Source organism: Homo sapiens, chromosome 21 (assembly GCF_000001405.40).
Source record: "Homo sapiens chromosome 21, GRCh38.p14 Primary Assembly".
NCBI classification, from domain to species: Eukaryota; Metazoa; Chordata; class Mammalia; order Primates; family Hominidae; genus Homo; species Homo sapiens.
The window spans coordinates 42,187,004-42,402,239 of record NC_000021.9 but is presented as its reverse complement, the minus strand read 5'-3'; the positions used below and the strand labels follow the sequence as shown (position 1 = coordinate 42,402,239).

At 50.0% G+C, this 215,236-nt stretch overlaps 5 protein-coding genes, 2 long non-coding RNA genes and 1 pseudogene across 24 annotated transcripts, besides 35 other annotated features; 5 read left to right on the top strand and 3 right to left on the bottom strand.

Moving 5' to 3' along the window:
- TMPRSS3 (transmembrane serine protease 3) lies at window positions 6,188-30,350 on the top strand. Of its 4 annotated transcripts, none has more exons than NM_001256317.3 (13): window positions 6,188-6,298; window positions 6,772-6,916; window positions 12,203-12,313; window positions 13,195-13,311; window positions 13,714-13,837; window positions 16,706-16,831; window positions 18,227-18,270; window positions 19,042-19,207; window positions 20,006-20,175; window positions 22,028-22,123; window positions 25,557-25,699; window positions 26,372-26,524; window positions 29,461-30,350. In NM_001256317.3, the coding sequence occupies exons 2-13, from the start codon at window positions 6,823-6,825 to the stop codon at window positions 29,476-29,478; spliced, it is 1,362 nt and encodes a 453-aa protein (NP_001243246.1). In that variant the 5' UTR covers window positions 6,188-6,298; window positions 6,772-6,822; the 3' UTR covers window positions 29,479-30,350. The 4 variants fall into 4 exon arrangements, with proteins under 4 accessions (NP_001243246.1, NP_076927.1, NP_115781.1 ...); NM_024022.4 differs by having other exon boundaries at window positions 25,554-25,699; NM_032404.3 differs by lacking the exons at window positions 6,188-6,298; window positions 6,772-6,916; window positions 12,203-12,313 and having other exon boundaries at window positions 13,091-13,311; window positions 25,554-25,699.
- Window positions 6,896-8,095: an enhancer, noted in NCBI's record as "BRD4-independent group 4 enhancer chr21:43814254-43815453 (GRCh37/hg19 assembly coordinates)". NCBI's record gives its function as "activates an origin of replication core promoter dependent on BRD2, P300/CBP, MED14 and CDK7 cofactors, and independent of BRD4, by STARR-seq in HCT116 cells {active_cell/tissue: HCT116}" and the evidence as "EXISTENCE:reporter gene assay evidence [ECO:0000049][PMID:35650434]".
- Window positions 8,886-9,125: an enhancer, noted in NCBI's record as "active region_18513". NCBI's record gives its function as "activates an Ori minimal core promoter by ATAC-STARR-seq in GM12878 lymphoblastoid cells {active_cell/tissue: GM12878}" and the evidence as "EXISTENCE:reporter gene assay evidence [ECO:0000049][PMID:35858748]".
- Window positions 12,667-13,552: an enhancer, noted in NCBI's record as "H3K27ac-H3K4me1 hESC enhancer chr21:43808797-43809682 (GRCh37/hg19 assembly coordinates)". NCBI's record gives its function as "activates a minimal SCP1, AML or CMV promoter by ChIP-STARR-seq in primed H9 embryonic stem cells {active_cell/tissue: H9 hESC(primed)}" and the evidence as "EXISTENCE:reporter gene assay evidence [ECO:0000049][PMID:30033119]".
- Window positions 24,980-25,550: an enhancer, noted in NCBI's record as "H3K4me1 hESC enhancer chr21:43796799-43797369 (GRCh37/hg19 assembly coordinates)". NCBI's record gives its function as "activates a minimal SCP1, AML or CMV promoter by ChIP-STARR-seq in primed H9 embryonic stem cells {active_cell/tissue: H9 hESC(primed)}" and the evidence as "EXISTENCE:reporter gene assay evidence [ECO:0000049][PMID:30033119]".
- Window positions 28,609-29,557: an enhancer, noted in NCBI's record as "H3K4me1 hESC enhancer chr21:43792792-43793740 (GRCh37/hg19 assembly coordinates)". NCBI's record gives its function as "activates a minimal SCP1, AML or CMV promoter by ChIP-STARR-seq in naive H9 embryonic stem cells {active_cell/tissue: H9 hESC(naive)}" and the evidence as "EXISTENCE:reporter gene assay evidence [ECO:0000049][PMID:30033119]".
- Window positions 31,762-32,752: an enhancer, noted in NCBI's record as "H3K27ac-H3K4me1 hESC enhancer chr21:43789597-43790587 (GRCh37/hg19 assembly coordinates)". NCBI's record gives its function as "activates a minimal SCP1, AML or CMV promoter by ChIP-STARR-seq in naive H9 embryonic stem cells {active_cell/tissue: H9 hESC(naive)}" and the evidence as "EXISTENCE:reporter gene assay evidence [ECO:0000049][PMID:30033119]".
- Window positions 33,458-34,657: an enhancer, noted in NCBI's record as "MED14-independent group 3 enhancer chr21:43787692-43788891 (GRCh37/hg19 assembly coordinates)". NCBI's record gives its function as "activates an origin of replication core promoter dependent on BRD2, BRD4, P300/CBP and CDK7 cofactors, and independent of MED14, by STARR-seq in HCT116 cells {active_cell/tissue: HCT116}" and the evidence as "EXISTENCE:reporter gene assay evidence [ECO:0000049][PMID:35650434]".
- Window positions 35,284-35,383: a silencer, noted in NCBI's record as "silent region_13342". NCBI's record gives its function as "represses an Ori minimal core promoter by ATAC-STARR-seq in GM12878 lymphoblastoid cells {active_cell/tissue: GM12878}" and the evidence as "EXISTENCE:reporter gene assay evidence [ECO:0000049][PMID:35858748]".
- On the top strand, window positions 35,705-39,958 carry TFF1 (trefoil factor 1). Its single transcript, NM_003225.3, has 3 exons — window positions 35,705-35,829; window positions 38,833-38,985; window positions 39,745-39,958. Exons 1-3 carry the CDS (start codon window positions 35,745-35,747, stop codon window positions 39,759-39,761), a joined length of 255 nt encoding a protein of 84 aa, NP_003216.1. The 5' UTR covers window positions 35,705-35,744; the 3' UTR covers window positions 39,762-39,958.
- Window positions 37,128-49,947, bottom strand: LOC105372815 (uncharacterized). Of its 4 annotated transcripts, none has more exons than XR_007067875.1 (4): window positions 48,939-49,947; window positions 43,287-43,466; window positions 37,875-39,010; window positions 37,128-37,470 (listed from the first exon to the last, which is right to left on the bottom strand). It is a non-coding gene; the product is annotated as an uncharacterized LOC105372815 (long non-coding RNA). The 4 variants fall into 4 exon arrangements; XR_007067876.1 differs by having other exon boundaries at window positions 37,128-39,010; window positions 48,939-49,589; window positions 49,732-49,947; XR_007067877.1 differs by having other exon boundaries at window positions 37,128-39,010; window positions 48,939-49,023; window positions 49,732-49,947.
- Window positions 40,261-40,760: an enhancer, noted in NCBI's record as "H3K27ac hESC enhancer chr21:43781589-43782088 (GRCh37/hg19 assembly coordinates)". NCBI's record gives its function as "activates a minimal SCP1, AML or CMV promoter by ChIP-STARR-seq in naive H9 embryonic stem cells {active_cell/tissue: H9 hESC(naive)}" and the evidence as "EXISTENCE:reporter gene assay evidence [ECO:0000049][PMID:30033119]".
- A 1,298-nt stretch (window positions 49,948-51,245) lies between the features above and the next one.
- Window positions 51,246-55,883, top strand: TFF2 (trefoil factor 2). Its single transcript, NM_005423.5, has 4 exons — window positions 51,246-51,361; window positions 52,210-52,359; window positions 54,608-54,754; window positions 55,694-55,883. The coding sequence occupies exons 1-4, from the start codon at window positions 51,283-51,285 to the stop codon at window positions 55,705-55,707; spliced, it is 390 nt and encodes a 129-aa protein (NP_005414.1). The 5' UTR covers window positions 51,246-51,282; the 3' UTR covers window positions 55,708-55,883.
- Window positions 58,299-58,798: an enhancer, noted in NCBI's record as "H3K27ac hESC enhancer chr21:43763551-43764050 (GRCh37/hg19 assembly coordinates)". NCBI's record gives its function as "activates a minimal SCP1, AML or CMV promoter by ChIP-STARR-seq in primed H9 embryonic stem cells {active_cell/tissue: H9 hESC(primed)}" and the evidence as "EXISTENCE:reporter gene assay evidence [ECO:0000049][PMID:30033119]".
- Window positions 61,789-61,858: an enhancer, noted in NCBI's record as "active region_18512". NCBI's record gives its function as "activates an Ori minimal core promoter by ATAC-STARR-seq in GM12878 lymphoblastoid cells {active_cell/tissue: GM12878}" and the evidence as "EXISTENCE:reporter gene assay evidence [ECO:0000049][PMID:35858748]".
- Window positions 63,052-63,181: an enhancer, noted in NCBI's record as "active region_18511". NCBI's record gives its function as "activates an Ori minimal core promoter by ATAC-STARR-seq in GM12878 lymphoblastoid cells {active_cell/tissue: GM12878}" and the evidence as "EXISTENCE:reporter gene assay evidence [ECO:0000049][PMID:35858748]".
- Window positions 63,687-64,382: an enhancer, noted in NCBI's record as "H3K4me1 hESC enhancer chr21:43757967-43758662 (GRCh37/hg19 assembly coordinates)". NCBI's record gives its function as "activates a minimal SCP1, AML or CMV promoter by ChIP-STARR-seq in primed H9 embryonic stem cells {active_cell/tissue: H9 hESC(primed)}" and the evidence as "EXISTENCE:reporter gene assay evidence [ECO:0000049][PMID:30033119]".
- Window positions 65,861-66,362: an enhancer, noted in NCBI's record as "NANOG-H3K27ac hESC enhancer chr21:43755987-43756488 (GRCh37/hg19 assembly coordinates)". NCBI's record gives its function as "activates a minimal SCP1, AML or CMV promoter by ChIP-STARR-seq in naive H9 embryonic stem cells {active_cell/tissue: H9 hESC(naive)}" and the evidence as "EXISTENCE:reporter gene assay evidence [ECO:0000049][PMID:30033119]".
- Window positions 80,682-81,182: an enhancer, noted in NCBI's record as "H3K4me1 hESC enhancer chr21:43741168-43741668 (GRCh37/hg19 assembly coordinates)". NCBI's record gives its function as "activates a minimal SCP1, AML or CMV promoter by ChIP-STARR-seq in primed H9 embryonic stem cells {active_cell/tissue: H9 hESC(primed)}" and the evidence as "EXISTENCE:reporter gene assay evidence [ECO:0000049][PMID:30033119]".
- Window positions 81,584-82,238: an enhancer, noted in NCBI's record as "H3K27ac-H3K4me1 hESC enhancer chr21:43740112-43740766 (GRCh37/hg19 assembly coordinates)". NCBI's record gives its function as "activates a minimal SCP1, AML or CMV promoter by ChIP-STARR-seq in naive H9 embryonic stem cells {active_cell/tissue: H9 hESC(naive)}" and the evidence as "EXISTENCE:reporter gene assay evidence [ECO:0000049][PMID:30033119]".
- Window positions 84,493-85,111: an enhancer, noted in NCBI's record as "H3K4me1 hESC enhancer chr21:43737239-43737857 (GRCh37/hg19 assembly coordinates)". NCBI's record gives its function as "activates a minimal SCP1, AML or CMV promoter by ChIP-STARR-seq in naive and primed H9 embryonic stem cells {active_cell/tissue: H9 hESC(naive and primed)}" and the evidence as "EXISTENCE:reporter gene assay evidence [ECO:0000049][PMID:30033119]".
- Window positions 85,112-85,731: an enhancer, noted in NCBI's record as "H3K4me1 hESC enhancer chr21:43736619-43737238 (GRCh37/hg19 assembly coordinates)". NCBI's record gives its function as "activates a minimal SCP1, AML or CMV promoter by ChIP-STARR-seq in primed H9 embryonic stem cells {active_cell/tissue: H9 hESC(primed)}" and the evidence as "EXISTENCE:reporter gene assay evidence [ECO:0000049][PMID:30033119]".
- On the top strand, window positions 86,831-90,573 carry TFF3 (trefoil factor 3). The gene is made up of 3 exons (NM_003226.4): window positions 86,831-86,947; window positions 88,609-88,755; window positions 89,971-90,573. Exons 1-3 carry the CDS (start codon window positions 86,866-86,868, stop codon window positions 89,982-89,984), a joined length of 243 nt encoding a protein of 80 aa, NP_003217.4. The 5' UTR covers window positions 86,831-86,865; the 3' UTR covers window positions 89,985-90,573.
- Window positions 89,164-90,160: an enhancer, noted in NCBI's record as "H3K27ac-H3K4me1 hESC enhancer chr21:43732190-43733186 (GRCh37/hg19 assembly coordinates)". NCBI's record gives its function as "activates a minimal SCP1, AML or CMV promoter by ChIP-STARR-seq in primed H9 embryonic stem cells {active_cell/tissue: H9 hESC(primed)}" and the evidence as "EXISTENCE:reporter gene assay evidence [ECO:0000049][PMID:30033119]".
- Window positions 95,084-95,583: an enhancer, noted in NCBI's record as "H3K4me1 hESC enhancer chr21:43726767-43727266 (GRCh37/hg19 assembly coordinates)". NCBI's record gives its function as "activates a minimal SCP1, AML or CMV promoter by ChIP-STARR-seq in naive H9 embryonic stem cells {active_cell/tissue: H9 hESC(naive)}" and the evidence as "EXISTENCE:reporter gene assay evidence [ECO:0000049][PMID:30033119]".
- Window positions 104,996-202,551, bottom strand: ABCG1 (ATP binding cassette subfamily G member 1). Of its 12 annotated transcripts, NM_207628.1 has the most exons (17): window positions 202,391-202,428; window positions 200,517-200,663; window positions 195,254-195,294; window positions 176,326-176,569; window positions 131,053-131,170; window positions 128,805-128,937; window positions 125,295-125,345; window positions 119,821-119,966; window positions 117,557-117,680; window positions 116,246-116,360; window positions 114,203-114,351; window positions 113,928-114,029; window positions 112,022-112,190; window positions 111,048-111,148; window positions 110,584-110,742; window positions 107,580-107,698; window positions 104,996-106,076 (listed from the first exon to the last, which is right to left on the bottom strand). In NM_207628.1, the coding sequence occupies exons 4-17, from the start codon at window positions 176,543-176,545 to the stop codon at window positions 105,848-105,850; spliced, it is 1,935 nt and encodes a 644-aa protein (NP_997511.1). In that variant the 5' UTR covers window positions 176,546-176,569; window positions 195,254-195,294; window positions 200,517-200,663; window positions 202,391-202,428; the 3' UTR covers window positions 104,996-105,847. The 12 variants fall into 12 exon arrangements, with proteins under 12 accessions (NP_997511.1, NP_997510.1, XP_024307909.1 ...); NM_207627.2 differs by lacking the exon at window positions 195,254-195,294 and having other exon boundaries at window positions 202,391-202,551; XM_024452141.2 differs by lacking the exons at window positions 176,326-176,569; window positions 195,254-195,294; window positions 200,517-200,663; window positions 202,391-202,428 and adding exons at window positions 142,101-142,251; window positions 142,735-142,925; window positions 145,624-145,906 and having other exon boundaries at window positions 114,167-114,351.
- Window positions 115,571-115,620: a silencer, noted in NCBI's record as "silent region_13341". NCBI's record gives its function as "represses an Ori minimal core promoter by ATAC-STARR-seq in GM12878 lymphoblastoid cells {active_cell/tissue: GM12878}" and the evidence as "EXISTENCE:reporter gene assay evidence [ECO:0000049][PMID:35858748]".
- Window positions 115,951-116,000: an enhancer, noted in NCBI's record as "active region_18510". NCBI's record gives its function as "activates an Ori minimal core promoter by ATAC-STARR-seq in GM12878 lymphoblastoid cells {active_cell/tissue: GM12878}" and the evidence as "EXISTENCE:reporter gene assay evidence [ECO:0000049][PMID:35858748]".
- Window positions 129,714-129,883: an enhancer, noted in NCBI's record as "experimental_62106 CRE fragment used in MPRA reporter constructs". NCBI's record gives its function as "activates a minimal promoter by MPRAs in K562 erythroleukemia cells, with activity observed for both the introgressed and non-introgressed 21:43692552 variant alleles {active_cell/tissue: K562}" and the evidence as "EXISTENCE:reporter gene assay evidence [ECO:0000049][PMID:34662402]".
- Window positions 140,632-141,132: an enhancer, noted in NCBI's record as "H3K4me1 hESC enhancer chr21:43681218-43681718 (GRCh37/hg19 assembly coordinates)". NCBI's record gives its function as "activates a minimal SCP1, AML or CMV promoter by ChIP-STARR-seq in primed H9 embryonic stem cells {active_cell/tissue: H9 hESC(primed)}" and the evidence as "EXISTENCE:reporter gene assay evidence [ECO:0000049][PMID:30033119]".
- Window positions 164,922-164,971: an enhancer, noted in NCBI's record as "active region_18509". NCBI's record gives its function as "activates an Ori minimal core promoter by ATAC-STARR-seq in GM12878 lymphoblastoid cells {active_cell/tissue: GM12878}" and the evidence as "EXISTENCE:reporter gene assay evidence [ECO:0000049][PMID:35858748]".
- Window positions 167,244-167,313: a silencer, noted in NCBI's record as "silent region_13340". NCBI's record gives its function as "represses an Ori minimal core promoter by ATAC-STARR-seq in GM12878 lymphoblastoid cells {active_cell/tissue: GM12878}" and the evidence as "EXISTENCE:reporter gene assay evidence [ECO:0000049][PMID:35858748]".
- Window positions 167,324-167,523: a silencer, noted in NCBI's record as "silent region_13339". NCBI's record gives its function as "represses an Ori minimal core promoter by ATAC-STARR-seq in GM12878 lymphoblastoid cells {active_cell/tissue: GM12878}" and the evidence as "EXISTENCE:reporter gene assay evidence [ECO:0000049][PMID:35858748]".
- Window positions 173,575-173,824: an enhancer, noted in NCBI's record as "active region_18508". NCBI's record gives its function as "activates an Ori minimal core promoter by ATAC-STARR-seq in GM12878 lymphoblastoid cells {active_cell/tissue: GM12878}" and the evidence as "EXISTENCE:reporter gene assay evidence [ECO:0000049][PMID:35858748]".
- Window positions 174,015-174,064: an enhancer, noted in NCBI's record as "active region_18507". NCBI's record gives its function as "activates an Ori minimal core promoter by ATAC-STARR-seq in GM12878 lymphoblastoid cells {active_cell/tissue: GM12878}" and the evidence as "EXISTENCE:reporter gene assay evidence [ECO:0000049][PMID:35858748]".
- On the bottom strand, window positions 180,954-181,067 carry RNA5SP492 (RNA, 5S ribosomal pseudogene 492; annotated as a pseudogene).
- Window positions 181,660-182,191: an enhancer, noted in NCBI's record as "H3K4me1 hESC enhancer chr21:43640159-43640690 (GRCh37/hg19 assembly coordinates)". NCBI's record gives its function as "activates a minimal SCP1, AML or CMV promoter by ChIP-STARR-seq in primed H9 embryonic stem cells {active_cell/tissue: H9 hESC(primed)}" and the evidence as "EXISTENCE:reporter gene assay evidence [ECO:0000049][PMID:30033119]".
- On the top strand, window positions 181,970-192,857 carry LOC105372814 (uncharacterized). Its single transcript, XR_937748.4, has 3 exons — window positions 181,970-182,090; window positions 191,366-191,455; window positions 191,674-192,857. It is a non-coding gene; the product is annotated as an uncharacterized LOC105372814 (long non-coding RNA).
- Window positions 183,122-183,391: a silencer, noted in NCBI's record as "silent region_13338". NCBI's record gives its function as "represses an Ori minimal core promoter by ATAC-STARR-seq in GM12878 lymphoblastoid cells {active_cell/tissue: GM12878}" and the evidence as "EXISTENCE:reporter gene assay evidence [ECO:0000049][PMID:35858748]".
- Window positions 193,090-193,590: an enhancer, noted in NCBI's record as "H3K4me1 hESC enhancer chr21:43628760-43629260 (GRCh37/hg19 assembly coordinates)". NCBI's record gives its function as "activates a minimal SCP1, AML or CMV promoter by ChIP-STARR-seq in primed H9 embryonic stem cells {active_cell/tissue: H9 hESC(primed)}" and the evidence as "EXISTENCE:reporter gene assay evidence [ECO:0000049][PMID:30033119]".
- Window positions 208,738-209,238: an enhancer, noted in NCBI's record as "H3K4me1 hESC enhancer chr21:43613112-43613612 (GRCh37/hg19 assembly coordinates)". NCBI's record gives its function as "activates a minimal SCP1, AML or CMV promoter by ChIP-STARR-seq in naive H9 embryonic stem cells {active_cell/tissue: H9 hESC(naive)}" and the evidence as "EXISTENCE:reporter gene assay evidence [ECO:0000049][PMID:30033119]".
- Window positions 213,604-213,763: an enhancer, noted in NCBI's record as "active region_18506". NCBI's record gives its function as "activates an Ori minimal core promoter by ATAC-STARR-seq in GM12878 lymphoblastoid cells {active_cell/tissue: GM12878}" and the evidence as "EXISTENCE:reporter gene assay evidence [ECO:0000049][PMID:35858748]".
- Window positions 213,904-214,143: an enhancer, noted in NCBI's record as "active region_18505". NCBI's record gives its function as "activates an Ori minimal core promoter by ATAC-STARR-seq in GM12878 lymphoblastoid cells {active_cell/tissue: GM12878}" and the evidence as "EXISTENCE:reporter gene assay evidence [ECO:0000049][PMID:35858748]".

Sequence of the window (215,236 nt, the reverse complement as noted above, 5' to 3'; positions counted from 1 at the left end):
TGTAGTTGTATCTCCCTGTGGTTCCCATTTGTATTTCCCTGAGGGATAATGATATTGGGCACCATTTCACAGGCTTATTGCCCATTTGAATATCCTCTCTGGGGAAGTTCCTGTTCAGATATTCTGCTCTTTTTTTTTTTTCACTAGGGTGTTTGCTTTTCTTATCAATTTGTGGGAACTCTGGTTAGAGTTTTCTGCATCCTGTTCAAGAGATTGTTGTTAATCCAACATCGATGAAGATCATCTATGTTTTGTTCTAGAAGTTTTGCTACTTTTGCTCTTCATATTTAGCTCTATGATCCATTTGAATTCATTCTGTGTATGGTGTGAGGTAGGGGTAAACTTTCATCTACTTCCGCATTGAAAGGGCTATCCTTTGCCCAGTGAATTGCAGTAGGAGGCTTATTGTAAATCAAGTGACTGTATATGGATTAGTTTTTTCTAACTTGTGTGCTCTCTTGTTTGATTTGTCCCTCTTTGTGCCCATTCTACACTGTTTTAATCACTATAGTGCTAAACCCTCTGGTTTTGTCCTTTGCTTTTTCATAAACATTTACAAATCAGGTTGCCATGGTGTGTCATAGTGTGTCATTGGGTAGTGCAAAAAGATTCACACCTACAATCAATTGATTTTCAACAAGGATGCCAATGAAATTCAATGGGGGAAGGATAATGCTTTTGATAAATGGTGCTAGAGGCTCAGCCCATAATCTCAGCAGTTTGGGAGGCCAAAGTGGGAGGATCACTTGGGCCCAGGAGTTTGAGATCAGCCAGGGCAGCAGAGTGAGACTCCGTCTCTTAAAAAAAAAAAAAAAAAAGACATGGTGGCATTAGTTCCAGCTACTCAGGAGGCTGAAGTGGGATGATGGCTTAAGCCCAAGAAATCGAGGCTGCAATGAGCTGTGATTGCATCACTGCATTCCAGCCTGGGTGACAGAATGAGACCCTGTCTGAAAAAAAAAAAAAAAAAAATTAGTGCTAGGAAAACTGCATATTGGTAGGAGGAAAAACGAACCTCAACCCTTACCTCACATTATATACAAAAATTAACTCAAAATGTAAATGCTAAAACTATAAAACTCCTTAAGAAAACCTAGAAAAAAAATGTTTGCTATGTTGGAGTTTGCAAAACTTTCTTAGGACATAAAGCGAATAAACCAACAAAAGAAAAAGTTGATGAACTGTACTTCACCAAAGTTGAAAACTTCTGCTCTTTGAAAGACATCTTAAAGAGTATAATAAGGTGAACCACAGACTGGGAGAAAGTATCACTATACATATAGCTGACAAAGGACTTGTTTCTAGAATATACAGAATATTTTATATATACTTATAACAAATAATAAGAAAACAAGCATCTATTTTAAGAATGGGCAAAGTATCAAAAAAGATACTTTTAAAAAGAAGATATATACATAGACATGAAAAGATGCTCAACATCATTAGTCATCAGGGAAATGCAAATTAAAACCGCAATGTGATTCCACAGCACACCCACCAGAAGAGCTAAAATGGAAAATACCAGGTTTACACAAGGCTGGGGAGTAACAGGAGCTCTCACACTGTGCTGGTGGGAATGCGTAACTGTCCAACCACTTTGGGGAACATTTGGAGGGTTTCTTATAAAGGTAAATATACATGAAAACGTGTGTCCACACAAAGATTGGTCTATGAATGTTCATGGCAGCTCTACGCATAATAGTTCCTTCTATTTTTTTTGCCTTTATTGCACTGACTTGGAACCCAAGTCAAATGTTGAACAGATGTGGTACTAGTGCACCTTCTTGTATAACTCTCCATTTCAGAGGACAAGGTCTCAATATTTCACCATTAAATGTGAGCATATTGTGATATTTATTTGTATAGTTTTATTTTCACTTTTTTGAGGCAGAATCTCACTCCGTCACCCAGGCTGGAGTGCGGTGGCATGATCTAGGCTCACTGCAACCTCTGCCTCCTGGGTTCAAGTGATTCTCCTGCCTCAGCCTCCCGAGTGGCTGGGACTACAGGCGTACACCACCATGCCTGGCTAATTTTTATATATTTAGTAGAGATGGGGTTTCACTATGTTGGCCCGGCTGGAACTCCAGACCTCAGGTGATCCACCTGCCTCAGCTTCCCAAAGTGCTGGGATTACAGGTGTGAGCCACTGTGCCCTGCCTGATTTTTAAATAATATTCTTTTGGGGCCGGGCGCGGTGGCTCATGCCTGTAATCCCAGCAATTTGGGAGGCTGAGGTGGGCGGATCATAAGGTCAGGAGATCGAGACCATCCTGGCTAACACAGTGAAACCCTGTCTCTATTAAAAATACAAAAATATTAGCCGGGCAGGGTGGTAGCCTGTAGTCCCAGCTACTTGGGAGGCTGAGGCAGGAGAATGGCGTGAACCTGGGAGACAGAGCTTGCAGTGAGCTGAGATCACGCCACTGCACTCCAGCCGGGGTGACAGAGTGAGACAGTCTCAAAATAATAATAATAATAATAAATAAATATAATAATAATATTCTTTTTACTGTACGTATTTAAGGTGTACAATGGGATGTTTTGCTATATTCATAATAGTGAAATGAGCGCTGTCATCAAGCAAATTAACATATCTATCATCTTGCATTGTTACTTTTTTTACTTTTTTTTCATGGTAACCGAAACTAAAATCTGCTGTGGGCAAATTTTCAGTATTCAATAAGATATTATACCTCTGGCTGTCAGCTGTATCTTCCGTCTCTGGACTTCTTCATCCTACACATCTGCAGCTTTGCACCCTTTGATCCACACCTCTCCATTTCCTGCCCCTACACCCTCCCCTGAGAACCCCACTTTATTCTCTATGTATTCAACTTTTTTTTTTTTTTTTTTTTTTTTTTTTTTTTTTTTTTTTTTTTTTTAAGATTCCACATATAAGTGCGATCCTGCAGTATTTGTCTTTCTCCGTCTGGCTTATTTCATTTAGCATAATGTCCACACACTTCATTATCCTTTTTCTTTGAGGAATTCAAAAGATGAAATAATTCCACAATCAAATGATTTATCTTGAATTTGAAAGTCTGCAAATAGAGAAAGCTTGTGACCCAGAGGGAAAAAGTAGATTTGGGTATGAAATATAGTCTCTACTCAAGTATATTTTTCTCTTCTAAATAATAAACCCTGTTTTGAGCAATTGTGTTATGTTTATAACATATTAAAATGAAAAATGCTTCTATGCATTTCTCTTAAAAAAATCTTATTTGTGTAGGCCAGAAGATGCCTACATCTAGCTTCATCCTGCCTTCCTAACTTGAAAAGTTATCTTCCAAGCCCATCAGGGAAGAGTCTACCAGTTTCCTCCCTCACTTACTGAAGAGAATGTGCCTGTAACTCAAGCTGTTTGCAAATCGTTACTAAAGCTTCATGGGGCTCCCAGGAGACATCAGGATAGGATAAGGCGCTCATGCCCTGAAACCAAGTCTGCTCATGGCACTGGCTGCGTAACTATCACGCGCTGGGCCCCAGATAAGCTTATTTGTTTGGTTCCTCAAAATTTTAGTTTGAGCTCAGTGGAATTGATTTGTCGGTAAACTTTCTGAGAGGATATTTTACAGCAAGGAAGACCAGCCACCCTTGTAGGGCCTCTCCCTGCTACCCCGTGGGGAGCTGGCTTGACCTTTGACCTACATCTGACACACGTGTTAACATGCCCTCGTAGTTGGTTATTGTATGTCGATTTGGTGTTATTTGTCCCCCCAGGGTTTATGATCAGCTCTTCTATGCAGACAGAGCCCCTGTCACACACACATGGCTGTGCTGGGCACGGCGGGGTCTTAGGAGTGAAAGTGCATTCCAGACTCTGTCCCGCCAGAGCTGTACTCCAGCGGGGAGCATCTCCTATAACACACAGGTAAAAGCAAAGAAAGAATGACATGTTAAATTTCCTGTCATTGCCTTTGAGGGCAAACATTCGTTGAGGGACCAGAAAGAGTAGTCAGGAAATAGGTGAAGGAGAGATGTGTGAGCTTGAAGGAGACCATAGATCACACCCAAAGGCACTGACAGGTGTGTGGGCAGGTACCTACTGGGACGGAGAAAGTAAGACTGTCTTAATCAAGGACTGCCTGGACGCATCTCTCAGGCGTTTGCCGTCAGCACATCCTGCCAATTCTGCCTTCAAAATCAACCTCAGGCAGCCAGTCCTCACCGTCATCACCACTCGTGCCGAGTCATGGCCCTTGTGGCCCATGAGGTGCAGCCTCCTTGTGGCTGTCCTTGTGTCCCCCCATCCTTACCCCACTCTATGCCCTGCCTGTCAACCCAAATTTGCCCCATTGAGATCGCCCAAGGCTTTCCACACATCAAAGGCAAACCAGAGCCCTTCCCATGCCCCTGGGCCTTGGGATCTGCCATCGGCTATTCCCTGTTCCCTGCTTTCTAGGCTCACGGCCCCTCTTGGGGTTCCTCAAACACTCCAGCGTGGCCCCTATTCCAGGCTTTGGAGCTGGTGGTCGCCCTCCTTGGAGGAATTTCACAAGACTCACTTCACTGGTCACCAAGGTCTCTACTAAAACATCATCAAGGTCCCTGCTGAAACAACACTCTCCCTAGAGGCCGTCCTGTACCACTCTGCCCTCATCTCTCTCAGACCCTCCCCGGCCTAATCTCTTCCTAGCGCTTAACATCTGGGGCCCCATGGGAGCACTTTGTTTTTCTTGCTGGCTGCACTGTGTCTAGAGTCTGGCCCATGGCAGATGCTTGCTAAATATTTGCTGAATAAATGCATGGATTTGCGAGTTGCCATCCACAATGGTAAATTCAGCCCTTCAAAGATGCTCAGCGCTCTGGTCCCCACAGCAGCGGTTAAACCCCTTTAAGCAGTGCTGTGTGCAGAAGCCTCTTGGGATGCAGAGGCCTCCGAGGAAGGAAACATGACGTGTCTTTTGTGGAGCGCAGGCTGTGATGAGCATCTTCAGGCTCCCCATCTTTTGTCTGCAGGAGTAGCTGCAGAATTGAACTTGGGGGCTCAGTTACAGGGAGGGACAGAAACCCCCACCAGAGAGTATGTCTGCCCTCTTGACGGTCACATGCTCAGCACTGGGCAGAGCCTACCCCTTCTTTCAAGTAAAAGGAGCGGCTGTGTTCCGATCACTCCCTGATGCAAAGCTTCTGAAAAGGTTTGCTCACCTTACTGACTAATTAAAGGGAAGCCACATTTTTCCCTCCCTGGTCTCTGCAGCCATACCACCAAGGGCTATTTGATAGGCCCACGGCAGCTTGGGTTACACAGATGCCCGCGATAATGCCATTTGCTGCGATGATTGAGTCGACAAGGCTGAGTGACTTGGGGAAAATATTCCCCGATTGGACTAACCTGTTGGCGGCCTGCTTACCATCACACTTGTTTTTATAATGAAAAAGGAAATTATTTCTGCTTTTAATGATGGCAGCTCCAGAAATGGTGAGTAAAATGGGTGTGAGGAGAGAAGATGCTTCTCAACACTTCTCAGTGTTGTACAGCTTGCCAACCACAGCCTGTTTGGGAGGGGATGTTCTCACCCAGGTTCCATCTTTCAGAAGCCATTTGCCCACTTATTCTTTTTATATGGATAAACGATGTAATTTGCTACATGCTGATAATAAACAGAGGTATCAGCAAGAATGAAAGCCAGAAAATGGCCCAACATGAACTTCTTGCTTTTCTAAGTTACTCTTTCAAGCTCTTCTTGCGATAGAAATGAAATGAACATTTTTGGCACAGAACTCTTGTTTAGATTTTACTATGATCTTGGGAAACACGGGTTGCTTCAAATGGCTTACTAGATCCCTTTGGAATTTCAAACGTTACAACAGGTAGTCACAAAGGGAATGAAAGCGGATGATCTGAGTGTCTGTGCTGATGTGCCTGCTGGAGCCCCTGTGGATTTTAGCCCTTGGAGGAAGCAGGTTCCCAGAGCAGCCATGCCTGATATCTGGGAGAGGGAACTAGAATTTAATTGGGAATCTTCTGCTATTTCCCTGCTTCCTCCGCCCTCTCAGAGTTACAGGGAATGACTTAGAAAGGTCTCTGGTCTCCTTGGCATTGTGATAGGTGGAATTCTTTCGTAGGAAACACAGCCCCGGGGTTATTTTGATGCAAGCCGTTGGTCCAAAGCCACTCCCCACTTTGCTATGTGGGGGAAGGACCGGGCACCGGACGGCTCGGGTACTTTCGTTCTTAATTAGGTCATGCCCGTGTGAGCCAGGAAAGGGCTGTGTTTATGGGAAGCCAGTAACACTGTGGCCTACTATCTCTTCCGTGGTGCCATCTACATTTTTGGGACTCGGGAATTATGTGAGTACCGAAACTACTTATGCTTATGGTAGGTGTACCACACGCACAGGGAAAGAATTGCGTTTATGTGGGACAGGTGAAAACAATCGCAAAAAAGCAATGGAAAGGGCTTTGAGAGTAATTTATCTTCTGAACAATAGCAATATGGCAACTTCTAAATGGTGAGAGGGAGTCCCTCTAAAGCAATCGATTTGAAGATTGGTTGGACAAACAATGGGAAAGTCATTGTCTTAGCAGAATTAAGTTCATACTTTTTTTTTTTTTTTTTTTTTGCTAATTCTAGAAGCTTTTCTGTTATCTGCTGTAGCTCAGACGAAAATGCATTCTCACCAGATGACTGTTTTTGGTTAATCGATACTGAATGCGCTTTGTGTGGACTGTCGAATTTCAAAGATTTACCGTATGACCAAGATGCACCTGATGCTACAAGTATAAATAGGGGAACAAATGCTTTCTGTTCTTCCTCGGCTAAGGAGGTAGAGGTGGAGGCGGAGCCGGATGTCAGAGGTCCTGAAATAGTCACCATGGGGGAAAATGATCCGCCTGCTGTTGAAGCCCCCTTCTCATTCCGATCGCTTTTTGGCCTTGATGATTTGAAAATAAGTCCTGTTGCACCAGGTAAGTGGACCCAGGTGAGGACTCTGTGATTTCTGCCCATACCCTCATGTAGGTGACCAATGTGACTGACTGTCCCTGTGGGGGAAATATCTCCCCAGCCATTCTGACACCCACAGGCTGGACACCTGCACTTCCCTAGATCTGCAGAATCTCAGGGAGAAGGGGCATTGGAGAGGGGATCGTTTCGTTAAGCCCTTTGCTCTCTCCCTGGAGACCGGTGTTTTCTTCTCTTGTTGGAGGTTTTCAGAGACTGGGGCTCCACAATTGTCCTGTCAATCCTGAAGGAGGTCAGATCCTGGCCAGGAAATCTCTGAGTCCTCCAGGAAGTCCTGAGAAGCAGTGGCCACCAGTCCCTCCGAAAACTCAGGATAAACTGGATGTCGCCAAAGATATTAGAGGCCTAGATTAAAATCCAGCAGCAGATGACGGAGTGGCTCCTAACAACTGAAGGAAAAAAGTTGGTTTCGTAAATAAGTCACAAATGCCTGATAAAACAGTGGACTCTCTAGCAACCTATACGGCTAGGATCTTTTTGACCAGAGATAGTCAGGACTGGTCAAAGGGAGCTGTGGGGTTGCCGGTTCTGGAAGTCAGGGCTTGGACGCAGGCAGATTCCTGACACATTGGTGCTAGGGAGGAACCACAGGAGCTCTGCCTGAGGTTCCAGAAAGTGGGAGTGGGGGTCACCCTAATGATTTCTTTTAAACCAACTGGAAAATTGGCTTGGAGGAGGTTTGGAAAGGATGGGAGGTGGGAGAAGAGGTTTCAAGTAACTGAAAAGACACACATTTAAAAATATGGCTCAAAATTAGCTAAGTGTCAATGAAAGAAAAAAAAATCTTGCAATCACCTGACTCCCAAAACTTACCTGGTTTTTATGTCTGCAAAGTCTCTTCCTGCTTTTGCCCGTATGTGTGGTTTCATGCACAGTACAGATATAGGCAGGTGGGTTTTTTCCATAAAAGGTTTTTATAAATTTTTTCTTATGGAATCACAGTATTCCATCAAGTAGATATGCAATTTACACAGCCATTTGATCATAGTTTGACCTATAGTTGTTCCTAATATTTTATAATATAAATAATATGAATATTAATAGCACTATAATATTCCTTTCTCTTATTTTTTGATTATTTTGCTATGACTAAGTAGTGGGGAGGAACAAAAACTTTTCCTTGTAAATAGAGTAATGTATTGTTCATTAGAAGAACAATTTAGAAAATACAGTTCATTGAAAAGATTTTTAAAAATTACCCACGACGGCATCATTACTCAGAGATAATCCTATTAGCAATTTATTATTGAATTTCTTGCCTTTTTCTATCTATATATCTATATTTCCTTTGGAAGTAACATGTACTATTTGTATTATTTTGAAGCTTTTAAAAAATTTTAACAATATCACCTTCACCTTTCTATGGCATTAAATAATTAAATATTTTCTAGATGTTGACAAACTATGGCTGATGGGTCAAATCTGGCCCACCCCCTTCTTTTGTAAATAAAGTTTTATTGGAACACAGACATGCTCATTTGTTCACATACTGTCTGTGGCTGCTTTCACGCCATAACAGCAGAGTGGGGTCGTTAGGACAGACCGCATGGCCCATAAAGTTTAAGTGCTGTATTTACTGTCTGGTCCTTTACAGAAAATCTCTCCAACCGTTTTCTATATCATCTTGTCCTCCTATAGGTATTCCATTATATGTGTACCTCATTTGTTATTTCACCCGTTCTTTTTTGTGGGTAATTTGGTCCGTTTCCTGTGCATCAATATTATAAGTGCCATTCTTCTAAGTGTCCTTGGGGGTCGATATTTGCGTATATCTATGGTGACATTTTAGGATAAATTCCTAGAAGTGGAACTGCTAGGTCAAAACTTTCATCTGTTTTTGAGCTTTCCGGTGTCTAAGTTTACACAGCTGGGAAGTTTACACAGTTTCTACCCCTGTGACTGTAGGTGGGGGACCATTTCCTTTCACTTCATGTGAATCATTGTGAAGTTGGCATGTAGTTATGTCTCATTTGCATTGTTTTCATTTCTCAAGAAGTTGAAAGCTTTTTTTTTTTCTTTTTCTTGAGACGAGGTCTCGCTCTGTCGCCCAGGCTGGAGTGCAATGGCGTGATCTCGGCTCACTGCAACCTCCAACCGCCCGGGTTCAAGCGATTCTCTTGCCTCGGCCTCCTGAGTTGCTGGAATTACAGGCACATGCCCCCACACCCAGCTAATTTTTGTATTTTTAGTAGAGGCGGGTTTCACCGTGTTGGGCAGGCTGGTCAAGAAGTTGAAAGCTTTTTCATACTTGTGCGCCATTTGCATTCCTTCTTTGGAGAAATGCTGTACATTTCATTGTTTATTCCAGGCAATGTCCTCAAGGACCAAGCACAGAGGAGGCGTGGGGCCCCTGCAGTGCCCTCAGGGCAGCCTGACAGAGAAGCAGGGCAAACGGGAACTGACACAGCCTTTCGATTAAATGTCAATCTTTGATTTGACAATTTGGGGTCATTTTCTAAATCCAACTTAAATACAGAGCAGCTGGAATGTGAAGATGTCATTCCTGGGGTTCCTGCAGATTTCTAAGTATAAGACGAAGGGTGGGCATCCTTATAGAGGAGAATTGTTAGTGTGCGGGGGATCGAGGTGTGAGGGTGGAGAGAGGATCCTTTCTGCCAGCTCACCACCGCAGATGGGCTGTCCTGGAAGGACTTGGTCTCAGACCCTGAGTTAAAACGGCCTTCATTATCATGATGTCATTCATTCATCTAGCACATTTTTATCAAGGACTACTGTGTGTCCCCTGCTGTTCTAGGTATGGATAATGCAGCTTCAACAAACCACTGAGCTTGTCCAGGCCTAAAACACAGAACTTGCCACGGTCTCTCATCCTCCCTCACTCTGCGTTCCTCACAGCCTCCACATCTGCGAAGTGCAGCTTCTATTTCCCTGCTCTTCCTCCATCTCCTGCTCACCCTCTCCTCTGCACACTCTTTTCTCCTCGCATTCCATGTCTTTTCATCATTTTTGTCTTCAAATTCTCTTCTTTCTTAGGCAGCCTCAACTGATATTGATCATTTCATTATCACACTCCTTATTGCCAGAGGGTAGAAGTTGTGAGTCTCCACGGTCAGGCAGGGAAAGATCTTTTTAGCTCTTCCATGACAGAGCTCTCGGCTCAACATGTCCAAGACTAGGAGAAGAGAGGCAGGTGCCAGTCTCATCCTGGGCAATTGTGTGACCCTGGGCAGGCTTCTCTCCCCTTTCTGGATTCCAATCTTCCTTATTTTTAACAAAGACAACTTGGGCATTCATGTATTTTTAGGATTGATGAGGTAATTTAGGTGAAATGGCCTGCTCTCCCCAGGAGGGAAGAGTGCTAGTGGGAATTCTCCTGCTGCCCAGAGAGGCTTATACTTCTGGCCAGGCATCTGGACACTCCTTACATATTGTTTCCACCAGATTTGCCTGGTTCTAGGGGCAAGAACTGTAAAGGGCCTGAGATGTCACCCTACTTGCAAGCCAAAATTTAGCCTGCCACAGTTTCATGGGTGCTTTGGAAGACACGAGAGTCCTGGGTCAGAGACAAAGGACTCTATTCCTCACAGTGCAGCAAGGGGCACAAATATCCTGTTTGTGCTGGCTGCCTTTGCCTTCTCAGTCCCACAGAGGCATGTGGAGCAGCCTGTGTATGCCGCACGTGCAGGCAGTTTGCATTGCTGCTGCATATCCCAGAGTTAAGGGAACCCTCATCTTTACAGTGGTCTGCAAGCAGACCTGTGCAAACTTTGCTCTGGAGGAAGGCATTATATTTGTTAAACTGGACAGTAAACAAACCTGCCTCTTGCTCTGGAGGGAGACGCTATCTGTATCTTCCAAGGCTGTTTGCTCTACACACATTCTTGAAGAGATGATCTGGAATGAAAGCTGTCAGTGTCTGTGCACAGCAATTGTGGAGAATGGTGTATCAACATCCTGTCCTCGGCTGGACATGGTGGCTCACGCTTGTAATCCCAGTACTTTGGAGAGCCAAGTGGGGAGAATCACTTGAGCCCAGGAGTTTGACATCAGCCTGAGCAACATAGTGAGATCCCCATCTCTATAAGAAAAAATTTAAACAAACAAACAAAAATCAACATCTTGTCCTTGCATCTCCTCTGGGAGATCTCAGCACTACCTCTGCCTGCAAGCCCCCCGTGTGGGTTTCACCCCCTCCTCTGCAGGGAAACAGCCTTGGAAGTTGGGATGCTACTTCCCCTCCATCTTAGTGTCATAGGGCTGCTGAAACAAAGTCCCCAAAACTGGGTGACTTAAAACAACAGGAATTTATTGTCTCAGTTCTGGAGGCCAGAAGTCTGAATTCCAAGGTGTCATCAAGGCCATACTCCCTCTTAAACCCATAGGGCACCGTGCCCTGCCTCTTCCTAGCTCCTGGTGGTTTGCCAATAATCTTTGGCATTTCTTGGTGTGTAGATGCATTGTTCCCATCTCTGCCTTCATCTTCATGAGGCTGGCTTCTGCCTGTGTCTCCTCCCATCCTCTTCCCTTCATGCATGTTTGTCCCTGTGTCCTGATTTCTCCTTTTTGTTTTTGTGTTTTGGAGACGGAGTTTTGCTCTTGTTGCCCAGGCTGGAGTGTAGCAGTGCGATCTCAGCTCACTGCCACCTCTGCCTCCCAGGTTCAAGCGATTCTCATGCCTCAGCCTCCTGAGTAGTTGGGATTACAGGTGCCTGCCATCATGCCCAGCTAATTTTTGTATTTTTAATAGAGATGGGGTTTCACCATGTTGGCCAGGCTTGTCTTGAACTCCTGACTTCAGGTGATCCACCCGCTTTGGCTTCCCAAAATGTTGGGATTACAGGAGTGAGCCACTGCACCCGGCTGTTTTCCCCCTTTTTATAAGGGCAACAGCCACGTTGGATTAGGGCCCACCCTAATGACTCATTTTAACTAGATGACTCTGTAAAGACTCTCCAGGCCATCTCCAAATAAGATGCCATTCTGAGGTACTAAGAGTTAAGACCTCAACGTGTCTTTCTGGGGGATACTATTCAACCCATAGCACATCCCCTCATCCCCCATGGAATAACCGGGTCAGAGGTGGAGCAGGTAGGACTGAACTAGAGAATGTGCCCCTTGGTGGGTGGCCCTTTCCCTAATTAAGGCACCTTTCTTTGGGCTGAGACTTCTCTGCAAAGAGGGGAGGGGGAAAGGATAGTTAAATTTGTAAGTTTCATGGCACTCCAAGTCAGGTTCTGTGGCTTTCTGCTCTTCCTTTTTCTGGTTTTCAGATGCAGATGCTGTTGCTGCACAGATCCTGTCACTGCTGCCATTGAAGTTTTTTCCAATCATCGTCATTGGGATCATTGCATTGATATTAGCACTGGCCATTGGTCTGGGCAGTGAGTACAATTCATTATTTAGTAGGATCTCAAATACCTAGCCAAGTAGTTAAACTTTCATGAGCGCCCCCTCTCATCCCAGCATTTTGCTGCTGCCCAGCCTTAATTACTGGAGGCAAACATCCTTTTGGTTTGCTGACTTGAAGTTTTATTTGCCCACATGAATGTAAAGTCAGTCTGGGGTGCCGCAAGGGCTGCTGGCCATGCTCATGGCTTTGTCACCAAGGAACCTGCCCGGTTAGGAGTGGCCAAAGGCAGCTGATGAAATAGAATCCTGCAGGTGGGAGGGAGGCACTGACCGGGGCAGCGGGGAGAAGACAAAGAGACCTATTCATGCAATGCAGGCGCACCAGCTGTTTTTACAATAAGGTGCATGTGGCTTTTGAGAAAGTGGGTCATTTGGATGGAGGGTCTCTAATAGGGAACAATTTTTCTTTCAAATACCTGAATCACAGGTCAGTTCAATTCGCCACCTGCCCCACTGTGTGGTCCACACTTCGTTCACTTTCTGCCTTCGGTAAGAGAAACCAGGAAGGCCGAGCAGTTCTCAGTCAGGACTCCTTGCTCGGCTGGCTCAGCAGGTCGGCCCCCCGCCATGCAGTTTCTCTCTTGACCTTGAGACCTCCAGAGTCTAAATTCACCTTGCACTGTGGTTCCTGGGCCAGGCCACATAGCGAGATAAAGTGGGGCACAGCAGCCCCACCCCTTGGAATTCAAAACAGAAACTGGGCTGCAGGAAACAGGCTGCTGACAGGGACGCAATTTCAATACAGGTTTCATTATTCACGGGCCAGCTCCGCACTGTGTGGCAGGGGGACAGTTGTTAGTGTTGCACTCTGAAAGAGCTGTTGGTTAATTCCTGCCTTCCTCCCTTTTCCCAGTCCACTTCGACTGCTCAGGGAAGTACAGATGTCGCTCATCCTTTAAGTGTATCGAGCTGATAGCTCGATGTGACGGAGTCTCGGATTGCAAAGACGGGGAGGACGAGTACCGCTGTGGTAAGGTCATGGCTCTTCCCCTGGGGAAACAGAAGGAAGCAGCAGAAGCCAACCCTGACCCTTCCCATCTGTAAAATGGGTCCAAGTCATTGCCATTTTTAGGTCATGTCTTCAGCTGGGATTGAACTGGCGTTTGCCCAAAGACATGTTGGGCTGGGGGGTCAGGGAGGGCCTTCCATGGAGCTCTGGCTCTCTTGGGGAGACCACATAAGCAATAAGATGAGACCAGCGAGAAGTCTCAGGGATCCAGAGTCACTGCTCTGTGATGGGGAGGCTGCCGTGGACAAGAAGTGGGTCAGATTTGGCAGAGGAGGGGTTTGAGCTGGCTGTGGAGAAACCCCTGCCTATGGTCTCAGGGTTCCACTGGCCACTAATAAGCCTTTCTTTCTGCACATCGGCCAGTCCGGGTGGGTGGTCAGAATGCCGTGCTCCAGGTGTTCACAGCTGCTTCGTGGAAGACCATGTGCTCCGATGACTGGAAGGGTCACTACGCAAATGTTGCCTGTGCCCAACTGGGTTTCCCAAGGTAAGTTAAAGAGCATTTCCAACCCATGGGCAAAACACAGAGAGGATAACAATAAAGAAAGACAACTACCATTTAGTTGGGCACTATTGGGTGCTTTAACGCTCTCAGATTACATCCTCACATCCACCTTAGGATGCCCGATATCATCCTCACTTCACAGGCAAGCAAACCAAGGCCAGACAGGCTAAGTGACTTGCTCAAGGCACATGGGAAGTGGCATGTTTGGGGGTTCCCAGGGCCAGGCCAGGATCGGAGATACGAACATGCAATAAAAAGTTTCAAAGTAGAAAACAAAAACAAAACCAAAAAACCCTCCAGCTCCTCAGCTTGCAGCTCCTAGAGTAGCTTCCTGGACACTTTCCTGCTTGGTCCTGGCGGTCACATCAATGTCCATGCACGCTTCCCCAAGAACCCCACAGAACCAATTGTTGAAAGTCAGAAATTTAGTGAAGACACAATCATCCAAAACACTTGTTTAGCAACATGTAGAACAAAGAACTATAACAGTTGACTATTCACTTTTTAGTGTTTGTGTTGCCTACATGATTTTTTGCATTGGAGTGACACAGTTTTGGCCTAGGCATGGGCCTCCTTCTCTCCCCTGGCCCCTTCCTTCTGACTTCCTGCGGCCGCTGTACTTCCACGGGTTCCCCTAGCAGCCTCCTTACTCCCCTTTGCTCTCAAGTCTCAGCACTCAAAGCAGGCAGGCTGCATTCTGCTTTGCACTCAAGTAGATGGGGTCGTTAAAGCCACACTGCCCTGAGTCCTCCACAGAGTCTCAGTTTTCAAATTCCATGAATCATATTCTCGGCTGTCTTTCCCCAAAGCTGGTGGAAGCCAAAATGCCCTCCAGCCTCCAGCCCTGAGGTCTGCCTCCCTCTCCCTCCACACCAACTGAGATTCAGAAATGAGCTGCAATTCAAGTTCAATGAGAAGAGCAAAAATCATCCACACTAACGTCTTCAGGAATGATGTATTACTCCTTAGAGACAAGGAGGAAGAGGTACACACACACACACACACACACACACTGCACACAGCTGAGAGCTTCCCCATTGGGCATTTCTCTTCCCCGCTGAGCCTCTTCCTCTGACTCATTGGGTGGGGGGTGTTGGGGGGCCTCCTTTTCTCTTCTCTCTGCCCTCCTCCTCTGTCCTGGAGGACCACCGCTCTGTCTGAGCAAACCCCAAGGCCTCTCTGCTCTGTTATGCAGAAAAACTCAGCTCAATCCCTCTCCTTCCCCACCCAGCAGACCCAAGTCAGGAGCCCCAGCTGTCCCAGGCATCAGGTAGAGGCCACTCATGGTGGGGGTAGCCTTCCCGTCTCTCTTCCACCCCAGCCCGTTTGGTAAAATATTCCTTCTCATCCTTAATATGCTCCCTCTACAAGGAAATCCAGGGAATGCGATGTCCCCCATCTCTCACCCCAATATTGCCTACTTTCTTCTCTATAGGCTTGTTCTTTTGTTCTCTATCCATTGCTTCAGTTTCTAAGATTTATTTCTGCATTTTGTTCTATTTTCTTAAATTCTCCTTAAAATCCTTCTTTAATCTTCTCTGCTCTACTACATCCTATGTCAGAGATCTGTGATTCAAAAATAAATAAATAAATAAATAAATAAATAACCAAAGGACGGTCAAGCTAGATTGCTTGGGTTCAAATCCCAGTGTAGACTCAGGCAAGTTCCACACACAGTTCATGCCTCAGTTTCCTTTCTTAGAAAAGAGGGATGATAATAGCACGTACTTGGAGGGGAACTGAAGTTCCGCTGACGCTGTGAGTGTGGAAGGGCTTGGTGGGCAAGAGCACACTGGGCGAGTGTGTGGTTGTGGCTGTCATTGTTACCATTTTGAGACTTGGACAGTTCATGGGGCTCCAGTTGCAGCACTGGGGTCCCCTTGCCTGGCACAAGCCCCGCCACCTGCACTGGGGCCAAGCCATCCCAGCAACCATCGGCTCTTTCATGCCAGTGCCAGCGGAATCCGTGCATTGAGCAATCCCTGGAAGGGCTGCGAAGGTCGTGCCCGCCGCCTTGATTACATTTTCCTCAAAACTCAAAGTTGACTGAACTTTGTATTCTACATACACACCCCCATAGCATTTACAGTAAGCTGAAGAAATCCTGTTGATAAGCTGGTGTGTTCACTATGAAAACAAGCCTACTGTACTGTGTTTTGTTCATTTCACAAGGGAAGGAGAACATGGCTGTTTATTCACCATCTTCCATCTTGTGACTCTCCAAACATGTGATTCTTCTTTAAAAAGTTGCATCACTTTCACCACTGTTCTCCAGAAGACCTGTGTCCTGGCACTGTAAAAATGAGCTGGGCTCTGGTGTTCGTGGAATCGCTTTCTTGTTTGTGTTCATCTCTTTCCAGTGGGGCTCTGCGCTGGTCCTGGGCAGGTGAGGGATGTCTCTCCTGTTCCTCCAACTCACTGTTCTTGGAGAACTTGGTGTCCCTGCTTGGGTGCCCCCCGACAATACTGCACCTAGTTTTGTGCTCACCTCCCCTCTGGACTTGCTTCAGGCCAAGCAAAAGGCATTTCACTGGAATGCGCAAAGAGTGACTCAACCAAGGACATAGGAGATGGTCACTCACTGTGTGGCTGCAGCCCAGGGTGGGTGGACGGGGCTGTCAGGTACAGGCCAGAAGCGGGGGTCATCCCAGAACACAGCAGGCCTGGACTGAATGCCTTGCCAGGGTGAGTGAACTTCATTCTCTTGGCAAAGGAAGCCTTTGATGGGTTTGGGGGGACAAAATGACATCCCCCATGTACAATCCCTGTAATATTGTGACTCGCACATCGGTTGAATGCTTCAAAGTGTAAAGTTACCACGTCGGGTCTGTCTTTCCAATGTGCTTGCAGCTATGTGAGTTCAGATAACCTCAGAGTGAGCTCGCTGGAGGGGCAGTTCCGGGAGGAGTTTGTGTCCATCGATCACCTCTTGCCAGATGACAAGGTGACTGCATTACACCACTCAGTATATGTGAGGTAGGTGGTCAGGCGATGCTGTTGTCTGCACAGGTATCGAGTCACCTGCTGGATTTGTGATGCTATGCACAACTCCACAAGGACTTAAGAGGCATGCATGTGTTATCTCAGATGGAAGGTGGGAGTTGGCCACCTTGATGAGACTGGTGGATGCGCCAGGCTGGGGGTGTGAGAACCTGAGGGAGTATGGCCCAATAAAGAAAGGGAAGGAAATAGAGTAGAAGGGTAACAATGCTGTGAGTGTGACCAATGTACTGTCATGTGACAGGCACTCTGGGTGTGTCTGGGGAATGAAAGCAGGCAAGCAAGAAGGGGGGTGGGGAGGAAAAGAGGAAGGGAGGGAGGGAGGGAGGAAGGAAGGGAGGGAGGGAGGAAGAGAGGGAGGGTAAAAGGAAGAAAAACAGAAATTAAGATAGAAATTTATCCTTCTTTGTTTACGAAGTATTTTAGCATTCATTATTTATTTTACATGTTTTCCCCAACAACTCATGGGGAAGGTAAAACCAGGTGTTCTTAAATAACCACCAGGTAACTGAAACTTACAGGGACCACATGCCTTGCCCCAGGTTAGACGGTGTGTAGCAGATACAGCCAAGAGTTCTGAATCCAATTCCATATTCTCTCCCTGACATCTAGGCCCAAACCCTAAGATGTGCATTTTCTGCTCTGGGAACAGTAGGCTTGTTGGTCTGTCCGTCGGGGATGAATAAGCACCCCGGGACCCACCTGCAGTCTGGAGGGACAGCTCATGTGTTGGGTGCTAAATCCACAGTCTGGTGACACTAGCTTTCTCTTGCATGATGAGCTGGGGCTCAAAAGGCAGAAAACATTACAAAGATTTTGGGATCCCTTTCCCTTCACTATGAGAAAAGCACACACCCTGGTCTCCACCTGTGTGTGGGGGTGGGGGTAGGAGTGTCAATTTTGGGGCAATCACACTTTATTGCTCTGGGGAAGGAGTCCTCTGCCAGATGTGTGAACCCAGGCTACAAGGAGTCCTAGAGAGCTTGCCACGCTGTCCCTTGGGCACTCTTGTGTCCCTAGGGGCCAGGAGGTGGAGAACATTGGGCTGAATCGCCATGCAATGACAGCGTGACATGTTGATAGAATATATCTCCTTACACATCCTTTATCACTAGCTATCTAAAGCTTAGAAATACAGAACGGCCTGTTGTGTACACAATACTTCACTGTTAGTTGAGTGTTTTACAATGAATTGTGTGACCTCATCCTCATGGTTTTTTTTTTTTTTGAACATAGACTAAAATTGTAATCTATATTCAAAGAGGGGGAAATAGAATTTATTTTTCTGTTACCCTAAGATTGAGTTTTTAAGAGTGTTCCTTTCACAGATCTGGGGCATTTTTCACAGAGCCTACTTTTTCTCCGCTTTAGGGAGGGATGTGCCTCTGGCCACGTGGTTACCTTGCAGTGCACAGGTAAGAGTTCCAGAAAGGCAGGGGTCCAGGGGGAGCAAGCACATGCTAAGTCCTATCTCCTTGCCCTCAGAGTCCTCTCCCCCCATGGGGCTCTGTATCCCTTCCTCCTGGGTGCCAGGCGGGAACTCTGTGTACCCCTACCTGCTGGAGGAGGGGAGCAGTGTCATCCTCACCTGTCGGCCTCACCTGTCAGGTGGGGGAGACAGCCAGAGCAACTCATTAGCAGCGGACAGGACCAAGGCCCATGATGTCCCATCACTCTGAAGAGCCTTGAGTCCCTGACTCAGTTCCCACTTCCTCCTTACACGTGCACAGTGCCCACTCCAGGCCTCGGGCAGTGCCCCTCGTTCCTGGCAGAGGGGAGTGTTCACACCACAAGGGTGGGGTCTGGAGCAGTCAGGGAGGTGCGTGCACCAGCGGCAGTGAGGAGGGGGCTGCAGAAGGTTCCTGCCTGCTCCTGACATCCCAGGGTGTTGTCATCACTGGGGGAATAGGATGGGGAGTGGTGCTGCCAATGCTGGGCACTGACCAAGCAGGGCAGGTGCTTTTCCCACCGCATCCTCCACAGCACCCACCATCCTCAGGTCTCCCCAAGAGCCTGACCACCTCCCCTGCTGAGCTCCCCCTTGCAGCACTTGTCTTAGAGCTGCTGTGAGCTCTGGGAGCAGGGGCAGTGAGGGTGGGGAGAGAGGAGCAGGTGCATGGTGGTGACACCATGTCCCCCAAAGAAGTCTGCAGGGTGGACCCACAAGCCTTTGTTCCCCTCCATAGCCTGTGGTCATAGAAGGGGCTACAGCTCACGCATCGTGGGTGGAAACATGTCCTTGCTCTCGCAGTGGCCCTGGCAGGCCAGCCTTCAGTTCCAGGGCTACCACCTGTGCGGGGGCTCTGTCATCACGCCCCTGTGGATCATCACTGCTGCACACTGTGTTTATGAGTGAGTGCTGCTGACCATCTTCCCAGACCCCTGTTCACTCCTGGGTCATGTCAGGGTGGGGCTGCTTTGGGTGGTGAGAAGCGGGTCCAGAGGGAAGACAGAGAGACTAACCTCCAAGTAATGTACAGTTGGAGAGGAGTCTCCAGCCTCACTGTGGACCCATCATCATCAGCTGGGGGTAACTTGTGACCCTGAGCTTGTTTTAAGGATTGTAGCTCCTAGAGAAAGGGCAGACAGAAGAGGAAGGAAGCTCCTGTGCTGGAGGAAACCCACAAAAATGAAAGGACCTAGACCTTCCCATAGCTAATTCCAGTGGACCATGTTATGGCAGAGACAGGGTGAGACGGTGGTGCGGGAGGCTAGAGGGAATATGTTGGGGGCCAGGTACTGGGTCTCTTCTTAAAATCTCAGGAGTTTAGAGTGCAAGAAAACTACAGAAAAGACTTCCAAACACAATGGTTCTCCCTGATATTTTTACCCCCTATTTTGTTGCTGTTTGATGAACAGTAGTGCCTGATAGACTCCTTGCAGTGACCAATGTTGAGTTCAGCCCTCAAATGCCAAGACGACCTCAGAGGTGCTGAGAGTGAGGTCTGGGAAACACATGGGGTGTGGGTCTGTGTTTCTGTAGGGCGTGGCAGTGCAGTTGCATATACAGCATAAACAAGCAGGGTGATGGGACCACATCTTGCCTGATAACCTCTCCCACCATCTTCCTAGGTTTTCAGGATACCTGAGGTCAATGAGTTCAGTGGTTGGACTTTTCCTGTGCTTCACCTCTTGCTCTTCTCATTTCAGCTTGTACCTCCCCAAGTCATGGACCATCCAGGTGGGTCTAGTTTCCCTGTTGGACAATCCAGCCCCATCCCACTTGGTGGAGAAGATTGTCTACCACAGCAAGTACAAGCCAAAGAGGCTGGGCAATGACATCGCCCTTATGAAGCTGGCCGGGCCACTCACGTTCAATGGTACATCTGGGTCTCTATGTGGTTCTGCAGCTCTTCCTTTGTTTCAAGAGGATTTGCAATTGCTCATTGAAGCATTCTTATGATGGCTGCTTTATAATCCTTGTCAGATATTAATAATTCCAACTCCTGATTCATGTTGGTGTTGGCATCAGTTGATTATCTTTTCTCATTAAAATTGTGATGCTCCTAGCTCTTGGTATGACAAGTGATTTTCAATTGTATCCTGGACAATGTGGCTCTCATGTTTGCAGACTTGAGTCCTACCTACATTTTCAATGTTACCCTGTTTAAATGTAGTTTGTAGATCCTGGCCTACAGAATGAATGCACTGATGACTCTGCCAGGTAGATTGGTGGGCTGTAGTTCCAACAATAATTTTAGAGCCTTCGTGGGCTGTGTGCTTTGTCTGGTGCCACCTTCTCCCTGTTGGTGCCACCTTCTCCCTGTTGGTGCCACCTGGAGGCAGAAAGAGCTTCTTGAGGCCAGACCAGCTGGGGCCTCTAGGTGGTGGAAGAGAGTCATCCATCTGTAGGGACAAAGAGCACTTTCCTGTCCAGGAGCCTATTGTGGAGGGGTCACTCAGCCAGTGCCTCCCACCTGCCTGGTTTCTCCAGGTAGAGGGGCCATCTTGGTTGAGAAACAGAACCTCCCAGGCTGGCCAGGTGGTGTGGTGGAGTCCTCTCATTTCTTTACAAGCTGAAAGATGCTGGGCACCCTCAGCTCCCTGGAAGTACAGAAAAGTTCTCTCCCAACCAGCAGCTCCTAAAGACCCTGTTTCTTGAAAAAGTCAAGCCCTGCCCTCTGGACATTACGAAAATGCCAGAAGAGCCACACCTGATAAAACTTTCAAACATCTCGTAGATGCAAACAAAGTACTAGGAGACTACTCCCAATTAAATTAAAGCCCTCTTTCCTTCTTAAGAAAGCAGGGAAAGCATAATAAATAGGTTAATTCCCTCTTATTGAAGCAGAATCCTGACCTGAGACCAGCTGCAGGCTCTACCTGGCAGAGTCATTACTGCATCCATCACATGGACACGTAATGCCCAGAAACAAATATTTCCAGAGAAGCAGGAAAATGATTATGGTGGTGCCAGTCTGCCAACTATTATTAATGATATTGGTTATAGGAAATGAGGTGCCAGCACTTGTACTTTGCCAAAGTTTCAAGTGAGTTCTTTTATTCCTTCTCTACCTCTCCATTACTGTTCTGCACAGAAAAGCTCGGGGAACCTCAGGGTGTGTTCACACGAAAGCCCGAGGTATGTGCAGGGCACTCTGGCTTTGGGGGAGGCCCACAGGATCCAGCCCTACACACAGGCAAACTCGTCGCCTCCAGATATCCCAGGAACCATAGCAATATTCATGGAGCCGTGTTCTATAGGCAACACCCACACTGTGATCTAGCCAGGAGTGGGCACGCGTTGGCCTGAGAGCCTGGTCTGCCCCATCGTGTTTTGGTAAATAGACATTTTACTGGACACAGCCACACCTATGTGGGTACCTGTTACCTGGGGCTGTCTTCATGCTCCAATGGCAGCCAGAGACCGCACAGCCCACGAAGCCTACAACATTGACTATTCAGCCCTTTCCACAAAAGGTGTGCTGACCCTGGTCTAGGTTCCCTCACGCTGCGACGGTGGAGGGCTCTTTTACAGTTTTAAGTGCTCTGGGTGTGGTGGATGGGGTAAGGGGCTCCTGCTGTGAGCTGATCGTTTTCAAGTAACCAAGGGCTTGACCTTCCTTCCCTTGGGAGATAGTTTGGGCTCCTCAGAGGCAGAAGCATAGATGAGATTGTTTTCTCGGACTCCTGCTTCAATTGAGTTGTGAACTATTGTTTCCCTTCAAGCAGAAATGATCCAGCCTGTGTGCCTGCCCAACTCTGAAGAGAACTTCCCCGATGGAAAAGTGTGCTGGACGTCAGGATGGGGGGCCACAGAGGATGGAGGTCAGTGGGCTGAAGCCAAGATTCGGAGTCCAGGGGCTCAGAACCCAGAGGGCTGCGGAGGGGGCTCCCCCAATGTCCCATTGTGATGTTCCCATGGGCTGCCCAGATACCCCGGCCAGGGAGTGCATGTCAGCTGCTCGGGACACAGTCAGCCAAGGAACTGTGGGTCAGGAGTCACGGTTCCATTGTTATGGGGACAACATGACCCTGCAGACCTTCTCAGGAGAGAGTTAGACCTTCTCGAACACAGCAGGTGTTTCCCTTTCCCTGCCCGGACCCCCGGCCTTGTTAACTGAGGACATACAGAGCCCACCTAGACAACCCTCCCAGGCTTCATTCAGAACTCAAAGATTCGTATTTGTGAAGACTCTTTGTCTTGTGGGACTTTGGAAGATGTGTTCTTTCATCCTACAAAGAGCAAGTGGAAGCAGCAGCAGATGAGATCGCTGTAATAATAAGGGAAGTAGGAGTGGCAGTAACCATAGTCCATGCAAATGAAGCCCGGGCCACCCTTTCCTTAGTGTGGGTACAGAGCTGGTCATGAGTCTTAGGTTTTTCCATCAATCACTTTCTTTGTTAGTAGGAAGAGGATTCATTTTCCGTGGCTGCCGTGACAAATTATCACAGTCTGCGTGGCTTAAAACGATGGAAATTGGCCAGGTGTGTTCCCTCACACCTGTAGTCCCAGCATTTTGGGAGGCCGAGTCTATGGGATCCCTTGAGGCCATTAGTTTGAGACCAGCCTGGGCAACATAGAGAGACACCGTCTCTACAAAAAATACAAAAATTAGCCAGGCATGGTGGCATGCACCTGTAATCCCAGCACTTTGGGAGGCCAAGGCAGGAGGATTGCTTGAGCCCAGGAGTTTGAGACCAGCCTGGGCAACATGGCAAGACCCTGTCTCTACAAAAAATTAAAAAAATTAGCCTGGGCCGGGTGCAGTGGTTCATGCCTGTAATCCCAGCACTTTGGGAGGCCGAGGCAAGTGGACCATTTGAGGTTCAGGAGTTTGAGACCAGCTTGGCCAATGTGGTGAGACCCTGTCTCTACTAAAAATACAAAAATTAGCCAGGCATGGTGGCGCACACCTGTAATCCCAGCTATTCAGGAGACTGAGGCTGTAGAATCACTTGAACCTAGGAGGCGGAGGTTGCAGTGAGCCGAGATCATGCCACTCCACTCCAGCTTGGGTGACAGAGCAAGGCTCCATCTCAAAACAAACAAACAAACAAACAAACAAACAAAAATTAGCCTGACATGGTGGTCCCAGCTACTCAGGAGGCTGGGGTGGGATTGCTTGAGCCCAGGAATTCTAAGCTGCAGTGAGCCGTGATCATGCCATCATACTCCATCCTGGGTGACAGAGTGAGACTTTGCGTTTAAAAAAACAAAACAAAACAAAAAAAAAGTGGAGATTTATTTCCACACGCAGTTGAGGTGTCTGTAGGGTGGTTTTCCTGGAGGCTCTGACCCCTTTCCTTTGGGTTCTGGTGGCGGCGGCTGCAGCTGCACTGGCATTCCTGGGCTTGTAGCTGGATCTCCAGCCTCAGCCTCCTTCCTCCCGTGGCTTTGCCCCCTGTGTCTCTGTATCTCAAACTTCCCTCTCCTGTGTCTTATAAGGACAGCAAGTCGTTGGATTTAGGGTCCACCCTAAACGCTGGGAGATCTTATGTTGAGATTCTTACCTTAATTACATCTGCAAAGACCCTGTTCCAAATAAGGTTGGGCTCCATAGTGGCAGGTAGGCATATTTTGGAGGGGCCCACAGTTCAACCTAACACAGGAATTTCAGTGTTTTCCACTCAACACCAATTACTTGAGCCCACCCCCAGCTGAAGGCACCCAGGAGCTAACCCGGATGCTTCGAGTCTGTGGGCCTACTTACCCCCCACCCACTGGCAGTGCTGCCCACCTGGCCGAGGGCACTCACAGCTCTCTGTAGTTTCCAACCCACCCACATGGCCCAGGCCCAGTTCTGTGCCAGTGTGGCTGGTCCAGGGCCTTTCTAGCTTCATCAGAACCAGCACCCCTGGTGTGTGGTGGGAGCTGGGACACCAATCTACGCTCCCCTTCCTCTCATGGTGGGCTCTCATTCCGGACCAACCAGCCCACCAGAGTCATTCTGATGACACTGGGCTCTGAAGAGGAGGCTGTGCAACAGCTTCATCCTCCCAGGAGATTCTCCATCCCGCTGCCGATTTTCTTCTCGCTGTCAATCTGCTCTGTCCAGTGCAAAAGGTCCGACGAGCCCCTGTCCTGATGTAGCTTCAGCTCCAGCCTGTCCTGGAATCTTCTCCCATAATGCATTGAGCTGTTTCGCCACGTTCCGGGCAGGAAGCTGAGTGTCTTGTGATACCATGTGCTCCTCAGAGCAGCCCCTCAGGGTCCTGTCATTGTGTGATTTTGTTGTCTCCATGGAATCTATGGAGTCTTTAAAACACCAAGATGCCTGGGTCACAAACCAGCTGAGTTGGAGGGGTCCATCCCTCGGTGTCGGGGGCGTGCTTGGCCCACTGCACGTGGATTAAGTCTCCTGTGACTGTTGCAACAAACGACCCCAAATTCGTGGCTTAAAATGACAGAAAGGTATCATCTCATAGTTAGGAAGGTCACAGGTCCAAACTCAGTCTCAGGGCGCTGGCGTCAAGTGTGGGCTGTGCTGGCTCCTCCTGGAGGCCCTTGGGGAATCTGTCTCCTGCCTTTCCCAGCGTCTGCACTCTGCCCACACTGCTTGGCTCGTGCCCCTCCTTGGTCTTCCGGGGCAGCAATGCCGCATCTTCGAATCTCTCTCTGACTCTCTGACTCTGGTCCCTGCTCTGTCGTCACAGCTTCTCCTCCGGCTCCTCCAAAGACCCCTGTGACTTCGTCAGGTCCACCCTCTTACTTGGGATCATCTCCCCACTCAAGGCCTGTCCCTCAATGCACCTGCAATGTCCCATTTGCCCTGTAAGGTGACACAGTCACAGGTTCTGGGGATTGGGGTGAGAATGTCTTTGGGGTCATTTTTCTGCTGACCATCCCAGAGTTCACAAAGACGCTGAGTGAGTGACCCTCCTGAGCCTCAGTTTCCCTCCCATAACCTGGGGTGTTCTGATGGCTGATTGGGCTGGTGCCCTGGGGAGGTGTCTTGGCCACTGTTGCCCCTACTCCTCCTCCTCTTTGGACACCTTAGGGGAGTCGGTGGCCCTGCCTTGAAGCAGACTGGCCCCTTGCGGCCACTCGTAGGAGGGCAAGCTCGGGCTTGAGGTGCTTCGAGACAGTGGGAGTCTGCTCGTCCCACCCGCAGGGCCCTGTCCTTTTCCGCTGTTGCGACACACCAGAGAGCATCCCCCTCGTCCCTCGTTCCCTCACCCCCCTGGTCTCAGCATGCGCCTTCTGTGTTTTGGGCCGGGCTTCCTTCTCACACACATCCCCTCACTCACTTTGAAGCAGGTGACGCCTCCCCTGTCCTGAACCACGCGGCCGTCCCTTTGATTTCCAACAAGATCTGCAACCACAGGGACGTGTACGGTGGCATCATCTCCCCCTCCATGCTCTGCGCGGGCTACCTGACGGGTGGCGTGGACAGCTGCCAGGTACGGGGCCGCAGCGGTGGGCGAGGCCGTGGCAGGGTGACCCAGCCCTTGGGACAGGTCGTTGCCAGCGTTTCCCTGTGACAGGACAAAAAGTAAATTTACAGGGCGTGGAGAAGAAATTTGCTCAAGATATCACTCCTTTTCCTGGCTGCCAGCCCTGTGTTTACCCAGTGATCTGGCTCTGCGTGGGTGCTGGGTGGTGGGAGGGGACTCATGCTGCTCCCCTCCAATTCTGACTTTGTGGGGGACCACAGGGGAGGCAGGTGGTGGGGAGGCAGGTGGCGGGGAACCAGTGAATCTGGCCCTCCGAAAGCTGCAGTGGCTGGGACTCCAGTTCTACTAGGTGGATCACAGGTCACCTGAGGGCCCTGGCCAGGTGGACCCTCCCTCTCACCAGCTGCCCTTGAGCTTCAGAGGGTCAGGGTCTGCATTCTGGAAGGGACACACAGCTGGAGGCAGCACCCCAAAGGGGCCGAGGGACATCCTCCCTTGGGGATGCTGTGTCTGGAAGGGCTGGTGGGTTCCCTTCTGTAACCTGGGTCATCCATTGGGACATCATGAAGGGGGGTCCCAACTCCATAGCAAGCAGCCTCACACGGCAGACTGTCCACAGAAAGCAATCTCGCATGGCGGTGACTGTCCCCCAATCTTTGCTTCTTTCCTGTCACCCAGGGGGACAGCGGGGGGCCCCTGGTGTGTCAAGAGAGGAGGCTGTGGAAGTTAGTGGGAGCGACCAGCTTTGGCATCGGCTGCGCAGAGGTGAACAAGCCTGGGGTGTACACCCGTGTCACCTCCTTCCTGGACTGGATCCACGAGCAGATGGAGGTGGGTGCGGCGCCCTCCCCAGCTCACGTTGTCCCTGGCTTTTGACCCTAAGGTCCCTTAAATGCAACCCTGGTCTTGCTATAAAAACCAGGGCGTGACCCAGTGGTTGTCAATTCAGCAGCAGTGACTTGGTGGCTCCAGGGTGTCAGACGCTTGTGCTGAAAACAGAGATCACAGCTAGTCCTGGGCAGCTCTGGGTGGGTGCAGCCTGGCAGGCAGAGGAGCTGGGGCCCGGGAGGAAGAAGGAGCCTCACGACATGGGAAAGGAGGAGGCAGCGAGGAGGAGCCCCTGCTGGGATGGGGATGGGTCGGGCGTGCCCCGTGTGCCAGGAGCAGGGAGAAAGTGGGAGGGGGCGGGGGGCTGAGACAGTGCGGGAGAGGACCTTGCCTGCCTGCTGAGGGGCTGGAACCTCGCTGGGAGCCAGGGATGAGAGGCAGCAGTCAGGAGAGGCTTGGGGAGCTCTGCATTGGTGGTGTGGGGGGGTGGGGGGTCCCGGAGGGGGAGGCGTGGAAGTGGGAGGGGCCTGCAGGGGGGCACCCAACAGCGAGGCTGGCTTGGCAGGACCCGGGCATGGAGGGGAAACCTGAGACGGTGGAGGAGGAAGAAGGAGGCTTAGGGCTTCGCTGGGACCCTGGCAGCTGCGTGCTGGCAGGTGAACACGGCGCCTTTCTCATGTGGGCGCCGGGGAAACATTTGCTGGCTTGATCTCAGATGAAGTCTCTCCTTGGGATGGTTTCAAACACAGGAGGTCCTCACTTAATACGGTTGATGGGATCTTAGAAACTGCAGCTTTAGGAGAAACAGTGCGCACAGGCCCTCCAGCAACGTCCTTGCTTGCAATGTAATTTTGTTATAAAGTCGATGAGAAAAAAAAAATTGGTTTCATTATATATCATTTTGCTTAAAGTCGTAGTTTCCAAGAACTAACAATGACGTCAAAGTAAGTACGTTTTTTTTCCCTAATTCAAGTGAAATTTATATAACATACAATTCACCATTTTAAAGTGAACAACCCTGTAGCATCAGCACATTCACAGGGCTGTGCAGACACCACCTTTGTCAGTTCCCAGCATTCTCATCTCCCAAAAGACACGCGGCACCCTAGAAGCACGCAGTTACTCCCCACTCCACTTTTCTCCCCAGCCTCTGGCACCCACCAGTCAGCTTTCTGTCTCCAAGGCTCAAAGACCTTTTTAAAAAGCTCATTTAATTTGAAACAATTGGCCAAGAAAGGACATCAAATGCTGAATGTGCCTCAGGCGTTAATTCCCGTTTTGCTCTCACTGATTTTGTGCTTTAAATGAGAAACTAAAGAATGGTGCCCACGGGCACAGGGTGAGGCCTGGGACTGAGACCTGGGCTAGCTTCACCTCCAGCACTGCCGCCCTGCAGCCCTGAGCACCCCCTCGGGGCGTGGTGAGGGCTGTGCTCGGGCTGGGTGGAAAGTGCTTGCTCCTGCTCACCTTGCTGGGAGAGGCAGCCTGGCCCCATACTAGGCACTGAGTGGCCTGCTATGCTCTTCAGTATAAAGCTCAGCCCAGCCCGCCCGCACTGTAGAAAGGACCAGGATGGACAACTGAATGGGAGACCTCCTCACTGTTCAGGGTGCTGTGGGAGCCTGGGGGGCACAGAAGGGTCGCGTGGGCACAGAGGGCAAAGGGCAGGAAAGGAGAAGCCGGTCCTCCACACGGGTCTGCAGTACATGGAGGCCTTCACGGGACACAGATCCCCAGGGGCTGAGCACTGAGCTGGTGATCCTAAAAGTCCCCCTTAAGACACTGAAGGCGCAAGGCAGAGAAGCCCACCGCCGTGTCTTCCAGCTGTCGTGGGTGAGCTGGAGACAAACGTTCAAAATCAGTCTGGGGAGCCCGCTCACAACGGTTCCATGACGGGGCCACCTCAGCCCCTCCCATGTCAGCACCGTCCTGGGCCACAGAGCCTGTGACCCTCCCTGTACTACAGCGGAGACGACCTGCATGAGGCCCCCCCAGCTAACAAGGGCAGAGTGTGCCTCACATCAGATCCCCGACGTGGCCCCAGTGTGACTGCACAGCAGAATCAACAGATCTCAAACTTAGGGGTGCAGAAGCCTCTCTCAGGATGTTTGTTAAATGTGAAGATTGCAGGGCGTTTATCTGGAGTCTGATTGGGAGGTCTGGGGTGAAGACCCTGGTGAATGTGTTGCATGGGGGCTTCAGGGCACACTGAGAAACCCTGGGAGGGTCTTGGAGGCAGTTTCCCCTGTTGTGGTGAAGCTGTGGTGGAGGAGCTCGTCTGTGACGCTGGCTCCGGCGATGCCTGGGGCCCCTGCTCCCTGCACAACGCCTTAGTCATCCGCTGCCTCCAACCCACCAGTGCATGCGAGAGATGCGCAGCCTCAGACACGCCCTTTCCCAAGTCCCTCTTCAGACGTCCTAGGGGAGACCCAGAAGAGACTTCCTTTCCTGGGAGGCTTTCCAGCAGGCCCGCTGTGCGTTTCAGTTGTCCATTGTGAGGAAAGTCAACGTGAGGGCCTTTGGAAGACTCACTGTCTTGCGGGGAAGTGTCCCGTGTGCTAGTTGGTGGCATGCCCATGGCCTCATCTTCATTTTCATCCAGCACTTTTCTCTATCTAGTTGGGGGTTTAAAACAAAATTGTTGTGACTCAAACCAGAACTCAGGAACATAGTGCCGAGACCTGGAAGTTTCCTACGGAAGTGACGGAACTGTCGCAGGGCGGAGATGGGACCTGCGGATGCATTGCTGGTTGGAGCTTTTCATGCCTGCCTGGGATCCACTCAGAGCTGGCAGCCCCAGGGGGAGGCCAACCTTGTCTTCATCGTGGAGAACAGCCCCACAATTCCCACAGGGCAAAATGCAGGTGCCCGCTCCGTCATCATGTTGGACGGATGGCTGGAAGTGCTAAAAACAATAACGCCTTTGTTTTCATTTATAGAGAGACCTAAAAACCTGAAGAGGAAGGGGACAAGTAGCCACCTGAGTTCCTGAGGTGATGAAGACAGCCCGATCCTCCCCTGGACTCCCGTGTAGGAACCTGCACACGAGCAGACACCCTTGGAGCTCTGAGTTCCGGCACCAGTAGCAGGCCCGAAAGAGGCACCCTTCCATCTGATTCCAGCACAACCTTCAAGCTGCTTTTTGTTTTTTGTTTTTTTGAGATGGAGTCTCGCTCTGTTGCCCAGGCTGGAGTGCAGTGGCGAAATCCCTGCTCACTGCAGCCTCCGCTTCCCTGGTTCAAGCGATTCTCTTGCCTCAGCTTCCCCAGTAGCTGGGACCACAGGTGCCCGCCACCACACCCAACTAATTTTTGTATTTTTAGTAGAGACAGGGTTTCACCATGTTGGCCAGGCTGCTCTCAAACCCCTGACCTCAAATGATGTGCCTGCTTCAGCCTCCCACAGTGCTGGGATTACAGGCATGGGCCACCACGCCTAGCCTCACGCTCCTTTCTGATCTTCACTAAGAACAAAAGAAGCAGCAACTTGCAAGGGCGGCCTTTCCCACTGGTCCATCTGGTTTTCTCTCCAGGGGTCTTGCAAAATTCCTGACGAGATAAGCAGTTATGTGACCTCACGTGCAAAGCCACCAACAGCCACTCAGAAAAGACGCACCAGCCCAGAAGTGCAGAACTGCAGTCACTGCACGTTTTCATCTCTAGGGACCAGAACCAAACCCACCCTTTCTACTTCCAAGACTTATTTTCACATGTGGGGAGGTTAATCTAGGAATGACTCGTTTAAGGCCTATTTTCATGATTTCTTTGTAGCATTTGGTGCTTGACGTATTATTGTCCTTTGATTCCAAATAATATGTTTCCTTCCCTCATTGTCTGGCGTGTCTGCGTGGACTGGTGACGTGAATCAAAATCATCCACTGAATTCCAGGGGCTCCATTACTGTCATCTCTCCTGTGTGCGTTGTGGACTTGGCATTCTTCTGTCGGAACAGGTTGCTCAGCAGATCAGCATCAGCTCGTGTCATACACAGAACTCAAAAGTAGAGCAAGGCCAGGCAAAGTAGTGGGTGTGAGCGGTGGCCGGAGGGAGTGAGCAGTGGCCGGAGGGAGTGAGCGGTGGCCGGAGGGAGTGAGTGGTGGCCAGAGGGTGTGAGTGGTGGCCGGAGGGAGTGAGCCCTGTACAGAGGGAGTTAGCAGTGGCCGGAGGGTGTGAGACCTGGATGGAGGGTCTGAGTGGTGGCCACAGTGTGTGAGTGGTGTCCGGAGGAAGTGAGTGGTGGCTGGAGGGTGTGAGACCTGGATGGAGGGTCTCAGTGGTGGCAGTAGTGTGTGAGCAGTGGCCGGAGAGTGTGAGTGGTGGTCAGAGGGAGTGCACGGTGGCCAGAGAGCATAAGTGGTGACTGGATGGTATGAGCGGTGGCTGGACGGTGTGAGCCATGGCCGGAGGTTTTGAGTGGCACCCGAAGGGTGTGGCCGGAGGGAGTGAGCTCTGGCTGGAGGGAGTGGCCAGTGGCAGGAAGGTGTGAGCAATGGCCAGATGGTGTGAGGGGTGGTCAGAGGGAGTAAGCGGTGGCTTGAGGGAGTGAGTGGTGGCCAGAGGGTGTGAGTGGTGGCTGAAGGGTGTGGGCTGTGGCCGGAGGGAGTGAGCAGTGATCAGATATGGGACCTGGACGGAGGGTTTGAGCGGTGGCTGGAGGGTGTGGGCAGTGGCTGGAGGGTGTGGGTGGTGACTGGAGGGAATGAGCAGTGGCCACAGGATGTAAGACCTGAACGGAGGGTTGGAGTGGTGGCTGTAGTGTGTGAGCAGTGGCTGGAGGGTGTGAGTGGTCGTTGGAGGGAGTGATCCCTGACTGGAGGGACTGAGCAGTGACCGGAGGGTGTGATTGGTGGCCAGAAGGAGTTGGCGGTGGCTGGAGGGTGTGAGCGGTGTCCGGAGGGAGTGGATGGTGTCTGGAGGGTGTACCACCAAGGACGCCTTTCTGATCGTCCTGCGTCCATGCTCAGTCCTGGATCTCCTCTTCCCTTTCTGGGTGTGTGTGGCTCTGGAAGAAGCTGGCTAACCTGACGAGGTTACCGCCCTACTGTCACCATGGAAGCATAGCGCCTCAGCCACTCTCCCTGGAGGAGCCTGGCCTCACACTCCAATCATTCCCCTCTCCTTCTGGGTTAATTTGAGGAATGTGGTCCCGCTCCATGCTGTGGGTCTGTGCCTCAAGTTCCCTGGCCAGGAAAGTACCTGCCTCCTCCAATACCTGAGGACCCCAACCCCAGGGCCTCAGCTGGGTGTCCTTGTAAAGGGTCCCTGGGGTGGCAGTTGCTTTTTTGACCAGAGGCCTGGCAGGAAACGGGCTTCACCACAGCGGATCTGGGCAATGCGAGGAGAGTGAAGACTGTAAAAGTCTCCTTGCGGCTGGTAAACCCCCCAGGCTGGGGCAGGGGGGTGAGGGGTCTGCTCTGGGGCCTGGGGAAGATGGTGTGTGGAGAGGACGCCCACCTGGGCTGTGGCTGAGAGGGGGACGTGGCCTGTCCCAGGTGATCCCAGGAGGGATCCTGGAGGAGAGCCCGGATCCACTTCCTCCCAAACTCCTCCCTCCCTCCAGGGCCACCTACAGAACCCCCTCCTGCCAAGGCACAGGTCAGGGGCAGCGGGCAGGTGGGGAGCGTCAGGAGGAGACTGACTCCCCAACTGCGCGTCCCCCTTGTGGGGAATCTGGGCGGCTGCGGGGCCCCCCACTGAAAATGAGGGGCTCTCGCCAGACCGCAGGGAGGTCGGCTGGGCGCAGGAAACAAGCAATGCCTGCACAGCCACAGACGCCCCCACGGCCATAGATGCCTGCCGGAGAGGGTCTGAGGTGCGGAGTCTTCAGATGTCCTGTGGCCCAGCCACTGCGTCTTTCAGATAAGAAAACTAAGACCCAGAGCTGTGAAAATGCTGGCACAGGGTCCCCCACTGATGATGGACTGGCGCTTGCCTCTGCATTCTCTCCCTCGCCACACTGGAATTGTCTTCAACAAGTTTTTATGGATAAGGTTATGTATGGTGTGGTCTTGGGTTCCGCCCACTCTCACAGGGATAAAGCTCTTGTCCCGAGAAACGGAGAGTCCCGGGGGCAGCTCCAGCCGCTCCAACCCTAATGTGGGAGGCCAAACTCCGGCACTTGGTAGTTATCTCACAGCTCTCCCAAGGAGATAGGAGCTGGGCTTTCCAAGAAAGCAATTGCAAACATGTACAGAATGCTAGAACAACATCCGTGAATCTACGCTGCCCCTCATTAATGGATGCTAACCTTTTTACCTTATTTCCCTCAGATTTTCTTCAACAAAAGAAAACATTACGGAGACATCGAAGGCCCCTTTGCGCCCTACCCCGCCACCTTTTCCTGCTTCCTCCTTCCTAGACAGACCCATCATGCTGAAGTCAGTGTCTCGTTCCTGTCTACACTGTCATCATTTTGTTCATCTGGATGCAGTTCCAACAGTATATCACATTGTTTCACATAGTTTGGAAATCTACATTATAAATGATATCCTACTTTACAAACCATTTTAACGGATTTTTTCACTTCGCTTTGTTTTCAATATTTCTCATTATTTATTCATTTTCATCTTCTGAAAGATACTCACATACATACATATATAATATATGTAAAGTATAATACATGTATGCAATTAGTTCTCTATATTCATGGGTTCTACATCCATGGATTCCAGTAATGTCAGATCAAAACTGTTTTAAAATCCAGCTGGGCACAGTGGCTCACACTTGTAATCCCAGCACTTTGGGAGGCTGAGGCGGGTGCATCACCTGAGGTCAGGAGTTCGAGACCAGCCTGGCCAACATGGTGAAGCCCTGTCTCTACTAAAAACACAAAAATTAGCTGGGCGTGGTGGCACATGCCTGTAATCCCAGCTACTCAGGAGGCTGAGGCAGGAGAATCACTTAAACCTGGGAGGTGGAGGTTGCAGTAAGCTGAGATCATGCCACCGCACTCCAGCCTGGGCGACAGAGCAAGACTCTGTCTCAAAAAAAAAAAGTATTTTAAAATCTTATTTACAACATCTTAAAGATCAAAACTTGGGTGTGCCGCAAGTCAAGTACTATGTAGAATCTGCAGAATGAAATGAGGTGTAGGTATTGCATCAGGTATTATAACTAACCTAGAGATGGTTAAAGTGTAGGAGAGGATGCACGTGGTTTCTGCGCACTATGTCATTTTATACCAGGGACTTGAGCATTTGTGGATTTTGGCATCCCTGGGTGGGGGGTCCTGAAACCAGTCCCCCAGGGGTACTAAGGGACGACTGCATTGTATTTTAAGTTCATTTTCCCTTTCCCTGGTTAATGAATATTTATTTTGCTTTTCTTTCCCTCCTTTCCTTCCTTCCTTCTTTCCCTGTTTCCAGCTGTTACAAACAATGCTAAAAAGAATATCTTTGCCTGTGTTTTCTTCTGCCCAAGTATGAACATGTTTCTGGGATTAAGAGACCAGGCCTGGAAACAGAAGAATTTGCTGAGCTGTAAAATCTGTATGGCTTAAACCTCACCGAACACTGCCCACCTTTTCTCCAAATGATTGTGCAATTTACATCCCATTTCCAAGAGCCCCCATTTTGATCCGAGAAATTAGAGCAGCGAAAACCACCGTCACTATGAGCACCACCCTGGGCCTGGTGCCCCCGTCCTGTTTTCAATAAACTTAAGCTGACCACAGAGGACACCAGGCCTCGGCCCCTCCCTGGGTCCTGCGGTCAGGCCCCTCCTGGAGACCCTGGCCCAGGAGTGGAGACCCCGGTGCAGGAGTGGCAGCCCTGGAGGAGGGGCTGGGTCCTGGGATGGAGCGAAGAGGAACATGGCCGCCCCCATTCTGGCCCAGGCTCCCCTCCCAGAGGGGCTGCAGAAATGTACTGACTAGGTCACCCAAGAAAAGATAGTACCTTTGTTAGGCTAGCATGCATTTTCCTCAGGGCCTAATTTCTCACTGAAGAAGAAAAGATTTCTCCTGTTGTCCATTTCTTCATGCAGCTCTTCAACAGCTGTTTCTCGAATGCCAATCAAAGCCACTGTTCTAGGGTCTGGGGCCACCTCAAGGCACTAGGAGATGAGGACTTCTGCTCCCATGCGCCCTCCCGTCTGCTGCAGGGAGGAGTGCAATGAATAAATAACCAACATAATGTGTCAGTCACTTGTTTTATCCACCAGGAGGTAATAAGAGCTATGAAAGAGAAAGCTCCGAGCAGGGGAGGGGAGTGAGGCATGGTACAGGAGAGCAGGAGGCTGTCCTCTAAAATACAGGAGTCCAGGGGACCAACTGGGAAGGTGTGGGAGGGGGAGGGAGGGAGCCCCATAGACACAGGGGAGTGAACCACGTTCACTTTGTCAGTTTTTGATGGCAGCTCGTATATACTATTTTTTTCTCCCTCCTGCCCCCAGCCCCTCCCAGAAGGAGACTTAATCTGTCGCTCAGGCTGGAGTGCAGTAGGGTGATCTCGACTCACTGCAACCTCCGCCTCCCAGGTTCAAGTGATTCTCCTGACTTAACCTCCAGAGTAGCTAGGATTACAGGCACCCGCCACCATGCCTGGCTAATTTTTGTATTTTTTTTTTTTGTAGAGACGGGGTTTCGCCATGTTGGCCAGGCTAGTCTCAAACTCCTGACTTTAAGTGATCCGCCTGCTTTGGCCTCCCAAAGTGTTGGGATTACAGGCGTGAGCCACTGCGCCAGGCCTACAATTTCATTATTAAAACAATTCCACTGTAAAAGAATTAGCTTAGGCCTAGACGGAATGGGCTTCATGAGCTCCTTCCCTTCCCCCTGCAAGGTCACGGTGGCCACCCCGTGAGCCACTGTTGTCACGGCCAAGCCTTTTTCCGGCCATCTCTCACTATGAATCACTTCTGCAGTGAGTACAGTATTTACCCTGGCGGGAGGGCCTCTCAGATATGAGTAGGACCTGGATTAAGGTCAGGTTGGAGGAGACTCCCATGGGAAAGAGGGACTTTCTGAATCTCAGATCCCTCAGCCAAGATGACCTCACCACATGTCGTCTCTGTCTATCAGCAAATCCTTCCATGTAGCTTGACCATGTCTAGGAAACACCTTTGATAAAAATCAGTGGAGATTATTGTCTCAGAGGATCCCCGGGCCTCCTTAGGCAAATGTTATCTAACGCTCTTTAAGCAAACAGAGCCTGCCCTATAAAATCCGGGGCTCGGGCGGCCTCTCATCCCTGACTCGGGGTCGCCTTTGGAGCAGAGAGGAGGCAATGGCCACCATGGAGAACAAGGTGATCTGCGCCCTGGTCCTGGTGTCCATGCTGGCCCTCGGCACCCTGGCCGAGGCCCAGACAGGTAAGGCGTGCTTCTTCCTGCTCTGTGGGGCCACAGCCAGCTCTGGCAGCCTCCGCCAGGAGCCACTGTTTTACATACATATTTTTGAGCACCTGTTTTGTGCCAGGTGCTGTTCTAGGCCCTTAAAAGTATATCCAATTTACAGGATCGGCAAAAGCAGGTGGAGAGTAACTCAGGGTGGCAGGGCCCCCGGAGACCTTCGAGAAGTGCGACGAGGAGGGGGCTGCCTTCAGTCGGGGCTGTTTTCCTGTGTTAGGAAGACTATACAATCCTCCCAAGTGTCATGTTTCAAAGAGGAAGTGTTGGCGTGGGGTCTCAGAATAGTGCTTTTGACTGTTCATGCCAACATCTCCCCCAGGGGCAGACCCTCCCAAGGCCCATCCAGATAGGCCCAAATGCCGGTCCCAGTGATGGCCACCTGGGAGACCCTCTCCCACAGGCCCGAATGCCCGTCCCAGTGGTGGCCAACTGGGAGACCCTCTCCTACAGGTTCCTGGGCTCCCCTGGGATCCATGCTCTGGGAGTCAAAGCCACCTCTCTCATGAGTGCGTGGCTGGCAACCCATATTCCCTGGTGTTGTCAAGTGGATCGGTTGCCCTGGGTCCTTCTAGGGAGTGGAGGAGGAGGCCATTCTTGCTTCCTTGGGAAGTGTTTGCATCTCAACTCCTTTACCTGCAGAATGGATCAACGGTCTGCCCTAGGGCTGTCAGGAAATGCTGTGTGGCAGCATCTGCGACTTGCACTTTGCCAGCTGTGGGGAGCTGAATAACTTATTTGCCGTTATTAGGTACAGTTTCAAGGTGGGGGCAGGAGAAAGGGCTTTCTACGTTTCCAAAGCAAGGGTTTCCAGAGAGGCCTGAAGAGGGAGCGCCCAGTGGTGCTGTCCGTGCCCCCACTGCCCTCCAGCCACCTCTTGATCTCTGCTGTGGGGTACCGGGCCTGAGGGGTGGGCTTGGGCAGCGTAGAAGAGCAGCCAGCATTGGGCTGCAGTGGGAAGACCCCCAAGCCCATGGCAGGGAGCGGGGGAGCTTTGGAACCCGAGAGAGGAAGTGGCCTCGGTGTACAGAACGAACTGGGTGGGTCCCCGTGCTGGCCACCCCCAGGCCCATCTGCCTGCGCCCTTGCCCCCACCCCAGCCCCCAGCTCTGCCCCCTGTGCTGTGGGATCACAGAGGCCGTGGCAAACTCCCCTCCCCACCCCACACACCCTCTGGCTCAAGGCTCAGAGCGTCTTTGCGGGTCACTCAGGTCCATGATCCTGTTACAACTGAAATCTAGAAAATTGTGATTACAGTTTAGTGCATTCGTGTGTGGAAACCATTTCCATTTATTTCCATCATGCGACAAAGACAAAGCGGGTGGGCAAGACAGAGTCTGCCGGAGGCAGAGCACCGGGGCTGGAAATCTTCCTCCCTGAGGAGGAAACCCCCCCGACCCCCAGGATGATGATCCTCCCTCACCACGGGGCCTCTCTTGACCCCCACAGTGTCCCGGGGGTGGGCGATGATCACCTTCACGTCGCGATGGATCCAGACCCCAGGAGGGCAAGGTTCCCATGGAAGCTGCTGGGCAGCGGGAGCTGAACACGGATCCTTCCCAGCAAGCCAGGAACACTTTCTCCAAAGACATCTCGAGGCAGTCCCTGATAGCAAAGCAGACAAGAGAACAGCCCCTCTCGGCCTCCCCTGGGGCGCCCTCACCTGAGCCAGTGTGGCCAGACTGAGTTCCTCCCCTCCTATGCCCCAAGGCAGGGACAGGGACCGGAGGGTGCTCTGGGCTCCTCTTTCACCCCCTGCTGCAGGCTGTCAACCACCAGATCCTAATAGGTTGCTTTCTGAGACCTTTGATTCCGCGGAGCTCAGAGCCTGAAGCTCTGGTGTTAGAACCTCTTGCATAAGATCCTGCGGCAGCCCCCAGCCAGCCCCATCTGTCCACGTGTCTTCCTCCTCTAGATCCCTTTCCTCACTGCCCTGCTTCAAGCTGTTTCACAGCTTGTACCCTCTGTCGGCTCCTCCTAGACCACCCCACCCGGTCCTCTCACCTTACCTGCAATGGGTTTCCACCTCCTGAACACACCTGGGTCTCTGGAATGGCCTTTGCCCATGCGGCTCCATCTTCACCTGGTGAACCTCCTCCTGCAGGGAGCCCCCCTGCTTTGTTCAACCTGCTTGTCATTGGCCTCTCCGGGGAGTGCCCTACCCCCGTGGTTACCCTGGGCACCCTGGGACGATGGCCTTGCGTTGTCTCGCACATGTTCTTGCCTTTCTCCTCCATCAGATCCTTAGACTCTTTTTTTTTTTTTTTTGAGATGGAGTCTTGCTCTGTCACTCAGGCTGGAGTGCAATGGTGCGATCTTGGCTCACTACAACCTCTGCCTCCTGGGTTCAAGTGATTCTCCTGCCTCAGCCTCCCAAGTAGCTGGGATTACAGACGTGTGCCACAATGCCCGCCTAATTTTTTGTATTTTTAGTAGAGATGGGGCTTCACCATTTTGGTCAGGCTGGTCTTGAACTCCTGACCTCAAGTGATTCACCTCCTTCAGCCTCCCAAAGTGCTGGGATTACAGGCATGAGCCTGGGCCCAGATATTTAGACTCTTATTAATGACTTCTCTGGTTTTAATTTCTGGGTCTCTCTCACCTGGCACAGTGCCTGGCTTTTGCCATGCTAGCTCCCACTTCTCATGCACACAAATGGTGCTCAGTAAATATTTATGTATTGAGTAAAATTTAATAATCATTTGTTGAAATTAAAAAGTGAATAAATAAGTTACCTAGAAAGATGCAAAGTCCACAAACCTGGGGCACCTTGCATTTTCCCTGAGCGTAATGTTTGCACATCAGGATGTGAGGACCACGTCTCCCTCTCATGTCCTGAGGGTTTTATATCCGCCTCACTGGACAGTTGCTGATGTCATTGGAGAAGGAAGCTGGATGGGTGTGTGCATGATAACATCAAGGAATTCAGCCCACAACTTACTTTGCTTCTTACCTGTGCACTTTCAGAGACGTGTACAGTGGCCCCCCGTGAAAGACAGAATTGTGGTTTTCCTGGTGTCACGCCCTCCCAGTGTGCAAATAAGGGCTGCTGTTTCGACGACACCGTTCGTGGGGTCCCCTGGTGCTTCTATCCTAATACCATCGACGTCCCTCCAGAAGGTATGGCCTTTTTATACGATGGGTTCTGAAGATTTAGAATTAGTTAGAAAAGTCATTTAAGACTACAGAGGCTCTGATCAGCATCACCAGCTATGCCTTTACACAGAGTCACGGCCGCCAGTGGTGGTGCAATGGGGTAGCCTGAGTCAGGCTGCATTCAGGTCCAGGAATAGAAAGGCAGGGCTAAGGGACTTGGGAAGAAACCTGATTTCCCCCCGGCTTCTCTTCACATCTCTAACCAAAAGCCTGGGAAGAGCCACTGTTGGTAACGCTTTCTAGCTTGCCTAGGATAGAGGGGGAAGGCATGACGAAATCTGAAGACATTTCATGTATTCTTTTTTTTTTTTTTTTTTTGAAATGGAGTCTCGCTCCGTTGCCCCTGAGCTGGAGTGCAATGGTGCGATCTTGGCTCACTGCAATCTCTGCCTCCTGAGTTCAACCTCAGCTTCCTAGTAGCTGAGATTACAGGTGTGTGCCACTACGCCCAGCTAAATTTTTTTTGTATTTTTAGTATAGACGGGGTTTCACCATGTTGGCCAGACCGGTCTTGAACTCTTGACCTCAGGTGATCTGCCCGCCTCAGCCTCCCAGAGAGCTGGGATTACAGGCGTGAGCCACCGTGCCCGGCTGACAGTTCATGTTTTCTAAAGAATGTGCCTATGGATACTTTAAAGTAAAAACTCTGTAATTGTTTAAATGTGAAAGAAAATGTTTATCCTCACTAAAGCATCTCTTTCTCCCTCCCCCTCACCCCTGTAGAGGAGTGTGAATTTTAGACACTTCTGCAGGGATCTGCCTGCATCCTGACGCGGTGCCGTCCCCAGCACGGTGATTAGTCCCAGAGCTCGGCTGCCACCTCCACCGGACACCTCAGACACGCTTCTGCAGCTGTGCCTCGGCTCACAACACAGATTGACTGCTCTGACTTTGACTACTCAAAATTGGCCTAAAAATTAAAAGAGATCGATATTAATCTGTGCTGTTCATTCTTTTAAAGAATATGAATGATTTTCCTTTCTTTGAAAGTGAAGCGCAGCGTTTCACCCTGGGCTCTCGCAGAGGTTCTGCATCTTCTGGGCTTCCTGAGCTGGGATACAAGTGGGCAGCTGAGTGCAGAAAGCAGGGATGGTGGGGTGTACAGTAGGACAGTGGGGTGTGCAGTAGGACAGTGGGGTGTGCAGTAGGACGGTGGGGTGTACAGTAGGACAGTGGGGTGTGCAGTAGGACGGTGGGGTGTGCAGCGGGACGGTGGGGTGTGCAGCAGGACGCAAGTCCAAGACGCACTCTTGTCCAGGCATGAAAATGGACACCGACTCCCCTGGCATTTCTTAACTACTCACTGCGGATGCCCCAGCGACCAAGTGACACAAGTTAGCTTTCCGTTTATTTGCTTTCCCAAATAGAAATTGGCGTAGGAGATGAAACCTGTAGCAGAATGTCTGAAAGCATGTGTAATAAAAATTGCAGAGGGTGGCATGGACTGACCCCTCCAGGAAAACCCCTCCCCAACCTCAGATCTGAACGAACTAGAAAATAGAACAGCAGAGGAGGGATACAGAAGCCAAAATGTCACTTTATTCCCACTGGCCCCTCTGTAGCTTGGCAAGGATTGGGAGAGGGTGTCCCCCCAACCTAGTCGTCCTTGCTCTGGGGACCTCAGCTCAGCAAGCCCCAAGCTAAATGCACCCTGGGTTCCTCCTCCTCCCACCTGTCCCTCCATCTGGTGCTCTTGTGCTGGGCACACGTTGCACAGTTATACTGGAGATGGGATCCCCCGGGAGCTCTGGAAAGCTCCTGCTCTCTGCAGCCAGACGGTTCCAGGGAGGAAGAGGGAGGTGCAGAACTGAGCGGGGCCAGCTCTTTCCACATTAACCAGTCTGGCAAATCATTCCCAAACCCTTGGCTACCACGTTCAGCAGATAAAGAGGCCTGAGAGGCCGGGAGACACCCACCAAGAAGAACCATCAGGAACGGGAAGCCCCCTGCCCCCTGCACACAGCAGCACACACATGAGCCGTAATAATACATATGTCACGTATGTGTCAGGGGGGCCACAGACACCTCCTCTTACCTCTCAGATGTGCAAGGAAGTTTTAGCTTTTCTTTTCCATCTATGGTATGTCTGATCTTACACTCTCTGTCTGCTAATTACAGGTAAAAATGAGCTAACTTTATTTAGTCCAATTCCTCTTAAAATTCAGTTTGTCATAATAATTTGCACAGCTTCTGTCAGTCACAGTCTTTGGGAACGCATTGCTCAGTCTCTTACCTCGCTCTACTCCGTCTTGCCCTCTCTACCCCTGGGTGGGGTGAAGGAGCCCCTGGGGTCTGCCCATGCCCTTTGGATTCCTGCTGGCTCACTGTGGAGCAGAAGCTGGGGGTTCTCAGAGCCCAGCTGGTGTGTGGCCTGTCCGTTCTTCCCACAGTTCTCCAGTGTCAGAAAGGTGGGCTTTCCACACAACATCTCGTAGCTGACTGTTTCCTGGCTGTCCACCATCCGTTCTTTCTTACCTAACTTGCACTCTACGAAGGAAGGGGGAGAAAGAATTCACTTTCCCAGCCCCTCTTTTAGCCAGAAGTGGCCGTGCAATTCTATGTGGCCCATGAGACATAGGGGGCATCTCCTTGAAGGTGGGGCAGGCTTCTCCCTTGATGAATGAAGAGCGCCCTCTGGCTTCCTAGGCCAGCCCTTGCAGCCTGCCTTTGGGTGTTGTGGAAGGTGGGTGTGATGTGGTGTTGCAGGCAGCCATTATGTAATAATGAGGTAAGGCCCAAGACCTAGAGCCTTAATAACCCTGAGCTACTGATTTGAGCCCCCCACCCACCTTGAGACATCATGTTAAATAAACCTAAGTGTGCTTGTGGGTTAAATCACTTCTGGTTTGGTTTCCTGTGGCATTTCAGTATATTACCAAGGCCCATATCTTCCATCTACCACAGAGCAGTGAGCCTATGGCCCAGCCACGATGGCCAGGAACAACCGCTCTCACCAAGGACTGTAGGCAGAGCCAGTTAACAAGGTGGGTCACTGCCTTCCTGTGGTTTCCCTGGGCCTCCACTCAGTGGAGCCTGGGCAACAGGGCAAAACTCTGTTTCTACTAAAAATACAAAAACTCGCTGAGTGTGTGGTACATGCCTGTAGTCCCAGTTACTAGGGAGGCTGAAGTGGAAGGATTTCTTGAGCCCAGGAGGTGGAGGCTGCAGTGAGTCGAGACTGTGCTACTGCACTCCAGCCTGGGCGACAGAGTGAGACACTGTCTTAAAAAAAAAAATAAAAAGCACCCTTCCACTTCAGATCTGCTCAATGGAGTTACATGTCAGTTTACACTTTTCTTGTAAGCTGCTCCTTGGCTTGCAAGCAGCACCCTTGTGCTGCCTCTTCCCATGCTTGTCTGTCTGTGTGTCTGGGGTCTGTGTGTCCAAATGTCCTCTTCTCATAAGGACACCAGTCAGGTCGGATTAGGGCCCACCCTAACAACCCCATTTTAACTTGATAAAAGAAAAACTTGGGCAGACGTGGTGGCTCATGCCTGTAATCCCAGCACTTTGGGAGGCTGAGGCGGGCAGATCACCTGAGGTCAGGAGTTCGAGACCTGCCTGACCAACATGGAGAAACCCCATCTACTAAAAATACAAAATTTCCCGCGTGTGGTGGCACATTCCCATAATCCCAGCTACTCGGAGACTGAGGCAGGAGAATTGCTTGAACCCGGGAAGCGGAGGTTGTCGTGAGCTGAGATTGTGCCACTGCACTCCAGCCTGGGCAACAAGAGTGAAACTCCCTCTCAAAAAAAAAAAGAAAAGAAAAGAAAAGAAAAAAAAAGAAAAGAAAAGAAAAGAAAAGAAAAGAAAAACTTCAGCTGAATTACATTTAAAGAAGTTTAATTGAGCAAAGAACTATTCACGAATCGGGTAGCCTGCTGAGTCAGAGTAGGCTTAGACTCCAGCACAGTCACGGGGTGGAAGCAGATTTATGGACAGAGACAGGAAAGTGAGGCACAGAAAATGGATATGAGGCACAAAAACAGCCCGACTGGTTACAGCTCCGCCTTTGCCTCACTTGAACGCAGTTCGGACTGTTGGCTGCATTTGATTGGTCAGAACTCGGTGACTGGCACCTCAGTTCGGACAGTTGGCTGCATTTGATTGGTCAGAACTCGGTGATTGGCACAAGTGTAGGCTACGGTCGGTTTACGCCTCCACCTGTTACAGTTCACGATGTACAGAGAAACCTTTAGTCCAAATTTAAAATATGTAAGGGGGAAGCTTTAGGCTAAACTTGATTTCACAATTTTAATCACCTCTTTAAAGGCGCCTTCTCCAGATGTGATCCCATTCTGAGGCGCTGGGGGTTCCGGCTTCAACATAGAAGAACAGAGTTGGGCCGTAACAGTGGTATCTGTTACCTGCAACCAAGGAGCCCTGGCCCATGCAGATTATTACAGAGTGCTGTCACCACTGTGTGAGATAAGGCAATTCTGCTGTGGGAGGCAAGAAAACAAAGTGGATTTTGGGAAACTGGAGGTATGTCAGGTGCATATGGGGGCACACATTCATAAGGAGTATTCAAGGTGGACAGTGAAAGAGTGGTCTTCTGTGAGATATGCTGTGTGATGAGAAGGATGGAACCAACAAGAACGTCATTAGGGAGAGAAAAGGATGAGAAGGCCGCATCACAGGGAACCGATGGTGTGCTCTAGGCTGACAACTCCTTCAGCCCTGAACCAGCAGCTCACGGTGACCACCCACCCTGCGCTTGGCCCCGGAAATGCGCAGTAAACATGGGCTGCTCTGTGGATCGTGCGGGGCTGCAGCTGAGCTCACAAGCCCTCCCCCAGAATCTCTTAGACAAAGCAAGAGCATGTGTTAGCCCCAGGCTCCCTCCACCTCCTGGTCCCCAGCTGAGATGTCCATTACTATGACCCTGGTGGAGAAGGTGGAGAGACGGAGAGGATGCGTGAGTTCCTCGTGGCCAGAATTCAGGCATGTGGTCCTTCTACCCTCCCACACCTGTATGAGGTGTTCACCTTCTCTTTCCCTTCATTTTTCACTACGTGCTGTCAATCGATTTAATAAATAGCAGGTTTCACACCTTAATTTGGTCTATGCACACCTCTGTTCTGCCACTGGCTATGTACTCGGAGGCCACAGTTGCTTCTAGATAATTTCCTACACAACAGGGTTCTGTTCAGGGCATTTATTGAACTAAAGGTCAGACCAGGAACTAATTCTCGAAGGCAAGCTGTGGCTTAAGTTCATATTTGTAGGGTCACTGGGAAAGATATCGTTAACTTAAGAAAACTCCCTCACCTTTCTTTGCAAGTAGAGGGAGGGGTGGTTTGTTGCAATATTTAATTTTTATGAGTCTGATAGGAAACATCAGCTCATAAGAAAGAGACACACACCTGGCAAATCCCAGTCCTTGTAACTTACCAGAAGGAAGGGATGGCCATTAGGAAGAAGGGGTTCCCTGACTTAAAGGTCCAAGTAGACAGAAGACACCAGTTGGTAACACAAGAATAAATAGTATTATTTTTAAAGGATTTCTGACTTGTTCTTTTCAGCTCTTAACAGTGCCCTGAGCTGGACATTTTTGAGGTAGCAAACAGACTAAATTAGACCAAACCATACATGCCCACACATGCACGTGCTACAAGGGGACTCAGTGAAGCTAAAGGCAAGTATTGGAAGGATTTTCTACATTTCATCTGATCTAGTCTATCAGTGTCGAGAAGTGGGAAGGGCTGAGCTTATTATATCCTACGTGCAAGCCAGCAGGTGAGTCTGCCAGTTTCCTGTTTGCTAGCAGAAGACAGGAGATTCCTGGTTCAAAGATAAATGACTTTATTACTCATGCTACAGCAAGCAGCATGAAGAAAGGTTACTTGTGTTGGTTCTCTTTGCCTCCAAGACCCCCAAGGGACTGGGACCAGGAATGGGCTCAGATGGGTGCCTGCACACACAGTGGGTTGCCTTATAGGAGAGAAGCCCTGGACTTAGGGATCCAAGTGTTTTATAAGGGACAGTGAGCTTGCCTGCTCTTTGCTTCAGAGGGAGACACTTTATCCACTTTCCAAGATTGTTTGTGACCCAAACATCCTTGGAGAGATAGTCTGGAAGAAAGAACTGTTTTAATTGCCTCCCATGCATTTCGTTAGTGAGGGAGGGATTTCACCCTAGGATGATGGGATGACTGAACACGCCATCCCCAACACAACATAGGTGAGAACAATAGCAGTTTGTGAGTCCCATATCCTTATAGCTCAGGGGCTGAGGACACTGTGCCATGTGGAGCCACACAGAGGTGGCATTCAGGAGCAGAGTGAATAAGCAAAGGCTGCGGAAAGCAGGCTTTGTAGTATCAAGAGGGCGTAGTGGCTAGTGGTTCTCCCAGGAGGATGCAATTGGCTTGTTTAAATAATTCTGTGGGCTGGCAGAAAACTGAAATCTGCTACTCACGGATAAGCAAGCACGGTGCCTGATCCCTTGACAGGGAGGGTTGTTTGGCTAGGGGACCTTATCCACGAGTAGAGATGGGAGGGGAACTTTCGGTGAGGCTGCTTGAGGCCCTCTCTGTTTCACCAGATGTCAAGGCAGTACTTAATATTGTGCCTTAAGTTTAGGTCTTATGCCATAAGGATAGTTAGTTTCTTATTCACAGGATGTGCAGAAATGTGAGAACTTTATGGAGAACTGTCTCCCAACAACCAGTATACTAAATATCTTAATTTCAGGACAAGATTATAGAGGGAGGAAAAAGGATTAAGGCTCACAAGGCTCATTTCTGTAACATTTTCTTAAGAAAAATAGAATACAAATATTTCCCTCCATTGTTATTTTTAAATTTTATTTTTAGACAGCTTAAGGCTACAATATAGGGGTATGTGCAACCTCTCCTGAGTTCAAGTGATTCTTCTGCTTCAGCCTCCTAAGTAGCTGGGATTGCAAGCATGAGCTACCATGCCTGACTAATTATTGTATTTTTAGTAGAGATGGAATTTCACCATGTTGGCCAGGCTGTTCCTGACCTCAGGTGATCTGCCCACCTAGGCCTCCCTAAGTGCTGGGATTGTGGCGTGAGCCACTGCAACCAGCCTGGATTTTTTTAAACGGCTAGATAGTAAATATTGTAGGTTTTGGAGGCCTTACAGTCTTTGTCACAATGAATCAACTCTGCAATTGTTCTGAAAGCATATTTTCAGAGTATAGAACTTTTCCCTAGCACTTACACATGTTATCCCATTGTCTTCTGGTTTGCATTATCAGATAAAAAGAAATACTTGATCAAGAATGAGTGTTGAGTAAATAATACTGTGTTATCAGTCATTATTGTTATTATGTTCTCCTCCATGCTGTATGTCTTTGTCTTAGCCTATTTTCTGTTGCTAAGTTGAAACTGGTCATTTATAAGAAATGAACTTCATCTCTTACAGTTCTGGAGACTGGGATGTCCAAGGTTGAGGGGTTGTATCTCTTGAGCGCCTTCTTGCTGGTGGGGACTCTCAGATGTGTCCCAAGGCAGCCCAGGGTATTCCATGGTGAGGGCGCTGAGTGTGTTCATGTCCTAGCACAGGTCTCTCTTCTTATAAAGCCACCAGGTCCCCTTCCACAATAACCCATGAATCCATCATCCCATGAATCCATTAATTCATGAGTGGATTAATTCATTCATGAGAGCAGAGCTCTCACGATCCAATCACCTGTTAAAGGCCCCACCTCTCAATACGGCCACATTGGGGATTAAGTTTCGACATGAGTTTGGAGGGACATTCAAATTATAGAAGTCTTTTCCTCCAGCTGCTTTAAGAGTTTTTTAAATCACCGGATTTTCAACAGACGAATCATGCTGTGCCTTGATGTGATATTTTTGGTATTTATCTTCCTTGAAGTTCTTTGAGCCTCTAAGATTTGTAGGTTTATACTTTTCACCAACTTCAGAAAAATCTAATGAATATTTACTCAATACTCATTCTTGATCAAGTATTTCTTTAAAAGATTTTTTTCTCTCCTCTCCTACTGGTACATCAATTACATGTATGTTAGATTGCTTGACATTGTCTCACCGGTCATTGGAATCTTGTTTATTTGTTTAGCCCTTTTTCACTTTATGCTCTAGTTCGCATAGTTTATCTTGCACTGGCTTCACTTCAAGTAAACTGACCATTCCTCTGCAGCATCTAATAGTATCTAATCAAAAACCCATACAGTGTATTTTTCATTTCAGATGTTGTATTTTTTATTTCTAAAATTTGTACCTGGTTAATTTTTAGTTTCCATTTATCTACTGAGATTCCTTTTTGTTCCTTTATTATATTATGTTTTTCTTTCAATCTTTGAACATTTTATGCCATGTCTAAGTCTGTTTTTGTTCACTGATTTTTCTAATGATTATGGGCCATATTTCCTAGTTCTCTCCACACATCTAGTAACTTCTGATTTTCTGTTAGACGTTAGGGATGTTATGTTGTGTATTTAGGTTTTGCTGTCTTCATTAGTAAAGTGTTGAATGCTTTGCTCTCTCAGGTAGTGTTATCGGTTGAATTATTTCCCCCAAATTCATATATGAAGCCTTAAATTCCATTACCTAAGAATGTGACTACATTTGGAGACAGTGTCTTAAAAGGGGTAATCAGGTTAAAATGAGGCTCTTAGGGTGGGCCCTGGTTCAATTTGACTGGTGTCCTTATAAGAAAAGAGTCGCCAGAGATGTGCGTGCACAGAGGAAAGACCATGTGAGATATGGGGAAAAAAAGCCATCTGCAAGCAGAAAGAGGCCTCAGTAGAAACCAGATGTGCTGACACCCTATCTTGGACTTCTGGGCACCAGAATTGTGAGAAAGTACACTTCTGTTGGTTAAGCTACACAATGTGTAGTATTTTGTTACAGCAACCTGAGTGAACTAATACAAGCAGTTAATTTACTTGCAGGTTAACTTGATTCCTGCAAGACTTGTTTTAAAGTTTTGTTCGAATGGATTTTGAGTAGCTTTCCTCTAGAAAGATCAGCCTTCTTTTTACGGCATGGCCTTTATTGAATGCTTGAAGTGGTCAACACCTCTGGCTGCTCTGAGCTCAAATGCTTTCCAGCCCCACGAACCCTACACTAGTTGTTCAGTTTAGCCTCCCCAGTGATTGTTCTGTCCCCAGGGGCTACTTAGCCTGGCCTTGTGGGCACGAACAGCATAGTATTTGATGAAAAGCTCAAAGGACACACTTTTATATTTCTGGAGCTTCCTTCTCTTACCTTGATAACCCGCCTGCCTCAGAAGCTTCCAATTCTGACCTCTGTCTCCTCAGCCCGATGGGACTTCAGTGCTATTTGGGTTCCCCTCCCTGTGCTGTAGTCTGGAGAGCGTCTCCAGGAAACCAAGGCAGCCATGGGACTCCCCCTATTGTTTCCCTTCTCTCAGGGATCGCTGTCTGGCACTGCCTGCTGCTCAGCATCTGCAGACTGTTACTTATGTAGTTTTAGAGTTACTCATGGTGGGAGGCTAGCCTGGTACCAGTGACTCCATAGTCAAAAGCGGAAGTCCACATGGGTGATAGCTGAGGTGGTTCCCATTTGTTGACTTTCTATGTGAACTGATGGAAAGTATCATCCCCAAAGTGTGCAAAATGGAAGTGAGCAGGGGTGGAGAAGGATAAACAGAAAGAGGAGGGCGCCAGCCCTGAGTGCCTGGATGGCGCTGAGATCATGCGTTGAGAGTGGCAACAATTCAAGGTAGGTGTCGGCCATGCTAGGCAGATGGCATAGGCACAGAGACAGTGGGAAACAGCAGTGAGGAAGACGGTGGGTGAAGTGAGCACTGTGGAAATCAGGCTGGAGAAGCAGGAAGGAAGGATAGACAGGAGGGGGCTCACAGGGGAATAGGGGATTGGAGGGCTTTAGGATTCAGACAAAGGGAGAATGTTAGGAGCTTAGGACATCCTGGGCAGAAAGGACATTTGCATACCCTCTTTCAGAGGTGGAGCTCAAGTTCTGAGTGTGGTCATGGGAGGGTGGCAGAAGTGGCAGAAGTGGAGTGGAGATGGAAGTTCCTAGAGATGAGGAAAAATAAAATCTGAGCGACTGTGAATTTTGATGAAACATCGACCGCCATGTTGAAGATGGCTGGGATGTGGCCAAGTCTTAGCATGACAAGGAACACAGTGAACTCAGTGCTGAAATTCTTAACGAAAGGGACAGGCTGCACAAAGGTCGGCAGATGACAGCAGGGCAGGGACTCCGGACATGGCGCCCTTCCCAGCCTGCATCTCCAAGGAGGATGGTTTTTGCATGAGGGTGAAGACTTGGGGCTCAAAGTCAATGTCCAGCCCCCAGTCTGAGCCCATGTGATGGGGACGTGGCCACCAAGTACAGTTGTGGAGGTTGTGAACAGCTCCACTTTCAACTAGCGATGCCACTCTATTGCAGACGTCCCATCTCGTGTAATGGTTTCCCAACTCTGTGGGCACTCAGTGTCCCTGCGTGGGGGCCTGAGCAGGATTCCAGGGAAGCATGCCTATGACAACACAGGCTTCCGCCAGGGCCAGGAGAGTGAGAGAGGCTGAGAAGTGGTCTCTTTTGCATGGGTCAGGTGGTCGCAGCAGGAATCCTGAAGGGGCTGCAGTGAGCGGTGGGAAGTCGAGTTGATGGGGAGGAAGCAGAGAGGAGAGGTGGGTGGGAATATGAGAGAAAACAATGACTCAGTCACTTATATCATGATGGTGACTAAAGTGACAGGGATGTAGAACAAGGAAACTGACCTTGCCAGAGTTTTCATGGATCGAGTCCCTGTGGTTGCCCAGTGGTGAACAGTCAGCAGAGAGCCTGGAGGTACTTGACCCGGACCCAGAGGAGCCCTGGAGGATGGAGCCTGGAGGACGGGGGCCTGGAGAATGAGGGTCTGGAGGACGAGGGTCTGGAGGAACAGGGGCCTGGAGGACGAGGGTCTGGAGGAAGAGGGCCTGGAGGACAGGGGCCTGAAAGATGGGGGCCTGGAGGATGAGGGTCTGGAGGATGAGGGTCTGGAGGAGCAGGGGCCTGGAGGATGAGGGCCTGGAGGACAAGAGCCTGGAGGACAGGGGCCTGAAAGATGGGGGCCTGGAGGATGGGGCCTGGAGGATGGGGGCCTGGAGGACGGGGGCCTGGAGGATGATGGCCTGAAGGATGAAACCTGGAGGATGGAGCCTGGAGGATGGAGCCTGGAGGATGAGGGCCTAGAGGATGGGGGCCTGGAGGACAGGGGCCTAGAGGATGGAGCCCTGGAGAATGGGGGCCTGGAGGATGGAGCCTGGGGGACGAGGGCCTGGAGGATGGGGGCCTGGAGTATGGGGCCTGCTCTCCAGACCCTGAGGACAGCCCCGTGGTGGACCAAGGATTTTGGGTTTCCTGCGTCTCTGGGCCCCTGACTGCTCAACCATCAGAAACAGACTGGCAACCCCCTGTCATTTCCCTGGCGTGGGGAACTTCGGGTCCCCTCTGTCCTTCCCACCACACTTTTCCCTCTTTCTTTCCGGGTGTCTACTCTCTGGCTTCTGTCTTCTCTGTCAGGTCCACAGAATCCTTCTCCAGCACATCCTACCCCAGGAAGGCCATGGGCTGGGTCCCAGGTGCCATCTTTCAGAAGATGTAGAGCATTCCCATGGAACAAAAATAACCCATTTCAGGGGTTGGCTGAAAATGAACTTATTAAAACCTGCCTGTCACAGGCTACTCCGCTGACCCTGTCAGCCTCATCTCCATGGAGAGCAGCCCCTCCTGCTGAAGATGGGACAAAGGGCATCGTGCTGCGGTTGGGGAGGCTCTAACCACAGCCCTGGGAGCAGTCTCTTACCTCCTCTGAGATGCTTCCCTTCCTCAGGGAGGGGACTTTTCCATGCTATCTGCTGGCCTGTACATTTTCCCCAGTAAACTTGGCCCTAATATTTTCTAAATTCCTGTGGTCCCTGCCCACTCTATCAATAGAAATGCATAGCTTATCCCTTCCTGGGTGTGACCCTGTGTGTGCCCAGCCCCAGACCTGCACGTGGCCGGTTTTCCACGCTGGCAGCCTGGCATGACCCAACTCTCTGTCCAGGGCAGGAAGAGGTATCACCGAGCAGGGAGAGAGTCACCCTGGCCCGGAAGCCTCGCCTGCACAGGGCACAGCTGCCTCTTGCCTCCTCTTCGCCTCCACGGTGGAAGGGCTGGGGCCACGGGGCAGAGAAGAAAGGTTATCTCTGCTTGTTGGACAAACAGAGGGGAGATTATAAAACATACCCGGCAGTGGACACCATGCATTCTGCAAGCCACCCTGGGGTGCAGCTGAGCTAGACATGGGACGGCGAGACGCCCAGCTCCTGGCAGCGCTCCTCGTCCTGGGGCTATGTGCCCTGGCGGGGAGTGAGAAACCCTGTAAGTGAAGGAGAGGGTCTTTTTATGTGCTTTCTTTATTTCTCTTAAAGAAAAAAAAAAAGCACAACCATAAATTAACTTGAGAGGGGGAATGGCTATAAAGGCATCTGGCAATGTGTGTTGTTCACATGGGATTTGCCACTGCTCAGGAGGGTGGCTCCAAGAAGGGCCTCCCTCCTAGGGAAAGGCTGAGTGACGGCAGGTGTCAGCGGGCCCCGTGTCGGGCCAGGAGGGCATTCCCACCAAGGGTCCTTGGAGTCCCAGAGCACTCACCTCTCGCCTGGATCTTGGCCTTGGGTCCATCTGTTCACCCTCCTCTAGGAGGGTTTTGTTTTTGTTTTTTTCCGAGACAGGATCTGGCTTTGCCGCCCAGGCAGGAGTGCAGTGGTGTGATCTTGGCTCACTGCAACCTCTGCCTCCCAGGCTCAAGTGATCCTCCCACCTCAGCCGCCTGAGTAGCTGAAACCACAGTTGTGGACCATCATGCCCGGCCAATTTTTTTTTTTGTATTGTTTGTAGAGATGGGGTTTCGACATGTTGCCCAGGATGGTCTTGAACTCCTGAGCTCAAGCAATCTGCCCGCCTCGGCTTCCTAAAGTGCTGGGATTATAGGTATGAGCCACCATGCCTGGCTTTTTTTTTTTTTTCCTTTTAAACTAATATAACAATTTCAGCAAAGCCCTATCGGCTTCTCAGGAGGAAACCGCATTGCTTAAATATGGGCAAGATAAGACTTTGTGTTTCTCTATGTGGCAACAAGACAGTAGAGGCATCCCCTAGAACCTCTGAGAGAAGGAGCAGTGTGGTCTGGGGTACCAGGGTGGGGCCGACTGAGGGTCTTTCCACAGCCCCCTGCCAGTGCTCCAGGCTGAGCCCCCATAACAGGACGAACTGCGGCTTCCCTGGAATCACCAGTGACCAGTGTTTTGACAATGGATGCTGTTTCGACTCCAGTGTCACTGGGGTCCCCTGGTGTTTCCACCCCCTCCCAAAGCAAGGTAATCTTCCAGGGAATCTTCCTGGGCCAGCAGCTGGCAACCCAGGACCCAGCTTCACAGGCGGAGCCCAGAGCAGGGGCCGGAGGAGGCCCAGTTGCTAGTCTAGGGTTAGCCTGGGTGGGTTAGTCTCGAGCTAGCCCCGGTTGGTTAGTCTGGGGCTAGCCCAGGTTGGTTAGTCTAGAGCTAGCCCAGGTTGGTTAGTCTGGGGCTAGCCCAGGTTGGTTAGTCTGGGGCTAGCCCAGGTTGGTTAGTCTAGGGCTAGTGTAGGCTAGTTAGTCTAAGGCTAGCCCAGGTTGGTTAGTTTGGAGCTAGCGCAGGTTGGTTAGTCTGGGGCTAGTAGCCCAGGTTGGTTAGCCTGGAGCTAGCCCAGGTTGGTTAGTCTAGGGCTAGCGTAGGCTGGTTAGTCTGGGGCTAGCCCAGGTTGGTTAGTCTGGAGCTAGCCCAGGTTGGTTAGTCTGGGGCTAGTAGCCCAGGTTGGTTAGTCTGGGGCTAGCCCAGGTTGGTTAGTCTAGGGCTAGTGTAGGCTAGTTAGTCTAGGGCTAGCCCAGGTTAGTTAGTTTGGAGCTAGCACAGGTTGATTAGTCTGGGGCTAGTAGCCTAGGTTGGTTAGTCTGGAGCTAGCCCAAGTTGGTTAGTCTAGGGCTAGCATAGGCTGGTTAGTCTGGGGCTAGTAGCCTAGGTTTGTTAGTCTGGAGCTAGCCCAGGTTGGTTAGTCTAGGGCTAGCGTAGGCTGGTTAGTCTAGGGCTAGCCCAGGTTGGTTAATCGGAGCTAGCCCAGGTTGGTTAGTCTGGAGCTAGCCCAGGTTGGTTAGTCTGAGGCTAGTAGCCCAGGTTGGTTAGTCTGGGGCTAGCCCAGGTTTGTTAGTCTGGAGCTAGCCCAGGTTGTTTAGTCTGGAGCTAGCCCAGGTTGGTTAGTCTGGGACTAGCCTGGACTGCTAGTCTAGAGGTAGCCTAGAGGACTGCTAGTCTAGAGGTAGTCTAGGGCTAGCCCAGGTTGGTTAGTCTGGGGCTAGCCCATGTTGGTTAGTCTTAGACTAGCCTGGACTGCTAGTCTAGAGGTAGCCCAGGTTGTTTAGTCTGGTACTAGCCTGGACTGTTAGTCTAGAGGTAGCCCAGGTTGGTTAGGTTGGTTAGTCTGGGACTAGTCTGGACTGTTAGTCTAGAGGTAGCCCAGGTTGGTTAGTCTGGGACTAGCCTGGACTGTTAGTCTAGAGGTAGCCCAGATTGGTTAGTCTGGGACTAGTCTGGACTGCTAGTCTAGAGGTAGCCCAGGTTGGTTAGCCTGGGGCCAGCCTGGACTGTTAGTCTAGAGGTAACCCAGGTCAGCCAACAGTGAGATGAAAATTTCCCACCTACCCTGTTTCTACACTGTTAGTTCTTTCAACAGACATGTGTGTGTGGAGCCATCAGTTTTACTTTAGTTGAGAAAAAAATATATATATATATAGTAGGTCTCCTCTAGTTTTTGAAGTGTGACTTCTGAAGAAGCTTCCATGGGGAAATGAAGGTATTTAATAGGACAGCAGTAACATAAGGGCTGACAGCCCTCAAATGTTAGGGAAGGAAGTGAAGCCTTCTAGGGTTCTTTGGGAGTGAGTTTTATGTTAGTGCACGGGATCAGGACCCAAGTTGTAACGCCGACGAGTGCTCAAAGGAAGGTTGTGTGTGTGTCGTGCACCTGTGTGCGTGGAACCAGGCACGTCCTCTGGAGAAGGAGGATTCATCCCCAAGATTGTTGCTGGGAGGCTTGCTGGGCCCCGCAGGGAAACCAGGCAGATGGTGGATTGTTCACGAGCGCCCACTGAATGGCAGTGTCTTTGGGAATCAATACCATGTCCAAACGCTTTCCATCTTACCAAGGTGCCCACAAACCTTTTCTCATCTTGGCCCGGGGGACCACCCCATTTACTGAGAACACTGAGTCCCGAGAGGCAAAATGATTTCCCCAAGGCGGGGGACTCCAGAGCTTCTGACTGTGACCACCCCACATGGGCCCCACCTTCGCGGAGGACAGGCCAGCCAAGCGTCGCTGGGGCCGACACTTCCACAGTCCCCGGGGGAGGCGGTCCCAGGGGCCGACACTTCCACAGTCCCCGGGGGAGGCCGTCCCGGGGGATGCTGCCCCAGGCAGCACCTCATGATCCACGGAGGCTGCAAATCAGCGCTGCTCTCAGAGGAGGAAGGGGTGGAGCTTTCCAGGGCACAGCAGGCCTGACTGGGTCTCGGTGCTGTGCCTGTCCCATGGCAGAGTCGGATCAGTGCGTCATGGAGGTCTCAGACCGAAGAAACTGTGGCTACCCGGGCATCAGCCCCGAGGAATGCGCCTCTCGGAAGTGCTGCTTCTCCAACTTCATCTTTGAAGTGCCCTGGTGCTTCTTCCCGAAGTCTGTGGAAGGTAACGTCGCTGTGGGACTCTCTGTCTGGTTCCCGGACACCATGATTCCTCCTCCGTCCGTAGAGGTGGGGTGCAGGGAGGGGAGCTGCCTCGCAGCCTCAGTGCCATCGAGGCCAGGGCCCCTGCCTCCTATGGGATTCTGAAGGCAATTCCAGAATGTTCTTGGCAAAGACAGCGTCTTTTCAATAAGTTTATAGCCTCCAGCATTGCCACTGCGTCATCTGTGATGGCTCTAGAAACAGCGGCTCATCCCTGTTGCCTCCCCAGGTGTTGCAACGTTCAGAGGCGTTGCCTGTTTTATTGCAAGCCCATCTGCATTTGGAGGCTACTGAGTGTCTTGCACTGTGCTGGGTACCAGAGAGGGCCCAACTCAAGCAGACCTGGCCCCTTCTCCCGTGGCTTCCCCGTTCTCCCCCACATGACCCCGAATGACAAACCTCATCCACAACGTCCTGCTCCGGGCAGTCCCGGGAGGGTCCCGCCGGCAGAGGTGAACGGGTCCACTTCTCCCACCCGCTTAGTGATAGTGTGTTCCTGACTCGGAGTGTGGCGAGGTAAAAAAAGACCAAGCAGATCCAGGAAAATGGGGAAAGAGCTACTGGCCCTTGAAGGATGCCTTTTCTTTTCCTTTTGTTAGGATATCAAAGCACTCCAAAGAGCGAAATATTTCATGTTCAGGATTTTCCGAGTGATTTTTTTTATGTGACCTAAAGGTCCACCTAGAAAATGTTCACTTGTCTGGGGAGAATGCGCCCCACAGAGGAAACTCTGGCCTGGGGTGGGAAGATTTGGTCCCTTTACACCCCCTCCCCGGGAAAGGAGCTCCTTCTTCAGTAGGAAGCTCCTGGGCAAAGTGATGCACGCCCACCCCAGCTTCGCAGCCTAGGCACTCCCATTTCTGGGGTTCCCTTACCAACCATCTTGCATTTAAACTTCTAGACTGCCATTACTAAGAGAGGCTGGTTCCAGAGGATGCATCTGGCTCACCGGGTGTTCCGAAACCAAAGAAGAAACTTCGCCTTATCAGCTTCATACTTCATGAAATCCTGGGTTTTCTTAACCATCTTTTCCTCATTTTCAATGGTTTAACATATAATTTCTTTAAATAAAACCCTTAAAATCTGCTAAATTTCTTTTTGGTTTCATTAACACAGAGGTGGTAATGGTGGTGTGCGTGTGTACACATGTATGGGTGTGTGTACCCATGTATGGGTGTGTGTACCCATGTATGGGTGTGTGTATATGTGCGAATGTGCATATGTGTGAGTGTATATGCAGGGTTTTTTTGTGTGTGTTTTGAGACAGAGTCTTGCTCTGTCACCCAGGCTAGAGTGCAATGGTGCAATCTTGGCTCACTGCAACCTCCTCCTCCCAGGTTCAAGCTATCCTCCTGCCTCAGCCTCCCGAGTAGCTGGGATTACAGGTGCCCACCATCACACTGGCTAATTTTTGTGTTTTTAGTAGAGATGGGGTTTCACCATGTTGGCCAGGCTGGTCTCGAACTCCTGACATCAAGTGGTCCTCCCAAAGTGGATGACTTTGGCATCCCAAAGTGCTGGGATTACAGGCGTGAGCCACCATGCCTGGCAGTTTTAATGTCCCTTCCATTTTTCTAAGAGAAAAAATTCATCAAATACATTCAGGTTTCTCTAAAAGCAATAAAAAAGTATTGCATGTAAGAACATTTCAGAATTCACAATCACTTTGTAACTCCCATTCTCAGTCCTTTTTATAAAAACTCAAATGACTAGCCCTAAAAACCTCTTGGAGTGATACGTGACTTCAGATTGCAATTGCAAAATCCTTTCTCTTTGACCGAATGCATCGCAGACCCCTCGATTTTGAGACGATTGTGCGGCAGCCGGTCGTCTCCTATTTCTAAGGCAAGCAGGGAGGGGCCTTGACCAGGTAGGCCAAAAATTCTCTCCCAACTCTTTGCTTCTGTGTTTTCTGGCCTCTGCCTGAGGGTAGCTTTGGTAATCTGCTAACAGTTGAGGATATTCAAGGGAGGAAGTTGACAGCATTTCATTAAGGCAATGCCAGCCGTGCGGAGATCACTGTGTGAAATATTCTTATTTATTCATTATTATTATTATTATCGTACCAATTGACAGGGTACGTGTGCAATTTTGTTACATGTGTAGTTTGCATAGTAGTCAAGTCAGAGCTTTTAGGGTGTCCACCACCTGAATCACGTACACTGTACCCATTAACTAACTTCTCATCATCTGCCCCCTACCCCCGTCAGCCATCCACATGTCCATTGCCCACCATTCCTCTCTATGTGCACGTGGACACATTTTTAGCATCCACTTACGAGTGAGAACAGGTGATATTTGACTTTCTGTGTCTAGTTCATTTCACTTAAGATAATGACCTCCAGTTCCATCCATGTTGCTGCAAAAGACATGATTTAATTCTTTTTATGGCTGAATATTATTTCATTGTGTATACATACCACTTTTTAAATCCATTTGCCTGTTGATGGACACTTAGGTTGATTCCATATCTTTGCTATTGTGAATAGTGCTGCGATAAATGTACAAGTACAGGTATCTTTTTGATAGAATGATTTCATTTCCTTTGGATAGATACTCAGTGGGGACTGCTGCATTGAATAGCAGCTCTGTGTTTAGTTGAAAGATTCTTTTGTGTCTCCTTTAAGAGGTCCTGGTGTCATTCAGCTCGGTGGTGGGAGTGCAGAGTGGATGACGCTAGGCCAGTCTTTCTGTTGCTTCCCCCAACATCCCTCTCCTACCCGAAGCCAATTGCCTTAGCAAATGTGTCACCCAATAGCCCACTCCTGTCACCCCAGAAAATCCAAGGCCTCTGCCCTCCAGGGTGGGTTGGGGCCAGTGCCACTAGCTTCCTATTGGAAGATGGGAGTATTAGGAAGTGCTTCTTCAAGGAACGGATGTGGCCTTACATCAACTCTCCGGATGCCTGCTTTGCGAGGAGGCCACATGCTGCCTTGGGTCTCAGCTGTGTCTCAGTCTTACCTACAACATATCATCAGCTCAATGAACAGTGGCCCTTGTTAGCAACACGGGGTCTCAGAAACACTCAAGATAATCAGGTGGCGGAGACGGATGCTCATGTTTGTGAATTTATCCTTCCCAGACTGCCGTGTCCTCTCTCGTTTGTCCCCCCCAGTACACTTAGTTTATGGGTTCCAGGGTCAGCCAGCCCTGGCCACACTGGCGGAAAAGCCAAATCAGGCCAGTGGATTCCTGGAAAGGGTGGTTGGCATGCTCTCCAGGGGCATGTGAATTTTCTGTGCCTCCCGGGTGAAGAGTGTGGAGGTTCTGCTCCCGGAGTTGGCACTGGGGCCTTCTTGGGTGCCGGATGAGGTGAAAGCTTCTGGTTTCATGCCTCTTCGGGCAGTTTCTGGTCTGCAGACTTTTGTTCTCAGGCAGTTGTCTGCAGGCCACTTGGCATGAGGCTCTAGGTGCAGGAACGTCTTTAATATGTGGGCACTTGTGTTTCCCATGGTGTCTTTCTGGGAACTTTCTTCTCATGCTGGTACTCCAATCCCATTTCCTCCTTCAGAAATTCTCTGATCCATGAAGGCCCCAGTTTCTGAACCAGTTCCTACATTGCCCTTCGGATCCTTGAGCAGGCATTCTGAAGCAACTTCCGTTGTGTTTGCCATGGGCCTGGGCTTGGGGGTCCGTGGGCCACTCTGATCTGTTACCGATAGTACAGCTCCTGCTGGCTCCAGCACTATGAGTGAGTTAATTAACCACGTGCCACCACAAGATAGCTCAGAGTGGGCCACCCCCTTCCTCCTCCTTTGGGGGGTCCCCCCAGGGGCCCTGGAGCAACAGCTGGTGACATTTGAACCCACCCCTTGAGTAAAACAAGGCTTCCTTTTCCCTTCGCCCTCTTTTCCATTTTCTCCCCCAATCATTGCCTCCCTGCCCCTTCCTCCTGGGGTCTCCTGCTGCTTCTCGTCTCCTCTGCTTGCCCCTGGTTCCCTTCCCTTCTGTTCCCTTTCCCTGCAGAGGCTCCAATAATCCCTATCCAGTGCAGGCAGGGACCTCATGGATGGCAGAGCCGGTGAGGCTTGGCGGGAGGGCCCAGTGGCCATCGACCTAACCAGGACAGCCGCTGCGGCCCTCAAGTCAACTGCCTGCCCTCCTGGCTCCCTGCGCTCCTCCAGGTCCCTGCCTGGCTGGTCCAGGTAACAGAGATGGCTTGAGAAGCAATTATAGGAGACGGGGTCGGTCAGCTCGCTGGGGGTGGGAACAGCAGGAGCTGTCACCATGTGTGCAGGTTGATGGCCCAGGTGGGTCACCGTGGGGAGGTTTTTAAAAATCTCTCAGATTCTCAGGCTTTCTGTTTGTAAAATATGAGTAATGATTACTTCCCTAGCAGGGTTCTGGCGAAAATTAAAAATAACGTTTGTGGCTGGGCATGGTGGCTCAGTCCTGTAATCCCAGCACTTTGGGAAGCCAAGAGAGGAGGATTGCTTGAGCCCAGGAGTTCAAGACCAGCCTAGGCAACATGCTGAGACCCCATCTCTACAAAAAATACAAAAAGTAGCTGGGCACACCTTTAGTCCCAGCTACTCAGGAGGCTGAGGTGGGAGGATTGCTTGAACCCGGGGAAGTGAAGGCTGCAGTGAGCCGTGATCACACCACTGCACTCCAGCCTGGGTGACAGAGTGAGATCCTGTCTCAAATAATAATAATAATAATAATAATAATAATAATAATAATAATAATAATAATGTTTGTGAGCTGCCTGGTGCACACAGCAGGCCCCCACTACATGGAGCTCCTGCCAGAGGCCGCCGGTGGCCTTGTGGTCTTGTCCTGTGGCCTCCTATAAAAAAGCATCTTCCAAGGAGAATGGCTTGAACCTGGGAGGCGGAGGTTGCAGTGAGCTGAGATCACGCCACTGCGCTCCAGCCTGGTGACAGAGCGAGACTCCGTATCAAAAAAATAAACAAACTTCTTCCAAGTACCATGTAGGACAGCCAGCTCTGCCTCCAGAATGTGGTAATCCTGGATAACACACACTTATTCTTTATATATTCACTATACCTAGCGCTCGCCGCATACACAGTCATGCACCACGCATGACAATGTTTTGGTCAACAGTGGGCCTCGTATATGACTGTGATCCCATAAGGTTACAATGAAGCTGAAAAATTTCCATCACCTGGTGACATCAGGGCCATTGTAACGTCACAGCATGACGCGTTACTAAGCTGTTTGTGGGAAGGCTGGAGTCAACACACCTACTGCACTGCCAGTTGTATGAAAGTACAGCACATAAAATCATGTACACCACCTAATACTGGCTATGATTATAAATGGCAGTGTGACTGGCTTATGTACATACTACACTTTTTATTGTTATTTTAGAGTGTACTCCTTCTACTTATATAAAAACAGTTAACTGTGAACAGCCTCAGGCGGGCCCTTCAGGAGGTTCCAGAGTCAGGTATTGTTATCATAGGAGATGACAGCTTCCTGCGTGTTACTGGCCCTGAAGACCTTCCAGTGGGACGAGATGTGGAGGTGGACGACGGTGGCAGTGAGAATCCTAACCCTGCGAGGGCCTCGGCTAATGTGTGTTTGTTTTAGCTTTTAACAAAAAGTCTAAAAAAGTTAAAAAATATTAAAATTACTAAAAAGTTTATAGAATAAGGATATAAAGAAAGAAAATATTTTTGTACAGTTGCACAATGCATTTGTGTTTTAAGCAAGTATTATTAAAAAGAGTCAGAATTTTGGCCAGGTGTGGTGGCTCACGCCTGTAATCCCAGCACTTTGGGAGGCCGAGGCAGGAGATCATGAGGTCAGGAGTTCAAGACCAGCCTGACCAACATGGTAAAACCCCATCTCTACTAAAAGTACAAAAATTAGCCAGGTGAGTTGGCAGGTGCCTGTAATGCCAGCTATTCAGGAGGCTGAGGCAGGAGAATTACTTGAACCCGGGAGAAAGAGGCTGCAGTGAGCTGAGATCACACCATTGCACTCCAGCCTGGGCCACAGAATGAAACTCCATCTCAAAAAAAAAAAAAAAAGAAAAAGAAAAAAAAGAATTTTTAAAAATTAAAAAAAATATAAAGTAAAAATGTTACAGTAAGTTGAGGTTAATTTTATTATTGAAGAAAGAATAGTATTTTTTATAAATGTCGTGTGTTTATGAAGTCTATGGTAGGACAGTCGTGTCCTGGGCCTTCGAATTCACTCCCCACTCCCTCCCTGTCTTGTCCGGTCCTGCAAGCTCCGTTCATGGTAAGTGCCTACATACCGTCCCATTCTTTATCTTTCACACCATGTTTTGACTGTATCTTTTCTTTTTTCTTTTTTTTTTTGAAAAGGAGTCTCACCCTGTTGCCCAGGCCAGAGTGCAATGGCACCAATCTCGGCTCACTGCAACCTCCGCCTCCTGGGTTCAAGTGATTCTCCTGCCTCAACTTCCCAAGTAGCTGGGATTACAGGCACTCGCCACCACACCCAGCTAATTTTTGTACTTTTAGTTGAGACGGGGTTTCACCGTGTTGGTCAGACTGGTCTCGAACTCCTGACCTCAGGATCTGCCCACCTCGGCCTCCCAAAGTGCTGGGGATACAGGCATAAGTCACCATGCCCGGCCTTGGCTGTACCTTTTCTATGTTTAGATACACAAATGCTTACCACTGCGTTACGGTTGCTTCCAGTGTTCAGTCCAGTCACTCGCTGCACGGGTTTGCAGCCTGGGAGCCAACCGTGCAGCCTGGGTGTGCAGCAGGCGCTGCCCTCTAGCTATGCATTAAGCACATTCTACGGTGTTCACACAACGACAAAACCCCTCATGACGCGTTTCTCACAACATTTCCCTGTCGTTAAGTGCTGCACAGCTGTATGTGCACAGGCACTTTAGTGCTGATTTATAGTGGGTATCTATACAGTACGTTCTGGCATTCATGTAGTTAAGCTCTATGAAGTCGCTGCCAGCCCTGACTTAGTGAATCTGGAACCCTCGCTCCTGGGGAAGTACAGGGTCAGGTTTCTGCAAGCTTCTGGGAGCATTTCATTAACCAGCCATATGTAGCCAGGCTCGAGGGTGTTTCCTGTAGACACCTTGTGGAGTGCACACGGTGGTTACATTAATGCTGAACTCCAGGCCGGCACCCTGTCTCCCAGCCCCAGTGAGGCTGCCCTGCCCCTGGTGTTTTCCCCAGAGGCATATCACCTCACACCCAGGACACCAGACAGCTCCTCACTATGGCACATGGGGGCATCTTAAATGGGAAATCACCAACAACAGGCATAAAAACGTGGCACTACATAGACCAAGAAAAGGACATTAGTTCACAGTATGGGTTGAGGCAAGAAGGCCTTGTGTGGCTGGGCATGGTGGCTCATGCCAGTAATCCCAGCACTTTGGGAGGCTGGGGCGGGCGGATCACAAGGCCAGGAGATCGAGACCATCCTGGCTAACACGATGAAACCCTGTCTTTACTAAAAATACAAAAGTTAGCCAGGTGTGGTGGCAGGCACCTGTAATCCCAGCTACTCTGGAGGCCAAGCCAGGAGAATTGCTTGAACCTGGGTGGTGGAGGTAGAGGTTGTGGTGAGCTGCGAGCGCACATTTGCGCTCCAGCCTGGGCGAAAAGAGCAAGACTCCATCTCAAAAATAAAAAAGGCCTTGTGTGACTTCAGTTGGGAATATGCATGTCTGTGACTCAAATTTGTCACCACTTTGTACGTTTCTGCAAACGACCTTGAAAGCACCCCAAGTATTGATTTAGGGTCACCAATAAATTTTAGTGAGTAGGCGAATTTGCAAATAGAGAATATGTAATGGGAATAGACTGCATATTCATTACATGCATTTTATATTCATTATCTATAGTTTGGAGTTGTGGTACACGCATGAATATCTCTAGCTATTGCTTCAGGGGCCAGCCCCAGTGTGATGTCCCCCTCAACCCACCCTGCCTTAGAAGCCCAATCTGACCCCCACCATGGGATGCTGGGCAGTTAACTGGAGTCAGGGGGCTGCAATGAGGGTGTGTGAATCAGATCTCAAAAATATCTATCGCACTTCGGCTCTACAGCGATTTCTCTCTCAGGGTCACTGTGTGACCTTGGACAAGTTACGTAGACTTTTTGACCCTAGTTTTACTCATATGCTAAGTACAGATATTCATAACATCTTCCCTTCTGGGTTTGTGGTGAGGCTTCATGAGTTGAATTAGGATGTGCTTAGAGCTGTTCTTGCTATGATTGTTCATACATGCACATCCTCATATCCTAGGCCCATTCTTCCGGGAAGACACACGTGGTCCTGGTTGTCTCACAGTGACTGTCCCAGTGGCGGGCACCCGGCCATCAGACCCTCAGCATTCCACCTGCTCACACAGGAGGGCCAATGCCTACCAAGCCCCTCCATAAGCACATCGGGGTTCCTCTCCCAGGGGCTCTTCCATGGTTGCCTACCTCTGCCTCACCTGCCTGTGGCCCTGGCTAATGCTGTGGTCCTGACACATAGCTATCCCCACCCCAAGCTGGAACTCTGCTATTGTACCTCTCCCAGAAACCCCTGGGGGCCTGCCCTTGCCAGTGAAATAGGCAGGCGTGTTGCCTTCCCTCTTGCTGCACTTTGCTGGGTGGGCCACGGCAAGGATGCCTGAGCCTTGGGGCCCCCAGGCGTGGAGCAAGCAGCCGTTTCTTCCTTGTGGAAGCAGCGTGGACACTGCAACCCATGAGGCCACCATTTCAGGGCCATGCATGCAGGAATATATACAGCGTGTGTCTTCTGGGTCTGCAGCCACTCGGCACTGGCTGGGAGGGAGCAGCCCCACCTTCCTCCAGCTAGTGGAGGGACCAGGCCACAGGGAGGTGCAGCCTGGCCACTGCGCCCTCTCAGTAACTAGCAGCAGCCCAGGGGCCTCCAGACAGGCTGGGCAAGGACTGGTTCCCATGTGCAGGACCACAGCTCCCTGACAGCCTCTGTCTCCTCTGACGCCCCATCTGTCCCTCCAGCATCTGTCCCGCCCCACCGGCCTATTCCCCGAGTCAGCCCATCTCTGCAACAGAGCTTCCCCCACCTCAGCCCCCTCTCAGGTCTGTGTAAAGAGTGGTGGGAGGTTTTCAGCACTTTCCTGGGAACTTTCTCAGCTTCCAGGGAAACCAGGGGAGGGAGGAGTAGCCCCACTCCCGCTGAAGGGCTCTGATCTCAGCTCCTGCCAGGCCTCCAGCAGCGCGGACACGGATGAGCTGACACCATCGCAGGACGGCCGCCAGTTTTCCACAGGGCCCAGTGGCTGCAGCCTCTGTGTTTGTTTTCTGTGATCCAAAGACTGCTCAGCACTTAATAATTGTTTGACTTAATGTGGCGCAACCAGAAATGTGGCTTAGAGGAAGGAAGGGCCCTCTATTCAACCTTCCGAGCGCACAGGGCTCATTAAGGTGTTTTCCCCTAAAGAACCCTACAGGCTAATGATGCTCCACAGCGCCCTCTGCTATCCATGCTGGGGACAGACTCTCAGCCTTCCTGCAGCCCAATGGGCAAGTGGGTTCGGCTTCGGCATCTGACAACACGCAGCTTCCTGATGTCCAGAGAGAGATCTCAGTGCCTATCACACGTTGCAAATTGCCCCGTCATTTCATCAGTTCACTGTGTTCACATTAGTAACGCTGATGATGGCAATGCTCATGCCTTGAGATTTTTTTAAAAATTAGTTTCTCGGAGGTATAATTCACATACAATAAAACTCACCCATTTTAAATGAATCAGTTCATTGAGTTTTGACAAATGTATACAACTGTGTAAACACTACCACAATCAAGATGTAGAACATTCATTCCCTCCAAGAAAATCCCGTCGTGCCCTTTGCTGTCAATAGCCTCTCCCTAGCGCCAGAAAACCAAGAATCTGTGTTTTTTTGCTTTAGTTTCATTTCTTCTAGAATTTCAAGTAAGTTTAATCACACAGTGCAGACAGTGCACAGTCTTTGAAGTCTGTTTTCTTTCACACAGCACACAGCTTTCTTTGAGATTCTTCCAGGTTGTTGCACAGAAGGGTGGTTCGTTCCTTTTCATTGCTGAGTAGTATTCCACAGCAGGATACACTGCAATATGCTTACCTATTTACCAGGTGATGACATCTGGATTATTCCCAGCTTTTTACTATTATGGGTAAAGTTACTATGAACAATTATGCACATGTATGTGAAGGGATTTGGGTAAATGCTTGAGGAAATGCCTTTTTTCTTGGAAGTGTAGCTATGAGTGGATTTCTGGATAGTACGGTGTTATGTTTAACTTCATAAGAATCTGAAAAAATTGTTTTCCAAGGATTGAGCCATTTTGTCTCCCCAGCCACAATGGAGGAGATTTGCAAATGCTTACTACATCCTTGGTTTACTAGTCTTTTACATTTTAGCCATTGTGGTGTGTGGAATGTGATATCCTGTTTTCATTTTAATTTACATTTCACTAGTAACTAAGGATGTTGAACATCTTTTCATGAGCTTATTTTTCACACATCTTCTCAGGTAAAGTATCTGTCTAAATCTTCAACACTTTTTAACTCAGGTGTCTTTTTCTTCTTTGTAATGAGTTGTAAAATTCTTTATATATTCTGCATACAAGTCCTTTACTAGATATATTTTGTGCAAATATTTTCTCCTAGTCTGTGACTTACCTTTTCGTTCATTTCCTTAAGAATATTTTTCAAAGAGAAAATATCTTTAATTTTGATGAAATCTAGTTTTTCTCATTTTTCTTTTATGATTCAAACTTTATGTTTCCTACCTAGAAATCTCTGCCTAATTCAAGGCCACGGACGTGTTCTATTATATTCTCTTCTAGGAGTTTTATAACTTTGGTGCTTATACTTTTGTCTATGACACATTTTCAGTTCACATTTTTGTATAAATTTGTGCATTTTCCTTTGTTTTTAAGTGTCTGAAACAATTTTTGCAGCATTGGGACTGTTAGGTACTTGAAGCTTGGCTAGAATTTCCCTGTGAGATTATCTGGACATGGAGATTCTTACGGCTTTTTTTTCTGGGAATCCCGAAAGAACCAGCCCTTCAAGGTGGATCCCGGGGAGCCAACTGGGGCTAAATTCAAAATAGAGCCGTGTGGCCATTTGCTGACTAGACGTCACACACGTACTCTGCATTCCTGGAAACCCACATGTTTGCTTCGTTCTGGGACATTCATAGCTGCTCCTGTTCACTCCTGTATCAACGGCTACTGGAAAGCCTCCCCTCGGCCCCTGGAGCTCACCAGGAGAATGTGGCCCACATCTACCAATCAGAACTAAACAAGCGTCAACTAACCACAGCTAAGCAAGTTTGCATCCCCTATTTGCATAGCAGACGAGAGTGGGAACCCAGAGGGAGCTTTCTCTTTAAAAGACAACCCCTCTCTTTGTTGTCTCAGATTGCACCTTTGTTTTGTACCGAAGGGGGTGTCTCCCTGGTTTGCAAAATGTTTACTGGAATAAAGTCTCTTTCTTTTTTAAAAAAATAAGCAAAATCCTGTTTAATGATTTTGTTGACAGCTCCTTGATAACGTTTTCCATTTCTTCTACGGTTTATTTCAGCCCTATGTCTCTATTGGACCCATTTTGTTAAACTGTTATTTTCCTAGGAACTTACGCGTTTCATCTAGATATTAAAAATTAGTTGCATAAAGTTATTCAGGGTAGCCTCTTACCGTTTTTAAAGACTCTTCTGTTTCAATAGTTGTTTCCTTCATTGTCAATTCTTATTCTGGATATTTGTGGATCCTTTTTTCATTTTTTTTATTGGGTTAGCCAGTGGTTTGCATATTTTGTTTAATTTTTAAAAATAACTGGGATTGAATTTGTGAAAAAGAATTCCACTCTTTTTCTCTTCTGTACTTCATTGATTTCTTTCCCTTTGCTTTCTTTCAGCCTTTTTTCAACAAGCTATTCTTTTCCTAGTTTTCTGGTTTGGGAATTCAATTTATGGATTAATGGCATGTGTTTAAATCTATGCACTTTCCACTAATTACCATTTTAAATATTGCCCATAGATTCAGAAATGTGGTGTTTTTATTATCATAATTTCTAAAATATTCTATAATTTTGGTTAGTAATTTATCTTTTAGCCACAAGTATTTAATAGAAGATATTTCCATTTCCATGTGCAATAATGTTAATATTTTTTGGTTTTGTTGCACTTGATCATAGAGTGATTATAACATTTTTACTTTTCTTTTTTTGAGACAGAGTCTCTCTCTGTTACCCAGGCTGGAGTGCAGTGGCATGATCTTGGCTCACTGCAACCTCTGTCTTCCAGGTTCAAACGATTCTCATGCCTCAGTCTCCCAAGTAGCTGGGATTAAAGGCGTGCACCACCACACCTGGCTAATTTTGTGTGTGTGTATTTTTAGTAGAGACAGGGCTTTGCCATGTTGCCCCAGGCTAGTCTTGAACCCCTGGCCTCAAGTTATCATCCCTCCTTGGCCTCCCAAAGTGCTGAAATTACAGGCCTGAGCCACTGCACCCAGCCAAAACTTTTACTTTATGGAACTTATTGCTTTTTTGTGTGCAAATGTACCATTAAATTTTGTGAATATTTCATGTGTGCTTGAGAAGAAGTTGTATTAATATTGGGAATTAAACTTTGACATATCCATATGTATACATACATACACAGTGTATATGTCTATTCATCAGATCTGCCTTATTAATTATATTCCTTGAGTTCTATTTTTTTACTTACTTTTTTCTTTGTTCACTTGACTTGTCTTATCTTCAGAATGATGTTCTCATGACCAGTTATGGGTTTTGTCTATTTCTGCTTGTATCTCACTGTTTCTGGCTTATAAAATAAATATACTTTTCCTATCCCTTTCTTGGTGCAAAAATATTTATAACTGTTATTGCTCCATTGTGAACTGTGACCTGCCAAGCGTCTGTCTTCATCATGTCTGATGCCTGCTGGCCTGAATTCTATTTTGTCTGATGTTGAGATTGCAGCCCCTGCTCAGCTCAAGGTCCTAGTAGTTACATCAGTTTTGGTCATCAAGTGCTTCAAAGCTCTATGATTTTAGCAATATATTGATTAATTTTTCATCAGAATAGCTGTTGGTTAACAGCAGAAAGGAAAAGAAATACCAGTCAAGAAATGTAGGGGGCCGGGCGAGGTGGCTCACACCTGTAATCCTAGCACTTAGGGAGGCTAAGGTGGATGGATCACTTGAGGTCTGGAGTTTGAGACCAGCCTGGCCAACATGGTGAAGCCCTGTCTCTACTAAAAATACAAAAATTAGCCAGGCATGGTGGTGTGTGCCTGTAATCCCAGCTACTCGGGAGGCTGAGGCAGGAGGATCACTTGACCCTGGGAAGCAGAGGTTGCAGTGAGCTGAGATCGTGCCATTGGACTCCAGCCTAGGGGCAAGAGTGAAACTGTCAAAAAAGGAGAAAGAAAGAAAGAAAGAAAGAAAGAAAGAAAGAAAGAAAGAAAGAAAGAAAGAAAGAAAGAAAGAAAGAAAGAAAGAAAGAAAGAAAGAAAGAAAGAGAGAGAGAGAAAGAGAGAGAGAAAGAAAGAAAGAGAGAGAAAGAAAGAAAGAGAGAGAGGGAGGGAGGAATGAAGGAAGGAAGAGAGAAGAGAAGAAAGGTGCTAATGAGGAAGAGGATAAGACAATAATAATAAAAATGACAATAGTGCCAATTCATCTTATGCTTTTCAATAGGTAAGTTATCTGATGGATTGGCTTAAAAGTCTCATAGAGCACATCAAAATTTCTCTAGAATTAAAAATAAGGTTAAAAAGGAAAACAAATGACCATAATCTGAATTATTGCATTTTTGATGAAACGCTTATCTAAAATAAAATAGTTTTATATCAGTTCATCTTATCTTATGCCAGACAAGGTTACTGCAAATAAGTTTTTGTAAAATTCCAAACAAGATGGGTAAGATGGGTTTCTTTTCCCTGTGAAATGTGTTCACAAGTCAAAAAGGTTTGGGGGCCGGGCGCGGTGGCTCATGCCTGTAATCCCAGCACTTTGGGAGGCTGAGGTGGGCGAATCACTTGAGGTCGCAAGTTCAAGACCAGCCTGGCCAACATGGCAAAACCCCGTCTCTACTAAAGACACAAAAATTAGCTGAGCGTGGTGGTGCACACCTGTATTCCCAGCTACTCAGGAGGCTGAGGCAGGAGAATCACTTGAACCCTGGAGTTGGAGGTTGCAGCGAGCCAAGATCATGCCACTGCACTCCAGTCTGGGTGACAGAGTGAGACTCTGTCTCAGAAAAAAAAGGAGTGGGGTGGGGGTTGGGAAATGCGATCCCAGTGCTTGCTTCTGCATTCCTTGTCACTCACAATAACCCCATGAGCTTTGTATTATCTCTGGATTTCTCTGAACTCACCTGCTTTATGGCTGTGTTCTTTTGCAAACTGTACCTTGGCACATTGAGTGTATTGAATTATGACCAAATAACCCTCATTATGTCAAATAAACAAGCCCAGGGTCCCTGCCTCTCTTCCTGCCTTTGCTTTACCTGGAATCTATAAAAGTCTGATGATCAGCAGGCATTCAGCCTCCTTTGCTGAAGGTTTTTAATCATTCAGCCACCAGAGCCATGCCATTTGCTGGAAAACTGACTTCTGGGCTCAGAGGTCAGCACTGCACTGCAAGGCTCCAAACCTGTGAGCTTCGGGCCAGGTCAAGATGGTTTATTGTCTTCATTTACCCATCCCACTTTCACACACACCCTACTGCAATCAATGACTTCCATCCTCCTGCAGCTGGGGTGGCAGGGAGCTGAGCTGAGAGCCACTCCCACCCAAGCAGAGGAGGCTCAGGAGAAGAGCTAGAAGGGATGGTGAAGGCAAGGATCTGCTCCAGGAGTGAACAGTCACTCTGGGCATGAAACCTCGAGGGGGAGACAGCCCAGGAGGCTGGCCGGTGAGTTAGGTCAAGTCAAACTGAACAGAATCATGAGGGACTGATTGAGTATGTCTACAGAGTTTGCATCTTGAGACAGTCACAACCACTATAGAGTAGTCATTGTGTGTTTACTTCTTATAACAGCAATGACATCTGCTAACAGCAGGTGGACAGTGCTTCACCCTTCAGGTTGCACTGCCTACCATTGCTTGAGCCTCACACCTACCTTGCGAGGGTGGGCAAGGAAGGCATCATTATTATCCAGCAGGAAACTATGGCTGGATGTCCAATGACACCCACAAAACTTGAATTCCACTTTTCTGTCTCTAGACCCTATGGGGCATCACCTGTCAGTCTTCCTGTACCTCAGCAGAGATGAAAGTGAAGGAGATCAGAATTGCTATCCCCGAGATATGCCGCTTTGGAATAGGAATTATTTTGAGATGAAGGCAATGAAGAAGCATCAAATGCAGAAAGAGCACTTTGGCCTCCTTAATCTGCCTCAAAGCAGGACATAAATTTTCCTTTGTGAAGGTATTTCTTCCTCTCTCCCCTACCAGGGGACTGAAAGTTGGCACTGAGATGGGTCTGCACAAATGAACTTTACTAAAATAACCCTCATCTTCCATTAGTTTCCCTCAGATATTTACCTTCCCACAATTTCCCACCTCTAGGACTCCAAATTTCTTTCCCTTCCCCTTATCACTTCTCCATAATTTATTACCTATTGTTAAAGTGGTATATAAGCCCCTAGGTGTAACCACTTCTTGGGATCTTCATTTCTTTTCTATGAAGGTCTCTATGCACTTAAAAATTAAAATATCAACATCAAGTTTGTTTTCTTTTTCTCCTGTTAATCTTCCTTTTTAACAAGTTTAATTTGCAGAGAGCTGAAGAACCTAAGAGGGTAGAGGAGAGTGAAGAGCCCAGGTCATGGCCACTGCACCTTGGGTTCTTGAGCAGCTGCCATCTGGAAGTCAAGTACTCTTCTGCCCAAGGGCTGTCCAGGGCATCATCCACCATTTCTACTCTGAGTCTCAGGACTGTCTGGCCCTGCCCTGCTGCCCTGGAGAAAGGTATTTTCTTGTTGCATCTCCATTTACTATCCTCTTTCTCACCTCTCAAGTAACACATCTCCATTGACTCAGTCAGATCACCTCTGCCTGGCAGAGCCAATTCAGAGTCTTCTTTCCCTTTAAGACTTCCTCTATTAGGAGTGTTGTGCTAACATTGAGGCCTAAAACCACATATTTTTCCTCCCTGTTGACTGTATGTGTATCTGTGAATTGATTTTTTAAATGACCATATTTACCTTCTCAACCCCTCTTAATATGTTGAGCTGCTAGAGGACACGACATATCGATATGAATGCTGCATGGATTTCATAATGCTGGGGGCTGAGTTGGAGTTTATGATGCCTCCATGACTGCAGCTTTCTTATCAACACTGACCATATCATCTTCTTCTTTTGTAACCTCCCACAGCACCTGGACTGAAGGCTGTGCACACAGTGGATGTTAAATAAATATTGACTGATATTCTTTGTTCAATAATACTTCTGTCCATAGGAACTCAACAAATCTTAACTCTTTGGTAAAACTCCTTAAGACATTGAAAAACAAGATATCATATGAGTGCCACGGAAGTATGAATAATGTATTAAGGAGAGTTGGTATTTAGCTTCTTGCCATTTGATATGTAAAACAGGGCTATTATAAGTCTTGAGAACATGGGCTGCCTCTATAATGAAGAGCCACCAGGAGGCATTGGCAATTAAGGTAGGCTCTTGCCTGAAGATGTTGCCATATTTTGTGATCTCACACTTTGCTTTCAGTTCCTGGATGGAGTAAACAGTGAATGAGATGAATACATTACAGCAGGGAAAAAGCATCCTTTGAAACATGGAGCTGATGGTGAGTAGGAAGAGTCAAGTGAGAGGCATGCCTGCCTCAAACCTAAGAAATGTCCACAGGGCACCTTTAGCACAAACCACCCAGAGTCCTGTGGACACCAGCCCTGGAAAGGTAGCCGACTGTAAGGGGCTCCTCCTCCACACAGGGAAATCACCCTTTTCTCTGCACAAACAGGGAAGCCCCAGGGTAAGGCTCCAGAGGTCATGTGTGGTTTCCATCTGGGCCATCTCATACAGTCACTTTGCAGTTCTGATAGTCCCACCATGTTTTTGTTTTGGTAGACAACATATTTCTTAAGGGTGGGCCCTGCTTTCAATTTCTTTTGAATTCCCTAAAAACTACTCTCTAGTCATCTAGGCTAACAATTGCAGAGAATGTGGTGGGATTAGGCACCAGCTATGGTTGCATTTTATGAGATGTAAGGTACTTTCAATTCTGACCATTCTATTTCTAGATTCCCATGAAAAATCAAAGAGACCGTTTCTTCTCCTCTAGTGGTGAGCAGCCACCAATGACCCTTCTTCTCTTTGAACAAAGTAATGGTCATTTTCAAGAAGTCAGAAAAATAATCTTTAGTTTATGTTCTCTGACAGACTTCGAGGGGAGGGATGACCTGGGGCACAGCATGGGTGACACACCCATGGTGCATTTGATCCAGAGATTACTTGTATTAAACATTGACTCTTTCTAGTGCTTCTCCACTGGGATGTTAATTCCCTCTCTAGTTCAAGCTCCTTGCTTGTCCAGGACACAGTCAGGCACTCATCCTCAGGTGGATCTGTCGACTCTGCTAATATAGAGAGAAAGTTGAGATTGCACTGCAGGGGCCCAAAGACCTGGGAATTAAAATTTTAAAATGTGAAAGGACTTAAGACTTTTATTTGCCATCAAGCTGGATGCTTCTGGGATTTAAAAGTGGTTGTAAGAGTTAAAGAAAGAGGAAAGAAATGCAAAAAGTGGCTCAACAGTCAAAGACAGGTTGATTTTGGAGAATAAACCTGAGAGGGGCTTCTGGTCACTTTGGTCAGGAGCACTCTCTCTTACAGACTAAGAGTATTTATTGGTTTTAGGGTGAGAGCTTATCACAAGCTTGGAATGTTTCCGTGTTGGGGAGAACTTTATGGTGGGGTTGGAATGTCTCTGGCTGGAGGGGAGGTTATCTTGGGCCTGGCATGCCTCTGGTCGGGGAGGAGTTTATTTCTTATGGTTGGAAAGTTTCTGGTCAGAGATGTCATTTGTGGTTTATGGTCCTGCTGACCTTAGCCATTAGGCTGATGCCCTTTGGATTTAGGCAGTTTTTGATCAAGGTGAACTTTAAAATGGCGGTGCTTGTCCAAGATGGCAATGCTCCTACTCTGTCAGTGGTCCCTTCCCCATCCCTCACCAGATAAACCCCTGGGGTATTGGCCAGGCAACCGGGATGAAGCATGAGAATGGCCCCCAAACCAGGACCCATGTGCCACTCCCAGCCTCAGGGCTGGCTTCTCCCAGCCTCTCTCACACCCAGCAGCTGGGACTTGCTGCCCACACCACCTGCGTTATTTGGATTTCTTTAAATAAAAATTTTAAATAGCCATATGTCAAATGCCTTTCCTTGAATGGTATCTAATGTAGTGTCATCTATATATGTGCTACCCAGATTCATCAACTTGTCAGTTACTTATGCCTTGATGCCTCTCACTTTAAAAATGCCTCTCATTTTAAAAAGAAATAAAATCATAAAAGTACTCCTTTAATCCATCCTTTTTCCTCCCTCCCCAGAATTAACCACTCTTCCTGAGTCAGTGGGCATTATTCCCATGATACCCATAAACAATACATGGTATTATTTTGTTGTTTTTTAAAATAATCAGAAATGGTATCCTAGTATGCAGCCTTTTCAACTTATATCTTATTTTTAACTTTTGAAATGTATTTGCATTAATAAAAATATATTTGCTTCATTCATTTTAACATGTGTATAATATTCCACAGGATTCAATCCCCAATTGATAGGCAACTAGGTATAATGTTTCCAGTTTCTTTCTATCAGAACAATACGGACTTCTTCAATTTACTGGCTGTTGTCAAAATGCTTGCCAAAGAGGGTGTGTCAATTACCTTTTTGCCAGATTTGCATAAGAGTTTCTATTTCTCCACAACTTGTCGACATTTGGTAATCAGTGCAATCTGATGTTAAGTAAAGTGATATTTTAACATTGGTTTATTTGTAATTCCTTGACTTTTTGTGAGGTTGAGCTTCTTTCCATATCCTTATTGACTACCTAGCTTTTCTTTTCAGTGGCAATCCTATTTGTATATTTAAAAAATCATGTTATTTGTCTTTTTCTCACTGGTTTGAAGGAGTTCTTTACCTATCCTTTATAGCAATCCTTTGTCAGTTACATGGGTTTCAAATATCTTTTCCTAGTTCATGACTAGACTTTTTTTTTTACTCCTCTATCATGTCTTGATGAATAGATATCCTTAATTGTAATTGAGTCAGATTTATCAACTGCACCTTCATGATTTGTGCTATTTTAGAGCATCCTTTAAAAAATCTATTTAAAAAATTCTTTAAAACAAGGTTACAGGAAACAAAGTTAATATACAAAAATCAATGGTGTTCATATATTAGCAACAGGCAATTGAAAATCAAATGATCTTCCTTGAATAAAGACAGTTTTCCTTCTTCCTTTCTGATCTTTATGCCTTTTATTCCTTGCTTTATACCATTGCTAGAAGCACCATTACAATGTTAAATAAAAGTGATGAGAGTGGGAATTCTTGCTTTGGCCTAGATTTTAGGAGGAGAATATTCAATATTTCACCAGTTAGTATAATGTTGTATTTTTTGTAGATTTCCTTTATTAGCTTAAGAATGATCTCTTTATTCCGAGTTTTCTGGGAATTTTTATCATGTATCAGTGTTAATTTTGTTAAACGCTTTTTACACATTCATTGAAATGATTACATGTTTTAAAATTTTTTTCTGTTAAACTGCATTGATTATTTGATGTTAAACTCTACCTTGTTTTTCTTAGAAAAAAAAATCTACATCTTGACATATTGTTTTTATATCTTGCTGGGTTGAATTTGCTAATATTTTTATAAGTATTTTTCAATCTGTGTTGATGTTGCTCTTTCATTATTCATAATATATTTGTCAAGTTTTCATATTAGGCTTATGATGGCCTCATAAAGTGAGTCGGAAAATATGCCCAGCTCATCTTTTTCCTAGGTTTGTATGGATTAAAGGTCTTCATTTGTGTTTGGTAGAATGCAACAGTGAAACCACTCAAGCCTGCGATTTTCTTTGTAGGAAGGTTTTTGATAGCAACTTCAAAATTTTTAATAGACATAAGACTATTTAGGTTTCCTATTTTTTGTCTGTGTCCATTTTGGTAAATTGTGTTTTACAGGGAATTTGTTCATTTCATATTTAAGTTACCAAATTTGTTGGTATTAAGTTACTCTAAATATTATCTAGTTATCCTTTTAATGTCTGTACCATGATAGTAATAGCCTATCTTTCATTCCTGATGTTGGTAGCTTGTGTTTTCTTTATTTTTTCTCCTGACCAGTCTCGTTAGAGGTTTATCTTTTAAAAAGAAATATCTTCTCAAAGATTCAGCATTCTTAATTTTTTCTCTGGCTTTTTTTTTTTTCTTTTTTTTGAAAGAGTTTCACTGTCACCCAGGCTGGAGTGCAGTGGCATAATCTCGGCTCACTGCAGTCTCCGCCTCCCAGGTTCAAGAGATTCTCGTGCCTCAGCCTCTTGACTAGCTGGGATTGTAGGTGTGCATCCCAATGTCCAGCTAATTTTTTTGTATTTTTAGTAGAGACAGGGTTTCGTTTTGTTGGCCAGGCTGGTCTCGAACTCCTGGCCTCAAGTGATCCTCCCACCTCAGCCTCCCAAAGTTCTGGGATTATAGTCATGAGCCACCATGTCTGGCCACTTTTTTTTTTTTTTTTTTCTGATTTCACGCTGTCAGACTTTATGATATTGTCCCACAGGTAGTTGGGGCTTTGTTCATTTCTTCAACCTTTTTTTTCTTTCTATTCTTCAAACTGGATAATTTAAAGTGTGCTATCTTTTACGTTAATTGACTTTCCTCTGTCATCTTCACTTTACTCTAAGACTTCAATACGTTTTACTTTCATGTACATATTTACTATTCTTTCATTTACTTATTTATTTAGTTTATATTCACTGTAGATTTATTATTCACACATATACTTCTCAGTTCTTTTTGTTTTTTTCTTGAGACAGAGTCTTGCTCTGTTGCCCAGGCTGGAGTGCAGTGGTGTGATCTTGGCTTACTGCAACCTCCATCTCCTGGGTTCAAGTGATTCTCCTGCCTGAGCCTTCCAAGTAGCTCAGACTACAGGTGTGCACCACTACACCCAGCTAATTTTTTGTTTTTTGTATTTTTTAGTAGAGACGGGGTTTTGCCATGTTGGCCAGGCTGGTCTTGAAATCCTGACCTCCCGTAATCCACCCGCCTCAGCCTCCCAAAGTGCTGGGATTACAGGCATGAGCCACCACACCTGACTCCCCTCAGTTCTATACTTTCTACTTGGTTATTTTTACACAGTTTTTAAATTTTCTTTTTCTGGGATTTTCTATTTTTACATACATTATAAGCAATATTTCTTTATTTCCTCAAGCATACTTATACTAATTGTTTTAAAATCTTTATCTGGTCATTGCAATGTCTGGGTCATCTCAGGTTGATGGCTTTTTTTCTCTTCAGAACGCATGAGACATTCCTGTTGGTTGTGTGTTTAGTAATTTCCGATTGTGGCCAGGACATTGTGTTGCTACGTTGTGGGGAATGCAGATTCTGTTCTATTCCTCTGAAGATAGTTGTGTTTGCCTGTTTATTTATTTTGTATGTTTGTTTTGACAGGCAATCATCTCCATTGGATTCAAACGTCAAACTCTGCTTCTTGGGTGTCATTCAAACTTCAGTTTCTTCATCTTTAGCCAGAGTCTGTCCTGTATGTGGATGGTCCATGGGTCAGAGAGAGACTTGGGAAGGGTTTTCACACAGAATTTGGAGCTTCTCCTCTCTAGCTCTCTCCTTTCTGGGATTCCTCTTTCGCTTTCCTGCAGCTGGGTTTGCCCTTTTCTCAGTACAGTGATTCTCCAGCCTGAAGGACCACAGGTTTCCACTGGTGTTTTAGCCGCAACTATACAACACCCACTGTGACCTACCCTCAGGCAAAATCCCATACAGAAATAAATTCGCAGCATTCCCTCTCCTTCTTCCAGGGTCAGCTCCCCTCCAGGATCTCAGACAGCTGTGCTTGGTTTGTTTTTCTCACTTTCCAGTGCCATCAGGCCATTGCTTTGTGCTTTTTCCAGAGTTTTCATTGTTATATCAAGAAGGGCAGGGTCTAGTATGAGCTGGTTGACTATCTCTACTTTTAGTGACTTAAAGTTTTACTTTTCACTTTGGGCCTGTAATTCACTTTGAACACTGTGGGACTTGGACAGAGGGAGGAACAGGCACTCCCCCAGTTTTGGGCACGGAGACACAGACAAGCAATCCCAACACAAATGTGGCATATTGTCATGCTCTGACATACATGGTCATGCACAGACGGGGAAGGTACATGGATGCATGTGTGTGCATCTGGCCCTGCAATGGGTCAGGAAGCTGAGGAGCCACACAGCATAAACGGGACGGACCGCAGTACTAAGTGTCCTGGCTCAGGGGCACTGAGCACCCAGGCAGAGCTCGTCCAGCTCCCCAGGAAGCCAGCCAGGGCAGAGAGGAAAACTTGTTAATGGGTTGTTAAATTGTGGTTCTAAATTTACCTTTTTCAATGTAGATAATTAAAAATAGCTTAGCGTCATTAGGTGGGGATCTGAATTTGTCTTTTTAAAATACAGATAACTGATTGTCATGGTACCATTTATTCAATTGTCCTGTTTCCCCATTGATATCAAATATATTATCCACATTTTCTTATGTGTATGGATCTATTTCTGACCTTTCTGTTCTGCTCCAGTTGTCTGATTTTATCCCCGCACCCGTACTTCCCTGCTTTAAACACAGTAGTTTTGTAATCAGTCTTAATGTCTGATAGGATAGATATCTTCTGATTCTTCTTTTCCTCTTCCTGGGAACCGTTCTTTAAACTTTTACTAGGTATTTTTGGTGCTTTATCTTTTCATTTAAATCCTGAAGTCAGTTTGTGACATTTAATTACAATCTTCCTTTGAGACTTTGATAGAAAATAAGTTGAATATATAGTTTATTTTGAGAAAATTACCACCTTTAGAATCCATGGTCTTCTCATCCTTGAATAGGCACGTCTCTGCTTCCTCAATTCTTCTTTCAGGCCCTTCGGTAAAGTCCATAATTTGTCTGCACATCTAGTCTTCCCTTATACTCCAAAGTCTCTCATGGGAAGGAGCTACACATTTTTTGCCTTTGTTCTCTCTCACCAAAGTCTGTCACAGTTATCTGCCCAGTAGGAGCCCTCAAGAAACACATTTAGACCTCTGTCTTTGGGTTTTATATCTAAATACAGAATCCAATTGTCAGAGGCATATGAACCAGAGCAACTCCATCTTAAATAGGAGCTGGGTAAATGAGGCTGAAACCTACAGAGCTGCATTCCCAGACGGTTAAGACATTCTAAGTCACAGGATGAGATAGGCGGTCAGCACAAAATACAGGTCATAAAGACCTTGCTGATAAAACAGGTTGCAGTGAAGGAGCCGGCCAAAACCCACTGAAACCAAAATGGCCACGAGAGTGACCTGTGGTCGTCCTCATTTTTACACTCCCACCCGCGCCATGACAGTTTACAAATGCCATGGCAACGTCAGAAAGTTACCTTAGATGATCTAAAAAGGGGAGGCATGAATAATCCACCCCTTGTTTGCCATATCGTCAAGAATAACCATAAAAATGGGCAACCAGCAGCCCTCAGGGCTGCTCTGTCTATGGAGTAGCCGTTCTTTTATTCCTTTACTTTCTTAATAAACTTGCTTTCTCTTTGCACTGTGAACTCGCCCTGAATTCTTTCTTGCCCAAGATCCAAGAACCCTCTCTTGGGGTTTGGATCAGGACGCCTTTCCCGTAACACAATGAATAAATATAGTTGGAACTCTTGGTGTTGTGGGTGTTGGAGAGGAGATTTAGCTGAGACATCAAGAAACAGTAGATGTCATATTTCAAAGTGAGACAATAGACCATGAAACATCAAAAACAATTTGGCTGAGAATTGTTAGATGATTCTTCAGTATTTTGCCTCTACTGATGCTACAAAAGGTTTAAGGGAAGGGAATTTTGTAGAAAATGCTAAGTGTGAGAATTTTTAAGGAGTTGCTGATATGCTGTGAGTCTCTCTCACTGTCATCTTGCCACAGGGGGTAAGGGTGGGGTGTGCCTGTCTCTAGTCTCAGGTCTTAGGAATGAGGTCTTAGTGGGTCCACCAAGAGAGCGTGGTGCATGTCCTCCATGGTTGGAGGCTACAGGACACCGGTTTCTGACTCTTGGGGACTCTAATATCTAGTGAGGAACAGGACGAACCGTTAGGATCTGCCTGCATCCCAGAGTGTGTTGGGGTGAAGGAGGCACAAATGTGTCCGGTGAACCACAGGTAAGCCATGGAGCTCAAGAGAACTGTGTCCGTCATCCTAGACTTTGTACAAGAGAGACACTTGAGGTGGGAGCAGACATCATCTCAGAGAAACCAAAGACAACACCATGTTCCCGGGGATGGGAGGAGAAATTGATGAGCTAGTGGAAAGTGCATCCCCAGTGTCCAAGGATCTGCAGATGAGGAACCCCTGAAGACCCCCCGGAAGCAGCACATGAGATAAGGCGTTTGTTTCAAGCACCTGATGGGCCCAGAGAATGTGGAGCCAACCTGGGAAACATCAGTCCAGTATAGGAAGAGCTTCCGTTCCCCATTCCCAGTTCCCCTTACTCCCCTCTACCCTGCCCTTGCCCCAACAACTGTTCCTACCCCTGGAGCAGCAGGCCAGGAGAGGGAGAGGGTTCAATTTATTAATTATGGCAAATTGCAAACATATATTAAAGTAGAGATAATAGTATGATGAACCCCCATCAATGAGTTTCAGCAAGTATCAACTTATGGCCAATCTTGTTTTATCTATACTTACTACCTCTAATTATCCTTCCTGAATTATTTTGAAGACAATTCCACAGATTATACATAATATTTCAGTCTATACCTTGAAGAGATACTGATACATGTAAACGTTTACATCCATATGTGTGTCATATACGTAGAGCTACACACTCAAAGATCCACCCCATGCTAAAAATGTCCACTAATTCCTTTATGGCATCAAATGAAAACATCTAATTTTAAGTCAAGTTCAGAATTTTGATTGTCATATGGGACTGGACATGTCAACTCCTAAATGGCAACTATGCCTAAATGGCAACTATGTTTTGTGACTTTAGAAACCATAGGATTAACTGACTTTTCTTTCCAAAAGAGAAGGAACCAATCCCCACAGAATGGGAGACAAAGACAAAGACACCTAGTGCTGTGGTTGGCCCCGTGAGTGCTGTGTGGCTCCTTAGCTCCCCGACCCATTGCAGGGCCAGATGCACACACATGTATCCATGTACCTTCCCCATCTGTGCACGACCACATATGTCAGGGCATGATGCTATGCCACACGTGTGTTGGGATCACCTGACTGTGTCTCCATTTCCAAAGTTGGGGGGGGTGCCTGTTCCTCCCTCTGTCCTAGTTCCACAGTGTTCAAGTCTCTGGAAATGACTGCAGCCCAGTGGGGGGCTTGTGGAATGTCCTCTTGGCAGGGGGTCCTGGTCCCAGTTTGCCAGGCACACTCCCTGGCCACAACTCTTGTCCTGGCATCATTATTCACAGCACCTCCACTCACCTGTCTGAAAAGTGTCCTGGCTTTGACAGCCTCTCACAGGGCTGCCTCTCTGTCCCGCTGTGCCCTGGGCATGAGCTGCCGCGTGCCCTGCCCTCCATCGGGCAGAGCCCAGCCCAAGCCCCACCAGAACGCGAGAGTCCCGGAGCCCTCACCAGCCAGTGTTGTCTTAGCCTCCCCTGAGACAAGGAAATGGGAATGAAAGAGTCCACTGGGGATAATTCTGGTGACAGGGGAGTTTGGGAAGGGATCAAATACATGTCTGGGGATTGATGATAGCCAGGGACTCATGGAGACCAGCAATCGGATGGGTGCCGGGAAGGACAAAGGCCGAGGCCTGGCGATGTGTGGGGTCAAAGGCATCCAGGCGGCCGAGTGGACCCGTGGTCCTGGCTAGGGGGCACTGAGCACCCGGGAAGAGCTCATCCAGGGCCCCAGGGAGCCAGGCCAGGGCAGGAAGGGAGAGGTCACCATGAGACAAGCCACTGGGATCGTTCAATGTGTCCTTCCCTTCCCTCTTCCCTCACACCAGAAAGCACAGGCTGAAAAGACCCTGCTGCCAGGCGCCCCTTGTGTGTGAGGGTCCTGGGCCATCATAACCAGCACCGCAAGCTGGGTGGTTTAAACAACAGATGTTTATTCTTGTTTATTCTCTCTCAGCTCTGGAGGTCAGAAGTCCAAGGTCAAGGTGTCACAGGGCCTCCTCTCTCTGAGGGCTCCAGGGAAGTGTCCTGCCTGCCTCTTCCGGCTCCTGGGGGTGCTGAAGTCCCCGGCCTCCTTGGCTTGCAGGCATATCACTCGGTCTCTGCCCCAGTTGCCATCGCCATGTGGCCTCCCTGCCCCGTCTGTGCTCACATCTGCACCCCTGTGTGTGTCTCAGTGTTTCTTCTCTTCTTATAATGACACTAGTCATATTGGATTTAGGGCCCACCCTACTCCATCTAGACCAGGCCAGATGGCGAGCGGATCCATCTAGACCGAGGGTGTCCAGTCTTCTGGCTTCCCTGGGTCACACCAGAAGAAGAAGAATTGTCTTGGGCCACACGTGAAATACACTAACACTAAAGATAGTTGATGAGCCAAAAAAAAAAATCACAAAAAAAATCTCATAACATTTTAAGAAAGTTTACGGATTTGTGTAGGGCCGTCTTCAAAGCCATCCTGGGTTGCATGTGGCAGACAGACCTCACATTGAACAAGCTTGATCTAGACCTTATCTTAGTTTAATTACAACCGCAAAAACTTTATTTCCAAATAAGGTTACATTCCGAGGTTTCAGGAGGGACGTGAATTTTGGGGAGGACACCCTTCAACTCAATGTACTTGGGAATCACTTGGTGATAAAGGCTTGACTCACAGGTATGAGCCAAGTCCGAAGGCCGAGAGTGGCTGCGGCTTCCCAGTCTGGTGGTGGGAGGACCTGGCTCCCCATGGGGTCCCCTGTGCTGTCTGGGGCTGTTGAACTTGGCTGCCTGCACCAATGCATTCAGGGACTGTCTCTGAGAACTGCATGCCATCAGCCCAGGTCTGGTACAAGAGGGGCTCCCAGCTGTCGGCCCAGGACTGGCTCAGTGCAGGACTGCAGACTGGAGTGCATCACACGGAAGGTGAGGTGACACGGTGCCTCCGGTGCCTGGGTGAGGGCCTTGCACCCTCCTCTCAGGCTCTGCTTCCTGGTAGAGCAGGTCTGGCTGCTGGGGAAGGGCCCATCTGGGCCCAGCAGGTGGGGCTGCGGGTGAGGTGCTCCTGTCCACCGCGGTCAGCTGCATTATTTCTGGCCGTCAGTCCATGCCTTTCTGGGAACCTTTCCTGTCCCTTGCACGTGGGGCTGATGCAACGGTCCCAAACCCACAGACGCTCTGGGTTTAGAGGGCTCTGTGGCTGCTTCTCAAGACGAGTGGCTGAAACAGCACCAAGTGCTCCTTGAGCTGCACAAGGGAACCCTGGAGCCCATGCCCCCTTCCGAGCCCACTGGGCTGCTCTGCGTTCTGACCTTCCTGTTTTACACGTGGTGGTGGCATTTGCTCTGCTCCTGGTCCCCACCCCCATTTGTCCTCAGTGGACTATGTGTCAAGACAGAAGCATCCTTGAATGGGTCACTGCGTTTGCCTCCCCAAAGCACCTACATTCAGGTCGTGATGACTCAGGAAGGGTCTTCGAGCCTCTCTCAGGGAGGCAGGAGGAAGTTCTGTGCAGAGTGAGGGGCGGCACCCATGGCAGCTGCAGACCGAGAGACAGCTGGGCAGCAGGGTGCTCCTGGGAGGTGTGCGGCCCTGGGCCACCCACGGGTGCTGATTAGCACAACTTCCTACTTCCTTCCTCCCTCGGACTGTCTGCTGCTTGAGTAATCGAGTGACAATACCAGAAAACTGAGCGGTGATGCAGACCCTATAACCTGCATGTGCCACATCAACTCTGAGTTTTCTGTGGGGCAGTGAGTTAGTGCAAAGTAGGCAGTGTTATGGCCTTACCTGCCCCTCTGCACTTTGGGAGGCTGAGGCAGGCAAATCACTTGAGGTTAGGAGTTTGAGACCAGCCTGGCCAACATGGTGAAACCTCAGCTCTACTAAAAATACAAAAATTAGCCGGGCATGGTGGCGTGCACCTGTAATCCTAGCACTTTGGGAGGCCAAGAGAGATGGGTTGCCTGAAGTCAGGAGTTCGAGACCAGCTTGGCCAACATGGTGAAACCCTGTCTCTACTAAAAATACAAAAATTAGCCAAGTGTGGTGGCATGCACCTGTAATCCCAGCTACTCGGGAGGCTGAGGGAGGAGGATCGTTTAAGCCTGGGAGGTGTAGGCTGTAGTGAGCTGAGGTTGAACCACTGTACTCCAGCCTGGGTGATGGGAGAGAAACCCTGTCTCAAAATAAAATAAAATAAAATAAAATAACTTAACATAACATAAAATAAAATAAGATAAGATAAAATAAAATGAAATGTGCCCCTCTGACCTTCACCCCTCCCATCTGGTGAACTTGTACTCATCCCTCAAGACCTAGTCAGATTTCACCCCACTCTGCCAGCTCTAATCATACTGCACCACAATTCATGCTTGAAGGCTTGTTCCTCCTCACCAGCCTGTGAGCTCTGAGGGCACGGGCTCTGCCTGATGTTCTGGGGCTCCCACATCTGCAGGCCGAGTGCCTGACCTGGGACCCATGCTCAGCTTGTGCTTGTTATATGCACGTGACAATGACCACGCATCCGGGAGGTGAAAGGTTGCAGCCCCGGCATGGGGGAGCAGACTGTCTTCTTCTTGGATCCATCCAGGAGCCCCTGCACAAGGCCCAGGGTGGGAGGGATTTGCAGGGCTCCTGGGACGGCCCACACCGCCACACCGCACACAGCTGACGAGGCTGCTGCAGGGATGCGGGATGCGGCTCCCAAGGAGGAAAGGGAGAGGCTCCTTTAGAGCCAGTCCTGCTCACCCCCAGGTCTTGGGTTGCCCAGGGGAGCCACCTGTCTGGGTTGGGCCCGATGCCCACTACCGCACGGCCTACAGCTCTGACAACAGCTCTGCTTTTTCTCTGGAACTGGAACTCCCCCAGGGGAATAGGGTGGCTGGGGAAGGCTGTGGGAATGCAGGCTCTGGAAGGCAGGTTGGGCTCTCCCATGCCATCCTCTGTTCCTGTACAGAGCCCAGGGCTCCTGGGGAGGGGGCTCCTAGAACAGAGAGAGGGGACACACACGGGCCTCCCCATTGACCTCTCCAGAGGTGCAGCCCAAATCCCCCTTCTCTGAGAAGCCTGTGCGTCTCCACCTGACAGGACCCAGCTCTGGCCCCCTTGCCACAGCCTTTGCTCCTACCAGAGCCGGGACCAGGAATCCTCTCCTCTGCCATCATGGTTGATCCAGCACACCCGGCAGGTGGTCAGTGTGTGTCCCAGGCACCTGGCTGGGCTGTGCAGCACCACTTCATGCTGTCCTGTGGGGTGAGCACCCTGTGACATGTAGGGAAACTGAGGTACAGATGGGACGTGACTTGCCCAAGGTCAGGCAGCACAGAACCTAGTCTTGGCTTCACCATCTTAACTCTGACATGATCCCGTCTCCCTTTGCGGGGGGACTCTTCAAGGACAAGAATGTGTCACCTTTGTTATTCCTTCCCCAGCCCTAAACCCTGGGTGTAGGCAGTAGGAGCTCAGTCAACATTCACTAGTTAAACGGAAGCAAACCCCAGCAGGGTTCTCGGTGCTGGCCGCAGAGAAGAATCACAGGCGACAGAACCACCTGTCAGGGCGGGGCCCAGGCATTGATATTCTCCCCACTCCAGGCAATTTTGAGTGCAGCAGGTGGAGACCACAGCACCTGCAGAAGCTCCTTGCGGGGGTCCTTCCCCAGCAGGTCATGAGGGCCGGAGGGGCAGCAGTCTGTTCCTGGGGTGTTTGCACCCTCCTGGAACTCAGCCCTGCACCACGACCTGGCCTGGCCTCTGGGTACTAGGAGCAGTGGGAAGGCAGGGAGATCTCACCAGATCCCCCAGGGAGATCTCACCAGATCCCCCAGGGATTTCCCCTACAATGACCTTTTTAATAACATGAAAATCCTGCTGTCCATTGATGAACCTGGGTCCGCTGTCTCCCAGAAAAAGTGAGTGCCCCGAAAACAAGGCAGGCAACGCTCTTTCCTTCTTCCTCCTTCGCTGGCCTCAGCGGGAGTGGCACATCAGAGGCCAGGGGCCCTCAAATCCATCCACAAAGGGCGTGCTGAGCGCAAGGGCGGGGCCTGGGAGTCACAGGGCAGGACACATCCTGGTGCTCAGCACGTACGCCATCGAGCTCCCATGGGTCACTCGGGGAAGGGCAGTTTGTGGATGCACCCTTGGAGGCTCAAGGCCGCCCTGCACACACCACCGGGGACCCCAGCTGCAGGCTAAATCCAAGCAGCCAGGCGCTCCCATTTCTCGGGGTGATAAACCAAGTCCACCCTTCAGACAGAGGCTCCTGGAAGGGCCAGTGGGGGTCATCAAAATGCCTCCCTGGAAAAGAAACACGGAGAACACAAAATCTAGGGGCCCGTTTTCCTGGAATGAGATTAGTCTCTTGCCCACTACCAGCCAGTCCACTGCAGGAGGTTGGGGGGTTGGGGGATGCTGCGGATGCCGAGGGCGGAGGCTTAGGGTCCTGGGAGTGGGTTAAATACCAGCTATACCAGGGACACTGGAGTAACCTCTGATAGGCACCGGAAATGTTGAGTCTTAGTTTCTTCCTCTGGAAAATGGATAGAATCATCGCTGTCTCATCTGATATGTTGTTATAAAACAATTCCTGAGATGTAGTCTTTAGTTTTTAAAAGAGCACGCTGGGCAAAGGTGGAGAGTCAGTTCCTGTTTGTGTTAAAAATGTGGCCGAGTGCAGTGGCTCATGCCTGTAATCCTGACACTTTGGGAGGCCAAGGAAGGCAGATCACTTGAGTCCAGGAGTCTGAGACCAGCCTGGCCAACATGGCGACACCTGGTCTCTAAAAAAATACAAAATATTAGCTGGACACATGCCTGTGGCCCAGCTACTTAGGAGGCTGAGGTGGGAGGATCACTTGAGCCCCGCGAGGGCGGGGGTCTCAGTGAGTTGAGATTGTGCCACTGCACTCCAGCCTGGGTAACAGAGCAAGACCCTGTCTCCAAAAAAAAAAAACAAAAAAAAAACAAAAAAAAAACAAAACAAACAAACAAACAAAAACAAACCAAAAAAACGTGCTTAGATCCAGAGAGAAAAATTCTGAAAGGATACCTAAAAAAGTGTTCACAATAGATCAATAGATGCCTCTGGATAGGAAAGGCTCTTTTGTATTATTTGATTTTAAAAATCAATTATGTGTACCATGTTTTTACTAACATATTTTCAATCAATTCATTTCATCCACTTATTAAAATGTAGTTACTAATTTTTAGGGGAGAAAGCAAAAAGGAAAGACAAGGAATCTCTGTGTTTCAGGAGTTGTGAGAGAGCCGCAGGGTCCTGACTCACTCAGAGCTGCCTGTCTCCGAGGCCGATCTGGGATGAAGCAGCCTGGGGCTCTCTTGTCATGGGACCAGGGGTGTTCTGAGGGCTTCTGGCTGGGAGGCTGAGATGGAACGGACACCACACCCTGGTCCTGCCACCCCACATGGCTCCTGCACACTACACCAGGCCAGGCTAGGAGGGCAATTGACACACATCCGCTCCCCAGTAGAGGACCCGGAACCAGAACTGGAATCCGCCCTTACCGCTTGCTGCCAAAACAGTGGGGGCTGAACTGACCTCTCCCCTTTGGGAGAGAAAAACTGTCTGGGAGCTTGACAAAGGCATGCAGGAGAGAACAGGAGCAGCCACAGCCAGGAGGGAGAGCCTTCCCCAAGCAAACAATCCAGAGCAGCTGTGCAAACAACGGTGCATAAATGAGGCCTCCTGGACCATGAAGCGAGTCCTGAGCTGCGTCCCGGAGCCCACGGTGGTCATGGCTGCCAGAGCGCTCTGCATGCTGGGGCTGGTCCTGGCCTTGCTGTCCTCCAGCTCTGCTGAGGAGTACGTGGGCCTGTGTGAGTACTGCCCTGACTGCCCCGGTGGCAGGGTGGGCGTGAAGGGAAGGGATCCAGGATAAGGGGGGATTCTGCATTCATTTAATAATGGCCACCTGTCACATATACACTTTTTCCTGCGCTAGCCCTTTGAAGTGGGTCTTTATTGTCCCCATTTCACAGACAAGGAAACCGAGGCTCAGAGAAAGTTAACAACTTATCCAAGGCAGCCCTGCCCAGTCTGTGTTGAAATCAGGGTTTGAGCCTGAGCCCATCCCCTATGACCCCATAGCCATCTTTGCTGGAGATTTCTAAATTACAATATAGGTCTTTATGCATTGTTCCACATTTACAAAGAAAAAGGAAAGATGCAGGAGAAAAACCCTGACTTCAGAACACTGTCAATACCGGCAGGCACAAGGTTCATTTAGCCATTGCATAGCAACCCTGCCATGGGGTGTGGCTGCTCCATTAACCCAAGTTTGAAGGAATGAGGGCATGGCTTTTATCTGGGTGTCTTCTGAGCAGGGTCAAAGGCAGTGGTTCCCGAACTTGCAGCCCATTAGAATCACCTGGAGAGCTTTAAAAATCCTAATGCTTGGGGCACACCAGTTACATCAGGGCATCTCCAGGCAAGATCCAGGCCTCAGCTGTTTTGTTTTGAGATAGCCTTGCTTTGTCACTCACTGCTGGAGTGCAGTGGCACAATCTCAGCTCACTGCAACCTCCGCCTCCTGGGTTCAAGCAATTCTTGTGCCTCGGCTTCAAGTAGCTGGGATTACAGGCATGCACCACCATGCCCAGCTAATTTTTTGGATTTTTAGTAGAGATGGAGTTTCGCTATGTTGGCCAAGCTGGTCTCAAACTCCTGGCCTCAAGTGATCCTCCTGCCTTGGCCTCCCAAAGTGCTGGAATTACAGGTGTAAGCCACCATGCCCAGCCAACGTCAGTCATTTTTAAAGCTCTGCAGCTGATTCCAGTGTGAGCGAAGTTTGGATGCCAGGAGGATAAGCAATTACGGACTGGGAGCAAGAGAAGGGAATGTAAGACACTGCACGTGATTGCCATTTTCCTAAGGAAATACTCAGTTCGTTAATGAAACGCAGTGAACTTCTGCTGCACATACAGACATAGAGGCTTGCCTGAAACATGAAAATATTGGGGACTGAAGGATGTCCCGGGAGGGTGGGACATGCTCAACAATTCAGGAAGGGGAGATGCAGAAAAAAGTGAAAAGCAGGCAGCATGCGTTGCAATGATCTCTATGGCGTGTGCCTCTCCTGTCACGGTTTTCATTTAAAACAAAGGGGCAAGGTTTTGTTGGTCAAACAATGAAGGGTAACTTTGTTTCTGGGTTCAAGGGACCCCAGATTCCCCAGGGGTTCCTGCCAGCTGGAAGGTACCCAGGTCCGTATGTGACTTCCCGAGAAGGTGATAAGAGCGTGCCAAGGAGAAAGACACTTAGGCAAATGGCCAGAGTCCCCGAGCTGAGCATTTAACAGACTGCCTCTCTTTAAATATTCACAGGGAAAGTGCATCTTCCTAAGGGCGAGGGTTTCAGCAGTGGTTGAACTCGGCGGGGTGGGGCGGAGCGGGAGGATGCAAACTTGCAAAGTGAAGCAAACACACTCACCGCAGCCCAGCAAGGGCTCTGGCAGCTGACAGGGCTTTGTCTGGGACAGCTGCAAACCAGTGTGCCGTGCCAGCCAAGGACAGGGTGGACTGCGGCTACCCCCATGTCACCCCCAAGGAGTGCAACAACCGGGGCTGCTGCTTTGACTCCAGGATCCCTGGAGTGCCTTGGTGTTTCAAGCCCCTGCAGGAAGCAGGTAAGGCCCCAGTGGCATCGTGGTCTGGGCCCAGCCCCATAAGGCAGGGGGTCTCAGGGCCTCCCTGTCCTTTCTGGGCTGGAGATGGAGGCACAAGGACCCCAGGAAGCCACACACACACACCTGTTCCAAGGCCTCAGAGCAGAGGCTTCACACTTAGGGCAGCCATGGCCAGGGGCTGTCCTCTTCTGTCCCCTTTATGTAAAACATAAAAGCAATTGTTTCAAAAAGGTGTTCAAAATGATGGCATCGCATAGAGGGAACTGATTTAGTAACTATTCTTGAGAGAAGTGGAAACGCATAGGTGTGGAAAGCCGGGCCGACTTTTGGGCTGTTTTTGCAAATCGGCCCCCCAGAGTCTTGTCATTTGTGGCATCCCCTACACAGACGGCAGGCGGTCCCAGCCCTAGACGTCAGGCCTCGGTGCCACACCCCACCTCCCCCACTCTGCCCCCCACAAGGGTCATCTCCTCTCCCTCTCTCTGCCGTGGTGGAGGGCAGGTGCAGGGCAACCACCCTGGGGGTTCCCTCCCCAGGGGCGGAGAGCCTGCGTGCTGTGCGGGTAACAGATGGCCCTGCACACGGGTTTGCCACCCTGGCTCCACCAGGCTTAGCTGCCCCACATCGTGGGTGGGGCGATTGGCTATAAGCCATCTGCCATGTCCAAGTGCCAGCTCAGCCCCCACGAAGGCCGCACCTGCGTGAGGTACCTTCCTGGAACCAGCATCCAGAGGGGCCTCTCTTGCCCTTTGTCCTAGGGTGAAATGCGGGAGGCTGAGTCCTGCTGGCCCCGGCTCCCTGATCAATGATGGGCCCCTGCCCAGGGCCTCCCTTCACCCTCCCCAGCAAGTCCAGGGTAGGGGTGGGGGTGGGGGTCCAGAGAAGGCCAGGAGAGAGAGGGGTCTGGCTACTGTCCACTGCCGGTCCTGTTCCTTCAGCTCCACTGGAACTACACTCTCCTCTGAGTGCCAGCCATGGCCCTGCCAAGGCCCATCTCGCTTGTTATCTGCCTGATCCCTGGGTCCCACTATCTTGCTTAGCAACCCGAGGTGGGAATCTTGGCTATTCCCCCATGTGGTGGGGACTCAACACTCCCCGGTGACTCTGGGGAGGAGGCAGCACTAGGTGCTGGCCTTGGAGCCTGCCCTGACCTTGGGAAGCTGGGCAGCGTGGGTGGAGAGAGACTGCTCACACAAGCCTTTGCTCTGTTTGCAGAATGCACCTTCTGAGGCACCTCCAGCTGCCCCCGGCCGGGGGATGCGAGGCTCGGAGCACCCTTGCCCGGCTGTGATTGCTGCCAGGCACTGTTCATCTCAGCTTTTCTGTCCCTTTGCTCCCGGCAAGCGCTTCTGCTGAAAGTTCATATCTGGAGCCTGATGTCTTAACGAATAAAGGTCCCATGCTCCACCCGAGGACAGTTCTTCGTGCCTGAGACTTTCTGAGGTTGTGCTTTATTTCTGCTGCGTCGTGGGAGAGGGCGGGAGGGTGTCAGGGGAGAGTCTGCCCAGGCCTCAAGGGCAGGAAAAGACTCCCTAAGGAGCTGCAGTGCATGCAAGGATATTTTGAATCCAGACTGGCACCCACGTCACAGGAAAGCCTAGGAACACTGTAAGTGCCGCTTCCTCGGGAAAGCAGAAAAAATACATTTCAGGTAGAAGTTTTCAAAAATCACAAGTCTTTCTTGGTGAAGACAGCAAGCCAATAAAACTGTCTTCCAAAGTGGTCCTTTATTTCACAACCACTCTCGCTACTGTTCAATACTTGTACTATTCCTGGGTTTTGTTTCTTTGTACAGTAAACATTATGAACAAACAGGCACTTTTTTGTATTTGTTTGCTAATTAAGTTTAAACATCTGTGACACATTGGGTGGCCTTCTTTTCTCTTTTTTTAAAAAAATGGATGCAGCTATAGGAAATGAATGAGCTGGTGGCAGTGGGGATTCCATCTCACGTCCTCATGAAGCCTTATCCACTTCTGGACCTGAGTGTGGTTCTCTCCCCATCGCACTGTCTTGGGACACGGCAGCTCTCCGCTCCCACCAAGACGGTTTTAGATGTACGAAGGCCAGTGAGCGCTGCCTGGCTGGGCCTCCTGTGAGCGCTGCCTGCCTGGGCCTCCTGTGAGCGCTGCCTGCTTGGGCCTCCTGTGAGCGCTGCCTGCCTGGGCCTCCTGTGCTGCTCCCACTGCCGGGGCTCTCTTAGGGCCGGATCCACAATTCCACTGCAGTGCGGTCACAGCGGTGGGGTTCTTGCTCTGAGCTATCTGTTCCCTTTTGAAAAGAGACAACTGCTCCTTTAAAATAGCAGCTTTTGTTTTTGAGCTTGCACTCGGGGCCTGGTCCCTAGAGCTCATAACATCCCTAGAAGGGAGGTAGTATTGCCCTTGTCTTACAGATATGGAAAGAGACTTTCTTGAAGTAGCTTGTCCAAAAGCCCCTACTGAGAGGGGACACTGTCAGGATGTCCTGGTCTCTAAATCTCAAGCCCTGGGTGTCCCATCCAATGCCCCGAAGCATCAGCTGCCAGCCCTGGGAGGGAAACTTCCAGGGCTATCCCGGGCCTCAGAGCACACGCCAAGTGTGGCCTCCCTGCTCTGGAGCTCTGCTACTGAGAGCTGCTCTGGCCGGGACATCCTCCGAGGCGGGGCTCTGCATCCCTCTCCCTCACAGACCATGCCCAGCCTTTGAGGGCTGGAGGGATGGAAAGGTTGGCCCCAGGCCCTGGCCTCAGCCTCAGGCCACCCTGCCACCAGCTGGATGACCAGCTCCGTTTTCCTCCTACCCCACCTGGTGCCCTGTACCCCGGGACAGGGCTCTGCTGCCTCCTTGCCTCATTCATGGGCACCGCCCACCTACATTTCCAAAGAATTTCTTGACTTGCCCCACCCCGCCGTTCCTGGCATTGCCTTCTGCAGTCACTGCAGACACCTCCTGCACTGTGGTCCCCCCGGCCCAGACTTCCCACTGTGCCCTGAGAGGGAGGGCTCCCCCAGAACTTGAGCCAGGTGGGACTCCTCCTTCACCCACCACAGAGCTGCTCCCTGTCTCCAGCCTGAGCCTGTGCCTTCCTCAGACAGGACAATGCTTCGTGCACATTCTAGAAGCTTCACCATTGACTCCTGCTGCCCGTGTGGGCTGGATCGAGGTTGCTTCCATCAAATGAAATAGCATCAGATGGAGAGATCTGCTGGCAACAACCGGCAGGACAGAGACTCCCCATAATCCAGCTGTGCAGGGCAGACCCCAGTGAGGAAAGGAAAGGGGCTGAGGAGGGCTGGGGTCCTGGAATGAGCTGGACTGGACCCCCGTCTTTCTCTGTCTCCCGTGTCCTGCCTCCGACCGTCTCTGCCTCTCCCTCGCTTCGACTTCGGTTGCTATGGGGACCTTGGAAGCTCCCTGCCTTCCTCGCGAGCCCCAGGCATGGTCGGGGGGCTCTCAGAACCCCGGGTAGGGTTTATGCTATGAGAAAGAGCGCAACGCCCCTGACAGCACCCACCTGGGGGCTGTGACATTCTCATAAGAGATCACAGACACCAATGGGGGAGCAGGACCCAAAAGCAGCCCACCCACCCCCCAGCCCGACGGCAGAACGGAAACCTGGTCCAAACCACAAAGCGACCGAACAGCGCCCTCTACTGACTGCTGGAGTCACTGCGGCTCGCCACCAATCACAGCTGTGCCCTGCCCCTTCTAGATACAAATTAAGATACGCAGCCCCAGAATGACCCTGGGCTTCCTGTTGGTGAGGAGGATCTGGGACCCAGGACACATGATCTAAGCCGAGGGTTCCCAGTGGAGGCTGCTGCCACGGGGATGTTCGGGAATCTGTGGGCACGTTTATGAATCGTATGAAAGGGGGCATTGAGTGGACACAGGCCAGACATGGCAGGACCCTGTGGTGTCCCCAGGTGTCCTGAACAGACCACTGCCTCCACCCGATAGACGTCCTGGCGTCCTGTTGGACACACATGGTGGCTGCAAACCTATTCACGGCGATCGAAACCCAGAGACTACTTCTGTGTTACATTTTAACACAGTTGTTTTGGTTGTTGTTTGTTGTTTCAAATGGCTTGAACATACCTGAATTCTCCAGGAGGGTATGTCATGTAAATCAAGAAGACACTGCATTTGTTTGGTTTGCAGCGTTAGCTGAGTCGTTCATTTCAAGCATGTCAGTGCCAGGGCTGCCTGTGTTCCTCGGGTGGCCCATCCAGGGGGATTCAAGCCCCGGACTCCTTCATCCCGTCCTCTGGTGTGGACATGGGGAGCATGGTGCACTGAATAGGAATGTACTGAACATTACTCTCCTTTTATTTCTTATATTTTCATAAGGCCTCGTGCATATTTAATTTCCAGCACTGGGCATCAGTTGACAACAGCTGTCCAGAGCCCAGGTGGCCTCAACGCCACCTGCTGGGCCTTCCCACCTCCTGGTCTGGGCACATCTGAAACCGACATCCATCAGCGGCTCACGGCGAATTCAAATAATGAATTGTGACCCATAGGACCCAGGAACCATTTTTATGTCAAATACCTTCATCACTAACTTGGAAATGGTCCGTGTTTCCAGAGCCTTCCAGAATGAACACTTTGATTGCCAGAAGAAGCCAGAACATGGCTGGGCTCCCTCGCTGCTGGCGTGTGCTGCTGTTGGAAAGGGGAGAGAAACGCTAGGCTTCTCCCCACGCTGCAGCCGTTACACCCCATGATGGTTTTCCGTGCCATGCCCATGCCTTCCCCCTCCTCTTGAGTTGGTGGTGAAGGGTGCGGCTGTGGCACTTCTCATTTTCCACAGTTCCTCTGGAGTCTGCTAGAAAGCTCTACATTGTTCCATAATACATTGGATATTCACTTGTATTCATCACTGTATTCCAAGGATTCATAATTTCCAATGGCGAGAATTTTGGCTTCAAGCTGAGACACCCATGTGGGCTTCCATAAGTAGCAGACGTACTGGGGAGTTCTTGCCTCCGAAATGAGTGGGGGAAGGACTGGGGAGGAAGAGCCTCCCGCAGGCTGATGGGGAGTCCCCAAAGCAGAGTGCCCCTCGAGGGACCCTGTGTCTGGTGGGAATGCCCTGGTTGGGAGCAGCCTCAGGGAAGTGGGCCTGGCGTGGATGTCATGCTGGATGCGGGGCTGTCGGTGACCTGGGTCCCTGCAGCAGGTCGTCTCTGAGGGACAGCTGAGTGGTAGGTGCATCTCCAGTGGCCAAGAAGCCTCCCTGCTCACTAGGTTTTTGCTCTGAGGCCCTGCAGGGCCCTGGGCTGTGACACAGCTGTGGAGGCTGGAAATTCTCCCCTCAGTCCTCCTTCTTGGGGGCTCGAGAGGCACTGTCATGTATTGGAAAGAGTTAGAGAGCCCTGGGGCTTCAAAGTTCCTATCAGCAAAATGGGACAATTATAATGGCTGTATCAGAGGGTTGCCGACAGCTGCAGAAGCAAGGTGCAGGCTGAGAAAGCTCATTCCCCTGTGAGGTCAGAGCCGCATCCCCTTGGTCGGCCATAGTTTTCTACTGCATTTAGAGTTCATGCTCCCTTTCTTCCTTAGGTTTTATTTTGTTTTCAAAACTGAAGTGTGTTTTATGCTAAGTGAAAGAAGCCGATCACAAAAAGCCATGTGTTGTGTGATTCCATTTATATGAAATGTGCAGAATAGGGAAACCCACAGAGACAGACAGTGTTTCAGTGGTTGCTGGGTAGGGGGAGGGATGGGGAGTGGCTGTTCATGGGGAAGGGGTTTCCTTTTGGGGTGATGGAAATGTTCTGGAGTGGCATATGATACTGGCTGCACAATTCTGTGCAATATTAGATACTAAAAACCACCAAATCGTACACTTTACTAAAACAATACTAAAACCCCCTGAGACGAACACTTTAAAAAAGTGAATTCTATGGCATGGGAATAATATCTTCATTAAGCACACATCTGTACATGTGCTGATACCTCTGTTGATTTGCCCATTTAGACAAAGCCTTTTTGCCCTGAGAACTGAGAGTTTATTTCCAAGGGCATACCGAGCACCAAGGTGTGGCTGGCACATCTGATCTTCAATGCCATGGGTCCTGCCAGGTGGCTGCCAGACGGCCTTGTTCCCTTCCAGGTGGCTCCCAGGCTCAAGGGTTCTCTCTGCCATTCCAAGACCACACTCAGGCACAGGAATCATTTGCTGCTTCTCGCTGTGCAGCTGTCTTTGTCCCTGTTGGCCTGAACACTGCAGCCTTTCCCTCTTGGGTTTTGTGGGGTGCAACCGACTCCCTCTGCTCCCCCATCCCACTGACCTGTCTCCCTGGCCTCTGTCCTCCACAGGGGCAGGCGGGCAGGCCTCCTGGAGGAAGCATCCAACACCACATCCATTCATTCACTGCTCTGAGCCTCCCATCCTAGGCCCAGCCCTCACCAACCAGAGGAATTGTCTCAGTCCTGCAGTGTGGCGAGATCCCATTTCCCTCTGACACCTGCTCTCAACATGGCAACCTGGCTATTTACAGATGGGGACATTAGGAAAAATGAGGTCCCAGAGCTCCCAGCGTCACAGAGATTATAGGTTGCCCAGCTGTGGTCCCTGCTGTGACCACCCGGCCCCCTGGTTGTGGCTTCGTTAGTATCTGCAGAGCAGAGCAGCAGGAAGCACAGACCAACAGCTGCTTGCACCGGGGAAAGGGCAGAGAAGGGAAATAAAACAGCGGGGCGGGCCTGAGGGGATCTGTTGGTTCTTCAGGAAGAGTGCCCTGCCACAGGTTTACCTGCGTCTGGCTTCACCATCTCTCTGTAGAACGAGGTTGTTAACAAGTGGTACCTACTGCGATGCCAGCCACAGTGGTGGTGTGGGGAAGATCAGCCCCCTCGTGCAGGGGTGCAGCCAATTTGGCTGGCAACAGCACTGTGGACTCCTTGCCCAAGAGGCTGCAGCCTTGGGAGGGTTCATGGCACCCCACGCACCTTACGTCCCCAAGAGTCACCTCTTTTGGGTATAACCTGGAGGCCCCAGGGCTGGAGGCAGAATGTCCGTGCTGAGTGGGACGACCTGGGCACCGTGAGAGTGGGGGGTGCTCCGTGGGATTGCAGGCCCCACCGTTTTTACATTTTGGATATCCTTCTGCTTGGGGTTCCAGAAAGGCTTCTACAGCTTGAATGGTGGGTTGTAAGGATATAAGTAGAAGGATGTTTTCCAAATTTTCAGATTTATGAAGGCATGGCCTTTTGCAGAAACAATCTCAGGGTCCGTTGGAGGACTGTGGCTGCATGGACTCTGGAGCGCTCTGATAAAGATGTGCCAGACGCTGCGTGGATTCTGGAGCGCTCCCGGTGTGGGGTACTGCTCGCTGCATGGATTCTAGAACGCTATGACGAGGAGATGCCACGTGCTGCGTGGATTCTGGAGCACTCCGGGTGTGGGGTGCTGCTGGCTTCATGGATTCTGGAGCGCTCCGGGTGTGGGGTGCTGCTCGCTGCACGGGTTCTAGAGCGCTCCGATTAAGGGGTGCTGCGCACTTCATGGATTCTGGAGCACTCTGACGAGGGGGTGCCGCGTGCTTCATGGATTCTGGAGCGCTCTGGATGTGGGGTGCTGCGCTCTGCATGGATTCTGGAGTGCTCCGAAGACGGGGTGCCGCGCGGCTGCATGGATGCTGGAGTGCTGCGACAAGGGGATGCCGCGCGGCCGATAAGCAGGAGTGGGGAACAGTGCGCGTCTGGTCTGTGGCGCCTGCAGCGATTCCGAGCCAGGGAAAGAGAGCTGCATGGAGTGTGGGCGGTGCCCAGCCTTTTCCCAGCAGTGGAGGGGATGGGTCATCAAATTGCTATTGGGCGCGGTGGCTCACGCCTGTAATCCCTGCACTTTGAGAGGCTGAGGTGGGCGGATCAAGAGGTCAGGAGTTCGAGACCAGCCTGGCCAATATAATGAAACCCTGTCTCTACTAAAAATACAAAAGTTAGCTGAGAATGGTGGCACGCGCCTGTAGTCCCAGCTACTCAGGCAGCTGAGGCAGAAGAATCTCTTGAACCCGGGAGGCGGAGGTTGTGGTGAGCCGAGATAACGTCATTGCACTCCAGCCTGGGCAACAGAGCGAGACCCCGTCTCAAAAACAAACAAAACAAAACAAAACAAAACAAAACAAAAACTGTTATCTGGTTGTCAACTCGAGTGACCTCATGGGGTGGGTGGGGGCGAGGTTATTGTGCTTGGCGGATGGTTTGGGGCATGGGATGGCATCTAGGGATGGAGAAACCAGGGCAGGAAGGAGGGGAGTGTGGGGGAGCGTGAGTACAGAGGCAGCTGTTGTCTTCAGTGGATCACCGTGCAAGTGGGAGGGCCGAGTCTGCATGCCAGGTCACCAGGCAGCGGCTTTTTGCACTGTCTCGTTCCTACCCACACATGCACACCTTCCTCCTCGCCTACAAGTAGGGCCCAGTAGGGCCATGTCCCAGGTGATGATCCCAGATGACATCTGGACCCAGGCCCCAGTGCTGACTCACAAGGGGTCTTGACAGCACAAGGACCTCCAGGCCGATCCCTGGAGATGTTGGCACATCATCTCACCCCTCAGCCAAGTGTCTGGGAGGAGAAGTTTCCACTGGTCATGAGGGTCAGACCTGCCACACCACTTCCTGCACAACGTGGATTCTCCTCCTGTGTGGTCTCAAATCCTAAATGCCTCTCCCGGAGGAAGGGAGAGCCATGGAGTGGCCAGGAGCCCTGCCTGGATGGCCAGGGTCTCACTTCTGCGTGCACCACCGACCAGCTCTGTGGCTTTGGCAAGTTGTGTAATATCCCTGAGCCTCGGTGTTTTTAACCTGAAAAATGGGGCCAGTTGCGGCTCTCCAGCTCTGATGACGACGGTTTGATGAGATTGCGCATGGAAAGGTAGGGTACTGTGCCACCACATGGTGCTCCATGGAGTCTGGAGCTACAGGCTTCCTTACCATCACTCTTATTTGTCTTCCTCACTGGAATCCATCCTGACACTGAAGAGAGAAGTGCTCCATTGAGAGCAAGGGCAGGTAGGGAGAAAATACGAGATGCTCTACCAGACGCGACTCCCCCAGCAGGTCTGAGAGCTGGGGCTGTTGAAAGCAAAAGGAAAGAGAAGCAGAAATCTGAAAATAATGATGCTTTATTTGATTGACATCACATCATCATAAATGGCATCTAATTTCAGAAAACAAAGTTCAAGTCCGCAAAAAATGCATGTACAAATCTAAGGAGATAGGTCTACAGAAATAGACACGTGGCTCTGTGGTCCGTAAGGTGCAGTCAGGAACCTCACATCCTAGGGTCTGTCTGGGTTCAATGTTCCAGTGGCGTGAGACAACCAAGGAAACAGACACCCCAAAGAGCCGATGTTATTTTTGAATATATATATATGTATATACATGTACATATGTAAATATGTTGCCTTCATCTGTAACAGTGCAAACCTCTCACAGCGTGCAAAGCAACAGTGTTTCCTACAGTCAAGTAACTAAATCAGTGAAAAGTTATCCACACAGCATTATAAAAACATTATATAATTACATAGCAGATATATATGCACGCCTTTGCACGCTGATTAGAGTTACTTGCATTGACTTTTGCTTTAGAAGAAATAAAAAAGGAAAATCTTTAAATAGTTCTTCATCAAATAAAAGGTAACAATTTGTAACAGATTCAACTATGAACAGGTATTGCATCAATATGTCTACAATAGAAAAACATAAATATATAAAAACAAAGGCAAAGGGGTCAGCTACACATATTAACTTACCAAACATACATGTTCTATTGAAAAACTGATCCCCATTCACACCCTCCAGGTGGGAGGATAAGACTATAAAAATGGGAAGCCAGCGTGTGGGTGTGGTGTTCTATTTTATTAGCAATTTGGATGATAGGATGTTTTGCTACTGTTTTCAGTTGGCCAATGACATAATAGTGAGATACTGATTATTAAGCTTGGGAAGCTGGTAGGTCATGGAAAAGAGACCCCAAGATGCATAATGACAGACATGTAAAAATGCAAACGTGTAAAAATGAAATCACTGCCGTGGTTACTACTATATTTTCAGACAAACCAAATTGTGGTACCATTCAGATTAGACGGCGTTCAGGGATCTCCAGGAGTCCACGGATATGGGGTTGTCAACCCTAAACCCACGTACTTCATAATTTCCTAACCTTCCCCTTCAAGGCCAGATGCATTTCAACCTGCCAGAAGGGGCACATTAGGGCCCCCTAAGAGGCACGATTGTTTGAGTAACTTCCCCAGAAACGGACATGTCTGCTGCTGCCTCAGCTGCAGCACTCTCATTGGGCAAGCTGTTTTCTAGAGGCTCATAGGCAGGTGCGGTGAGCAGTGAAGAGTCAAATTAATTCTGAGCGCCGGCACTCAGAGCTTCAGAAGCCTCCTTAAAGGGAGATTTGTCTGGGGGACTAGAGGACTGGCCCCCACACAGGTCACCAGGGAGGGTCCTGCCTCACTGCTCGGGGGCTCACCAGCCAGGCCTCAGCATCTCTGCCCCACTCACCGGCCCTCATGGTAATGGACCACATGGGTCAGAGGTGACAGCAGGTGGCTTACACATTTCCAGAGATCTGATCTCGTAACCTCAGGGACCATAAAATAAAAAACATTTCTTACTGTGTGCAGTATCAGGGCCACGTTTAAAGTCATGTGCAAAGTTTAGGCCAAAGGCACTCAAAGTGATCAGCCAGATTCTCTCGTATGTTTGTTCAGTGCAGACACACAGACGATGGTGGCGCGCTATTGAGAGAAAACAGCTGAAAGTAAAGTAATAATTTTGAGTTTTGCTACTTTTTGGTTATGTGGCTTGAGCTCATGCCTTTCCCAAGATCTCGGGGGCTAGAAGACTGTCCCCAGAACCATGAACCCCAGTGAAACAAATACATATATGCCCGTGGCTGTGTCCTCAACCTGGACCTGAAAGGCAAGTGGCCATGGGGGTGGCTTTCTGGAAAAGGGGAGGGGCTTGGGCAAGCTTAGCCCACAGCTGCAGAGAAAACCCTCAGGGCGGGCTCTGCCAGCGGGTCCAGCACGCCCTCAAAATGCAGCGCCCTCGTCCAGCCGGCAGCCCCTGCCTGTGTTTGCGAAGAATCAAGGTGCTTTTGTGCTTCTGTTCCTTTCTCTTCAGCTTTACAACGGCCATTCTACATGGAAAAGCCCCCAAACGGTGCCTCTATAAACAGTAAACCCTTGCCAGGCTGGAATGTGGTAGCCAGTGGCATGGACCGTTTTCTCCTTTTGATGCCAGGAGAGTATTTCTGAGAACAGGGAAGCCTCAGGGTCCTAACCCCAGCCTCTGCTCACATGTGTGTCATTCACATAAACCCCAGGCAAAGCAGGGTTCCTGGGTGGGCCTCAGGCACACTGGGGCAGGCCACACGTGTCTGTGTGAGGGGTGATTCCAGGTTGGCCTGTTCAGAGATAACATAAAAAAACTAGGCTAAGGCTAAACCCTTCTGTTTCCTCAAATATGGAAAAAAGAAACGGGCAGGATGTAGGATAGCTATTAGGAACTTTAGGTCAGCATAGCAGAAGGATGTGCGTGTGTGCCTGTCCCCACATTTCCTTCCTGCCCAGGACACGTGGATTTTAAGGACAGCCTGAATTGAGCTTGTAAGTGAAAATTAGACTGTGCCATGGGGGTGCAGGGTCTCTTATTTCTTCCCTGCTTCTGGTCCCAGGGAGGTTCCCCAAAAAGGTCAGCCCCACAAGTGGACATCAGAAGCCCCTGTCTTTGCAGGGGGCAATTATCTTGGAGGAACCTCCCTGACGGGACAGCCCAAGTACAGTGGCTTGGAAAGGACCGTGACTTTAACATTACTGGGACCCAGGGCGGCCGGGCCGTCCAGAAAGGCTGGGGTTACCGAGGGGGGAAGAAAACTGTGCATCGCGAGCTTGTGTGCACGCCTGGGGCAGCCTTCGATTGTGCCTGCCCGCCATAGGAGGAGTGCAGGGGCCACTGCGGGCCGATTCTGTGACCTCACCCAGCCCGGCTCTCTGCTCTGTGTCCCAGAGGTGGGAGGGAAGCTGGATTTGAAAGCCCAGTTCTAAGCCACTGGTGTCCCGGAAAGTCTTCACTCTGAGGGTCACTGCCTGGCCGGAGCTCGGGGAACCATGGGCTAATGCAGCACATAACACTGAGCAACTGCTAGGCCCTGCTCACCTCAACTTTGGGACCAAAACCTCTAGAGGGGCTGCCTTCCCCACTAGCAGCTGCCTCTACAGAGCTCAGCCTGGGAGATGGGTTTCCAGCAAAGCAGAGTAAGGAAGAAGCGACGTCGCCCTGCCAGAGCTACCGCCCCAGAGCCCCGGTTGAGGGAGCCCCTGCAAGGGTGGAGAGGACCAAAGGGAAGGTGTGGCCCAGTGCCCTCCTGCTAGCCCTGCCTCGAGCCTCCTCCAGGCACATTTCGAGGTCATGGCCAACATCACGAGGCAGGAGGACATGGGTGAGGATTCTGGGAGAACAGAAAACACAAAACTTTAAGACAATTCAACATAATACATGAACATCATCGAGAAAGGGCTCATCTACAGCCACGTCTTGGACCAGAACATGAGCGACAAATCAGTGCTCTTCCCAGAGGGACAACAAACGCATTCTAGACACAGCCTAAGAATCCATCGACTTAGGAGAATGCAAAGCCAATCACTTGAAGCATCTGACGCTGAACACAGGTAAAAAGTTTTATATAAAATATTTTATTAGAGTCTTTATTCTTTATAAGTATCTAACTTTATATTTATACGCTCTGCGCCTCCCCCGCCTGGCCAGTTGGGTTGTTTTGTCTAACGTTCATTGCGTTCTAATTCGGCTGGCATTTGACTAAGGCCTTAATGGGTTTTGACTATACTCTTCCCATCTGCACCACAGACCTGGAATGAGAGAGGTTTTTCTTTTCTTCTTGCAGTAAAGGCTGATTGAGGATTCAGAAGCTGGTATTCTATGGAGATGAGGGAAATATCATAGAATAATACTATCAAACACACGCCTGGAGCCAAGTCTGCACACCTGCATGTATGTGTGTGCATGTATGTGTGTCCATGTGCATGTGTGTGCATGTATGTGTGTGTATGTGTGTGTATGTGTGTGTCCATGTGAGTGTGTGTGCATGTGTGTGTGTGCGTGTGCTTGCATGCATGTGTGTGCATGTGTGCACATGTGCTTGTGTGTAGGTAGACACATATACACCATACACGCACACACACACACCAGCCCCTGTAGAGCCTGAGCTAGTCCACAGGACTGTTGCAATAGGAGGAGCAGGCAAGGGCAGAGGACAGCCCCTCTCCACGGAGAGGTACCTGTCACGAGTACTCTGATGCAAGGCCACTGAAGGGCGTTAGGCTTGGGTTGCCCTCTCATCTCAGCCACCTGTTTGGTAACAGAAGGAATCACTGAACGAACAGCCACTAAGCTAGTATTGCACTTTATGCCTTACAAAGCATCTCAGATACATTCATACGCCATGAACAGGAGGCAGTAAACAAAACAGGGACTTCAGCGTCCAACTGGGCTGGAATCCCAACTCCGCTCCTTCCTCGTTCTGGGGCCCTGGGGACGTCACGGAGCCTCTCCCTGCCTCCGCGTTCCACGTCTGCACCATGAGCACGGCTAAGCCAAGTGGCCACGCGGTTCCCTCCCACCACACTGGAGGGCAAGCCCACGTTGGAGTCCCCTCCCCCTCACCCCCAGGGCCTGGGACAGCACCAGGCGAGAGGGGTGGGTCAGTAAGGGTTTGAGGAGTGGGCAGGGGACAGGGGGTTCTGAGGACATCCAGCCCAGTGCCTGGAAACAGCCACGAGGAAAGGTGCTCGGTGCACCAGAGTCGTGCCTTCTCTTCCCACTGCAACAACCAAGCCCGGTTTCTGCCCCATGGGTGTGGTCTGTCCCTGATGTCAGGCTGGGGGAATGACTTTTTGTGGGTTTCTAAGATGAGTTTTCACCTCAAAGCTCCATGTACCATTTCCTGGTCCTGAAGGCGCCTCCCCCAGGTGATGTAATCCAATTCTGGCACTGACTGCATAAAACTTTGCACAGTTACTCCCCTTCCTGGGCACAGCTTCCCACTTCACCCACACAGGGAGTTTCGGAGAATTCAATCTCCAGTGGATATTCAGCCAGAGGAGAAGAAAGAGAGGCACAAAATGCTTTGGATGAGGACAAAGGCAAAAGGCCCCAGCAGTTTCCCTGAAACCTCCATTTTCACCTCTACTAACCACTGGGGCATCTGCAAATCTTTTATCCAAGGTTTAATCCTTCCTTCTAATGGAAGAAACTCAACCAGAGATGAAAGGAATATCTTGGTCAATGCATTCAGAAATTACTGAAACAAATTAGATTTGGGGAGTTGGTCTGGGTTTAACGTCCAACATGTGAAAGATAGCACATTGCCGTGTGTGTCTTAACCACAGCTGGTTAGAAAAGTAAACCAGTGAGTTGCTTGATATTATCTTAGGCCATTGGAATAAGGCATTTTACCAAACTACCTTAACACAAAAAGCAGTGGGGAAATATCTGGGAATCTAAACAATGGCATTTGAGCCAATGCTGCCAAAGGTTACGAGGAAAATGCCCAGCCAGGGACCCTTGCTGAACCTGGAAGAGGGAGGCCGGCTGCACCTAGGACAGATGCATCCTCTCCTCCCTTGGCGGTAGGCTTTCCTCCAGTCTACGGGGGAGGGCTGAGCAAAGCCATCCTGGGGCGTCAACTGCAGAATCCTCACCTACTCCAGTTCACCCTTCAAAAAATAAACCCACATGGTCTCACATATCCATTCCCTTCTTGCAGCCTAACAGCCCTCATGGTTCCCAAGCTCTTCCCCCTTAGAATTACCCCCATCAAGTTCCTACGAGAGTCATTCCATCAGAGGGCTTAGGTGCTCTCCGAAACCAGATTTAAAATCTAGAGGCATCTCACTGTTTCCTCCTGAAATTGATGAGGCACAGCAAGCGGTCTCAGCAAACGAGACCAAAGCTGCTTCTGAGGCAGGGCTGTGGGCCCCATGCAGTGCAGTTCCTGGCAGACACACCCCTATTAGGGCCATGAAGCCACAACACTAATCCACAATGGGGAAGGCTCACCTGGAGGGAATGGGCGTTTTCAACACTGACCTCACTCGATGTAGTTCTGAGTCATGAGCAAGGACTTTTGCCTTTTTCCAATTCTGCATTTCACCAGGCTATTCCTAGGTAGGTCTTCCCTATGTGCAATGTCTTACAAGAAGATCTATTTTGAAATTAAATGAGGACTTTTTATAAAGGCTAAGTTTGACTCTGGTTAAAAACTTAATCTGGAAGGCAATGCCATATTTGTATAGAACAAGCACACTTAAAATTACACTTTAATATCTATCTCAATTGTGTTTACTAAAAAAGATCTAGCAGTAAAAAAGGAATCTCTAAGAATTAGCAAACTAAATCCATGTGTAAATAAAATTCAGACCCTTTTCGTTCTTTCGAAGTGGGAAATAAGAGCTTCAGGGACATCGCCAAGGAATCCCACCACCTTTGAGCTGGCATGGCCTTGGGCATGATGTACTGTAACTATTTACAGATGAGGAAAAATGTAGCTTAGAAAGGTTCACTGATTTTCCCGCAAAAACACAGCCTTTCCATCGGAAGCCCTGATTCTAGGAGAATGATATTCTAGAGGGAGTAAACAATGGCATTTTCCTAAAGGTGGACTTCTTTGGCCAGAATCACCTTCTCTGCATGTAGTCAAACTGCTTCTGAGAGCTGACAAACTCACAGGCAGCCTTGTTGTGAATTCAAAGACCACTTGACCTCCAGATAGGCACCTGTTTCTGCCCTAGCGGGATTTGACTTATGTGATTCAGTCATAGGAAAGAAGCGGTTTCCAACGTGCAAAGTTTACACAGGCCTAACACTGAGGCGGTGATGCAGCTGTGAGGTCGCAAAACCCAGAGATGAAATCTCCCACCACTCGAAGTGCGTTGTTTGATCAAGTTTCAAATGCCTCCACATGCTGAAGTCTACTGACTTCGTCCTAAGCCCTTGGATTCTGATGCCATCTCGTTGGCCTCCTCCCCTCTTGCACAGTTAGCCCATCTTTCACTGCTGGCCACTCCTGCTGAGCCAACCCTCAAAGGTCGTGCCTGAATTTCCCTAAGCCCCATTCTTCCAGGTTCAGTGGAGGCAGCTGAGGTGATACAGGAGGAAAGGGAAGCTGTTTGTTTGTTTGTTTAAATCAACCTAGGCAAAATTAAAGGTAGTCAGAAAGTTAGGAAGAAACAAACAATATATTTCGCTTAAAATAAGAAGCACGTGGAAAAAGAAAGACTTTGAAAGAGTTGGCCAATGTCTTCTCACAATTTTTTGTATAGCTTTTAAAAATGTCTGCATGGCTCAGTGGAGATGGTGTCCACGTCTTCCCTCCACCTGGAACCTGCATTCAATCCTTCACAAGTGCTGTCTATGTATGAGACCAGCTGGGTGACTCGGTTAAACCCCTCGCCTCTCTAAACAAAGTATGTGATTTACCCTGAATCATTCTTCAGCAAGTACTAAAAAGGTATAATTTCTTAAAATGAATGCGATTGATCGACTTTTGGCTTGCAAAAATGACTTCTCATTGGAAAAGAGACACACCTTAGAAAGATGAAAATGTGAAAAACAACAGTCATAAAATGGAATCGCTCCATGCTCGGACTCTCTGCCACCAGACATCTGACTGTGCAGCCATCAGCTGAGAGGCTGCTTGCAGTTCCCCATCCAGGACCCACGGTGCCTGGTGCTAAGGAGCGACTGGACTGAGGAAGCCTCTCATCACCAGCTGTGTTGCAGCTTTAAATTCTGCCCCAGTTGTGGTATTTAAAATTCTGTATGTTAAAAAAAAAAAAACCACCAATCTGCCTACATCTTCCTAGTTAAAGCTAGAAAGGGGAATGGAGAGAAGATCCAACCCAGCTGGGCAGAGTGGCTGAGCACGAGACACCCACAAACCCAACGCGGTTCTAGGGGTTGGATCAGAAGAGTCTCTGTGTCGTCGGTCGGGCACAGGCTTGCCTCCTCGATTCTAGACGTGCCCTCGGCCACAGTGTCTAATCTTCCTGTTTCCTGGCATTCAGGTGTTTTACCTCTCTGCCCGGATTTTGTACCTGAGGACAAAATAGGCAATGAGGCGGAGGGAGATGAAGAAAATCCCGAGTACGATGAAGTCCAGGTACAGCTTGGCATTTTCCACGTCCAGCTCCCGCAGGATGGCCTCCGACTTCTGGAAGTGGCACGTCTCGTCGATGTCACAGTGCAGATCTTCCCGGTCTAAGCCATAGATGGAGAGGATGACCCCTTCGAACCCATACCTAGGAGGAAAGGCCAGGCATGAGGGAGGACGTTCTCCCAGCCAGCCACGCCGTTGGCTGAAGGTCAATGTCGTTCACCCTCCCTGCGATTCCCAGCTTGGCTATCCTCCCTTCCCAAAGGGCCGCCTTCCCCAGAATACTTCCTCACCGCCCACCACCTTCTTAAGACAAACACGTGCAACAGCTCCACTATGTTTTTCTTCCAATTTTGTTTCCTCCAGGGCCCCCAGCAAAAAAACAAGTTGAATGAGCGGTACATATTCACTGGTGAAATGCACTGAGAAGTCTTGTGTTCACTTCCGAGGTTACATGCTTTCTAACGGTTGGAGGGAATCGTGGGCCAGCCAACTTGCAAGGACTTGAGAGCATTTATATGAAACATTCCTGCCCCCTCTCTCCCTCTGCTCCAGTCCTGCCCTGTCAGAACAAAAGCACTCATTTTGAGAAGAAAGACGTCGGTTTCTGATTTCATAGTGTTGGAGCACACGCAGATTGTCGAAACTCTGTACAAGTGCTTTGTTTTCTTGAACAATATACCTAAGTCTGAACTGACATTCTAGAGAAGAAGAGCTTGTTCCCAACTTTGGATCTTAGTGTCACATGGAACTTCTGCAGCTCGGAAGATGGGCGCTGCCCCTGGTGGGGCCAGCGTGCCAACACCGCACTCCACAGAGGGCACGAAACGTTGTAGCTAAGGACCTGAGGCACTGGGCATTCTTGTTCCAAGATATTAGGATGTTTAAAAAGATGTTTAAAAATGACTTGTTTCCCACCAGATTTCTTTCCTTTTTTTTTTTTTTTTTTTTTTTTTTTTTTTTTTTTTTTTTTTTATTGAGACGGAGTCTCACTCTGTCACCTAGGCTGGAGTGCAGTGGCGCGATCTCAGCTCACTGCAACCTCTGCCTCCCAGGTTCAAGGGATCTTCCCGCCCTCCCGCCTCAGCCTCCGGAGTAGCTAGAATTACAGTCGCGCGCCACCAAGCCCACCTAATTGTTTTGTGTTTTTAGTGGAGACGGGGTTTCGCCATGTTGGCCAGGCTGGTCTCAAACTCCTGACCTCAAGTGATCTGCCTGCCTCAGCCTCCCAAAGTGCTGGGATTACAGACATGAGCCACCACGCCTGACTCCCACCAGATTTCTTATAAAGGTTTTACAATCAGCACTTGTTAGGAGCACTCGGCACTTCGGGGAGGAAGAACGTTCCTAAAAGATGGAAGCGCTTCCACCGAAGGCAGCTCTCGGCAACGTCCAGAACACTTGGTCCTGCCATGGCTCTCCGGGTGTGAAGCGCTGGTTTGTGTGGCCTCCTTGTTTAGTGTGTGTGTGTTGGTGAGGGTAGGAGGAGGTGGAACTAGCAGGAAGATGGAAGGCCTGGATCCTCAGATGTGTAATCTGCTCTTGGCCAGCAGCCCAGAGTGGCTTTTGTGAGCCCCTCACGCTGTTGGAGACGGTTCTTCCCCCGTCACCCTCGGTCCCCACGCCATGCGTGCCCCACGCCCGCTACCTGACATAGGAGATGTAGGACATCCACTGTAGGTACGTGGGGATGGTGTCGAAGCTGACGAAGAACCCCGAGAACAGGAGCACCGGGATGGCTGTCACTGGGCCCACGAAAGTGGCCACCTGGAGTTGGGGGCACACAGGACAGATGTAGCAGAACCTGCAGCCTGGCCTCCTGCAGAGGAGGCTCGCCCACGCCAGCTTCCCCCGGGCAGGGCCAGGGCACCTTCTGGGCAGGGTAATGATGATGCTTAATGTGGCAGAAGGTGCAGCGTTCCCGAGGTGTGGGGTCACCATCTCTGAGGACCCCCCGGCTGCCCTGCTGTGACGTGGCAGCCCCAGAGCCTCCTGCAGCCCAGGATGAGCTGGGACCCAGTGGATGTCCCCAGGCCAGAGAGGTGGGGACACACCCTCCTCAACAGACTGCCGTCTGCTCCTCCACAGCTGTCCCCGGGGGGGCTAAGTGCCTGGCCTGTGGCAGGTGTGTGGCGGGCACCCCTTCGGTCGGGGCACAGTGGAAGGACTGCAGCCTTCACAGGCGGGATGGACGCCTGCCTGTCAGCACCTCCGGGAGGGCAGCCCAGAGACCGAAGCAACCGCCGCGACTCAGGGTTCACAGTGAGCACAGGTCCAACAGGGGCACTGTGAGTGTGTCGGGGGTAGGAGGGTGTGTGGAGTGTGTGTGTGGAGTGTGTGTGTGGAGTGTGTGTGTGGTGTGGGCGGTGTCTGCTGTGTGGTGTGTGTGGTGTCTGCGGTGTGTGGTGTGTGGTGTGGAGTGTGTGGTGTGTGGTGTGGTGTGTAGTGTGTGATGTTTCTAGTGTGTAGTCTGTGTGCGCAGTGAGTGGTGTGTGTGCATAGCATGTAGTGTGTAGTGTGTGTTTGTGTGTAGGGTGTGGTATGTGGTATGTACTGTGTGGTGTGTGTATGTAGTATTTGTGTGTAGTGTGTAGTGTGGTGTATGTGTAGTGTGTGGTGTGTAGTGTGTAGTGTGGTGCGTGTGTAGTGTGTGGTGTGTAGTGTGTGTGGTGTGTGTGTGGTGTGTAGTGTGTAGTGTGGTGTGTACTGTGTAGTGTGGTATGTGTGTAGTGTGTGGTGTGTAGTGTGTAGTGTGGTATGTGTGTAGTGCGTGGTGTGTAGTATGTGTGGTGGGTAGTGTGTAGTGTGATGTGTGTGTAGTGTGTGGTGTGGTGTGTACTGTGTAGTGTGGTGTGTGTGTAGTGTGTGGTGTGTAGTGTGTAGTGTGGTATGTGTGTAGTGCGTGGTGTGTAGTATGTGTGGTGTGTAGTGTGTAGTGTGGTGTGTGTGTAGTGTGTGGTGGGTAGTGTGTAGTGTGGTGTGTAGTGTGTACTGTGTGGTGTGTAGTGTGTGTGGTGTGTACTGTGTAGTGTGGTATGTGTGTAGTGTATGGTGTGTAGTGTGGTGTGTGTGTGGTGTGTAGTGTGTAGTGTGTGTATGCAGTGTGTGGTGTGTAGTGTGTAGTGTGGTGTGTGTGTAGTGTGTGGTGTGTACCGTGTGTGGTGTGTAGTGTGTAGTGTGTGGTGTGTGTAGTGTGTGGTGTGTACCGTGTGTGGTGTGTAGTGTGTGTGGTGTGTGTGTAGTGTGGTATGTGTGTAGTGTGTGTGGTGTGTAGTGTGTAGTGTGGTGTGTGTGTAGTGTGTGGTGTGTACTGTGTAGTGTGGTGTGTGTGTAGTGTGTGGTGTGTAGTGTGTAGTGTCGTATGTGTTTAGTGTGTGGTGTGTAGTATGTGTGGTGTGTAGTGTGTAGTGTGGTGTGTGTGTAGTGTGTGGTGGGTAGTGTGTAGTGTGGTGTGCAGTGTGTACTGTGTGGTGTGTAGTGTGTGTGGTGTGTACTGTGTAGTGTGGTATGTGTATAGTGTATGGTGTGTAGTGTGGTGTGTGTGTGGTGTGTAGTGTGTAGTGTGGTGTGTATGCAGTGTGTGGTGTGTAGTGTGTAGTGTGGTGTGTAGTGTGTGGTGTGCACCGTGTGTGGTGTGTAGTGTGTGTGGTGTGTAGTGTGGTGTGTGTGTAGTGTGGTATGTGTGTAGTGTGTGGTGTGTAGTGTGTAGTGTGGTCTGTGTGTAGTGTGTGTGTGCATGTGTGCCGTGTGCAACCGTGCAGACAGGGGCATCCCAGCCCTGGTCTGATTAGTGACCCCTGCGGAGCCTGAGTGCCCTAGGCAGGGGTCCTGGGGGTGGCTGAGCAGGTGCACTGGGGCTGGCCTTGGGGCACACGGGTTGCAGCACCTGGCATGGGCCTGGCACCTTCCTGCAGTGTCATCTTTGGTCCCATGGCAGCCTTGTGAGATGGGCTCCATGGCAGTCCTCATCTAAGGTGAGGGCACCTGGGCCCTGGAGGCCAGGGAGCTTGCTTATGGTGGACTGGAGGTGACTCAGGAATACACTGCACCCAGCATGGGACCCTGGGGCCCTCGGGTGTTCCCAATCCACCCAGGAACACTGCTTTTGTCCAGAAGGACAGGCTGAGGCCGAGCGTCCTAAAGCCACAGAGGTAGAGAACCTGCAGGTGCATGTGGGCGGCAGGTCGGGGGGCAGGGTGGGCGATGGGAGGAGGAAGGGGCCCATGGAGAGGCCGAGGGAACCCCACAGAGGCAGTGATGCATAGGTGTTGGGAGCTTGGCTCCCGAGTCAGCTGTGTGACCCCCTGACAAATCACTTTGCCTCTCTGGGCCTCAGTGCTCCCCTATGTAAAATGGGGCCAGCACAGCACCTAAGCGTGGCTGTGCTTGGGGCTACAGGAGCTCAGATCTGGGAAGCGCTGGGAAGAGCGCCCAGCACGCAGTCAGCACACGTGAGGCTGCCCGCTGTGCGCACTGTGGAAGCCAGCTGATCCTGACCCTCGACAATGCGGGCCCTTCCCGTGGGAACGACCCCATCTAGGAGGGTCAGGGCAGAAGTAGGGGAAGGGGTGGCAGAGCCCCCTAGCTCAGGCCAAGGTAGCTCAGGGAAGCCCAGCCGTCATGCCCTCACTTAGCGCCTCCTGGGCTGGCACCTGCAGGGACGTGGAGGCGGCTCCGATCAGCAGGCCCAGGGACTGTGCCACCAGGGAGGTCATGGTGCCCAGCGCGGCAAACAGCACAAAGCGCACGGCGTCGGACGGCTGCGACGTCATCCAGTACACGATGCTGCAGTAGGCCACTGGGAACATGATCTGGAAACAAGGACCCGTCAGCCGCGGGCTCAGCCGCTTCCCACCACAGCAGGCCAACAGCAAAGCTCCTGGGCAGCCAGCCCTTCCCCGCAGCTCCCGCCAGAGCTCCCAAAGTCGGGTCCTTCCCCACTCCCCACAGCTCCCGCCACAGCTCCCGAAGTCAGGCCCTTCCCCGCAGCTCCCACCAGAGCTCCCGAAGTCGGGCCATGTCACCCTGCATCCCTGGCAGGTCCTCTTACTCGATATAAAGGGTGTACAGGAGAACTCTTGCCCCCGTTTCAAATTCCAGCCCCTGGCTAACACACCTGAAAGGGCACGTCTGCCATGGTCTTGGCCAGGTAGTAGGCCTTCAGGCTGTACCAGTAGTTCAGGTGTTCCCGAAGAAAGACTCCCATCTCCAGGGGAACTAGGAGATAGAAAAGCAAAAAAGAAGGGTCAGTGACCATGTGCAGCGAGCCCGTTTAACATCCCAACAGGCGATCTTGAGCTGAGCGGCTGGTAACCCAGCTCTGGCCTAGGGCACTGAGAGATTGAACAAACAGAGGATGTGTTTTGCTAGCCTGAAAAACGCCACCCGTTTGCATAACCTGAAGAGTCATTGAGTGGAGAATCAGGATGGGGAGCATGTCTGTGAATACAAAGCATCATCTTAGTGATGAAGGCAAGGATTCATGCCTGGCCTTACTCTTCCTGAGTCTGCCTCTTCTGAAACTCTGCATCAACGTGGTGCCTTCCTGTGAGCAAGGCTGCAAGCTGCTCTTGGAAATCAGGGGAAGCTTGGGGAGGAGGTACCTAGGGAGGAGCTATTTATGCTAAAGTTCTGGAGAAGCAGCCGCTGTGTTCACTGTCAGCCAAAGTGACCAAGGGCAGTCTCCTTGTGAACAAACTGGAATTGTGTGGATATCCATCTAAGAGAGCTTATCTGCTCCCGAAGTGGGCTGTGCAGAGCTATCTTAACAATTGAACTAGGTAATGCTTAAGTAGTAGAGTTGGGGGGCTCCTAATTAGTGAATCTTTGAGAAATCTCCCTCCCATCAGCCTTCCATCATGCTTAAAAGTCTTCCATTTGGGATTCATTCCTTTGGCTTAAGTATTGTATTTTCTTATCTAACAGCAAATACAATACAACTTGCATCTGTCAACAAAGAAGATGATATTTTAAAAAAACAAAAACATTGTGTTTAGAAAACTCATCTGTTGGTCAAGGCGTGACTTCAGGCCCCCATGCTTGGGTAGGAATTGAAAATAAGGAAGAAGGGGTCAGCGGTCTGTCACTCACATGTCAGAACAGTAGGCATGAGGGCCGCGAACATGAGGAACAGCATGGAGAAGAAGAGGAAGCCGGAGTTGCTCAAGACCTTCTTGGCTTCGTTCCCGATCCCCAAGTACAGCAGGCCAATGAGGAGGCCGATCCCAATGTGCGAGGTGATGCGCAGGTGTGTCAGGACCTGGGGACAGACCCGCATCTTACCCAGTGCGTTCGCAAAGCCGTCCTCGGCTCAGAGAACAACCCGGATGCGGCCTTTGGAAGCATGGGACCCTGAACTCTGTGACAGCACGTCTTAGACTTTATCCTGTCTTCTCCTCCAGAGAAACAAGCCAAACCCTAAAGCGACTCACATACACACACACACTCACACACACACATACACGCCTGCTCACACACATATATGCACACATGTCAGGCTTTTGTTGTGTTAAAACCAACATAATTACTATCCTTTGTAAAAGATTTAAAAATGGAGAACAAAGGAAGTCTACCCTCAGAAGAGAGGAAAGGTAAAAACAATGGTGAGGGAAAAGTGGCTATATCAGAGGCTCTAAGAACTCTGCTGTGGACGGCGGTGAGCCCCTCTGTCTTTCAAATTAGGTCCCAGAAGCCATGCCAGGCATTCAGCCGCTCCTAAGTAGGTGGCCAGATTGTCAACTTCTCTGGTAGAATTATGGTTCCCGCGTATTCACCACCTCCTTCCCTATAAGGAATTGTCCAACCCCCCGTCCCAATCCTCATGATTCACAGTGCTTTCCTGAAGGAGAAATGGACTCGCCTACAGCCCTGGTTTCAGGCTCGGCCATGTGACTTGTTTAGGCCAATGGCATGTGAGTGCAAGTGATGATTTGCCACTTCCAACTGGAAGTTTTAAGGGCTGTCATTTGGTTTCTCTCTTGCACTTTTCCTTTGACATGGTGAAGAAAGGCATGTCCAGATAGGAGCTGTCCCGGGATGAGAAGACTTATGGGACAGAGCCATGATACAACCCACCGTTGCCACCCCTAACACAAGCAGGACACAAATATTGATGGAGGGAGACACGTACATTATGGGAGTGTTTGTTACTGCAGCATTACAGTGAACGCTGACTATTGCAAATAGAAGAAAAGTAATTTGAAAGTTTAGTGATATGGTTTGGGTCTGTGTCCCCGCCCAAATCTCATGTCAAATTGTAATCCCCAATGTTGGAGATGGGGCCTGATTGGATCATGGGGGTGGACTTCTCCTTTGGGTCTGTGCTCATGACAATGGGTGAGTTATTGTGAGATCTGAATGTTTAAAAGTGTGTAGCGCTCCATCCCACTTTGCCTTCCACCATGATTGAAAGTTTCCTGAGGGCTCCCCGGCCATGCTTCTTACACAGCCTGCAGAACAATGAGCCAATTAAACCTCTTTTCTTTATAAATTCCCCAGGCTCAGGCATTTCTTTCTTTCTTTCTTTTTTCCTTTCCTTTCCTTCCCTTCCCTTCCTTTCTCCCTTTCCCTTTCCCTTCCTTTCTTTCCTTTCTTTCTTTTTCAGATGGGAGTCTCTCTCTGTCACCCAGGCTGGAGTGCAGTGGTGCAATCTCGGCTCACTGCAATCTCCGCCCCCCTGGGTTCAAGCAGTTCTCCTGCCCCAGCCTCCTGAGTAGCTGGGATTACAGGCATGCACTACCAGGCCTGGCTAATTTTTGTATTTTTAGCAGAGATGGGGTTTCCCCACGTTGGCCAGGCTGGTCTGAACTCCTGGCCTCAAATGATCTGCCTGCCTTGGCCTCCCAAAGTGCTGGGGTTACAGACATGAGTCACCATGCCTGGCCTCATGAATTTCTTTATAGCAATGTGAGAATGAACGAACACATTCCGTCAGGACGAGTCTGAGAAAATGACCCACGGGTTCCCCAGCTACAGGAGAAGATGCGGGCAGCCTTACCGAGTCCCTCATGATGCTGAGGAAGGTCCTCTTGAAGAGGATGCAGAACTGCGTGAGGCAGCTGGCAGAGAAGCTGTGGCAGCCTTCCATGGACGAGGAGTCCTGAGGACACACGCAAGAGGGGAGCGGGTGAAAGCCAGTCCGGAGCCACGGCTCCTTCTTGCTCGGAAAGAGCTCTCATGCAGCAGTGCACGGTGCCACGTGCAGCCTCCCCCAGGGGGCTTCGGGATTTGCATTACCTTTCTCAACCCCTTTAATCGTTTTGTCTGCTTTACCTCTTCAGAGGGCCGGTGCCAAAGAAAAGGGTTCACCTCGGCATCACCCCCGAGGTCTCTCTTGTGGTCTGAGTCACACATGCCCTCCCGAACCGCTCTCACCAGCCGACTGTTCTGATCACCGTACTCGCCGGATGCAACCTCCATGACTGCAGGAGACACAGACGGGGGTCAGCCCGGGCTCCAGGAAGGACACCCCAACCACCCAAATGCGAAAGTCGTTATTCAAGTGGGAATGTTTTAAAGCGATTACATAGATGCTGCGTGGCGGTGCTAATGGCATGACGTCAAAATCATTTATCAACCAGCGTGCGGCTCTCAAACCCCCCAGCAAGGCCCTTTATCATGTCAGGAGACGGGAAACGCAAACACACACTGTGCTGTCAGTGGTCTGAGAAGTAATGAGCTCCTGCATCTACCGACTGCTCATCCAGCCGGTACTTACTGAATGCCTGCTCTGGGCCAGCCTCCAAGGTGGAGCTGGGAAGGGAGCAGAACGAAGGACTCCTCCCTGAGGGACTCCTCCTTGAGGAGCTTGTGGTTTGGCAGGGTGTGACGAGAGCCACGGCAGTTCTACAAGATGGCAGAGAAGGACGTGCCCATCGCCACATGAGTGGCTGGCACCCTGGGGACTTGGAGGTCCTGGGACCCTCAACCTGCACCTCTCAGATCCCAGTGAGCGTCTCCTGCACCGGCCCTGCCCGCTGCTCCTGCCTCTCGCATCCCAATCGTCACCTCCCCACTCCACCTGCAGACTCGCTCCCCTAAGGTCTCCCTCCACCTGGACTTCCTCTGCAGCCTGCAACTCCTTCCACACTCCCGTGGTGACTGGCCTCCTTCCCTCTGCCTACATCTGCTTTCTCCCAACCCCTCTGCCCTCTCCTGCCTCTGTGTCCTCCCTGTGCGATGCCTTGCCTCCCACTCCAGTAACGTTCTTGCTAAGGCCCAAAGCTCCCCAACACCCTTACCTTTTCCGCACTTCCCTCTGGCAGAGCCAGCTACCCGCTTCCTCCCAGCTGGTACGGAGGCCACCACACCTCCTAGATGAAGCCACAAACCAGGACACATTGGCCCCACCGGAAAGTCATCCTCAAGGGCTCCAAACGAGCCTACAGCACTGCCAGGCAATGTTTCCAGGCCCCTCTGGTCACCCACACCCTCAACAGTGGGCCACACTCCCCTCACCTCCCGCTCTCTGGTCAGACGACATTGAGGAAATGAAATCCCCAGAAGGGAATGCCCTCATCTCTCCAGGACCTCTCTGCATCCCCACGCACCGTGTTTCCTCTCCTTCCTGCCCGCCCTTCCCTCCAGGTTCTCACCTCCATGCAGGCTTCAGACCTCACCTCCCCTGCCCCACTCAGCAGCATCCGTTAGTGACCCGTTACTGATCTGTTACTCTTCCTTGTGAGCGAGCACGAAACCAGAACCACAACCCTCCTGGGGCTCCCGTCCCACCTTAAACCACACTCCCTGCAACCCTCGCCCTGTCTCCTCTCCATCACAGCCTACTCCTTGTGAGTGAGAGGCACGTCCGTGAACAATGTCTCATGGAACACAATTTGGGAAATAGTGTGGTAGAAAATACGGAGTCCTGGGAATTGCATGAATCAAATATTTTAAAGAAAAACGACAGATTAAGACTGATGGCTGGAAGGCGAAGGAGGAGGGAAGTCCACCTGGACTGTCACTATGCACCCTTATTTGAAAAAGCATCTTTGCAGAGGTAATTAGGATCTTGAGATGAATCATCCTGGACTTAGGGTGGGCCCTGAATCCAATGACTGCTGTCCTCAGGAGAGGAGGTGATTAGGACATGGAGACAGGAGAGAGGCAGAGACAGGCTGGCCAGATGATTTTACCTAGAGTCTAGAGGAAATGAAACCTAATTTTTTTGTTCTTTAAACGTTTTATAACTGGATGACACTTGAGCTATTTGTGGTAGTCAAGTGGTTTCTGAGTTGGGGGCGTCAGCTAAAAGTGAGACCCACAGAGGAGGAAAATCCCCTTTCTGTCCCCCGAGCTGCTCAGGACTCCGCTTACCAAAATCTGCTGGGTTGTGGTAGGTTGGGCAGTTCAGACCCAAATCCCTCAAATATGGCACAAGATTGCAGACTTTTCCCCGGTACACACATTGTCCTTGACTCAGGACGTAAAGCTGGAAAAAAGGAAGGAGAAAAAGGGATCAAGCCCTGCCTTCCTCGGAAGGCAACCGGAGCCCTCAATCAATCAATCAACCAATCAATCAACCGATCAATCAGTCAGCCCAGCGATCAGCCACTTCCTCTCCTGAGAGCTTTACATCACCCCCAAGGGCCCTATTAACATCTGAAGGGAAAGCCACGATAAGCCAGGGAAGAATATCGCACGGCCAGGATGATTTGACTATATTGCTTGCTGTTTATTTTTCATGCTAACCCCCTGCTCAGAAAAAATTTTGGAGCTATACACATTTTATCCCTTTGTGACTATTTTTGCTTAGACTAATATCAAAACCTAAGTTTTTTTGTTTGTTCATCTTTTTTTTTTTTTGATACAGGGTCTTGCTCTGTTGCCCAGGCTGGAGTGCAGTGGCACGATCTTGGCTCAGTGCAGCCTCCACCTCCTGGGCTCAGGTGATCCTCCCACATCAGCCTCCCCAGTAGCTGGGACTATAGGAGTGTGCCACCACACCGGGATAATTTTTGTATTTTTTTTTCTTTTGTAGAGACAGGGTTTTACCATGTTGCTCAGGTTGTTCTTCAACTCCTGAGCTTAAGTGATCTGCCCACCTCAGCCTCCCAAAGTGCTGGGATTACAGGGGACAGCCACTGTGCCTGGCCAAAACCTAAGATTTATAAACCAAATGATACTGTGCAAATGCTGTAACCTGTTATTAATTCTGGAAAACAAGTGTCCCCCCTCCCCCCATTTTAACAGGGGAGGTGATGAAGTTCTACAATGCTGGTGACACCCAGGATCCCATGACCGACCACCAGGACAGAGAGAGGACTCTGCTCACCAGCTTCCACTCCCCAGCCCCCTTCGCTGCCTGTGGTTCCACAAGTCTCACAAAACCTGGCACTTAAACGCTCTCAAAAATGAAGACACCCCACGAGCTAACAGAAGGCCATGGGTACCCAGGGTTTGATGTCATGAAGACATCCCACGAGGTAACAGAAGGCTGTGGGTACCCAGGGTTTGGTGTCATGAAGATGCCCCATGAGCTAACAGAAGGCTGTGGGTACCCAGGGTTTGGTGTCATGAAGACGCCCCACGAGCTAACAGAAGGCAGTGGGTACCCAGGGTTTGGTGTCATTCAGGCTGACCTGAGTGCAGTGGTAATCTGGCGGGGAGGGCCCGGGGCCCGCGTACCTGGTCGAACAGCTCGAAGAGTTTGGCGCTGGGCTGGTGGATGGTGCAAATGATGGAGCGACCCCCTTGAGCGAGCCCTTTCATCAGCGAGACCACCTGGAAGCAGGAGGCGCTGTCCAGGCCGCTGCAAGTCAAGAGGCACCGTGAGACGCCTGCGGGCGGCAGGAACTAGCCACTGCCCCAGGTTCCGGGGGTCCAGGGAGTTCCTGTCCCAGAGGGCTTGGCATCAGGGGCTGCAGCTGCAGCTGCCCCGTCCCAGGCCGGGCTCTGCTCTTGCTGTTTGTTTTGCTGCTCAGTGGCAGGGCACACAGCAGGGCTTTGCATGTTGCATTTTATTCCTGGTAAGAACGGAGGGACCCCAGCGAGCCTTGCTGCCAGAGTCCAGGACTGGGGGGGGGTCCCCACTCATCTGGGCAGGGAGGGACTTCACAACTATCCAGGCGGGACAGAGGTGGGGGGGTCCCCACTCATCTGGGCGGGGGGACTTTGCAACTGTCCAGGCGGGACAGAGGTGGGGGGGTCCCCACTCATCTGGGCGGGGGGGACTTCGCAACTGTCCAGGCGGGACAGAGGTGGGGGGGTCCCCACTCATCTGGGCGGGGGGACTTTGCAACTGTCCAGGCGGGACAGAGGTGGGGGGGTCCCCACTCATCTGGGCGGGGGGGACTTCGCAACTGTCCAGGCGGGACAGAGGTGGGGGGGTCCCCACTCATCTGGGCGGGGGGGACTTCGCAACTGTCCAGGCGGGACAGAGGTGGGGGGGTCCCCACTCATCTGGGCGGGGGGACTTTGCAACTGTCCAGGCGGGACAGAGGTGGGGGGGTCCCCACTCATCTGGGCGGGGGGACTTTGCAACTGTCCAGGCGGGACAGAGGTGGGGGGGTCCCCACTCATCTGGGTTGGGGGGTACTTCACAACTGTCCAGGCAGGACAGAGGTGGGGGGTCCCCACTCATCTGGGTGGTGGGTGGTACTTCACAACTGTCCAGGTGGGAAAGAGGTGGGGGTTCCCCACTCATTTGGGTGGGGGGGGACTTCACAACTGTCCAGGCAGGCAGCTGTGCCTCAGGTGGTCTAGTGCCCCGCAGTCACCACCCCCACTCCCCACCTCCCATCTATGGGGCTGGCGATGGGGGCATCACCCCATAGAAGGTGGCCTTGCTGCAGCCCAGGTGGGCTTTACTCCAGCAGGTGTTTCACTGTCCAGCAGGGTCCTGGGGGGACCTCTCTTCTCCTTTCCTAGCCCCTCAGATCTACTCCTGCTCTCATCCCCTCAACTCTGAAGTGACAGGCCCGGGGGACAGTGTGTGTTGGGCAGTCCCCCGGAGCCCACCCATCTCAGGGCATTCAGCCTGCAAGATGCTATTCAAGGGTTCATTGTGGTCTCTTTTCCTGAAGTATCTTATAGACACTGTGGGCTGTTACTGTGCAGGCCCAAGAGAAGGAAACAAGTGAGCCCCGCCATCCCCCCCTCAGAAGGCTGCTGTCACACTACTGTCAAATCTCGCTGGACTTTGGAGAGGTGAGTGAGTGGCAGAAATGAGACAACGTAAAGTCTGGCTGAAGTCATTTCAGGAGAAGCCTGGTTCCTGGCCACCCATCCTGCCTGGGACAACTGGACAGGACACATGCAGGAGTCAGGCGAGCTCAACCTGCGGCTGGGGGCACCAGATCCAGGACTCCAGGGTAGTGATTCCGCAGGGAGCCCCAAACATAAAGGGCATCACCCAGGAAAGGGGTCAGAGCGCCCGTGGGTATAGAGAGCTGGTGAGCAACTGAGGCAGGATCCTGTCCTGCAGGCGGGGTCAGAGCGCCCGTGGGTATAGAGAGCTGGTGAGCAACCGAGGCAGGATCCTGTCCTGCAGGCATCTCTGAGCCTCTGCTGTGCTAAACTGCAGGGCGTTTCCAGAACACACCTGAAGACACACCGTTTCCCAGGTCGTCCCATGACCTTGGCCCTCAGAGTGGCTGAGCCACGGGGAACTTGGTGTCATGGAAGAGATATGCATCGTGAAAGGACGTTTCCCCCAAAGCCATACCCCCAGGGTCAACACAAGCCTTGCAGGCCTGAGCACAGAGTGAGTGAGAGAGGGGGCATAAGTCAGCTCTTCTGCCCAGTGGTCCCAGATGGAAGGAGGAACCGCCGGGTGAGCTCAACTCACCCCCTCTGAGGCTACATCAGGATGTCAGGGTCACCTGGAAGAACCGCTGAATACAGGGGGTTCTTCCTGCCCCTGGACACCAGCTCAGATGCTCCTGACTTACCTGGTGGGCTCATCGAAGAACATGACTGGAGGGTTGTTCACCAGCTCCAGCGCGATGGCCAGGCGCTTGCGCTGACCACCTGACAGGCTCCCGGTCCGCGTGTTGGCGCAAGACAGCAAGCCCAGCGCTGTCAGTATCTCCTTGACCTGGGGGCAACAGAACGAGAGACATTGGGAGCTGCCCGCCAAAGCTCACCACCTCCCATGGCCCATGCAGGAAGACCTGCCAGCCGCCCTCAGCCTGCTGGACACACCGTGCCTGGCCCACGTGGAGGCCACGCAAGTCGAACCCACTCCAGGCTGCCCAGTGCCAAGTGGGGCAGGTGCCATTTCCACATCAGCCGTCCTGATGAGGGACAGAGACTGCCCAGAGGCTCTGCACTGCCCAGAGGCTGTGCAACAGTGCTGGGGTCAGATACAAGGGCCTGCATCCTCATCAGTCATATGGCCTCTGGCAGGTGCCCAGGGCACGTTCCTCACTGCTAAGCCTAGCCCAGTGCCCCATACGGAGAAGGTGTCCAGTCAATACTTGATGAATGGACACATGAGAGGATGCACAATTTCTGGTGGTTTCTGCCCAGAACGAAGGGGAGGGTCGCTGTGATGGTTACTTGAAAGAGTGGATGCAGAGTGCACAGAGCAGCATGGAGTCCGTGGGGGCTGTTCCCAGCACTCTTGTCATCGCTGAGGTAGGCATTAAGGGCAGGAACACGGTCACACACACCAGGGCTCTCGGGGAGGGGGACAGAGTCACTTTTGTTCTTGTAAATAGGTTTGACTTGAAAGCAAGGTCTCTGAGGTGCCAGGAAGGCAACGAAACAGATCTGCAGTACCCCTCAAAGCAGTCATGACCCACGGTAGCCACACCACGGCACAGGCTCTGGGAAGCAGGCTGCACGCCAGGAACAAGCAGGGCACTGCGCACGGAGCCCTCCCTGTCTGCTCCGGATTATTGATCCTGTATCGACTCAGGGAACACGAAGGTCAGCAGATTTCTGTGCTGGCTTGGTGCTGCTTTCAGCCCCAGCATCATCTCAGAAGCAGGCCCTGGGTCAGCCACTGCCATCCCTGCCTCCCTACCCTGGGGACAGCCCACCTGGAGCTCCCTCCAGCATTCACCCAGCTATTGTCCCCACCCTGCCAGGGCAGCCCTGTGGTGGCCGGCCCCTGGGAGCCATAGCAAGCGGACCCTACTCCAGCGGCTCCTCTAGGGAGATGAAGTCATCTGAAGGGAGGAAGAACTCACGAGGAAGAAAATTTCCACTCTGAGCTTCTGAATTATTTATGCACAGTCGGTACAAAGTGCAGCTTTGGTGACAGAAAGAACCGGGGCACGGCTGCTGGACAGGCCAGGGCAGGTGGCAGTACAGGGTCAGCCGACCTGGGCTCCAGCCCTGTCCTGAACCTCCTTGCTGATGCCCTCACCCCAGCCCTGGTGCCTCTGCTGGATGCCTGGCTCTGAGGGCCGCCAACCCAGAAACAGCTTCTGGAAGGCTGTCTGGAAAAGGCTGGTGGGTGGGGGGCGTGCAAGGTGGGCAGAGCCCTCTTCCCAGCTGGCATCGACTGCTGGTCTTCCCAGGACGAGGCCTCCAGATCTTCTGGAACCACTGGGCGACGCTCTTGGCCGACTGAGTGGCTCTGGTGCTTCCAGGCTCACTGTGGGGGCCCCACACATGCGGCACATCTTCTTCTCTCCCTCCACCCTCACGGAGGGGATGCTGGAAGCGGAGGCCGCTGTGGGTGCCTTTCCCTCCGCACCCCTGCCCATGAGCTGGGCCCACCCCACTTTCTCCAGTGTCCGCTCAGGAGTGATGCCACCCAGAAGGGTTCTGTTTTAAAGACTAGTCAGAAAGAACAAACAATGATCTCAGTTATTTATACATTTTCCCTAAACAAACAAACAAAAAACCTGCAAGGCCACTTGTAGCTCCAGCCCCCCTGGGGCTTCCCGGCGGGCGCTCCAGGGAGGATCTCGGCAGCCCAGGCTGCCCCTGGAGACCTCACTCCTGAGGAAGTGGCCTTGCTGGAGGGCTCTGGAGGGCTGAGGCTGCTTTGCTGGGAATTAAGGAAGGCCGTGAACAACACAGCAAAAATTCCATGATCTTCTAGAACATTCCATCCCATTGTGTTTCCATGAGACAGAGAGAGAACTTTGACCTAGGTGCACATCGGGGGTTGGAGGGAAGTGAGTGAAGGCACAAAGTTGCTGCCCTGTTCTCCTGAAGCAATCCTGATGGTGGGCCCGATGGCGAGGCATGCACCTGTGCCATGGCTGAGGAACAGCTGGGTCTGCTGGTGAGGAGCATGTGCAGGACGCAGCGTGGCCTCCAGGTCCTGTGGGGAGGGCTCTCTGCATTGTTCAATCCAGCCGAAGAGGAATCTGAGGACGGCGCCAGGGGCTCACCCCTCAGGGATGATTCAGCCACATGAGCTGATATTTTTGCCCTTGTAAACCCAGTTGAAAATAGCTGGAGGCTCTCATCCGGGCCGTGTCTTAGGCAGGGCCCAGGCACCACGAGGACACACACCTATGGGTGCCATCTGCCTTCGGGTCCCGTGTAGCTACTCCTGGGAGGCGCCTCCATTCTCCACCAAGATGCCAGCTTGTTCTGGGTCTTCCAGCTCCGGCAGGCCAAGGGCCTGGCTTGCTGTGACTTCAGCACGGAGCCTGCTGAGCAGCACTCACTGTGCGCCCAGCCCATGGGGAGAGCGACTTTCACCAGCTACCCCGGAAAAGGCTGGTGGCTGTCGCCTTATGCTGCAGGGAAGCAATCCCACAGCCCCTCCCATATGGATCACATGGGCTCCATCGAGCTCAGAGACCTTAAAGAAACCATCCAGTTCAGGTTGCACTGCCCCAAAAGGCAGGTGGGGCCTGGCTTCCTGTCCCCACGTTACAGGTGAAGCTCGGCTCGGGGCACAGCAGGCAGTGGCCCAAGGCCATCCGGTGGGTTCCAGGAGGCCAGGATGGAGGGCTCCCCCGTGTGCTCAGCTCTACTTCACCACAGGGCCTCTCCGTGTTAGCAAGTCTCTCCGCCCTCCGCCTCCTGCGTCTGCTCCCCCGGCCTCCGGTGATCCCCGAGACCCTCTCCACCGTTTGCTCTGTCCTTGGGCCTTATTTTGGGTCAGAGAGACAGAATTCCCTCTCTCCAGCGCCTCCCTCTCCAGAGCTCTTGGCTCCTCCTCCACGCCGAGCATCAGTGACCACTTCCACCGTCTCTCCTTGGAGCCCCCACAGCCGCCCCTCAGCTTGCAGGCCAGCATCTGGAGGGGTCTTTGGGACCTCGATGGAGGGCTATCCGAGACAAAGAGATTGGATTGTGCTTCCGACACCCCATGAAAGCAGGGAGGCCGGGGGATGGGAAGGAGGGCCCTGAAAGGCGGATCCAGGGGCACTGCATCCAGGCTTCGGGAGGAGCAGCTTCTTGAGTCTCCGGGTGGAAAAGCCTCTGCTTCATGGGGGCCCTGCACACTCTTGCCGGCCTCTCCTCTTGTCCTGTAGCTGATGGCAAGGAGGGCCCAGGACTGGGGGGTGGCAAAACTGACCTCAGACAGGGAGAGTGAAGGTCGCCCTGGCTCAATCCCAGGGCCCCGTTCTGTTGATTTGGGTTCATCTCCCATGGGAGACTTCGCCGAGACTCAGCTCTGACACCTGCTTTTCTCCATGTTCTTCTGTGTGCCTGGAACTAAGGCTCTCGTTTGTTACGTTCACTGCTGTAACGAAGTCCCCCACACTGGCTGGTTTCCACAACAGAAACTCCCGCCTCAATTCTGGAGGCCAAAGTCTGAGATCGAGGGCAGCAGGGTTGGTTCCTGAGGCCCCTCTCCTGGGCTGGCAGATGCCGCCTCCTCCCTGTGTCCTCACGGGGCCATCCCTTGGTGTGTCTGGGTCCTCCTCTCCTCTTCTTACAGGGACACAGTTAGACTGGACTGAGGCCCACCCATATGACCCCATTTTAACTTCATTACTTCTGTAAAGACCCGATCTTCAAATACAGCCATTTCTGGGTTTCTGGGGTGTAGGCTTTAACATATCATCTTTTGGGGGGAATTCAGGCCATAACACTCATCTTCCATAACTTGGTATAAGTAACATTCTCGGGCTTGGGAGGTGGTGTGTGTGTTGTGGGGGGGTGTCTACGTTACATTGTTTAGAAAACACTATCCAGAGGGGGCTCTCGCCTTTCAGCCTAGACAATAAACTCACAAGGCTGGGTCTTCTGCCCCCATGAAGGGCCAGGAACACATGTGATTTCCACATTTTCTCTCTTTTGGTTTCCACTCATCCATTTTCTTTTCAATCTCAGAATAAAAGAATTCCACACAGAACATTTTCTGTAGCAACAAAGAGTCATTTTCCTTCTCTCAGACATTAGGCTCTTTCCACCTGCACCGGGCATTTCACCCCCCAGCCCCGGTGACACGGGCTGAATCCTGAGTTTTGAAGGGCACAGTTGATGGGGGAGGAGGAGCATTAAGGTTGTCCAACTCTTTTTTTCCATACCAAAGTGGTTTACATTTACTTAATATTAGCTATTACAGATGACCGGAGAGGGGGAAATGCCGGAAATAGAATTGCTATGACTGTTCCTCAGTATGTTTGACTCTGTCCCATCAATCACTTCATTTTATACCAGAACACAAAGGGCCATGTCGAGCCATTGGCACTAACCCGGCAAACCCCACTCTCAGCTGCTGCCAGACTGTGAGCCTTTAAGGGTGTTAGGAGAGAAAGATAATCTTATAGAAGGGGGGTTTCCCCAAATTCCATCTCACACTGAAAATCCCACCAGCACTAGCTGCAGTGGAGAGGAGGACAGTGGGTTTCCCGTGGAGGGTGTGTGAGTCCAGGCTGGTGGCCTCCTTCCTCTGTGTGGCTTTCTGCTGCTCCCCCTGGCTCTGCCCACCTGCATCTGTCCCTGCTCCCTGGGTTTAGGAAGCCAAAAAAAAAATGGCTAAAGGGATTAGAAAGTCTTCATCATCCTGGAAACGTATTTATTTTCTTTTTTAAGAGGCCGGTTAATAACATGTAAGAACTAAATTTCTTCTTGCAAGTGTAGGTGGATGGAGGGTGGTTATTTTTAAACGAATGACTAACCATCTTCATTGTTATTGTCTTATAAAAAATTTAATATCGATCATATTAAACACTAAAAGGGCAGCACTCTTGGTCTAACCCTGAAGCTGGCATCTTCTGGCCCCATGAGTGCCAAGTCTGTTGTCCCTCACATTACATTCCGACTCCTGAATCTGAGAATCAAAGCCATGAGCGTGTGCACCAGATCTGCCTTTCTTGGCCTCTGGCTGCTGCAGGCCACAGCACTCCCTGAAATGTTGCCTGTCCCACACACGGAAGGCAAGGCAAAAACAAATCAACAAACAAAAGCCAATGCCAAAATGCCCCGGCAGGCACACCTTCCACATGCACGTCATGCACTTTCTGGACCACTTGTGGGCACCAAACAACCCACTTACCATTTCCCTTCTGCCTTCATCCTTCTCCTGAAGCTTCAGATGTGCCGACACCTGCAGGGGACAAGGACAACAGTGTGGAAGCAGAACAGACGGCCACTGGCAGTGTGAGCCTCATGCCCGCACTGCAGGCCACGGTGCAGCTAGCCAAGATGCAGCTAGCCACAGTGCCACTAGCCACGGTGCAGCTACCCACAGTGCAGCTAGCCACAATGCCGCTAGCCACGGTGCAGCTAGCCACGGTGCCACTAGTCACGGTGCAGCTATCCACAGTGCAGCTAGGCATAAGGCCACTAGCCACGGTGCAACTAGCCACCATGCAGCTAGCCACGGTGCCACTAGCCACCGTGCAGCTAGCTGATCATCATGGAAAACCCAAGGAGTTCTTGGCTTCCGATGCCCCTGCTTTAACAATGGTAGGATGGCAGGAGAGCAGTCCATGTGCGATGCTTCCTGCTATCTCAGTTGAATTCTCTGCTGTACCCAGGAGAGAAGTCAGATGTGGGCCATTTAGAGGTAAGAAAGCCCCAGGCATCAGGGGCTTGGCGACCAGCCTGGGCGGAACCAGTGGTGCGAGTTAGGAATTCCACAAACCGCCTGTTAAACTGCTGAGGCTTGAACTTATCCACAGGAGAGTCTTTACAGCACAGGAATTTACGAGGGCGACACGTCAGGATGCCGCGTTTTGTTGTTGTTGTGTTTTTTGAGATCCCGTTTGCTAACACAGCACTGGGCTCCTGGCCCTGCTTGGGAAAACCCAGAGTAGATCACCATGCACAGGACGGGCCTTGCTTCCACCCTCCTGCCTCCCGTGGCCTTGGGCAAACGTGCAACCTCCATTTCCTCACTGGCACAATGGTGAGGTTAAGCTCTGTCCACCTCATTAGCTAGAGAAGTTGCTGTGAGGATCAGAGGAGAGGGTGAGATGCAGGGCGGTGGCGGGGAGGGGGGCGGGGTGTGGGGCAAAGAGGTCTCAGGCCCCAGAGCTGGACAGGGTCAGGCCCACGCTCCTGCCATGTGACACTGCCTGCCATTTCTCAGTCTGCCTGGCTGCAAGGATGAAAAGCATAAACATGCACAACTGTGTCTGATGTGGGATCCGGACTCCGCAACGGGCGGCCAATATCTCCTCCGTGTGAGACAGGACCTTGAGTGGTAACATGTACCATAGCCTCAGAGTATTTCTCCAGGGCCTCATGAAATTCTCAGAATCAAAATCGAACTGAATTTGATTGTGAAAATAGATCATTTCACAGCAGGTTCGGTGGCGAGGTTGGGAGAGGACAGCAGGAGTCCCTAGTCGCATCTGTGGAGAATGCAGCCATTGAGCTGCGGTCCCAGTGAAGGGTCTCGAGCATGTGGCCATGGGGTTCACTCAAGAACTTACTGAGAAGTCAAACTCGGGCTACCCAAGACGCAGGAGCTGTTCAGGAATCAAGAGGGTGTGCATGGAGTTTGCACTTAGGGCATACATGGAACAGTGAACATTAGGGTCAAGAAAAACTTCACGACTGCTTTGCAGCATCTGTTCGCCAACTCCTCAGAGGTCCTCTGCGCCCCATCTGAACATCCATTTGGAGGCCAGATCAGCAGTCAGGGCTCCATGGGGCACACACCGCCCAGGGATGCTGGGCCCAGGGGAATGGCGTCTGCTTACCCACAGAACACGCAGGACCAGGGAACACGAATGGGAACAGCCCCACAGGTTCCTGCTTCTGTTTCCCCACAAAGAAGTTTAGGGAGCAGATCATGTGTCTGCAAACGTAACCTGCTTCTCTTTGCTGAGCTAAGAACCCCTTGGCACTGCCCTTCACGTGCCACTCTCAGACACCATGGGGAAGAAGCTTTGCCCAACCCAAGTCAGGGTCTCTCCAGGTGGAAAACCAAGGCGAACCCCCATCTACTGACCAAAGCACAGAGCAGATCAAGCTGAGGATGCCCCCTAGGGTGCCAGGAGAGACATGAAGCCTGGGGACTCTTCTTTTGCAGCGAACAAGGAGGAAGCAGAAATATAAACAGTCCCCCACATAAAGCCAGCCATGACTGGCAACTGGAGCTGCACACTGATTTTCAATCTCCTCTTAATGGGAGGATTCTGGTGGTTGCCTCTGCTCACAGTTAGGTCTGTGTGGTTTCAGTCGCCATGAGTTGGGCCTTTAAAAAAAAAAATGGCCCCTGCCGGGCACGGTGGCTCACACCTGTAATCCTAGCACTTTGGGAGGCTGAGGTGGGCAGATCACGAGGTCAGGAGTTCAAGACCAGCCTGGCCAACATAGTGAAACCCCATCTCTACCAAAAATACACAAATCAGCCGGGCATGGTGGTGGGCGCCTGTAGTCCCAGCTACTTGGGAGGCTGAGGCAGAAGAATCGCTTGAACCTGGGAGGCGGAGGTTGCAGTGAGCTGAGATCGTGCCACTGCATTCCAGCCTCGGTGACAGAGCGAGACTCTGTCCCCAAAAAAAAAAAAAAAAGGCCCTGGAAACCCAGATGCATGGCACTTGGCTGGGTCGCGGTCTGTCCAAGGAGCACAACCAGCTATTCCAGAAACCCAGGCAGAGGATATCCCCTGGACCCTTCTGTGGCCCCAAGAGGGGAAGATATTTTTAAACTTCCCCAAATACTGGATTTATCCACAGAGGACATAAGTGAAGATACTGTGGGGAGGCTTACTAGGAGTGAAAAGAAACAGTGACCAAGTTGAATTGATTAGGCACCAACTGCATGTCAGAATTCTACCCCACCTTCCCTGTATTTTCCCTTTCAATATTTACACCAACCCCATACGGTCTTGCAGATGAGGACACTGAGGCTGTGAGGATAAAGCAGGTGCACGGCAGGGAAGCTGAGCTGGCAGTTAAAGGTGCGCCTTTGGAGACAGACAGCCCTGGCCACGTGTGGCCATCAGCAGCCGTGTGACCCTGGGCTCCTGGCTTCACTGGGGGAAGCTCCATTTCCCACCCACTTTTTTGGGATGACATATCTGGTGTGTGTAGAGCTATGTGCTCAGGGCCTGGGACCCAGGAGATGCTCGGCCACTGCTGGTTTCATTTTCCCACCTGGGAGGCAGGTGAGTCAGAGGAATAGACCCTTGGTATCCTGACCAAGGCACCAGGCGAGTGGGTGCTTGGGCCAAAGACACGGAAAGACTCAAGGATAGCTGACAGGAAGGAGAATCCCAAGCACTGGCCTGCAGGAGAAATAGTATGGTGGCTGCCCTGGAGAGGATCACCCAAGCCAGCCGGGTTAATAACCTTCTCAGAAACTTGACCCCAACCCTGCCAAACAAGGTCCATTAAACTCACAGTCTTGGGGGGTTTTGGGATGATGCTGCCTGTCCCAACAGCGAGTCTGGTGTTAGAACTCCGCTAGAGGGAGGTTGCTGGCCCTGTGCAGGCCGCGTGGCAGAGCCCTTGGGTCCCTCGCAGCTGGGCACTCGGCCAGTGCTGTGTCTAATGTGGGCGCTGGGGACAGGCGGCAGGGGCGGAGTGGGGCGGGGCAGGGCGGAGCTCACCATCATGGCCTCCTGCACAGTGAGATGCGGCAGCAGCATGTCATCCTGCATGATGTAGCAGGACACCTTCCGGAAGCAGCGCAGGTCCCGGGGCAGGCCGTTGATGAGGACGGCCCCCTTCATGCCCGTCTCCCTGCAGAACCAAGGACAGGAGAAGCCGTCAGCCGGGCTCCTGCTCCTCCTCCACCTCCCGGGGCAGGAGAGGGGAGCCAGAGACGGGGGCTTGCCTCCCAGCATCTTCCCAGCTGAACCACTGGCCACGGGGACCCCGAGGGGCAGAAAGGGACCGGACCTCGCTAGCACTGCAGCGATCGGGAGGAAGACATTCCACAGAGAAAGCTCCTGCTGGGAAGAGGAAGCTGCACACAGGCCTCCGTGGGATGGTGTGTTTATACTAAGGGTAACGGCAGCACTTTCTTGACCTGCCAAACAAAGATTGGCAGGGATGGTCCTATAAGCAGCCGCGAGGTCAGGATGTACAGCCCCTGGATTTGTGGGGGTTTGTAACGTTGGCTTCTGAACAATTCTGTGTGTAGCTCAGGCTACACCCAACTGCCCAAAGGCCGGACCTCTGCAGACTTCAGGCCTGGGAAGGAGCAGAGAGGGGCCTGGGGCCCGGACCAGCTCAGCCGAGTGGATGGCCCTTCTCCACCAGGGAGAATTCTCTCTGCTGAGCAGGCTGAGAGCCTCCCAGGTGCTCATGCAAGGCAGGCACGGCCTCACCAGGCACACTCATTCACTGGCTGGTTCATCGGCTCACTGCAGACCTACTGTGCGCCTCTGCTGCCTGCCGTTCTGGGAGCATCAGTGCAGCCCGGGAGCTGGTGCATGCCACAGGCAGTCTACACACTGTGCTTCTAAGGATCCAGTCTCTCTAGCCCTACCTCCTAGACGTTATGGGGAATAAAACAGAGGCGAATCTACGGAGACTAATGAAAGCATGTCTAGCTTCCAACTTTACTCAGCTTGTTACTATGACTGTGGGCCTGCGGCCGGGTCTCTTCTCTCCTCCAGGCACAGGCTGGGGTCAACTGGCTTCCCCTGGATCCCCAGGTCTGAAGGCCCCATCCTGAGTGGCCTCTGCAGCTCCGAGATGCCAAGCACCCACACAGGCTGCCAGGAGCTGTGGGTGTATTGATGATCTGAGAAACAGCCACCCCTGCAAGAATACTCCACTCCTCTCTGGCCCTGCCTCACTCTGAGGATTCAACTTCAACCTTTAGATGTGACTGTCACAGGCAGGAATTTGCCATAAGTGAGGTTTTTTCAAACCCCAATTTCTGGCATTAAGGTGTAATTCAGAAGCTCTAAGGAAAAGGGTGATATTTGCCATTTTTTCAGTAAATGAAATTATTACTATTATTACTATTTGCCAAAGTTAGTAAATAAAACCAATCAGACATGAAAATAACTGACTTTAACAGAGCATTTTCTAAACACTTCTAAAGATTCTAAGTTTTCTAATCATTCCCAAATGGATGACATTGGACACAATGGTCGCCAAACTTCTTTGTTGTTTTTCTTTGTTGTTGTTGTTGTTTGTGTGTTTTTGAGATGGAGTCTCGCTCTTGTCACCCAGGCTGGAGTGCAGTGGTGTGATCTCAGCTCACTGCAACCTCTGCCTCCTGGGTTCAAATGATTCTCCTGCCTCAGCCTCCTAAGTAGCTGGGATTATAGCACCTGCCACCACGCCCAGCTAATTTTTTCTGTATCTTCAGTAGAGATGGGGTTTCATCATGTTGGCCAGGCTGGTCTAGAACTCCTGACCTCAGGTAATCCGCCCACCTCGGCCTCCCAAAGTGCTGCGATTGCAGGTGCGAGCCACCACACCCGGCTCAAACTTCTAAACAACTAAGACCATCACAAGCCCCAGCCAAACAGTTCTCATTCTCTTCTGAAAATGCCTTGTCTCTCTTCAACTTGCATTCACTCCTGTTCTCTCCAAGTTCTCTGGCCACCCCTCTCCCTGAACTTGACCTTCCTACTTCCTCCTGTCCCTTTAGCCAGGCTGAGCTCATCCAGGGTGCTGCTGTGGCCACTGTCTCCAGGGACCCCTCTCTGAGTGTGGCTCTCCACCCATCATATGGCCCTTGGCAAGTGCAGCCTCTCAATGTCACTCTCTCCCCTGGACTACTGCTGTAGACCACAGCCTGCTCCAGGTGATGGGGCTGATGGAAGGAGCTCCACTGTTCCCACTGCTGGCCTGACACCCGGGAGAGAACTTTGCGCCCTGGGCAGGGCTGCTCACCTGTATCCAGCCAGGATGTTCATCAGCGTGGACTTCCCGGCCCCGGAAGGACCCATAATGGCCACCAACTCACCACTATTGAACTTCCCGGAAATTCCTTTCAGGAGGGTCTTGTATCCTGCAAAAAAGCAGATCATATTCATATTCATTTCATTTTATCTCTAATGCAGTAAATATGCAAATGTTCAAGTACACATGACCAAGGCCAAAGGCAACCTTTGACATGCATCATAGAAAAGGCTGCATTCCAGGGAAGAACATGAACTTCATGTCTTTCGAATTCCCTGGTCTACGTCTTCAATTGCATTTCACAGGTTATAATAATGATAATAATTACCAGCACGTGTGTAATGCTTTAGAGCTCACAAAGCACTTTCCCACTCATTGTCTAGTCTATGGGGAATCCACCATTCCCGTCTCAGAGTGAGGAAGCGATGTCCGGTGGGCCCAGGTGACCTGCCCAAGCCCTCGGCCAGTATGGGCAGAACCCAGCTCTGAGCTGCAGCACTACCAGCTTGCTCCTGCCCCGAGATGCCATGCATGTGTCTGTTTTAATTAATAATTCACTTACTGCATCTACAAATTATTTATTTATGCTTTATATATTTACATAAGTATAAATTATGTATATATGATTTATTTATAAATAATCAACATATGATTAAATAATCAATATATTATTAATCCCTTAATTAATAATTAAGAAAGTTTGTCATTTTGGAGCCACACCAAACTGCTTTGGAATTTCTGCCAAGTCTCCATCTGAGAGCTTTATAAAAGGGGAAAAGCTGCACATCCCAAGCAAAGCCACATTAATTTTTTTTCAAATAGACTGTTTAAAAGTGCTGTAAATAATAAAACAGAAGCAACTGGATGCATAGATAATGTCTCCCAATCCAGGGGCACTTTTTTTTTTTTTTTTTTTTTTGAGACTGAGTCTTGCTCTGTCGCCCATGCTAGAGTGCAGTGGCACAATCTTGGCTCACTGCAAGTTCCGCCTCCCGGGTTCACACCATTCTCCTGCCTCAGCCTCCCGAGTAGCTAGTACTAGAGGCGCCTGCCACCATGCCTGGCTAATTTTTTGTATTTTTAGTAGAGACAGGGTTTCACCGTGTTAGCCAGGATGGTCTCAATCTCCTTGTGATCCGCCCGCCTCGGCCTCCCAAAGTGCTGGGATTACAGGCGTGAGCCACCGCGCCCGGCCCAGGGGCACTTCTCAGTGTAGTATCAGATCAGAATCCACTGTTAAATGATCAAGAATCACGTGAATGCCATTTTAGCTTCCACACGTTTCAGGGGACCTAATGAGACAGGGACCTGTGGGGTCCTTGGCCCAGTCCCGTGTTTTAGACTTTCTCCCGGTCCCCAGCTGGGCACCCAAGCCTTTATGTTTCCAAGAGTCTGGCCCAGGGGAGTTTGCTCCCAGCTGTCTTCCTGTCTTTCATAGATAGGACACCGGAAAATGCCAACCTGCCACCAGGTGCCGCCTTAATTTGGATGTGGAGTCCCTGAGGCCTTGTTTAGGGGAGTCAGAGAGCTGCGGAAGCCAGTCAGGAAGCTTGGGACTGCCACTCATTACAGACAGGGCGGTTGTCGCCCCAGGGAGGGTGAGGAGAGTCATCCCAGCGGGGGTAGGGGCACAGGAAGAAAGGGCTGGGGCTGGAGAGCAGCTCAGAGCTGCGGGTGAACCAGCTCGTACAATAGGACTGTGGATGACAATGCTTACAAACACACAGCACTTGAGGCCTACACAGATTAGCGGGGCTGGAGGAGGACCGGGAACCCCAAGAATAGCCCTTCTGCTGAGCCATGGGTGCCCCTCAGTGGACAGGCAGACAGAGGAGCTGGGGACCACATAGACACTTCCTCCACAGGAGCAAGCTCTCTGCACCATGGAGTACTGCGGCACTTCGGGCACCCAGGCCCCCGGGGACCCACGCGATATCCCCAAGAAAGCACTAAGTGCTGGGTACCTGCTTTACCATCTCTTGTCTATTCAGGGTGGAAGTGGGGCTACTCCCCAGCAAACCTCCCTTAGGCTGTGTCCTCTCAAACTTATGAGCTGCCTGAAGACGCCTGGTCACTGAGCTCACCAGCAGCCATCATCTGACTATGGCCACGACCCACCTGAGGGTTCATGCCTCGGGCTCTGAGAAGCCTCTCTCCCTCCGTCCAGGGCAGGCAGGGCCCACCTCTCTTTCTGGGCACAGCCTCTGAGCTCTCACCTTTGACAGTGCCTGGGGCTGACCCTCAGTGCTGGGGCTCACTGGGGCACCCGATGATCACCCTGGCTGGAGGAAGCACATACAGGCTGCAATGACCCCCAGGACCCCAGGAACAGGACATGGCATGGAGGCTGGGAGCATTCGGCCCTCTCATGGGAAGAGCAGGACAGGTGGTCTCAGGCTGGTCTTGCTATTGAGAACCAGCAAACTGGAATTTGCACCAAACAGAGAGTGCACACAACTGGGGCTGCAGAGGTCCACTCCACCTGGCCCTCATGGGGTCCAGCAGTGGACACAAAACCCAATTCAGGGCTGTACTTCTCTAATATTAGAAACTTATTTTTCTTTCTTTCTTTTTTTTAAAAAAAGACATGCATTTGGAATTGAAGAATCTTAAAAGTGGCTCTGGAAACAAAGTCCAGTAAACATTAGTCTGCCCTGCTGTGGGACAGCCCGGGTACAACAGTGACCTTGTGCACATCTAAAAGTGAGTCCTGGGCTGAGGGGCCCAGGAAACACCAGCCAGAGGCTTCCTGTGGTAGTCGGGTTTCCTGAGTATCCAGCGCGCGCGCGCACACACACACACACACACACACACACCCCTACCTCTATTTATGTAAGGAAATCACCCTCCCCGCAGAGTCCTCCACTTGGTTCCCATTACAGAAATATAAAGCGAAGATGCGACCATCCCACCCCGCCTGCCCTACTTTCCCACCCCTGAGCTCTGCTCAGCCCACTTCTTGGCATAATGGACATGCACCTGCCTCCCTGTCCTTGTGGGCTCTCGTTCACAGGGCACACTGTCTTCCACTGTTTTTCTGGCTGGGATAGTGAGTGCCCAGGATAACAAGTGCAGAGACTGCCAGAGCCAGGCCCAGTGAAGGCCCATCAGCCCCGTGCAGGATGCCCAGGTTCAGTATTTGAAACAGCCAGATGGTAGCCCAGACCAGAGCTTAGACACAACCCAGGCCAGACCAGAGCCGCAGACTAGAACAGCCAGACCAGAACTTAGACAGAACCCAGACCACACCCAGACAGAACCCAGACCACACCCAGACAGAACCCAGACCACACCCAGACAGAACCCAGACCAGACCCAGATCAGACCCAGACAGAACCCAGACCAGACCCAGACAGAACCCAGACCACACCCAGACAGAACCCAGACCAGACCCAGACAGAACCCAGACCACACCCAGGCAGAACCCAGACCACACCGAGACAGAACCCAGACCAGACCCAGATAGAACTCAGACCAGACCCAGACAGAACCCAGACCAGACCCAGACAGAACTCAGACCAGACCCAGACAGAACCCAGACCACACCCAGACAGAACCCAGACCACACCCAGACAGAACCCAGATCAGACCCAGAAAGAACCCAGACCACACCCAGACAGAACCCAGAGCAGACCCAGACAGAACCCAGACCAGACCCAGACAGAACTCAGACCACACCCAGACAGAACCCAGATCAGACCCAGACAGAACCCAGACCAGACCCAGACAGAACTCGGACCACACCCAGACAGAACCCAGATCAGACCCAGAAAGAACCTAGACCAGACCCAGATCAGACCCAGACAGAACCCAAACCAGACCCAGACAGAACCCAGACCACACCCAGACCAGGTCTAGAGAGAACCCAGATTAGACCTAGACAGAACCCAGACAGAACCCAAACCAGACCAGAGCCTCAGACCAGACACTAAACGGAACTCAGATAAAAACTGCAGACCAGAACCCGCGAGAGCGCTAGGCGGGCAGGGCCGGCCTCTGTGAGCCTGGGTGGGAGGAAGGCTCCACTCCCCATTTATCTTTAATCAGTGTCTGTTTCCCCCTTTCCCTGCACCAACCCTAAAGTCTTTATCAATTGCTGGGTTGTCTCTGAGCACTGCATGCTAAGAAGAAATGATGCAACTTAATCCTTTTTTAGGGGACATAAATTCATAGTCAATTAATCAAGGCAAAAAAAGCCATAAGTTCAACCAGACTCCTCTGGGAAATGGAAAGAAATGGGAGGTGAGGGCCATCGAGAACCAGAGGAGAGAATGGGGTCTGAGCAGGGCCCCAGGCACCAGACACCTGCTCAGGAATTAATTCCCTAAGTGACACCAGCAGGCTACGTATCTTCTTGGGGCCCTAATGTCAACATCTGTAAAAGAGAACCGGACAAGATGGTTTCTAGTGTAGTCTTAATTACCCTAGAAAGGAAGCAAATGCTCTATGAGCCTGTGAAAATCCTTGCTCCTTAACACAAAATATGGGAGCTTAGCAAGGGGCACAACTAGCAGTGCCCGGGGCTGTGGTCATCGCCAGAGGACAGAGATGGGAGGAGGATAGAAGAGTGCTCCAGATAGGGTGGTGACGGACTGCCCTTGGAGCCGCAGACCTACATGATCAGAGAGGAGCAAATCCCTTGGGATATTCCAAAGACAACCCACAGAGTCTATCTCTGCCCCTTTTATGGTTTGTTCCCTAAGATGATGCATACTTGGGAGAGACAGGAACAGAGCATGCTGGTCCTTCAGAGCTACTCACTATAAAAGGAGCAGTGGAAGCACCTTGATCCCAAACCCTCCTAATCAGACTCACCTTGGCTGAATTTCATATTGCAATTCTTTTATTTTATTTTATTTTATTTTATTTATTTATTTTGAGACAGAGTCTCGCTCTGTCACCCAGGCTGGAGTGCAGTGGCGCAATCTCGGCTCACTGCAAACTCTGCCTCTTGGGTTCAAGCGATTCTCCTGCCTCAGCCTCCTGAGTAGCTGGGATTACAGGTGCGCACCACCATGCCAGGCTAATTTTTTGTATTTTTAGTAGAGATGTGGTTTCACTGTGTTAGCCAGGATGGTCTCAATCTCCTGACCTCGTGATCCGCCCACGTGGGCCTCCCAAAGTGCTGGGATTACAGATGTGAGCCACCACACCCAGCTTCATATTGCAATTCACAAGTCCACTGTCAAAGCAAAACCAAGAGCAAGCCCACTTATCCAGGCTTAAGAGAGAAGAACCCTGTCCAGGAAGGGGAGGCCTATAGATTAATCCCTCAAGCCACGAGGGGCAAGCTATGGCAGTGCGCGAGGGGGCTGCCTCACTAAGGGGGAGGCCAGGGCCGGCAGGACACCACTGACTGTAGAGGTGGAGAAAAATGTCTCCAGGCCATCCCAGCCTGCGGTCCTGAGCCAGCTCGCAGTCCGGTGTAGTGGACCAGAGGTGCACATCTGGAAAGCCTGAGAAGTCAACAGTGGTCAGGCCGCCCTGTGGTGTGTTAGAGCTGACCCCTTTCCAGGGCTCATCCTCTCACAGCCCCGGAGGCTGGAAGTCCTCACTGGAAGTGCCCTCAGGGCCGTGCTCCCCCTGAACGTGCTAGGGGAGGACCTCCCCTGTCTCTGCCAGCCGCTGGTGCTCCAGGTGTTCCTTGACTCGTGGCTGCCTCCCTTTGATCTCTCCTCTGTCTGCGCATGGGCCTCTCCCCTGTGTATCTGTGACTCTGTGTCCAAATTCCCATCTTCTTATCCAGACAGCTGTCATATGAGATCAGGGGCCCACCCTACTTCAGCATGACCTCATCTTAACTAATGCCATCTGCAGTGACTCTGTTTCAAGTAAGGCCACATTCTTAGGGAGCAGGGGTTAGAACTTCAACATATCTATTTGGGGGATGCAACTCAACCCACAGCAGAGCACAATGCTAGGGAGAAAGCGTCACCCGGGGCTGCTGCACTGGATGCAGCCTCCAGGAGGAAACTGACCTGTGGGTGCAGGAATGAGGGACGTGAGGGCCTGAGCACTCTGGACTCTGTTATCGGGGTGCAGCCCTGCCCGAGCACAGCTGCAGCTCCTATGAACCCCTGTGTGCACTCGGAAAGATGGTGTGAAGCTGTCCTGCATGGGGATGGGGGGCCAGCACAAGCGAGCACCAACAAGCTGGCTCTGATCTCGAGGAGCTCAGCCAAAGGGCCCAAGAGGTGGCACCCTCCCACTCACTGTCTGCCACCACGGGCAGAAACCATGAGAGCTAGTGGCCTCAAGGCCAGAGATGGAGTCCTGGTGTTGTCAAGGCTTCCCAAGACCCAACCCTCCCCATGCACGTGCCCCCAGTCAAGACCCTGGAGAGCTCCCCAGAGCACACCAACCAGCACCCCAAACAGCGCTCCTCTATCTCTTCTCTCCTGGTCCTCCCCCTTTCCCCATGTGGCCATCTCTCCCCCACCTCCTTCCCTCTCTCCTCTGTCTCCCTCTCTCTCCTCTCTGTCTCTCCTCCTCTCTCTCTTTCTCTCCACCTTCTCTCTCTTGCCCTTCACCTTTCCTTTGCCAGCATCCTCTGAGAAGTAGGAACCTCACCTTTCCATCTCTAAACATTCGGCCCTGGCCCAGTGTAGATACTCAAGTGTCGCTGAATGGATGGATGAATGGATGAATGGATGAACAGATGGATGAATGGATGAATGGATGAATGGATGGATGGATGGACAGATGGATGAATAGATGAATGAATGGATGGATAGATTGACGGATGGATGGATGGACAGATGGATGGAAGGATGGATGGATGGATGGACAGAGGGACAGACAGATGGATGGATGAACAGATGTTTAAAAACCACGCAGATGAAGCATTTAGTAATGTTTAAAATTAAGTGAATACTAAAGAGTTTCCTGAGTTATCCCCTCCTTCAGAATGAGCCACTTTTAGAACATTAGAGATTCAGAGACAGCCTGTGCAGACATCCCGAATTCCGGTGATCATGAGTATAAGGAGATAACGCTGGAATGAAGCTGCTCCTCCTAAAGGCCAGCTGGCCAACCCCAAACCAGGCACCCCAGATGAGCAGGGCATCCGACAGCCGCCATGTGACGCACGTCTTCTTCTGCTTCCAGCTCTGTCACTGCCCTGGAGGCCCTGAGAATGTCAGCTCCATGAGGACGTGAGCAAGACCAGCTTCTTGATTATCATGCCCCGCGAACCTGGAATGGAGCCTGCACAATGGTTACTGGAAGGAAATGTTCGTGGCACTCACAAGACAGGAAGGGCTCTTGGCACAAATGAACCTTGAGCAACATCCCGTCTCAGGCAACGCCGTGGCCTTGTCGTCTCTTCCCACACCTCCCTTCTGACAGGACAGACCCCTTTGGGACCAGAGCCATCAGGCAATGCCCAGAGGCCACTGCAGGCCCAGCCGCCTGGCCCCTCCCCACAGTCTAACGGCAGGATCAACCTACTTCAGGCATTTTTACGGGGTTGCTGGCTCCGTCTGTCTTGTGTTACATAAGCACAAACCCCTCCCCAAGTGGGCGAGACAGAAGTCATCAGGAAACCCGTAGACAATGGCCATGGAAATGTGCCTGTTGTGTTCACTTCTGAGTAATTACATTTTGCTGTAAATGTCGCTGAGGTGTAGAAAACACAGAGAAGTGCGCAGACCATAAATACACAGCTTCACATGCTTTTCCAGATCGAACACACCAGGGTCCCAGCCCCCAGATCAGAACTGGGACATGGCCCACTCCTAGGAGCTCCCTCACGTCCCCTTCCTGTCGCTTCAGGGCTAACTACTTTTAAATCTAAAGTAAACCCCCAAAGGTGTTGATTTTTAAACAAAGAAATACAACTTTTCCAAAACAAACAATAAAAAAGACGGTTTCCTCCCTTGGAAATGAAGGCAACATTCCTTTGCCCATGGAAAAGTCAAGGCACCTTTCTGAGATGGAGATTACCCCCCAGTAATCCCATGAGCCCTGTTAGCTGCTGTGGCTGGGCTATACCACTTGCCAGACAGCCCCTGGAACAAGGTGGTTCCGGTCTAGAAGGAATTTCAGGAAGGCACTGAATGTTTACATTTCCTACATTAGCTAACAGTGCTTTGCAAAGAGAACCGAGACCTGTCAACTGTCAACACCTAGGAAGAGTCGGGGGACACGGCAGCATCGCTCGGGGCTAGGAGAGTTTTCCTCACTCTGTAGAAATGTGCCCTTGAAGGAGGCACAGGCAGGGCCAGCCCAGTCCCCTGGCAGAGGCCATGAGTCACAGAACGGGCCTCACCAGGCCAGAGCTCACTGGGGTGGGCACCGCGCCAGCCTTGCTCCTGTCACTCCGCTTAGGCCTCACAGCAAGCGACTACTGTGTTCTTCTCCATCTTTTACAGGTGACATACAAGAGCTTGGAGAGGGTTAATGACCTGCTCAAGGTCACACGGTAGGTCAGCAGAGGATCCAAGATTCCAACCCCTTCTGCCAAACCCGGAGGCGGCTCTTGCACCCGGGGCCAAGAGTGCCTTTGCCAGGCCCCGCAGAGCGGTTCCCAGCCGTTCCCCTCCTCCCTCCCTCCTCCTCCGAGTGGGCATATTCCCATTGAATCAATACAGTCAGCTCAATCCAGAATTGTGCATTTAGTCTGATATCGCATGAAATATTGAACAGAGGATCAGAAGGAATTTCAAGCCTTTCCCCTCATAAAGAAGAAACCCCGTGGGTCACCTAAGGCTAAGAATACCACCCAGGTGTGGGCAGGGTAGCTGGCAGCGCTGATGCAGTGAGATGCTCTGAAATCTACGGCCGTAAGAATTCCTATGCCCATTCAAAGAGATCTTCACTTGTGCAACTGACCTTTACCTTTCAATTTATTTTTCATTCCACAAAACATCCTCAGAAAAAAGAAGAATTCTTGCCAGGATGTGGGAAGGTCTCCTGTCCCTTACGGAGGACTCAAGCCCTGTTTACATGAAGGACTCCTTGCAGCCTCTGCTAGGAAGTATGCTTCCCCAAGCCAAATGCATGCTCCCTAAGGCTTCGTGTGAGAAAAACCTCTCCTACTACCTGCCCAGCAACCAAGGGATCTGAGCCCCTTGGGAACCATTAACCCCCCAGTCCTGGTTACCTGCAGAACATAATAAGCAAGTGACTAGCTCACTCAGGTTTCATTGAACGAGTTGCAGTTTGGAAAGGGGCCGGCTGCTTCTCGAGAGACCCTGGGGAAGATCGGTCATTGGGTTTTGTTTCCCAGCAGCACCAACAAAGGCGTGTTGTCCACCTGCACTGGGCTGGGCTGGGACCAGGTGAAGTGGGCACCCGCAGAGAATCAGGGCCTTGTTTTGTGGTTGTCCAAATGTCAAATGTTACTCTGATAGCTCAGCGTTCTGACCTCTCCGTGAGTTAAGTACGCCATAAACATAAATGTGGATAAACAGCAGGGACAAGAGGCCATCCTGTGTTTATGGAGCTCCGCGGCCGAGGTTGCAGCGTGTTTCACCATCCTTGTCTTGTTCACTCACCCGCCAGCTTCCCGAGGGGGCCGGGCCAGGCAGGACATTCCTCTTCCAAGCCAGAGCGAGGCAATGCGTCTCCTCACAAGCGGGCAGTCCCCGATACACAGAGGGACTCTCGCTCGGGGTTTCAGTGGAGAGAGGGGGTGGGGAGCTGCCCAAGCTTCCCCCAGGCCCCTGTGGATTCTGTGCCCCTTCGACCAGGCCAGGGAGTCTGCGATGGAGTTTGCTATCCTGCTTGTCTGTTTTCTCAGGAGTCATCCTTTCTCATGGGAGAAGATGCCATGCAGACAGTACTGTTCCCACCGGCCGCTCCCGTCACCCCACATCCAGGAGGTCAGCTTTCCAACCGCAAACATCAAAACACTGTCACCCTGGCCTGAGCACAGCAGGGTATCTGAAATCCCCTCACAAATGCCTCCGTTTAGTAAACTTGCAGCCAGCAGGACTCCAGAGCTGCCTGGGTGGGGCGGGAGAGGGGGGGTGGTGGAGAGGGGGAAGGAGGACAAGAGCACCCGCCCCCACCTCACCGTACTAGAAGAAGAAAGAGGGTAGAAAACGGGAGAGAGGGGCCGGGTACGGTGACTCATGCCTGTAATCCCAGCACTTTGGGAGGCCGAGGCGGGTGGATCACAAGGTCAGGAGATCGAGACCATCCTGGCTAACATGGTGAAACCCTGTCTCTACTAAAAATACAAAAAATTAGCCGGGTGTGGTGGCTGGCGCCTGTAGTCCCAGCTACTCAGGAGGCTGAGGCAGGAGAATCGCTTGAACGAGGGAGGCGGAGGAGGTTGCAGTGAGCTGAGATGGTGCCACTGCACTCCAGCCTGGCAGAGCGAGACTCCGTCTCAAAAAAAAAAAGAAAATGGGAGAGAGGGAGGCACACAGCTGTGGGGCTGTGGGGAAAAGTGGGTAGCTCATGGGGGAACAGAGGTGGGGTTTGCTTTCTGGGTCCTTGTTCAGTTTCTGGGATGCCTCTATTTTCCTTCCTTCCTGCTAAGGGATATTTTCCTCTCCTTGGCTCCTTGGCAGGAGCTGCTTGGGGCTGAGTGCAAAGACTGAGAGGGGAAGTAAGAAGTCCATCCTGCTGCACTGTCACCTCTAATGCCACCAGTTGGTGTGCGTTTGGTGGAGGGGGTCACTGGGGAGTTGGGGCCCTTCCATGCGGCTCCTCTCCTCCCTAAATAACATGGTTTTAGATATTCTGGTGAGCTCTTTTGAAAATCTTTTCAACTTCAAAAGAACCCAAACAAAATCCTGCAGAGGGAACCCTGGGGAGGGAGACTCTGCCACACTCAGGCTCCCCGGCTTGTGTTTCACAGGTGATGAGCCCCTGGCAGGAGCAGCAGCGTCATGGGTCTCAGCATCTCAGGCCCCCTCGAGAGGAGCCCTGGCCCCAGCCGGGCCACCATTCGGCTCCGTGGTGGAAGCTGGGTCCTAGAAATGCTTGCCGCCCAATGCCACCTGCAGGGTTGAAGTGAGCATCTACTCTGAATGCCTTTAGGGCCACGTGACCAGCTTCACCCGAGAAGCAACACAACTCATCCTCACCTTCCTCCATGGGATCGCCAGGAAACCCCCAACCATAGGCCCTTCCTGCCCCATGAGCTGCTGACAAGACTTTGCCACTGATAGCGACCACCCCCAGGTGATGGGGCCCTCCCTGGACTTGGACTGACCACGTGCAGGATGCCGCACTGGCCTGAAGAAACCAGGAGGGAAGGGGAAGAGCAAGCCAACACCACCGTCCAACCCACAGCTGCTGAGCTTCAGGGCCGCTCAAGCCTGGGGGCCTTCTTTCTCCCGCTGTGCTCCTTTGCCATTGGCCTCTCTCTCCCCTGCTCTTTTCCTTTCTTCCATCCAAAGGGAGGAGGGAATGGGCTAATGAGAAAACACCCCACCTCTGCCTCTTCCTAAACCATGACCTGTGGCAAGTGGCAAATCTGTGAGCTGCTTTCCCTCAAGTATACTCCCATCACCGAGTAACTGTGTGGATTACATGCACGTGCGAATGCCCACTGGTTTGCAAACACGTGGCTCTAGCAACCTTGTCAGTTTTTATCAAATGAGTGACAGTTAGGAAACAAGGTAATGGCCAGCTCCGCAGAGGCAATGCCACTCGATTTGCCTCCATAGCCTGAGGGCCCACATGATGACTCCAGCCAGCCAGCCTCAGTCAATGCACCTTGAGTGGACGGTTGGATGGGGGCATGATGACAATGCTTGAGCCCTGTAGGCCAGACATCGGCACCCTTTTTCCCTGAAGAGCTGAATCACAGACATTTTCGATTTTGCAGGACACGCAGTCTGTCACAAACACTGAGCTCTCCAGTTTAGCAGAAGCTAAAGCTGCCACCTGTACATGCACGGCTGTGGCTACTGCAACAAAACTTCACTTACAAACTCAGGCAGAGCACAGATCTGGTCTCCAGGCTGTGCTTTGCTGACTCTGCTCCAGAACTTTGGAGCTGAGCCCAGCACCAGCGACATCTGGGAACGCAATGTCGTCTCTCTCACACCAAGACATGTCTCCCAGGCAGGGGCCTTTGCAAGGTGGAAGAAAATCCAGCTAAGGCTGGGGATGCACCCTGTGTTCTTGGGGGAAAACAGGGTATGAGAACAGGACAACTGAGGCAGGTCTGAGAGAAAGGCAAGCTTGGATCACCACCAGGAACAAGGGAAAGCACTGGCTATGCCCTCAAGGAGCTCCGAATCCTACGGTTCTCCAGAATTCTGGAGTGAACGACTCAAACTCCCCTCACATGAGAAGGTTGATTTGTCAGCTGATAAAGAAAGTTCTGGAGCAGCTCCCTCCTGGGTGCTTCTAGACAGCCACTGTGCCCTCCTAATTAGGGAACAAAGCTGCTGCTGGGGGCACCACTCAGAGCTGCAGCTTTCAGAGCCACCTGCAGGGGGCAGCCCTCATCCCGAGTCTTACAGCAGCTGCCAGCAGGCGCCCTACTCCCCTGAGAGGCAGAGGAAGGCTGACCTCGGCTGTTCTCTAGTAGAATGCTCTAGAGGAGGATTAATGGAGGGATGGATGGAGGGATGGATGGAGAGGCTGATAGAGTGGATGGAGATATGGGTGTTTCCAAAATTCAACCGGATACACAGGGAACATGTTCAAGGCAACCCCCAGTTGCAAATCCCAGAGTGAGTTTCAGGAGTGCAGCACTGGGGACTCAGGGTGTGGTGAACTCTGGATGGAGAGAGGGATGCATTGAGGGATGGAGGAAGGGATGGAGGAAGATATGGAGGGAGGGATGGGGGGGATATGGAAGGTGGGATGGAGGGAAGGATGGAGGGAGAGATGGAAAGAGGGATGGAGGGAGGAATAGAGGGAGGGATGGAGGAGGGATAGAGGAAGACATGAAGGGAGGGATGGAGAGAGAAATAGATGGAGAGATAAAGGGAGGGATGGGTGGAGGGAAGAATTAATGGAGGAACAGATGGAGGGATGGTTGGAGAGGCTTATGGAGTGGGTGGGGAAATGGGAGGAAGGATGGATGGAGTAAATGAAGGGATGAGTGGAGGGATGAGTGGAGGGGAGGATTAATGGAGGGATGGATGGAGAGGCTGATGGAGTGGATGGGGAAAAGTGTGGAAGGATGGATGGAGTGGATGAAGAGGTGAGTTGAGGGATGAGTGGAGGGATGGATGGAGAGGCTGATGGAGTGGATGGGGAAATGGGAGGAAGGATGGATGGAGTAAATGAAGGGATGAGTGGAGGGATGGATGGAGAGGCTGATGGAGTGGATGGGAAAATGGGAGGAAGGATGGATGGAGTAAATGAAGGGATGAGTGGAGGGATGAATGGAGGGGAGGATTAATGGAGTGATGGATGGAGGGAAGGATCTTCATGAAGCCTCAGTCTGTTCCTGAAGAACGCCTTTTCTAGCATGGGCCTCGCGGTGCAGGGAGACCTCTTGGGACTGTGTATGCAGTTCAGTGGCCAGTGTAAGCACATATGCAAGTATGACATTCTTCTTTGCCACACATTTCAACACATTCTGATTTCTGGAATATTTCATCCACTGTGGAAGGCAGTAAGCATTGTTGGAATGTGGCCAAAGTGAGGAGGCTGGCTGGAGTCTGGAGCTCTCAGTACGGTCCTTCCCCAGGGTCACCGCCACGCCCTACACAGCTGTCTCAGCAACATGCTTTAGGACAAGAACGCTTCAGGTGGAAGGGGGATGGCCCCCAGCACGTCCACTCCCACTGCCAAATGAGCTCCAAGTACGTCCTGCTAACACTGTTTGTAGTCACCAGTCCTGTATCTGTATGATAGCACCGGGCAATGGAAGAATAACTCAGGCCAGATGCTGCAGAGGCTGCGGGTGCCATGGATATTCTACATAGACTCCAGCCCAGCTGGGTTCCCAAAAAGCTGCCTGCAAATTGATTGACTGGAATCTCCTGGGGAGTTTGAGAAACGCTTCTGAAGGAATTGGCCTGGGGCATGACCCAGGAGATTCCAGTGGGCCCTGAAATTTCCAAATCGGCTCTAGATTCGGCCTCTAATTAGCCGTGTGACCTTGGGCAAGTTCCTTGAGTTTTTAAAATTTGTTTTCTTCATCTGGTAATGGGCATGAAATGAGTACTTAACCTTAAGGGTGTCTGTGAAGACCAAACAAGAGAATGTGTTCGAAATGCCTCACATTGAGCCCGGCATATAGAAAATGGTTAATAAACACTGGCTGCTGCTGGAGTTGCAATTACAGACAAAACATCACAACAAAATGCATGCTGGAAAGTGCAAGCAATGTGAGAAGGACGGCAAGAGGGGTCTCTCTTCATTTCCGGGAGTGACAGCTGCGCTGACATAGCCACGTGAATTAAGAATCCTGACTGGGTCCTGGAGCCTGGGGAGGGCATGAGCTCCCACCAAGGAGAGTGGACCTAAGGCTTCACATTGCAGACCCAGTTCCTTAAGCTCGTGATCATTTCTGAAGAGCCAGAGCCTATTCCTGCAATGCTCCCAGATCCCTCTGAATGCAGAGAAGCCATCAGTCTCTGGGAGGAGCAGAAAGGGCTGCCTGGTGGGAACCCTGTCCCCAGCACTCTGAGAGCTGACCTGTGCCTGTAAAAACTGTGAGAACTGCTTTCTCTTCATGGGTCAGTGTCCCAGAGAATGCAGATGGGATATTTGTTGTGACATTATTTCTCATCACCCAGGCACGCAGGTGACCTGGAGCCACAGCCATCTGTAGCCAGTACACCCAGCCAGGGTGTGGATACTCTGCGGCCTCTGGATACTCTGACAGGAAGGTGTGAGTAGGGACCAGACACCACAGTCTGGCCAAGAGAATGGCGGTACAGACAGACCAACCTCTCCTGACCATGTCCCGGAGCCCCAGCAGAGAGGGCCCACCCTCTGTAGACTCCGGGCAAAAGTTGGAAGACCACCTCCTGGCGGGAGGGCAGGCAGGTAAGTGTTCTGTCTGTTGCACTGCTAGCATCTTTCTTGTATGGGAAACCACTTATGAGGTTTAATCTGCCTAAATGATCGCAGCAGCCCTAAAAGGGAGGTATATCACGCCCAGGTTTCACAAGACAGGGAGAGGCTTGGGAAGGTCACGGGCCTCACCCAGAGACCCTTGGAAAGAAAGGGTGCACACCTGGATCCAAGTCAAGGCACCTGACTCCCAGTGGCTCCCCCTAATGGCTGCTACTGCTCTAGGGGCTCCCTGGCTCCAGCTGGTTCACTCTGGGGGACACAAAGAGATGTCCTAGAAAACAAAGTGGACATTTGTCCAATAACAAAAGTTCCCAAAGACTACACTATCAACCATAGCCCCATTCTCTGCAGAACTCACCAGTTAAGAAGGAGAAGGCTCAGGGTGCTGTTCCCCAGGAGCCCGAGAGGCCACGGCAGGAGAACTGGAGAGATTTTCATTGAAAGTCGGGCCACATCCCCTCTAAACAGGTGAGGGGCTTGAGCATGGATTAAAGGGAAAGTCAACACAAACAAAACCAGGAGAAACAATGAGTTTGGGCTCTGAGAGCTGCTCTGTGATTTCTGTGAAAACATCCCAGCCCTAAGTGGGGAAGAGAAGAGCTCACAGCTGAAATTCTAACTGGCGTTTCAGCCTCCTCGTGCGCTCCTTCTGCCTATTACAACTGAAGGGGCCCTCAGTGAGTGCGTCTGCCCTGTACACACAGTGTGCACACACAGGCCATGATACACACCCATGCCATGCACACACCATGTGCACACAGGCACACGCGCATGCACACACACCCACACATGGACATGTGTGCACTCACACCATGCACTCAGACACACATCACATACACGTCTACCCATATACACACATGTGCATCATGTGCACACACACCATGTACACACAATCATGCGTGCACAGACACACCATGTACACACTATCATATGTAGGCACAGACACACCATGTACATACATCCTGTGTGCACACACACGCCCCCTGCACACCGCGCCCCACTGGCTGACTAGTTCATCAGATCACTAGCAACGGGGCCCTGCCCCTGCGCAGGTACTGAAATATAACTGGAAATCATTTACATCTGCCTGTCAGGCATGAAGCATTTTCCATCCCTGCGGTATTTTTATACTTCTAAAAGCAGAACTGGTCTTTTTCCAGGCTTCTAAACCTGGCTGGAACAATTAAGAATAAAATCCTTCCCATTATTTAAATTATGCCAATAGCACCAATAAGGTTGCCAAATGATCTCCAAGTCTCACATCAACTTCAATCTGAAAACTACACAGCAGGACCCAGTTTCCCCACCCAAAGCCGTGATTTTTCTTTGGATGCCAACATTGATGGGATGAGCCCAGCTGCGCTACACTCCCTCCCCTCCCCCTCGCTCCCCATTCATCTCAGCCCAGAGCTGAAAGGGGCTTCTGCTCAGAACGGGCTGTCTTGTTCTCCCAGACCCCTCTTCCTCCCTCCCCAAGAGAAAGCTCAAGGCAGAAAGGACAGAAATCCATATTCTATGACATCCAGTGACATTTCCTTTTTACTCTACTTGTTTCTTCCCCCTAATGCCTAAGGGCCTTCTCATCGACCGCCTCCATTTTCGTGATCATGTGGCAAAGCCACGCGCTGATCAATCCTCTTGCTTTTTGCACCTTCTGAAACAGGAAGGGGGCTTTTGTGCCAACAAGAAGAACAGGAAGAAGGTCTGGGAAGTTGGGCTTAATAACATCAAAATGGATCTCAAAACACACGTGAGGGATTCTAAGTCACAGGGGGCAAGAACTGCTCATAAAATGAAGACAGTATCATTTGCCCACTAGTGTGCAAAGGACAGGCCACCCCTCCCTACCACCCCTCAGTGAGTGTGGGGCAGGAAGCCCACTCTGGCGCCAGGAGAACAGCTGATTTAATTTGTCAGACTATGAAAATCTGCCGCTGGATTTCGAACGGATGCTGTGCTCTGAAGTCCACTGGATGACAGGCAAAGCTGCAAGCATCTATGTGGTTTCTCCAAGCATGACTTTAATGGCCTTAACATGGTCACCCGGCCACAGCCAAGGATTGTTTTCTTGTGTCATCCGGTTCTGGGGTCTCCCTCACATTCAGCATTCCCCATCCATACTTCTGTCCATTTCTCCATCCCTCCACTGCCCCCAGTCCCTTTCCTCCACCAGCCTCCTCATCTCATGGGTTTCATCCCTGCGCCTAACTCTAAGCAGCACCAGCAGCTGTCTCCTTCCTGCCTGCTTAGATCAGATATTTTGAACTGTGCTATGCACAGCTCAGCATCCCACAAGTGATGGGGAATAGTCACATCAATAAATATCGTGCAAAGGGAGTAGTTACATCAATAAATATCACCAAAATGATGTTCAGTCTCCCTTAGGCACCCCAAGGAGGCACTCAGACCCCAAGGAGGCACACACGACCTCCTCACTTCCCTATAATCCCAACAATAACAGCTGGCAGGTCCATCGATCTCACCCCCAGTCCTACAGAGGGTCCCCTGATGCTCCTTCAAAGCCAAGTTACCCTGCAGACAAGGGGCACAGTGGCACGGTGACGTCAGGGTTATCTCAGTGGAGTCCCTCACGTGCGGTTTCCCTTTAGGGTTCCCTAGGAAACAGAGTGGCATGGGGGTCATACCAGGCCTTCCAAGACCCTCGCTCTCTAGGAGGGGCTGCTTGCCTGGGGGTCCAATGGCATCGTGACTGCCTCTGCCAGATGGGTCTGGCCAAATGAAGGCATTTCTCCATACCAAGACCCAAAGCAGCTCTTGACAGAGGCTTCAGGGGAGAAGCAGAACCCACATGATGGAATGCACATTCTTCTGTACCTTCCTAAATTGTACCAAGTGGGGTCCCAGCTTTCCCCCAAACCACATGATGGCTGGGATGATCCTTCCCCCACAGCGGTGCCGGCTCATCTCTGGTCTGCTTCTCTGATCTGCTCTGGGCATCTGCCTTAGTTGGAGCTGCTGCTGACCTGGTCTTTATGTTTCTGCCCTTTACCCCAGCTCTGCCAACTTCCGGCATCTCCAGCTGAAAGGATCCTCCCTGGATGCAGGGCCAGGCAGGTGCAATCCCTGGGAACAGCCTTTGTCCCACCAGCTCCTCCAAGGCTAGCATCTGGATCTTAGACACCTCGCCCACTGCATCCTGAAGCTCTGACCATGACCCTCCCTGTGTGCTAATGCGGCATCCAGGCGTGCCGAGACTGGGAAGGCGAGTCTCTCCTGCCAGGTGCTCTGCAGAACACATAGGTGGCAGCTGCTGCCATGAAACTTCTTCCCACTGCTATCCTCAAGCAGCAGCTTCCCCAGCACCAGAACCTCACTCGCCCCAACACCACCTGGGCGGGGATGATGTCAGGGAGGAGGGCTTCCCTCTGATGGCTTTCCTAAACCTGCTGCCAATGGGGGTTAAAATCCAAGTGGGGAAACCTTAAAACGCCAAACCCAAGAGGTGGTTGCTCGGAAAGTAGGAGGGAAAGCCAGGCAATGGGAGGGTGATCCCCAAGCTGCAGTCACCGGGCCAGGAAGGTGCCCCTTGTCCTTCCAAGCACCTTTTCTGTGATTAAAGGTTTATTTGGGACACATCTCCAAGCTGAATGACATCAGAGTCACCCCCGCTAAAGAAAAATCATAGTCCAACACCAACCAGAGACCATCCAAAGCAGCCATGGCTGAGTCTCAAACAGGACAACGAAAGAAGTGTCCCTAACCTGCCCCAGCTGCCCGGCGGCCCTGGCTTTGTGTTTCTCTGTGCTCTCAGGCATCCCAGCCCCACACACTGGCTCGCACTTGGCCCGTCCACACACAGACATTAAGGAGCTGGGTTCTGCTTAATGACAGCGATTATCGCTGCTCTAATATATCAAATTACTATCCTCCCAAACCCAAATTCAAACTCTGAAAGAAAAAGGAAAAACAAGCAGAAATCCAGCACAGGCACAATGGTAGGCACAGGGAGATTTGGAAAGCTTCCAGAAGCAGGAGTTGGCTGGCAACCACGAGGTCTTATTGCTCTCCCTGAACATTTACATTGCTGAGATTTCTGGAAAGAATGACAGCCAACAGCTCCTTCTTGTCCGGGCAATGGCACAGATGCTCTCATCAAACCCTTGCCCCCGTGCATGGCCACATCCAAGAAGCATTGCGGGGAGAGCTTCAGAATCAGCGGTTCCGTTTCCACAGCTGGGGTTTCCAGCAACCCAATGGCATGGTCAGGGTGGCTGCCAAGCAGAGGGATGCCTCTGAACTCAGCTTCCTGAGCTTCCCTGGTCCTTTCAGATTCGACGGACACGGAGATGATGCCACATGCAAGCCTTGGGCCTCGGCTCTGTGCTTGTCTTGTAAAGTAAAGCAAGGACTTTGGGCCTGCACATGACTTGGGAGGCCCTCCCATGCCCAAGGCCAGTGCTGGCGTGGCCTGCCTGGGAAGAGTAGGGGCTCCAGTGGGATTCTGAGTCTCCCAGCTCTCTCTGGGTGGGCCCCCACTGTCTCCCTCTAGGACCGACTGTGCCTAGGCCTGGGGTTCAAGGCCTTCTTTCCACAATTGGGCCCTTCCAGACACGTTTCCCATTCCCCCCGCCTCGCCTCCACTTCCCCCACACCAGGCTGGTCTGGTCAGGGTCTCCCAAACATGCGTTGGCCGCTGCCATTCATCCCATTGAAAAGGACCACCCTATCATCCCAACCTTGTCCTGCCCGCTCATCGAGCCAGTTTTGTGGCCCCAAGAAGCAAGTAAACTTCACACGGTGGCTGGCCACAGCTCTAATCCTACATCGAGTCCTTATTCATCTTCAGACTTAAGACAACTTAGTGTATCTCGCTGAGCCTCTGTTATCTCATTTGTAAACTGAGGTAACAACACGTACCTCCTTCCACCTGGTGCTGCTGGGGAGACAAAATGAGATCAGGACTGTGAAGCATTTGCCACCCGGTTGGGCCTCCATGAATACAGGTCCTCCCTTTCCTGCCCAAACCTAAAGCAAACCTCCTTCCTCCAAGCACTTGTTCAATTTGCAGACTCATCATTTTACCATCAGGAGAGTCAAAACAGTAGGGCCTGGAGGCAAACTAGTCAGGTCTGAATCCCACTTCCCTCCTGGGTAGGTCACCGACCGACCGTGGGCCTCTGTATTCCAGAGGAGATAGTGACAGCCCTAGCTCCTCACAGGGTATGGTCAGGCAAGTTCATGTCTGCTGGGCGCTGAGCTGTCCCTGTGTTCGTTTCTGTTGTTGCCTTTGTGTTGTGATCCCTGCCGTTCCTGCCAGCAATACCACTTAGTGCTGCTGTTGCTTCCCTTCATGTGTCTGGTGGGTCTCTCCCAAGCCGATCCCTGCGGGGTCTGGGGGCCACCTTCCTATACCCCGCACACACCCCTTGTTGGGCTCCTGACCCTGCCTCCATGCCAGCAGCACAGCATGCCAGGGAGGAAAGGGGTAAGTGCAAGAGAGACAAAGCACGTTTGTGTTATGTTCCCATCAGTGAAAATGAGACTCAGGAATGGCCCACATGGAGGGTACCGCGGGAGAGACCCTGACCTCACACAGGCAAGTTCTGTCCACTGGCGCTCACTGTGTGTGTGACCCAAAGAACTAAAATCTCAATGACCATGAGCGGCCACCAGAGGAGGCCTGCAGGGAGGCTCATGGGTGGCCCCTGACTCATTCCCTGGGAGGTCCCAGCCCTGTTTTCAGGGCTCTCTTCCAACAGGCTAGCTGGACTGTGCTCCTCCACGTTTGGGCACCACTGCATGCGGCTGCCTATCTCTGGGAGCCTGGAGTCCCCCTCCATGCAGGATGCCCAGAGCACCCACGGGAAACCAAAGACCACTGAGGCATGGGGCAGGGAATGGGAAGTGAACTGGGTTTGGATCTGGCTTCCACCCCCTCTATAATGCCTTCAAAATAAGACTGGAAGCACCAAAGTCCCCAAAGAGCTGGGTCCACTCTGCTTGTCCCCTGGGAACATGGCTTCAATGGGATGTGCCACCCCAGGAGAAGGTCAACACGCGCAGCTAGAAACCCTCAGTTCCTCCTCCAGTCTTCATCTCTCCTCCTGTCCCCAAGAGTCCTCAGTGGTTTAGACTTAGAATCCTTTAAACGCCCCCTCCCCCTGCACCCCCATATGTGTTCACACGTGACCCAAGACACACAACACACGGGCACCTTCCTCACCCAGTGAGGACTCTTCATCCCCCTCTCACTTTTTTTTTTTTTTTGAGATGGAATCTCACTCTGTCACCCAGGCTGGAGTGCAGTGGCGCCATCTCGGCTGACTGCAACCTCCGCCTCCCAGGTTCAAGTGATTCTCCTGCCTCAGCCTCCCAAGTAGCTGGGACTACAGGCGTGCACCACCATGCCTGGCTAATTTTTGTATTTTTAGTAGAGATGGGATTTCATCATGCTGGCCAGGCTGGTCTCAAACTCCTGACCCTGGTGATCTGCCTGCCTCAGCCTCCCAAAGTGCCGGGATTACAGGTGTGAGCCACTGCGCCTGGCCCTCCCTCTCACTTCTTTACAGCTCCATACCGTCTTTTTACTTTTTTGATTTCAAACTGCCTTACATTTACAAAATGATGATGCTGATGATGGCAATAGCTGATGCTTATATAGATCTACTATGCCGCAGGGCACGATTCTAAGCTTTCGCATACATTAACTCACTTAATTCTCAACACAGAACTCATTTAATTCTCACCAGAACCCTGCAAGGTCCATATTTCAATACACCCAGATGAGAAAACTGAGGCACCAGAGACCTAAAATAACCTTCCCCAAGAACCATAGCTAGTAAGCAGAAGTGAAACCGACCAGAAACAGAACTTAAACTGAGTGGTCTGGCTCCGGAGTCCACACACAATATGACACTTACTTTCTGTGCAGATCACTTGCTTGTGAGATGTGAGGAAGAAAAATAAATGAATAAATCAATGAAAAATAAATGTGCCCACGAGCCAGCCAGGCGGTAATCTCAGCAACACACCCCAGGCCCGGCGCCCCTCCCTCATCCCAGTCCCCTGCCTTCACCAGATGTCCCCACTCTCTTGAATGGTATTACATCCTTGTTTTTCTCTATCTTGCACCACGTTCGTATTTATCCTTTAACAATTTTGGTGACTTTTGAATGTTTTGAAGTTTTTAGAAAAGGCATCACATTGCATGTGTTCCAGGAATTGCTTTTTCTCCCTCTCCATTATCTTGTCCATGAGATCTGTTCTTGTTGATGCCTGTAACTGTGCTTCATTTCTTTTCTGGGCTGTATAATATTCCACTGTGGACCCATCACAGTTTGTTTATTCGCTCTTTTTTTTTTTTTTTTTTGAGAGAGGTCTTGCTCTGTCACTCAGGCCAGAGTGCAGTGGCACAATCATGGCTCACCGCAACCTCAATCTCCCTGGCTCAAAAAGTCCTCCCTCAGCCCCCCAAGTAACTGGGACTACAGGTGTGCACCACCATGCCCAGGTGTTTTTTTTTTTAATTTTTTAAATTTTTTTATTTTGCAGAGGCAGGGTTTCGCCATGTTGCCCAGGCTGCTCTCGAACTCCTGGGCTCAAACAATTCACCCGCCTCGGCCTCCTAAAGTTCTGAGATTACAGGCGTGAGCCACCGCACCTGCCTGGTTTATTCACTCTTCTTTCAATGAGCATTTGGGTCATATCCAGTCTTGTTGTTGTTATGAACAGTGCTGCTGAGAGCGCTGTATTCAGGTCGAAGTGAAAATGCTGGGCCACAGAGGGTGCGTATCTTCAACTCAGCTTCATGAAGCCAAACAACGTCTGTGGCAGCTGCCCTGCACCCCCCACGGGTGGTGCCTCACAGTCTTCCTTGCTCCAGGGTTCTCTAGTTTAGACAGAACTGCACTTCACTTCGCTTCCCTCCACCACTGCTGTCTGGACAGGTCCCAGGAGTCCTGCAACAGACACATCTCCACTCTCACACCAATCCTCTAATGAGGCCCCTCAGCAACTACTATCTTTCCAGATTTTACAGAGAAACTGGCTGGGGGATAAATCAGATGACGACGGAGATCATGACAATCTTACTGCAGCTTGAACAGGTTTAACAAATAAGCAGAAAGAAACCTAATCTTCTTTATCCTCCTCTCTATGCTTCCTACCACTTTTCTTTTTCAAAACGTTGCTCTCTCATGACCATCTTTGCTTCCTTTTCTTTTGTATAATATTAGTGACCTCAGGCTGCCCCAAGAAAATGCCACAAAATGTGCCGTCTCACCGTTCTGAGGGCAGAAGTTCAAAATCGAGATGTCCGCGATGCCACACTCCCTCCGGAGGCTCCAGGGGAGGGTCCTTCCTTGCGTCTCCAGGCTCTTGCTGGCCCCAGGCGTCTGTGGGCTGTGGCTGTGTTACTCCAACGGCTGCCTCCATCTTCATGGGGCTGTCTCCTCCACATGTCTCTGTCTCTTCTCCCCTGCATCTCTGTGACTTTTTCTTCTCTTCTTCTCTTGTAAGATCATGTCCTTGGATTTTGAATCCATCCTAATCCGGGGTGGCCCCATCTGGACATCCTTAACTTAATCACATCTGTCTGCAAATTGACCTTTTTCTGAATAAGGTCACATTTACAGGTTCTGAGAGTTGGGACATGTATGTACCATTTTGGAGGGTCACCATCAACCCACTACACCATAGTCACCAGTCTAGTCCAAGATCTCCACCCAAATGCTTCCCAGAAAGTCCATTTCCAAGACTGCCCATCACCATACTCTCCCGTTACCTAAATTCTAAACACCACACCTGCTCAGTTCTCCACCGGGTGCCCCCGGGTTCTGCCCCTCTTTGTGGCCTTTTCCAAAGGCTGTGATTTCTCCAGAGATTCTCATCCTCCTCCAATTCCTATAACCCTTCTCTGGGCATTATTCACTGTCTTAGATAACCCCTGCCTGATAGTGAGAGCTCCTTGTGTCCCTATCAATTATAAACTCATTGAGGGACATGCTATCTTTACTTTTTCCTCCCCAAGACTGAGCAAAAATACTTTGCTTATAACAGATAATAAAAGTTTGTTGAATGAAGACAAGATGCTTTTTCCCCATAATGAAAATAGAAAAAAGAATTTCAAATATTTTTATCCTGAAAATTACTCAGAGAAAGACACAAACTCACCAAGAAACAGAAAGAGGACCAGCTAGAAATTGTTTCTGGGAAGTTTATAATAGTTCATATACCTTACCTTAGACAGTCACGTCTAACTTGAAGTAAAACAAAGTTTCTTTAGAATAGTTTTAAAATCACGGTCAAATTCTAAGTCTTGTGGCTTCATTTTAATTGTAGGATTTTTTTTTCTTTTAAAAACTTATCCCAGTCTGGTTGCCTGAGACTTTTTAATTAATGATGGAATCAAACCTTCTTGCTCAGAACAAATAAATACAGGCATATAAGATTCAAATTTAGATGTGGCAGTACCAGAATTTCATCTCAAAAACTGGTTTATTTTAAACTAAAAATCTCAGCCTGCGCCTTGGGTTTCTAATCTATGAAATGTGGAGCGTGGACTATATGAATCTTTAAGGTCTTTTCCTGACTTAAAAAAAGTGCTCTCATTAAAATATAATCATACATGTGTCTTTATGTATAGAAGCATCAATACATACATATTCATATATATACACATACGCCATTGTATCTTGAAATTACATTTGTTACTTTCTGAAAGGAAAAATGATGAAGAAACTTAAAAGCTCATGAAATGATATCCCATCCCTTTACGTCAGTGAGGAAAAGCTGGAACTGAGAATCTCTTTCTTTTAGCCATCAGAGCAAAGCAGCATTGTTTATTATTTTTGCACATGGACTGAGATTATTTTATGAAAATATTTATTAACAGGTAAATTATTAGAACAGCTTTATTGTTTTGCCAGTATCTTAAAGAGGTGACAAATATCTCCATAATCTTTCCTTTTCAAAGCTATCCTATATCCAGTGACAACTATCATTCCTCTTGAGAAATGGCTTTATATCTACAGCCTCTGTAGAAACTGGTGCATTTATTCTTCTAAGTGTTTGGATGGCGAATTCAGTCACTGCACCGTTCTGCAAATCCAAAAGCTGGCATCTGTAGCTTAAATGAGTTCCCCAGATGTCAGTGTGGATGGGTGGAGAAGGGAACTCCCTCCCTGTACTCATCAGCTGGCTCTTGCCACCTGCCCAGAGTTGCCACTCCCTCCCTCACCATGTCCCCCGCCTGCCCCCACCTCTCTAGGATGCTCCTGGGGCTGCTGTTCTTGATCGAATTCCAGGCCATTCCGAGGAAGAAGGGAAGCCGGCCATGTGGTCTTGTGCTGCTGAGTCAGCACTTTCTGCTGCCTGGTGCCCTGTCTCCTCCTCATCAGAGTCTGCTGCCTGGTGCCCCCTCCCCTCCTCATCAGAGTCTGCTGCCTGGTGCCCCATCCCCTCCTCATCGGAGTTGTGCCAAGATGCTTAGATGTGCAGATGATTTTCAGAAAGCATGGATCTCAGGAATAGATAAGGAAATACAGCCCCAGTTCTCCTGGTCTTATCTCAGCCTTGAGCTGTGCTCTCTTCTCTGTCTCTGATGCGACTCCTGTTTGCAGATCCAGCCTTCTGGGCCATTCCCTGCCTCCCTCACACCACATGGGAACCCAGCTCAGTCCTGTCTCTCCTGTGTCCTCTGTCCTTCTTCTTCCTGTCCCCGTGGTTGGCCAGGGAGGCCATCTGGTCTGCACTGGATTGCAGGATGTGTGGCCGCACCCACCCTTCAAGAACACTTCACTGGGGTTAAGATGTTGTTTGGGGTTAAGCCGGGCTTAAGATGCTGCTTTTTAAGTTTCATAATCCTTGTATCTGGACTGAATGCCTAAAACCAATTGGAGAAGAATGCAATTTTCTGGTTCCTTAATAATTTTTATAACTACAAAAACCACAACCCAACAGGTTCCTTGTAAGTTAGACCTATATGCGAGCCAGTGGAGAGGCTCAACCTTCTAAGTAAATCCTGTTTTCTTTGGTTCTTCCATCTGTGGCTTTTCAGAAGTCCTCGGATGCAGAAGTTCATATCACCCTTTCCACTCCCTGGTACAAAGTGTGGGGTGTCTAGATTCACTGGAGGAGCCCCTCCAGGCAGCCCAGGGAACACAAGGTCTGGCAAACACCACTCCTCACTCCAGACGCTCAGCTCCCACTGCAGGCCTGAGCTCGTGGAGCGCGTGGGGGCAGAGCTGGGACATGACTGGGGAAGGAGGTCCTCTTCCTGAGGGTCGTTCTCAGAGGGTGGTGGATTCCCACATGGAGTTCTCACCTGTGGTTTCAATGCACCCCTTCCACGGATGGCTCCAGCCAAGTCAACAGCCCTCTCTGAAGCTCGGGTTCCAACAGCAAGGTGGGGATTTCACCTGCCTACGGTCGTTCCCTTTGTAAGTGTGCCTCTCCCATAGGGAAGGTCACTCTCAGCTCTAAGTGGGTGTTCCCAAGCTTTCTGTGGCTTGGAAATGGATGTCATGTAAACAGCCCTGTCCTTGAGTGTCAGTGGCAAGAAGGTTTCACACCTCCCAGCTCATTCTCAGACGACCACTGCCATGTGCCTGTTCCAGGTATAATTTTTAAAATTCACTAATTGTGATCCTTGCAACTCAAAATCTGCCGTGATTTTAGATGAGGAAAAGCTCAATTTCTTCACCAAAAAAAAGAGTGGGAATTGCAAAGTAAGACAAGACTGTAAATTAGACTTTAGGAAATGCAGTGCAGAAGAGAAGCTTTTGAAGTCTTTTAGCTTTATCAATTTATTGGCAAGGCAATGGCTGTGTTAACTGTGTTTCTAATCTGGTCCTGAGAGCTGGCACAGAGGACGGTGGAAATGGCCGACCTTCTTCTGTTAGGATCGAGTGTTACTAAATACTGAGAGAAGGGCTCAGGCAGGCTCTTGTCAGAACCTTGCACTGGGAGGGGACGAAGGAAGTTCAGGGTCTGGATGCCCTCCTGAATCCCTGTGAGCTCCCATGTCCACTCCTAGGATGCCCTCTCCACCCCCAGCTAACCTCATGTTCCAGCCTCTGCAAATAATTTTATCACTTACAGTGATGTTTTAGCAAGAAAAGAGCAATTTAAAACATTTTTTTAAAGCCAAAGATAGGCCGGGCGTGGGGGCTCACGCCTGTAATCCCAGCACTTTGGGAGGCCGAGATGGGCGGATCACGAGGTCAGGAGATTGAGACCATCCTGGTTAACATGGTGAAACCCCGTCTTTACTAAAAAATACAAAAAATTAGCCGGGCGTGGTGGCGGGCGCCTGTAGTCCCAGCTATTCGGGAGGCTGAGGCAGGAGAATGGCGTGAACCCGGGAGGCGGAGCTTGCAGTGAGCCGAGATCGCACCACTGCACTCCAGCCTGGGCGACAGAGTGAGACTCCGTCTCAAAAAAAAAAAAAAAAAAAAAAGCCAAAGATAAAGAGGGCTTACAGAAGAGGAAAGAAAATTACTAGTTTAGATAGAAACTGCACTTCTCTTTGCTTCTCTCCACCACCGCTGTCTGGACAGGGCGCCGGGAATCCTGCAAAAACCTCTCCACTCTCACGCCAATCCTCTGTTGCAGCCCCTCAGCAACTACTGTCTTTCCAGATTTTACAGAGGAACTGGCTGGGGGATAAATCAGATGATGATGGAGATCATGACAATCTTACTGCAGCTTGAACAGGTTTTACAAATAAGCAGAAAGGAACCTAATCTTCTTTATCCCGCCCAGGTGATATTATAAACCAGCGCACACACACACACACACACACACACACACACACACACACACACGCGCACACACACGGTATTAAAATATGGTTCTGTGAAACAGATTAAGATAAAAATAAAATCTGCTCTCTCTTAAATAATAATATAAATTGCTGAATCCAGGCACTTCTGCCCTGTTCCCTGGCGTGCAGCAGTCCACCACCCCCGAGGAAGGTACCCTGGAGGACATGAGCTTTAACTCTCCTCCCTGCAGAGGGAGGGGCCGACGGGCTCCCCACATTCATAGTGCGACTCGTGAGACACCACCTGGCCCTGCTGTCTGCATCTCTGACCACCCAGGTTCACAAGGAAAGCTGACTTTGAAGGCCAGGGAGTGGTGAGATGCTGAGGCTGCCTGACCATGGGAGAGCAGGGCCCTCACTCCTGCCTGTGGTGCAAGTGTGGGTGATGCCACCTCCTGCTCCAGTTTTCCCAGGGCTCAGGGTGGCTCCCACATGGCCATCAACTCCTCTTTACTCTAATTCAGCAGTTCTCAAAGTGGGATCCCTGGACCAGCAACAGCAGCATCGCCCCATACTTATCAGACACGGAACCCTGCCTGCCCCAAACCTGCTCACTCAGACCCCCGGGGGTGCAGCCCAGCCACCTGCATTTTCACAAGCCCTCAGGGCCATGGTGGAGCTCGCTTGATTGCCTCATTGCACTTCAGCCTCTGAAGTCACAAAAACCAAAAAACACAACAAACAACGATATGGTTCACTGCCCCGGTTCATGGTCGGCTCTAAAGGACTGGGATGTGGAAAGTGTGAAATAACACAAGAGCCGGAACAGAATGAATGTGCCCTAATGGCCAGCGTTCTCCAGCAGCCAAGTCACCCAGCCACCTCTCATCATGCTCCTTCCGCCCTCCTCAGCGTCACCACTTGGTTCCAGGTACCACACATCTATAATACAGCTCCCTCCTCCTCTCTCATTGTGCAGTTTGAGTTTTTGTGTTGTTTTGTTTTTAGGGACAGGGTCTCTGCTGTCACCCAGGCTGGAGTATGCAGCAGTGCTATCATAGCTTACTGCAGCCTTGAACTCCTAGCCTCAAGCAACCCTCCCCGCTCAGCCTCCTCAGTAGCTGGGACTACAGGTGCACACTACTATGCTCTGCTCATCTTATTTTCTGTAGAGACAGCGTCTCGCTATGTTGCTGAGGCTGGCCTTGGACTCCTGGGCACAAGCAGTCCTCCTGCCTTGGCCTCCCAAAGCACTGGGGTTATAGGCCTGAGCCACTGTGCCAGGCCCATTGTATAGTCTTTTTAAAAAGCCAATATTTCCTAAAGGAAACTCAGAAAATCAAAATACAGTAGTAAGAACTGCATGTGCTTTGTAACTTTGCTTAAAATAAAATGTACTGGAGTCTACTTTGTGGCTGGCCCCATATACTTTAGAAAGGGATTTCACTGTTTTGTGCTTTCAATGGCAGGCATATTTGTAAAACAAGTAACCAAAAACACCATGGGGAGTTCTTTTTTTTTTTTTTTTTTTGAGACAGGGTCTTGCTCTGTTGTCCAGGCTGGAGTGCAGTGGTGTGATAATGACTCACTGCAGCCTCAACCTCCTGGCCTCAAGTGATCCTCCCACCTCAGCCTCCCAAGTAACTGGGGCCACAGGCATGCCCCATGCCTGGCTTTTTTTTTTTTTTAATAGAGATAGGGTCTCTGATGCCCAGGCTGGTCTCGACCTCCTGCTCTCAAGCAATCCTCCCACCTCAGCCCCACAAGGTGCTGGAATTACAGGTGTGAGCTACTGCACCCAGCAGGGCATTTTTAATGCAAGAGAATCCCTTAGGAAACAGTATAAAATTATAAACACCTTAGGGATTTTGGGTTTTGTTTTTTTTTTGTTATTTTTTTTTTTTGAGACAGGGTCTCACTCTGTCACTCAGGCTGGAGTGCAGTGGTGCGATCTCAGCTCACTGCAACCTCTGCCTCTCGGGTTCAAGTGATTCTTGTGCCTCGGCCTCCTGAGTAGCTGGGACTACAGGCGTGTACCATCATGCCCAGCTAATTTTTGTATTTTTAGTAGAGATGGGGTTTCACCATGTTGGCCAGGCTAGTCTCAAACTCCTGACCTCAAGTAATTCACCCGCCTCAGCCTCCCAAAGTGCTGGGATTACTGCCCTGTGGATTTTTTAACTCCTCACAGAAACACACTCTGATGAATTTCCCCGTTTCTGTTTATGATGAGCTCACGGATGTTGTGGGGAGAAAAGCATCTCCACTGTGCACTTGGCTTTTACGATAAATGGATGCTGAAAGCTGGTGGCCCAGCCAGGGTCACCTCCGTCAGAATCCTGACAGGCAGTCACGTCTGAACGTGGCCAGTGCTCTCACTACGTGTCTGTGAAAGTCAGAAGGATAAGAGTCCCAGAGACCAACATGCTATTCACCAGGACTGTTGACTGTCAGCCCAGAGTGTCCATTCCAGATCCCAAGCCTCCTGGATTCCTTCAGAGGGTCTGCCCATGCCCTGAATTCCCTCCTAACTCCCCACCTGTGCCCTCGGTCCCCTGGGTGGTGCGGGAACGCACATCTGGTGGGTGTGAGCAAGCGTGGCCCGTGCTGGTCACGCTGTTTACTCTCCCTGAAGATGGACAGTAGGGCTTAATCTGGTCCAGGTCATGAGACCTGGCTGGCAGCCTCCACCATTAGACAACTCCCAAGCTCATCAGACTTTTCAATGATGCGGCTTCATTCTCATTAAAATTAACTTTCTGGCTGGGTGCGGTGGCTCACGCCTGTAATCCCAGCATTTTGGGAGGCCAAGGCGGGTGGATCACCTGAGGTCAGCAGTTCGAGACCGGCCTGGCCAACATGGCGAAACCCCATCTCTACTAAAAACACAAAAATTAGCCGGGTGTGATGGGCGCCTGTAATCCCAGCTACGTGGGAGGCTGAGGCAGAAGAATCACTTGAATCTGTGAGGCGGAGGTTGCAGTGAGCTGAGATTGCGCTACTGCACTCCAGACTGGGTGACAAAGCGAGACTCCATCTCAAAGAAAACACAAACCAAACAACTTTTTAAGCCATAAGTGTGAAGGCAGTAAACATTTTAATGTTTCAAGTTCACTGAAAAGGGCCATGGCCCTAGGCAGTCACTGGCTGTTTCATATGATCTCAAAGAGCAAACAGGAGGAGCCAGGGGTCAACTGGGCTAGGCTTGGTCCTGGGGTCCACCTGTTGGCAGCAGGAACTTGAACTCATCGCCCACCTGTCTCCAGGCCACAGTTTCCTCACTGATAACATGGAAGCAGTGCCTCGTGTGGCCGTTGGAGACCCAGCGTGGCAGGCACCGTGGTCTGGCATAACACTGTGTGACCTGCAGGCTACAGCCGCCCTCATCCTGCCACCTGCCCTCCTCTCCTGCCTGTCCCAAGATGAGCACACACAGCGTTCTCCAGTGCCCTGCAGAAGGCACCATGGGCTCCCACAACCACGGCCCAGGGGATGAAATGACACCATGCTCCCTTTCTGGGGCTCTAATTTGAGTGGTGAGATACTGGAAGCCTGGCAATCACCAGACACCCAAAAATGACCAAAGGGGAACCTTCCGGAGCTTAGGCCCCTTGCCCAGCTAGCTGATTCTGCAGAGGCCACGTGACAAAGGCTCATCACCCAAGTGATGTGAGCATCTACGACACAGAGCAGATGAGCAGTAGCCATCGTATTAGCCAGGGGCCAGGCCCCGGACGGTCTTCTGCCCCAACCGGAAGCTGGCTCTAGGAGCATGGGTCACCAAAGACACACAAAGGTAAGATGTAGCCCAGCCAGGGGACCAGTGTGGGGCTCTGGAAGCAGCTACCTGGGTCACCTCTTGGCTCTGCTACTTACAGCCCTGTGACCCCGGACCAGGCCCCTACACCTCCCCTTGCCCCTCCACTCTCAAAGGGCAGCAATGAGGCTCATGGGAGCACATAGGTGTGAGGCTCTGAGCACACTGCCCGGCGCCTAGGAAACACTAAATCAACAGTGGCCACCAACTATACCCTTGCTCTTTCCCTTTCATTTCTAAAGCCTAAGGTATCAAGCCACACTTCACATTTAGAATGAGAACTAAAAGGCTTTGATCCATCTTAGTGATTCTAAGCTATTATGATTTTATTACATCACATATAAGAAGGGTAGCCATGGTTTATTAAGTGCCACAAGCTGGTCACAGTGCTTCACAGGTATCAAGCTATTTGATCTAATAAGATGGATATTTTTATTATTAATATTTCCTTTTCACAGGAGGGGTAAGTCACCCAGTTGCCCTGCTAGTAGGCGGTGGAGCCAATTCTGAACCCAGACTCTCTTACTGTGGAGCCCACATTCCTGAGCTCTATCCTATACTGCCTCCTCCTTTACTGAGGGCATTTTGCTAACAAGTACTACACCTGGAATCATTTTTTTGAAAGAAATAGCGGGAGAAAGAAAATTTTAACTAAGCTCCACATATAGTTCAATTCATCTTAACCTCCTTGTTACATATTAATTTAGAATTACCACAAAGGAGAGTAAGTGCATTTTCTATAAAGCTACAACATTAATGGATTTACATTAAATATTTGCAAATCCAAGAACAATGTTCACGACCTGCCAATAGGTGTGAGACTGTGGCTCCCACCAACCCCAGAGCTGCTGCCACCTCTCCCTGCCACGAGCTGCCAACCAGAGCAGTGGGCACAACATCCTCAATTTTCAGTCATGACCATCTAGCCACAAGACTAAAACACGCAGGAGCTGATAACATCTCACATCCTCCTAAGATAACCTGCATCAACCTCGCCCGTGAGCCAAATTCTGAAGTGTAATGTTGCTTGCCAAGCTTTGTTTGAATGGTGGAAATTTCCATCCAGTAACTCACAAATGTAGATACTGAAATATAAATAGTTCAAAGATGCAAAGCTTGTCATCCAGCGATCTGAAAGTACTTGAGAGATCTCTCAGAAATAATAAGACTGTTACCTGTCTTGTACACGCAAGTACACAAGTCTCAAGATAGAGGGATTTAACGCGTCTGAAATTAGTCATAATATGAGCCATGAGGAAGAAACCAGAAGTCTCAGAAAAGGAACCATACAAAGATTCTCTTGGAGGACAACTCCAGGGAGCATGTAGCCTGTCTTGGGGGAAAGCACAGAGCTCAGAGTGTTGAGATTCGAAATCCCCATTTTGTGTAAGAGATGGCACTCTCTGTGATGCCCAAGCAAAGGCCCTCACTGCTTCCGGCCACAGCATCTTCCTCCCTCAAAAAGAATGGGTAGAAAACCTGACCGCAGGGTTGCTGTGAAGACAGAGTAAGTTACTGCTCACAGACTAATAAATACCAAGCTAATACTATTATTATTAGAAAGAGGAGTATTTGCCTTCATGAAACCAGGAACACGAAAATCAATTTTTAGCAAAATTTGACCTGTAACATTAAAATACCTTGAGCACTATTGTGTGCCAGCCCTGGCTGTAGTGATGACCTCTGCTATTCCTCACTCCAATCCTGAGTTTGGCACTTGGATCAGCCCTGTTCTGCAGATGCAAAAACTGAGGCCCAGGGTCACATGGTTAAGAAGAGGTGGAGCTGGCATTCAAGAGTAGGCTGCTTGACCCAGAATCCAGGCTCTTACCATTCCCCAGCCACCCCTCTGTCCATCCACGGTGCTGTGCGGCCAAAGAAACAGCCCTCAGAAACCACCTGCGTGAAGCTTAGTCAGAGGTGGCTCATGGGTTTGACACAGCAAGGGAAGATCAAAACAGCCCAGCATCTCAAGGCTCTTGGTTTTCCTCTCTACTTCTCCTCTCTACCAAGCTGTCTTTGAGGGTAAAAGTATAGGCTCTTCTACTGTGATTTAGCTTTTTGTGATTCCATTCATTCATTTGCATGCCAGCTCTGAGCCAGGCACTGGCTGGGCAGCTGAGACGCAGGGGTAATTTTGGAAGCTCAGAAGAGAAGCACAAAATCCCATGCTGAGTGCCATAATCCCATGATCGTAGGGGCAGAGGAGTACGAAGAGTAACCAAGAAAGACTCTCCTGGCCACAGGGTTAAGGGTGAATGAAGGAAGGCTTCCCCTAGCCTGGGGAGATGAGGTGGGTTCTTGGTAGAGAGAGTGGCCCAAAGAAAGCACAAATGCTAGAATGACTGGCAGTTCAGCCTGGCTAGCCCATGGGGAGTGGCTGCGGAGACGCAGGGCTGGGAGAGAAAAAGGGCTCCAAGAGAGCCCTGCTGGCCAGGCTAAGCTCTTTGAAATTCATATTCTAGAGACTTAGCCAACTCAGATATTGAGGTATAGTTCTCAAGAAGCACAGAACGCCCCTGGGAAGAGAGAAGGTGACAAAATGATGCTGCCCATTTTCCTCTCTAAACCAGATGAAATTCAGAGAAAGGCTGCTGGGTTTGGGCAGGGGCACATGGCACATTTATGACAACTGAAGGGGAGGAGGCCTAGAGGCACAAGGCTGGATGGCCTCCTGCTCACACCATTCAGGACACGGCCATTTTCTGGACAAACTCATTCGCAGGTCTTCAGAAACAGGAAACCTGCAGCTTCTGCTGTAATTCTTAACGTGAGTGCTGATAAATATGAAACTTAGTGAAAGGGCTCCTCCCTTTTTCACCAGACTTTTGTGTAGAGTACATTCTCATGTTAGTGACACTCATCCTTACTGTTTTTAGTAATGTAACACCATAGTTATCATAGATGTACCCTTCCTTCTTGTTGCAAAGGTTTTCATCCACCACCATCTCTGGTTTCCTGTGTGCCCCTGTTGGCTTAGTGGGTTTAGGCTTGGAAACTGTAATTTCTATATGGGCTTACAGAAATGCCAGCTCCACAGTCACAAAATCAAATAAGCAAGCAGGCAATGAAAACCCAAGAGTGCAAGGAAAAGCAAGCCCTTGGGTCTCTTTGCATTTGGTCAGGAGCCCAAAAGGTTGAGCAAAGCGTCTGAAAGACAATGTTTAACATTTCACAAAACACCTAAATTATGCCCAAAGGAACTAGTCCCGCCGGGTGTCTAGAGAAGGCCCTGGTCTCCAGAGACAGCAAAGCGTGGCACCTCCGACTCCACTGAGGTGGCCCCAGGCCTTGCGGATACTCAAACACAGTACAGCTGATGGAAATGATGTTTGTTATCACACTTTTGGGTTCACACACACAAAACTGTAATAGATGCCCTGGAAAACACTCCGTAAAGTTCAGCTGTCATCTGTCCTTGCCTCTAACCTGCCTAGGGTAGAAGTGACTCGGCAGGCAGCCGGGAAGCGTGACCTTGCCGCATGATCTCCGGATTCCAGCCGGCTTAGCGGAGCCAACGCTGCAGATTCCCAAGGGCAATTCCAAGGTTCCAAACCCCACCCTGGCCACTTTTCAGTGCTGACCCCAGAGAAGGCTCAGACATGCTTGGATCAACCCCAGGAGGCCCTGGCTCCCTTACAGCTTCACCCCACACTGTCAGCTAAAAACAAAACCAGCACGTTTTATAAGGAATCAAAAATCAACTGTCTCCTAGGAAAATTGTGCCACCTGAAGTAAAGACCTGTAAATCAAAAATAAAATTCAAAGGCCCCCTGAACCATGGGGATGGACTCCCTCCTTGGCCAGGGCACTCTAAAATTTCCCCTGAAAGACTGGTTCAGGCCATGACGGGAAGTGGCGGTCCGTCTGACATGCCTTATCGTAGCCTGTAACATTAACATCAACACAGACCTTAAGTCTGATACGAAGCATTTACAGTCTGTTCTCTCTCAAGCCTGCTGCCTGGAGGCCTCATCCGCATGATACAACCTAGGTCCCCACAGCCCCGTATCGTAACCCAGACATCCCTTTCTATCGATAATAACTTAACCAATTAGAAAAAAATTTAAATTTACCTATAACCTGGAAGTCCCCCTTTGGGCTGTCCCACCTTTCTAGACGGAACCAATGTACATCTTAAATATTGATCACTGTCTTACGTCTCCCTAAAAGTATGAAACCAAGCTGTTCCCGACCCCTTTGGGCACGTGTTCTCCTGGTCTCCTGAGGCTGTGTCACGGGCCATGGTCACTCAGGATAAATCTCTTTAAATGTTTTAGTTTGACTCTTTTCGTGGACACACCTCTCTGATTTAAACTGGAGTCTGGAAGATTCCCGCAGTCCCCCGACGCAGCTGAAGCCACAGGGGCGCAGACTCCACACACCCGCGGGCCGTTCCCCTGCGGACACCACACCAGCATTTGAGCGCCATTTCCATTCCCGGGGTCTCCCAGTCACCGCTCAAGCCTGAATGGAGCGCAGGCCGCCCCGGGTGGCAACACCTCCACCCTCAGGTCCACACTGGCGACCCTTCCTACTGCCAGCGCTCTCAGGCTTCCTGGACCGGTGTTCCTGGACCTGGGGAGGAGAACACCAGCACGCGCGGGGCGCCGGGATTTGCATGGCCCGGGTGATCCCCTATGCATAGGGCCGCCCCTGTCCCAGGGAGGCTGCGACCCCGCTCGGGGCTGCAGCTGCCTCCTCGCGCTTGGCAACAGCGCGGGGCGCCCGCAGCCAATCGCGCCGCTCCCCGCGCCGCCGCTCCGCCGCGGAGGTTACTAGCGAGCGTTGACCGGTAGTAACCCCGGCGCGGGCGGTGGCGGCGGATGGGCGGGCGCTGCACACGCGCGGCAGCGCGCACCCGCCCCGCCCGCACCTGCGCGCGCGAGGGGCTCCGGCAGCGCTGTTTTCTCCCGGGCGTTGAGCTCGGGCAAGAGCGCGAACGTCACCCTGCGTCCACAGGCCTGCAGAGTCAGCACCTGCACCAGCCAGAGAAAGGACGGGCTTTTTTACTCAGTATGGAGAGCCTGCGTTAGAGCTGACACTTAGTGGGCAGAGCCCGGCCTTCCGGGAGCCTGCACATCACCACGGGCCAGGATGAATCCCGCCCTGGGAGGGAACGTCTGGGTGGAGGCCAGGTGGCCTGATAACCCCAGGGCCAGGGTGGGCAGAGGTGTCCAGTGCAGCCCCCAGCCAGGTGCGGGGAGCTCCAGACAAAGGACAGAGGCCAAAGATGCCCCCATACCTGCATCCATGAAAGAATTCCCGGAACACGTGCCCCAGGAGGAGGAGAGGCCTTTTGTAGCTCCTCATTGTCAGCAGGGTTTGGGGTTTATGTCTTGGGTAAGGAAAACTCAACCCAGCTTATTTTATTATCTGGGTCTGAGCGATTGCAAAGAGATGAGTTCTCAGTGGCGCTTATAGAGGCAGGGAGTTGGGACTCCAGGTGTTAAGTCCAGTCCTGGACCTGCCCCCTACCTGCCAGCGGTCCTGGGCAGGCCCTCGTTCCCCCTCCACCCTCCTTCCCTTCTGGAGAAGATGCCCATACTGATGTGTGTCCCATGCTGCTCCCCAAAGGCTTAATGAGGCAAAGCGCCAAATAAAGCAAACACGATTTGCTCAGTAAACACCAGTTATTTTTAATTAAAACAACAACAACAAAAAAAAACACTTCTCCCAAAACAGTGGGAGGAGAGAAATAACAACTGAGAAATCCCATAAAAACTCCTGCCAAAAGGTTCACTTTCAAGACAGGCAGTTGAGATATCAGAGAGGGGGACTTTTTTGGTTGGAAGGCACCAAGTTGCCTTATAACAGTAAAAGAAACAGAAAGAACGTGACTCAGGTTCTGCCCTTCCAGCGGGTTCCACCCTTATCAGTTTACAGACAGCAAGAACCTTCCAGCAGGGGCGCCTGCCCACTGACCTGCACCCTGCGGATGCCGCAGTGATGCCCACCTCCCAAAGCAGGACTCTGACCTCATTTCCTGCAAGGGCCATGTGCTTCTTATTTCCTCCTCTCAAGGTAGCTCTGGATTGTAATGTATTTGGTTATTGTTCTGTACTTGGCTGGGCTTTTCCCCTTGATTTGTGAGCTTATTTCAAGACCAAGATTAACTTGGTCTACGGAGTTTCAAAAAACAGAACCTGGATCCACAAATGAACATTGCTCAAATACAGATTGCAGCTCAACAGACAGAAGCATTTTCTAAGAATGAGGGTTGTGCAAACATAGCCCGGCTGCCTGGGAGGTGTCAGTTCCTGGTTGCTGGAAGTGCTCAGACAGAAGCTGGCTGTCCCTTGTCAGAAATGGTGCAAGAAGGCTCCCTCCACGGGGCAGGAGGGCGGGCTACGGCAGCACGACTCCTTTTGGCTCCAAGATTTGGACTCTAAATATAGGTCTCAGCTGGATGTAATCACAGCCCTGAAGTCACCCTGGTGTGTCTTACTTTTGACACCAAATGCCATTTACCCCACAGAGCACGGAGGTGACAAACAGCACACAGCTGACAAAGTGGGAAGTGAAACTCTTGGCTGCAGGTCAGACTGGATCCCTGCAGGCCCACCCGCCACCACTCATGACTGAAAACCCATCTTTTTGCGTTTTTTCACAATGTGAGCAAAAACAGTCGGCACTGGGTACATTGTATTTGAGAGTAAGTTTCCTATGCAGGTGTTGGAACTTCATCAACTGAGTTTGATGAATGCACCTCCATGACAAATCCCTAGTTTTACGGTTTAGTCCTTCAGGATATATTTAATCTGACCCACATGGTTTTCTTTGTTCATAGCTAATCTGTTGATTCTAGAACTGAACTCAGAAAGAGCAGGTGTATGGTTACTAAACATTTTTCTTCCTGCCAATTTATAAACAAAAGAAACGGTGTCATGTTCAGCAAAATGTCACCTTTGGTGATTTCTTGGACTGGTGGATTAGGTTCTGGTTTATAGGGAGGGCCTCCATTTGAGAACGTGAACTTTTCAAGATACAAGCCTATTCAAGGCAGTAGAGGAAGGCAGGGGGGCACCCACCATGCAGGTGAAAACGATTGTGGTAAGAACATCCTCCAGCAGTTAAACAGTGACACCAACCCCCACGGAGCAGAGCACAGTCCTACAGAGTTGCACTGAAGGGGCCAGATGGTTCAAGAACAGGAGCACTCTCTGGGAAAATGACAAAGTATTAACATGTCCAAATAAAGAACCTGCCAATCTGAGGGTGGCAAAGAGAAAAGCAGACCCCAAGGCCAATGTTGGCAGAGCCATCTGAGCCTTGTCCAGGGAGGCTGCCACCGCTAACAACGCCACACTAAGGAGTCACACACCCAGATCCCAGGCCCAAGCTGGTGAGGGTTTGGTTTCCCTTGCAACGTGCTCACAGGGAGAAAATGTGCTGGCTGGAGGGGAGCATCTAGACCCCTTGGATATGAAGCCTGTCCAAGAAAGTAGCAAACCCCTTTGGTCTTGCACATGGCGGCTAAACATTCAACTCTCATGAATCTGCTGTGAGAGTTGGTCCATTCTCAAAATTTTTTCAAAGCCTCTTTGGGGCCCTGTAAGGCAGAGGGGTCAGAACTGTTCCAGAAGACCTCATCACCAAAGGAGTGCTACCCCTCAGGGCCTGAGTGGTAGCCCACCCACCTGGGGGCCACTGAGAACCTAGGAACTGGCCCCAGCGGGGAAGAGAAGGGTTCTCCAGTCCTCTGAATTCTCCAAGGCAGACTCTTTGTCAATGCCCCAGCCTCAAGCAAGCCATCCCTGCAAGTGGCCTGGGGCCACGACACTGCACCAGGGGTCAGCTGTCACCTCCATTAAAGGCAAAGGACTAAAAGAAATGTCCTGTGGGCCCACAAGAAAGCCCACTTTAGCACAACAGCCTCAAAGAAGCACAAAAGTAACTCACTTATGCTAGGGAACTATCCATCCCCCTTCAGCCTGAGCATCTGCCCCTCTCAAAACCCCTAGCCACAGGATCTCCACACTCTGCCTTTAACCGGGCTGCCTCCCCTCCCTGTTCTAGCAGGTTGGATCAAGTCACTAGCACTTGGTTGGAATCCAGTCTTCCCTTAATGGAATTCCTGAAAGGATTTATTCATGATGCCTTCCATGCACTTTAGCTGGCCTGTCATTACAGGCCTTGTGAAATGGCTATAGAAATTAAGAGAAAGCAACCCCGAATTTGAGAAAGGTGTCCAAATGCATTTTTATAGCGTAGAAGCAAACCAATACAGATAATCTGACTTGGCGCTGCCCGGAATATTTAACCCCTTCCTGGTTTTTGGCAAGGATGAGCCTGGAGGGTTGGGTTTCAAAGAAGGAGGCGACATTCCATTCCATCAGAGCGTCACCATGTGGAGGCCACGGCCTGACTGCAGATAGGAAAGAAAACGCTCTAAAGCCCCAGATATGACTACATTTGTTCTCAACCTGAACTTCGCCTCAAGGTAATCTTGGGAGGTAAATTTGATTTCTGAGAATCGCTTCACCTGTTGGAGAGAAAGCACGCCATGCACATCAGCCTCCCCTTCCTGGTGAGAAGAGGGAAGCTGGAGCCTCTCCAGAGGGACAGGAAATCCCTATAAATGGCCAATGGCCGCTGACATCCAAGCAGGCCAATTAAAAGGAAAATACATCAGTTTACAGCCAAGGCAACCCCACACCATTTCATAACACGGGGCTAGGCACAGCTGTGCCTTGGTGGTCCAGTCCTGTGCCCACGTCAGAGCTAAGCACTTGCTACGCTCCTTTTTGGCCTGAAATCCCACAGACCTGGTTCTGAGTTCCTTCCTCCCCACTCCTATGACCTTGGTCACGTCTCTGAGCCTCATGTCACAGGTTTCCACAGGAAGAATGTGCAGATCCTTCCTGAATCGGCCCCATGAGCCAAATGGATTGAAGAACGGCTATCATTCAGTCAACTACGCGTGGGAACCGCCGGGATCTCCTGGGGGATGGGCAGTGTACGAGTACCCAAGCATTCCATTTGTTCACTGTGGCCAATCACGCCCTAATAAAATGAGACCCTTGTGTGAATGGGCTCTGAAAGCAGCTTACGATAAAATCTGCTCATCCCCATCATCTTTACCTAAGAAGAATTTTATTCTGTGAACTTACTCTTAACCACATTCCTAAATGTTCTCAACATAGTGTCTACTCTGTAGGAAGAAAAGGCTGCTTTCAAAAGAGTCACACCTAAGGGTGAGGAGGAACAAATAAACCAGATCACTCTGATCTGTCCCCAGCGCAGTTTGTGTGACAGCACCAAAGCTGATATTGTTCCGAGCCATTTGTCCCATCAACACAAGCTACGTGAGTGAATTCCTTGAGGGAGAGTAATTACTGTATCTGAGGCCGGGGAAATTATCCTTGGGGTGTACTCCTCTCTCCTGAGAATAGTTCCTCTCACAATTATGTTTTCTGCTAGGAATCTATTATATGATCTAGTTTTCCCTCCAAAGACATCATTAGTCATATGGTGAAAATGTAACTACAATTGAAAATACAAGATGTTTTGTTAAAATGCCATATTCAACGCTTAGTAACTGTCAAGCTCAAAAGTTTTACAGAATCAGTGCCTGGCATCTCTTCTTAAAAATGCCGCTACTGTTTCCCGCATCGCCTTTCTTGTAAGGATTGTGAAGTTCTCCTTCTTTAAAATAATTACGTAGGACTTCATAAAGTTATTCTGGTCACAATGCTCAGCTTTGCTAGGGCGTTGTATGTTGCGTTTGTATCGCAGCACCATGTTTTGGGGGAAATCATGTGAGAAAAAGTCTTTCCTGGAAACAACCGGAGTGGTCCAGTGTCTTTGTAATGGGAAGGAACTTGGAGTCAGAATAGCTGGGTCCTAGCCCTGGCTCTGCCTTTGAGTGAATCAGCTCTGCGCCCGAGCTCCTGTTTCCTTTGCCCTACTGTGAACCATGGGACCAGGCACTTTCTTTCTTTCTTTCTTTTGTTTTTGTGTTTTTTTTTTGAGACAGAGTCTCACACTGTCACCTGGGCTGGAGTACAATGGTACGATCCCGACTCACTGCAACCTCTGCCTCCTGGATTCAAGCAATTCTCCTGCTTCAGCCTCCCGAGTAGCTGGGATTACAGGCACTCGCCACCACGCTTGGCTATTTTTTTTGTATTTCTACTAGAGACAGGGTTTCACTATGTTGGCCAGGCTGGTCTCGAACTCCTGACCTCGTGATCCACCTGCCTCAGCCTCCCAAAGTGCTGGGATTACAGGCGTGAGCCACTGTGCCCGGCCAGAACCAGGCACTTTCAAAACTGCTTCACTTCTTACCTTCGGAGACACCTCCCCAGCAATGCCAGGACATCCAGCCTCCGCGTGATCATTACAATTAGCTCAATGCATCAAACTGAATTTTTAAAAGTTGAAAACAATGGACTTGATACAGACAGCAAAATGAATATACTGAGAGCAGTCAGAGAAGTAGCCCCTGACCCAACGTCACACTTGGAGTCGCACAGAGATGATGCCAAATACAAACTCCGCCACTGTGAGAAGAGAGAAATGCAGAGTGAGGCTGGGCTCTGACTTCTCAGCCTAACCTAATCATGGCTGGGGACTGAGACCACCGCCAGCAATTGGAGGGACAAAAGCAGGAGCAGGAGGAACCCATGCATGGGAGGGGCAAAAGAGGCCGACTTGGTGGACCAGCAGGCGCAGAGGCGGACCAGGAGGGTGGCGACCCGTGTGGGTGAGGTCCAGTGGGATGCAGCTCCTCCTGCAGCCCCAACACAAGATCCGCATTTAATGCGCACTGTTATTGATTGTCCTGGCTTTTGGTTGGGGAAATATGGTACCCAAGTTTGGAGCCAACTGGACGCAGCACCCAAGAACAGGCTGGTGTTGGGACAACAGTGGGCACAGAGAGGGCTTCTGCAGCTAGCACCCTTTGGCAGGAAAAACTCTTCAGCAGTGGCAACTGAACCACCAACAGCAGGAAATCCTGTGGGCACCAGAGCCTCCAGGAAGAGCTCTGCTTCCCTGCTGGCTACATGGACCCTGGCACCCCATAAGGCCCTGTGCTAGACAAGGCATGGCCACTGTGTCGGAGTGCACAGAGCTAGAAATTGCTGTCCTCATCCCAGCCCTGCCCCTTTCAAGCCCAGGAGCATGGGCAAGTCCCTTAACCACCTTTGTCTCAGTTTCCTTTCTATTCTGTGTGCTGGAGTGATAAACCATCTAGACTCTGAATTGTAGGCACCAGGAACAAAGGAAAGGATGGGGCAGGCAGGGGAGGAGGAGCAGGGAGAGGGAAGACAGACGCAGGTGCTGCTGTGGCTGGGGAGGGCAGTGGGTAGGAAGCCAGACAGCAAAACTACCCTTGGCCCCTGCAGAAACCAGCAGCTGGAACACAGCAGACATATCCTGTCTGTCAACCCCTCTGGCTCCACCCATTTCTGAGTCATGGGCAGGTCCCTCGGCGGCCCATTGCAGGCTCTTCCCCTGCCTGAGCACACAAGGTTACTGTAGGGCAAGTCTCTATCTGGTGGCCACCCCGCCCGGGCTGCGCTCCTAAGAATGGACAGTTGGGGCTCCTCCCTCACTACAAGCCATTACCAGCTGGCTAACTGTGATGATTCATGTGATCAGTTTAAACACTTAGAGAATATAGGGGTGACAAGTCACATACTGGGTGATGTGGTTTGGCTCTGTGTCCCCACCCAAATCTCATCTTGAATTGTAATCCCCACGTGTCAAGGGAGGGACTGGGCGAGAGGTGTGATTGGATCCTGGGGGCGGTTCCCTCATGCTGTTCTCATGATAGTGAGGGAGTTCTCATGAGATCTAATGTTCTAAATGTGTGTGGGTTCTTTTATGCTCTCTCTCTCTCTCTCCCCTCACCCCATGCCACCATGTAAGACATGCCTTGCTTCCCCTTCACCTTCTGCCATGATTGTAAGTTTCCTGAGCCCTCCCCAACCATGCCAAACTGTGAGCCAATTAAACCTCTTTCCTTTAAAAATGACCCAGTCTCAGGTAGTTCTTTATAGCAGTGTGAAAATGGACAAACACACTGGGTAGGGGAGCGATACTCACTGCTTGCAAACACTGGCTACACCTGTGTGCCAGGCTTATGCCAAGACATTTCAAACCCAGATGCCACCAGGTTTCAGATGTCTTCATTTCTGCATTACAACCCATCTTCATTTTACAAGACACCTTTCCCAGCATTTTCTACTGTCATGACAACATTTCCAAGGCCACACATAACAGACGGACAGGAATCGCTCTATGTTGCTCACTGCTTTGCCATAATTTGTCTATATAGACAAACGACGCCAAAACATGACGCGGTGTCCTGGTTTCTTGATACATTTTTCTATAAAATATTTCTTTAAGTTGAGAAGGAGAATTCTAGAACCCTATGTTGAAATTTCAACATGATCAAAGGAGTGGGCCCACATCTGAGCCTGCCACAGAGCTGCTTTCTTAACAGAACAGGCTGGTATGCTCTGAAAATGCAAGTATCACATCACAGTGCTATACTGTTGTCTGTTGAGAAGGTACTGAATCTGTTTCTGCTTGTGCAAACACAGACATACAGTTACCCAGCCACCAACTGGGCTTGCAGATCCCAGGGACCAGTCTTTCAAAGCTCTAAAATTGTGATTACAATGAAGATGGGACTGCCCATGCTAAGGGTCTCAAAGACTTAGCTTCAAGAGGGTAGAAAAACAAAAAGAAGATAATAGGGAAAAGAAGAAAGACAACTGAAAATTTAAAACGTGAGTCTTGATTGGTCTTCTTCAAAATGAAAGAAGGGCTGAATCCAGTTTTAAGTTCAAAGTCCTAAAATATTAGCATATTCCAGGGGTACCTGAGTCATTTGTATTGTTCCAAAGTCCTCCCAGATTTTCAAATTGCTTTCCATGATTCAGTAGAAACTAGGGACCATGGTTTCTTGATGAAGTCTGACACGTCCTCTGCCTATCAGCTCCCCCAACCCACCTGTCTGATCCACTTAGGAGCAGACAATGAGTGCTTGGAGCATAAGGAGATGAAGGATAAATTCCACAGAAGAAACAGATCAGGCTTGAAAAAAACACACCAACCCAGGGCGGCATTAACTCCACAAACTGTGAAACTCTAGAGCTAGGGAAGGTTGCTGAGAAAACTCAAACTACCACTCATCAATTTCCTGTAACATGCAACAAGCTAGTGGCAAACTCCTGCACTGTGTGGCGTTCCAGACACCTCCTGAGCTCTATCCTCTCTGTTTTTTCTATTTTTATGTATCAGCTCTTTTCAACAGTTTAGTTTTCTTTCTAGCCTACCACAACCACCCACAAAAGAATCCTTTCAAGATGGGTCTCTGGAGAGGTCAGTCTAGGTCACTGGCCACTTTTTAACACTTCACGCTTGGGAGGGGGGCACCTGTCCCCCATTTTGCTCTGGGCGGTTGAAAAACAGTTCCATCTTGAAAGATGGACATGAACAGCATCCACAAAAGAGGACTCTCTCAGCACATGCCAGAAACAGGCACACTTTGACACCCGTCAATCTTTGTGAAATTCTCCATAATGACATCGCAGAATTTCAGAGCAACCATGAACTTTGAGATCACCAAATCCAACCTGTTCATTTTATAGGAGAGGAAAATTCAGGCAGAAAGCAATAGAATAAATTGACCACAGCAGTGACGGCGTTGGGAAGAGAAGCTCAGCCTCTCAACCTCCAGACCCCGATTTTGCCCAAACAACCTGTTGCCTCCTTCAGAGGCTCCTCCCAGCTTGATACACAAAGCAGCCGCCCTCCCTACCTTTCTTCCTCCACCAGGGTCCTTCAGGAACCGAATAGGAAAGGTCCCTGAATTCAATGTTCACAGCTGCCCTCCGAGGCAAGGAGGAGAAGCGCTGGGCTTCCGTGAGGTTATTATCTACTTTTTTCAGATGTCCATTCAGCAGGTCCGTCTCAGTGGCCTCCATGTTGCTGGACACCACCTCATCCACCGAGACACACACCGACTTGGGCTCCGTCATCTCTGCAGAGTAACTGCTGGCATTCTAGAAAAACCAGAGGAAGCAACAAGACCTGTTATAAGCTGCATCAAGAAAAAGAACATGAAGAGATTCACCATGAGGCTCAGGGTCATTGGTTATTAATAGCAACACTTCTTCCACTGCAGGAGCACCTTTGGCCCCAGGAGAAATGTGCCCACCTAGAGGAATTTGTCATCTCCGTCACATTTTCTTCTATTAAAAAATGCTTAAGGTAAAGTGTTACACTGATCTACAAGTCTTACTTTGGAATCATAAAATCTAATCATAAAACTATAATCCATGAATCATCACTTGCCTCAAAGAAGAAAACACTGGCCACCATAGGCATCGATCTATTTACAGTCCCCTCATTTTAAAAACCTCAATAAAGACACACCAGGTGCCTAAGAAATAAAAAACCGAGAAACTTATATTTACACTGAGCTGTTTTGTGCCTTTCTCGCGTAATCTCATAAAAATGTCTCAGGAGCAATGACATCACCTGAGCTGCTGAGTTTTGTGGGGATTGGCCTTTGTATTTTGCATTTAAAATTTCCAAATCACTTACAATTCTACTCTCTTGCTACCTCTTCATAATAGTGCTGAAAAGTTGGAATGGTTAACATTTTTTAATATGTTAGACAAACAAGGAAACTGAGATATAGACAATTTAAGGACCGTGTTCCAGGTCTCACAATCAAGTGAGTAGCAGAAGTTATCCCAGAATTTGAGTCATAAAAAAAAAAAAAAGATAGGTGTTCATTTCACTGCATCAAGAGAATACCTAATCTTTTGTAGCTACCATTGGCTTTTAAAGCTTCCATTGGGAGTCAAACGAACTGTAACTGATTGCCAAGAACCCAGAAGTACCTATGCAAAGAAAGAAATACCCTTTTTCAATGGCCTGGCAACCGTGAGCAAATCAATAAGCTTCAGGTACCTTCAAAACACAGAAGAACCCTGGGGGAGCAAATTGCTGTGCTTTTTCTTGCTGTCTTCCAAATCGAGAGAGAACATCTCACAGTGCCAAAAGCACACACACACCCCTTCCAGGCATCTTCTACCTCTGAAGTCCTTCATGAAATCAAAACTTAGCTCCTGCACTATAATATTGTGTGGCTAAAACTAAAGGTGCCAAGTGAAACTCTGACAAAGCTGAGCTTGGTCTGCTGGTCCCGGGCATGTGGGGTGTCTTGGATGCCAGCGTAAGTGGGTTCCCCGCATTCCCGAGCAGAGCTGGGAGGGTGTATGTGTGTCTGACAAGGGATCCGCCTTCCTTAGGGGTCTGGTGTGATGATAAGATGCAGACTCCAAGGGAGCGACCCCGAAGCCTCCTCCCAGCTGGTCCCAATGCCCCTGTGGCAGGGCCTCTTGGAGGAGCTGCTACGCCATGCCCCTCAGCCTGCCCTCTGGGATCCCATGCTGCTGCCCCAGGTGTTTAGAGCTCACTTTGATTCCAAAAGAGCCCCAAAAACACCAAATCTGGGCTTTGGAGGGGGGATGTCAACAAAGCTGTGGGACAAGACAATGCGCTCTAGGTCTGGTTCCCTGTGTCCATTTCCATCCCCACCTTGCCACACAAATAAAGACACAGAACGCGCTGGGTTCTACCCAATCCTGCTGGCAGATGTGGGCTCTGCCACGTGACCCCCGATGGCTGTGTGTGCAGTTGAGGGTAAGTCCTAGGGTGCTCGAGCAACTTCTCTCCCATTGTGGGTCCTCTCCACCTCCACCCCAGGAGGCCAGCTGCCACGCAACATCTGCACCCTCTCCCCAGGCACCCATTGCAGGTGTGAGGCCCCTGCTGAAGCCCAGGGACAGATGCTTCTTTCTTGTGGCTGAAGCCCACACTAATACAGGGTGAATGGCCACCACACCACCCATCTACATTATCATGAGACCCTGACTTTCTCTGCTAGACTCACTATCTGCTCACTCACTCACTGTCTCACTCACTCATTCACTGGACAAACTGAGCACCAGATAAAGCCCTGGGGTCAGCAATTAGCCAGGCAGACATGGCCCCTGACCTGGCAAGCTCAAGTTCAAGATCTGGCCCCAGGCAAGAAAACAGGCAACTCATTACAATAGGTTAAGGCAAGAGCCAGGAGGAAAGCATAAGTGCCTCCAGATTGTTGAGAAGCTCAGCTGTGCTTCTTGATGCTTTGGTTATTTTCCTCTGGGCCGTCGCCTTGAGGACTCTTGGTGGGTGCCTTTTCCCCATGTGTGCCTATGATCTGCTTCTTTCATTTTGAGGAAGACCAACTAATTACAATAGGTCAAGCCAAGAGCCAGGCGGAAAGCATACTATGGGTAACTCAGAAGGGATATCTAACGCAACACAGACCCTGAGATGGGGAGACGCAGGACGAAATCTTTCTGCAGAAATAGAATCTTAGTTGAGTTTAGCAAGGTGACATGGAGGAGTGCTGGCTCCTGGTGGCCTCTGCTAGGGAACAGCATAGACAAAGTCCCACCAGCATGAGACAGTGAAGCGTTCAGAGACCTGTAAGAAACGCAGGGGCTGGAGCGTGGATTTGGGCTGGTAGGGTCGGGGCAGGAGAGTAGGGGGCTTTAGAATAAGATGAGACTAGAGGGGCAAACAAGGTCCCCATGGGGAAGGGCTTGCCAACTTGGTTACGGGTTTTGCATTTTATCTAGAGATCTTTGGGGAGCCCCGAGGGAATAACAGGACCAGAACTGCAGAAGAGTCTCCTGCTGTGAGCCAGGTGGGGTGATGGTGGCCTGGATCTGCTGTTGGTAGTGGGGGTGAAGGAAAGGGGACAGGCCAGGAGGATAAAACTGGGTGACTAAACTGATTTGGGAGTAAGAAAGAGAGAAGCCAGAATCAAGTACTTGCAATGTAAAGTATTAAATAATAATGGCTTGTGCATGCTAGGTAAGTGATTATAAACAATAGTGTTTATTGATCCAGCAATTACCATGTGACTATTAAACTCTAACCTATATAGTTTATGCCTCTTATTACCTCCACAACCCTAACAGGGACAGGGGTGCTGGGAGGTGGGATGACCATCTCCAGTTCGGAGGAGGTATCGGAAGCACAGAGACATGGTCTGAATTGCTTAAGACCCCATGATTAGGGCGTGGCCAGGCTGGGGCCCTGCTCTGAGAGGCTTCCAGGTCTGAGACCACAAGCCTCTGTAACGGCCCTTGACTATTGCTTAGCCTTCCACGGGTGAGTTGTGGGTGTTTCGGCATCTTTCAGCCCTTGTCCATTATAGGAAAATCCACACCAAGGAAATCATACAGCCCCATCCCCAAATAAGCCAACAGCAAAGCAATGCATACAGTTGACCACCTTTCCTCCACAGCGTCTAACAGCCTCACCCAATTAATAGGATCGTGAAAACTGCGTGATGCGAGGCAGTGGCCTGTCAGTCTGAAATAGACCAGCTCTCTGGAAACACATCCTCCGATGAGAGCTGCCGGCAATGTAGGTTACAGCGAGTTTCTCCTTAGCCTCCTGAGCTCATTAAAATTAAAACACATGCATCTTCTCTCTTCATTTTTTCCTTTCACTCTTCTGTTTCCCTATCCTACTGAAGCATTGTCTTTGACCTTCCCCCACCCCCGCACCGGGCCACATACGATTTGTGCTGCACAATACATTGTACGTCATAGTAAGTTCATTCATAGATGTGGAATGCCAAAGAGACCCTGTTTGGATTGTTCCTGGCTGCTGTTCATGGGAATATTTTCCTGGGCGCTGAGCAGAGTGGCCTGTGATTGCAGTTTGAATCCTGGGCAGATAGAGATGCCTGTTTAGCTGGGGAGGGTCTGTAGCAGTCAGTAAGCCACCCACAGGCCGTGGTGAGCCGCATTCACTCCATTTCCACCAGGAACACAGAGACAGAAACTTTTTCTCCTAGCATTAGGAGGAAGTCAGGAAACAGGAGGAGGAGCCAGTCAGCAGCACAGTTAGCACGCAGCTGTCTGTCTTCTCTCTTTGGTTCACTGCTGCCAGCCTTGGTACCTGCCTAAGCATCCTAAGCACATAAGAGGAAAATGCACTGACCAAGAGCCCCCAAGGCGACTGCCCAGAAGAAAATACCAAAGGCATCATACCCTGAACTGAGCCAGAGACCAGACCGCACTTGAGGGGTCACTTGGAATCCCAGAACACCTCCAAATACCACCCTCCCACTGGACGCATTTGCCACCCCTTGTATGCCCACCGAACTCAGGGGCTCCAGCATGTTCCCCCGAGTGCCTGGCTCACCCCCAAGTACCTCCTTTGACTCACAGCTCAGAGGGTCCACACCAGGATGGACCCCAGGGCAGGGAGGTGAAGGAAAAGCAAAGCTTAAGATCCTGGTATCTCTGAAGGGCTCTTTGTTTATGACTTGGCCAGAATTTATTTTATTTTTAATTTATTTTTCTTTTAACCCTACAGCCCCCAGAATTCCCAGGTGGTCTCTCATTCAAGGACTAGCCGGGGCCTAACTCTGCTTAGCTTCTACCATCAGATTATTGCTTTCAGGGTGGGACAGCTGTGCATGAATAGAAATGTTTAAACTTTTTTTAAAGTACCCAGTTTTCAGAGAGGAAAATAATTTTCAAAATAAAATAATGTTCTCCAAAACAATGAGCCCAGCCGTTACTGTCTCCACGTGATAACAAGACAGTTGAGCTCCGGGGGCATATTATCAAATGATAATATAACATTTTTTAAAAACTTGGTATTAAAAATCTGTACCTTAAAACATCGGATTCATTATTTTTCCACATGTCCATTATAGGAAAACCCACACCAAGCCACCTTTGCAGCTCTAGAAGGAATTCAAGAGTTAACTAGCATCTAATACAAGATCTATAACTTTCTCTACCTGCAACTAACATCAATAACCTCCTTAATTTTCCATGGTCAACCTCATTTAGAAATCCTAATAGATGAACAAGTGCAAAAGGCAGAATTCCCAAGTGTTGCCCAAAGATTCAACCAGAGAAAAGCAAGTGTCACCGGGAGGGAAACGGCTTTTCCGTTTTGTTCACTGCCTCTTCTACGTAGAAGCCACGCAGGGAAGGCAGGGCAGCCCAGAGAGGCGAGTCAGCCTGCGGGTCTCCCGCTCGGGCTCTCCCCTCCTCCACCCACCGCCTGGCCATGTCTGCGGCCCCATTCTATCGTTTACACAAAATCATTATATAATGAGCTGGCGAGGCTCCGTATGTTCTACAGTAACCTGTTTGGAATCATAGGATGCAGTTGTCACAGCGGAGCATGCGCAGAAACCTGGCTATTTTTTTTTTTTCTCTTGAGCTCAAGGCAAGAGGTAACTGTCGGTCAAATCCTGCTGAGCCCTGCTGACTTCAAATACAGGATGCTAAAAATGAAATACAGGGGAGGGGCGGGGTGAGCCCCGGAGCGTGCCATGCACTGTGGGCTTACAGCCTCGGGGAAGTAATATCAGGGTAGTAACTACACAGATACACGGCGTGGAATACGGAAGACTTTCCATTTGTACTTTAGCTACCTCTACGATGTTGGTGTGCTGGGCGTAGACATGAAGGGCGCTAGGATAAGGTGAGGTGGGTGGCTGGGGGCCTGATGATTGGTTTGTTGTTTGTTCCTAATGCCAGAAAACCAGAAAGGGAGATTCCTGACCACCCCTGGAAACAGCACTTACAGTAACTGTGTCCAGCAGTGAACTCGCCGACACCCCGCCATCCCTCTCCGGAGCTCGGGGAAGTGAAATGCGCATCCCTGTCCCCACCGCGTCTCTCTCTCCGGCGCGCGCAGAAAGGCGGCCGGCAGGAATCCGGGCTTGCCCCTCGCGGGTCTCCCCGGGCCTTCGCCGCCGCCTCCCCGAGTGGGTCCGGGAGAGGGTGTCCCCGGGAGTGCAGTCGCAGGCTCCGGCTCTCTGGGGGCAGCTTCCTCTTTTGTTCCCCCAGACCTTGCCTGGCGTTCCTGGGGATGGCGCGAGAAGTCCCCGGTCCCCAAGCCCACAGCCGCGCGCGCGGGGCTCCCCTTCTTCAAGTCCCCTCTTCCCTCCGGCCCAAGCTGCGGCCCCTCCCCAGTCCCCAGTGCGCTCCGGGTCCCCAGCTCCCCACGCCCCCCGCCCAGAAGCCATCAGGTCAAGGCCATCGGTCCAACTTGTAGGGCAACTCGCTGCCCCCGCCCCACTCCCGGCCCCTCCACCTAGTCCGTGCTCTCTGCCGGTGCAAGGGGCATCCCGAGGCTCCAGGTGGCCCTGGCGGAGGGGCAGGGGCAGCGATCGGAGCCGGGCGCCACTCTAGGGTGCCCTGGGTCAGCGCCCAGAGGACGCGCTCCTGGGAGGGGTGTCAGGTCGAGCTTGCGAGTCTTTGTGTGTTTCCTGCTCTCCTTGAAAATAAAACCGTTCCCGGCGGACGAAGGATGCGCTCACTCACCATGGCGGTGCCGACCGAGAAAGCGGCCATCAGACAGGCCATGCCCCGGGGGCGGCGGCGGCGGCGGCGGCGGCGGCGGCGGGGACGAGGCTTGAGCTGCGGGGCCGAGGCTGCGCTGGCTCCCGGCTCAGCCGCTGCGCGGGGTGCGGGCTGCGCTTGGGCTCCGGCTGGGATCCGGCTCCGGCTCTGGTTCCAGCGCGCCCGACCCCGCCCCGAGCGCGCGATTGGCCGGCACCAAGGGGGCGGGCGGGCCGGCAGGTGCGCGTGCTCTTGTTTTGCTCCTGCTGGGGGCGGCGGACCAGGACCCCTGAAGTGCAGGTTCCGGGAGCGGCCCGAGCCGAGGCCTCGCAGGCGGCATGGGAACCCCCTGCCACCCCGGAAACCCCGGGTCCCGAACTCGCGGGGGCTGGGCCAGCACGGGTGAGGCTGCGGGGACACCGGACAGACGCCGGGGTTCCCAGGCTCGGAAATCCACTGCCTCCAAGCCTCAAGCGGCTGTGTGATGGGGTCGAAGAGGGGGCGTCCAGGGAGGGAGAGTGAGGGCCAGGGGGCTTCTTTCTTGCTGCTGCTTCTTCCCTTCCCGCCCACCCCACCCCGACGGTGTTGGGCAGCTCTCTGCCAGGTAGGAGCTTGAGGACTAAAGAAGAGATAACCACTCCAACGCCCCCAACAGCACCGGTGTGGGGTGACCCCTGGCAGTGAGGCATCGTGTGCACTCACACATGTGACATTGCTGTGCGCCAGCCATGGTGCTAAGTGCTGGGTTACAAAGGGGTGCTGAGTGAAGATGCCCAGGCCTCTGCCCTCTGTTCACCCCCGAACAAAAAAAGAAAAGCCTCATTTTCTGCAGACAGAGGTGTTTCCAGAGCCATGTTCATGGAACTGTATAAGGAATAACACCAGGGCACACTCCCATGTGGCCCCAGGCTGGAATATCAGATGGTCCAGCATCTCTAAAGCCCTTATTATATATAAGTGGGGCCATTTCCTGGTATCCATGGTGACAAGGAATTCTTTACTCCCAGTCTCAGGCCCTAATGCTTTTGTTCAGTTGTTTGCATGTTGGGACGAAAAACAGGAATGCATTTCTTTTCATTTCCAGCACACCTGGGTCCCCCCTCCCAACCACACCTCAGATGAGCCAGGTCTCTCTCTTTCTCCTCACCTAGAAAGGAGGCACAGCTTTTTATGCCAGGCAGGTGGACTTCACACCCACAGGTCAGATGACTGTAACCAAATTCAGCCGCTCAAATCGAAGGAGAGAAAGGAGACACGGTTATGAGTTTAAGTGGGAGGCCTTGCCTTTGTCTGAATGGTGTTGTCTCAAGAGTCATCCAGCCGGGCGCAGTGGCTCACACCTGTAATCCCACCACTTTGGGAGGTCAGGAGATCGAGACCATCCTGGCTAACATGATGAAACCCCGTCTCTACTAAAAATACAAAAAATTAGCTAGGTGTGGTGGCGGGCACCTGTAGTCCCAGCTACTATGTAGGCTGAGGCAGGAGAATGGCATGAACCTGGGAGGCGGAGCTTGCAGTGAGCCGAGATTGAGCCACTGCACTCCAGCCGGGGTGACAGAGTGAGACTCCGTCTCAAAAAAAAAAAAAAAAAAAAAAAAAAAAAAGAGTAGATCCATTACCTTGATTTTACACTTGGCTGAAATGAGGAAATCTGACTGCTGTGTTTACCAGGTGCCACTGCCCGGGTGCCAGGCCTTGGAGGCTGTGTGGTGCCTTAAACATACACTGCAGGGAGGCCAGCAAAGCTTGAGTGTGTTGGGAAGAGGATTCAGATCCACAAACCTAGGGAGTGTTTACGCCAAAACACAGAGAGGAAAGTGCCTGATGGCTGGAGATGGGGACTGGTGCCCAGCCCTGGGACCCATCTCGCTCCAGGAACAGACAGGCCCTGGAGCACGAGAGGAGGCACGGAACACAGCCGGGGAGGAACTGTCCATGTGGCCAGGGCAAGTGAGGGTGCCTGCAATGACATAATTTCTGTCCAATATCCATCCTCCTCACTTCCAGGAATGTGCCCAGAATTTCCTTCTAGACATTCCCCCTCTTCTACCCCCACCCAGTTCTCTGCCCGAAGATTTATGCGGGATTGATTCACCTTCAGCTCGAGAATAGGCAATTGGCTTCAGCCGGTGGATGGCCCCCATCCAGCCTGGCCATCCTGGCTGGTCCGGAACTGGAAGTGTGAGGCAGTGCTTACTGGGCTGCTGGGAATGGCCAGGGGGATGGTGTGTGGAGCGTGAGGATGAAGTCAGAGAGGGAAGATGCTATGCTGGGCCCTTGTTGGCTTTGGCTGCTGGATTTTCTGTTGCAGGATAAGTGAAAGGGTCCTCACTTATCTGTCTGTACAGTGGGGTCAAAATCCCCACCACGTGGGAAATAAGGCATGGCAAGCACTTTCTAGCATGCCCAGCACCGAGTAAGCATCCCACTGTAGTCACTGCTGTGTTCCCCTCCAGCGCCCGATCGGGAAAGAAGCCAACAGTAGCGTAGCACAGGACCCCATTCCTATCAAGGCTCTTGGTTGTAAAGGACAGAAACTCCAACTGGCTTAAGCTAAGTACAGAAAGGTTCGGAGTGCAGTGGTTTCAGGACTACTGGGACCAAAGACCTGTACTACTCTGTCCTCAGCCCCTGGTCTCTTGCTGTCTCCACGGCTCTGGCCTCCCCAGGTGGTCTCCCCTCTGGCAGGCTGTCTCTGCATGGCCCCCCAGCAGCTGCAGGCTTGCTCCTGTCACCTGGCAGCAACCACTGCATCAGGGGGTTGCCAAACCCTGATGGGCCTGGCCTGGTTCACATGGGATGAAATGAGAAGGTTAACCCCAATGGGACCCTGCAGAAAGACTGGGCATGGGTGTCCAGCCAAGACTTTTCGAGGCATTCTAAGTAGAACCCTGAGGATCAACCAGGCAAGGGGAGCTCTCGACAGGACCAGCTTAGTCCCAACCCCAACAGAAATTTCTGCTAAGGCATTGCTGACAGCTGGTAATTTCCAGTGGGGAGCCACTTCCTGTCTGTATTAGTCCATTTTCACGCTGCCGATAAAGACATACCTGAGACTGGGCAATTTACAAAGGAAAGAGATTTAACGGACTCACAGTTCCATGTGGCTGGGGAAGCCTCATGATCATGGCGGAAGGTGAAAGGCATGTCTCACATGGCGGCAGACAAGAGAGAGAGCTTGTGCAGGGAAACTCCCCTTTATAAAGCCATCAGATCTCATGAGACTTATTCACTATCATGAGAATAGCATGGGAAAGACCTGCCCCTATGATTCAGTGATCTCTGACCAGGTCCTTCCTACAACATGTGGGAATTATGGGAGCTACAATTCAAGATGAGATTTGGGTGGGGACACAGCCAAACTATATCACTACCTCAACTGGCAACCCACTCCATTATTAAGTGTTGTCACCATTAGCAAACTGAACCTGTGTCCAATTGGACTCCCTATCACCCTGACTGCTCTGCACACCATAGCAACATGGAGTCACTCCCCAGAGTAGGCCCTGGCCAGCCAATGATGGCAACAACATTCTTTCCAGACCCTTGTTCTCTGGACCAGATGCCCCCAGTCTCTCCAGTGTGGCTTCCTAGAAGACGCCCTTTTGTCCCACTTTCCCCTTCTCGGGATGGGTGCCAGTTCCTCGTGTCCCTCATGAAATTCAGGGCCACCAAAGAACACCTATTCAGTGTGATCAGGACAGAACAGGCCAGGGTGATGTGCTCCTTCCCTCTAGAGGGTCTGCATCTATTAGCACAGCCCATGTTGGCCTTGACTTGCAGCCAACAGCATCACCCAGTTGACTTCGAGTGGAGTCAATGGAAGTCTAGGTCTGTGGGAAGAGAACTCTTATTCCATCTGGCCTTCCCTATGGTGTCCCATTTTAGAAGTGTCTGATTTATTTCTGTGGACTTCCAGCTGCTGAGGCTGAACATGAAGGGGAGAAAGGGGCACACTGAGGACTTGGCCTCTGGCGTGAGGATCCTGCCCTTGGTGCTTGTGAGGGTGGGTGCAGGGGAGTCACATGTCCAGGTGGGCCTGTGGTGGGGTGACCCCTTGTCCCTGGTGAGTTTCTGCAACCAGCCAGGCCATTGGGGTGAGACTGGCTTGGTGACTTGAATTGCCCCATCTTCTGCAGGACCCCAACAACAGGTCTCTGAATCCCTGGTTCCCCTGCAGATCCCTCTGCTTCTCCACCTGGGCCGAGGCTGGTCTGCATGCAGCCTGCCAATGTGCACACAGACCTGACCTGCCTGCTGTGTCTTCGGCTGCCTTGTGCTTCACTGTGTGGCCGGGGACATCTCGCTCACTTGACACCTCCCCATTTCATGGAGGAAAACAAAAAAACAAAGAAAGCTGTCCCTCTGCCCCTTTGCCCAGCTCCTCTCTGCACCATTCCCACTGCTGCCTGATGGCAATATGAAGTATGACAGCTTATGGGATTTTTTTCCCCCAAATTCTGGAAACTGGGTAGGAGAATGGGGAGAAGGCTGCAGAGAGATGTTTGTCTGCTTGCCTGCTTTTCACAACCCAGATCTCTGACTCTGAAGATAAAAGTTCCCAGCCAGTTAAGAACAGAAGATGCTGCCCCAAGTGTAAGTAGGAAAGAGGGCTTGTGGCTCTCCTGTCTGACAGTGGTGAGTGATGTGAGGGAGGGAGAGACAGGGATGAACACCGTGCCCTCGTCATCCCAGGCCGGGACAACACAGCAGGTGCTCATGCTCGAGACGCATCCCTGTGGCGAGCTTGCCTTGGGCTGGGCCTGGAGATCTCCCTTCTGGTCAGCCTGGCCCCGGCCCTGTTGGCTTCTCTGACCAAGGGAGGGAGTGTACGTGTGTCTTAGTCTATTCTGGCTGCTGTAACAAATATCGTAGACTGGGAAATCTGTAAACTACAGAAAGGTATTGTTCATAGCACTGGAAGCTGGGAAGTCCAAGGTCAAACTCCAGCATCTCTGGTGTCAGGTGAGGGCCTGTTCCTCATAGATGGCGCCTCTGTGTCCTCACATGATGGAAGAGGAAGAGATGGGCCCTTCAACCTGTCTTATGAGAGCTCCACCCTATTCATGAGGCAAAGTCTTCATGAACTAATCACCTTCCAGAGGCCACACCTCTTAGTACTATCAGAGTATTAATCACACTGAGCATTAAGTCCCAACAAATAAATTTAGGGGGAACCCCAACATTCAGACCATAGCATTCCACCCCTGGCCCTCCAGAATTCAGTCTTCTCACATGCCAAATATGTTCATTCCATCTCAATAGGGCCCAAAGTCTTAAATTGTTCCCGGCACCAAATAAAAAGTCTAAAGCCCAGAGTCCCAGCTACACATAATTTAAATCAGATGTGAGTGGGACTCAAGGTAAATGTCCTCTTGGGGCAAATTCCTTCAGCGGTGAACTTGTGAAGTCACACAAGTTATGTGCTTCCAAAATGCAAGGATGGGGCAGGCACAGGGCAGACACTTCCATCCAAAAAGAGAAAAACAGAAAAGAAGAAAGCGATAACAGGTCTCAAGTAAGTCCAAAACCCAACAGGGCAAAAAGCATTATATCTTCTTTGACTCCATGGTCCCACCTTCTGAACACTCTAAGGAGGGACTTAGGCCCCCAGGGCTCTGGGTGGCACCTCCTACATGGGTTTGCTGGGCACAGCCCATACTGCAGCTCTCATGGGCTGGAGTCTCCTGCCTGTGGCTCTCTCAGGCTGGAGGTGCACGTCAGTGGCTCTGCTAGTCTGAGGTCTTCAGGTGGCCCTGCCCCCACACCTCCACTGGGCATTGTCCTGGTGGGGGCTCTCTGCAGTGGCTCTGCCCCTGTGGCAGTTCTCTGCCTGGACCCCAAGGCTCTCCAAAGCATCCTCTGAAATCCAGATGGAGTTAGCCATGCCTCCATAGCTCCTACCCTCTACACACCCATGGAGATGGCCCTGCACAGAAGCCCAAGGTTTATTGATTGTGCCCTCTGAGGGAGACACACTGCAGCAGGTGCCGAGGTCCTGCAGGCACTCCAGGCACCTCTGTGGGCATAGTTCTGTCCCCCAGACCTCGGCACCCTGGGCCTGTGATGGGAGGGCAGCAATAATAACCTCTGAAACACCTTCAGGGTTATGCCGTCACTGTCTTCATGCACAGCACCTGGCTTCTGCCTGTCCATGCTAATCTCTGCCTGAAACGCTAGTTTGGCTACACCCTTGATCTTCTAAACATGCTTTTTTATTCTTTACAGTATGGTCAGGCTGAGAATATTCTGCAAGTTCTGCCTCCTTTTTGACTATAAATTCTGTCTTTAGGCCAGGTGCGGTGGCTCATGCCTGTAATCCCAGCACTTTGGGAGGCCAAGGCGGGCGGATCACGAGGTCAGGAGATCGAGACCATCCTGGCTAACATGGTGAAACCCCATCTCTACTAAAAATACAAAAAATTAGCCGGGCATGGTAGCGGGCACCTGTAGCCCCAGCTACTCGGGAGGCTGAGGCAGGAGAATGGTGTGAACCCGGGAAGCGGAGCTTGCAGTGAGCCGAGATTGTGCCACTGGCAACACAGCAAGAGTCCGTCTCAAAAAAAAAAAAAAAAAAATCTGTTTTTAATTGATTTCTTCCCTTCTCACATTTTACCATAAGCAGTGGAGAGAAGGTAAGCAGTGTCCTCAAGACATGGTTTAGAGTGTTTCTTCCACCAAATATTCAAGTTCATCCCTTGCCACTCTGACTTTCACAGAACATGAGGACACAAACAGTTCAGCCAAGTCCTCTGCCCTCTGTCACAAGAATGGCCTTTCCTCCCGTTTCCAGTAACACGTTCCTCATTTCTGTCTGACACCTCAACAGAGTGGCCTTTACCATCCATACTTCTATCAGCATTCTGATCACAGCCACTTACATAATCTCGGAGGCTCTGTGTCTTCTTCTCAGCCCTCACTAGGATCACCCTTTATGTCCACTCTTGGCAGTCCAGGCCTTTTGAGCCTGTTCCTCTAAACTCTTCCAGCCTCTGCCCATTATCCAGTTCCAGAGCCTCTTCCACATCTGCAGGTCTTTGTCTCTGCAACACTCTGCTTCTTGGTACCAATTTCTGTCTCAGTCCATTTGGACTCCTATAACAAAATACCTTAGACTGCGTAACTTAAAAACAACAGAAATGTATTGTTCACACTTCTAGAGGCTGGGAAGTCCAAATTCAAGACGCCAGAAAATGCAGTGTCTGGAGGCCTGTTCCTCATAGGTGTGCCTTCTGTGCCCTCCCGTGGTAGAAAGGAAAGGGGCTCCTTTCAACCTGTTTCAAACCATTTAATAAGTTCGTCAATCCCATTCCTCATGGCCTAATCACTTCCCAAGGACCGCATCTCTTTTTTTGTTATTGTTTTGTTTTGTTTTGTTTTTTGATTTTTGTTTTTAAGACAGAGTCTTGCTCTGTCACCCAGGCTGGAGTGCAGTGGCACAATCTCGGCCCACTGCAGCCTCTGCCCCCCAGATTCCAGCGATTCTCCTGCCTCAGCCTCCTAGGTAGCTGGAATTACCAGCGCATGCCACCGTGCCCAGCTAATTTTTTTTTTTTTTGTATTTTTAGTAGAGACAGGATTTCGCCATGTTGGCCAGGCTGGTCTTGAATTCCTGACCTCAGGTGATCCACCTGCCTCGGCCTCCCAAAGTGCTGGGATTACAGGCATGAGCCACCAGGCCAGGCCCAGGATCGCATCTCTTAATGCTGTCACTATGGGTATTAGGTTCTAACATATGAATTTGGGGAGGATACCAACATTTGGATCATAGCAGGGAGAAAGTAAGGAAGGAAAGAAGAGAGGTAGAGACAGAGAGAGGAAGGAAGGAGGAAGGGAAAGGTGAGTGGAGAAAGGAAGAAGAACAGGAGCAGAGGAAAACCATGCCTTAGCCCTTCAAGCAGAAGCCTGGGAAAGTGGGTCAGACACAGAGACCATGTCATCAGGGAGGGCAGCAGCATAAGGCTGGTTGGATACACCAAATAGCAACTCTGTGTGTTGGTTCATTTGAAAGAAATGGGAATGCTGAGGCCAGGTGCAGTGGCTCACACCTGTAATGCCAGCACTTTGGGAGCCCGAGGCGGGCGGATCAGGAGGTCAAGAGATTGAGACCATCCTGGCCAACGCGGTGAAACCCTGTCTCTACTAAAAATACAAAAATTAGCTAGATGTGGTAGCACATGCCTGTAGTCCCAGCTACTCCAGAGGCTGAGGCAGGAGAATGGCATGAACCTGGGAGGAGGAGGTTGCAGTGAGCTGAGATCACGCCACTGCACTCCAGCCTGGGCAACAGAGGGAGACTTGGTCTCAAAAAAAAAAAAAAAAAAGAAGAAAGAAATGAGAATGCTTAATCTCCACTGTTTGTTTCCTATTTTGCTGGCACTCTTGACTTCAATGGTATTCTGTCTCCAGCATCCAGATACGCTCCTTCGCTTCCTCTGGTGAGCCAGCCCAGCTATAGAGAGGACCCCTTCTTCACCAAGCACACACAGCCTGTGGGAGGTCAGTGCAAAGGAGGGGCCATGAGATGAGGGAAATCAAGGAGGCAGGGAGGTGCAGGGTGGAGGGAGGGGGGCGGCAGATGCCTGGAAGCTATGGTGGCAAGACAGATGATGAGAGATGGTTTCAGGGGAAAAACTGCAAGTAGATATTTCATAGATTAAGTTAAGACAAGACAAGTTAAGTATTACAGACAAATTCCTTTTGTTTTCTTCCATTAGCATGGAATCAAGAGTGGCTGGGAAAGATCTAGGAAACCATTTCTTCAAATGAAGAAAGAGTAAATAACATCTGGCCCCAAGATGACCTTCAAAGTTGAAGATTAAGACAGAAGTCTCAGAGACAGATACCGGAAAATTACTGGAGGCCTCCTTCCCACAAATAATTAAAAGCTTCCCATCACACCCATAACAAATACCTGCTAGGAAGTAACTGGAACCACTGTGTACCCCACGTTTCCTCCAAGGAACCTCCCACCCCTGACTCCGTGTGGTCAACCATAGAACTCAACCCCCACCTGGAGCCTCCCAGAACATTCCATCCCTCTGGCCACTACTGATGTTCTGGAAAAGATACACAACCCAGCAGGGCCATCAGAGTTCTCGCAGGGACTTCCTGGACCCTAAGAGGGAGAGGGTTTCTTTCCCTGTTCCCTTTTGGCATTGATGTAAGGAGAGTGTTTGTCTGGCTAGGAATTAAGTAAACACCCCCAGGGAAGTAGAGCCGGAGACGAAGGAAGTGACAAAGCCCTTTCATCAGCCCTTTCATCGCTGGAGCCCCTACATCCTGCCCTCCCGAGTTCACACCCATTGTCCATCATTGGCCCTTCCCAAGTGGCTGGGCAACCATTTTTAACTTTTGATAAGTGCTGGGCCCCAGAGCCAGATGGCGGCTCTTTAAACAAACTCGTTCTTCTCTGTGCCCCTGTGACCTCAGCTATTAAGCGGGCTGATGATCCATCCTGTTCACCTCAGAAGACTGTTTCAAGGATGAGAGGTGTCAGCATTTGAAAGCCATGGCCGGCACATAGTGTGCATCTTATAAATGCTGGTGCTCACTATTATTATTCTTTGTTACGGGATCCTCTACTCTCCCTTCTGACCTTGAACTAGTATGAATTAGATTTCAGTCACTTGCAGCTAAGAAGTCTTGATTACGATCATCAGTTTGACAAGGAAGTTAAAAGTCAGAGGCCCAAAGCCACTCTATGAGAAAATCCTTACAAGTAGTTTCTAGATTGACCCTCTAACCCTTAGCTTTTTCTTCACCCAGTATATGCATTATCTCTCCAAAGAGATGATAAATTCCAGCATCTCACTAATATTGCTTTGCTCTAACATCATTCCCAGCACGGAGCCTAGCTGGAGTAGGTGCTTAATAAAAACCATGAGTTATGTTTGGACAACCTCGAGTGCTTTAGAAAATGTTGTAATGTGCATGATTGCATTTTGCCTCAGAACGCCCTGTGGGGTAGGAGGGCAGGTGCCATCGCTGGACCCTCATGGGTTTTACACTTTCACACCAGGCACCAGGCAGCCCACATTTTGCTATTTCTATCAGTCAGATGATCTGTGCCTGGTCCCTCAGAGGCAGCTCCTCCATGCCAAGCCCAGGTCAGGTCCAGATCAACTCTCCATGGCTCCAAAGGCCACAGTTCAAGTGTTCTGTGGACTCAGCCCCCTGATCACCTGAGCAGAAGTCCTCTTGCCTCCCTGAGACCTCTGAGCTCTCCTGGTGCCTGCAGACTCCACAGCTCCCCTTTCCAGGCTCCGAGACATTTCTCCTGACCCTCCTGCCTCCCTCCCCCAGAACCCCAGCTCTGCATTCCTCCTCTCCAGGAGGGCCTGGGGCAGTCACCTTGTGGAGCCTAAGCTTTCAAAAGCAAAAGTTTGATTAGAGAGATTATCTTCTGCATGCCTGGAAACTTCTGCCTCAGGTCCTGCAACTCCCTAAAGGCTTTAGGAGAAAAACAACTCATTTTAAAAAAGAAAAAAAGACATGACTACTTTTTAAAGGGAGGGGAAAATTGCTAGAGCAGGGAAAATTAACATCATAAATTATCTCAGTAAATTATCCTGCTACATGAAAAAAAGAAAATGGAGGCTCCCTGAGGTTTGTAACCTCCTTAGGGCCATAAAGCCCCGAAAAAGGATCCAGGTCTCCTAGCACCTGGCTAAGTATCTTTTCCACACGTTCACTGCTATCAGGTATTTATTGGGTGAAGACGGCAAACCTATTCCAAATGGGCAGATTTCTACAAGGAGCACAAGTTCAATCTGTTCAAGGTCATAGGACAGGCTTGTGGGAAGATGGAATAGACATATTTTTCCCTACTTCTCCCTCTAAGCACAATTCAAAACCTTGGATATTACACAAAACCAACATAAGGAGACTCTAGAAGATAGGAAAAGGAAGGCAAACCATCCAGGGTTCTTGGGACCCAAAGAGCCACACTGTGGTGAGGTCCCTAGATTTTTGTTTTGCATCATATGTCCCAGAGTTTGAGTTGAAGAAGCTGAAAACCTGGAAATGCAAATGAGCACAGACCAAAAAAAAAAAAAAAAGTCCCAACAAAAGCCTGCTCTCTCTAGCCAAAAGAATAGGAAAAGGGGAACCTAGAGGACAGAAAATTTTTAGACAATAACTTCTCTGCTTCAACCAAACATTCCAGAATAAACTGTGGTCAAATGTCTGCCCATGCCAGCAAAGAAAGAGTGGGGAGTTCAGATTTCCACCCTCCTCAGGCTGTAATTAGGCACATAAACCAACTCTTACTCTTCTAGCCATAATATATGTGTCAGAGAAGGCCAATTAGGAAGTCTGGACTTCTGCTCCCACTGGGCACTAATGAGAAGCTCCTCGTCCACCTTGCTGGGGTGGTGACAGGAGACCCAGTAGAGTCAGGACTTTCACCACCACCCAGGGTAACAAGGATACTCATCACCCTGTGATGTCATGAAGACCATGTGGGGAACAGTAGTTAAGGTCTTCTACCTCCCCCAGCTAGGGAGGTATCAGTAGAGGCCAAATGGAAAGCCAGAACTTCAACCCCCATCCAGTGGTAATGAGGAGCCCCTCTTTTGGGTGTCAACAAAGGCTGAGCAGGGAACCTGGACTTCTACCCTTGCCTGGTAGTAAGGTGGCAGTGCCGTGCCCCCGTCCCCTCCCACAGTGATGTCAGAGAAGCCAATTAATGGATGGATGCCAATCAATGCATGCCAATGCAAAGAGGACAGCAGTGTTAGAATTATCCAACAAATGTTAACAAGCAGCCATCATAAAAATGCTTCAGTGAGCAATTATGAGCAGACTTGAAAAAATAAAATAGAAAGTAGAAAGTCTTAGCAAACAAATAGAAGATAAAAAGAACAAAATAGAAAGTTTAGAATGGATTACCAATATTAAAAACTCAGCAGATGGGCTTAATAGCAGAATGGAAAGTACAGAGGAAAAAATTAATAAACTGGGAAATGGAACAATAGAAATCATCAAATCTGAACAACAGAGAAAAACAAGCTGAACAAAAAATGAACACAACTTGAGGGGCCTGTAGGACTGTATATACAGATCTAACAGAAGCCCAGAAGTGGGGCTGAGGGGTTAAAAAGTAATCAAAGAAATAACAGCTGAAAACCTCTCAAACTTACCAAAAGATATAAACCTACAGATTCAAGAACCTTAGCAAACTCCACACAGAATAAACCCAAATAAAACTATACCAAGACATATTACAGTCAAATTTCTGAAAACGGAAGACAAAGAAGAAATCTTAAAGGGAATGAGAGAGAAACAATACCTTACCTATAGGGGAAAAAGCAATTTACATGACAGCATATTTCTCACTGAAAACAATAGAAGAAGACAGAAAGAATTAGCACAACATTTTTTATTTCCTGAAAGAAAAAAAAAAAAAACTGGCCACCCAGAAATCAAGATATTCTCAGATAAAGAAAAACTAAGAAAATGTGTCACTCATAGACATAACCTAAAATAATGATGAAATGAAGTTATTTAAACATAAATAAAATGGTAAAAGAATGAAACTTTGAACATCAAGAAGGACAGCACTTTGAGAGGCTGAGGCAGGAGGATTGCTTCAGCACAGGAGTTTGAGATCAGCCTGGGCAACATAGTGAGGTCCCATGTCTACAAAAAATTTTAAAATTATCCAGATGTGGTGGCACCATGCCTGTAGTACCAGGATATAGAAGAACTCAATAACACCATTCATCAATAGGATCTAATCAATATTTATATAACACTCCACCCAACAACAGAAGAATGCACATTCAAGTATCCATAAAACAGATACCAAGTTAGACCATATTCTGGGCCACAGAGCAAACCTCAACAAACTCAAAAGAATTGAAATTGTACAGATTGTGTTTGTTTGTTTGTTTGTTTATTTATTTATTTATTTATTTATTTATTTATTTTTGAGACAGAGTCTCCCTCTGTCACCCAGGCTGGAATGCAGGGGCATGATCTCAGCTCACTGCAACCTCCACCTCCCGGGCTCAAGTGATTCTCATGTCTCAGCCTCCTGAGTAGCTGGGATTACAGGTGTGTGCCACCATGTCTGGCTAATTCTTGTACTTTTAGTAGAGATGGGGTTTCACCATGCTGGTCTCTAACTCCTGGCCTCAAGTGATCCTCCCACCTCAGCCTCCCAAAGTGCTGGGATTACATGCATGAGTCACCATGGCTGGCACCAGACTGTGTTTTCTGGTCAAAGTGAAATCAAATTAGAAATCAATAACAGGAAGATATAAGAAAAACTTCTGAACAGTTAGAATCCAAACAACATACTTTAAAATAATTTATGAGGCAAAGAGGGAGTCTGAAGGGCAATAAAAATACATTTACCTGAATGAAAATGAAAATAAAAATACATGAAAAATGAAAATAAAAATATCAAAATTTGTGGGACACAACTAAAACAGTCGGGAAAGGGAAATTTATAGCACTGAATTCATATACATTGGAAATGAGGAAAACTCTCAAAATGATAATTGAAACTCTTACCTCAAGAATGTAGAAAAAGGAGAGAAAAATCAGAAAAGAAAGCAAATAATCACAGAAATCAATGTAATTGAAAAGAGAAAGCCAGTAGAGAAAATCAATGAAACACAAAGCTGGTTCTTAGAAATAATCAATAAATTGTTTTTCTTTCTTTCTTTTTTTTTTTTTGAGATGGAGTCTTGCTCTGTCACCCAGGCTGGAGCGCAGTGTCATGATCTTGGCTCACCATAACCTCCGCCTCCCAGGTTCAAGCAATTCTCCTGCTTCAGCCTCCAAGTAGCTGGGATTACAGGTGCCCACCACCACACCCAGCTAATTTTTGTATTTTTAGTAGAGACAGGTTTTTACCATGTTAGCCAGGCTGGTCTTGAATTCCTGACCTCAGGTGATCTGCCCTTCTCAGCCTCCCAAAGTGCTGGGATTGCAGGCATGAGCCACCATGTCTGGCCACAATCAATAAAATTGACAAACCTCTAGCAAGATGAGCAAAGGAAAAACAGAGAAGATACAAATTACTGATATTAGGGATGGAGCAAGCGACATCACTACAGATCCCACAAGCATCCAAAGGACAATGTGGGAACACTACAAACAACTCTGCAATCATGCATTTGACAACTCAGATGAAATGAACCACTTCCTCGCAAGATGCAAACTACAACTCACTGAATATAAACAGACTATTTGAATAGTCTCATAACTATTAAGAACATTGAATTTAGTTTTGAAAACTCAAAAAAAAAAAAACAACAAAAACAACACCTAATTCTCCAGGCCCAGATGATATCACTGGAGAATTCTATCAAACATTTTAAAAAATTAACACTAATTCTAGGCAATCTCCTCCAGAAAACAGAAGAGGAAGAAATACTTCTCAATTCATTTTATTTAGTTAGCATACCCAGGTATCAAAATCAGACAAATATAATATTTTTAAAAAATACTATAGTTGATCATTGGCTGAGGCAAGAGGGTTTCTTGAGCCCAGGAGTTCGAGGCCTTAGTACACAATTGTCATGCCTGTGAATAGCCACTGCACTCCAGCCTGGGCAACACAGCAAGACTACTACACTGCAGACCAATGGCCCTCATGAATATAAATACAGAAAACCCAAACAAAATACTAGCAGACAGAGTCAGGAATATATTTTAAAAATTATATACCACATTCAAGTTGGGTTTATTCCAGAGACGTAAGGCTGGTTCAATAGTTGAAAGTCAATCAATGTAATATACTATATTAATAGATAAAAGAGGAAAAAAATCACATGATCATGCCAATTGATGCAGAAAAAGCACTTGACAAAATTCTTTACCCATTCATGGTTAAAACACTCAGAAAAATCGGAATAGAGAAGTTCCACTTGATAAACAGCATCAAGAAATCTACAGTTAATAATATAATTAATAGTGAACAACTCAATGCTTCCTCCTTAATATCAAAAATAATGCAAGGATGTTTGCTTTCACCACTCTTATTCAACATGATGCTGGAATTTCCAGCCAGTGTGGTAAAGCAAGAAAAGGAAATAAATGGCAGACAGATTGGAAAGGGAAAAAAAAGCAAAACTGTTTCTATTTTCAAATGACATGATTGTCTACCTAGGAAATCCCAATCTATCCACAAAAGCACTCCTGAAACAATAAGTGAGTTCAAGCAAGGTTGCAGGATACAAGATAAACATACATAAATTTTATTTCTATGCTCTGTCAATGAACACATGGACACTGGAATTAAAAACGTGACACCATTCACAACTGCTCAAACAAAATTCAATACTTAGTAGTAAATGTAACAAAACAGGTACAGGACTTGTATGCTAAAACCTACAAAATCCTGATAAAAGAAGTAAAAAAAGAACTAAAGAAAAAAGGAGAGAAATACTGTTTATAGATTGGAAGACTTAACGTAGTAAAAATATCAATGATCAACAAAATATGCATGTTTAATGCAATTGCTATTAAAATCCCAGCAAAATTTTCTGTATATATAAACAAGAGTAGTCTAAAATTTAAAGAAAGGCCAAGGAGTTAGAATAGTTGAAACGATTTTGAAAACAAAGAATAAAGGAGGAGAAATCAGCTTACCTGGTATCAAGACTTATTTTATAGCTACAATAATCCAGACTGTTTGCTATTGGCAAAAGGACAGACGCAAAGACCAATGGAACAGAATGGAAAACCCAGAATCACACCCACTCAAAGATACAAAGCAAATCACTGGAGGAAGGATGGCTTTTCCAGCAAGTGCTGCTGACACATTTGGGTATCCACGGGCAGAAAAAAAGAAACTGGACTTAAATTTTCTTATATAAAAGTTAACTCAAAATGCATCATAGATGTGAAATAACCTTTCAGGGAAAAAATATTAGGAGGAAATCTTTAGGATACGGAGCCAAAGAGTTCCAAAAGCATGACCCATAAAATGAAAAATTGATAAACGGGACTACATCAAAATGAAAAATGTTGACTCTGAGAAAGACCCTGTTAAGAAGACGAAAAGTGTTAATAACAGACCAGGAGAAAATATCTGCAAATCTCATCTCCAACAAAGGATTAGGATTCATAATGCCTGAAGAACTTTCAAAATTCTCCAATGTTCTACATCTATGATGCATTTTGAGTTAACTTTTGTATAAGAAAATTTAAGTCCAGGTTCTTCTTTTTTTCTGCCCGTGGATACCCAAATGCATCAGCAGCGCTTGCTGGAAAAGCTGTCCTTCCTGCACTGATTTGCTTTGTATCTTTGAGTGGGTGTGATTCTGGGTTTTCTATTCTGTTCCATTGGTCTTTGTGTCTGTCCTTTTGCCAATAGCAAACAGTCTACACCAAGAGATAGCTGTGACTGTTGAAGTCTGGGCATTGTGGCTCACACCTGTAATCCCAGCACTTTGGGAGGCTGAGGCCAGAGGATCGCTTGAGCCCAGGAGTTCAAGACCAGCCTGAGCAACAGGGTGCGACCTCATCTCTATAAAAAATTTTAAAAATTAGCCAGGCGTGGTGGTGGGCACCTGTAGTCTCAACGACTCAGGTGGCTGAGGTGGGAGGATCGCTTGAGCCTGGGAGGCAGAGGTTGCAGTGAGCTGTGATCGCGCCCCTGTACTTCAGCCTGGGTGACAGAGCGAGACCTTGTCTCAAACGAAAAAAAAAAAGGGAGAGAGACTGTTGTGACTGTTGAGTAAGATTAAGATGGGGGTGACTAAGTTGCCTGGGAGCTGCCGAGAGAGGGATGGGGGGAGGGAGGCGTGCATTCAACAGCGTTGCACCCTGAGATCACACCCCTCCTCTAACCTGCCGGCCCCCGGTTTTCACTGCTCATCTCTCCCCAGATGGCTTTACTCCTCCATGCTTCCTGTGCTGAATTGTTGTGTAGAAAGTTCTGCAAGGAAAAGTGGGTGGATACATGCACAAAGGCACTCCCACCAGCCTGAGATCTTCAACCCTAGGTTTGTAATATTTCAATATTCAGGTTTTCACTAACATGAAACCCATCTGAATTTACATATTTATTGTCAACTTCCCTCACAAGTCTCTGGGAACAGCCTGGTGAGGGGAGTCAGAGGGGTCTGGAGTGGAACCCTGGCCTCCATACTCAATAGCAGACCAACCGGAACAAAACCTGTACCCAGGCATGGTCCAGGGGTGGGGATCCATCCGTGGGTAAACGCTGCTGCTGCATGGAGATGACATTGCAGAGGGCAGGGACAGGCACCTGCACACTCAGCAGGACACTGCGCCCTGCATGGACCAGGAGAACCACAGCATTAGGGTAAGGTGGTTTGGGGGACAAGGGCAGAGTTCAAGTCCCCAGGGTGGGGCACCTGGAGGGATGACCCTGAAGGGCAGAAGTGCTGAAGGTTGGAGACACAGGTCCCCAGTTTGCCTCGGGCTGGCCCCTCACCAAACTACACCGCAGGAGCTCCCACAGCCCACACCAAGAATCATCTCTAGACTACATCAGGCCCACGGAACGAGTTGAAACAAGCCCAGTCTGGATCTGAGCTTTAGCTTCCAAATCCTTCCCTGTCTCTTCTGACCACACCTGAGGGCAGGGCTTTCTCTGTTTTGTCCACCCCTGCGTTCCCAGCATCAAGAACAGCTCCTGGCACAGAGTCGGTGATCCCTGATGTCTGCTGAGCACGGGGCTGAATCTTAGGTCTCAGGAAGCGAAGTTCAGGTTGGTGTAGCGCTGTGGTGGAGTGGAAGAAGGTCGACAGAATGAAGCTCACTCAGATTAACTCAGGGTAGCTCACCCTGTCATGTAAGACAAGTCCCCAACCCCTGGGCTGCAGACCAGTCCGTGGCCCGTTAGGAATGGGGCCACACAGCAGGAGGTGAGCGGCAAGCGAGGGAGCTTTATGGCTTGAGCTCTCCCTCCTGTCAGATCAGTGGCGGCATTAGACTCTCATAGGAGTGAAAACCCTATTGTGAGCTGAGCACTCAAGGGATCTAGGTTGCACGCTTCTAATGAGAATCTAAATCTAACTAATGCCTGATGATCTAAGGTGGAGCTGAGGTGCTGGTGCTCGTGCTGGGGAGTGGCTGCAAATACAGATTAACATTGGCAGAGAGGTTTGACTGCACAGAGACCATAATAAATCAACTGCTTGCAGACACGTATCAAAACCCTATCAGTGAGTGGCAAGTGACAGTTAAGCTACATCTGGTGGCAGGCTTTATAGTGGCAAGTGAGGTGAAAAAAAAAAGCACAATATGCTGGGCTTAACACCTAGGTGGTTGGTTGATAGGTGCAGCAAACCACCATGGCACACGTTTACCTATGTAACAAACCTGCACATCCTGCACATGTACCTCGGGACGTAAGAAAAATGAAAAACAATAAAATAAGAATAAAACAAAATACAAAAAACACAGTAGGCCAGGCGTGGTGGTTCATGCCTGTAATCCTAGCACTTTGGGAGGTCGAGGCAGGTGGATCACTTGAAGTCAGGAGTTCGAGACCAGCCTGGCCAACATGGTGAAGCCCCATCTCTACTAAAAATACAAAAGATAGCTGGGCGTCATGGTGCATGCCTGTTGTCCCAGCTACTCAGGAGGCTGAGGCAGGAGAATCACTTGAACCCAGGAAGCAGAGGGTGCAGTGAGCCGAGATCATGCCACTGCACTCCAGTGCAACAGAGGGAGACTCCGTCTAAAAAAAAAAAAAAAGTGCAACATAAAAGTATTGCATTTGAATCATCCCGAAAGCATCCCTCCACCCCACCCCCAAACCATGGAAAAATTGTCTTCTGTGAAACCAGTCCTTGGTGCCAAAAAGTTTGGGGACCCCTGATATATGAAGACTGCACGTAAAAAGGTTGCAAATCAAAGCCCCACACTTCCAGGAAGACTGTATTCATGCCCAACACTTGATCAGAATTCTTCTTCACAGGCTGAGAGGGGGAGGCTGGGAAGCCATGGGATGTACCCAAAGGCTTCTCTGGAGGGATCTAGAAACCCGTTGGGACCCTGCAGAGGAGTAGGCAATCCAAGCCACCAAGCCGGCCTCACCCCCATGGCCCGGCTGGCCGCACATGCTCACCAGGGGCCATGGGCAGCCCTGCCACAGGCCCACCTGAACTTGTGACTCCCCTGCACACACCATCACAGAAACCGAGTGCAGGATCCTCACACCGGACCCCAAGTCCTCAGGGTCCCCCTTTCTCTCCCTCATGTCGTGGGCTCTGACTCATTCTCACTGCATCTCCCAAATCCAGGCAGCTCACCAATATTTGGTGTCTGACTGGTATAGGTCACAGATACTTTACATCACAGTTTAAGTCACAAATGATTGCTGCCTGAACTAGGAGATGTGGCTTACATTTTTCTTAATCTACATCTAGTTAATTACACTTATTCCATACATTTATATTTAAAGATATTTTCTTACTAGAAAGCATTTTGTCAGTGACTTACCCACAAACATAGGTAGTCCAGCTGCTGCCCTCTGAAGTGACATATATTTATTTTGCAATTAATAAAGGGAAGAAGAAACTCCCTTAAGTGGGACAAAATTTCAGTTTTCACCACTGCAGGCATGTAAAGCCCCCCAAACTACAAATGATGATTCAGTGTCTGTGTAATGCTACAGGGAGGATTGTTTTAAAATCAGCATGATGCAATTCCATGTGTAATAATATTGCCTAATGTAATTGTTACTGCAGAAAACAGGAAGTGAGCAGGGTTACTAAAGGGCAGTTCTGTTCCCTCACAAGTCACTGGGCGTAAAGCAGCACCTAGTACCTGTCCACAGAAGGACCCAAGTAGGAAAATCTACCCATCTCTCACTTTTGGTCAGATTATAAGTTGTACATTCGTGAACATAGTGGAATTTATTTTTTATAACACACATTGAAAACAATTACGGCAAAAACTGAAATTCCTCCAGGTCTACAGTGTAATAGTTTTAGGTAAATCAAATTTTCGTCTAGATTAACTTTAATGACATCATATCACAATACCTCTAGCCAATGATTATTGCAGCAAAGTGGGGGAAAGTGAGCTGGTGAAGCCTCTGAGATCTCAGCCCTGGAAGGGAGCTTAGCAGAAACCTGGTAACAAGGACGAATGGAATGAAGGCTGTATTAGGTGCTCTGTGCTGAGAAGTCTATCCATTAACTCACTTAATCCCCATCACAGCTCCATGAGCCAGACACTGTTATTATTCACAGTGGGGAAGTAAGGCACAGATTATTTTACTTGCTCAAGGTCACAGCAAGAAAGTACCCAATTCCAGAGTCAAAACAGGTGGGTGTGGCTCCAGAAGCTGCCCTTTTTTTCCTTCCTGTAAGGACTGCTTTTTAAGTAAAGTGCACAAATCTTTCTGTAAAGTCTGATGAATATTACATGTCTATGCACCTGTACATTCACCATCCAGATCCTGATATAGACCATTTGCATTGTGTAAAAATGTTCCTCTTCCATTTCCTAACCAATTACTGTCTCTACAGGTAAACATTATTCTGGCTTCAATTACCATAGATTAGCTTTGTTTATTCTTGATCTTTATATAATTGGAATACAGTATTACTACTTTGTGTCTGGCTTCTTTCATTCATATGTTTTTGTGATTCATGCACGTTAGTGCTTGAGTCCATAGTTTACTCTTTTATGTGAGAGAGTATCTTTTCATTCTCCTATTGGTGGACATTTGGGTTGTTCTCAGTTTGGGGCTATTATAAATAAAGTTGCCACTAGCATTCTTGTATCTGTCTCTTGGTGGATACAAACATTCATTTTTGTTGAGTGAAATCTACCAGAGAAATTGCCAGGTTATGGGACAAGAATGTGCTTAATGCTAGTGGATGCTATCAACCAGTTTTCCAAATTTTTACCGACTTATACTCTTGCCTGCAATGTGAGAGTTCCAGTGGCTCCACGTGCTTGCCCTCACTTTGCACTGTCAGTTTCTGTAAAATGTAGCCACTCTGATTGGAATGTGATGATCATATCATCAAGGCTTTAATTTGCTGTTCTGTACTGATTAATGATGTGCCACTTCATTTTTTTTAAGTTGTATTGTTTTGATTTTAGTATTGGTTTGTAGAATTGCTTAATATTTCTAAATAGGTGCCCTCTGTCACATAGATGGATTTTGAATATGTTTTCTCAGTCTGTAGTTTGCCATTTAGGTTTTGTTTTGCTTTTTGTTTTTGTTTTTTTGATACGGAGTCTCACTCCGTCACCCAGGCTGGAGTGCAGTGGCATGATCTCAGCTCACTGCAACCTCTGCCTCCCAGGTTCAAGCAATTCTACTGCCTCAGCCTCCCAAGTAGCTGGAATTACAGGTGCCCTCCACCATGCCCAGCTAATTTTTGTATTTTTAGTAGAGATGGGGTTTTGCCATATTGGCCAGGCTGGTCTTGAACTCCTGACCTCAGGTGATCCACCTGCCTCGGCCTGCCAAAGTGTTGGGATTATAGGCGTGAGCCCCTGCGCCCGGCTGACCATTTAATTTTGTAATGATGTCAGTTTTCGTCTTTGTTTTTTGATGACAGAAGTTCTTAGTTTTAATGAAATCTAATCACTTTTATAGTTAGTATGTGTGTGTTTTCTTTAAGAAATCTCTGAAGAAATGAAGAATATGAAAATACATTTATTTGCTTTCTTCTAGAAGCAGCACTGTTTTCATTTTCAGATTTAAGTTTATGATGCATCTTGAATTAATTTCTATGTAGGCTGAAAGGTGCATTTTTTCCAAATGCTTTCTTAGTGTCTCCAGCACTAGGGATTGAAAACGCCCTCCTGTCTTCATTGCACTGGCTCTTTGATGTAACCAATGGCCGTATATGGGAGGAAGGTAAATCTCTGAACCATCTGTTCTTCTCCACTGCTCTGTTTATCTGTACTTGTACCAACACCACGCCATCTTAATTACGGTAGTTTTTAACTAAGTTTTGAAATATGATAGTGTAAGTTCTCCAATTTTCTTCAAGGTTGTGTTGGCTGTTCTGGATGTTATTTCTGTATAAATTTTAGAATCACCTTGTCAATTGTCTTCAAAAAAGGGAGCAGGAGAGAAAGAAGAAAACAAGCATACTGGGGTTTTGACTACGCCACATTCATAGATTAATTTGAGGAGAAATGATATCTTAACACATTAAATGTCCTGATCCATAAATGTAGAATAGCTCTCCATTTATTTGTCTTTTAAAATTTATCTCTGCAGTGTTTTGTTTTGTTTTGTTGGGACAGGGTCACACTCCTGTCACCCAGGCTGGAGTACAGCAATCACGGCTCACTGCAGCCTCAACCTCCTGGGCCCAGGTGATCCTCCCACCTCAGCCTCCCAAGTAGCTGGGACTACAGACGTGCACCACACCCGGCTAATTTTTTGTACTTTCAGTAGAGACCAGGTTTTGCCATGTTGCCCAGGCTGGTCTCAAACTCCTGAGCTCAAGTGATCTGCCTGCTTTGGCCTCCCAAAGTGCTGGGATTACAGGCGTGAGCCACCAGGCCCAGCTCTCTGCAGATTTTTAAAGTTTTCAGGGTTGAGTTCTTGTTCATCTTGAGTTGTATTTATTCTTAAGTATTTAATATTTTTTATCTCATTGTAAATGATATATTTTAGTCTTGCTGTCTAAATGTTTGGTGTTAGTCTATAAAAAATAGTATTGACCTTTGTATATTGACTTTATAGCCCGCAACCTTGCTAAGATCACTTGTTTCTGTACTAATCTTTATTTCCTTCTTTCTGCTTGCTTTGGGTTTAGCTTGCTCTCCTTTTTCTAGGTTCTCAGGAGGAAGTTTAGGTTATTTATCTGAGATTTTTTTTTAAATACAGGCATTGGCAGCCATAGATTTGCCTCTCAGTGCTGCTTTTGCTGCATCCTGGACCTTTTGGTATGTGGTGTTTCTATTTATTTTCATTCATTTTAAAGTATTTTCCAATTTCCTTTGTGATTTCTTCTTTGAACTATCGTTTATTTAAGAGAATACTGTTTAATTTTCACATTTTAGTGAATTTTCTAAGATTATTTATTAATGATAACAGTTGATAGATTTGTTTAGAGATAGTTTGACTATGTTGTGCCTGAGTATAATCCTTTAAGAACTTATTCATCTGGCTTGGATCTAATTTCTTGACTCTGTGGGTTGCTGTCTTTCATAAGATTTAGAAAATATTTATCTATTATTTCTTCAAATCTTGCATCTCCCTGTCTCTCTCCCTCCCTCTCCCTCCCCACTCTCCCCCTTTCTCCAGGACTCCAGTCACACCTGTGTTGGCATTGACTATATCAACATAATGTTCTGTTTCTACCATTTTTTTCTCTCCATGATTTGCTTTGGATGTTTTCTATTGATCCATCTTGAAGCATATTAATCTTATGTTCGGCTAGATGCAGCCTGCTCTTAAAGCCATCTGCAATACCCTCATGTCAAATAGTTATTTGTGCTTCTGGAATGTTAATTGGTGACTTTTGCAGATTCCAGTTCTCCACTGGGATGCTCTCTCTTTGCACCCCTCATGTCCATCTTTTCTTCTGTTTTTAGCATATTTACAAGCATTACTTCCCAGTCTTTGGCTGCTCACTTCCTTCTCTGGAGCATGGCCCCTGAACACACAGCTGTTTCCAGAGGGGAGGAGGTGAGGCTGGCCTCCCACAGCTGCGCTGCCTCTCACCCACAGCCTGCTGCTGGGGTCAGCTTTGTCTTCCCACGTGTGCATCATTTCTTAGGGTCCCCAGCATGCCATTTCCAGGAACCAGGCCAGGAGCTGAATGTTGCAACCCGTCTATAATAACAGCAATGCAATCACCCAAACAGTGGTGAGGTCACCGGCCTGTGACTGACAGTCAGGGGGTGCCTTTCCTTTTCCACAAACGACTTGGGAACCTGTCTTGGGCAAATCAGGTCTACACATAAAAATTGTTTTCATCATTTTCTTGAATCAGCCCATCCACATCCAGCAGGACACGCCCTTCAGCCACTGCTCTCTGGCCACCTACCTCTGGGTGCACTTGGATTTCTCAGCTCCCCCCATAAGAAGTTGTGACTCCCCCACCCCCAGCTCTCCTGAGGGGCCTGAGCCCCTCAGAGGAGAGCAGAACCCACTTCTGAGACAGCACCTTTCCTGCAGCCTGAGATCAGTGCGGCTCCCTTAGCTGCTGGCATTGTCTGCAGGCATCTCCATGAAGCCCATCATCGGTGTCATCCGCCCATGCTCCTGCAGCGCCTGCCCTTGGCTGGCTCCTGTGGCTTCTCCAGCCGGGGCAGCTGAGGCTGCCAGCGCCTCTAACGAGTGCCTCGGGTGGGAAAGGCCTGAGTGTGGGGCTGCCTGGGGGTGATCAGTGCCTCCAGCCACATTAACTCGTTTTAGGTGTGCTTGATTCACTCCTGAGAGGTGGAGGGCCAAACACTGAGGGTCTCTGTTCTCTATTCAAGCCACTGTCCTTTCCTGTGTGGCAGCTGAGTGTGATGATGGGGCATTCCCAGCACCTGTGAGCCCAGCCACAGCATCACAGACGTGGGGAGCGGAGGGATGTCCCTTCCTTCCCTTTGCTCCATTGCCTCAGGCATTGGGATGATGGCACGTGCCTCTCCAGCCCCAGGTATGCAGTGTCCTTCTTCTCAAATCCACCTCCTGTTCCCCTGCAGGGACCTGGCCCAGGGGGTCTCCAGCTCCCGGAATCCCTCCCCGCAGCCCTTTCCCGATGATCTAACTCCATGCCCCACCTCCTGCCTATGGCAAGGCCCACAGCCTGGGATCCCTCAGAGATTCTGATGGGGTGAGACTGGGCATCTTCCCAGGCGATTCAAGTCTGCCTCCCAGACAGAGAACACCTGAAACTGAATGTGTGCAAGAATCATCCAGAGTTTGCCCAACACACTGGCCACATTCTGACTCAATAGGTCTGAAACTGCACATTTTGTTTTTTATTTATTTATTTATTTTTTGAGATGGAGGGCCGCTCTGTCGCCCAGGCTGGAGTGCAGTGGTGTGATCTCAGCTCACTGCAACCTCCGTCTCCTGGGTTCAAGCAATTCTTCTGCCTCAGCCTCCCCAGTAGCTGGGACTACAGATGCCTGCCACCACGCCCAGCTAATTTTTTGTATTTTTAGTACAGACAGGATTTCACCATGTTAACCAGGATGGTCTCGATCTCCTGACCTCATGATCCACCTGCCTCAGCCTCCCAAAGTGCTGGGATTACAGGCATGAGCCACTGCCCCCGGCCGAGGCTGCACATTTTGAACCAGCTCCTTGGGTCTAAGTGCCCACATCACTTCTGTATTCCTTCTTGAAAATGGTATCATCGTAACGTCAGCCCTGGCAGAGCGTGCCAACTCCCTCCCCATCTGTCATGAACACCTAACCCTCCAGCCCCACCCAGACTGGCCAGGCCTCCCTGCCTCTTGCACAGTGACTGAGTGTGATGCCATCACAGTTCTGAAGCCAGGCTGCCCTGTAGAATCACCTGGGGAGTGACTGTCACCCCTGACCCATAAGGCAGGAGCTTGGGGTGTGGGATCCAGGAAGAGGGGACTCCAGTGGGTGACCAGAGTTGAGAGCCATGCCTCGGGTCAGTCCTGAGCCACTGGAGGTGGCAACGCTGATGGTCAGTGTCCTCCGTCTCTTTCACAACGCTTTGCCAGTCCCCTTGCACACATACCTCAGGGGCTTTGCACCCCTGCTGCAAGGGGCCATCTGCTTTCCTAACCTGGTCTGCTGGTCTAAGCCCATCAGGCTGCCCTCACTGCCGGCCTCACCTGCTGGTGCAGTCTGAGGTCATTGCAGGCAGGATTTGTGTATGAGCTCAGGCCACGAGGACATGAGGATGAGGGTTTTGCTTTGTTTTTTCCTGATGAACCACAGGATAAGAAATGATTCACTCTGAAAAATACGCCGCAGACTATTTTCTTGCTCTGCTGAAAGCTCAACAGGTCTGAGAACCACAAAACAGCAAGGAGACTGTGGTGTGGAGACTGTGGCGTGGAGACTGTGGCGTGGTGGCTGGCTGGGATGATGACAGGCAAGGGAGTGGCTTACCCGCGGGGGCTTCACCCTGCTGGAGCACCCTGGGCCATGCTGGGAAGGGCAGGAGCTGTGTCTCTGAGGGCCCCCCTGGAGCCTCCTGCGGGGACCTCCTCTGGTCACCACCCCTCTGCATCTTTGGTGTCCTTGAGCTCAGTCATCCTCTCCTTACCTTTCAGAACCTGCTCTTGGCATCTGAGACCAGCTGTTTGGCCCTCGCTCCTCTCAGGGGCGTTTGTATTCAAGCTGTGCTGTGTGCTGTGGAACTGTGTTCTGCCATTTAAAGCCATTCTGGCAGCAGTGGAGGAAGCTGTCTAATGGGGGGTGGGGTGGTGTCAGCTACGAGTCCTGGAGGAAACATGGTCCTTTCCATGTAAAGAACTTGATGAATAAAGAATAACGAAGATAATGAAGTTAATGACAATTAGCGTTTTTAGCATTAAAGATGTCATTCTCCAAAGCAGTCTTTTTTAAACCACTGAGTTGCTTTTTCTAGTCCTCCTGGAGTCTATATTCTAGAATATTCTGGGCAGGAGCCAGGGAGAAAGCCCAGGAGAGAGCAGGGTAACTGCAAATGCCTTCGGTGGGCAGGGCAGGCTGAAGCTGGGAAAGGGAGAGCTTGAGATGTGGGGGATTTTTCTTCTTAATAAAAATAAGGAGGGGTTTGAAGAAGGACCCTGTGGGGAGTCTAGCAAATCTACACCGGCTTGACGCACCTGTCCTTTTCAATTCACAGAAAGAGCTGCCCTGATCGCTGACTCTGGCCCACTTCCAAAAAGAGAAACTGGAAAGGTGTTAAAAAAAAAAAAAGGGAGAAGGGTTTGGGAATAGGAACACGAAGAAGGAAGCCAGGGGAATTGGATTTGACCGTAGGCAGGCAGAGGGGGTGGTGTGGGAACAGGGAAAACAGGTCACAAATTGTCACACATGGTGGTTTCTGTACAATAGGTGTGGGGAGAAGGTGCGTGAGGGAAGAAGGGGACAGCCAGGTCCAAAGACAGCGAACACAGGGCCCAGTGCTTCACTGCTTTGCCCTGAGGCCGGCTGTGCTGCCCTTCCATATTCTGATCTTTGGAGAACCTGCCCAGGCAGTGTGATTTAGTGAGCGGGAGTGGCTATGAACCACATTGACACGTGGCTACGAGCCACAGTGATGTGTGAAGGCACGCCTGGAATGTATGCCCCTCTGTTTTACTGGACAGTGCAGGCGAATTTGTCTGCAAGAACAATGACCCATTTTAGATATAGCCCCTAGTGGGAACCCCTCTCCTGGGAGCTTATACTTGGAGAGAACTGGGCTCCTTCATGATTTCATTTGTAAACTTGGGAGGGCTTGAGACGAATGCAGACTGGCCGCACCTGCTTCCTCAAAGATTTTCACTTTCTGCACTGCCGTTGGCCTTGTCATGTTAACAAATGTCTCAGGCTCCGGTGGCCGATGAGTTCTGGGATGTACGCTGCTGTTGGCAGTGGGATGTTTATTGTGTGTTTTCTACAGAGAAGCAGCTGCTAGGATGAGGCCTGTCCACAGCAGGCCAGGTAAGCATGAGCTGGGACAGAAAATGAAATAGCGCCGTCAAAACTAACATAGAAAGTCACGTTGGGGCAGAGCATTTTGCTCCCCAACACGGGAAGAGGGCTCCTAAGAGGTTCCCAACTGTCAGCGGCAGAATCTTACAGCCACAACACCTATTAAATAATTGCAGGATGTGGAAAATGGAAAAACCACATAAAAATATCTCATGTAGCTGGAGTTGAAAGGCATATGTGTGTAGTAGGCTGCCATTTGATAGAAATCACAGACTGTTGTTGACCAAATCTCAAATCTGCTCACCAAGACAGTCCAGGTGCTGCCCACATAGCTGGGACAGTCCCAGTGGCTGCAGGAAAACCGAAAGGCCATTTGTGCCTCATGGGAGCCGAGAGGACAGAAAAGCAAAGCTAGTCAGTGCCTCCCCAGGGTTCAGAGGGTTTCAAAGGCAGTAAGTTGGACAGCTCGGGGTCTAGATGAATGCTCCTCCTCAGTGTGCTGTGAACCTCCCACAGTCACCGCTGGATGTGGACAGCTGTTCCCTACCTTCAGGTCTCCAGCTGATGGCAGGGGGTCTGGGGATGGAAAGCGGAGCTGAGTGGAGTGGGTTGCACAAGGTGGCATGGAACACCTGGTGTATGGGGCCACAGAAAGCTCACCTGCTACCTGGAACCCATGAGATCCTGAGCTCCTCAGGACAGTGGGCAGGGCCCTTCCAGCAGAGCAGAGCCAGAGGCGGCCAGGGACTAACAGTGTGATTCCGTTTCAGCCTTCCTGGCTCCTGGCTGCGCTCTTTAAAAGTCAGACTGGGGGCCCTGTGTACAAATGTGCCCTGATAGCAAAGGTTTTGTCTTTAGAAACCATCGAAATCTTAACTTAAAAATTTCGAATATTCAGATCTCTTTATAAAACCTGATGGAGCACTGGAGACAGGATCTTTAAAGTTGCTGGGGCTAAAAGCCCACCTCCCCCTCAGCCGCAGCTCTGCAGCGGGTGCCCCAGCAGCTTGCGGCAGGCGCCACTGTCCACTTCTCTGGTCTGTAGGCAGCGCACACCATCCCGTGTTGGCAGTCCCAGGCGAGCCAGTGCTTTCGTGGGCTTATTGTTCAGCAGTGAGAATGCATTTTCCCATCTGTGCAAGGGTGAGGTTCCCAGGCCAGTCCATAAAAGCCTGTTTTTGTTTCATTTGTAAATAGATTGCCTCACTGTAATTCCTCATGGTACCAAACTGTAGGACTCAGTATAGAGAGCTCTGCAACACTGTGGGTGTTGGAAAAATATTCCAAATTTGGCCCCTGGCCTCCAGGGCTATAGGCTTGGTCTTCCCTTCACACAAGATCTCTGGAAGCCCACATGCCACAGCCACACAGGTGCTGAGGAATCCACTGGGATCCAGGCGGGGTTTTGTGCAGGGGCAAGTATGGCCCAGCATCACCTACAGGGTGGTTCTTGGCCAGGGGGACAACCCCAGGGCCGAGGAGGTGAGATGGAGATGACAGGATATTGGTTAACACAGTCATTTCTGAGGGTTGAGACTTGAGAGCTCCGATGGCTTCTAAACTGTGTAGCAAGGGCTGATGAAGCGAACACCAATAGAGCTCCCGTCAGCACAAAGTATCTCACCTGAGGAGGAGGCCATTCGGGTTCATCTTACATGCCCAGTCCGATCTGCCAGTACGGCTGTCACTGCCTTAATTCCTGTGGAGCCAAGCCCACACTCAGCGGGGCCTGAGGCTCTGATTGTTTAGTGATGTCTGCCACGGAACGGGGCAGGGACACTGTGCTGGGAATTTGCCAACCCTGGCCACATCTTCACTGGGAAAGTCAGTACCTGCCATACTTTTAGAATTCCCCATGGAAAAATGTGCTCTTAAATGCAAGCTGACACTGGGGTCATTTTCAGAAGTCCATACCAGAAGCATTATTTGTCAAGGATTCTACAATTGGGCACATAAATCTAAAAATGTTCTATGCCAAATGGCATCTATGCAATGTCAGGGAAAAAGCAGGCAGTCATGTTCTGGGGAAAAGGTTTTGTTTTCTGTACACAAAATTAAGTCTAGTCTAGAGAGCTGAAATCACTAGTTTTAAAAAGTTGAATGTTTCCCACTTCCGTGTCCAGAAAAACTTAGCTACAAAGTATATTTACAGCCACTGTATATTGCACTTGAGTTGCTTCTGCAATTTTATGTTGCCATACTTCATAACTCTTCAAAGTTGTATAGACACTAATATATTTTGGGACATTAAATAATATATTGTCAACTGATTTACAACATAATTTAAAAGATGTATTATAACTGAAATGTAACAATTCAATCATTCTTTTCTTTTTTTTTTTGAGATGGAGTTTCACTCCTGTCACCCAGACTGGAGTGCAGTGGCACAATCTCAGCTCACTGCAACCTCCACCTACTGGGTTCAAGCAATTCTCCTGCCTCAGACTCCCAAGTGGCTGGAACTGCAGGTGTGCGCTGCCACGCCTGGCTGATTTTTTGTATTTTTAGCAGAGATGGGGTTCCGCCATATTGGCTAGGCTGGTCTCGAACTTCTAACCTCAGGTGATCCGCCCGCCTCAGCCTCCCAAAGTACTGGGATTACAGGCGTGAGCCACTGCGCCCAGCCCAATCATTGTCAATTTAAAGTGTTTTTCATTCATAACTGTCCCCTAAAATGATAGGTGTCAGTGAGTCTGGGAACTTCTCCATAAGCAGTTATTGAAGGGCAAACAAATGATTAAAGCTCTCAAGGGGAGTTTCCTGGGAATTCTAGGATAGCAGAGGATCTTGGCTGACTGCGATATTCGTGCCACCCCATTGCAAGAGTGTGCACCATGGCACAGCTCATATCAGAGGCTGAGACAGGGAACTGTTGTCCCGGAAGCATTCACAGGGCTTGCAACCTGCTTCCCAGCAGATGCAAGTGTTGGGCCTGGAGCTCGTGTGGGAAGGACTGACTTCTGAACCCACAAACATCAACTTTCCACTGAAATCCACTGCAAAATGTCCATGCCTCTTAAATTGAAAAAAAAATCTTTTTAGCAACATAACTGAGCTCAACCAATATGAAGCAACCATATGTAGGACATCTTTTTGAATGAAGGAAGGAATGAATCAATGATGAACAGATAGATAAAGAGATAGATAGATGATAGATACATAGATAGGTAGGCAGAGAGAGAGAGATGATAGATTTCTAAATGAGTAAATGCCTTGCCCAGCCCCCTTCTCCCTGGGCTATGTCTGACTTCCGCTCGTGGTTTCCATCTTAGCCCACAGCCAAAGCTCTTCCTGGTTGCTCAGTCTTAGAGCCAACTTCTTAACTACTGGCTGTCTCGCTGTTGCAGCCTAGGCTGTGTGACTTGATCACAGGAAATACACTGGTTTCTCTTTCTGGCTGAGTTGTTGCTAACACTCCTGCAGCCCTTCTCTAACTGCAGAAGAGAAGGAGACAGTCGGCGAGGCCTCCACAAACTAAAAGCCTAGCAGTTCCAGACTGTGGGTGGTGGACAGTTTCATACTTTCTCCCAAGCAGATGTCTGTAAACTGCTTCCATTATTATGAAAGCAGTAACTACCTGTTACCAAGTGACTGCCCCGCGCTCAGCACTTTACTCTCAGCGCAGCCTAGCACTGTGGGGATTATTTAGGGTGGCTTTGCCAGGACTGGGAAGGAGGGGAGAGGAGTTCCTGGAAAGTGGGAATTTCAGTGCTAAAACCAGGACAAGTTGGTCCCTCCAAAGTGATTCCCATTTTCCAGGTGAGGTAACTGAGGCACAGAGGAGCCCCTGGCTTGTCTAGGGCACACAGCCAGTGGGGCAGCTGACTTCTGACCTCGTTTACTCTGATTCTAGGGCCTGTGCTAGGAAGCATGGACTTCCTCCTGCATGTTCGTATCCACATAGAACGGTCCAGTTGTCTTTCTCAATGGTCCAGACACAAGCTTTCGGGCCCTGGGTGAACCCTGAAAGACATAAGGAATAGACATGAGCTGCAGCGTTCAGCCCCCCTGTGGGGTACCCACCTGCCCCTGCTGGGGTACATACAATCTGAGTCAGCTGCCCCCACCAAAGGATGCCTCCCAATCTCCCCCAGCTCTCACCTCTACACCAGGCCTCCCCTCCATGAGCACGACCCTCACCCTGCTCAAACTCCTGCACCTCCTCTGACTCAGGGTACTGCCCTGTCCATGCCAGAATAGAACCCTATCCTGCTCAGCCCACCTCATGACTTTAGGACCAAATTATTCAGAAAACAAAAAGAAGCGGAAGATCTCTTTCGAAAAAATAGGATAAATTATAACAAAATAAAGATATATGAAACAATGCTTCTAGCCTTTTTCACTCCCAATGCACGTATCAGATACTTAAAAATTGGGTGTATTTCTGCTATGGACTCCCAAAATCCACGTGCTGAACCCCTGATTTCCAATGTGGTGGTATTTGGAGGTGCTGCATTGGGGAGGAGATAAGGTCACGAGGGTGGGGCTCTCATGTTTGGATTGGTGCCCTATACAAAGAGAGAGACACCAGCATGTTCATGCTCTCTCAACCCTAACCATGGGAGACACAGCAAGAAGTCTTCTGTTGGCCAGTCACGAAGAGGGCCCCCACCAGACCCTGACCCTGCCACCACCCTGATCTCACACTTCCCAGGCTCTGGAACTGGGAGCCTGTTGCTTTTGAGCCACCCAGTCCCCATGGCGGCCTAAGCTGACTGAGACAGAAAGTGGCCCTGAGGAGTGGGATGCTGCTGTAA

What these genes read in the sequence shown, in the direction of transcription:
- TFF2 (NM_005423.5), top strand. Translation starts at nt 51,283, where the DNA reads ATGGGACGGCGAGACGCCCAGCTCCTGGCAGCGCTCCTCGTCCTGGGG. An exon ending in GGCGGGGAGTGAGAAACCCT is followed by an intron (nt 51,362 to 52,209) that starts GTAAGTGAAGGA and finishes GTCTTTCCACAG; the next exon opens with CCCCCTGCCAGTGCTCCAGG. An exon ending in CCACCCCCTCCCAAAGCAAG is followed by an intron (nt 52,360 to 54,607) that starts GTAATCTTCCAG and finishes GTCCCATGGCAG; the next exon opens with AGTCGGATCAGTGCGTCATG.
- TMPRSS3 (NM_024022.4), top strand. Translation starts at nt 6,823, where the DNA reads ATGGGGGAAAATGATCCGCCTGCTGTTGAAGCCCCCTTCTCATTCCGA. An exon ending in ACTGGCCATTGGTCTGGGCA is followed by an intron (nt 12,314 to 13,194) that starts GTGAGTACAATT and finishes CCCTTTTCCCAG; the next exon opens with TCCACTTCGACTGCTCAGGG. An exon ending in CACCACTCAGTATATGTGAG is followed by an intron (nt 16,832 to 18,226) that starts GTAGGTGGTCAG and finishes TCTCCGCTTTAG; the next exon opens with GGAGGGATGTGCCTCTGGCC.
- ABCG1 (XM_024452141.2), bottom strand. Translation starts at nt 145,891, where the DNA reads ATGGTCAGGAGAGGTTGGTCTGTCTGTACCGCCATTCTCTTGGCCAGA. An exon ending in CCACAACCCAGCAGATTTTG is followed by an intron (nt 114,352 to 116,245) that starts GTAAGCGGAGTC and finishes TGTCTCCTGCAG; the next exon opens with TCATGGAGGTTGCATCCGGC. An exon ending in GATTAAAGGGGTTGAGAAAG is followed by an intron (nt 114,030 to 114,166) that starts GTAATGCAAATC and finishes GTGTGTCCTCAG; the next exon opens with GACTCCTCGTCCATGGAAGG.
- TFF1 (NM_003225.3), top strand. Translation starts at nt 35,745, where the DNA reads ATGGCCACCATGGAGAACAAGGTGATCTGCGCCCTGGTCCTGGTGTCC. An exon ending in CCTGGCCGAGGCCCAGACAG is followed by an intron (nt 35,830 to 38,832) that starts GTAAGGCGTGCT and finishes GTGCACTTTCAG; the next exon opens with AGACGTGTACAGTGGCCCCC.
- TFF3 (NM_003226.4), top strand. Translation starts at nt 86,866, where the DNA reads ATGGCTGCCAGAGCGCTCTGCATGCTGGGGCTGGTCCTGGCCTTGCTG. An exon ending in TGAGGAGTACGTGGGCCTGT is followed by an intron (nt 86,948 to 88,608) that starts GTGAGTACTGCC and finishes TGTCTGGGACAG; the next exon opens with CTGCAAACCAGTGTGCCGTG.